At 38.7% G+C, this 288,358-nt stretch overlaps 2 protein-coding genes and 1 pseudogene across 17 annotated transcripts; all 3 read right to left on the bottom strand.

Moving 5' to 3' along the window:
* Nucleotides 1-91,861: 91,861 nt before the first annotated feature.
* IPO8 (importin 8) lies at nucleotides 91,862-179,474 on the bottom strand. 2 transcript variants are annotated; one of them, XM_058743205.1, is made up of 25 exons: nucleotides 179,164-179,474; nucleotides 172,766-172,847; nucleotides 165,680-165,836; nucleotides 161,998-162,156; nucleotides 160,845-161,001; nucleotides 157,312-157,401; nucleotides 155,229-155,323; nucleotides 154,292-154,376; nucleotides 151,860-151,994; nucleotides 149,934-150,033; nucleotides 146,851-146,927; nucleotides 146,447-146,563; nucleotides 145,926-146,015; nucleotides 144,319-144,484; nucleotides 142,982-143,142; nucleotides 142,018-142,143; nucleotides 138,286-138,352; nucleotides 134,670-134,795; nucleotides 133,898-133,995; nucleotides 130,344-130,439; nucleotides 111,481-111,701; nucleotides 107,191-107,396; nucleotides 104,142-104,345; nucleotides 103,464-103,580; nucleotides 91,862-93,816 (listed from the first exon to the last, which is right to left on the bottom strand). In XM_058743205.1, exons 1-25 carry the CDS (start codon nucleotides 179,245-179,247, stop codon nucleotides 93,719-93,721), a joined length of 3,114 nt encoding a protein of 1,037 aa, XP_058599188.1. In that variant the 5' UTR covers nucleotides 179,248-179,474; the 3' UTR covers nucleotides 91,862-93,718. The 2 variants fall into 2 exon arrangements, with proteins under 2 accessions (XP_058599188.1, XP_058599189.1); XM_058743206.1 differs by lacking the exons at nucleotides 165,680-165,836; nucleotides 179,164-179,474 and having other exon boundaries at nucleotides 172,766-172,837.
* Nucleotides 107,404-109,999, bottom strand: LOC131519801 (ribosome biogenesis protein BOP1-like; annotated as a pseudogene).
* An 11,333-nt stretch (nucleotides 179,475-190,807) lies between the features above and the next one.
* Nucleotides 190,808-237,630, bottom strand: CAPRIN2 (caprin family member 2). 15 transcript variants are annotated; one of them, XM_058743193.1, is made up of 19 exons: nucleotides 237,420-237,629; nucleotides 236,047-236,312; nucleotides 233,961-234,023; nucleotides 224,197-224,283; nucleotides 219,418-219,656; nucleotides 217,814-217,896; nucleotides 214,980-215,147; nucleotides 213,913-213,956; nucleotides 212,322-212,996; nucleotides 209,697-209,819; nucleotides 207,795-207,876; nucleotides 206,725-206,780; nucleotides 203,397-203,501; nucleotides 200,858-201,004; nucleotides 198,162-198,330; nucleotides 196,567-196,749; nucleotides 195,703-195,803; nucleotides 192,894-192,957; nucleotides 190,808-191,727 (listed from the first exon to the last, which is right to left on the bottom strand). In XM_058743193.1, the coding sequence occupies exons 2-19, from the start codon at nucleotides 236,296-236,298 to the stop codon at nucleotides 191,159-191,161; spliced, it is 3,210 nt and encodes a 1,069-aa protein (XP_058599176.1). In that variant the 5' UTR covers nucleotides 236,299-236,312; nucleotides 237,420-237,629; the 3' UTR covers nucleotides 190,808-191,158. The 15 variants fall into 15 exon arrangements, with proteins under 15 accessions (XP_058599176.1, XP_058599178.1, XP_058599172.1 ...); XM_058743195.1 differs by having other exon boundaries at nucleotides 196,567-196,689; XM_058743189.1 differs by having other exon boundaries at nucleotides 196,567-196,746; nucleotides 237,420-237,551.
* Between the last annotated feature and the right edge of the window lie 50,728 nt (nucleotides 237,631-288,358).

Below are 288,358 nucleotides of genomic sequence, written 5' to 3'. Positions count from 1 at the left end.
GCTCTGGAAAACAGTGTGGAGGTTCCTCGAAAAATTAAAAATAGATCTACCCTATGACCCAGCAATAGCATTGCTAGGAATTTACCCAAGGGATACAGGAGTACTGATGCATAGGGGCACTTGTACCCCAATGTTTGTAGCAGCACTCTCAACAATAGCCAAATTGTGGAAAAAGACTAAATGTCCATCAACTGATGAATGGATAAAGAAATTGTGGTTTATATACACAATGGAGTACTACGTGGCAATGAGAAAGAATGAAATATGGCCCTTTGTAGCAACGTGGATGGAACTGGAGAGTGTGATGCTAAGTGAAATAAGCCATACAGAGAAAGACATATACCATATGTTTTCACTCTTATGTGGATCCTGAGAAACTTAACAGAAACCCATGGGGGAGGGGAAGGAAAAAAAAGAGGTTAGAGTGGGAGAGAGCCAAAGCATAAGAGACTCTTAAAAACTGAGAACAAACTGAGGGTTGATGGGGGGTGGGAGGGAGGGAGGGTAGGTGATGGGCATTGAAGAGGGCATCTTTTGGGATGAGCACTGGGTGTTGTATGGAAACTAATTTGACAATAAATTTCATATAATAAAAAAAATATGTGTCTGACTTTATTTCACTCAGCATGACGTTTTCTAAGTTCATCCATGTTGTAACATGGATTACTACTTTGCTCCTTTTTATAGACAAATACAATTCCATATTTTTTAGCCATTAAGCTATTAATGGACATTGGGCTCTTTCTGCATTTGGCTATCATGAATAATGTTGCTATGAACATTCATGTACAAGTTTTTGTGTGGACATATGTTTTCATTTCTTTGGAGCAATTATCTAGAAACGGAATTTCTGGGTCATATGGTACCTTTATTGTTAACTTGTTAAGGAGTTACCAAATTGTTTCCCAAAGGTACTGCCCCATTTTACATTTTCACCAATATTGTATGAGAGTTACAATCTGTCCATATCCTCTTCAACACTTGCTCATCCTCCACCTTTTCCATTACAGCCATCCTAGTGAATGTGAAGTGGTATATTATTGTGGTTTGGGGGTTTTTTTTGTGCTTTTGTGGGGTTTTTTTGTTTTTGTTTTTGTTTTAGAGAGAGAGAAAGAGAGTGTAAGAGGAAGTGGGAAGAGAGGAGACTCCCAAGCAGGCTCCATGCTCAGCTTAGGGACCAACATAGGGAGGGCTCCATCTGAAGCCCTGGGATCTTGACCTGAGCTGAAATCAAGAGTCAGACACTCAGCTGACTGAGCCACCCAGGTGCTCTTTATGGTGGTTTAGTTTGGCATTTCCCGACTAAGTAATTGTGTTAATCATCTTTTTATGTGCTTATTTGACATCCATATTTCTTCTCTAGTGAAGTGTCTGCTCACATCTGTTGCCTCTTTTTTCATTGGTTTATTTATCTTTTTATTGTTGTGTCTTAAGAGTTATTTATGTGTTCTAGATTCAAGTTCCTTATCAGATACATGATTTGCAAATATTTTCTCCCACAGAAATATTCTGTAGCTTGTCACTTCACTTTCTCGATGGTGTTCTTTGAAGCATAGAAGTTTTAAATTTGGGGGAAAAAATTTTTTTTTTATTTTGATGAAGTCCAATTTTTTTTCAAATTTTTCTATTATGGGTTGTACATTTTGATGTTATATCTAAGAATTTTTTGTCTAGCCTCTGATTAGGAAGACTCTTCCATATATTTTCTGTTAAATCTTTTCTAATTTTACACTTTCTGTTTATATCTCTGATCCATTTTCAGTTAATTTTTATCTAAGGTGGGGAGGTCTAGGTTGATTTTTTTTTTTGGTCTTTCATGTATTGATATCCAGTTGTTCCAACACTATTGAAAAGATTATCTTTAACCCACTGAATTGCCTTTGCACTTTTTTTTTTTTTTTTTTTTAACGTTTATTTATTTTTGAGACAGAGAGAGACAAAGCATGAATGGGGGAGGGTCAGAGAGAGGGAGACACAAAATCTGAAACAGGCTCCAGGCTCTGAGCTGTCAGTACAGAGCCCGATGCGGGGCTGAACTCACCGACCACGAGATCATGACCTGAGCCGAAGTCAGCCGCTTAACCGACTGAGCCACCCAGGTGCCCCTCCTTTGCACTTTTGTCAAAAATCAGTTGGCCATATATGTGTGATTCTATTTCTGGACTCTATTCCGTGTATTAACCTAAACATTTATCTTTATACAATACCACATGGTCTTGATTACTGTAGCTTTCTATTAAGTCTCAAAATCTAATGGTTAAGTCCTTTAGGATTGTTTTGGCCATTCTATGTACTTTGCATTTTTATATATTTTTTACAGTCATGTGTCAATTTCTACAAAAAACCTCTTGAGATTTTGATTGGGATTTCACTGAATCTATATATCAATTTGGGGGTAATGATGTATTAACAATATGAGTTTTCCAACTCATGAACATGGTTTATTTCTCCATTTATTTAACATTTCTTTAATTTCTCTCAGTAAAGTTTTATAGTTTCAATATAGGGGTGTTATATTTTGTTAATATTTCCCCTAAAATACTAGCTTATTGCTAGTATGTAGAAAGACAATCTTTATATATTGATCTTTTATCTGGCAAGCTTGCTAAGTTGACTTACTAGTTTTTTTTTGTTTTTTTTTTTTTATTTATTTATTTTTTTTTTTTTTTTTTAATATATGAAATTTACTGTCAAATTGGTTTCCATACAACACCCAGTGCTCATCCCAAAAGGTGCCCTCCTCAATACCCATCACCCACCCTGCCCTCCCTCCCACCCCCCATCAACCCTCAGTTTGTTCTCAGTTTTTAACAGTCTCTTATGCTTTGGCTCTCTCCCACTCTAACCTCTTTTTTTTTTTTTTTTCCCTTCCCCTCCCCCATGGGTTTCTGTTACGTTTCTCAGGATCCACATAAGAGTGAAACCATATGGTATCTGTCTTTCTCTGTATGGCTTATTTCACTTAGCATCACACTCTCCAGTTCCATCCACGTTGCTACAAAAGGCCATATTTCATTCTTTCTCATTGCCACGTAGTATTCCATTGTGTATATAAACCACAATTTCTTTATCCATTCATCAGTTGATGGACATTTAGGCTCTTTCCATAATTTGGCGATTGTTGAGAGTGCTGCTATAAACATTGGGGTACAAGTGCCCCTATGCATCAGTACTCCTGTATCCCTTGGATAAATTCCTAGCAGTGCTATTGCTGGGTCATAGGGTAGGTCTATTTTTAATTTTCTGAGGAACCTCCACACTGCTTTCCAGAGCGGCTGCACCAATTTGCATTCCCACCAACAGTGCAAGAGGGTTCCCGTCTCTCCACATCCTCTCCAGCATCTATAGTCTCCTGATTTCTTCATTTTGGCCACTCTGACTGGCGTGAGGTGGTATCTGAGTGTGGTTTTGATTTGTATTTCCCTGATGAGGAGCGACGTTGAACATCTTTTCATGTGCCTGTTGGCCATCCAGATGTCTTCTTTAGAGAAGTGTCTATTCATGTTTTCTGCCCATTTCTTCACTGGGTTATTTGTTTTTCGGGTGTGGAGTTTGATGAGCTCTTTATAGATTTTGGATACTAGCCCTTTGTCCGATGTGTCATTTGCAAATATCTTTTCCCATTCCGTTGGTTGCCTTTTAGTTTTGTTGGTTGTTTCCTTTGCTGTGCAGAAGCTTTTTATCTTCATAAGGTCCCAGTAATTCACTTTTGCTTTTAATTCCCTTGCCTTTGGGGATGTGCCGAGTAAGAGATTACTACGGCTGAGGTCAGAGAGGTCTTTTCCTGCTTTCTCCTCTAAGGTTTTGATGGTTTCCTGTCTCACATTCAGGTCCTTTATCCATTTTGAGTTTATTTTTGTGAATGGTGTGAGAAAGTGGTCTAGTTTCAACCTTCTGCATGTTGCTGTCCAGTTCTCCCAGCACCATTTGTTAAAGAGACTGTCTTTTTTCCATTGGATGTTCTTTCCTGCTTTGTCAAAAATGAGTTGGCCATACGTTTGTGGGTCTAGTTCTGGGGTTTCTATTCGATTCCATTGGTCTATGTGTCTGTTTTTATGCCAATACCATGCTGTCTTGATGATGACAGCTTTGTAGTAGAGGCTAAAGTCTGGGATTGTGATGCCTCCTGCTTTGGTCTTCTTCTTCAAAATTACTTTGGCTATTCGGGGCCTTTTGTGGTTCCATATGAATTTTAGGATTGCTTGTTCTAGTTTCGAGAAGAATGCTGGTGCAATTTTGATTGGGATTGCATTGAATGTGTAGATAGCTTTGGGTAGTATTGACATTTTGACAATATTTATTCTTCCAATCCATGAGCAGGGAATGTCTTTCCATTTCTTTATATCTTCTTCAATTACCTGCATAAGCTTTCTATAGTTTTCAGCATACAGATCTTTTACATCTTTGGTTAGATTTATTCCTAGGTATTTTATGCTTCTTGGTGCCATTGTGAATGGGATCAGTTTCTTTATTTGTCTTTCTGTTGCTTCATTGTTAGTGTATAAGAATGCAACTGATTTCTGTACATTGATTTTGTATCCGGCAACTTTGCTGAATTCATGTATCAGTTCTAGCAGACTTTTGGTGGAGTCTATCGGATTTTCCATGTATAATATCATGTCATCTGCAAAAAGCGAAAGCTTGACTTCATCTTTGCCAATTTGGATGCCTTTGATTTCCTTTTGTTGTCTGATTCCTGATGCTAGAACTTCCAGCACTATATTAAACAGCAGCGGTGAGAGTGGGCATCCCTGTCGTGTTCCTGATCTCAGGGAAAAAGCTCTCAGTTTTTCCCCATTGAGGATGATGTTAGCTGTGGGCTTTTCATAAATGGCTTTTATGATCTTTAAGTATGTTCCTTCTATCCCGACTTTCTCAAGGGTTTTTATTAAGAAAGGGTGCTGGATTTTGTCAAAGGCCTTTTCTGCATCGATTGACAGGATCATATGGTTCTTCTCTTTTTTTTTGTTAATGTGATGTATCACGTTGATCGATTTGCGAATGTTGAACCAGCCCTGCATCCCAGGAATGAATCCCACTTGATCATGGTGAATAATTCTTTTTATATGCTGTTGAATTCGATTTGCTAGTATCTTATTGAGAATTTTTGCATCCATATTCATCAGGGGACTTACTAGTTTTAATAGGTGTTATTGCTCTTTTTGGTAGAGTGCTTGGAGTTTTCTGCATATATAATCATGTCACCTGTAAATAAGGACCATTTACTTCCCGTACAACCTGCATACCTTTATTTCTTTTTCTTACTTTATTCTACTGACTAGAACCTCCAGTACAATGTTGAGTTACAGCGGTAAGAATAGACATTCTTCCCTGGTTCCTGACTTTAACCCTTGACTTTAACTTTCATTGCGTGTTTTCTGTTGATAAGCATTGTTTTTAATGCTCTCCTTCCAATCATGGAATGGTTTAGCATAAATATTTGCATACATTTTGAAGTAATTTAGATTTGGGACTAAGTTCCCATCTGGACCAGGTCAAGTCACTCTTAACAGGGAACTGGCTTCAAATATGCAGAACCAAGACCACAGTGTGGCAAGCAACTGCCTGCTGGGGTTCAAAAGCAGTTGCCTCAAAGAGCTACTGAATACATGGCATTTCACATGTGCAAATAAAGAGAGTTGGAACTGAAATTACTGTCTACTCTCTGCCAGACCCTCTTACGTGAGTCATCTCCATTTTTGCTCTTCTTATCTACACAGAGTCAGAATTTGTAAATAATTCTATTCCTCCATCTTCAGTGGGATAAGAGGCGAAGTGCCTCGAGGCAACCAAAGCTTTTCTAATCTCACTGTGCAGGATGGGCTCCCAGGCTGCCTTTCACTGTTGCCGCAATGACCCAAATGTGATGCTGCAGCTGATATCCAAGCAAGGGGAAAGCAACTGATTTCCTCTCTTTCTGACATTTTTGACCTGAAAAATTTTTTTTATTTTTTACCACCACATAAGACGAATTTATATTCTCCAGAAGGTTCTTATATATAGCTTGTATATAGTCTACTCACAAGATTCCTTCTAAACTAGATGTTATATTTCCCTTGTATTTCCCAGGGATGCACTTGGAAAACTTAGAAATGTATATATATAATTTTTAGAGGGGAAGAAAAAGGCCCTAGGCTCTTTCTGCACAACCTAATCATTTTCAGGAGAGGAGCTGGGGCTCAGGAGATTGAGTGGCCTTTCCAGGCTTACACATCTTGTTAGACAAACCCTGGACTAGAATTGTCCTAAAAACTCTTATGACTGTCATTCTCACTGGGACTGGCATAAGTACTAAATCCATTTACATCATAATTAACTGCTCTATCGTGGTTTTTCATTGGCCACTCAAATTTCTCAGTTCCAAATATGTTGACATCTAATCTAGTTTTTCATAATTATTATTAAGTTACATTTTAGGCACACTCCCTCTTCCCTTAAATGCATAAAAGATGAAGAAGACACTGAGGGGGGCCTGGGTGGCTCAGTGGGTTAAGCATCTGACTTCCGCTCAGGTCATGATCTCACAGTTCGTGAGGTTGGCCTGCATAGGGCTCTGTGCTGACAGCCTGGAGCCTGCTTCAGATTCTGTGCCTCCCTCTCTCTCTGCCCTTCCTCCACTTGCACTCTGTCTCTGTCTCTCAAAAATAAATAAACATTAAAGAAACAAGAAGAAGAAGATACTGTGACAAATTTTGTGGAGAAAATGGAAAGGTATTCATGAAGAACAATAGATTTTTTTGAAAGGCATTGTGACATTTTGAACATATGCCATGTACATGGAATGTAATCCAATTTTCTTCTCTCTCTGTACATGAGCATTTATTCAGAGTGGATGATGAAGCCATAGAAAACTGGGTGCCCTAACAAGATTCTCTCATTTGGACTTTTGATAATGTATCTCTCAAATTTCATTACTGTAAAAGAGGTCACAATGTTTAATCTTTACATATAATTCAGTCTGTTAGGGGGAAAAAAAGAAGAAATGATGCCTTTTCCATTTGAGGGAGACATTGTTTGGGGATCAAGTAATAATAACAAAGAAAAAAATATATTCCCACCAAGAAATAGAAATTAAGAAGCCCACCCAGCAGTTCAGATTCCTACTGTGGTTAACAGGGAGTTTACTGCCACCAAGTGGTTTCCTAAATCCACTTAATTCTGTAACTGTTGTTTCTTAAATTCTCCCCAAATATCAACACGTTTTCAAAGCATCTGCTTTCAGTTTAAATGAAAATATCATGAAACCTCACACAGAGACAACTGAAAACTTTTCCTAAATTGAAAAATCCACAAGTCCTTCATTGTCAAAAAGAAAATGTGGTGAACATTTGTGTTTGCTAAACTCCTGTCATTGAAACGGCCAGAAAACAGTTGATACAAATGCATTTACTCAACACATGGGAAGGCTGATATGTGTTGCTGCTGGTAACAAAAAGAAAAATTCTTTGAAAGAACAATGCTTAATGAGAAAATGTACATTCTTTGAATGGTATCTAATGTCTAGTAAACATACGATGAAGTTGGTTCTGGTCCCATCCCACCCCCTCCCCCCAACAACAACCCTCCACTTTTTGGAGGTTTCTGAGGACTATTTAGGGAGTGAGGCTTGAAAAATAGTAGGAGATTTTATTCACGTCATGATGCCTATTTGCATACCACAGAAAGTTGCTCAAAGTGGACATTCAAAACAGAGCTCTTATAAAAGAAAACTTCCTCTTCCTGTTGTAGTATTTCCCATCGCCACACCCAGTGTCAACAAATAGCTGACATTAGGGCCAAGTACAGCACTGGGTATGCATTTTGTAAAGTAAATACTAAAGGTGAATATTTAAGGAAGAAACAACTCCAGCCTCCTCACATCACCATGGCAACCAGAAGTATCTTGTTTAAGCAAGTCAGCCAGGCTCTGTGATCTTTGGCCTTGGCTCACAATATCCTAGGGAGTCTTCTTTAATCTCTTTTTTAGCTTTTAGCATCGTGTGCAGTTTAGCCTGATATCAAACACTAATCAACAGGGCAAATGCTTACTAAGCATCACTTACTAAGGCAGTGTTTCTCCATGAGACAAAAGACCACCTACATCAAAATCACTAGAGTTGCTTATTAAGAATGCCAATGCTAAGGTCCCATCCCAGACCTACTGAAACTGTTCCAGACTCTGCCTTTTAGCAACCACTGCATGACTCTTATGCTCTCAAACTTGGGGATTACTGACCTAGGGGAAAGGTCATAAAGCAGTGGTTCCCAAACTTTGCTACACAATAGGATAATTTAGAGATTCCTTCAAAAATATGGATGATTATCTCCTAACTCCAGATAGTCTGATTAATTGGTATGGGTATGATCTGGTCATTAGGATTTTTAAAAGCCCTCCAGGTGATTCTAATATATAAGAAGATGGGGGGGGGGGAAGATTGGGGAGAGAATTCTAGCTCTCACCTAATGACTATTTAACAGACAAGGAAGTAGAAGATGCCAAAATGGTAATAATATTGCCTAATCCTGGTGTTGTTCTCACTCTAAACTGCTTATGTAATTTAACCGGGAGCCCCTAATAATTCCATCATCCCTAACAAAAGTTTTGAGAGTTATAGTGTGTTGCCCTCAGGTTCATGTGATTTTCAAAAAGGATCTGGGACATTCTTCTCTGAGACTCACTCATGTGGGCTAACATGGGCCCATGGCTAATTAAACCGGGTGTAAACTGAGGTGGTATCTACCTGTGCAGCTTTTCAACCATTTTGATTTTAGCCATTCATCCAACAAACAATGGCTAATTAATTCAGACCTTGTTCATTAATATGAAAAAACAACCTGCAGACTTGATATCTTCTATCACATGATTGTCAACTCAGAGGATGTTATTTTACAAATGTTTCTCTTTTCAAATTAATCTGTCAACTCAGCCAAAATGTTTAATAGAATAATCCTATATGTGTGACTTAGATCCATAATTATCTTCTGGTTTCCCCAAATTACTTATTACACAGTCAGAATAAATGCACTGAGGTGATTTAACAGTAGGTCATGCCATCTCAGGGTGACTTGTAAGAAACTACATAGTACTCGTCTGAATGTCCCTGCACATCTTCCCTCTTTTAACATTTAAGTAACTCCAAAAAAACTACTCTCCCAAGGAAGCTTGCCTAGTCTTCCTAAAATGGATGTTTCGAATGGATATTAATTCTTACCTAAATTTTCAAGTTTAGCAATTACTCTTCAAAGTGAGTGCCCAGTCTGTACTTGGCCATCGTGTCAGCTGAGTGGATTCTAACTAATAGTCTGCCTTGTAGGTCTCCTCACCTCACCTTTTGTTTAAATGAGGCTTCTTGCTAGGGTAACGAATTATTTGTTACTGATGTGATTTAACATTTAGTGCAGCACTGCTATGATTTGTGTTTAATGGTGATTATTATATTAAAAACTATTACGGTGGGGTGCCTGTGTGGCTCAGTCAGTTGAGCATCTGGCTCTTGAGTTCCATTCAGGTCATGATCTCACAGTTCATGGGTTCAAGCCCCACATTGGGCTCTGCGCTGACAGCATGGAGCCTGCTTGGGATTCTCTCTCTCTCTCTCTCTCTCTCTCTGCCCCTCCCCAGCTCATGTGCTCTGTCTCTCTCTCAAAATAAATAAATAAATAAACAAAAAATTTTTGATTACATTAAAATTTTTTTAAAGACCCAGTTTCAACTTCTTTTATATTATTTGTTTTAATTAACAGAGCTTCCTAAATACCTTTTAGAGCATTGATAAAATATTTAAGAATGATAGCATTTTATATGAATATGTTAAGTTGAGGTGATGGTGTACTTGTGAAAATATAGAATGTACGGATGAAAAGAGAAAAAGAATGTAGAACTATAAAAGAGGAAGTGCGGCTAATAAGCTTCAATATAGATTTTTTTTAATATATGTTGAGTTTCTATTACATACCAGGATTTTCATTCTATGTATTTGAAAATATGTCACTGAATAAAACAGATGAAAATCTTGAAAAAAAATCTATTGTGGTATCAGACATGAGGAAAAAATCATTCTGAGGTCTAACCTAAAGTTTTTCGTAGAACAGTTTGAACTGTGAAAGGATACTACCTGTTTGGGTTTTCAAAATACAGTCTATTCTCTTTAACTTTAGAAGATAAAGGAAAAAAAGGAGAAGATATTTAGTTGTAAATGGTTACTTTTTAAAATTAAATGAGATAGTAAGAGCTGAACAAAAATTGTGCCTTCTGTGTGCTAGTCCTTATCACTTAAAATCATGCAATTACTCTATTTTGTTATTATAATATTATATAATTACAATAAGGTCAGAGGAATAAGAGTCACATTCTGCCCTCAGTGCAGATTAGTACCCAGCACTGATCACAGCCAAGCACATAAAACTGTAAGCAAGAGACTGGAGGAAGGGAGAGCTGAAGGGGACCTGGCTGACTGACCTACTGGAGCCCTGGTTGCAATTTTCAATCCTGGTGTTTGGTCATTTGGGGCATCAGTGCAGGCAGCGGTTAAAAGCATGGAGTTGAAGCCAGACACACCCAGGTTCCAACCCATGCCCGATCACTGAGGATCTGAGTGACTGTGGGCAAATTAATGGTACCCGTAAGTGTCGTCTTTGTTTTGTCTTTTATTGTAAAAAAAATCAAGCTACCGCTTATGTACTTGTTTTCTAGGGCTGCCATAACAAAACACTGAAGACTGAGTGACTTCACAGAAATTTATCTTCTCACTTTTCTGGAGGCTTGAAGTCCAAGATGGAGGTGTCTTCCGAGTTGGTTTTCTTGAGGCCTCTCTCCTTGGCTTATAGGTGGCTGCTTTCTCACTGGGCCCACACATGGCCTTTCCTCTGTGTTGTGCCTCCCTGGTGTCTCTCTGTGTATCCAAACTTCCTCTCCTTATAAGGACACCAGTCATGTTGAATTAGGGCCCACCCTAATGGCCAGATTTTAACTTAATCATCTCTTAAAGACCCTATCTCCAAATACAGTAACATTCTGAGGTACTTGGGATAAATGCTTTGACATATAAATTTGGGGGAGACACAGTTCACCCCATAACAGCCTGTTTCATAATAGCTAGTGAGAATTTAAAGAAATAATGTATATAAATCACTTATCAAGATACCTGGAAATAAATGATGAAACAACCTGGGATGATGGAAATATTTTATGTCTTCACTTGGTGTTACATGGGTCAAAACTCATTGACTTGTACACCTAAAATGTACATTTGATTGCTTGTGTACTATACCCCAATAAAGCTAATTTTTAAATATTAAATTACTACCTATCAACTTCTCTAGCTCAATGACATCCTTTGAAAACATTTTTAGAATATTTAAAACATAGTTCAAGGTATAAAAAACCCATTGGCCTGAATGCTTGGTCACTTATTACCCCCAAAACATTCCCAAGCCGAAGTAGAATTATCCTAGAGTCTGGAGCTAAAAAGAAGGTCTGTGCCTGGTGTTTGCATCTGTCAATACTCCCACATAAGACTAAATTACCCAACGAGGCATTTTTCCTGGAAGTATGTCATCCCTTCAAGGGAGTTTTAGAACCGTACTTTTCCATACGGGAGCTGAGTTCCCAGCATGTAACTTGGAAGTTAATGGAAGACCTTGAGTATTTAACTCCACCAACTGTCTCAAGTGCCAGTTATTCTACCAGAGTTGGTATAAAGAGTCTTAAAAAGCTCCATTGGAAGCGAAAGTGAAAAATATTGAAATTTTCCCCTGCAGGCTTTGAACAGCATCCAAGTTAAATGATCATGGCAACAGCAACAACATGTCCTGAGGGATTTAATTTTCAGCCTCAGCTTCCTAAGTCTGCATTTATCCTTGGGACATCAGGAGAATTTCCGAGTTAATGTGGATCAAGACTCATGAAACTTCAAAGGTAGAGTTCTGCTAACCATAAAATCAGTAGTAACATTACCAAGACTTCTTAAAATCTTCCTTTAAACAACATGTCCCCATTGAAGAATTGCTTCAGGATATAATTTGGTGTGGAAACACAAATATATAGACTTACAAACATAATGGACTTATACAGTGCTTTGCACATCGCCAAAAGGTATTTGTTGTCCAAATGAGTAAATATGTTGTTTGACTAAATGAATGACTCAGGAAGAAAGCATCGTTAAAAGAAGTACAGACACAATTTTATTATAAGCATGCAACTTTAAAACCAGGAATTGGCTGAATCACAATGAGCAGGAAGTAGCATGTTTGACCACCTCCCATGGGAAACCTGTATTGCACACAGGGCCTGGCAAATAACACACAGTGATAAATGTTTGCAAACTGAATCATTAAATGTAGGGTCTGTGTGGGAAACAGAATTTTTTCAATGCCTGTGATAGGAAACTGCCTTCTAGATGAAATCGCCATGTGATAAGCTCCCGTGGCACTCACAAACACCAATTTATGGAGTCAAGTGAGTTTTCCCTCTACTGCATCCTGCAGAGACTTGAGCCAGAGGGGTTCTGTAGCAGGAGCTTCTTTGATGGTTCACAGAGCAGTTCTGCTGAGATCTCAGCCTGCAGATAGACTGTCTGGGCGGGGGCGGCGGGGGGGGGGGGGGGGAGGAGGGGGCTTGTTAAACACAAGGTCTGATTCAGAAGGTCTGCACTGAGGGCGGAATGTGACTCTTATTCCTCTGAGCTTATTGTAATTATATAATATTATAATAACAAAATAGAGTAATTGCATGATTTTAAGTGATAAGGACTAGCACACAGAAGGCACAATTTTTGTTCAGCTCTTACTATCTCATTTAATTTTAAAAAGTAACCATTTACAACTAAATATCTTCTCCTTTTTTTCCTTTATCTTCTAAAGTTAAAGAGAATAGACTGTATTTTGAAAACCCAAACAGGTAGTATCCTTTCACAGTTCAAACTGTTCTACAAAAAACTTTAGGTTAGACCTCAGAGATTCTGCATGTCTAACAAGCTCCCAGGTGACACCAACATGGCATCCATGGAACACACTTGGGGCAGCAAGGTCGTGGAAAAAGAGCAAGAATCCTGAATAACCAGGCAGACTAAGCAGATATGGGGTGATGGAAGGCACTGAACCTGGAGAGGACAGGTTATGTGACCACATATGAGTCACTTAACTTTTCAGAATCCAAATTGTCTCATGGGGAAAATGGGTATAATAATGATGATGATTGGATGATAATGACACATTATGAGATCCTTATAGAATTAATGAATAACTTAATGTAAAAATGTAGGCACATGCTCCATACACAGCCTTTGTTCTGCAAATGCTTACTGACTGAACGGTAAGCACAGGTCACATGCTCTCCGTAGGTCAGAGGACTCAGCGCCTCATCCCCCCTAGTGCCAAGCACAGGTGCTGAGCAGGTGCTCAGGCAGTGTTTGCTCAGTTCAGTTAGCAGCACAGCAATGGATGCTGTAAAGACACAGACACCTGGACGATGGCTCCCTGTGGCACCAACAGGAGAGAATCTTCACCGAGAAAGCAGTAACTTTGAGGCCTTGGGTAACTTCCAGGCTCCTCTGAGCCAGTGGTGGGAGACAGAACCAGCTCTTCCCAATAAAGGTACGGTGTTAGGGTAGCTGATCTTTCATATCCTTCAACATAAATTGTGTCTAAATCGCCTCCCTGTGATACAAGGCCAGGCCTGTCTGGAGGAAGGCTCAGCTGCTCTTGGGCACAGCCCACAGTCGTGATTAGTGCCTTAGACTCAAGTCAATCTCCGGATTCTCTGACTCCGGCTCCCGGCCACCAGTATTGCCCCGGACGATGCTCTGCTGAAGGTCAGGTGAAGGTCTTGTGAACAACTTGTTGAGGACGGAACAGAACTCCCAAGCAACACAGCAGGAATGCAGGTAAAGGACACTGAGAATTACCCTTAGGTTCACTTAAATCATAACACCTCTTTCTGATGAGGAGTCAGAGACACTGAATCTGTTAGCACCTTGAGAAAGCCTGGTTTCATCCACTTTCAGTGAAAATCCAGAATAAATCTTCACTAAAACAAATGGTTTTTTAAAAATCTTATCAAAGTATTTATTTGGAGTAGGGGGGAGCACCTGGGTGACTCAGTGGGTTGCGTGCCTGACTTCAGCTCAGGCGCAAGTCTCTCGTTTATTTATTTTGGAGGGAGAGAGGAAGAGAGAGAGAGAGAGAAAGCATGAGCAGAGGAGAGGCAGAGAGAAAGGTGGACAGGGGATCTGAAGTGGGCTCCACTCAGTGAGCCTGATGCGGGGCTCGAACTCGCGAACCACAAGATAATGACCTGAGCCAAAGTCAGATGCTCAACCCACAGAGCCACCCAGGTGCCCCTCAAAGTATTTAAACAAAGAGTTATTAAACATGTTCTCCCCTCCCCCCACACCCATCCCATAATCTGTAAGTGCCAGGAAAGAAGTGAAGCCGTCCTCTTACTGAAGGATTTTATTATTGACCAAGATAGTCATTGTTTCCATTCAATTTCACACAATAGTTTAAAATTTAACTCAGTTTTATGAATTAATATTGCATAGATTTTCATACTGTAGGCTTTAATTCATTGCTCAAGGTTTTGTCAATTTTCTTCTTGACAAAAATTACAAGTCTGGATTTCTCATACAATTCACTATTCCAATGGTGTAGATGAGTTTTAGGCCAGGATAATCCACTATTGGTCATTGATATATTCTCTATTGTCTTGGGGAAAAAATCTATCAGAAAAAAAAAAAAGACATTGTTTGTAGGTGTTACCACTTTTTACTGACCAAGTTTTTTGAGGAATTGGTTATGGTTTCAAATGTCCGAATTTACTATAAGCTCAATTACTGATAAGCTGACACCTGCATTGAATGCCTTCGGAAGATCATGAAGTGTTGGGGGATATGCACCTGAGACAGTTCTAGTGGCAAGAAACAGAGACTATCTTGAATCCTTTCTCTTTTTTTTCCCAGTTGTTTCTAATAATTTAATACTACTTTTACACGCCCTAGATCCAGACCCTCCTGCTGAGATTTTGAGACTTTTTTTTTTTTAGTAAATTGTCCTCCCTAAATTGCTAAGACAGCTCTATGGAGACACACAACAAACAACAGTTTCTTTATGATGTTTTTGCCACATAGAATGTCTTTAAAATTAAATTCCTTGTCTTTGCCAAATGTCCTATGGCTTATATAAAATGCTTTTTGTCTAATTAATCAATTGGCTCATATCAGGTGAATGCTCCTTTGCTGCAGATCAGCTACCTAGAGATACAATTTGTATTTACTTAATCATGGAAGATTCACCGGGTAGCAAATAGATTTTTCCCCAGCTTTATTGAGATACAATGGATATATAACATTGTATGCATTTAAAGTACACAATGTATTGATTTGATACACTCATATATTCCAAAATGATTACCACCATAGCATTAGCTAACACTTCCATCACATCACATAATTACCATTTCTTTTTTGTGGTGAGAACACTTAACATCTACTCTCTTAAAAACTTTCAAGTACGTAATACATTATTGTTAACTATATTCACAACGCTGTGCATTAGATCCCCAGAACTTACTTATCTTCTAAATGGAAGTTTGTACCCTTTGGCCAACATCTCCCCATTCCTCCCACACCCCAGCCCCAGGACCCACTTGCTCCTCTCAGTTTCTAGAAGTCCAACTTTTTAGATTCCACATATAAGTGTTATAACATAGTATTTGTCTTTCTCTGTCTCACTTGTGTCACTTTACATGTGTTGTCACACATGGCAGGATGTCCTTCTTTACCATAGATGAAATATACCATTATATACATATATATCACATCTTCTTTATCCATTTGTCTGTTGATGGACACATAGGTTGTTTCCATATCTTGGCTATTGTGAACAATGTTGTAATGATCACAGGAGTACAGGTATCTCCTCAAGATCCTGATTTCATTACCTTGGGATATATACCCAGAAGCACGGTTGCTGGGTCATATGGAGTGATTTTTTTTTAAATTTATTTTGAGAGAAAGACAGTGCGTGAGCATGCGTGCACGCAGGAGGTGGGGGGGAAGAGCAGAGAGAGAAGAGGGAGAGGATCCCAAGCAGGCTCCATGGTGTGAGCACAGAGCCTGCCACGGGGCTCCATCTCACAAATATAAGATCATGACCCGAGCCAAAATCGAGAGTCAGCCGCTTAACAGACTGGGCCACCCTGGCGCCCCTAGAAAAAAGATTTTTTTTAATGAATTTTTCCATGGCTGTGATGAGTGCATTTAATTCATGTTTAAGTAAATACTTTAAAGTAGTATTAGCCATGTTTTATAATATATACTGTCAGTCCTCACCAACCTGTTTGTGTGTTGAAGCAGAAACGGGTTTTCTGAAGGAAATAGGAGCATCTACTCACGCATATTCCTTAGCCTGCCCAGCCTTGGTTCCTTTGTTGTCACAAGAGGACCCTCCCCTTGCCTCGTCTGACTGGTCGTAAAACTCCTACTAACGTGCAACCAAGCACAGATCCCCACACATCCTCACCAGAGAACTGACCCCCGGAACTCTCTGCTGCCCAATTCTCACACAAGTCCAGTCTTAAAACATAAATATGATGACCATGCCATCCACCATTCCTGCACGTGTTCTAAATCTTACTCTTTTTTCAAGACAGATGGCTAGCAAACTGCACATAGGAGCTCTCTGCTTTTGTCCTTCATAGAATTGCTTTTATTGGACTCAGCCCTGTTTTGGTTGTGAGATTCGTAGGCTTGTCTTCTACATAAAACAATCAGTTTCTTTAAGAAAAGGGCTAAGTCCTCTTTGGATACCCAATCTTCCTGCTAGGGCTTAGCACAGCACAATGCACACACCAAGTGCTCCAAGTGCTTAACTCATTTTGTATTTCAGCTCTCTGTGGTATGATATAAAGAGCACTTGGCTGTGAACTTAGATACCCAGGTTCTAGAACTCACCTTCCAGGAACCAGCAGCACAGGCTTGGGTGAGGACTTGTCCTCTCCTGAAATAAACATCATCCTAAATGATCTTTAGTGTCTTTCTTAGTTTAATATTTTTGACTATCTCCAACATCAACTAACCACCAACCAATGCTTTAATAAATTAAATATCTGTTGTAATTAGTATTATAATGTCTTTACAAATAGCAATCTTAATATTATTTTTTGAAAAAGTGATTTATCTTCTTAATAAAGCCGGCTGGTTTCAATTATACTTGTTTTATAGAGGACAAGGCTAAATTTTAGCCTTGAAATACCAGTGATTCAAAATTAATGACCTCCAAGTTCATGAAAAGTTACTATTTGAAAGTGTTCGAGATATTTAGTGACCTTGAAATTGACTTTAACTCATTTCTTCTTTACTTCTACATTCATTCTTCCTCTTTACAATTTTATATTGGTAATGGAAGTCAAAAATGGGCCAAAAATTATTTTTTTGCCTTATTTATGTTTAAGAAACAACAAGTACTGTATTTTTTGAATCAATAATAAGATAGGTTTGGAGGCAGCTGGGTGGCTCAGTTGGTTAAAAGTCTGACTTCGGCTCAGGTTGTGATTTCATGGTTCATGAGTTCGAGCCCTGTGTCGGGCTCTGTGCTGACAGCTCAGAGCCTGGAGCCAGCTTTGGATTCTGTGTCTCCCTCTCTCTCTCTGCCCCTCCCCTGCTCACACTCTGTCTCTGTCTCTCAAAAATAAATAAACATTAAAAATAAAAATAAAAATGAGATAAAAAGAGAGTAGCTACAAGTCCCACAATAGGGAGTGGGGTGAAAATCAGAAAAAAAAATATTATTAAGGGGCACCCTTTAATATTATTAAGGATCTCACCTGGGTGACTCAGTTGATTAAGCATCCGACTTTGGCTCAGGGCATGATCTCATGGTTCATGAGTTCGAGCCCCACATCTGGCTCTGTGCTGACAGCTCAGAGCCTGGAGCCTGCTTCGGATTACATTTCCCTGTCTCTCTGCCCCTCACACAACTCATGCTTTCTCTCTCTCTCTCTCTCTCCCCCTCTCTCTCTCAACAATAAATAAACATTAGATGAAATTTTTAAAAAATAAAAATAAAAAAATAATAAGATAGGTTCCATCTAAATAAACCACAAGGGTAAATTGATACGGTTTGCATTTCACACAGTTGATACTGTGAACAATTTTAAAGAAAAACAGCATATTAATAGGATTGTCTGCTCCTAAATGCAAAGGTCACACATCCTTTGCCAGCCTTTTATACCTCGAATGTGACTCTAGAATGCTATGAGATCTGTGAATATAGTTGAAAGATTGGAAAGTTCTCACTTTACCTCCACAGGTGATTTATTTTAGCATCAAAGGCACAGAGCAGCCCTCCCCTCCCCAATTTGCATTATTTTATTTTTATGTATTGACTTCTGTAGAATGCTGTAGATACACATGCCAGGCACAGAGAAGCTGTCGAGGAAAAGCTGATCTGAGTCATTCTCTGGTGGAAAAGAAACTCATTTCATGGTGATACCACTTGGTTCAACACCCCAGCTTTTCAGGCACCCTCAATACATGACAGTCTTCTTTTCAAACCTGGATCATCTGTGGGTCTTCAATTCCTCTTTCACCTGAGAACCCATTATGTATATGACCAGAGTTGTCATAGCATCTCTTGCATGATCTCTTTTTTAAGATAACACCCCATTTCTTTTACCTCTTCCTCATTTATCCTGGTTTCCCTACATTTCTCTTCCTGCTCACAGTGTTTGTGTTGCTCCTGGTTTGCCCATTTTCTCCATTAAAACAAGGCACCTTGAATTGCACTATTTTCAGGGCGCTTAGGTGACTCAGTTGGTTAAGTGTCCAACTTCGGCTCAGGTCATGATCTCACAGTTTGTGGGTTCGAGCCCTGTGTCGGCCTCTGTGCCGACAGCTCGGAGCCTGGAGCCTGTTTTGGATTCTGTGTCTCCCTCTCTCTCTGCCCTTCCCTTGCTCATGCTCTTTCTCTCTCCTTCTCTCTCTCAAAAATAAACATTTAAAAAAAAACAATTAAGAAATAAAAAATAAAAAAATAAAGTATTTTCTCAAGCTCTGGTTCAGTAAAGTCAGAGCAAAGCGAAAATATTTACTTCCCTGGCCCTGAACCCTGGCTTTTTTGGGGTTTTGCCTCTATGTGACCTGGTGGTTCACACTGGAGACATAGTCAATGGAAACCTCTGGTGATTTTTTTTTTTCACAAACATTTGTTAAACTGAGTATCACCCCTCTGGCAGTTGTATAGCCAATTTCTTAAACCTATGTTGAAAGATTCGTATTTATCTGTATTTTATTTCATCTTTTTGACATTAATCTGAAATTTTAAATTTTGGGGGAACTTTTTTCTTTTTTTATGATATTCATTGTATAAAAATCCTTTCTAGCTATTTTAATTGGGAAATTTTGATGTGAATGTTTTTTGATTATTTAAGTTATTGATAAAAGTGCTGAAGAGATCCATACCACACAGAGCAGCAACCCCTCTTACCGAGTTCATCTCAGTCTTAATCAAGATTCGTGGTATAATTTTTCAACCAGCTATGAATTTTCCCAAGTAATTATCACCCAGCTCATATTTCTTAGTCTTGTCTACAAGGTTGTTAACGATACTTTGTCAAATACTGTGCCGAAAGCTTTCCCCTGATTGAGGCTAATGAACTCTATCAGAATGAGTCTGGAATGCCCTGTTCTCATTGCTTCTACTGTTATTTCTTGTCCGCAGGGACCACAAAATTACGGGTGTCAGAACCCCACCCAGTATTTTGTCTGTGGCTGATATTATGTTCACTAGTCTGTTACTTCTAGATCCAATTTTTTTCCAAATGTTTTAAGATTAGAAAAAATATTAGCCACTAACCATAATTCTTTAAGGATTATGCTATACTGTAACAACATATTACCTAATATTTGGGTACCACTTTTCAAATATTTTATCACACTTAAATCTCACTAACATGATTAGAAAGTCCATGTTCATAAGGATTGAGGATACACGAGGTAAAACATCCCAAAGATGATAGAATAGATAATGCAGACTGAAAGGGGATTTTGAGGGCAGAACCAAGAAGATCAATGGGTATAAAACATGGAAGAACTCAGCAGAATATTCTGGCCAAAGTAGAGGATTTGTGGTGGGGATATTTATAAAACAAGGTAAGAAGTTGGACAGAAATTATTTGGAAAATGAGTAGTAGGGGCGCTTGGGTGGCTCAGTAGGTTAAGCATCCAACTGCAGCTCAGGTCATGATCTCACGGTTCGTGAGTTTGAGCCCTGCCTCGGGCTCTGTGCTGACAGCTCAGAGCCTGGAGCCTGCTTTGGATTCTGTGTCTCCCTCTCTCTCTGCCCCTCCCCCACTCATGGTCTGTCTCTCTCGACCTCTCAAAAATGAATAAACATCAAAAATATTTTTAATAAAAATAATAAACAATAAAATTTTTAAAATTAAAAAAGAAAATGGGTAGTAAATCAACAGTGGAGTCCAAATTTGATATTGGTAGATAATAGGGGGCAAAGAAAGGTAGGTTTTGAGGAGAGGAATTATGTAGGGTATCAGGGGCTGTTAAATACATTTGGATATAGAGGTTGAGTGCTTGAATTTGGGAATATGGTAATAATGGGTAAAATCTGCTATAGAAGATTCTGCTTCACTTGGGTGTAGTTTGAGTAGGAGAGGTAGAAGGAAAAGAGAAATTGAAAATTAAGATCTCTAGGATAGAGCGTGCAAAGGACTGAGAAGACATGTGGCCACTCATAGCTGTGAGAAAGCCAGGTAGAAGCAAAATTTTACAAACAAAATAATGAGATTAGCTTTCAACATTGATTGGTTTATTCAACTACACAAGTGGTAGAAAAAATATAATTGCAGGCTTTAGGAAGAAAGAAAACAAAACTCACAGTTGATCTGCCACCTGAACACATAATTATTATCAGTTTGGCATATTTTCTGCAGGAACTTTGTAGACAGTTCAGTTCACATGCCATTTTATTACATTTTATTATGTATAATATTGCACATATTTTCCATAAGGCTAGATGAAACTAAACTGTTTTAATCGTTTTTTAGTATTTATCAAATTTGCTTATCCCAAGTTACTCAATTCCTTTGCTATCGGTCATTTAGATTCCTTTCAACTTGGGAAAAGGGGAGTAATGAACATATGCTGATGGCTCTTCAAAAATATGTCTTAAATTATTTCTTATGATGGATTCCTAGAAGTATAACTCCTAGGTCAACATTTTAAGACAGGTTATCCTTAAGACATGTTATTATTTTGCTTCCAAAAGAGGGTACCAATGTCCAAGTCCACTAACAATGTTCAACATTTAAGTCTTGAATGTTAATGAGAGGTCTACATTGTAATGGTATATGGACCATTGAGAGTGAGAGAAATTGGGGCTGGAAATACAGATTTAGGGCTTTTTCAAATAACGATAATGAACATAATCTAACTGGCAACTTCTCTAGGGGAGTGAATAAAAAATGGAGCATTTTAGAAGATGAACCTTAAAGGAATTTTCTTTAACTTCTCATTTTACAGATGAGATGCTCAGAATAAAATGGCTTGTCCTAGGTTGTACATATAACAGGTAATGAGGGGAAAGGGACATCACCAAAGGGAACAACAAAAGTGTGTGGCCATAGAAGTTTAAGACTAAAACTTTGTCGAACAGAAGGTGACAGCAACACTGTGTTCAAAGCAGGAGAAAAAAAAAAGCCGAGAAAGGAAGATAAACTTTTAGGTTTGGAAAGAGGGTGGTCTCTGGCTTACTACTTACTAGATCCCCTCTGATCCACCTTTAGCACGGAGAACTGGCTGTTATCCAACTCCACAGACAGACTCGTAAACATTTACAAGCACAGAAACATTGTTAAGTTGCTAGTTCTGCCCCTGGTAATAATAGTCACCAGAAGTAAAAGAGAAAAAAAAAAAATCAACATTTCTTTAGGACTCTGGCCACCTATAAATTATTACTAGCCTCGGGTTTGTGAGCTATTTAAAAGGGAAAAAAAAAAACAAAAAAACTAGGCTAGTTAACTTAACAGTACATCCAATCAGATATTTTCCTTTCATGCACTTTGGTGTATGACTTCACCCAGCACAAGAGCAAAAAGAAAATTAAACCAATAAAATCCGAGTTTGCAGTATAGACCTGAAGGATCCAGGGTCAATTCTTCTTGTTTACGTACGATCCTTTAAATATTCTCAGACACTAATGCCCTCTAGGAGTGGGCAAGTCAAAATAAACTGCACTTTGCCTTAAAGATTCCAGGATCAGGGGCGCCTGGGTGGCGCAGTCGGTTAAGCGTCCGACTTCAGCCAGGTCACGATCTCGCGGTCCGTGAGTTCGAGCCCCGCGTCAGGCTCTGGGCTGATGGCTCGGAGCCTGGAGCCTGTTTCCGATTCTGTGTCTCCCTCTCTCTCTGCCCCTCCCCCGTTCATGCTCTGTCTCTCTCTGTCCCAAAAATAAATTAAAAAAAAAAAAAAAAAAGATTCCAGGATCAGAAAGAGGGTCAGAGTTCCTGGGAGTGTGGGAAATGAAAGCTAACCTGTCTGAGGTGAGTGTGGGTCTGGAGAAACAGGAAGCAGCAATAACCTACCGCATGGTTTTCTTTCATGTCTTTGTCACCTCCACACCCCCCAATTTCATGGGCTCCTGACAGTGCTAAACATCTGTGCGGCTCACGGCTCGTGTCACACTTTTCGTTCATTAACTTTTACAGTTCTTGACATTTCCTCTTTAAAGCGATATTTCTCTCTTGCCCAAATTGTCACTGTTTTGTGTTGATCACACTCTGCTGGGTGCTGAGAAAATCTCAGATTAGAGGAAAAAAAATTTGCTGGGTGGGTGGGTAGGGAGAATGCCAGATTAAATTATTCATTCCTACTGTATGTGCAAGATAAACAAGTGAGCAAATACTGAAAAGTGTTTCCCATAAAATGCCCGTATTGGCGCCTGGGTGGCGCAGTCGGTTAAGCGTCCGACTTCAGCCAGGTCACGATCTCGCGGTCCGTGAGTTCGAGCCCCGCGTCCGGCTCTGGGCTGATGGCTCGGAGCCTGGAGCCTGTTTCCGATTCTGTGTCTCCCTCTCTCTCTGCCCCTGCCCCGTTCATGCTTTGTCTCTCTCTGTCCCAAAAATAAATTAAAAACGTTGAAAAAAAAAATTAAAAAAAAAAAAAATGCCCGTATTGATGACAGAGGAGTGGGGGACCTGTTTTTGTGAAGAGCATAAAAGAAGAGGTACCTCTGCTTTATGTTTTAAATTAATTTCAATTTAATATTAATTTAACTTTAATGTTTGGTGAATTTGAGCTGTATGTTTCTTAGAAAAATGATTAGCATAACCCAAATTCCCGTTGGTCCTCGGCTTCCTAGAGATGCAGTAACTTAGAAAGTCACCTGGCTCTTAGGGAGATGATTTGGGATTCTATGCGCTAACATCAGGGTCTAGAAAGAAAGGGTTTCCAGAAGGTGGTTTGGACACAGAACAGTGATATTGCACACTGGACGGGTTTCCAGCGGTGGCACAAACCGGCCTCCCTTCATCAGCTTCTTCCCTCCTTGGAACGCCACACACTGTCCATCTGCAGAGTGGGTATGCATTATTATACACCCTCCATTAAGTAAATGCCCCTTTCCCCTCCAAGCTCTTGTTACCTGAGTCACAAGGAGAGTTTTCTAACTGCATCAGTTGTGCCAAGAGGAAAAACAAAAAACAAAACAAAAAAAGCTCTCACAAATCCTTTACCTCCTTCAGAACTTTTTTGTATCACTTTTTCTTCCTCGGGATAGAAAGCATGCCAGGCAGGGTGATTATCATCCCCAGGAAGGGAGTGTTTCCTCTGTTCTGTTTCTTCCCTATGGCTCACTTTTGTTTTCACAGCACCTGCAAAGGTTTCTGATCCAGAGAGGAGCCCCCGCAGCATGCTGCCCCTCGGCTAGCAGGGCTGATTGTGGGAGGCCGTGACTAGTTGGAGACGCTGGGGTGTAGAGGTGAGGTGCAGACGGTGAGGCTGGAGGACTGCTCCCCCAGGTCCCATGCATTTTTAATTAAAGATGTATTGCATGTACTTCCTCTTCTTTCCTTCCTGAATTCACAAGGTCAGTAGAGAGCCGGAATGGCCAGGCATGGTTCAGAACCCCTTAATGGGATTAGTTAAATGCAAGAGGACCTGCTTGAAATTGACAACCTAGGAATTATTAGACTACTCAAAATATTTAAAAACTGGGCTACTTAGACTTCTTGAAAATACTGCACTGCCTTCCCAGAGAGTGCAAAAAATAAACATTTACAAATAAGGTACACCTCAGATATTTCCCTCCTACAGTGGCTACACTTCAGATGTTATAAGCAGAGCTTTAATCACTCCTTGAAATTTAGAATCATGAGAGCAAGGACAGAAAGCCAGCTCCTGAGAATTCTTTCCATCAAACCAGAGTTTTGAGACTAAAGAGATGATTTGTTCATATCACAAGTGATCAGTTAGGATTCCTCGTTACCTTTTAGGACTTCAGAATTGAAATCCAGCTCAGAAATCCAGAAGCATGAGCAAAAACACTTTAGGTGAAAAAATACGATGTCTTTGTCCGTTTGAATTAGCAAGAACGTGGGGGGGGAGGTAACATTAAAGGCCAGTAATTGTACTTGGAAATGGTTCTTTAGTGTTATATTTTGCTTCTGGAAGTCACAGTGTGAGGAAATGGATTTTAATATATCTTTTCAGGAAACAGAGTTTGGTGAAAATTATGCTTTTGAGATCTAAGATATCCACAGTTTTCTGTTTTCTGTTTTTTGTTTTAAACACACTTAATCTGTGTGGTAGAAGTACTGATAATAGGGATAGTATGACAGGATGACATTTGGATCATGACAGAGCTGTGTGCGATTTCTAACACATTTTTATTCACAAGCCAAAGGTGTTATTTCTGAGAAAATGTTAATATAATTATCACTTTGCATTCCCTTTTCATTTTTCTGGTTGAATACTCAGTAGTAACAAGTTGGCATAAAGTTATGAAAATGTCCATACTCAGAGCATCTTTTTATTTTATTTTTTTTTATTTTTTTTCAACGTTTTTTATTTATTTTTGGGACAGAGAGAGACAGAGCATGAACGGGGGAGGGGCAGAGAGAGAGGGAGACACAGAATCGGAAACAGGCTCCAGGCTCCGAGCCATCAGCCCAGAGCCTGACGCGGGGCTCGAACTCACGGACCGCGAGATCGTGACCTGGCTGAAGTCGGACGCTTAACCGACTGCGCCACCCAGGCGCCCCCAGAGCATCTTTTTAAAAAATATATTGCTGTTGGCTTTCTGTTGGATCACTTGCTTTGTCTCACCTTCAGCGCTGAGCTATGAAGTCATGAAATTATTTGATCACAGTTGAGCCTCAGTAGTTTTAATTAATCCAATATTACCAGCTATCTCACAGAAGTGAGAAAAATCTGATGACACGATCTAAGTTGTGGAAAATGTGTCCTCTGAAATCTAAAAGCTTATAAAATGAGTGTTGCCATATTATATTTAACCAGTGGAAATGGGTGGGATGTGGCTCACTGTGAGAAGCGGCAGCCCCACAGGGCATAATTTTCTTTTGAAAAAAATTACAATAGACTTCTCCAGGACACCTGACTCGGGTTGTAGGAGCATGGTGTAAGTGTAAGTGGTGTCAGTGGTGGTCTCGGGGGGCCCCAGGACACAGCATGGGGCTGTGGCTTATTGGCCACACTGCCTGACACTGTCCTGCCGTGGGTTAATGGGAGACCCCAAGCGCAGAGCCATGTGGATAGGATTGCAAGGCACCTGGTTAAATCAGGGCTATTAAGCATGCCTCACTTTAATGGTCTCACAACTTCCCCTCCAAAGTAAATTAATGAACAGAGAAACCCTGAGGATGTGGTTAAAAACGACTATGAAAGTTAATAGGCTGCTGTTGATCCCACCAGGACTGTGACCAGAAATGAATTAGCAGCAGGGGACGTGTTCTCTGATATCTGAGGGTCTGCACAAAAGAACTGAATGAGGAGTGAAAGAGATTTAGTGTTTTCAAATGCTTATTCGGGTTACCCTTCGGAACAGAGTAGGTCTTGGAAATAAACATGGTGATTTGGTAGACAAGAAGATAAGCTTGCTTTGTCCTTTGTGTGGTCCACACAGTGAGTTTGGGGCCCCTCCTGCAAAGAACGCCTAAGCAAAGAGTTACACATCCTAATGGCTACAAGCAGGTAATTTAAGACAAATGAAGAGTTTATGCTTTGTTTAATGGAGAGTCATTTTCTGCTAATTGTGTCCATTAAAGGGGTGTGAGTCTTGAGCTGTCAGATCTTCCAGTCTTTCAAGGTAAATCAAAAGGCTGGAATTTTATGTAAAATTGATCAATGGTTGCAACTAATTACAAAATGTTACTTTGTTTAATGGGCCAAACCAACAAGCTCTAGTTGGCCGCGTGCGCTCTCTGGCCCCGGCAGCGTGGGCACGATTCTGGCCTCGCTGGAGACACAGAACAGCAGTACCTGTTACACAGGCTGGAAAGTGGTCAAGCCTGGAGCCCATGGACGTGCGGAAGTCCAGCAGCGGGACAAGGAGGTGTAGTGCAGAGACGAAGTGGCGTTGATCTGGGCCCTGGAGCCCGGGGAGGATTTACAGGTGCATCAGCCAGGGGGGCGCATTGCCCAGAGGACAAAAGCACAGGCTGATTATTGGGAGTAGCAGTTAGTGCAGTGTGCCACCAGCCTTCTGCTGTGGAGATGTCCCCAGGAAAGAATCTGTATGAGCCTCCATACATATGTAAGACCTCCCCAGATGAATGGTGCAGCATAGATTAAAAGGAATTATCACAATCTGCAACTATGAAAAAGTAGCTTTCAGCACTGCTGACCCTTGTAAACCCCAGTGAAGCTGCCACTGCACCAAAAGTAGTCATCCATTTCCATCTGGGGAGTCGCTGGACTAAAAGCCTCGCACATCTTAAACGGTAGCCTTTTCAATCAAAGATATTGAGTTTTTCCTATCTTAAAGGTGTACCTATTTAGGTCCAAGTGCTTCCAGAGATCTAGATGTCCCCTTGCAGCACACTCTGGCTTGTTAGTCCTACCTTCTGTGAGCACATGACTCAGAGCACTGCTTTAGGGCACTTGAACTTAGGTCCTCTCTAGGACTTCACATGTGTATTTGCAAAGCCAAGTAAATCTTCATGATACAAAGCTATGTAAATGACTTTCTTTCTATAGAGTTTACAAGGAAATATGGCCTCCAGTGAAGAGGGAGAGTCAATACTCTCACTAAAGTGCAGACAGCAGCAGCTGCATTCCTGGATGCCTTAGGTTTGACCCAAACATCACAATCTCTTTTCTTTTTCCTCCCTGAAACCTTAAGGTTGCCTTAGAAGGAAGGTCATGATCTCTAGGGAGATGAGGTTGTACCAAGGCCATTGAGAAATGAGTTCAACGTCAGCTCTTTTTCTTCTGGTTGTGCAATTACAGAGATACGCATGTGAACAAAAAGGATAACTGATATGCATTTTCCATGTTCAGTAGGTTACCCATTCTTAAGATATTTGTTGGAAGATAGAAGTCCAATGATTTTAATAACTGAATTTAAAGTTAGTAAATATGGGTAGGAACTGTTGGTGTTTTCCACGGTTAATGCTCACATAAATACAATCAAAGCATGTAAAGTGTTTAGCACAGTACCTGGTATACAGTAGGTGCTCAGTAAATGTTAGTTCTCCCATTTGCCCTCCTCCCATTAGAGTTGATTTTAATCTTCACTTTTTTTTAACCCTCATGCATTTTTTTTGTTGTTGTTATTCTCTTTTGAAAAGCAATTTGAGGAAGCTGAGGAAATCTATCAGCTGAGAGTAAGGAACTATCTAGAATGCTCTGACTTACGCAACAACTATAGGGTTTTCTTAGTCAAGCCTAGTAAGTGAGATAAAAACTGTTCTGTTGAGATCAGATCATGCTGATCGGGTCTAACAAGAAAATGACAGTAACCCAAATTATGCCCCAGAAATAGACCTCACAGAGTTTGGCAGGAAGCTCACATCATTGTTGTTGTTGTTGTTGTTGTTGTTTTAAATAATATTCTTGGGGCATCTGTGTGGCTCAGTCGGTTAAGCAGCTGACTCTTGATTTCAGCTCAGGTCATGATCCCACAGTTTGTGAGTTAGAGCCCCACATCAGGCTCTGTGCTGACAGTGCAGAGCCTGCTTCAGATCCTCTGTCTCCCTCTCTCTGCCCCTCCCCTACTTGTGCTTGTGCTCTCGCTCTCTCTCTCTCAAAAATAAACATTAAAAAAAGTAATAATATTCTTTTTTTAATTTATTTTTCTTTTTTTATCCTTTTTATTTTAAGTAGACTCTGCATCCATTGTGGGGCTTCAACTCTTGACCCTGAGATTAAGAGTCCCATGCTGGGGGCGCCTGGGTGGCTCAGTCAGTTAAGTGTCCCACTTCGGCTCAGGTCATGATCTCACACTCCGTGAGTTCAAGCCACATGTCGTACTCTGTTCTGACAGCTGGGAGCCTGGAGCCTGCTTTGGATTCTGTGTCTCCCTCTCTCTCTGCCCCTCCCCTGCTCATTCTCTGTCTCTCTCTGTCTCAAAACAAAAATAAAAACATTAAAAAGAAATTTTTTTAAATAAATAAAGTTTTAAAAAAGAGTCCCGTGCTGTACTGACTGAGCCAGCCAGGCTTCCCCAGGGAGCTCACTTTGATGAAGTCACATTGTACCTTGGGACTGTGACTTCTCTAAGTCTTCGAGTACAGCCTGGTAAGATGTGCCCAGTTGTTATAATCATATCTCTAAGGAAAACTCTGCTGGGTAGGGAAGTGGTTTTTTTTTTTTTTTTTTTTTTTTTTTTTTTTTTTTTTTTTTTTATTTTTGGGACAGAGAGAGACAGAGCGTGAACGGGGGAGGGGCAGAGAGAGAGGGAGACACAGAATCGGAAACAGGCTCCAGGCTCCGAGCCATCAGCCCAGAGCCTGACGCGGGGCTCGAACTCACGGACCGCGAGATCGTGACCTGGCTGAAGTCGGACGCTTAACCGACTGCGCCACCCAGGCGCCCCAGGGAAGTGGTCTTGATGCTTGCTTCAAGAAGTCGTGGTTTGGGGCGCCTGGGTGGCTCGGTCGGTTAAGCGTCCCACTTCGGCTCAGGTCATGATCTCGCGGTCCGTGGGTTCGAGCCCCGCGTCGGGCTCTGTGCTGACAGCTCAGAGCCTGGAGCCTGTTTCGGATTCTGTGTCTCCCTCTCTCTGTGACCCTCCCCCGTTCATGCTCTGTCTCTCTCTGTCTCAAAAATAAACGTTAAAAAAAAAAATTAAAAAAAAAAAAGAAGTAGTGGTTTGCTTTTAGCATCAATTATCCAAGTTTTTAAATCCACCATCTTGCCACACACCTCAACAATGCAGCCGAACCTGCATTTTTTTTTTAACGTTTATTTATTTTTGAGACAGAGAGAGACAGAGCATGAACGGGGGAGGGCCAAAGAGAGAGGGAGACACAGAATCCGAAACAGGCTCCAGGCTCTGAGCTGTCAGCACAGAGCCCGACGCGGGGCTCGAACCCACGGACCGCGAGATCATGACCTGAGCCGAAGTGGGACGCTTAACCGACCGAGCCACCCAGGCGCCCCAAACCTGCATTTAAAACTAGTCACGGAACATGGCCCTTGTTTTCCACAGGCGATACACATCTTCAGCACTTTTTTCTCTTTTCTTATTTAATATACCTTATAGAAGCAATATGATAATTAGTAGGATGCCCTTGCATGGCAGGTATTATAACAACACTTACTGCACAACACTTACTGTACCTCATTTCATGTAAAATGTATTGGGCTGGAATTCTATTTTTTTATGATCTGTGCAGAGCTCCAAATATTGTGGGCACATAATGAATATTTATAAATAATGAAAATAAAACTGTTAGATGTAATGCAAGAACATTATTTCATTCTCATTAACTAATAGACTGGCTGCCTGTGGTAAAATTCAGCTTTAATTATTTTCTCAACATGACAAGTTCAAAGAGGTTTTTTCCCTGATACATTTGAAGCTTCTCTGTTTTTTAGAACATAAATTATATCATGAATTAGTTTAAACATGACCTGCCCAAGAAATCTGCTTTTATTATTGCAAATGAATTTACTAGATATTCTTACCTATTCATCTATAAACAACATAATACAAATTAGGACTTGGGGGTAGGATGATGCTCTTCAGATGCTTGAAGACATTGACTGTGGCTGGAAAATTCATTTTGTGTTGCTCTAGATAAACTGAGTATCAAATTGAAACTGAACAGTAGATACCAGAGACACAAAATTGAGCTTAAAATAAACTTTCTCATCTCCCTAGGCTTTCTTTCACTAACGATGTCGTCTTCCTTACAAAGTGTTAGGCACCTTGTCATCTTGTATAGGCCAGGTGACTGAATTAATGAGGTAGTAAGAGATATTACTGAAGTGGTTGTTGAGTTGGTTAGGCAATTATTCTAAGATTCTATTACAATGAAAAGTTTCTTTAGGGAAAAGTTTTCACAGCATTGGATTTGGCAATGATTTCTTAGATATGACATCTAAAGCATAGGGAATAAAACCGAAAAAAGGCATATTGGACTTCATGAAAATCAAAAAATTTTTTGCGTCAGAAGTCGCTATCAACAGAATGGGAGAAAATATTTGCAAATCATATAGCTGGTAAGTGATTAATATCCAGAATATATAGGGAGCTCCTAAAACTCAACAAGAGAATGTAACAACCGGAGTCAAATTGGGCAAAAGACTTGGATAGACATTTCTCCATGGAAGATGCACAAATGGCCACTAAGCACATGAAAAGATGCTCAATATCACTAATCATCAGGGAAATGCACATCAAAACCACAATGAGATACCACTCCACACCCATTAGTAAGGCTGCTGTGAAAAAAACAAACAGGAAATGACAAGTGTTAATGAGGATGTGGAAAAATTGGAAATTTTGTGCGAATGTTGCATGGGATGTAAAATGGTACAGCTGCTATGGAAAACAGTATGGCGGTTCCTCAAAAAATTGAAAATAAAACGACCACGTGATCAAGCAACTCCACTTCTAGGTGTATACTCAAAAGAATTGAAGGCAGAGTCTCAAAGAGATATTTGTATGCCCATGTTCAGAGCAGGATTATTCATATTAGGTAATAGATAGAAGCAACCCAAATGTCCACCAGTGGATTAATGGGTAAACAAAATGTGTATATTCATACAGTGGAATATTATTCCACCTTAAAAGGGAAGGACATTCCGACACATGATACAACATGGATGAACCTTGAGGACATTATGTTAAGCGAAATAAACCAGTCACAAAAAGACAAATACTATATCGTTCCACTCCTATGAGAGAACTATTGTAAAAATTAATGAAAGAGAATCTCATTTAAAGTGGAGTGAGGAGGCCAGCAGGGGGAGCTCTCATGCCCTACAGCTCCTTGTTAATTGCAGACCCAACAGAAAAAGATCTGCCTTGCAAATGGATACTACTTTAGCTACTACCTTACTACCCCTGTAAGAGGAAGAAAAAAAAAAAAAATCCTCCTGTTGCCAGGCAACAGCCCAGGCAATAAAATACTGTCACAGCTCAACTGATGAAAAGCCACTATACTTTGAACTCCTAGTTTATTCCAATGTTTATCATAGCCTTCCCAATTTCCTCCCCTCCTCTCTAAAAGAGCTTATCTCTCCTTTGTCCTCCAAACTTGCCTATGATCTTGCTCTTCTCTGCTCTGCCCCAACAAACCCATTTTTGCTGGTAAAATAACTGGCAGATTTATTTTTAAGGTCAATATTATAGTAGTCAAGTGCACAGATTCAGAAAGTAAAATGGTGGCTTCAAGAGGCTGAAGATAGGGGGACATGGAGAGTTATTGGTGAATAGGTACAGAGTTGTAGTTTTGCAAGATGAAAAGAATTCTGGAGATGGGTGGAGATGATGGTTGCATAACCATACAAATGTACCTGATACCTGTGAACGGTACACCAGAAAATGGTTATGATAATAAATTTTATGTTATGTGTATTTTACCACATTAACAAAAAAAATCAGGAGAAAAAACTTTTTCTTACCAACTCCATTACCTGCCATTTTTAGAACAGCTGAAAAGCACAGCTTTCTTGCAAGTCAGGGCCAGCAGGAAATGATGCACTATAATAGAAATCACCTGGATTCCCTGCAGGCATCCTTAGTCTCTTCAAGTGCACAGGATTATCTCTGCAGGGAAATTACACATTAGAGGGTTTTTTCACTTTAGAATCAACTTGCACTGTGCATGGCATTTTGCAAAACAATAGAGACTGGTTTTCTATTATTTAGGAAATAATAGAAAATAATAGTGATAATTATTGTAGTAACCATATAAATGTTTGTATGTGAAGAGTGGGGTTTCACAAACCTGTAGTGTTAAAGATGGGTTCTCATATCCAAACCTGAAAATATTTCTTATTTAATTAAAGCTTCAAAGCAGCCATGGAACTAAATCCAGATCAAGCACAGGCCTGGATAAACATGGGTGGAGTCCAGCACATCAGGGTAGAAGAAATAATTCACTTCCATGTGGACTGGGGCTTCCCTCTGTGTTTTCTCTTTCTGTATTTCTTCTGTCTTAAATGATTAAAAACCTATATCCTCTGGGGTGCTGGGGTGGCTCAGTCGGTTAAGCGTCCCACTTCAGCTCAGGTCATGACATCGCGGTCCGCAAGTTTGAGCCCCGTGTCAGGCTTTGTGCTGACAGCTCAGAGCCTGGAGCCTGCTTCAGATTCTGTCTCCTTTTCTCTGCCCCTCCCCCACTCATGCTCTGTCTCTGTCTCTCAAAAATGAATAAATGTTAAAAAAAAATTTAGGAAGAACTATATCCTCATTGAATTACTTGAAGACCCAAAACATAGAGTTTTAAAAGTGAAAATAGCAGTTTGTACTCTGCCTTATGTTATCTGGATGCTAAGTGTCATGCACCCCTTGTTCTTCTAAGGAAAAAAAGTATGTTAATGAGGCACGATGATCTTACTGATCATAAATAGGACTTACAGATCAGAAGTATCGCACAGCAATTACAAAGTAATTTATGTGAGCTAAAGTCCTACTAGAATTTAGTTGGCTTATTTTTCTCACACTTTTAATTGAATGCGACAACTCAAGAATTACTTTAAAATTTTTAAGTTTATTTATTTACTTTTGAGAAACAGCATGAACAGGGGAAGGGCAGAGAGAGAGGGAGAGAGGATCCCAAGCAGGCCCCATGCTGCCAGCACAGAGCCTGACATGGATCTCCATCTCACAAACCGTGAGATCATGACCTGAGCCAAAATCAAGAGTCAGACGTTTAATGGACTGAGCCACCCAGGCACCCCAAGAATTACTTTAAATACTATTTTCCTTTAAACACTCTTTTCCCCTTAAGTACTTTTTTCCTATTTCTTATACCTATCTTTTTTTCTTTCCTTTCCTTTTTTCCCTTTACTGGTAAATACGCTTGCTTTCTCTACTCTCCCCCTGCCCCCTTTTTTTTTTCAAGAGGAAAACTACACTTGATGAATCTACCAACCAAGAAGGACTGGAAGTTATTTTGGATCTATCCAATAAAAGAAAAGATTGACCATCTTCTGTTCATTTTTCTCCACCCTGATTCAGTGTTCTGCTTTCAGCCCTCCCCCAACCCTGTTAATGGGCGGGAGATTGGTTCAGGACTTCCTCAGCAGTGGGTCTGCAGTGATCCACCTGATCCTAGACCCGCATGCCTTTCCACAGGAAAAATAGAACAAGCTGGAGTCAGCACTCTCTCTGCTTTAGCCTCCATGCTTTTACTATCAAAGTAAATGTTCAAAGTCTCCATTGTTTTTTATTTGGACTTGTTGCCTTAGTCAGCTCCTCTAGCTCTCTCCAGCTCAGCTGAACTCGAAAATTAAGCAAAACAGATGTGGCCAAGGACTGGGAAGATGGTGGGGTAGGAAGCACCAGGAATCAGTCTCCCACCTAGACAACTGCACTGGGCAGAACCTGTCTGGTGTTGACAGTGCCTCCGTGAGAGTCAAGAGTGGTGGAGGCCTTGCTTTCACATCAGTAAGGGCACAACCAGTGACACTGTCGTCTCCAAAATCAAAGTGACACATCTGGGGACACATGCTGATAACTGGTGCTGAGAGACTTACATTTCTGTGGTGAAAATATGAAGGGCAGCGGGGAGAGGCAGAGGAGGACCTGATATTTTATCCATTTGTGCCTGGTTTCACTTCCATTTTAATGTATACCTTTCTCTACACTGGCAACCTGGGGACCTAATTCCGTCTCTTAACTTTTCATTTCAAAGATACAAAGACTTAGCTGCTACTGAGGCAGAGCATCTATTCTAGAAGGAGTGAGACATTTCAAAGTGGGAAAACCCTCCAGGGGTAAGCCAACTGGGGAATGCCACCAAGAGAAAGCTCATTTGATTCTCAAGAAGGATGCAATCAATATTTGGGATGTAGACGTACTAAAAAAAAAAATCATCATCCTTTATCTGAAATTCAAATTTAATGTCATGTCCCGCTTTTCATTTGTTTGTTGTGAATCTGGCAATACTCCTTCAGCTGGGAACACTCACCCATATGTGTGTCATTTTTGCCCCATGCCATTGAATGATTGGATGCAGAATAGGTCAGTATATGTCACCTTCTTACTGGGAATCTGACTCTAAGGAGGATGATATGAAGGAAGTTACCTCACCCCTTTCTTGAGAAGTTGGTAGCCAGCACTTTTCACTTGGTGAGAATCCCAGAAATCTCTGTGGATGCTTGAGGGCATGAACAAAATACTATGTGGCTTTCACAAGATTGCTACGGCAGAGTTATGTAGGAAACAGTTACAGATCACAGCGATTTCAGATTGTCTTTAGGGAACTGGATGATGCATAATAAAGTTTTGATTGGGGAAAAAAAGATATCCTACAGAGAAGTAAGAATTCCATTTTGAGGGAATAAATCTGATTAAAGAATCAAAACAGTTGGGCATGTGTTCCCATTGCAGTTTCATAGATTAGAAGCTGCAGTGGCTGGCCCAGAATTCTTTTTTTTTTTTCTATGTAAATGAAATTTGCCACTTTTTCATAGGTGGTACCCAAATGGAGAGGTTTGGAATTAAGGAGGAAGGTGCTGATCAGAGTATGTATCAGGCATGAGGCCGACATCAGGTTTTGAGCAGAGACTATCAGGTGAGGTTCAGCCTCAGCAGTGTTGGTGACGTACCAGTCTTCTTGAACATACGTTCAACTCCAGTCAACTCAACTATACTTAATGGAGAACTTGGCACTGACAGAGATGCTGGGGTCAACAGAGATTCTTTTTTTTTTTTTAATTTTTTTTTAAACATTTACTTATTTTTGAGACAGAGAGAGACAGAGCATGAACGGGGGAGGGTCAGAGAGAGAGGGAGACACAGAATCTGAAACAGGCTCCAGGCTCTGAGCTGTCAGCACAGAGCCCGGCGCGGGGCTCAAACTCCTGGACCGCGAGATCATGACCTGAGCTGAAGTCGGTCGCTTAACGGACTGAGCCATCCAGGTGCCCCAACAGAGACTCTTAAGAAGCCTGTGGGGCACTAGATTCCATTCACCCCTGCCCACCCCAGGATGCCACCCAGCAATTCCCCCATCACCCCTGACATCATGGCCATCAGTTTTTACTCTCTTTGGGTCTGACCATTCAGCATGCTGCTATACCTCCCATGCTAAAATTAAAACAAAACTCTGGACTCCACTTCCCCTGCCAGATACTGCTCTATTTCCTTTCGCCAAAACTCCTAAAAAGATTTTCCTAAACTGTCTCCAATTCCTCATAGCCTTTTCTCCCTTAAACCTGCCCTAATCAGACATTTCATCCACCCATCCCCTGTCCCTTGATACTGTTCTTACTAAGTTCACCAATAACTCTATGTAGCTAAATTCAATGTCAGTTCCCAGTCTACAGCGTTACAGATTTAGCAGCAGCATTTGAAGCACTTTCTTGACTTCCAAGACTACACGCTGTCTTGGCTTTCTATTTGTCAGGTTTTGGCTAATATAATGCTGTACAACAAACAATCCCAAAATCTCAGCGGCTAGCTAAAACCACCTTTTCATTTCTCACAGATCTGAAGGTGGGCTGTGGTTTAGCTGACCTAGGTGTTGCTCAGCTGGGCCAGTCAGAATTCCAGGTTCTGGTTCTGCTCCATAGGCCATTTATTTCAAGCTTATTTTACTCTGTAATGTTTTTGAAATTCATCCATGTTGTCACAGGTTTGAGCAATTCAGTGATTCTGAATTGGTCATTTTAATAAGGCGAAAGATTTATACGATCTGAAGAGAAACCAGAGTATGAATTGGTCATTTTAAAAAAATGTGTATTCTAGTTCTGTCCACTGAAAGGGTCTAAGAGCAATGATCCCCTGGTAGCAATGAATACAAATAGTGCCCAAATCTTGATTTCTAAATACCATTCCCACTAAAAGGGATCAAATCTCCTTGGACAAATGGCTAGTTGTGAGATTGGTCCAGGGAAAGTAGAAAGTGAATCTTGAATACCATGTACTAGAAAGCAAGAAAACGCTTAACTATTGATGAAGCCATGTTAAAAGAGCATAACAGCCACTTTATTTTTTTATAGCATCAATGTTAACTTTTTAATTTTTTTAATATGAAATTTATTGTCAAATTGGTTTCCATACAACACCCAGTGCTCATCCCAACAGGTGCCCTCCTCAATGCCCATCACCCACTTTCCCCTCCCTCCCACCCCCATCAACCCTCAGTTTATTCTCAGTTTTGTTTTTGTTTTTGTTTTTTAATTTTTTTAAATGTTTATTTATTTTTGAGACAGAGAGAGACACAGCATGAACAGGGAAGGGCCAGGGAGAGAGGGAGACACAGAATGTGAAGCAGGCTCCAGGCTCTGAGCTGTCAGCAAAGAGCCCGACGCGGGGCTCGAACTCACGAACTGTGAGATCATGACCTGAGCCGAAGTGGGACGCTTAACTGACTGAGCCACCCAGGAGCCCCTATTCTCAGTTTTTAAGAGTCTCTTATGGTTTGGCTCCCTCCCTCTCTAACTTTTTTTTCCCCTTCCCCTCCCCCATGGTCTTCTGTTAAGTTTCTCAGGATCCACATAAGAGTGAAAATATATGGTATCTGTCTTTCTCTGTATGACTTATTTCGCTTAGCATAACACTCTCCAGTTCCATCCACGTTGCTACAAAAGGCCAGATTTCATTCTTTCTCATTGCCAAGTAGTATTCCGTTGTATATATAAACCACATCTTTTTTATCCATTCATCAGTTGATGGACATTTAGGCTCTTTCCATAATTTGGCTATTGTTGCAAGTGCTGCTATAAACATTGGGATACAAGCGCTCCCTATGCATCAGCACTCCTGTATCCCTTAGGGTAAATTCCTAGCAGTGCTATTCCTGGGTCATAGGGTAGATTTATTTTTAATTTTTTGAGGAGCCTCTACAATGTTTTCCAGAGTGGCTGCACCAGTTTGCATTCCCACCAATAGTACAAGAGGGTTCCCATTTCTCCACATCCTCTCCAGCATCTATAGGCTCCTGATTTGTTCATTTTGGCCACTCTGACTGGCGTGAGGTGATATCTCAGTGTGGTTTTGACTTGTATTTCCCTGATGAGGAGTGATGTTGAGCATCTTTTCATGTGCCTGTTGGCCGTCTGGATGTGTTCTTTAGAGAAGTGTCTATTCATGTTTTCTGCCCATTTCTTGACTGGATTATTTGTTTTTTGGGTGTGGAGTTTGGTGAGTTCTTTATAGATTTTGGATACTAGCCCTTTGTCCGATATGTCATTTGCAAATATCTTTTCCCATTCTGTCAGTTGCCTTTTAGTTTTGCTGATTGTTTCCTTCACTGTGCAGAAGCTTTTTATCTTGATGAGGTCCCAATAGTTCATTTTTGCGTTTAATTCCCTTGTCTTTGGAGATGTGTCGAGTAAGAAATTGCTGCAGCTGAGGTCAGAGAGGTTTTTTTCCTGCTTTCTCTTCTAGGGTTTTGATGGTTTCCTGTCTCATATTCAGGTCCTTTATCCATTTTGCGTTTGTTTTTGTGAATGGTGTAAGAAAGTGGTCTAGTTTCATTCTTCTGCATGTTGCTGTCCAGTTCTCCCAGCACCATTTGTTAAAGAAACTGCATAACAGCCACTTTAAAAGAGTTCTTATTTGCCCAATTAATTCACTGAATTGCATAAAAAAATTTAAAATTTAATTTAATTTAATAAAAAAAAGTCTACAAAGAGAATGGGATGGTTACAGAATAACACCTGCTTTAAAAAATGTTAAAAGGAATGATTGATTCAAAAAATCACCACCTTGCATCTCTAATATAATCACAATTTAGGCAAGAATCATCAATGGATACTAAAACCATTTTGCAAAATAAGATACTGAATAAGAATTGTAGATAAGAAGCACATTGCATGACTCACATCAAAAGGGGCTCACATCAAAAGGGATCAGGGGCGCCTGGCTGGCTGAGTAGGGTAAGCATCTGACCTTGGCTCAAGTCATGATCTCACAGTTCATGAGTTCAAGTCCCACGTTGGGCTCTGTGCTGACAGCTCAGAGCCTGGAGCCTACTTTGGATTCTGTGTCTCCTCTCTCAGTCCCTCCTCCATGTATGCTCTCTCCGCCCCCCCCCCAAAAAAAAAAACCATAAAATTTTTTTTAATATTTAAAAAAAAAAGTGTTGTGATCAGAGGGTGTACCAAACAAAGCAGGAAGGAGCCCACAGGAAAGAATTATAGGCATTTTCCAGGGCCAAAGGGTACAAAAACTATCTTCAGATAGTACCACTCAAATAAGAACTTCCTGCTCCATTTCCCCTGCTTCCTCCCGTGTTCTGGGGAATGAAATTCTGTGGGGAAAAGGGGGCCACTCCCTCACCCTCCCAGGAGCACAGGCTACAGGCTGATAGGGGAGGAGGGGAAGAAGTCATCTTTAATTCAAGATTGAAGTTTTACTTAATCTACTGAGTTTGACATTCTAATTTATGAATCCTGAAGATTCAAAATATGAGCTTCAGGTAGAAATCACAGTGAAGTCTTGGAAGTTTCCAAATGACATCAAACTTTACCAGGTAATGAATAGCTGTATTGACGGCTGAGGAGAGACCGTGGAACAAGTCTGTGGAGAGACAGCAAGCTACGGCCAGGATGGAATAAAGACTCACCAGTCGATAATCACCTCTAGGGTTTTTCCTGTAAACCTGTCACAATATGTCAACATACTTTTTCTCGTTTGTATCTTAAATTGTACAAGTGCTCCCAGAGGCCTGGTGACACATGTAACTTTTTATAAATATATAAGAGCCAAACAATCTGCACACAACTACCAGCCTGCTGAAGATTCCCATCCCCTTCAGATTCAACCACTCTGATTGTCTGAAGACAATTGTGTTTGGAAATTTTAAACATACAGCTAATCAGTCTCAGGAAAACCAGAGTTTACTCCAGTAACATGACAACAGAGCATTTTCTCCAAAGCTTGTTTTGTCAGCATTAGAACCAGGAGATCCGTTCACATCACCAAGAACAGGGAGGGAGCCACAAAGCAGGTGAGGTGCAGGCAGAGATGGTGGCGTGGGGTAAAGAAGGAAGTGTGGGGTCTGCAGAGAGACCCAAGTTCAAATCCCAGTCTTGTCCCTTCTACCTGGCATGTCCTCGGCCAAATTACTTAACTCCCACCGTGAGAGGCAGCTTGGTGTGGCAGCCGGGCTTTCCTGGACTCACATCTTCCCCTGCCACCTCCTTGCTGGTGATTTCTGGCAGTGGGGCAATGATAACACGATACGGACTTCGTCGCATTGTTACGAGGATGCAATGTCAGCTACGTGAAATACCTAAACAAGGACCTGTCGTGCAGGAAGCAGTATAGCTGCTATTTTATAATCAGCTTTTAAAAAGTATATAGTCCCTCATAGGGCATGAGCGATGATTCACTGAGTAGAGGAAGAGGGCAATACACACAGGTTCAAATCCTAAAATCTCAGCTCTACCACTTATCAGTTATATATCCTAAAGTGATTTCCTTTATCTTCCCGTACTTCCGTTTTGAGATTGAAGGAGACAATGCACTCACAGAACCTCGCAGAGGCCCCCGCACAGAGTGAGGGGACAGTAAGCTGGTGCTTCTGTCCATGCCATGCTCCAACAAATGGTACCCTTTGCTGTCCTGATCATTCTTATCACGAGTTATTTTCTCCTAAAGAGGAAAAGACTATCAATTTTGTTGGAGTCAGAGGTGGTCTCCAAATGAGGGCTGATATGGGCTGAACTGTGTCCCCCCCCAAAGTTCAGGTGTGGAAATCCTAACCCCACTACCTCAGATTGTAACTATATTTGAAGATCGTTAGATTAAAACAAGGCCATTAGAGTGGGCCCCAATCCAGTCAGACTGGCATCCTTTTAAAAAGAATAGATTCAGACACACAGGGAGACACAGAAACTTGAGCATACAGTGAAGAGACCACATGAGGACACAGCAAGAAGGTGGGCATCTTCAATCCAAGGAGAGAGGCCTCAGAAGACAACCTGTCAACACCTTGACCCTGTACTTCTGGCCTCCAGAAAACTAATTTCTGTTGTTTAGGCCACCCAGTCTGTGGTATTTTGTTATGTCAGCCCTAACAAATTAGCACAAGGATATAAATCCATTCTAAACATTTTGAAGAAAAGGATACTCCATTTTCCAAAGTCCAAAGTGTTTGGCAATTTATTCAGCAAACATTTGTCGACCACCTGATACAGATGAAGCACTGCCTAGTGCTGGAGGTACCACAGGGAAGTGCTGTGTGTCCTCGGGGAGCTCACAGACCATTGTGTGGCCCTGACAGGTAAAGAAGGAATTGGTCACACTAGCTATGCCACTGTGAACGTGAGGCTTCCCGGGTTGTCACGGCAAGAAAAGAACAAGATGGAGGAGGGTCACAGGCCTCACATCAAGTCTACTCCCAGTCGATTGTCACATGACCCTCAACCTCACCTCAAGAAAGGCTAGAAAACATAGCAAGGGTGAAAATTTGGTAAGCACCTGCCTCAGGTGGATACCTTTATTATATCTCCATTCTATTGGAGAGGTGAAGTGTATTGCCCAAGGCCACACCACTAATAAACAGTGGAGTCAGGAATCTAATCTGATTTTTTTTTTAATTTTTTTAACATTTATTTATTTTTGAGACAGAGAGAGACAGCATGCACGGGGAGGGTCAGAGAGAGAGAGGGAGACACAGAATCTAAAGCAGGCTCCAGGCTCTGTGCTGTCAGCACAGAGCCCGACATGGGGCTCGAACTCACGGACCGCGAGATCATGACCTGAGCCGAAGTCGGACGCTCAACCGACTAAGCCACCCAGGTGCCCCTCTAACTGTCTGATTTTAAAACCCACAATCTTAGCCACTGTTCTGTATGGTCAGATCACTAAAGAGCTTTTTATTATAAGAAGATTGACTATCCTGTAGACAATGGGGGCTGCTAAAGAGTTTTAAGCGGAAGAATGGCACTACAAGACTTTCCTTTTAGGCAGATCATGTGGGCTGTGGTTTGGATGATGACTTTGAGAAAGAAAGGCTGGAAGCAAAAAGGTGCCTCAGGAAGCTACAGCAATTGCTTCGATGAGAGACGATGAGGGCCTCAAGTAGGGCAATGATGGAAGGAATGGAGAGAAAGGACATATTGGGGAAGTTTGGGGGATGTGGATCAAATTAGCCCAACTTATTGATTTGATATAGAGGTGAGGAAGAGGAACTCTTCAAGAAAAATATCCTTGCATTTGAATGGCGGCCTGTAAAGATGTTGTCACCAATGAAAGCAAAATACAGAAAGGGGAGCAGGTTTACTGGAGAAAATGGTGACTTCAATTTTGGAAATGCTGAGTTTGAGGAAGTTGGGAGACAACAAGCAGCAATGCATATCCAACTACTTATGGAACAATTCCAGAGCATGGGAAGAAAGTAGTTGGGGTAGGAAGTTATGAGTATGCAGGTGGTAGGTGAATGAGGGAGAGTTGGAATCCCATAGAAAACAATCGTCGAAAGGCCAATTTCAGGGCACCTGGCTGACTCAGTTGGTACGGTATGCAACTCTTGATTTCAGGGTCATGAATTCGAGCCCCACATTAGATGTGGAGCCTACTTAAAAAAAAATTAAAATGAAAAGGCCAAGTTCACAAGTGATGATAGAATCAAATGTGGCAGAGTCCAGTATAAACAATATCATTTGGGTTTTGCCATGAAAAGCCATTGATGAATGAGCTTACTGGAAAGAGCTTCTGTGGAGTGGGAAAGCATGGGGCTGACGTGAGATAGCCACATTCCAAAGTGAAAATGAATGTAAATTGCTACCACGTTTGATCTTCTCAACAAGATAGGAGATAGGTGTTGAGTAGGGACTTTATCCTACTTTATCCTGAAGCTCAGTGTGGTGACCCAAGGTATCAGGCAGTGGCTGAGAACTCAGGCTCCGGAGTACTGCTCTCTCAGATGGAGTCCCTTGGAACTAGACTCGGAGATGGATATTTGTATGCAGGTTTGTTGGGGAGCATTTTCAAAACCAGCATCTTTAAGGACACGAGGGAAGCAGATTTAGGCAGAGATGATGAAGTAGCTACAAAGATTTAATCATCTTGCAGAGGGCTCTTGGTTTGGAAAGGGATTTCAAGTTGCCTTGAAATTTTCATATGAATTTATTACACAGTTTTCCAAACCAGATAACCCAATGTTGGTCATTCCCAATAGCCAAACCTACAAATTCAGTTTCATGGTTTTTATCTTCCTGCAGCTGCTGATGTCAAACAACACTCAGGAGGGTGGTGTCAGGATTGGTGGTACGTTCACATAAAACAGAATCTTCAACATCGGTAGATAACAACAAGAAGTGTTTATTTCTTCATGAGGGTGTTGTCTATTTGGTAGGAACAGAAAACAAGTTTTCACTTCAAGTTCAATGAGGAGTTGTATTGGGAAACCTCCATTGCCTGGCACCATATTTCCAACGTATTTTAGGGATGTGAAAGCCTTACCATCAGTGCTCCAGGCCACCCCAGCTAAACCAGCCCTTAAATGGGATTGTGGTTGGTCCCTATTGCCAGAGATGCTCTGAAGACAAACAAGTTAAATAAACAGATTGTTTACTCTCTCATTGTGCCTACATCTGACAGACTTTCATCCTCTTCTTTCAACCCGAGTTTAATGAATATAGTACAACCTACACCAGCTGCAACTGCCAGGTGATGCTCGTTCCTTTCCTGCTCTTTCATAGACTCCCTCCTCATGCTAATCCTCACGAGTGGCTGTCCTTTGGTTGGCTGCTGTATTACAGGCTGTGGTAAGCAGAATAACAGCCCTCACCCCCAAATGGTATCCAAATCCTAATCCCCAGAATTTGTGAATATGTAATGTTACATGACACAGGGGAATTAAAGTTTCAGACACAATTTAGTTTAATAATCAGTTGACCTTGAAATGGGCCGTGTTATCCAGGTGTGCTCAATGTAATCACAAGGTTCCTTAAAAATAGAAGAGGGGGTGGAAGAGAGGATCAGAGTGATGTGGTATGAGAAAGACCGAGCTTTGAAAATGGAAGAAAGAGGTAGTGAGGCAATGAATACGGATAGTCTCTAGAAGCTGGAAAAGGCAAGGAAATGGTTCCTTTCCTAGAGCTTCCAGAAAGGGATGCCGCCCTGCCACTACCTTGATGTTAGCCCAAGTGAAACTCAACTGGGACTTCTGACCTCTGGAACTGTAAGATATTAAATCTGTGTGTGTTAAGCCGTTAAATTTGTGGTAATGTATTACAGCAGCAATGGAAAATGAATTGCACAGGCCCTGGTAGAGAGTAGGTGCAGGAAAATTCTCAATTTTGATTAATATTTTGAGCTGGATTAAGATTTTACATTATAAAGTGACTGTGGGGCCTATTATTACCTAAAAGCAATCAGAAAATCATCGGGCCTGCTGGGTGTTTTCATCTAAAAACTTCTTCCAGTGGATAAAACTTAAAGAGCAAATGAAAGGTAAAATGTGCTCTTAGATTATATCCCAGGGGCGCCTGGGTGGCTCAGTTGCTTCAGTGTCTGACTTTGGCTCAGGTCATGATCTTATGGTTCCAGAGTTCAAGCCCCACATTGGGCTCTCTGCTGTCAGCACAGAGCCTACTTTGGATCCTCTGTCCCCCTCTCTCTCTAATACTCCCCTACTTGCATGCATTCTCTCTATCAAAAAAATATTAACATTTAAGGGGCACCTGGGTGGCTCAGTCAGTTAAGCATCTGACTTTGGCTCAGGTTATGATCTTGCAGTTCATGAGTTCAAGCCCCACATCCGGCTCTGTGCTGACAGCTTCGGATTCTGTGTCTCCCTCTTTCTCTGTCCCTCTCCTGCTTGTGCTCTGTCTCTCTCTCTCTCTCTCTCAAAAATAAATAAGCATTAAAAAAATTAACATTTAAAAAATAGATTATATCCCATAGGTTGTGATTGTTTAATGTACCTCTTCTAATAGTATAATATCTAAATATTAAGTATCTAATAGTATAATACCTAAATATCTATGAAGTATTATAATGTTCCTGGTCCATGACATTTAAAAATTTTTTTAATTCTGGTATAACTAATGTACATTTTTATATTAGTTTCAGGTGTACAATATAGTGATTCAACAATTCTATACATTAATCAGTGCTCATCAAGATAAGTGTACTCTCAATCCCCTTCACCTATTTCACTCATCCCCTACCCACTCCCCCTCTGGTCTGTATAGTTAAAGTCCAGTTTGGGTTTGTCTCTCTCTCTCTCTCTCTCTCTCTCTCTCTCTCTCTCTCTTTTTGTTTTAACTTCGTCCATTTGTTTTGTTTCTTCCACATATGAGTGAAATAACATATCTCTCTTTCTCTGACTGGATTATTTCACTTAACATTGTATCCTCTAGATCCATCCATGTTGTTGCAAGTATCAAGATTTCACTTTTTTGTGGCTGAATAATATTCCATTGTGCATATATGTATACCACTTCTTCCTTATCCATTCATCTATGATGGACACTTGGGTTGCTACCATATTTTGCCTATTATAAGTAATGCTGCAATAAACATAGGGCTGCATATATTTTTTTGAGTTAATATTTTTGTATTTTGGGGTTAAATACCCAATAGTGTGATTACTGGATCATAGAGTAGTTTTATTTTAATTTTTTGAGAAGCCTCATACTGTTTTCCACAGCAGCTGTACCGGTTTGCCTTCCTACCAATAATGCATTAAGGATTCCTTTTTCTCCATATCCTTGTGAATACTTGTTTTTTGTGTTTTTGAGTTTAGCTATTCTGACAGGTGTGAAGTGTTATCTCCCGGCAGTTTTGGTTTGTGTTTCCCTGATGATGAGTGATGTTAAGCATCTTTTCATGAGTTTGTTGGCCATTTAGATGTCTTCTTTGGACAAATGTCCATGTCTTCTGCCCATGTTTAATTGGATTATTTTTGGGGTGTTGAGTTGTATAAGTTCTTTATATATTTTTGGATACTAACCCCTTGTTGTATATATCATTTGCAAATATCTTTTCCCATCCAGTAGTTTTCTTTTAATTTTGTTGGTTGTTTCCTTTGCTCTGCAGAAGGTTTTTATTTTAATGTATTCCCAATAATTTATTTTTGCTTTTATTTCCCTTGCCTCAGGAGACCTGTCTAGAAAAAAAAAAAAAAAAAGTTTGCTATGGCCAATGTCAAAGACATTACTGCCTGTGCTCTTCAAAGATTTTTGTTTTTATGGTTTCAGATCTCACATTTATATCTTTAATCCATTTTTAGTTTATTTTGTGTATGGTAGGAAAAGTGGTCCAGTTTCATTCTTTTGCACATAGTTGATCAGTTTTCCCAACACAATTTAAGAGATTATCTTTTTTCTATTGGATATTCTTTCCTGCTTTGTCAAAGATTAATTGACCATATAATTGGAGGTTTGTTTCTGGGTTTTCTATTCTGTTCTATTGATTTATGTGTCTATTTTTTGTGCCTTACCATACTGTTTTTATTACTACAGCTTGGTAATGTAACTTGAAATCTGGGTTTGTGATGCCTCCAGTTTTATTCTTCTTTTTCCAGGTCGCTTTTGCTATTCCAGGTCTTTTGTGGTTCCATACAAATTTTAGGATTATTTGTTCTAGCTATATGAAAACTGCTGCTGGTATTTTGATTGCATTGAATTTGTAGATTACTTTGGGGAGTATGGACATTTTAACAATATTTGTTCTTATAATCCGTGAGCACAGAATGTCTTTCCATTTCTTTGTGTCATCTTCAATTTATTTCATCCATGTTTTATACTTGTCAGAGTACAAGTCTTTCACCTCTTTGGTTAGGTTTATTCCTAGGTATTTTATTATTTTTGGTGCCATTATAAATGGGATTGTTTTCTTAATTTCTCTTTCTGCTGCTCATTATTAATGTATAGAAATGCAACAGGTTTCTATACATTGATTTTTGTTTCCTGCAACTTTACTGAACTCATTTATCAGTTCTAGTAGTTTTTTGGTGGAGTCTTTTGGATTTTCTATATATGTATCAGGTCATTTACAAATAGTGACAGTTTTACTTCTTCCTTACCAATTTAGATGCCTTTTATTTCTTTTTGTTGTCTGATTGCTATGGCTAGGACTTCCAGTATTATGTTTGAATAAAAGTGGGGAGAATGGACATCCTTGTCTTGTTCCTGTCAGCTTTATTTTTTAATATGTAAAGCTTTCACAAATGAAAAGGACAAATTTATAGGCTATATTTATATGGGCATAAAGCATTATTTGCAACCATGGCTGAATTAATTGTTCACACATTCAGACATTACCTCAAGTTATACTCCATGGGTCAGCCCTTCTAACTCATGCAACTGAGACAGTTGTTCAATAGATCAGTTTAATGTGCATGACAAACTTACATTGCTATAAAGCTATTTCTCAGTCTCTTTCAAAAGTATTCATAAGCTTGGATATGCCTCTCTGCCCTTGGGCTCTATTTTTACCATCTCATGTTTATATTCAACTTAGAAATCTGATTTTCAGAGATGCCTGTGTTTAGAATTGACTGTGGGATTTAAATACAAGAACAGGATTGCTTGTGTAATATAATAACACAGGCGTTTGCCTCCCTAGGTCTTTTGTTGAGCTGTCACTTGACGATGGTTATTTGGTGACATTGTTAATTTTATTCTGCAATGCACAGAACCACTAAATTAGAGTAATGGATTATGCTGTCAGTCACGTTTGAGAAAAACCCTGGGAGATTTTCTAATGGAATGAAATCAACACAGTCAAACTATACTAACTCTGATTAGCAATATACTTTAATTATTAAAGAACTAAATTTTTAAAATGCTGTGAAGTGCATTTCTTTATGATAGATCTTATTTCCAGAGCATGCTTTTATAAGATTACAAATGTTGTCTTCAGGGTAATATTTAACTTACAATACTTAATAGCAAAGTATAAGACTGGAGTTTAAAAGCATTTGATTATATATATGTATATACAATTGCCCTTAAGCAACATGGATTTGAACTGCATGGATCTACTTATACATGGATTCTTTTCAATAGATGCAGTACTAACAATGTATTTTCTATTATTTACTTTAGCTTATTTTATTGAAAGAATACTGTATATAATACATATACAATATATATGTTAATCAACTGTTTATGTTATCAGTAAGGCTTCTGGTCAACATTAGGCTATCAGTAGTTAAGTTTTGGGGAGTCAAAGTTATATGTACATAATCAACTGTGAGAGGGGGGCCAACACCCCAACCCCTGCATTGTTCAAGGGTCAACGCATGTGTACCAACACATATAAACAAACATATTTTACATACAGAGAAAGAGACGGAAAAGGACAGGGAGAGACAGAATGGGAGAATGGGAGGAACAGGAAGGGAGATTGAGAGGGTGGGGAAAGGAGAGGAGAGACCAAGTAGAGGAGAGAGACCGCCTGCCCTGGGGATCTTTTATTGATAGTTGTTAATTAAGGGCTGGAATATTCTTTACTTGGGGCAGGGGTTTCTTCAAGGTTTCCTGCTTTTTCTTCTTACTTGGTCAGGGACTTCCTGTCATGGCACCAGGCATCTGAGGCCAGTCTGGTTTGATTCCACTTCTTGTGGAATACTGCCAGGACAGGCTTCTGATTTCCTGGAGAGTTGGTCATGATGTCCTCATGTCCTCTTTCTTGTCCTCCAGGTATCCTGTTAGAGGCTAACCAACTGCTTATTCTAACATCGGTCCTGCATGCTTACCCAAAGCTCTATGAGTTTCTCTGTCTCCCCAGGAGAGACCATACCCAGACCCTCAGTCTCTGGCCCATACCCAGAATTGGCATAAAACCTCCTGATAAAGGCAACTGCAGGTTCTCCGCAGCTTTATAAGATATTCTCTCTCTTCTTAATCTCTAGAATTGTAGTTCCCCTGGTACTGTTTGCTTTTGCAGTTCTCTGATGCCTTAGAAAGTATGCTTCTAAGTTTATTTGGATTTTGTAGTTATTCTCAGTAGGAGTATTTTCCTACCACGAATTCCATCCTATCCAAAAGCAGAAATATCTGATTTTTATCCATTTGATCTGACTTGGACAGAGAAAAATGAAGTCTCTCACTATGGTTTCCCCATTTCTCCTTGTGCCTCCTATAATTACTGTTTTTATCAACACTTCTGCTACACTATGTAATACAGAGATATTCATAACTGTTGGTTTGTATGCATTGGCATTATAAAGTGCCTTTATTATTGTTTTTTTGGCTTGACTTCTACCTTCTCTAGTATTATATTGCAATCCCCATTTTCTTTGTTTTGCTCTTTTCTGCTATGTCTTTGTTCATCTTTTTTACTTTGAACTTTTCCGAATAATTTTTGTTTTCAGGGTTACTTTTATATATAGCCTGGGAACTGGGTATGTAGCCTAGATTCATGATTCAACTGAGAATCAATTTTTTCTTATACTAGGTAAATTTACTTTCTTGGTATGGTTAATTTTAGTTCTATAATATCATTTATGTAACATTGTAAAAGTCTCTTCTGTGTGGTATTTCTTCTTGTATAGTGGCTATATGATTATATCTTTATTTAATACCTTTATTCTTTTTACTTTAGAAAAAGAAATATATTTTTCTAATATATTAGATATCTTAATTATATTAGGTAGTTTTCCTAATATAAGCAGCTTTGAAATTATGTTTTCTTATGTTTCTTATGCTTTCTTCTTCCCCCTTCATTCCTTCCCTGCATCATACAGTTTTAGTCAACATTGTCTTAGTGTTGGCTTTGTATTGTTAAATATGTTATACTTCTAAAACTTGATTTTTTCAATTATAATGTCTCCTGGTTTCTAGATTTTATTGATGAAGCAACCAACAAGCTTATTCTTCTACTTTCTCTCCTTCTTATTTTTCCATTTTTAAAGTTTTATCTTTTTTTAAATTGTCAGATCATATATCACTTACATTCTATTCTGTCATCCTAATTTTTATGTTTTTTTAATGTTCTATCTCCAGGTAGATATACTTGCCATCAATAAGAAGTCTTTTTACTGAGGCTTCCCCAGTCATTCTTTGACAGTTTTCCCTCTAGTAGTTTCTATAAGAAGAGTACACATAAACCTCATTCCCTGAATTCTGGAACGTTCAAAGCAATTTGATAGTACTCACTTTTGGGAGATGTGGCCAAGAGTATATGGACAAGAGTCTCTATTTCTTACAAGAGTATAAATTGGTGTAACCACTGGAAAACAGTTTAGCAACAACTTGCAAAATGAAACATTTATTACAACCCAGAAATTTCACTTGTAATCAAGAGAAACTCTTGCATATTCCAGAAGGCACATATAAGAATGTTTATAACAGCACAGTTTATAATAGCAAAAATGGAATGGGCATCAAAAGCAAATGGATAAATAAATCAAGGTATATTCCTGAAATTGAATTTTTTACATCAGTCAAAATTAATGATCTGTAGCCATAATCTACACTTAGAGATTTTTTTTAAGCTTATTTATTTATTTTGAGAGAGGGAGAGAAAGAAAGCATAAGCAGGTAAGGGGCAGAGAGAAGGAGAGACAGAATCCCAAGCAGGCTCTGCACCATCAACTCAGAGCCCAACGTGGGCTCAAACCCATGAACTGTGAGATCATGACCTGAGCCAAGATCCAGAGTCACTGCTTAACCAACTGAGCTACCCAGTGGTCCTTAGAGATTAATCTTAACAATGTGTTGTGTTTTATTCTCATCTTTTCATTTTGATATATGTCAAACTGTAATATGTAATATTACATAAAATAATGCTGTATCTTTCATTTTATGGGGCCTTATATTCAGTGAAATATGGTAATAATATATGACAAAATGAAGTCAGAAGATTATATACAATGTGATGCCCTTATTTAAAGTTGAAACAACTAAAACTAAGACATTTTTATTTGTGCATATATATATATATATATTCATATATATATATATATATATATATATATTCATATATATATATATATATATATATATATATATATGATAATACTACATATGTACGAAGGAATAATTTTTTTAAATGTCATATTGAGGGACACCTGGGTGGCTCAGTAGGTTGACTGTCTGACTCTTGATTTTGGCTCAGGTCATGATCTCACCATTCCAGAGTTCAAGTCCCATGTCAGGCTCTATGCTGATGGTGCATGCCTACTTGGGATTCTCTCTCTCTCCCTCTATCTCTGCCCCTCCCCTGCTCATGCTCTATCTCTCTCTCAAAATAAATATTAAAAAAAAAATTTTTTTAAGTAAAACTTGGCTGGTTCATACTCTGTTTGACTATATGTGTTTAAACTGTCTTCTGGCATTGAATGTTGCTACTGAATAATGTGATATCAGCCTGATTTTCTTTCTCTCTCTTTTTTTTAAATGATACAACCCTTTTGCTTGGGTTTCCAAATGATTTCTTCTTCTTTAAAGGTGATAACTTTACCAAAATGCGCCTGTGTTGTTGGTATGGGACCAACTTTCCGTGTTACACAGTGTGCCCTTTCAATACACACACTTAATTTTATATTACTGGAATATTTTCTATAATTATACTTTTCAAATGTGTATTCCATCCCCCTGTTTTGCCTTTCTTCTGTTGGACTCTATGCCTGTCTTCCATATCTATGATTTGGTCTTCAATTCCTTTGATCCCTTTCTCTGTTTTGGTTTTATTTTGCTTCTTCTCCCCTTTTCTTTCCTATCTCTTACTGTGCATTTCATAGTATCTGTTTTCCCCTGTGCTTTTAAATGATTTATTCTTTATATTTCACTTTTTTGCTTTCCTTCCTGAGTCCTGCCTCTTTCTCTTCCTGTCATCTGTCATAACATTAACATCTAATGTCCCTTCTCTCAGTTCTAGTTGTTCTTTGTGCTCTACCTTCATAAATGTAATTTTATTTGAATGCAAATCTTATCTGCTCTGTAACAATGCTTTCTGATGGACTTTCATTTCTATAGGAAAGGTTTGCTATATCTTCCCATATGTTTCTTATTGTATAGAATTTAAAAAATAGATATACTATCATTTATTTTTGTAATTCATATTTGATGAATTTGTATTTACTTGTACTTTCCTAGACTAGCTACTGGCATGTGATCAGGCAAGTGTGGGTGGATAGAGGCGAGGGTTACCTCCTCTAGTGAAAGATTTTTCTTTACATATCTCATGACATTTTTCATCCCACCCCTTTATCACCTTCTTTTGTGTTAAACGGACACATTCTGCTGTACCATTTTAATTCCTTTGTTCTCTTTACTCTCTATTTTTTAAATTATTTTCTTAGTGGTTACTCTGGGGATTATAATAAGCATCTTAACATAAAACAATCTAGTTTAAAATAATACTAAATTCCTGTAATATATATATATATATTTTTTTCTTCAATACGGCTCTTTCCTCTCTCCTCCCTGTGTTGTTATTGTGTATAATTATTATATTGAGTACATCTTTATATATTATAAATATATCAATATAGCTGTATCCTTATTTTATGTAGTTGTCTTTTAAATCAACTAAAAGGACAAATAACAAAAAATATATTGTCTTCTATATTTACTTATGTGTGGTAGGCAGAATAATGGCTCCTCGCAGATGTTCTTGTCATATCTTTTGAAAGCTGTGATTATGTTAGGTTACATGGTAAAGGGGAATTAAGGTTTCAAAAAGAATGAATGCTGCTCACCAGCAGACTTTAAAATGGCGGGGAAGGGGCCGGGTTATGCTAGATTAGTGTGGTGAATACAATGTAATCAGTATTTTAAAAATGGAAGAAGAAAGCATAAGAGGTCAGAGGAATATGATGTGAGAAGTTTCAACCCACCATTTCTGACTTTGAAGATGTAGGAAGGGATCCATGATTCAAGGAATACAAGAACATCTAGAAGCTGAAAAAGGGAATTGGATGGATCTTCCCCTAGAGCTCACCAGAAGAGAATGCAGGCCTGCTGACACCGTGACTTTAGGCCAACGAAACCTGTGTTGGACTTCTAAACTTGAAAATCATGAGGTAATACATTTGCATTGTTTTAGGCCACGAAGTTTTTGGTAAATTTTTATAGTAGCCATAGGATACTAATCCACGATGTAATGACTCTTTATTTCCTCATGACGATGTCAGGTATCATATAGTGTCCTTTGTTTTTAGCCAGAAAATTGTCTTATAAAATTTATTATAGAGTCATAACTGCTAGCAACAAATTCCCTTAGTCTTTTTAAAATGGGGTTATGTCTTTATTTTACCTTCATTTTTTGGATAGTTTTGCTGGAAATATAATTTTTATTTGACTTTTTACTTTTAACACTTTTTAACTGCCTTCTAGCCTCCATTGTTTCTAATGAAGTCAACTATTTATTTTATGGGGCCCCTTTGTGGTGATATGTGGTTTTTCTCTTGCTTTGTCCAAAAATTTCTTCTTGTCTTTTGGCAATTTCAATATGATGCATCTAGATGTGGATCTGTTTAAATTTATCCCACCTAGAGTTTGTTGAGCTACTTGGTTTTGTAGATAAATGTTTTAATCAAATGTGGGATGTTTTCAGTCATTATGACCTCAAATATTTTTTCTGCCCCTTGGGTTTTTTTCCTTTAAAGATGGCACTTCTGTGTATGCCTCTCTGTACTTCATCTGGTTCCATGTGATAGCTATAGTCTGTTTTTTCACTCCTTCGGATGCTTCACCCAATGCTGTGCCTACCTGAAAAGGTGATCCCTTCATTTTTAGATGGTGTGCATTGGTTGCTGCTTTTGATATTTACTAGTCTGGACACCCTTGGGCATCTTCCTCCTTTCTCTCTCTCTTTTCCAGCACTTGAAACCTATTCAAACTTGGTCCTGTCCACAGCAAGTGTCACTCATAATGCAGTCCTGCTGCCCTGGAAAATTCCTGTTGCTGATGACTTCTGAGGACTGTTGCTGCCACATCCCTCCGTGCTCCGCTATTATTCTCATTTCTGCCTTCTGCCTAGACTTCCGAAGAATTCTGCTGAACTCAGCTGCTTTTGAAAACACTTGGATTAAATTTAGGGATTTTCTGTTTCCTCGTTTCATGAAAATTGAGTTTGTGGCTTTAAAAAACTAGTTTTCTCTCTGGTTTTCAAAAGCTAAACTACCACCATATTTATATCAACTGTCCTTAAAATATGTGTGAAAAATTTCTAGCATATTTTCAAAATCTATGTACAGTATTCAAGAGAAAGAAAAAAAACAGAAAACAAAAACAAAGCTGACCCTGAGTTTCAGTCAGATATTTTGACTGTTGTTTTGTTTATTTCACTGCATGGCTTTTAAGGGGATTGAGGATCAGAGTGATGTTACAGGCAGTTGGTCACATGTCTAAGGTGAATTTTGAACAGGATTGGGGAAATAGCTAAGCAGAGCCAAAAATCAAATATGAGAATTTCATAATTTCTCAGCGATTTTCTTAAATTAATCTTAGGGAAGGAAGTCCCAAGAGAGAATCTCAAGTAAGGTCCTTGCTGATGGCACAGAGCCAAATGTGGGGCTCATATCGTGAGTTCATGACCTGAACCAAAATCAAGAGTCAGACATTCAACCACCTGAGACACCCAGATGCCCCTATACCACCTCTTTATCCATTTATCTAGAATGGACACTTAGGTTGCTTCCATATCCTGGCTATTCTAAACAGGGCTGAATATATATAGGAGTGCACATATCTTTTCAAATTAGTGTTTTTGTACTCTTTGGGTGAATTCCTAGTATAGGAATGAATGGATCATATGGTGATTCTATTTTTCATTTGAGGCAAGTCCATACTATTTCCCACAGTGACTGCACCAGTTTGCGTTCCCACCAACAGTGCATCGAGGTTTCTTTTTCTCCACATCCTCATCAACACTTGCTGTTTCTTGTGTTTTTTATTTTAGCCATTCTGACAGGTGTGAAGTGATATCTCATTATGGTTTTGATCTGCCTTTCCCTGATGATGAGTGATGTTGAGCATTTTTTCACATGACTGTTGGCCATCTGGATGCCTTCTTTGGAGAAAGGTCTCTTCATGTCTTCTGCCCATGTCTTTCAATTGGATAATCTGTTATTTAGGTGTTGAATTATATACATTCTTCAAATATTTTGGAAACTGACATCTTGTCAGATCATTCACAAATATCTTCTCCTATTCAGTAGATTGTCTTTTGTCTTATTAATGGATTCCTATGCTGTGCAAAAAATCTTTTTATTTTGATGTAGTCCCAATAGTTAGTTTTGTTTTGTTTTTTTTCCCTTTCCTAAGAAGACATAGCTAAAAAAAAAAACGTTTTTACTGCAAATGTTAGAAAAATTACTGATTGTGCTCTCTTAGAGGACTATTTTATGGTTCCAGGTCTCACGTTTAGGTCTTTAATCTTTGTTTATACCATACACAGAGACACAAAGATTAAAAAAAAAAAAAGTAGTCCAGTTTCATTCTTTGGCATGTAGCTGTCCAGTTTTCCCAACACCATTTGTTGAAGAAATGGTCTCTTTTCTATTGCATATTCTTGCCTCCTTGGTCATAGATTGATTGACCATATAATCATGGTTTATTTCATGGTTTATTTCTGGGCTCTCTTTTCTGTCCCATTGATCTATGTGTCTATTTTTGTGCCAGTACCACACCATTTTGGTTACTATAGCTTGTAATATATTTGAAATCTAGAATTTGAAATCCAGCCTTTTCTTTTTTCTCAAGATTATTTTAGCTATTTGGGATCTTTTGTGGTTCCATACCAATTTTAGGATTATGCATTCTAGTTCTATGAAAATACTATTGGTATTTTCATAGGGATTGCATTAAATCTATAATTGAATTGCTTTGGGTACTATGGACATTTTAACAATATTAATTCTTTCAATTCATAAGCATGGTCTATTTTTCCATTTATTTGTGTCTTCAATTTCTTTCATCACTGTCTTATACTTTTCAGTGTTGTTTGATTTGCAGATATTGAACCACTCCGTATTTCAGGAATAAATCCCAGTTGATCAATGTACTGTTGGATTCAGTTTGCTGATATTTTGTTGAGGATTTTTATTTACCTACATTCATCACAGACATTGGCCTATAGTTTCTATTTTGTATTATCTTTATCTGGTTTTGGTATCAAGGTAATGCTTGCAGTATATAATGAATCTGGAAGCTTTCCTTCCTGTTCTATTTTTTGGAATGGTTGGAGAAGAGTTAATATACACTCTTCTTTAAGTATTTGGTATAATTCACCCGTGAAGCCATGTGGTCCTGACCTTTTGTTTGTTAGGAGTTCTTTGCTGATTCAATTGTATTGCTGGTAATCAGTCTGTTCAAGTTTTCTATTTCTTCCTGATTCAGTTTGGGAGATTTTATGTTTCTAGGAATTTATCTATTTCTTCTAAGTTGACTAGTTTGTTGGCATATAATTTTTCATGTTCTCCTACAATCTTTTGTATTTCTGTGGTGTTGGTTGTTATTACTCCTCTTTCATTTCTGATTTTGACTCTATTTTTTTGATAAGCTAGTCTAAAGGTTTATCAATTCTGTTGAACTTTTAAAAAACAATTTTTAATGTTTATTTTTGAAAGAGAGACAGAGTGTGGGGGGGAGGGAGGGACAGAAAGGGAAACACAGAATCTGAAGCAGGCTGCAGGCTCCGAGTTGTCAGCACAGAGCCTGACGCAGGGCTTGAACTCACCAACCATAATATCATGATCTGTGCCAAAGTCAGATGCTTAACTGACTGAGCCACCCAGGCACCCCAATTATGTTGATCTTTTTAAAGAATCAGCTCCTGGTTTTATTGATCTGTTCTACTGTTTTTTAGTTTCCATGTTGTTAATTTCTGCTTTAATCTTTATTATTTCCTTCCTTGTACTAGTTTGGGGTTTTGTTTGTTCTTTTTTTCTAGCTCCTTTAGGTTTAAGGTTAGATTGTTTGAGATTTTCCTTGTTTCTTGGTGTAGACCTGTATTGCTACCAACTTCCCTCTTAGAACCATGTTTACTATATCTCAAAGATTTTTGGACCATTGTTTTCACATTGTGTTTTCATTTTTATTTGTCTCCATGTATTTTTTTATTTCCTTTTGATTTTTTGGTTTACCCATTTATTTAGTAGCATATTATTTAACTTCCATGTATTTGTGTTCTTTCCAGGTTTTTTCTTCAGATTGATTTCTAGTTTCATAGTGTTGTGTTCAAAAAAGATGCATGTTATAACTTCAATCTTTTTTAATTTTTTGAGACTTGTTTTGTGTCCTAACATGATCTGTTCAAGAGAATGTTCCATGTATACCTGAAAAGGATGTATGTGCTGCTCTTTTAGGATGGAATGTTCTGAATATATCTGTTAGATCCATTTGATCCAATGTGTCCTTCAAAGGTACTCTTGTTTGTTGTTGATTTTCTGCTTGGACAACCTATCCACTTCTGTCAGTGGGATGTTAAAGTCCTCTATTATGCTGTGGCAAGTGACGTGGAGCCACTTTGGAAAACTCCTGTAGATGGCAGGTTAATCGTTGCTGGTCCACAGGAGAGCACAGGTGTCTCTGTGGCTGTAATATGCTCATTGGTGGCCTTCTGGGGGAGGGAGGGAAAGGGAATCAACCTAATTATTTGTAATTAGCCTCTCTACAACAGCTGCAGAGATATCAAACTCAGAGCTTGCTCGCTGATCAGCCAGGGAGGAGACCTGGCTGCAGGTACTGCAGGCTTGTTGGTGTTTGGGGTTATCTCCCCCCCCCATACCCTCCCTCTCATCAAGGACAGGACTCACTTTGGTATGGCACTTGTCCAGATTAGGGCTGCCTTTCAGGTGTGGTGGGACAGCAGCCATTTTGAAAGGATACCTACCGAGGTGTACAGGTCTGTAGGAAAACACTAGGGTGGGACACATGGTGCTAACAAAGTAGATGGAGAATGTTAGCACTCTCTCCCAAAAACATGCAGGATTTAGTCTGGGGGAGGAGAAAGAAATGGTGCCCACCAGCACTTTTGTTCCTGGAGAAATCTCTTACAGATCCCTGCCCTTCCAGTGCACATTCTAACATTAGTCAATAAATCACTTCACATACACCCCAAGTGATTTTCAAACTGTTGCTTTGTGCTGTCTCTCAGGCTATTTAGTATGCTGGCTCTTTAAGGGCAAGAATTGTGTTTCCTATTGACCTCTGGGTCTCCTGGAGTTAAGCGTACTAATTTTTAAGAAGTTTTTATTTTTTTTTAATGTTATTTAAATCCAAATTAGTTAATGTATAGTATAGTAATGGTTTCAGGAGTAGAATTCAGTGATTTGTCACTTACATGTAACACCAGTGCTCATCCCAACAAGTGGCCTCCTTAATGCCCATCATTATTATTTGCCATAAATTATTATTATTTGCCATTCAACTTGGTTGCTTTCCATTACCCAGTCTTCCAGATCATTGATCTGTTCTGCATCCTCTAATCTGCTGTTTATTTACACTAGTATATTATTCCACCCCCCCAGCCTGCCCCCCCTCCAGCAACCCTCAGTTTGTTCCCTATTGTGGTTTGCCTCGCTCTCGGTTTTTATCTTATTTTTCCTTCCCGTTCCCTAAGTTTATCTGTTTTGTTTCTTAAATTCCACATATGAGTGAAGTCATATGATATTTACTTTGACTTATTTTGCTTAACATAATATACTCCAGTTCCATCCATATTGCTGCAAATGGCAAGATTTCGTTCTTTTTGATTGCCAAGTAATACTCTATTTTATTTATTTATCCATGTTTTTTTTTAGTAATGCTCTATTTTATATATGTGTGTGTGTGTCTATACACACACAATATATTGTGTGTATATATATGTATACATATATATGTATATATATGCACACACACACATACCAAACCTTCCTTATCCATTTGTCAGTTGATGGATATTTGGGCCCTTTCCATAATCTGGTTATTGTTGGTAGTACTGCTATAAACACCAGGGCGCATGTGTCCATCCCTTCGAATCAGCATTTTTGTATCCTTTCGATAAATACCTAGTATAGTAAAACCTTGGATTGCAAGTAACTTGTTCTGTGAGTGTCCCACAAGATGAGCAAACATTTCTAATAAATTTTAACTTGATAAACAAGCGATGTCTTGCAATGTGAGTAATATGTGATGCCAAATGTCACATGATCACACCTGAGCCGATGGTTCTTCTCTCTCTCACTGCAAGATTGTGGGTGATCATTTCCCACACTCGGATGCTCAGTCTCAGGCCATGGTGTTCAGTAGAAATCAGTGACTTTTCAGAACGTTGGAAGGTACCCACAACTGAGACTAGTGTATTTTTTGTCACTTCAAAGCACCTGTGGACAGTCCTTTGCTTTTCCATACAAGAGTAAGTTTATGAATGTTTTGCTTCATTCTAGGTCAGGCTGCCTGCAGATATAGACCCTTTCCTCTGCTGCCTTATTGCCAGTTACATTAAATATAGTACATGACAAGAGTTTATTAATACTGTCTTGTAGCAGTGATTCCATTAGTGATAGTGAAAGTCGTCCTAAACAACCCTCCTCTCTCTTGTCTCCCTCATACAAGCCATTAAGGTTTTCAAAGTACAGGTTAATTTGTTTATTTTTCTTTATATTTTGTATTTTCTTTATTATTTAATATTGTATTACAGTATTGTAATCATTTTTATATGAATATTTTTGGGTTGTAGAATGAATCATCTAAGTTTCCATTATTTCTGATGGGGAAATGCGCTTTGGTATGCAAGTGCTTTGGATTACAAGCGTGTTTCTGGAACGAATTATACTTGCAAACCAAGGTTTTACTGTAGTGCTATTGTTGATCACACAGTAGTTGTATTTTTAATTTGTTTGAGGAACCTCCATACTGTTTTCCAGAGTGGCTGCACCAGTTCACATTTCCACCAGCAGTGCAAAAGGGTTCTCCTTTCTCCTCATCCTCGCTAAAACTTGTTTCTTGTGTTGTTGATTTTAGCCATTCTGACAGATATGAGGTGATAGCTCATTGTAGTTTTGATTTGCATTCCTCTAATGATAAGTGATGATGAGCCTCTTTTCATGCGTCTGTCAGCCATCTGTATGCCTTCTTTGGAGAAATGTCTGTTCATGTCTTCTACCCATTGTTTAATTGGATTTTGTCTTTTGGATGTTGTTTATAAGTACTTTATATATTTTGGATAATAACTCTTTATTGGATATGCCATTTGCAAATATCTCTTCTCATTCCATAGGTTGTCTTTTAGTTGGGTTCATGGTTTCCTTCACTGTGCAGAAGCTTTTATTCTAATGTAGTGCCAATAATTTATTTTTGTTTTTATTTCCCTTGCCTCAGGAAACCTATCTAGAGAAGTATTACCATGGCTGGTATCAAAGAAGTTACTGCCTGTGTTCTGTTCTTGGATTTTTATGGCTTCAGGTTTCAGTTAGGTTTTTAATCCATTTTGAATTTATTTTTGTGCATAGTATAAGTAAGTGGTCCAGTTTCACTTTTTTACATGTTGCTGTCCACTTTTCCCAACACCATTTGTTGAAGAGATTGTCTTTTTCCCATTGGATATTCTTTCCTGCTTTGTCAAAGGTTAATTGACCATATAATTGTGGGTTTGTTTCTGGGCTTTCTATTCTGTTCCATTGATCTGTGTGACTATTTTTGTGCCAGTACCATTCTGTTTTGATTACTACAGTTTTGTAATATAGCTTTAAGCCCAGAATTGTGATGCTTCCAGCTTTGGTTTTCCTTTTCAGGACACCTTTAGCTATTTGGGGTCTTTTATGGTTTCATACACATTTTAGGATTCTTTGTTCTAGCTCTGTGAAAAAATGCTGGTGGCATTTTGATAACAATTGCATTGAATTCGTAGATTGCTTTCAAAATGTATAGACATTTTAAAAATAGTAGTGCTTTGGGGGCGCCCGGGTGGCGCAGTCGGTTAAGCGTCCGACTTCAGCCAGGTCACGATCTCGCAGTCCGTGAGTTCCAGCCCCCGCGTCAGGCTCTGGGCTGATGGCTCGGAGCCTGGAGCCTGTTTCCAATTCTGTGTCTCCCTCTCTCTCTGCCCCTCCCCCGTTCATGCTCTGTCTCTCTCTGTCCCAAAAAAAAAAAAAAAAAAAAGTTGGAAAAAATAAAAATAGTAGTGCTTCCAATCCGTGAACATGATGTCTTTCCATTTCTTTGTGTCATCTTCAATTTCTTTCATCAGTGTTTTATAGCTTTCAGAGTACAGGTCTATCCCCTCTTTGATTAAATTTATTCCTAAGCATTTTATCATTTTTGGTGCAATTGTATATGAGACTATTGTCTCAATTTCTCTTTCAGCTGCTTCATTATTGGCGTAAAGAAATGCGACAGATTTCTGTACATTAATTTTGTAACCCGCAACTTTCCTGAATTCGTGTATCAGTTCTAGCAGTTTTTTTGGTAGAATCTGTCAGGTTTTCTATATACAGTATCCTGTTATCTGCAAATAGTGACAGTTTTGTTTCTTCCTTAATGATTTGGATGCACTTTATTGCTTTTTCTTATCTGATTGCTATGGCTAGGACTTCCAGTACTATGTTAATTGAAAGTGGTGAGAGTAGGGGCGCCTGGGTGGCGCAGTCGGTTAAGCGTCCGACTTCAACCAGGTCACGATCTCGCGGTCTGTGAGTTCGAGCCCCGCGTCAGGCTCTGGGCTGATGGCTCGGAGCCTGGAGCCTGTTTCCGATTCTGTGTCTCCCTCTCTCTCTGCCCCTCCCCCGTTCATGCTCTGTCTCTCTCTGTCCCAAAAATAAATAAAAAACGTTGAAAAAAAAAAAAAGAAAAAGAAAAAAAAGAAAGTGGTGAGAGTAGACATTGTTGTCTTATTCCTCACTTTAGGGGGAAAGCTCTGTTTTCCCCATTAACAATGGTGCTAACTGTGAGTTTTTCATGTAGGACATTTATTTATTTATTTATTTATTTATTTATTTATTTAACATTTATTTACCTTTGAGAGAAAGAGACAGAGCATAAGTGGGGGAGGAGCAGAGAGAGGGAGACACAGAATCTGAGGCAGGCTCCAGGCTCTGAGCTGTCAGCACAGAGCCCAACAGGGGGCTCGAACTCACAGACCATGAGATCATGACCTGAGCTGAAGTCAGATGCTTAACCAACTGAGCCACCCAGACACCTGTCATGTAGGACCTTTATTATGTTGAGGTGTGTTCCCTTTAAACCTATTTTGTTGAGACTTTTTATCATAAATGGATGTTGTACTTTGTCAAATGCTTTTTCTGTGTCTGTTGAAATGATAGGGTTCTTATCCTTTCTCCTGAGGTGATGTATCACATTGACTGATTTGTGAATATTGAACTACACTTGCAACCCAGAAATAGATCGCAGTTGATTGTGTTGAATGACTTTTTTTTTTTAATATTGTTGAATTTGATTTGCTAGTATTTTGTTGAGAATTTTTGCATCTATGTTCATCTGGGATATTGGCCTGTAGTTCTTCCTCTCTCTTGTGTGTTTTTTTTTTTTTTGTTTTGTTTTTTTGGAGCATCTTTTTCTTGTTTGGGTATAGGGTAATGCTGACCTCATAAAATGAACTGGGAAGTCTTACTTCCTTTTCTATTTTTTGAGATAGTTTAAGAAAATGGGTATTAATTTTTCCTTAAATGTTTGGTAGAATTTGCCTGTAAAGCATGTGTTTCTGGACTTTTGTTTGTTGGGAGTTTTTTAATTACTGATTTAATTTCTTTGCTGTTATCAATCTATTCAGTTTCTATTTCTTTCTGATTGAATTTTGGAAGTTAGATGTTCCTAGGAATTTATCTCTTTCTTCTAAGTTGTCCAATATGTTGGCATGTAGTTGTTCATAATAGTCTCTCATGATTGTATTTGTGGTGTTGTTGTGATTTCTCCTCCCTCACTTGTGATTTCATTTATTTGAGTCCTTCTTATTTATTTCTTGGTAAGTCTGGTAGGAAGTTTATCAATTAATTTTTTCAAAGAATTAGCTCCTGGTTTTGTTATGGTCTATTGTGGATTTTTTTTAAAAAGTTTTTTGTCTGTTTTCTTAGTTCCTATTATGTTTTTATTTCTGTTTTAATCTTTATTTTTTCCTTCTGTCTGCTGGTTTTAGTTTTTATTTGTTTTTTTTTTTCTAGCTCCTTTAGATGCAAGGTTAGGTGTTTATTTGAGATTTGTTTTGCTTCTTGTTGTATGCCTGTATTGTTAGAAACTTCCCTCTTAGAATGGCTTTTGCGGGGGAAGATGGCGGCGTAGGAGGACGCTGGGCTCACCGCGTGTCCTGCTGATCACTTAGATTCCACCTACACCTGCCTAAATAACCCAGAAAACCACCAGAGGATTAGCAGAATGGAGTCTCCGGAGCCAAGCGCAGACGAGAGGCCCACGGAAGAGGGTAGGAAGGGCGGCGAGGCAATGCATGCTCCACGGACTGGCGGGAGGGAGCCGGGCGGAGGGGCAGCTCACCGGCCAAGCAGAGCCCCCCAGTCTGGCTGGCAAAAGTGGAGGGGCCTGACGGACTGTGTTCCGACAGCAAACGCAACTTAGCATCTGGGAGGTCATAAGTTAACAGCTCGGCTCAGAAAGCGGGAAGGCTGGAGGACAAAGGGAGGGAGAGCTGCTGAGCCCCCGGACGGCAGAGCTCAGCTTGGCGGGGAACAAAGGCGCTCGCCAGCACCATCTCCCCCGCCCATCCCCCAGCCAAAATCCCAAAGAGAACCAGTTCCTGCCAGGGAACTTGCTTGCTCGGCGCAAACAGCCAACTCTGTGCTTCTGCGGAGCCAAACCACCGGCAGCGGATCTGACTCCCTCCCGTTGCCACAGGGCCCCTCCTGAAGTGGATCACCTAAGGAGAAGCGAGCTAAGCCTGCCCCTCCTGCCCCCGTGCACCTTGCCTACCCACCCCAGCTAATACACCAGATCCCCAGCACCACAAGCCTGGCAGTGTGCAAGTAGCCCAGACGGGCCACGCCACCCCACAGTGAATCCCACCCCTAGGAGAGGGGAAGAGAAGGCACACACCAGTCTGACTGTGGCCCCAGCGGTGGGCTGGGGGCAGACATCAGGTCGGACTGTAGCCCCGCCCACCAACTCCAGTTATACACCACAGCACAGGGGAAGTGCCCTGCAGGTCCTCACCACTCCAGGGACTATCCAAAATGACCAAACGGAAGAATTCCCCTCAGAAGAATCTCCAGGAAATAACAACAGCTAATGAACTGATCAAAAAGGATTTAAATAATATAACAGAAAGTGAATTTAGAATAATAGTCATAAAATTAATCGCTGGGCTTGAAAACAGTATAGAGGACAGCAGAGAATCTCTTGTCACAGAGATCAAGGGACTAAGAAACAGTCACAAGGAGCTGAAAAGCGCTTTAAATGAAATGCAAAACAAAATGGAAACGACAACGGCTTGGATTGAAGAGGCAGAGGAAAGAATAGGTGAACTGGAAGATAAAGTTATGGAAAAAGAGGAAGCTGAGAGAAAGAGAGATTAAAAAAAATCCAGGAGTATGAGGGAAAAATTAGAGAACTAAGTGATACACTAAAAAGAAATAATATACGCATAATTGGTATCCCAGAGGAGGAAGAGAGAGGGAAAGGGGCTGAAGGGGTACTTGAAGAAATTATAGCTGAGAATTTCCCTGAACTGGGGAAGGAAAAAGGCATTGAAATCCAAGAGGCACAGAGAACTCCCTTCAGATGTAACTTGAATCGATCTTCTGCACGACATATCATAGTGAAACTGGCAAAATACAAGGATAAAGAGAAAATTCTGAAAGCAGCAAGGGATAAGCGTGCCCTCACATATAAAGGGAGACCTATAAGACTCGTGACTGATCTCTCTTTTGAAACCTGGCAGGCCAGAAAGGATTGGCACGATATCTTCAGTGTGCTAAACAGAAAAAATATGCAGCTGAGAATCCTTTATCCAGCAAGTCTGTCATTTAGAATAGAAGGAGAGATAAAGGTCTTCCCAAACAAACAAAAACTGAAGGAATTTGTCACCACTAAACCAGCCCTACAAGAGATCCTAAGGGGGACCCTGTGAGACAAAGTACCAGAGACATCACTACAAGCATAAAACATACAGACATCACAATGACTCTAAACCCGTATCTTTCTATAATAACACTGAATGTAAATGGATTAAATGCGCCAACCAGGGGCGCCTGGGTGGCGCAGTCGGTTAAGCGTCCGACTTCAGCCAGGTCACGATCTCGCGGTCCGTGAGTTCGAGCCCCGCGTCGGGCTCTGGGCTGATGGCTCGGAGCCTGGAGCCTGCTTCCGATTCTGTGTCTCCCTCTCTCTCTGCCCCTCCCCCGTTCATGCTCTGTCTCTCTCTGTCCCAAAAATAAGTAAAAAACGTTGAAAAAAAAAATGCGCCAACCAAAAGACATAGGGTATCAGAATGGATTAAAAAAACAAGACCTATGTATTAACTGTCTACAAGAGACTCATTTTAGACCTGAGGACACCTTCAGATTGAGAGTGAGGGGATGGAGAACTATTTATCATGCTACTGGAAGCCAAAAGAAAGCTGGAGTAGCCATACTTATATCAGACAAACTAGACTTTAAATTAAAGGCCGTAACAAGAGATGAAGAAGGGCATTATATAATAATCACAGGGTCTATCCATCAGGAAGAGCTAACAATTATAAATGTCTATACGCCGAATACAGGAGTCCCAAAATATATAAAACAATTACTTATAAACATAAGCAACGTTATTGATAAGAATGTGGTAATTGCAGGGGACTTTAACACCCCACTTACAGAAATGGATAGATCATCTAGACACACGGTCAATAAAGAAACAAGGGCCCTGAATGATACATTGGATCAGATGGACTTGACAGATATATTTAGAACTCTGCATCCCAAAGCAACAGAATATACTTTCTTCTCGAGTGCACATGGAACATTCTCCAAGATAGATCATATATTGGGTCACAAAACAGCCCTTCATAAGTTTACAAGAATTGAAATTATACCATGCATACTTTCAGACCACAATGCTATGAAGCTTGAAATCAACCACAGGAAAAAGTCTGGAAAACCTCCAAAAGCATGGAGGTTAAAGAACACCCTACTAACGAATGAGAGGGTCAACCAGGCAATTAGAGAAGTAATTAAAAAATATATGGAAACAAACGAAAATGAAAATACAACAATCCAAACGCTTTGGGATGCAGCGAAGGCAGTCCTGAGAGGAAAATACATCGCAATCCAGGCCTATCTCAAGAAACAAGAAAAATCCCAAATACAAAATCTAACAGCACACCTAAAGGAAATAGAAGCAGAACAGCAAAGGCAGCCTAAACCCAGCAGAAGAAGAGAAATAATAAAGATCAGAGCAGAAATAAACAATATAGAATCTAAAAAAACTGTAGAGCAGATCAACGAAACCAAGAGTTGGTTTTTTGAAAAAATAAACAAAATTGATAAACCTCTAGCCAGGCTTCTCAAAAAGAAAAGGGAGATGACCCAAATAGATAAAATCATGAATGAAAATGGAATTATTACAACCAATCCCTCAGAGATACAAACAATTATCAGGGAATACTATGAAAAATTATATGCCAACAAATTGGATAACCTGGAAGAAATGGACAAATTCCTAAACACCCACACTCTTCCAAAACTCAATCAGGAGGCAATAGAAAGCTTGAACAGACCCATAACCAGCGAAGAGATTGAATCGGTTATCAAAAATCTCCCAACAAATAAGAGTCCAGGACCAGATGGCTTCCCAGGGGAGTTCTACCAGACGTTTAAAGCAGAGATAATACCTATCGTTCTCAAGCTATTCCAAGAAATAGAAAGGGAAGGAAAACTTCCAGACTCCTTCTATGAAGCCAGTATTACTTTGATTCCTAAGCCAGACAGAGACCCAGTAAAAAAAGAGAACTACAGGCCAATATCCCTGATGAATATGGATGCAAAAATTCTCAATAAGATACTAGCAAATCGAATTCAACGGCATATAAAAAGAATTATTCACCATGATCAAGTGGGATTCATTCCTGGGGTGCAGGGCTGGTTCAACATTCGCAAATCAGTCAACGTGATACATCACATTAACAAAAAAAAAGAGAAGAACCATATGATCCTGTCAATCGATGCAGAAAAGGCCTTTGACAAAATCCAGCACCCTTTCTTAGTAAAAACCCTTGAGAAAGTCGGGATAGAAGGAACATACTTAAAGATCATAAAAGCCATTTATGAAAAGCCCACAGCTAACATCATCCTCAAAGGGGAAAAACTGAGAGCTTCTTCCCTGAGATCAGGAACACGACAGGGATGCCCACTCTCACCGCTGTTGTTTAACATAGTGCTGGAAGTTCTAGCATCAGCAATCAGACAACAAAAGGAAATCAAAGGCATCCAAATTGGCAAAGATGAAGTCAAGCTTTCGCTTTTTGCAGATGACATGATATTATACATGGAAAATCCGATAGACTCCACCAAAAGTCTGCTAGAACTGATACATGAATTCAGCAAAGTTGCAGGATACAAAATCAATGTACAGAAATCCGTTGCATTCTTATACACTAACAATGAAGCAACAGAAAGACGAATAAAGAAACTGATCCCATTCACAATTGCACCAAGAAGCATAAAATACCTAGGAATAAATCTAACCAAAGATGTAAAAGATCTGTATGCTGAAAACTATAGAAAGCTTATGAAGGACATTGAAGAAGATATAAAGAAATGGAAAGACATTCCCTGCTCATGGGTTGGAAGAATAAATATTGTCAAAATGTCAATACTACCCAAAGCTATCTACACATTCAATGCAATCCCAATCAAAATTGCACCAGCATTCTTCTCGAAACTAGAACAAGCAATCCTAAAATTCATATAGAACCACAAAAGGCCCCGAATAGCCAAAGTAATTTTGAAGAAGAAGACCAAAGCAGGAGGCATCACAATCCCAGACTTTAGCCTCTACTACAAAGCTGTCATCATCAAGACAGCATGGTATTGGCACAAAAACAGACACATAGACCAATGGAATAGAATAGAAACCCCAGAACTAGACCCACAAACGTATGGCCAACTCATCTTTGACAAAGCAGGAAAGAACATCCAATGGAAAGACGACAGTCTCTTTAACAAATGGTGCTGGAAGAACGGGACAGCAACATGCAGAAGGTTGAAACTAGACCACTTTCTCACACCATTCACAAAAATAAACTCAAAATGGATAAAGGACCTGAATGTGAGACAGGAAACCATCAAAACCTTAGAGGAGAAAGCAGGAAAAGACCTCTCTGACCTCAGCCGTAGCAATCTCTTACTCGACACATCCCCAAAGGCAAGGGAATTAAAAGCAAAAGTGAATTACTGGGACCTTATGAAGATAAAAAGCTTCTGCACAGCAAAGGAAACAACCAACAAAACTAAAAGGCAACCAACGGAATAGGAAAAGATATTTGCAAATGACATATCGGACAAAGGGCTAGTATCCAAAATCTATAAAAAGCTCACCAAACTCCACACCCGAAAAACAAATAACCCAGTGAAGAAATGGGCAGAAAACATGAATAGACACTTCTCTAAAGAAGACATCCGGATGGCCAACAGGTACATGAAAAGATGTTCAACGTCACTCCTTATCAGGGAAATACAAATCAAAACCACACTCAGATACCACCTCACGCCAGTCAGAGTGGCCAAAATGAACAAATCGGGAGACTATAGATGCTGGAGAGGATGTGGAGAGACAGGAACCCTCTTGCACTGTTGGTGGGAATGCAAATTGGTGCAGCCGCTCTGGAAAGCAGTGTGGAGGTTCCTCAGAAAATTAAAAATAGACCTACCCTATGACCCAGCAATAGCACTGCTAGGAATTTATCCAAGGGATACAGGAGTACTGATGCATAGGGGCACTTGTACCCCAATGTTTATAGCAGCACTCTCAACAATAGCCAAATTATGGAAAGAGCCTAAATGTCCATCAACTGATGAATGGATAAAGAAATTGTGGTTTATATACACAATGGAATACTACGTGGCAATGAGAAAAAATGAAATATGGCCTTTTGTAGCAACGTGGATGGAACTGGAGAGTGTGATGCTAAGTGAAATAAGCCATACAGAGAAAGATAGATACCATATGGTTTCACTCTTATGTGGATCCTGAGAAATGTAACAGAAACCCATTGGGGGAGGGGAAGGGAAAAAAAAAAAAAAACAGATGTTAGAGTGGGAGAGAGCCAAAGCATAAGAGACTGTTAAAAACTGAGAACAAACTGAGGGTTGATGGAGGGTGGGAGGGAGGGTAGGGTGGGTGATGGGTATGGTAGAGGGCACCTTTTGGGATGAGCACTGGGTGTTGTATGGAAACCAATTTGACAGTAAATTTCATATATTAAAAAAATTAAAAAATTAAAAAAAAAAAGAATGGCTTTTGCTGCCTCCCAGAGATTTTGAACCATTTGTTTTCAGTTTCATTTGTTTCCATGTACTTTTTAATTCTTTTTTTTAAAGTTTATTTATTTATTTTGAGAGGGTGAGGGCGAGGGCAAGAGGATCCCAAGCAGGCTCCACGCTGCCAGTATGGAGCTGAATGTGGGGCTTGAACTCACAGACCACAATCTGAAACCAAAAGCTGGGCACTTAACTGAGCCACCCTGGCACCCCTTAATTTATTCTATTTATTGATTCACCCATTCATTGTTTAGTAGCATGTTATTTAACCTCCATGTGCTTGTGGTCTTTCCAGATTTTTTCCTGTGGTTTATTTCTAGTTTCATAGCCTTATGGTCAGAAAAGATGAACTATATGATTTTAATCTTCTTGAATTTGTTGTGGGATAGTATGTGATGTATTCTGGAGAATGTTCCATGTGCACTTGAAAAGAATGTATATTCTGCTGTTTTAGGATGGAATGTTGTGAATATATCTGTTAGATCTGTCTGTACCAATGTGTCATTTAAAGCCATTGTTTCCTTGTTGATTTTCTTAGGATAATACATTGGTGTAAGTGGGGTGTTAAAGTCCCCTACTATTATTGTATTATTATTTATTAGTTCTTTATGTTTGTTAATAACTGTTTCATGTATTTGTGCATAAATATTTACAATTGTTATATCTTCTTATTGGATTGTCCTCTTAATTATTATATAGCACCCTTCTTTGTCTCTTGTACAGTCTGTTTCAAAGTCTACTTTGTCTGATGTAAGTATTGCTACTCTGGCTGTCTTTTAACATTCATTTGCATGATAGATGTTTATCCGCTCACTTTCAATCTTCAGGTGTCATCAGTCTAAAATGAGTCTCTTGTTGGCAGCATTGGTCTTGGTTTTTGTTTTTGTTTTTTTTTTTCAATCTATTTTGATACCCTATGTCTTTTGATTGGAGTTTTAGTCCATTTGCATCCAAAGTAATTATTGATATGTATTTATTGCCACTTATTATTTGTTTTGTGGTTGTTTCTGAAGACTATCTCTGATCCTTTCTTCTCTTTCTTTCATGTTTTGCTGATTATCTTTAGTGATTTATTCCTCTTGATCCTCCACATATTTATTAGTGGTTTTTATACATGGTTACCATTAGGTTCATATATAACTTCTTCTGTGTATAGCATTATAACTTATGTTGATAGTCACTCAAGTTTGAACCCATTCTCTTCTCCTCTCCTCCTCATGTTTTAGGTATATGTTATTATCTTTTGTATCCTTTTTTGTGAGTTTTCCACTGATTTTTTTTAAAGAAATATTCATTTTTACTGCTTTTGTGTTTCCTACCTCTTTACTGTCACTTGGTCTCTTCTTTCCACTCAGAGAGTCCCTTTTAACATATCTTGCAGAACTGGTTTAGTGGTCACAAACTCCTTTAGTTTTTATTTGTCTAGGAAACTCTTTATCTTTCTTTTTCTAAATGATAGCCTTGTCAGATAGAGCTGGGGGTAGGAGGCTTGGAGTTGGCTAATCCTCAGGAGAACTCATGGGCTTGGTGTACTGCTAGTGGGTTAGGTAGTAAGTTTCTGTGCAGCCCTGCCTCTCATGGGTGGCTCTGTGTTTATGCTGGGGGACAGGAGAGGAAAATGCCATCTGCCAGCTCCCTCGTTTTCAGGGAAGTCTCCCAACATGCTCCAAAATCAGATCTGTTACCTGTTTGCCCCTTGCATCCTGTGAACTGCCATTTTTATATTGCCTTTCCATGCAGGCTGCTGTCTCTTTAAGGGCACTGATAGAGCTGTCACCCTCCTGGCTCACCCAGTGCTGATTCAGACCTTTAAAGCTCCAGGCTCAAAGTACCACTGGTTTACAAAATCATGGAATTCAGCCCCTCTGGTTTTTAAAGCCAAACATTCTGGGGATTAGTCTTCCCTGTGTGAGCTCCCTGGTATGAGGGCCCATTTCTCTGCCCTCTCCACACACATGCAGATACCTCTACCTTTCTGACTTTCCTGAACTTTCAGATGCAGCTTCTTCTCTATATTTAGTTATAGAGTTTTTTCTGCCAGTCTTTGGATCGCTCTCGGGTTTGTTGACTTAGGTATGGATAATATCTAGCTGAAAATGTGAGAGAGGATGCGTTCAGGGTCCTCCTGTCCCGCCATCTTTCCAAGCCTCCCCTGGACCCCACTTTCTTACACCATACACAAAGATAAACTCAAAATGGATTCAAGATCTAAATGTGAGACGTAAAATCATAAAAATCCTAAAAGAGAACACAGGAGATAATTTCTCTGACATTGACCTTAGCAACATTTTTCTAGATACGTCTCCTAACGCAAGGGAAATAAACACAAAAATAAACTATTGGAACTACATCAAAATTAAAAGCTTGTACACAGCAAAGGACATCATCAACAAAACTAAAAAACAACCTACTGAGTGGGAGAAGATATTTGCAAATGATACGTCCAATAAGGAGTTAGTATCCAATAATACATAAAGAACTTCTTTGGGTTCTTCTCAACACCAAAAAAACTCCCAAATAATCCAATTAATAATTGGGCAAAAGACATGAACAGACATTTCTCCAATGAAAATATACAGATAGTCAACAGACACACGAAAAGATGATCATCATCACTAATCAGGGAAAAGCAAGTCAAAACCACAATGAGATATCAGAATGGCTAGTATCTAAAACATGAGAAGTAAGTGTTGGTGAGGATGTGGAGAAAAAGGAACCTTTGTGCACTGTTGGTGGGAATGCAAACTGGTGCAGTCACTGTGGAAAACAGTATGGAGAATCTTCAAAAAATTAAAAATGGAATTACCATATGATCCATTCATTCCTCTACTAGGAATTTACCCAAAGACTGTGAAAACACTAGTTCAAAAAGATATATGCATCCCTATGTTTTTTGCAACATTATTTAGAATAGCTAAGATATGAAGCAACACAAGTTTTCATCAATAGATGAATGGGTAAAGAAGATGTGGTATATATGCACAATGGAATATTACTCAGCCTTAAAAAGAATGAAATATTGCCATTTATAATAACATGGATGGGTCTAGAGGGTATAATGCTAAGTTAAATAAGTCAGAGAAAGACAAGAACCACATGATTCATTCACATGTGGAATTTAAGAAACAAAACAAACAAATGGGAAAAAAGACCAACAAAAAACACTCTTTAACATAGAGAACAAACTAGTAGTTACCAGATGGGAAGTGAGTGTGGGGGGGGGGAGGGGGCGGTGGATAAAATAGCTGCTGAGGATTAAGAGTATACTTAATACTTATACTTAGACATGTGGTGAGTATTGATAATATATAGAATTGGTGAATCACTATATTGTACACCTGAAACTAATATAACATTGTATTATAATTATAATTATACTGGAATAAATGAATGAATAAAGGACAAAAGACTTGAACAGACATTTCTCCAAAAAAGTTATACAAATGGACAACCATATGAAAAAATGGTTAACATCACTAATTAGAAAAATGCAAATCAAAACCACAATGAGATGCTACCTTATTCCTATTAGGGTGGCCACTATTGAAAAAATTATCAGGGGCGCCTGGTGGCTCAGCCGGTTAAGCATCAACTTCATCTCAGGTCATGATCTCACAGTCCATGAGTTTGAGCCCCACTTCTGGCTTTGTGCTGACAGCTCAGAGCCTGGAGCCTGCTTCGGATTCTGTGTCTCCCTCTCTGCCCCTCCCCCACTCGTGCTCGCTCTCTCTCTCTCTCTGTCAAAAATAAATAAACGTTAAAAAAATTTTTTAAATAAAAAAAAACAATTCTTAAAAAATAAATAAAAACATTCTAAAGTTCTACCTTTCTACTCCTCCAACCAAATTATATGAGTTTGTTTATTTATTTTAATTTCAGTATAATTAACATACAGTGTTATACTAGGTTCATATGTACAATATAGCGGTTCAACAGTTCTATACATTACTCAGTGCTGGTCATGATAAGTGTACTCTTAATCCTCCTCACTTATTTCACCCGTCCTCCCACCCACCTCTCCTCTGGTAACCACCAGTTTGTTCTCTATATTTAAGAGCTTGCTTTTAAGTTTGCCTCTTTTTTTCCTTGCTCGTTAGTTATGTTTCTTAAATTCCACATATGAATGAAATCATATAGTACTTCTCTTTCTCTGACTTATTTCACTTAGCATTATATCCTCTAGTTTGATCCATGTTGTTGCATATGGCAAGATTTCTTTTTTTATGGCTAAGTAATATTCTATTGTATATATGTACCACATCTTTATCCATTCATCTCTTTTTTGTATATAATTTTTATTTTTATTTATTTTGAGAAAAAGAGGGAGAAAGAGAATCCCAAGGAGGCTCCATGCTGTCAGCTGAGTTGGACATGGGGCTGGGTCTCAAAACCCATGAGATCATGACCTGAGCTGAAACCAAGAGTTGGGTGCTTAACAGACTGAGCCACCCAGTCACCCCATCCATTTATCTCTTCATGAACACTTGGATTGCTTCCATATATTTACTATCCTAAATAAGGCTGCAGTAAATATAGGGGCACATACATCTTTCTGAATTAGTGTTTTTCTATTGTTTGAGTAAATATCCAATAGTGAAATTACTGGATCATATGGTGACTCTATTTTTAATTTTTTGAGGAATCTCCATACTCTTTTGCACCAGTTTGCATTCCCATCAACAGTGCATAAAGGTTCCTTTTTTCTCCACATCCTTGCCAATATCTGTTGTTTCTTATGTTGTTGATTTTAGACATTCTGACAGGTGTGAAGTAATATCTCATTGTGGTTTTGATTTGCATTTCCATGATTAGTGATGTTGAGCATCTTTTCAAATGTCTATTCGTGTCTTCTGCCCATTTTTTTAAAGTAGGCTTCATGCCCAGCATGGAGCTCAACACAGGGCTTGAAATCACAACCCTGAGATCAAGACTTGAGCTGAGATCAAGAATCAGATGCTTCTGGGTGTTGTATGGAAACCAATTTGACAGTAAATTTCATATATTAAAAAATAAATAAATAAATAAAATAAATAAATAAATAAACGTTAAAAAAAAAAAAAGAAAAATCAAAAAAAAAAAAACATCCCTACAGAAACTGTTACCATATTTAGATTAAATATGTTAGCGAAGACATACATCCACAAGATTATATCATGTTCCCTTTTCTCAGTATTGATTGGTCAGATTTTTTCTGATGTTTCTTTATATGGAGTTTCACTTGAGAAGCTGAACTGGTTTCATTTAATAAAACTTTTGCTTCTGTTTTCTAAAAAAAAAAAAAAAAAAAAAAAAGAATCAGATGCTTAACCAACTGAGCCATCCATCTGCCCTTTTTTTAATTGGATTATTTGGGGCTTTTGCTGTTGGGTAGTGTAAGCTCTTTATATGTTTTTGGATATTAACCCCATATCACATATGCCATTTGCAAATCTCTTCTTCCATTCAGTAGGTTATCTTTTTGTTCTCTTGATTGTTTCCTTTGCTGTGCAAAAGCTTTTAATTTTTATATAGTCCCAATAATTTATTTTTGCTTTTGTTTCCCTTGCCTCAGGAGACATAGCTAGAAAAATATTGCTACTGCAGATGTCAGGAAAATTATTGCCTGTGCTCTCTTCTAGGAGATTTATGGCTTCAGGTCCCACATTTTGGTCTTTAATTCACGTTGAGTTTATATTTGTGTATGGTGTGAGAAAGTGGTCTATTTTCATTCTTTGGCATTTAGCTGTCCAGTTTTTCCAACATCGTCTGTTGAAGAGACTGTCTCTTTTCAATTTCCTGTTCTTTCCCCCATTGTAGTAGATTGATTGATGATGGGTTTATTTCTGGGCTCTCTATTCTATTCCATTGATCTATATGTCTGTTTTTTGTGCTAGGACCATATTGTTTTGATTACTACAACTTTGTAGTATAACCTGAAATCTTGGATTGTGATACCTCCAGTTTTGTTCTTTTTCAAGATTGCTTTGGCTGTTTGGGTTCTTTTGTGGTTCTATAAAATTTTAGTATTACTTGTTCTTGCTTTGTGAAAAATGCTATTGGAACTTTGATATAGAGATTGCATTAGATGTATAGAGTGCTTTAGGTAGTATAGACATATTAACAATATTTGTTCCCTCAATCCATGAGTATAGGCTACCTGTCCATTTGTTTGTATCATCTTCAATTTCTTTCATCAGTGTTTTACAGTTTTCAGAGTACAGGCCTTTCACCTCCTTGGTTAACTTTATTCCTAGGTATTTTATTTTTTTGGTGCAATTGTAAGTGGGATGGCTTTCTTAATTTCTCTTTCTGCCACTTTATTAGTAGTGTATAGAAATGCAATAAATTTCTTTATATTGATTTTGAATCCTGCAACCTTATTGAATTCATTTTTCAGTTCTAGTAGTTTTTGGATGGAGTCTTTAGGGTTTTCTATATAGTCTAAGTCATCTCCAAATAGAGGCAATTTCACTTCTTCCTTACCAACTTGGATTCCTTTTATTTCTCTTTTTTTGTGTGATTGCTATAGCTACAACTTCTAGTACTATGTTAAGTAAAAGTGGTGAGTGTGGACATTCTTATCTTCTTCCTGACCTTAGGGGAAAAGCTCTCAATTTTTCACCATTGAGCATGATGTTAGTTGTAGGTTTTTCACTGTGGTCTTTATTATGTTGAGGTATGTCCCCTCTTAACCTACTTTGTTGGAGATAAGTGGATATTGTACTTTCTCAAATGCTTTTTTTTTTACATCTATTGAAACAATTATATGGTTTTTATCATTTCTCTTGCTGATATGATGTATCACATTGATTGATTTGTGAATATTGAACCACCCTTGCATCCCAGAAATAAATCCCACTTGATGGTGTTGAGTGATTTTTTTTTTTTTTTTTAATTGTTGGATTCAGTTTGCTACCATTTTGGTGAGGATTTTTTGTGGTGTCTTTATTTGGTTTTGGTATCAGGGTAATGTTGGCCTCATAGAATGAATTTGGAAGCTTCCCTTCCTCGTCTAATTTTTGGAATAGTTTCAGAAGATAGGCATTAACTCATCTTTAAATACTCAGTAGAATTCAGCTCTGAAGCCATCTAGTCCTGGGCTTTTGTTTCTTGGGAGTTCTTTTATTACTGATTTAATTTAATTGCCAAGGACACTCTTCAAATATTCTATTTCTTCCTGGTTCGGTTTTGAAAGGTTATATGATTCTAGAAATTTATCCATTTCTTCTAGGCTGTCCAATTTGCTGGCATATCATATTTCATAATATTCTCTTACATCTGTTTATATTTCTGTGGTGTTGGTTATTTCTCACTTTTCGTTTCTGATTTTGTTTGAATCCTTTCTTTCTATGTTTCTCTCTCTCTCTCTCTCTCTCTCTCTCTCTCTCTCTCTCTTTATGAGTCTGGCAAAAAGTTTATCAAATTTGTTCATCTTTTCACAGAACCAGCTCCTGGTTTCATTGATCTGTTCTATTGTTTTTTTAGGTTTTTTTTTCATTTATTTCTGCTCTAATCTTCATTATTTCTTTCCTTCTGTTAGAGGAGTTAGTTAGATTCTAACAGGATGCCTAGAGGCCAGCAAAGAAGAAGTCATGGCCAGCTATTGGGAAAGTCAGAGGCCTGTCCTGGCGGCACTCCAAAACAAAACTTACCACACTCGATCAAACCAGACAGGCCAAGATGGCTGACAAAATGGGCCAGAAATCCCTGAACAAATAAGAAAGAAAAAGCTTGAAACACTGTTTCCAAGAATTCCCTGCCTCAAGTAACAAATGTTCCTCCCCGTTGCTAACAACTGTTGATAAAAGGTAGAAGAAACTCAAACCCCAAGGCACGGATGTCTCTCTGCCTTTCTCCCTCTCCCACTCTCACATCTTGAGAGTGTACTTTTGCTTTAACAAACTTTTCTGCTTGTGTCTCTTACCCACTGTGTTGCACCTGTCCTTGAATTCTTCCTTGTCATGAGACCAAGAACCATCAGCAACATCTTTGGGATGGGCTGTGTCGAGGCGTCAGCGTCTAGAGTCTCCCCAGTTAACCTGGCAACATTTCTACTGGTTTTTGGATTTTGTTTTTTCTTCTTTTTCTTGGTCATTCAGGTTTAAGGTTAGGTTGTATATTTGAGATTTTTCTTGCTTCCTGAGGTAGACCTGTATTGCTATAAAGTTCCTTTTAAGAACAGCTTTGGTTGCATCTTAAATATTTTGGATCATTAATTTCTATTTTCATTTGTCTCCATGTATTTTTATTTCTTCTTTGATTTCTTGGTTAACCCATTCATTGTTTAGTACCATGTTATTTAAGTTCCGTGTATTTGTGTTCTTTCCAGGTGTTTTTGTTATGGTTGATTTCTAGTTTCATAGTGTTGTGGTTGGAAAGGATACAGTATCTTTTTGAATTGGTTGAGGCTTGTTTTATGGCCTAATATTGTGGACAATGTTCCATGTGCAACTTGAAGAGAATGTATTTCTGTTTAGGATGGAATGTTCTAAATACATCTATTAGATCCATCTAATCCAATGTGTCCTCAAAGCCATTGTTTCCTTGTTGATTTCCTGTTTGGATGATCTATCCACTGATGTAAGTGGGGTGTTAAAGTCCCCTACTATTATTGTATTCCTATCGATTTGTTCCTTTATGCTTGTTAATAGCTGTTTATATATTTGGGAGCTTTCATGTTGGGTGCATAAATATTTACAATTGTTTTATCCTCTTGTTGGATTATTCCTTTTACGATTTTTGTAGCATCCTTCTTTGTCCCTTGTAATAGTCTTTGTTTTAAGGTATATTTTGTCCAAAATAATATTGCTACCCTGGCTTTCTTTTCACTTCCATTTATATGATAAATACTTCATCCCTTCACTTTCAGTCTGCATGTGTGTGTAGGTCTGAAATGAGTCTCTCTTGGGCAGCATATAGAGGGCCTTGCTTTTTTATCCATTCTGTCACCCTTTGTCTTTGGATAATGAGCAGTTAGTCCATTTACATTCAAAGTAATTATTGATTGGTATGTATTTATTGCCATTTTGTTACTTGACTTACTGTTGTTTTTGTAGTTCTTCTCTGTTCATTTGTCTTTAGTTGCATATCTATTACTGGTTTTGATTTGTGGTCACTGTTAGGTTTATATATACATTTATACATATAGCAGTCCTCAGATTAGGGAAGTTTTTAGCTATTATTTCTTCAAATACATTTTCTGCCCCTTTGTCCCTTCTCTTTCTGTGATCCCTATAATACGAATGATGTTACCATTGATGGTGTCACTGAGTTCCCTTAATCTATTCTCTTCTTTTACTCTTTTTTATTTCTCCTGGTTAGCTTGATTGCTTTCCATTTCCCTGTCTCCAGATCACTAATCTGTTCATTTGTACTCTCTAGTCTAGTATCTATTCCATCTGGTATATTTTTCATTTTAATTATTAAATTCGTCATCTCTAATTGGTTCTCTTTTATGTTTTCTGTCTCTTTGTTGAGGGTTTCACTGAGGTTCTCCACACTTTTCTCAAATCCAATGAATATCTTTATGGCCATTACTTCAAATTCTCTATCAGGCATATAACTTATCTCTGTTTTGCTTAGCTCTCTTGCTCTGATTGTGTCCTGTTCTTTAATTTGAGACCTATTCCTCTATCTCCTATTTTTGTCTAACTCTCTGTGTCTGTTTCTGTGCATTAAGAAGGTCAGTTATGTCTCCTATTCTTGAAAGTAGTGGTCTTATGAAGAAAAGGTCTTCTGTGGTGTCCTGCAATGCAATATACCCTGTTCATCAGAAACTGGCACTTCAGGGGTGTCTCCTCTGTGTGTTGCATGCACCTTACGGTTGTGATTAAGCCACATTTCCTTTCTGTCCAGTTATCTTCAATGGCTGTCTTTGCCTGTTGTGGGGAGGGTTTGGCCCCGTATTGATAATAGGCCAGTCTGGGGCTGCCTTGGGTTTGAGTTGAGTCAGAGGAGGCATTTGCCAGAACTGTGGTGACATCAAACTGCAGAACACTTTCCCTGTGTTGCCCTGTGAGAGGCTTTCACTGGTGGGCAGGGCCTGCAGTCAGACCAGGTGTCTACCCCCAGCTCACTTCTAGGGCTGCAGTGGAAATTGTTTGTGTGATATCTTCCCCTCTTCCCATGGCAAAAGCCAATTTGGGGTGGTGCTGACCAGTGTAAGGGCTGCTTGCGCATTACCAGGCTTATGGCATCACTTTGGATGATCCCCTGCTGAGGGCAGGTTTGAAGGGGTGTCTTTGCAGGAGAACATGGGGGAGGGGTTCACAATGTTAGCAAGGTTTACACTTTCTACTGTGGGAAGAGTACTGGAGCTGCTTTGGGGAACTCCTGGGGAGGTGAAGTTAAAGGGGGCAGTTTCACTGGAGAATGTGGGGGTGGGACATAACAGGGTGTTAGCATTGTGTGCACAGGTCTGCTATGGGAGGGAATGTGTTGCTACCTTGGAGAATAGCTGAGGGTTGGTTGTAGGGGTGGATCCAAAGAAGAGCATGAGGTGAGCTGCTGTTAACAAGCTAGGTGTAGTGTTGGCACTGCACGTATTCCCACAATTCCCGAGTCACGTATCTCAGCTGGTGGGCAGGGAGGGAAGTAGTACCCACTGCCTCTTTAGTTCTCAGAGAAGTCTCCTAAAGATACCTGCCCCTCCAGCATACATTCTGAGGTTACTAAATAAATCTCCTTCCCATATACCCCGGGTGTTTTTTCAAACTACTGCTTCTATGCTGTATCTCTACAGGGCTATTTGTTATGCTGTCCCTTTAAGGGCAGAGACTCATTTTTCTATTGCCCTCTCTTTCTCCCCAAGTTGAGCCACTGGTTTTTAAAGTTCCTAGTGTTGAGCCCCACTGATTGTAAGAACTCCTTAATTAAGCCCCTCTGGTTTTTAGAGTCAAATGTTATGGGGATTTGTCTCCCCATTGTGAGTCCCTGTGTCTGGGGTGCCTGGGGTGGGATCTGCTCCTCTCCGTTCTCTGTGTCTGTGGTGTCCCTCCCTCCCACGGCCAGTCTCATAGGTCAGTTTTGTTCCTAATGATGTCTCTACCCATCAATTTGATTCCTGATCACATGTCCACCCTTCCTACCATTTTTCAATGTGGCCTCTTCTCTATGATTAGCAGGGGAGAGTCCACTAGTCGTTTTCTAGGTTCTTGACAATGGTGTGGGTGTTATCTAGGTGTATCCATGCGACCAGGTGAACTTAGGATCTTCCTACTCCACCATATTTTCCAGACAGATGGGTTTTTGATGTAAAACAAAGCTTTATAGCCTTGTGATAGCTCAGAAAATTTTCATTTTAAACTTGAAAGCCAAGAGTAGGTCATTTCAATTGATAAGCTTTAAGTTAAATACGTAGCATGTAATTCTTTTAAATCTTCCTATATATGTTATATTCTGCATTAGCTAGTACTCATTTTAACAGAAAAGGCATAAATGACAAGATTAGAAACCTCATCATGTCTCAGTTATCCATTCCAAACTCAATGCATCACCTTTGACTAGATGACAAGGTCAGATCTGAAAGTCTTGTGCTTTGGAGAAAGAAACAACCGGCTTCTTTAGCAACAAAAATGTCAGGAAGTAGGAAATTCCCTCAAGACCTGGATTTTAGATACCCTTATGAAGGTAGTGGAGATACAGGGATCCTTTTCATAATCCTCTGAATCACAGTGTAGGTGGTTGCCTAACAATTCTTGGTCCCTAGGGCATCTGGGTGGCTCAGTCAGTTAAGCATTTGACTTCGGCTTGGGTCATGATCTCTCAGTTCATGAGTTCAGGCCCCATGTTGTGCTCTGTGCTGACAGCTTAGAGCCTGGAGCCTGATTCGGATTCTGTGTCTCCTTCTCTCTCTCTGCCCCTTCCCCACTTGTGCTCTCTCTGTCTCTCTCAAAAATAAGATTTAAAAAATAATAATTCTTGGTCCCTAAGTATAATGCTCATAGCCCCTGATAAACTCACCCAGACAAGAGGGGAAGGCCTAACACAGAATGCCAAGACGGGAGAGAGGGCAAAGAAAGGCTGCTGGGGTAATGTGATCTCTCCAGATGGATTCTTTCATCTTAGATGAAAAGGTCAGTCCTATGATCTTACTATTCTTTTGCAAACATTGCAGTGGTTGACTTTAATACAGGGATTAAGGTCTATCCTTTAAGTGATGTAATGTGAACAATTCTTTCTTAATCTTATATTGATTTAAGGCTCTGCATAGGCTTTGATTTAGTTAAGTGTGTGGAGTAGTTCACAGATAGCTGAATTCCAGCAACAACGACAATTGCTATACTTACACTGCAGCTGTTGAGCTGCTAACTTTTCTTTATAACAGTGTTATAGAATAGAAAGATAGTAGTTGTTTGAATACAACAGACATGACTCTCCATTTGTCTGTACTGTATTAAAATGTTTTAAAATCACATATTTTTTTAATTTTGAAAACACTCAAACCTTGAGTTACAGACCAGATTGTTTCCAGACTTTTTCATGAAACTTTAAAATACAGTAAATAATATTACTCCACTGATAATTTTTTAAATAATTATTTAAGGGGATTTCATAATGTCTTAATGATAAGTGACACCTACACATGAGTGCTCCTTTTGAATTGGACTCAGAGTCATTTAAAAAATAATATCTTGGGGCACCTGGGTGGCTCAGTTAAGCATCTGACTCTTGATTTCGGCTCATGTCATGATGTCACAGTTCGTGAGTTCAAGGCCCGTGTCGGGCTCCAAAATGACAGCACAGAGCTTACTTGGGATTCTCTCTCTCTCCCTCCCTGCCCCTCTCCTGCTTGCTTGTTCTCGTTCTCTTTCTCTCTCAAAATAAATAAATAAACTTAAAGAAATAATAGCACGGATGTTTCTCTTCCTTTACTAGCTAAATTCTGGGTCAATATACTATGAGTGGCAAAGCTGAGAGAACGTAGTGGAGAACCAGGGGGTAGGTAGGGGAAATTAAACATAAGTGCTCTGAAGTCTTGTGATGGCTGAAAGAATGTAAAACAAAAATGTAAGAACGCATGAGATAGCATGTTTACATTGTGCCAAAAAAAAAAATACCACCCAAAAACAAAAACCAAAACCCAAAAGCCAATACCATACTTATTATTTCAAGGAATACATCACAATAGCAGGGTTAATTGTATCACTTGCCTTGAAGTAACAGGTACGCCCACTCATTGCCCGCCACACCCATATCTCACCTCTAAAGAAAATCAGGGAGGCCAAATGCCTTTTGGGGGTTTGGGGCAAAACCATGCTCTATAGAGGAATTCCACAGAAGGTAGTGACAAACTGACCAATTTCATTCTTTCTTTATAATAGACACAGATTCAAAGAACTATGCAGAAATGGAAGTTCTGTCCTAACGTTTACCAACGTATGTGCTGGTGCTCCATGAGCCCTGCTGTGTAGCTATCTTTGGGAGCAAGGGTGAGTGAGTAGCTAAGAGGGAGATGATAACCTGTTAGACCTAACATGTTCCTGAATCCTTGTGAAAGAGACCCTTGTCACTGAAGGTAACCAGGAATGTCTTTTGTAATCCTGAAAAACCAGAAACCGGGCTTCTGCTTCAGAAATGCCCACTAAGGCTGGAACAGGATGCTTGTTTTCACCTCCCATTAATCTCTTACAGATAACATAGTCTTTCCCCTTCCTGAAACACAGATGGTGACACAAGGTCTAATTAAAGGTTAGCTGCCGATTAGGTGCATGTGAACCCTTTGATCTCACTACAGTGCCTTTCTGTACATCCCCTCACTCTAAAACTTCTGCACAGTAAAGCCCGAACTTTGCAGAGAATAACTATATACAGAGCCCGGATCATCTTCCACCCCATCCCCGCTGTCAGTAAGTTACCCTGATAAAACTGTGCAAATTGTATGGAGTTGCCTGCTTCATTTCCGGTCTCACAGTGTCTTCTCAGTTTGGGGAATAGCTTCCTGTCCCTCCCCTAGCTTCTAACGGTAGAGATGAGAGTGTTCCACAGACAACACCTTCCCTCCAGCAGCAAATCATCTACTTCACCATCCAACTGTGGGGGTGGCTGCTGCTGTGGAGCTGTTTTCTCCTCCTAAAGGCCAGGTGCCTGCACAGAAAACTACCTGTCTCTGAGATCGTATTTAGCCTCTGAGAAGCTCAAAGTTCCAAGCTCATTGGCAGAACCTCAAATACCCATTTATTCATTTGTTCGTATTAATCATGCTTGGTCTCCAGATACAGGGTATATAAGGAAGGCAAAATGTGTACAAAATACTATATAAAACATAGTCTCTTCCCTCAAACTTACAATCAATGGCATGAGCAATTCAAGGCAGATCAGAAAAAATACAAGTGCTGTGAAAAAGAAGAGGAAGGACCTAACAGCAAGGCCAGTGATTACCCACTGTGAAGGAATTCTAATTTGCTAACATGCACGAGGAGAGACCAATTGGAGTCAGATGGTCTAGAAATCAGCAGTCAAGATAGAGCTGCAGAAGTTTCCAGAATGAATGACTGCCAAGCAAGAGAAATGACGGTACTGTCCTCACTCACTAGACTGTACGAATGGGAGTCACTATAAACTAAGAGAGCTGAGTTGGGGACACTGGGCCACAGCTGAAAGGTGCCCATAAGGCCTTACTGCTTAGTTCTCATCTGCCCCAGTTCTTCCCTTCATCCTCAAGGATATCTTTTGGGAAAAGGCCACTCTTGCCTCAGTTGCTCTTAGCTCCCTGCATATTCCAAACCCTTTGGAAATCCTCCAATTTCTAGCTCTTGAGGGGCATCCATCTACTTGTGAAATCTTTTTCACACAGATCTCCAGGGTGAATTTCCTCTCACATGACCTGCAGGGAGCACATGCACTCTCTCACCTCCTCCATCCACAGCAGAGCCTCTCACCCCCTCCTCCCTTCAACACAGCCTTCTCCTCCCTCCGATGCCACTGCTGCCTGCCCCAGACTCTCCCACTGCCCAGTCACTGACTCTCTGTTGCACACACACCTCTCTTCTGGCTATGGGATCAGCCACACACACCTCTCTTCTGGCTATGGGATCAGCCACACACACCTCTCTTCTGGCTATGGGATCAGCCACAGCTGTCCGGGTGTCTGAGCTGCGTCCAACCCTTTGCTCACTGATTTTTGTGGCCTCACTCCCTAGCAGACTGCCCAAGAAGATTCCAACCCATCCAGAGTCAGCACTTACACACTGATCTTAATGGAGAGAATGAAATGGGGACGGGAGCCATTTCAGACCCATCTGGATTTTTTTTTTTAACAGATGAAACATATGTGTATGTGTAGTGGTCTCTGGTCACATGACCAAGTTTCCCCTTGATTTTCTCCATGGATTTTTTAGTTTTCACTCTTCCTTACTGAAGAGAAAAGTGGACTATAATTCACTATATTGCTTAAATGACATAATTTAAAATAATTGTTTTCTATCTTAGGAATTTTCCCTGATCAACAATTTACTGGTTTCAGTGTGGTCTTAACATAAGAGATGGGGAAAGGAACTTGCTGTCACGATAGGTAAGTACATGAGAATCAAAGGGCCAGCATTTACCATTGCACTCAGCTTTATTGTATTGTTATTCCATTTTTTTATTATCTTTTCATTATTTTTGAATTCCAGTATAATTAACGTACCGTGCTATATTAGTTTCTGGTTGAATCACTATATTGTAGTATATATATATATATATACTGTGATTCAACAATCCTGTGAATATATAGTGATTCAACAATCCTGTGAACACTGAATATGTATCAAGATAAGTATACTCTTAGTCCTTCACCTATTTTACTCATCCCCTCACCCACCTCCCCTCTAGTAAATACCCGTTTGTTCACTCTACTTAAGAGTTTTGGGTTGTCTTTTTTTCTTTGTTCATTTGTTTTGTTACTTGAATTCTACATATGAGCGAAATCATATGGTATTTGTCTTTCTCTAATGGACTTATTTCACTGAGCATTATACTCTCTAGTTCCATCGGTGTTGTTGCAAATGGCAAGATTTCATTCTTTTTATGGTTCAGTAATATTCCGGTGTATGGAATCCCTTCATCTAGTGATGGACACTGGACACATGAATTGCTTTCATATATTTAGCTCTTGTAAATAATGGTGCAATAAACACAGGAGTCCATGTATCTTTCCAGATTCTTGTTTTCATATTAACTGGGTCAATACCCAGTCATGAAATTACTGGATCATATGGTTATTTTATTTTCAATTTTTTGAGGAACCTCCATACTGCTTTCTACAGTGGCTGCACCAGTTTGCATTCCTACCAACAATGCATGAGGGTTCCTTTTTCTACTCATCCTTACCAGCACTAGTTGTTTCTTCTGTGTTTTGTTTTGTTTTGTTCTGTTTTGTTTTACTCATTTTAATAGATATGAGGTGATATCTCATTGTGGTTTTTATTTGCGTTTCTCTGATGATGAGTGATATTGAGCATGTTTTCATGTGTCTATTGGCTATTCGGATGTCTTCTTTGGATAAATCTCTATTATGTCTTCTGCCCATTTTTTAATTGAGTCGTTTGGTTTTGAGGTGTTGAGTTGTAGACTTATTTATATATTTTTTACACTAAACCCTTGTCAGATATATCATTTACAAATCTCTTCTTCCATTCAGTAGGTTGTCTTTTAGTTTTGTTGGTTGTTTCCTTTGCTGTACAGAAACTTTTTATTTTGATGAGCTCTTAATAGTTTATTTTTGCTTTCATTTTCCTTGCCACAGGACACATGTCTAGAAAAATATCGTTACAGCCAATGTCAGAGAAATTACTGTCTGTGCTCTCTTTGAGGAGTTTTATGGTTTCAGGTCTCACATTTAGGTCTTTAATCCACGTTGAGGTTACCTTTGTGTGTGATACAAGAAAATGGTCCAGGGTGCCTGGGTGGCTCAGTCAGTTAAGCTTCCAACTCTTGATTTCAGCTCAGGTCATGATCTGACCTCAGGCTCAGGAGCCTGCTTGGGATTCTTTATTTCCCTGTCTCTCTGCCCCTCTTCTCCCGCAAAAATAAATAAACTTGAAAAAAAAAAAAGAAAATGGTCCCGTTTCATTCTTCTGCATTTAGCTGTCCAGTTTTCCCAACACCATTTCCCATTGCATATTCTTGCCTTCTTTGTAGTAGATCAATTGACCATATAATCATGGGTTTATTTCTGGACTCTCTATTCTGTTCTCGTGATTTATGTGTCTATTTTTGTGGTGATACCACACCATTTTGATTACTATAGCTTTCTAGTATGTCTTGGAAACTAGAATTGTGATGCCTCTAGTTTTGATTTAGCTATTAGTGGTCTTTTGTGTTTCCATGCAAATTTTAGGATTCTTTGTTCTACTATTGTGAAAATTTTTATTGGTATTTTCATAGAGATTGCATTAAATTTCTGTAGATTACTTTGAGTATTAACAATATTTTATTATTTGTTTTCCCAATCCATGAGCATGGAATATCTTTCCATTTGTTTGTGTCCTCTTCAATCTCTTTCATTAATGTTTTATACTTTTCAGAGTACAGGTCTTTCACTTCCTTAGTTTAGTCTTAGGTATTTTACTCTTTTTAGTGCAATTATAAATGGGATTATTTTCTTAATTTCTTCTTCTGCTACTTCATTATTAGTGTACACAAATGCAATGAATTTCTGTATATTGATTTTGGATTCTGCAACCTTACTTAATTCATTTATCAGTTCAAGTAGTTTTTTGATGGAGTGCTTAGGGTTTTCTACATATAGTCTACTGTCATCTGCAAATAGTGAAAGTTTTACTTCTTCCTCACCAGTTCCAATACATTTTATTCCTTTTTCTTGTATGAATGCCGTGGCTACAACCTCCAGCACTCTCCTGAATAAAAATAGTGAGAATGGACATTCTTGTCTTGTTCCTGATCTTAGGGGAAAAGCTCTCAATTTTTCACCATTGAGTATGATGTTAGCCGTGGGTTTTTCATATGTAGTCTTTATTATGTTGAGCTACTTTCCCTCTAAACCTACTTTGTTGAGGACTTCTATCTTAAATGGATGTTGTACTTTGTCAACTGCTGTTTCAGCATCTATTGAAATGATCATATGGTTTTTATCATCTCCTATTGATGATGTATCATGTTGATAGATTTGCAAATATTGAATTACACTTGTATCCCAGAAATAAATCCCACTTGATCATAGTGAATGATTTAGTGTATTATTGGATTTAGTATGCTAATATTATGTTGAGGATGTTTGCACCAATGTTGATCAGAGATACTGGCCTATAGTTCTCTTTTTTTTTTTTTTTAGTAGTGTCTTTAGTTGGTTTTGGTATCAGAGTAATGCTGGCCTCATAGAATGAATTTGGAAGCTGTCCTTCCTCTTATATTTTTTGGAATAGTTTGAGAAGAAAAGGTATTAACTCTTTTTTAGATGTTCAGTAGAATTAATCTGTGAAGCCATCTGGTCCTGGACTGGGAATTTTCTTATTACTAACTCAATTTCATTCTGGTAATCAGTCTGTTCACATATTCTATTTCTTCCTGTTTCAGGAAGGTTGTTTGGGAGGTTGTATGCTTCTAGAAATTTATCCATTTCTTGTAAGTTGTCCAGTTTGTTGCCATTTTTCATAATAGTCTCTTAGAATTCTTTATATTTCTGTAGTGTTAGGTGATATTTCTCCTCTTTAATTTCTGATTTTGTTTATTTTAGTTCTCTCTCTCTCTCTTTTTTTGGATGAGTTTGGCTGAAAGTTTTTCAATTTTGTTGATCCTTTCAAAGAACCAGCTCCTGGCTCCGTTGATTAGTTCTGTTGGGTGTTGTTGTTGTTGATGTTGTTGTTTCTACTTCATTTATTTCTGCCCAATCTATTATTTCCTTCCTTCTGCTTGTTTGGGGACTTGTTTGCTCTTTTTCTTGTTCCCTCAGGTGTAAGGTTAGGTTGTTTATTTAAGATTTTTCTTCTTTCTTGAGATATTGTTATAATCTCTCTTAGAAAAGCTTTTACTGCATCCTGGATGAATGAATGTGGACCATTGTGTTTTCATTTTCATTTGTTTCCATGTATTTTTTTTATTTCCTCTTTGATTTTTTTTTGGTTGACCCATTTATTGTTTAATAGCATGATATTTAACCTCCATGTATTTGTGTTCTTTCCAGATTTTTTGTTTGGTCAATTTCTAGTTTCATAGCATTGTGTTCAGAAGAGATGCATGGTATAACTTCTATCTTTTAAAATTTGTTGAGACTTGCTTTGTGGCCTAATACGTGATCTGTTGTGGAGAATGTTTCATGTGCACTTGAAAAGAATGTGTATTCTGTTGTTTAGGATGGAATGTTCTGAATATATGTTAAATCCATCTGGTCCAGTGTGTCATTTAAAGGCATTGTTTCTTTGTTGATTTTCTGTTTGGATGATCTGTCCATTGTTGTAAGTGGAGTGTTAAAGTCCCCTACTATTACTTACTTTGTTAATAGCTGCTTTATATATTTGGGAGCTTTCATGTTGGGTGCATATATATTTGAAATTGTTATATCCTCTTGTTGGATTAGTCCCTTTATGATTACGTAGGGTTCTTCTTTGTCTCTTGTAAAGGTCTTTGTTTTAAGGTCTATTTTCTCCAATATAAGTATTGCTACCCTTGCTTTCTTTTCACTTCCATTTGCATGAGAATTGTTTTTCCATCTCTTCACTTTCAGTCTGCATGTATGTTTAGGTCTGAAATGAGTCTCTTGTAGGCAGCATATATATGGGTCTTGCTTTTTTATCTACTCAGTCACCCTTTGTCTTTTGATATGAGCATTTATTTGGTCCATTTACATTCAAAGTAATCATTGAGAGGCATGTACTTATTTACCATTTTGTTACTTTAAGTTGTTTTTGTAGTTCTTCTTCTCTTGCCCTCTTCTCTTGTGGTTTGCTGGCATTCTTTAGTGGTATACTTGGATTCCTTTCTCTTTATTTTTTGCATATCTGTTACTGGTTTTTGATTTCTGGTTTCCATTAGGTTTATATATAATATCTTATACATATAGGTGTCTACGCTAAGCTGATGGTCACTTAAGTTTGAACTCATTCTAAAAGCACATAAAGTTTTATTCCTCTCTCTCTCTCTCTCTCTCTCTCATGTTTTAGGCACATCATGTCATACTTTAAATCCTTTTATTTTGTGAATCCTTGACTGATTTTTATAGATATACTTGATTTTACTGATTCGACTTGAGCTTTCTATTTTTCCTACTCCTGCCTATGGTCTTCCCTTTCCACTCAAAGAATCCCCTTTCAGATTTCCTCTAAGGTTTACTGGCGGTGAATTCCTTTAACTTTTGTTTTTGTAGAAAACTCTTTATCTCTCCTTCCATTCTGAAAGATAGCCTTGCCAGATAAGGTATTCTTGGTTGTAGGTTATTTTCTTTCAACACTTCGAATAAATCATGCCATTCCCATCTGGTCAGCAAAGTTTCTGCTGAAAAACCACCTGATAGTCCTTAAGGGGTTTTCTTTCCTGTAACTGTTTTCTCCTGCTGCTTTTAAAAGTCTCTTTATCACTACTTTTTGCCATTTTAATTACTCTGTGTCATGGTGTGGACCTCCTTGGGTTGATTTTGTTCGGTGCTCTCTGTGCCTCCTGGATCTGAATTTCTGTTTCCCTCCCCAGATTGAGGAAGTTTTTAGCTCTTAGTTCTTCAAATAAATTTTCTGCCCCTTTCCCTCTCTTCTTCAGGGATCCCTATAATGTAAATGTTATGCTAGATAGCGTCATTGAGTCCCCTTAATCTAGTCCCATTTTTTCTTTTTTCTTTCTCCTGTTCATCATGATTGGTCTCCATCCATTACTCTGTTCTCCAGATCACTGATCCGTTCTGCTTTCTCTGGTCTTATTCCAATTATTCATTTCAGTTATTGAGATTTTCATCTCTGTTTGGTTCTCTTTTATGTTTTCTGTCTCTTCGTTGAGGGTGTCACTGAGGTCCTCCACTCTTTTCTCAAATCTGATGAGAATTTTTATGGCCACTACTTTAAATTCTCTATCAGGCATATTACTTATTTCTGCTTGTTTAGCTTTCTTGCTGTGATTTTGTCCTATTCTTTCTTTTGGAACAAATCATCTGTCTCCTCATTTTGTCTAACTCTCTGGGTCTGTTTCTGGGTGTTAGAAAAATTAGCTATGTCTCCTACTCTTGAAAGTATTGTCCTTATGAAAAAGAGGCCCTGGGGCACCTGGGTGGCGCAGTCGGTTAAGCGTCCGACTTCAGCCAGGTCACGATCTCGCGGTCCGTGAGTTCGAGCCCCGCGTCAGGCTCTGGGCTGATGGCTCGGAGCCTGGAGCCTGTTTCCGATTCTGTGTCTCCCTCTCTCTCTGCCCCTCCCCCGTTCATGCTCTGTCTCTCTCTGTCCCAAAAATAAATTAAAAACGTTGAAAAAAATTTTTTAAAAAAAGAAAAAGAGGCCCTGTGGTGCCCTGCAGTGCAGATACCCCTGCTTACAGAAACAGGTGCTTCAGGGGCGTCTCCTATATGCGTTGCATGCACCCTATTGTGGCTGAGCTGCATTTGCTTTCAGTCTAGTTGTCCGCAATGGCTGTTCCTGACTATTGTGGGTACGGTTTGGTCCCTGTGTCAATGGGCCAATACGGGGAATACCTTGGGCTTGAGTTGAGCCAGACCAGGTGTTTGCCAGAGCTGCAGTAGCACCCAATTGCAGGGCACTCTCCCCATGTTGAACCCTGAGATGTTCACTGCTGGGTAGGGCCTGCAGTCAGGCCACATATCTTCACACAGTCACTGCTGGCACATTTGGACTGGTATGTATGGTTTTCCTCACCCTTCCTCAGGGCAGGAGTCATTTCAGAGTGGTGCTGGCCAGGGCTGCTTTCATACTATCAAGCTTGTGGCACTGCTTCGGATGGACTTCTGAGTGGTTTGGGGGGAGATGGGTGGACTTGTTAGCAAAGCTAGATGGAGAGTGTCCATGCTACACTGGTTGCTGCAGGTATCTAGGCTAGAGGGCAGAGGAGAGAAATGGTGCTTGCTAGCTCTTTTGTTCTTGGAGAAATGTAAGATCCCTGCCCCTCCAGCACACATTCTGAGATTAGTAAATATATCTTCCTGTATATCCCAGGCATTTTTAAAATGGCTGCTTCTATGCCATATCTCAGTAGGGTTGTTTGCTATGCTGTCTCTTTAAGGGTGAGGACTCAGTTTCCTCTTGCCCTCTTGCTCTGAGCAAAGCCTGATGATTTTTAAAGTTCCCAGTGTTGAGCCCCATTGATCGTAAAAACTCATGAAGTTCAGTCCTTCCCGCTTTCAAAGGCAAAAATTATGGGGATTCATCTTCCCATGGTGGATCCCCCATGCCTGGGGTGCTGGATGTAGAGTCTGCTAGTCTCTTCTATCCATGCCTGAGGTGTGCCTCCCTCCCCTCCTCAGTTTTGAGAGGCGGTTTGGTTTCTAACTGCATTGCTGCCCTTCCTACACTCTTTGAAGTGGCCTCTTCTCTACATTAAGCAGTGAAAGTCTGTTCTGCGAGTCTTTGGGTCATTTTCTGGCTTATTTACACTGATGTGGATTTTATCTAAGTGTATTCATGGTAGTAAGTGAGGTAAGGATCTTTCTACTCTGCCATCTTCCCTGGAAGTCCCCGTTCCACTCAACTTTGACCTCTCCTAATCTGATGACAGTCTATCAGAAAATGGCTCTCTTTCCAGCACCTTTTTTATTTTCCTTCAAAGTCCTGCTGTGGCTTAATGGCCTTAGCTTTTTCAGAGTTTGTATCTTTCTCATCGGGATACCACAGTTTATGAGATGGGCTCTAGCTCCCAACCGCTCCCCACTCTCGCCGCTCCTGATGAGCCCTTGTTACCCTCCCAGGCCAACAGTTACCTTGCTCCACCTGCCCCCAAATAAGGATTTTTATCACCTGCTTAAAGCACCTCCACATTTCAGATTTCACACAAAGGGGTTCAGAATCCTGGGAATCAGTCCATGTTTTATTTTACAGTACATTCATATAAGTTCCTGCATTTCCAAGGTAACCAGATCACATTCAGGTTAGCACTGCTGGTAACAAAATTATACAACTACCCTGGCTTCAAAAACAAGATAGGATGATACACATTAATATCTGTTTCCCTTTAATACTGTAGAAGACAATACCTCACAAAAATAAAATCATGCCTTTTACAATCCAGTGTGAAGGCATATTTATGTTAAAAGAAACCATTTTAGACATGTGGAGAAGAAGAGTTTCAAAGCTTAAGATATCTAAAATGTCCCCCCAGTGCCATCTGTCTCTTCTGTCAGCTGGCACATTCAATATCAATGCCTTGGGAAGAGAGGGACAGAGGAAAGCAAGGGACCATTTAGCTCTGAAACTCATGGCTTCTTAGGCTACTTCTGTAAAAACTACTTAAATAACCTAAAATGCTAAAAAGAGTTAATATTAACAAGGGATGGTAATATAGGAAGCACCTGGAGAAAATTCCTCCAGTAACTGAGGGGAAATAGAAGCTGCAGACATTTCACAAAAATGGAAAACTGTATCACATCCAGTAATACATTAAGTTTTGAAAATACACTTTCACTTTACTGTACGAAAAGACTATGATCCATGTTCTAGTCTTGAATCTGTTCATAAAAAGAGCCACAGCCTCCATCTGCAATATTTTCTGTAGGCATCATTACCATCAAAGAGTGACCAATATCCCAACCCTTGAAGAATATAACAAGCCAAACTGAGCTATAATAAAGGCTAGAATGAATTAGGTAGGAGAAAATTCAGATGTGTGAGAAGTAGAAGTTAAATTCATTTGGGTCATTTTTTCTAGATAAAAAAGGTTAGAAAATGTTTTGGACCCAGGTCCAACATAGCTGGAATGATAAGTTGTTGAAAATGCAAGCCCCCATCCAGAAACCACGTGCTTAATGTAGCACCCTTCTCCCAGAAGTTCAATGTGCTTTTGTATTATTACCAATTCATTACATAATGAAGTACATGATTCAGAATATACTTGGACTTATTGTTAATTCCAATGACTAAAGAGTTCCTGCCACTTGCTGCCAAGAAATTTTTGAGTCCTTCACTTATTAGGTTATAAATGGAATTTATACTCATATTTTCTGACCCCAATAGAAACACCACCCCCTTCAAGGCTCAAATATATGATGGAAGAGGGAATAAGACACTTAGTAAGAAAGCCTCAAAACATATAATGAAAAACCAGAGCCAGTGCATGTTACAACCCCTGAAGACAGCCCCCAGCAGCAGGGTGAGCAAGGGGAGCAGTGATGTTTTTGAAACCAGAGTGACTTGTAACTAACTGCCTAACAGTAAAATCACACAGTAAAATGCAGAATAAGTCAACAAATAGCCAAGGTTTACATTATATCTAGAAATATGTTTTATGCTTTAAAAAAAATTGCAATGCACTCCAAAAAAATTTTTCAGATAATTCATGTACAACAGAAGGCACTGTTATCCGCATAAATCCATTGATTCTGCATGGCAAAAACCTGAGACGTGCAATTCAATCCTTTAAATCCACCTTGGTCATTCATCCTTTGGAGAATATGATTTGTCCTTTTCAATCCACTGATTTTGTTCTTCTTTAATTTCATACATTACAGTAGCTGCTTAGAATATATATTTCAGGGTGAGAAAGGTCAAAGGGGAAGAGGGAGTGGATAAATGTGCTGCCCAATGTCAGTTATCCGGCACAGCAGCAGGGTGCTGAAAAGCAGCCCACTGTCATCCTCCCCTTGACCTTCACATTCCCCCGGTGAAGGAAAATATAGTGATGACATTCGGTAGGCTGATGTTCCTTCTTTCAGTTGTTGCTGGGCACAGTCCCAAAGTTAAATGCGGAGAGGACTCCTTTGTTTTCAAACGTGAAGCCTCCCTGTTGTTCAATCTTCTTCTTGGCCTCTAGTATTTGTCAAGAGAAAGGGAGGGAACAAAATTAGAGTATTTAAGGTGACAAAGTTAGAAATAACCTAAAATGAGCTAGATTTATTTATACTTAGCATTGTGAAGGACTGTGACTTATGATATTAGTTATCCTGCCCAACCAAGCATTAGCCTTTTTTGGTTTTAATTCTAGTGTAGTTACTATACAGTGTTATATTAGTTTCAGGTGTATAATACAGTGATTTAACACTTCCACACAACAGTCACTGCTCATCAAGGTAAGTATATTCCTTAACTCTTTCACCTATTTTGCCCACTCCCCACCCCCGCACCTCCCCTCTGGTAACCATCTGTTTGTTCTCTTTAGTTACGAGTGGGTTTTTTGGTTTGTCTCTCTTTTTTTCCCCCTTTGTCCATGTGTTTCTTAAATTTCGCATATGAGTGAAATCATATGGCATTTATCCTTCTCTGACTGGCTTATCTTCCTTGGCATTATACTCTCTAGATCCATCCATATTGTTGCAAATGACAGGATTTCATTCTTATTTATAGCTGAATAATATTCCATTGTACATATATATACACAATTTCTTTATCCATTCACCTATTGATGGACACCCGGGCTGCTTCTATCAATTGGGTATTGTAAATAATAATAGCAATAAACACAGGGGTGTGTGTGTGTGTGTGTATATATATATATATATATATATATATATATATATAATACATACATATATATATGTATACATATATGTACACACATACATATATACATATATATACACACATACATGTGCACATACATGTACACATACATATCTTTGATTAGTGTTTTTGTATTCCTTATAGCTAAATACCCAGTAGTGCAATTACTGGATCATATGGTAGTTCTATTTTTCACTTTTTGAGGAACCTCCATATTGTCTCCCACAGTGGCTGCACCAATTTGCATTCCCATCAACAGTGCACAGGGTTTCCTTTTTCTCTACATCCTGGACAACACTTGTTGTTTCTTGTGTTTTTTATTCTAGCCAGTCTGATAAGTGTAAGGTGATCTCTCATCATGCTTTTGATTTGCAATTCTCTGATGATGAGTGATGTTGAGCATCTTTTTACATTGTCTGTTGGCCATCTGGATATCTTCTTTGGACAAATGTCTGTTCAAGTGTTCTGACCATTTTTTAAATGGATTGTTTTCTGGGTGTTATGTTGTATGAATAACTTACACTAACCATTTACTGGACTGTCATTTGCAAATCTCTTTCCCATTCAGTAGGCTTTTAGTTTTGTTGGTTGTTTCCTTTGCTGTGCAGAAGTTTTTATCATGATGTAATCCCAACAGTTTATTTTTGCTTTTGTTTCCCTTACCTCAGGAAACTGATCTAGAGAGACGTTGTTATAGCTGATGTCAGAAAAATTACTGCCTGTGCTCTCTTCTGTAAGTTTATGGTTCCAGGTCTCACATTTATGTCCTTAATATATTTTGAGTTTATTTTTGTATATGGTGTAAGAAAGTGGTCCACTTTTCCCAAAACCATGGAAGAGACTCTGTTCTATTGCATATTCTTGCCTCCTTTGTCACAGATTTACTGGCCATATAATTATGCGTTTATTTATGAGCTTTCCATTCTTGATCTTGATCTATGTGTCTATTTTTGTGCCAGTACCATACCGTCTTGATTACTACAGCTTTGTAATATACCTTGGAATCTAGGATTGTGATACCTCCAGTTTTTTTCTTTTTCAAGACTGCTTCGATTATTTGGGGTCTTCTGTGGTTCATACAAATTTTAAGACTGTTTGTTCTAGGGGCACATGGGTGGCTCAGTTGGTAAGCGTCCGACTTCAGCTCAGGTCATGATCTCACAGTTCACAAGTTTGAGCCCTGCATCGGGCTCTATGCTGACAACTCAGAGCCTGGAACCTGCTTCAGATTCTGCGTCTCCCTCTCTTTCTGCACCTCCCCTGCTCCCTTTCTCTCAAAAATAAATAAAACATTAAAAAAAGACTTAAAAAATAATTTAAAAAAAGATTGTTCTAGTTCTGTGAAAACTACTGTTGGTACTTTGATAGGGATTGCCTTAAATCTGTAGATTGCTTTGAGTAGTATGGACTTTTTAACAACATTCTTCCAATGTTTTATACTTTTCAAACTATAGGTCTTTTACCTTCTTGGTTAAGTTTATTCCTAGGTATTTTACTCTTTTTGGTGTGATTGTAAATGGGATTGTTTTCTTAATTTCTCTGACATTTCATTATTAGTGTATACAAATGCACCAGTTTTCTGCATGTTGATTTTGTATCCCACGACCTTAATGAACTCATTTATCAGTTCTAGTAGGTTTTCAATGGAGACTTTAAGTTTTCTATGTATACAATCCCCATGTTATCTGCAAATAGTGAAAGTTTTACTTCCTCCTTATGAATTTGGATGCCTTTATCCCTTTTTGTCTCAAGCTGTGGCTAGAACTTCTAGTACTATGTTGAATAAAAGTGGTGAGAGTGGACATCCTTGTCTTGTTCCTGATCTTAGAAGAAAAACTGTTTTTCACCATTCAGTCTGATGTTAGCTGTGGGTTTTTCACATGTAGTCTTTATTATATTGAGCTATGTTCCATCTACCACTTTGTTGAATGTTATTATCATGAATGGATGTTGTACTTTGTCAAATGTTTTTTCTGCGTCTACTGAAATGATCATATGGTTTTTATACTTTCTCTTATTAATGTGATATATCACATTGGTTGATTTGCAAGTATCGAACCACTCTTGCATCCTGGGAATAAATCTCACTTGATTGTGATGAATGATTTAACATAGTGTTGGATTTAGTGTGCTAATATTTTGTTCAGGATTGTTGAATCTGTCTTCACCAGAGATATTGGCCCAGGAGTTCTTTTTGTGGTATCTTTATCTGGTTTTGGTATCAGAGTAATGCTGGCCTCATAGAATGAATTTGGAAGTTTTGCCTCCTCTTCTATTTGTTTGAAAAGTTTAAGAAGAATAGGTATTAACTCTTCTTTAAATGTCTGGTAGAATTCACCTGGGAAGTCATGTGGTCCTGGACTTTTGTTTGTTGGGAGTCTTTTGATTACTGATTCAATTTCATTGCCAGTAACTGATCTGTTCAAATAGTCTATCTCTTCCTGGTTCAGTTTTTGGAGAACTGGTTCAGTACTGGCAATGTTTCTAAGAAGTTATCCATTTCTTATAGGTTGTCCAATTCATTGGCATATAATTTTTCACAATATTCTCTTACAATCCTTTGTATTTCTGTGGTGTTACTTCTCCTCTTTCATTTCTGATTTTGAGTCTTCTCTTTCTCTCTCTGATGGGTACAGCTAAAGGTTTGTTAATTTCTGTTGATCTTTTCACAGAACCAGCTCCTGGTTTTATTGATCTATTGTTTTTCGGTTTCTATATCATTTATTTCTGCTCTAATCATTATTATTTCCTTCCTTCTGCTAGTTTGGGGATTTGTTCTTTCTTTCTTGTTTCCTCGGGTGTAAGGTTAAGATTTTTCTTGTTTCTTGAAGTAGACTGGTATCATTATTATCTTCTCTGTTGAGAATGATTTTTGCTGCTCCCAACAATCTTTGACCACTGTGTTTTCATTTTCATTTGTCTCCATGTATCTTTTTATTTCTTCTTTGATTTCTTGGTTGACTCATTCATTGTTTAGTAGCATGTTATTTAATCTCCATGTACTTGTGTTCTTTCCAGGTTTTTTCTTGTGGTTCATTTCTATTTTCATAGCATTCTGCTCAGAAAAGATGCATATGACTTCAATCTTTTTGAATTTGTCAAAACTTGTTTTGTGGCCTGATACGTGATCTACTGTGGAGAATGTTTCATGTGCAGTTGAAAAAATGTATATTCTGCCGTTTAAGGACAGAATGTTCTGAATATATCTGTTAAATCCATCTGATCCAGTATGTCCTTCAAAGCCATTATTTCCATCTTGATTTTCTGTTTGGATATCTCTTCTTTGATATAAGGGGGGGGGGGGGTCTTGGAGTCCCTTCCTATTACTGTATTACTATCAGTTAATAACAAGTAAAGGAACTAATTGTTTCATGTATTTGTGTGGTCCCATGTTGGATGCATAAATATTTACAATTATTTTATCTTCTTATTGTTCCCTTTAAAATTATGTAGGGTCCTTTCTTTGTCTCTTGTTAAGTCTTTGTTTTAACATCTATTTTGTCCAATATAAATATTGCTACCCTGGCTTTCTTTTTGCTTCCATTTGCATGATAACTGTTTTTCCTTCAGTCTGCACATGCCTTTGGGTCTGAAATGAGTCTCTTGAAGGCAGCATATAGATGGGTCTTGTTGTTTCATCTGTTCCATCACCCTCAGTCTTTGACTAGAGAATTTATTCCATTTATTTTTTAGGGTTTTTTTTTAATGTTTTATTTATTTTTGAGACAGAGAGAGACAGAGCATGAGCAGGGGAAGGGCAGAGAGAGAGCGAGACACAGAATCCGAAGCAGGCTCCAGGCCCTGAGCTCTCAGCACAGAGCCCGATGCAAGGTTCAAACCCACAAACCACGAGATCATGACCTGAGCCAAAGTCGGACACTTAACCGACTGAGCCACCCAGGTGCCCCTAGTCCATTTGAAGTAATTATTTATAGGTATGTATTTATTGCCATTTTGTGACTTGTTTTGTGGTTATTTTTGTAGTTCTTCTCCATTCCTTTCTTCCCTTGCTCTCTTCCCTCCCCATAAGCTGGCTTTCTTTAGTGATACACTTGGATTCCTTTCTCTTTATTTTTTGCATATTACTGGTTTTGATTTGTGGTTACCATTAGGTTTGCATATAACATCTGCTATATATAGCAGTCTATGTTAAGTTGATGGTCACTTAAGTTTGAAACCATTCTTTAGTCCTGTCCTTCCCCCCCCGCCCCCGCATATATTAGGTATATGGTGTCATACTTTATATCCTTTTGTGAGTCTTTTACTGGTATTTACAGATATAGTTATTTTTACTTCTTTTGTGTGCTTCCTACTTTTATTACTCGTGGTTTTTGTTTTCCACTAAAAGAGTCCCCTTTAACATTTCTTGTAGTGCTGGTTTAGTGGTCATGAATTTCTTTAACTTTTGTTTGTCTGGGAACCTCTTTATCTCTCCTTCTATTCTGCATGATAGCCTTGCTGGATAGAATATTATTGGTTACAGATTTTTTTCCTTCCAGCACTCTAAATATATCTTGTCGCTCGCATCTGGCCTGCAAAATTTCTGAAAAATCCACTGATAGCCTTGTACATAAATTTCTCCTTCTCTGTTGCTGCTTTTAAAATTCTCTTTGTCACTACTTTTTGCCATCTTAATTACTATGTATCTTGGAATGGACCTCCTTTGGTTGTTTTTGTTGGGAAATCTCTGTACCTCCTGGATCTGGATTTGTTTTCTTCCCCAGATTGGGGAAGCTTTCAGCTATTATTTCTTCAAATGAACTTTCTGCCCCCTTTTCTCTCTTCTTCTGGCATCCCTATAATGTGAATGTTATCAAACCTGATGGAGTCACTGAGTTCCCTAAGTCTATTCTCATTTTGCATAATTTGTCTTCCTCTCACCCGCTCACCTTAATTTCCATTATTCTGTCCTCCAGGTCACCGATCCATTCTGTTTCCTCTAGTCTACTATTTATTCCACTTACTGTAATTTTAATTTCAATTTATCATGTTCTTCATCTCTGACTGGTTCTTTTTCAATGTTTTCTCTTTGTTAAAAATCCTCCACTGTTACTTCAAGTCCAGCAAGTATCTTTATGACCATTACTTTAATTTCTCTATCAAGCATATTACTTATCTCTGTTTGGCTGAGGTGTCTTGCTATTGTTTTTTCCTTTTCTTTCATTTGGGACATATTTCTCTCATTTTGTGTAACTTTCTGTGTTAGGAAATTCAGCTACATCTCTTGCTCTTGAAAGTAGTGGGTAGAGCATGGCATGCAGTTTTAACAAGGTGGTGCTGGTCCTCTGCCAGAGGGGATGTGTCTCTGCCCCGGAGACCATGGCTGGCCAGACCGATCTGCAAAGCATGCAGAGGCAGGGTGCACAGTGTTTGTGTGTTGGTTTTTTTTTTAATTTACATCTAAGCACATAGCACAACGATTTCAGGAGTAGATTCCTTAATGCCCCTTACCCATTTAGCCCATCCCCCCTCCCACAACCCCTCCAGTAACCCTCTGTTTGTTCTCCATATTTAAGAGTCTCTTATGTTTTGTCCCCCTCCCTGTTTTTATATTATTTTTGCTTCTCTTCCCTTGTGTTCATCTGTTTTGCATCTTAAAGTCCTCATATGAATGAAGTCATATGATATTTGTCTTTCTCTAATTTCGCCTAGCATAATACCCTCTAGTTCCATCCACATAGTTGCAACTGGCAAGATTTCATTCGTGATTGCTGAGTAATACTCCATTGTGTGTGTGTGTGTGTGTGTATACACACACACACACACACACACACCCCACATCTTCTTTATCCATTTATCCATCGATGGACATTTGGGCTCTTTCCATACTTTGGTTATTGTCAATAGTGCTGCTATAAACACTGGGGTGCATGCGTCCCTTCGAAACAGCACACCTGTATCTCTTGGATAAATACCTAGCAGTGCAATTGCTGGGTTGTAGGGTAGTTCTATTTTTGGATTTTTGAGGAACCTCCATCCTGTTTTCCAGGGTGGCTGCACCAGTTTGCATTCCCACCAGCAGTGCAAAAGAAATCCTCTTTCTCTGCATCCTTGCCAATATCTGTTGTTGCCTGAGTTGTTAATGTTAGCCATTCTGACAGGTGTGAGGTGGTATCTCATGGTGGTTTTGATCTGTATTTCCCGGATGATGAGTGATGTTGAGCATTTTTTCATGTGTCAGTTGGCCATCTGGATGTCTCTGGAGAAGTGTCTATTCATGCCTTTTGCCCATTTCTTCACTGGATTGTTTTTGGGGTGTTGAGTTTGATAAGTTCTTTATAGATTTTGGACACTGGGGCACCTGGGTGGCTCAGTCAGTTAAGCGTCTGACTTCGGCTCAGGTCATGGTTTCACGGTTCGTGGGTTCAAATCCTGCACCGGGCTCTGTGCTGACAGCTCAGGGCCTGCAGCCTGCTTCCAATTCTGTGTCTCCCTCTCTCTCTGCCCCTCCCCTGTTCATACTCTGTTTCTGTCTCTCAAAAATAAATAAATATTAAAAAAAAATTATAGATTTTGGATGCTAACCCTTTGATATGTCATTTGCAAATATCTTCTCCCATTCCATTGGTTGCCTTTTAGTTTTGATGATTGTTTCCTTCACTGTGCAGAAGCTTTTTATTTTGATGAGGTTCCAATAGTTCATTTTTGTTTTTGTTTTCCTTTGCTCTGGAGATGTGTTGAGTAAGAAGTTGCTGTGGCCAAGATCAAAGAGGTTTTTGCCTGCTTTCTCCTCGAGGATTTTCCTGTCTTACATTTAGGTCTTTTATCCCCTTAGTTTGAGTTTATTTTTGTGTATGGTGTAAAAAAGTGGTCCAGGTTCACTTAACAGCATGTTGCTGTCCAGTTTCCCCAGCAACATTTGCTGAAGTGACAATCTTTTTTTTTCCATTGGATATTCTTTCCTGCTTTGTCAAAGATTAGTTAGCCATACATTTGTGGGTCCATTTCTGGGTTTTCTATTCTGTTCCATTGATCTGAGTGTCTGCTTTTGTGCCAGATCTGTTCGTGTTATCTTGATGATTACAGCTTTATAATACAGCTTAAAGTCCGGGATTGTGATGCCTCCTGCTTTGGTTTTCTTTTATCAAGATTGCTTTGGCTATTCGGGGTCTTTTCTGGTTCCATACAAATTTTAGGATTGTTAGATCTAGCTCTGTGAAGAATGCTGGTGTTATTTTGATAGGTATTGCAATGAATATGTAGATTGCTTTGAGTAGTATTAACATTTTAACAATATTTGTTCTTCCTATCCAGGAGCATGGAATCTTTTTCCATTTTTTTGTGTCTTCTTCAATTTCTTTCATAAGCTTTCTATAGTTTTCAGTGTATAGATTTTTCACCTCTTTGGTTAGATTTATTCCTAGGTATTTTATGGTTTTTGGTGCAGCGTGCACAGTTTTAATAAGGTTCTTGCGTCCTCCACAGGTGACCAGCTGCCACTGCTGGGACTGAGACCCCACAATGCGCACAGTAGAGAGGCATGGTTTTGGCAGTTTGCAATGGTCTTCTAGGGAAGGGGGCCCACAGCACCAGAACTGAGGCAGGCCCAGCTAAAAAGGATGGGGCATAGTATAAGCAAATTAGGTAGTGAATGCCGGCTCCAGGCTGGTTCCTGCAGGTGTCTGAGTGTTTATGCCGGAGGGCAAGGAAGGGAAATGGCACCCACCAGCTCCTTGTTCCTGGAGGAGTCTTCCAGCAATCTCAGTCTCTCTGGGACACAAAGATTAGTAAATAATTTCCCTCTTGTATGCCCCGGGCATTTTTCAAAGTACTGCTTCTATGCTGTGTTTCTGCAGGCTGTTGGCTGTGCTGTGTCTTTAAAGGGATGAGGACTCGGTTTCCTATCACCCTCCAGACTCTCCCAGAACTGAACCTGCTGTCAGAACTCATGAAATTTGGTCCCTCTGGTTTCCAAAGCCAAACGTTATAGGGATTCATCTTCCCATGCAAGCTCGCACCATGATGGTCTGTTCTCTCTCTTCTCCACACCTGCGGATCCCTCCCCTCCAGTGGACAGACCCGTAGTCCATTTAGCTCCCCACTGCATCTCCACTCTTCTATCTTCTCTGATGTGGACTCTTCTCTACAGTTAGTTGTAGAGTTTGTTCTGCCGTCTCTGGGTCATTTTCCGGGTTATTAACCCTGATGTGAGCGTTACCTAGTTGTATCTGTGGGATGACGTGAGCTCAGGATCCACCCATTTCACCACCTTCCCTGGAAGTCCCTGAGTATCAGCTTTTAATAGGGCTATGTCAGTAAGTAGTTATGTTTACTATTACAGAAAAACTGCTAAAAATGAACAAAATGGAAAAACTTTACCTCCCCCAACTTCCAGGAAAAATGACAAAATGAAAAGGTGCAAAGTGGTTTTTTTTAATAGTTCTATAGGCTACTGCTGAAAGTGTACCCAGAATTCTCCTGATACAGACTCTGTGCAGGGCTGACAAGAGAACTCTATGCAGAAGAACTTAGGTTCTAAATTCCAGGTGCCTATTCCATGTTTTCCACTAAAGTATTTTTGTAATTACAAATTTTTTTCCACTGATTTTCTAGGAGTGACCATAATAATGTCTGCATAGAACAATTTCTCCAAGTCAAAACCTGAAAATCCCAGCAAAAGAAATGAAGAGTGTTTCTTTTCCAGGAAGACAAGCTCCTTATAAGAATTCATGAAGTGAACTGGCTCCAAAACAGAGGGTAAGTACATGAATACCACCACCACTAAAAGACACCTATTAATGCACAGGGTTTTGCCGAGCTAAGATATCATGATCAGTGATTTAAAAAAAAAAAAAAATCATACAATAATAATTATCTTGAAAGGGTGGCCTCTAACAATTTTTAAAACAGTCTCTAATGTGCCACAAGGCTCATTAAGAAGGTAAGAAGGTTGCTCATTAATAAGACTGACTACTGGCACGCTGATGCCCTCCAATCTGGGAATGCAGCTGGCTGACCTGCTACTGTCCTCCGGTGCTCTGCCAGGGTATACACCTCCTGCAGCGCCCTCCTCTGGTCCTCACTGAGCGGTGCCATCAGCAGCTGGTACCAGGCAGCATCCCGACTCTGCACAGCTGTTGCATTTGGGGAGTGTGTAGAAGAAGAAAAAGATAAGAGCCTAGTGAAAATTATCATTACAGAGAACAAAAGTACATGATCAAATTACGATGAAATGATTGCAGAAATTAAGAGACAAACTTATTCCAGCAAAGGATTATTTCTGAGTACCCACTCCATATCTAACCATGTGGGGCTATCAGAGGAAGGTTAGGACATTGCAAATCTCTGTGTTGCCCAGTTCTCGACCTCCTTCACCATCTCCTCCTCCTGGGGTTTTACTATGCTCCCTAAAATCCAGATCTTGGCAAACACCTCTACTCACATGCTACCATGTTCCGCCAGATTTTCCCCGTACCTGCAGTTTCGGCTTCACTCCCACACCAAGAACTCAAGTTGGTGCTTGAGGCAAAACCATGCTCTAAGCCTCCCAGATTTTTCCATTTGGACATCTCACCACTACTAAAACCAAACTTAGCATCTAAACTGATTTTGGACAGATCCCAAAACAATTTTTAAACCAAAGGAAATAAAGAATTTAGAGAAAATATCTAAAAATTTAGGGAGTAAAGACATACTTAGCAGAGCTTGTGTAAAAATTTGATATTCATCCACACTATTGTCAAGGTCAAGTGGAGTGCTGAATCCCTCAAGGGCAGTTTCTTCCAACACTTCTTCATCCCAGTCATCCTCCTCCTCCTCCTCATCTTCACCTCTTCCATTATTCGACTGCATTGCTTGAGCGGTTACATTCGTCTCCTCTTCATCACTTGAAATCTCCTCTGGCAATCCATTAATTATTTAAAAAGAATCAGAACACAAAAGGACAAAACATAAAATTCCACAGAACAAAAATTATAAAATGACATTCTGGAAATGGAAAAACTACCGCCTATTTTTACATGAAATCCTAAAAATAAAACTTTATAGTTTGTTAAATTGAAAATGACTTTAGAGGGGCGCCTGGGTGGCGCAGTCGGTTAAGCGTCCGACTTCAGCCAGGTCACGATCTCGCGGTCCGTGAGTTCGAGCCCCGCGTCAGGCTCTGGGCTGATGGCTCGGAGCCTGGAGCCTGTTTCCGATTCTGTGTCTCCCTCTCTTTCTGCCCCTCCCCCGTTCATGCTCTGTCTCTCTCTGTCCCAAAAATAAATAAAAAACGTTGAAAAAAAATTTTTAAAAAAAAAGAAAATGACTTTAGAGGCACCTGGGTGGCTCAGTCAGTTAAGCATCCAACTTCAACTCAGGTCATGATCTCATAGTTCATGAGTTCTAGCCCCGCATCAGGCTCTGTGCTGACAGCTCAGAGCCTGGAGCCTGCTTCAGATTCTGTGTCTCCTCCTCTCTCTGCCCCTCCCTGCTCGCACTCTTTCTCTCTCTCAAAACTAAATAAACATTTAAAAAAAAAATGACTTTATACTCCACACTGAAAACAATTTCCAAGTAACCCTAAATCTATAGTCCACTGGACATTACTGTTTTGCTATGGCTGTCTCATATTCATTTATATAAAAATGCTAATTAATCAGAGTCCCAAATTTTTTGTCAAAAAAAAAAAAATTGTGCAGTCAGTGCATTTTTTTTAATGTTTATTTTTGAGAGAGAGAGAGAGTGCAAGCAGGGGAGAGGCAGAGAGAGGGGGAGATACAGGATCCAAAGCAGGCTCCAGGCTCTAAGCTGTCAGCACACAGCCTGATACAGGGCTCCAACTCACGAACTGCAAGATCATGACCTGAGCCGAAGTCGGACACTTAACTGACTGGACCACCCAGGCGCCCCAGTGCATATGTTTTAAGTAACAATGAGTTCCCACTGAGAATTTGGGTCTCTCAACAGTTAATTCAGTTGATTACAAACTACTCAGAAGTGTGCAAATGAGGTCATTTCTGCTAATAGAAACATAAAAATACAGAAATAAAGAAAAAATAGCTACATGTGTGTTGAAAAGTGGAAAGCTGAATTGCATATCACCATGGATTCTGTTTCTATGTTCAGGGCTGATCTGTTCTAAGCAGTTAGCCCAATATTATAAATAACTGGAAGATAGTAAATGCACAACAAAATCAACCCAAGACGGAAAAACCTAGAGTAAAACCCAAACCAGGCAGTATTATTCCAAAACTATTTCTATAAAACATACCACACTAAAGCACCTGAATTAAATGGCAAAGTAGTTTTAGGAATAAGGCGAGAAACAGAAGTTTTGATCATACACACACACACACACACACACATATATATATATATATGTATATATGACACATATATATGACAAAGATAGCAAGAAATACCTTTCCTAATTAGTCATTCTATACTTCAGCACAAATTGAACAGGAAAGTCTGGAAAATTACCAGAAATTTTTTCTCACATATTAGTTATAAGCCAACAGTTTACAAAACAAAAAATTAGAACTGAAAAAAAGAATTCTATAATTGTTGGCCTATACTTAGGAAAAGAATAAAAACCCTTCTAGTAAAGATGTCCTACATAGAATTCAGGAAAGCAAATTAGATCAGAAGTTGTGCTCTATGTTAGGAGTTAAAGAGTACCATTCCTCGTACCCAAACTAGGATGATGCTAATTAAATGCAAAATGTTTAAATCTACACTTGTATGTTTTACATGAAACATTCTGATTTTTCTCATTTAAAGAAATTCTGTTAACAGATATCATAAGTTTCTCAAATTCCACATATGAGTGAAAACGTAACAGAAGACCATGGGGGGAAGGGAAGGAAACAAAAAATAGTTACAAATGGAGAGGGAGACAAACATAAGAGACTCTTAAATACAGAGCACAAACTGAGGGTTGATGGAAGCAGGGGGATGGGGAAAATGGGTGATGGGCACTGAAGAGGGCACTTGTTGGGATGAGCACAGGGTGTTGTATGTAAGAGATGAATCATGGGAATCTACTCCTGAAGCCAAGAGCACACTGTATGCTAGTTAATTTGACAATAAATTATATGAAGGAAGGGAGGGGAAGGGAAGGGGAAGAAATTCTGCTTTTAACCTGAAGAGGGAAAACTCCATTTGGAGTTGGATTTGGTTACTTCCTGCACCCAAGCAAGTAGTTTTGCAATTATCATCAAATAAAGATCTAATATCCTTGACTCTAACAATCTTACTCTGTCAATTAAGCAAATATCCTTCATTTATGTACTTTACTCCAAATTTAATAATATGTAAACCATAAGTTTCTCCCAATTACAATTTTTAAGAACCATTAAAAAAAAAATCAGGCATTCTATTAATCTGTTATACTGATACTTCCCTTAACTAATGGTTCATTGAATTCATGCTGCCGACTTCACAGAGACTATTGGCACAAACAAGAAAATGAAATACTGGTTTCTAACTCATTGTCAAAACTATGTGATTCTGTTATAAATGTATCTGAATTTCTCAGAGTTTAACAACATTCATTAAGCTCAATAATTATTTAAATGTCAAAAAATTAACAGATTTAAATTTACATTACAGGGTATGTCAACCAAACCCAAAATATTTGTTAAATGTGCAACAAGCCAAAGAATGTAACTGAATGATTCCAAATAGACTAAAATTCAGAGAAAATGCATGCTCAAATCAAAATCAATTCTAGCATTCATTACAATTAGAAGATTTTACCGTTTTCTTCCATATCAGCCTTCTCTGCTTTTGAGCGATCTTCCTGGTTTACCAGTTGTCTGGTAGCACAAACCTGCTTTAGGCCAAGGAAAAGGAAAAGAATTGAGGGTACAATCTGTCCCACCACAGCATCTACTGCAGGAGGTCGATTTTGCAATTCCAAAAGGATACTCAGTCCTATTATACACATCTTCCGGTCATGATGCCTACAAATCACAAAGAAAAAAAAGGTACTCATGAGAAATGGGGACAACTGAAGATTCCACAAGAAAAAATGGCCAAGGTGATTTTTAAGGTTCACTCAATGGAATTATACAGAGGGATCCTCCATCTTGTACTATGTGAAATCCTATATAAACCAAGTTTTGTAAACCAATTATCATCAAAGAGCTATAAAAGTCTGTAATCAATATGGTGAATTTTACTATAGTATCAATTTATAACTGATTTAAATGCTTTATCTGTGCCTTGGCATAACAAGTTCTATTAAAGCAGGAATACCTGTATTTGACAGCATAAAATTCCTATCCAATGGAAAAAAGGAAAAATTCAGACTGTGTCTTCATTAGATTGGTCTACAAAGTTTCTCAGCACATACACTGTATACTAACCCCCCAGTGCCAAAAGCTATTCAGAAACTCAGCATATAATAAGCAAGCTAAACTTAATGACTATAAGTAAATCAATTAAATATAGTCCGCTATAACATAGCATAAAATTTGATTCTGAAGGGAAAAAAAAATTTTTTTAATGTTTATTTTTGAGAGAGAGGGAGATACAAAGCACTAGCAGGGGAGGGGCAGAGGGAGAGAGGGAGGCTGAATCCGAAGCAGATGAAATGATGAATATATTATAAGCTACTATTATTCGCATTGCTCTTTTTTTTTCCCCCCAAGCTGGGCGAACACCTCTATTAAGATCCTGAGCAAACACATGGCCTGGCCCCTGAGGAAACAGAGTGGCTTAGGTGAAGAGGCAGACGGTGCCATTGGCCCCTGAGAAAACCCACAGCTGGGGCCAGGGCGGAAAGCCACATCCAGTACACCCAGGTCTTGGCTCAGCACGTGTCCCCACAGCACCTTCACAGGCACCAGCAGTTGGTTCTGCAGCAGGTCACTGCGTACCATCCTATGGCAGACAATGACACTCCCGTGGTCAGAGCTAGATGTGAAGACCTGGTACCAGGTGTGGAAGGCCACAGCCCTTGGGTCCTCCTGTGGTGCCTCACCACCCTGTAAGGCTCACCAGAAAGGTCCAGATCAAACCACACCAGCTTGCTGTCATAGCTCCCACAGATGACCTTGTCCCCTGCAGGGTGCACTGCCAGGCTGGACACCCACTTACAGTTCGGTCTCAGCTTCTCGGTGAGCTCCTGGCACAGGAGACAGTAAAGGCAGATGCTGCACTCGAAAGTCACTAACACAAAGGACGGGACAGAGTAGAAGGTCACCCACGGCACCTGGCCATGGCTGCAGAAGGGGGTCTGCCTGCAGCGCCAGCTCAGCTAGTGGATCAGCACCTGTGTGTGGCCTGCAGGGGCCAGGACCACAGCCAAGAAGTCCCCACACCCATGCCAGGTCAACAGGCTTCCCATGGCGGATGTGCAGCCACAGGTCCCCCCTGGCGTTCCTCCTCTGGGGCCTCCAGCCAGTAGGCAGGCTGAACGGCCGGCATCTCAGGTGGGATGAAGGCAGACAGCAGCTGGTCCTCGCTGCCCACCACCAGCTGGGCCCCCAAGGCCAGGATCAGTAGCAGCACCACGTCCTCTACAGCCATAGCCACCAGGCAGATGATGGGGTGAGTGTTCCAGCCAATACTCCTCAGCATACCCACAACGGGCACGGTCCTCGTGCAGCAGGTGGCAGCCACCTCCCAGAGTCATAGTAAGCCACTGTCAGAGCCTGAAGCCAGCCACTGGCCCTCTCCAGGATGACACTAAGGTGGTGGACAAGGTTCCTGGGGCCTCTAGAGACCAGGACCTGACATGCGAGGAAAGGCTGCGGGTCCTGCAGCTGGGACAGTTTGGGGACGAGGTCTTCAGGGTTCACATTCACCCTCACCTTGCACTGCCGTGGACACAGTAGAGGTCAAGGCAGCATGTGAAGCATTCCTGGAGGAAACAGCTATACACAGGCACACCCCGCAGGTTCGGAAACTTGTGTGGCGGGAAGGTGGGCTTCCTCTCACCTGGCTCCCATTGCTCCCACACCTCTTCGCTGGGCAGATACGCAGGAGGTGGGCCGTAGAACTCAGTGTGACGCCGACGACCAGCTTGGGACTGGGTATGTGTATCTTGTGCCCATCCGGCCCAACATCAGGGTCTTCCACACCCACAGATTACTGAAGCTAGGGGTGGGGTTCTGGGGCCCGTGAAGCTGCATCTGGCCCATCTTAATGGCATATGCCCCAAGTGAGAGACCCTCTCCTTCTCCACCAGGGATGGGATGAAGCTGTGCTTGTCAGCAGGTCAGCTGGTTACTGAGTGGAGCACCAGGTCCCCAGTGAAGAAGTCCAGCTCATACAGATCGAAGCTCATGTCCCCCAACTGGCCCCTCTGCAGCCACCATGCCAGGGCCACCTGCTCATCGGTCAGCCATAAGTCGTGCCCTGTCATCCAGTCCTGCATCATGCACCGGTAGTCAGGATCATCCATTTTGCGCAGAACCTGGTCCAGCTTGTCACGAGTACGCAGGGGCTTGTAGCTGTGCCTGCCATCCGTGCCCAATGCCCATGCCCACCATGTTCCAGATGTCCTCTGTCCTTGGGGAAGAGGTCCCGGCCTGCACCTGTGGCCCAGTGGTCTTCTCCATCACTGCTGATCCTATCTTCTCCCTCTGCCGAGTCATCTTCACTCCTGTCACTGCTAGAATCTTCCAAGCCTGAGAACGTGCTCTCTGTCAGAGAAGCGACAATCTCTGCCATCCTGGAGGCTAGGAGGAGGGGCACAGATCAAAGAGAACTCCACCAGCTCCAACTCCAGCTCTGGCTCCAGTGGCTGCTTCCCAGGACGTGCCTGTGTCACCGCCATATCCCTGCCACACTACCCAGCCGGTCCCAGCCCACTGCATTGCCTGATTCAAGTTACTAAAGCCAAAGGAGTATATTATAACAGGAACTGCACTGGACCTGAGGATGCCCTCCAATAGGGGTGCACATTAGGTGTCAAGAGGATCACAGCAGGAAAGATGATTGTCAAGTAGGACTCTAAAGAATCCAAGGAAGCATAAGCCAAGCCTGTCCAGTCTATGCAATAGTAGAAATGGCCTTTCTATCTCTGGAAAACTGCTTCTAGATGCTAATAAAGAGAGAAGCATTCCAACTGCATAACTGTGAGTGACAAAGCCTCTGCTCCCTAAATCTTTGTCAGAGATAACTTCAAGCACAATTTTTTAAAGTATGTTCTTCCCTTCAAGTCTTTAATAAAAAATCTAAACCAATGACAAATTCCAGTATCCTACAAGTAGAAAAACTAGAATACATACAGCAGCTTGTTAGTATCTTCCCCCATACCTGTTCTGCCATGCTAATTCACACCTGTATCACTTGGCAGTGTCCTGACTACTCCTACTGGAATTCTCCTTCCTCAGCATTTCTAAATGATATCATTTCTAAATGTTATCTTACAAAACTTAAAAAACAAAACACTAGTTGTATCTAATGTTTTAAACAAATTAATTGCAATCTAGCTCAAATTCTAGCATAACAATCACTAATAGGTGTGGGGTCACTTGAGGTGAGCATGTACCTACTACTCGGCATCTCATTTTTCTTATGTTTGAGAAGTAGGAGAGTGCTTCACATGAAGACAAACTCTCGCACCAGGGAAGCACCCAAGCTACAACGAACAATCCTTCTTTCTGACCTCACATTTGAGAACAAGCTCCCTTGAGATCTGCAGAGTTCCAATATCCAATAACCTGGGCCAGTACATTTTTACCAGACTGGCATTTTCCTTAGAAACCTGACCCCATTTAGAATGTTTTTACCTATACACACTTAATAGTCATGGAACCTGCTGGACACTTAGTTCTCATTGCCTAAAGATCTAACGCTATCATGCAAGTAAAAAACAACTAGGGACAGACTATACCTAGTTTTCAGAGCCTGCATTCTTTCCACTAGATTATACTACTGAAACACAGTTTAATTCTCTAAAAATTAAAATTTGTGTTTACAATGCACTAAAAATAATCCTTAAAAATGAAAATTACCTCTTTATATGCTATTTTACATTTTTAAAATCAATGTTCCAGAAACAGAAATGTAGAGTAAAATCCAAAAGACACATACCCAAGAAAACAATCCGTATCGTTCATCCACTGATTTATAAACTGTACAGTTAACGGTCCAGGATTGTGAGGCAACTGAATTTGTTCTAAAGTATGTAGCAGCAAATCAGGGTTGTAGTACAAGGCAGCAATGGCAACCTGAAGACACATGGTGCGGAGCTCACTAGTTTTCACTCCTCGGGTTAGTCTCTCCAAAACAAGTTGAACAAAGAGAGGAATGCACTAGAGAAAACAATAAAGAAGAGAGTCAGCCATACACAGAGAAACCAGATAACTTTTACAGAAAGCAGTATGTTGGTAGAGAGTATTCTCAAATAAGATACCCTTAAGGACAATTAAACCTTTGCTTACCTTGTTCTTATGGTATTAAACAAATTTATATTCTCATAAAGCCCAGAGATTAAATGGCCAAAAAGAGGTCCTACAAAGGGCGAATATCCAAAATCTATAAAGAGCTCACCAAACTCCACACCCAAAAAACAAATAACCCAGTGAAGAAATGGGCAGAAAACATGAATAGACACTTCTCTAAAGAAGACATCCAGATGGCCAACAGGCACATGAAAAGATGTTCAACGTCGCTCCTCATCAGGGAAATACAAATCAAAACCACACTCAGATATCACCTCACACCAGTCAGAGTGGCCAAAATGAACAAATCAGGAGACTATAGATGCTGGAGAGGATGTGGAGAGACGGGAACCCTCTTGCACTGTTGGTGGGAATGCAAATTGGTGCAGCCGCTCTGGAAAGCAGTGTGGAGGTTCCTCAGAAAATTAAAAATAGACCTACCCTATGACCCAGCAATAGCACTGCTAGGAATTTACCCAAGGGATACAGGAGTACTGATGCATAGGGACACTTGTACCCCAATGTTTATAGCAGCACTCTCAACAATAGCCAAATTATGGAAAGAGCCTAAATGTCCATCAACTGATGAATGGATAAAGAAATTGTGGTTTATATACACAATGGAATACTACGTGGCAATGAGAAAGAATGAAATATGGCCTTTTGTAGCAACGTGGATGGAACTGGAGAGTGTGATGCTAAGTGAAATAAGCCATACAGAGAAAGACAGATACCATATGGTTTCACTCTTATGTGGATCCTGAGAAACTTAACAGAAACCCATGGGGGAGGGGAAGGAAAAAAAAAAAAAAGAGGTTAGAGTGGGAGAGAGCCAAAGCATAAGAGACTGTTAAAAACTGAGAACAAACTGAGGGTTGATGGGGGGGTGGGAGGGAGGGGAGGGTGGGTGATGGGTATTGAGGAGGGCACCTTTTGGGATGAGCACTGGGTGTTGTATGGAAACCAATTTGACAATAAACTTCATATATTGAAAAATAAATATATATATATAAAAACGTTAAAAAAAAAAAAAAAGAGGTCCTAGAGCAGTGAGAGGAAGTCTCCTTCCCTTGTCTTTTTTAATGTTTATTTATTTATTTTCAAAGACAGAATGAGGGAAGGGCAGAGGGAAAGGGAAAATCACAAGCAGTCTCCGTGCTGTCAGCGCAGAGCCTGATATGGGGCTCGATCTCACAAACTATGATCGTGACCTGAGCCTAAACTGAGTCAGACACTTAATCAACCGGGCCACCCAGATGTCCCAACAAGTCTCCTTCCTTTTTGAGTGCAGATTACAGTGAAGACTATCCCACAAGAATCCACACTCAAATGATGGCAACAATCCAAATATAGACCCAGCCACTTCCACATTTAAGGTAAAATGACTAGGTTGGAATTTTTGTGAAATCAGATTAAATGGGACTTAGAAAATAAATAAGCATGACATGACCAGAATTTCTCTTGAGAAAGAAAATTCCTAAGTCACAGAATGTAAAGTACAGCATGGTGACTACATTTCATAATGCTGTATTACAGCCACCTGGGTGGCTCAGTCAGTTAAGCATCTGACTTCAGCTCAGGTCATGATCTCACAGTTCATGAGTTTGAGCCCTGCTTTGGTTGAGCCCTGCTTCTCTCTCTCTCTCTCTGCCCCTTGTGGGATTCCCTCTCTCTCCCCCCTCCCCTCTGCCCCTCCCTCACTTGCTCACTCTCTCTCTCAAAAAACAATAATAATGCTGTATTACATATTTGAAAGTTGCTAAAAGTAGATATTAAAAGATCTTATCACAAAGAAAAACAATTTGTAACTGTATGGTGCTGGATATAACTAGACTTATTGTGATCATTTTACAACATATATAAATATCAAATCATTGTTATATTATCTCAATAAAATAAAAATAAGAAAATTCCTATTAATAGAAGACTGAAGAAAAAATGGTAGACTTCGCATTTGAAAATAAAGGCATCTGACTCCAATTCTACCATTGATGAACCACTTTCATTAGAAGTATTTCCTTTTTTCAAAAATTTTTTGATGTTTTTATTTATTCTTGAGAGAGAGAGAGAGGGAAAGAGTGTGAGTGGTGGAGGGGCAGAGAGGGATACACAGAATATGAAGCAGGTTTCGGGCTCCAAGCTGTCAGCACAGAGCCCACTTCAGATCCTCTGTCCTCTCTCTCTCTCTACCCCTCCACCACTCACATGCTCTCTCTCGCTCACTCTCTATCAAAAAAAATAAATTAAAAAAAAAATTTTTTTTTTAAAGAACTAGTTCCTAATAGTTATTTTCACTAAAAGGGATGGGCTGAAATGATTTGTGTAAAATAAAATCCTGAGGTGTTAATATAAGCTCATTTTAAAATTAAACTTTAGCAGAAAAAAATAAAAAAATAAATAAAATTAAACTTTAATCCTCAGGGAGGATTGAAGGACTAGGCAGAGCACAGAGGTGGTTGAGGGCAGTGAAGACACTCTGTATGTTACTAGAATGGCGGTTACATATCATTATACATCTGTCCAAACCCATAAAATATACAACACCAAGAATGAAGCCTAGTGTCCAGCGTGGGCTCTGGGTGATAACGATGCGTTATCAACGTAGGCACATCGACCATAACCAATGTACCACCCTCGTGTATATGTTGATAATGGAAGACACTATGCATGTGTGGGTAAGGGGTATATGGGATATTTCTGTACCATCTGCTCAATTTTGCTGTGAACCTGTAACTGCTCTAAATAATACTCTATTAAACAACAAAGTTTCACATAGAAATTTACGAGTTAAATTTAATATTTTTTTTGTGGTCCAAGTTATAAATATATTAGGAGCAGCAGAATACTAACTAGCCTTATTTAGGAGGATACATAAAAGTACCATGTATAGTTATGTGTTTTAGTTTTAAGATTGAGATTTTAGGGACGCCTAGGTGGCTCAGTCTAGGTTAAGTGTCCAACTCCCGATTTCGGTTCAGGTCATGATCCCACAGTCGTGACATCAAGCCCCATGTTTGGCTCCCCACTGATTGTGGAGCCTGCTGGGGATTCTCTCTCCCTATCTGCCCCTCCCCTGCTCATTCTCATTCTCTCTCTCAAAATAAATAAACGTTAAAAAAAAATGAGATTTTATAAAGAGATGACTAGTTTGATGTTTGATTAGCCCTACTGGTTTCTTCTCAAATTCCAATACAGAGCATTCAGATAGCACAACACATGTAGGATGTAGGCTACATTAAAAATTATTACTATGGGAGAAAGGGGAACCCTCTTACAGTGTTGGTGGGAATGAAAACTGGTGCAGCCACTTGTGGAAAACAGTATGAAGGTTCCCCCAAAAGTTAAAAATACAATTACCCTATGATCTAGTAATCATACTACTGGGTATTTACCCAAAAAACAAAAACACTAATTCAAAGGGATACATGCACCCCTGCTTATAGCACCATTATTTACAATAGCCAAATTATGGAAGCAGCCCAAGTGTCTATCAATTGATGAATGGATAAAGAAGATGTGGTGTGTATATATATATGTGTATACACACACACACACAGACACACACACACACACACACAAAAATAGAATATTCAGCCATAAAAAAGAATGAAATCTTGCCACTTGTAATGACATAGATGGAACTAGAGAGTATAATGCTCAGCAAAAGAAGTCAGTAAGAGAAAGACAAATACCATATGATTTCACTCATATGTGGAATTTAAGAAACAAAACAAATGAGCAAAGGAAAAAGGGAGAGAGGCAAACCAAGAACAGACTCAAATATAAAGAACAAACTGATGGTTACCAGAGGGGAGGTGAGTGGGGGGATGGGTTAAACAGGTGATGGGAATTAAGGAGGGCACTTTTTTTTTTTTTGTCCAATAACTCTTTATTTTTTTTTCAATATATGAAGTTTATTGTCAAATTGGTTTCCATACAACACCCAGTGCTCATCCCAAAAGGTGCCCTCCTCAATACCCAAAACCCAAACTCCCCTCCCTCCCACCCCCCCATCAACCCTCAGTTTGTTCTCAGTTTTTAACAGTCTCTTATGCTTTGGCTCTCTCCCACTCTAACCTCTTTTTTTTTTTTTTCCTTCCCCTCCCCCATGGGTTTCTGTTAAGTTTCTCAGGATCCACATAAGAGTGAAACCATATGGTATCTGTCTTTCTCTGTATGGCTTATTTCACTTAGCATCACACTCTCCAGTTCCATCCACGTTGCTACAAAGGGCCATATTTCATTCTTTCTCATTGCCACGTAGTACTCCATTGTGTATATAAACCACAATTTCTTTATCCATTCATCAGTTGATGGACATTTAGGCTCTTTCCATAATTTGGCTATTGTTGAGAGTGCTGCTATAAACATTGGGGTACAAGTGCCCCTATGCATCAGTACTCCTGTATCTCTTGGGTAAATTCCTAGCAGTGCTATTGCTGGGTCATAGGGTAGGTCTATTTTTAATTTTTTCAGGAACCTCCACACTGTTTTCCAGAGTGGCTGTACCAGTTTGCATTCCCACCAACAGTACAAGAGGGTAAGGAGGGCACTTGTGATGAGCACGGAGTGTTGCATGGAAGTGCTGAATCACTATATTGTACACCTGAAACTAACATTACACTGTGAAAAATTTTAAATTAAAAAATTTTTTAATTATTATGGTAAAATAATTATAGTAAATCAATGAAGCCATAAGAAAATGTAAACTAAACTTGAAAAGCTCTTCTTGAGATAATAATAAAGCTTCATTTTAACAAATGTTTACTATTACTTGCAAAGCCATTAAGAATACAAAGAAATTCTGAGGTTTTAAAACTAATAATACTAAAATTACCCTTTTACATTAATACACCATCAATTGTGGGGACTGATTATGCAGAATACTTCTATATACTACTATGGAGTGATCTACAGGATGGATATATCATTATGTGAAGAAGGTAAGATGGGAAAAAAAATATGTACAGTATGCGGCTGTTTAAAAAGGTGAGGAAAGAAAAAAGTGAGGAAGGAAGAATGAATACAACTCTTTGCTTACCTTTTATTTTATCTTAAATGTTTAGTTTTGAGAGAGAGAGAGACAGAGCACAAGTGTGGAAGGGGGCAGAGAGAGAGGGAGACCCAGAATGCAAAGTAGGCTTCAGGCTCTAAGCTCCGAGCTGTCAGCACAGAGCCCGACACAGGGCTCCAAACCACAAACCGTGAGATCATGACCTGAGCCAAACAAAGCCAGACACTTAACAGAGTGAGCCACCCAGGCGCCCCTGCTTACTTTTTAAAATGAAAGGATAACTAGACACTGGGGGTGGGCAGACAGGGAGAATAAGGGGAGAGGGGAGAAGGATGGAAGCCAGACTTCTCTGAATACACCTTGTTTCATAAATTAGATTTCAGAATTATGTACATGTTTTATATAGTTAGAAAAAAAATTAAAGCAATTCCTAAAAGTTAAAATAAAATGAAATAAATGAATCAAACAGCGATTATTTTAAATGACTTTAAAATTTATGATCTGACTATATTTGGGCTATATATATTCCTAGCATATGGACATACCCTGGAGATAAAAACAGCCAGTAAAAAATTTTAAACTGTTAATAATCATCATGTGTTAGAGATAATGTTGGTATAATTACTCTGAGACTGTACATCCATATTAGTGGGATAAAGAAAGTGAATAATTATGATGAGAACCAGGATTTCGGGTATGGCAGATACAGATTCAGATCAATTAGGTTAAGTAAAAATAATGAAGTCCTGAATTTGAACTAGAAATGTCTGTGTGTGCTAATGATAAGTAAATCTTAAAATGATACAATATGTATTTCTTGGATCTCTTTGGAAATAACGACCAACTCATTAACAATAAATATCCCTTGTGTTTATAGTCTTGAATACCATTTCCCAAGGTAGGGCAGGACATGTACAAGATGAACCTGGAACATCTAGTCATACCAGACAGCAAGAACACTACTAAACACTACTGGAGTCACTTAAGGCGGGCATGTATGCTCCCAACTGGCCCAAGTTTAAGCAACTTTGTATACCTGAAATACACTGAAATACATCAAACAAATTTGAACCTGTAAGTTCATAATAATATTTAAAAAGCAAAAAAAAAAAAGCAAAACACCTCACTGGTCATCTTTGGAGAATGTTAGGAAACAAACTTATTATCTTGAATCATAGAAAATAAAAGGAAATACTCAAACTGTTCCTCAGAGTAACCCCAATAATTGACGAAAAGACATTTCATAGAAATATTTCAGCTAATAAATGAAAAAGAAATGACAGAATAATCACCACCAACAGCAGTAACATCATAAGATGAGAGACAACCAGACATTCTCTGCCTCCTGGTAGAAATAGAAACCACCATCTATGAAGCATTCTTGCCAAAAGTATCACAAATGCATCTGACCAAATCTCTAGATCTAACTACCAAGTTACAGGAAATAAGAGGAATGTAATTTCAAGGCAATACAGCCGTGCAGCTCTACTTAAGTGCACCAGAACTGTAGCTTCCCTAACATTCAAGATTCCCTAGTGACCCTAACTTTCTGACATAGAAATACCAACTTTCCAATCCCTCTGGAACCCAGTTTTAGGAGCAAAAACCCACTGTATTATACTAGAAATTTTTATTTGCTAACTTCAAATGGATCTATCCAACTAAAAGCATTTTTTTTTTCAGCTTCAGGTATAGAATTTAGTGATTTAACACTTACATACAACATCCAGTGTTCATCACAAGTACCCTCCTTATTCCCCATCATCCATTTAACTCATCTCCCTACCCACCTCCCCTCTGGTAACCATCAGTTTGTTCTCTATATTCAGGAATCTGTTTCTTGGTTTGCTTTTCTTTTTTTCCCATGTTTATTTGTTTTGTTTCTTAAATTCCAAACATGAGTAAAATCATATGCTATTTGTCCTTCTCTTACTGACTTATTTCGCTTAGCATAACACTCTCTAGCCCCATCCATATCATGGCAAATGGCAAGATTTCACTCTTCTTTTTATGGCTAATATTCCATCATATATATATATATATATATATATATATATATATATATATGTACACACACACACACACACACACACACATATATATACATACACACACACACACCACATCTTCTTTATCCATTCATCAGTCGATAGGAATTTGGAGTCGATGGGCATTTGGGCTCTTTCCATTGGGCTATTGTTGATAATGCTACTATAAAAACTGGGGTGCATGTGTCCTTGCTTCCAATTAGTATTTTTGGATCCTTTGTGTATCCTTTGGATCCTTTGTGTAAATACCTAGTAGAGCAATTGCTGGACCGTAGGGTAGTTCTATTTTCAATAAAAGCAATTCTTTAATTCAACTTTTTATTACCTATCAGACTCCTCCAAATGAAATTTCAACTTGTTCCACTTTCCACAACCTCTCCTACTTTACTGAAAAGATAAAGCTGTTGGATTTAAGCTTCCACACCCCTTCTTTCTACCTCAAGACATCTCTCGAGCATTATTCAAACAGCACTTTCACAACATTAGATGTTCCTTGGGTTTGGAAAACAAAAACATTCCAGAGTTAAATTAATTTGGAATACACAGATACTAACACACTCTTAGACACATTTTCAGATAAAGGCACAAGAAGTCAAGCAATAATGAAATCTGTTGAATATTGTTTTATCTAGTATTTCCTAGACTTATCTGACCATTGAATACTTTTTTGTAATGAACACCTACTAATACCATTAAATGGTCACAGTTTGAGTAATATCATCACTCTATTCCCATCTACTGGTATCCATACAATCTGTAACTGTGGGAAAAGTCATCTTTATAACTTTCCAAGGAAAACCTGTGCTCTCAAGCTTTTCCCTGGCCTCCTCATCTAACACCTTGTTTTTTCAGGTGTTTTCTATGCAATGTTTGCAATGGCACCCACTATAAATCTTATTCTAGGTTTCTCTTTCCAATGCTTCTCACCTAGAACAGAAGCAGTACCCTCAGACTGCAACTAGCAATAGCCTCGTTGCTCCTCTTCACAGCCAGTGTATGCAGAAGACCAGTTTAGATTAAGGCTACTGCTAGCAAACTCATTATTCTAAGTCCCTAACTTTGATCATGTCATTTCTCTGCTCAATGGATTGTCTGTTCAATTGCTTACAGCAAGGGTTGGTAAACTTACAGTAGATATTTAATAATACTTTCAACTTTGCAGGCTATATACAGTCTCTGTTGCACACTTTTTTTTTCTTTAAACATCCCTTCAAAAATGTGAAAACCACTCTTCATTCCTAGGCCATACATACAGGTCACAGGCTGGATTTGGTCCACAGGCCATAGCTTGCCTACTTCTGGCTTAGAGGAGAGATTCTGAACTCTTTGGTACGGGTATATTCCACACCTTCCAGGCATGATTAGATTCTACTGCTGAGGACTTTCCAAAAGCCAGTCAACAGAACTGAACCCTTCTCTACTTTCACTCAACTTCCGTTCTTTACTATCTCCTTGTTCTGTTGACATCACAATGTCTTTCTACCTCACCTACATCACCTAAAACAGTACTCGTTGAAGGAGAAAATGAGCCTTCAAAAATACATGTAAAGCTTTATCAACTCGGAAAGGAGGCTGGAGGGTCACTCTTCTCAAAAATAATGGAGAACTTGGTGGTAAGCAGCAAATAAGAGGAGGCTGGTGGTTCCTCCTAATTAAAATAAAAAGATAAACTGTAAGCTAGAAGTTCACTTGAGAAAAACAGGAAAGAGTCAAGAAGGATCCTCCTGGGGTCAGAACTAACTCAAACATGGGCTTTGAAAACCTCAAAACAGCCATTATAAATGTTTAAAAAATAAAACATTTTCTTAATGTTTATTTATTTTTGAGAAAGAGAGCATGAGCAGGGGAAGGGTAGAGGCAATGGGAGACACAGAATCCAAAGCAGGTTTCAGGCTTGAACCCACAGACCACAAGATCATGACCTGAGCTGAAGTCGGATGCTAAACTGAGTCACCCAGACACTCTTAAAAGAAAACATCTTTAAAATATAGGAAGCTATGATGACCATGTCTCATCAAACAGAAAATATCTATTAGGACATGCAAATTACAAAAAAGCATCAAATGGAAATTCTAGAGTTAAAAAATGCTATAGGGGCACTTGACTCAGACAGTAGAGTATGTAGCTCTTGATCATGGGGTTCTAAGTTCAAGCCCCACGTTGAGCATGGAGCTCACTTAAAAAAAAAAAATTAAAAAAAAAAGAAAAATTCATTAGAAGGGCTCAACAATAGATCTGAACTGGCAAAAGAGAGAATAAGCAAACCTGAAGATAGATTGAAAAAGAGTATGTAATCCAAACACCAGAGAAAAGAGAGAATAAAGAAAAATTATCAGAGCCTCAAAGAAATGTGGAACACCATTAAGCACACCAATGTATATGTAGAGGGAGAATCAGAAGGAGAGAAGAGAGAAAAAGAAGAAAAAATACTTGAAGAAATAATGGCTGGAAACATTCCCAGTCTGATAAAAAACAATCTATATATCCAAGAAAGTCAACAAATCCAAGTAAGATAAAAACAAAGACATTTCATAGTAAAAATGGTAAAAGACAGAAAGATAACATTTATAGCAGCATGAGAAAAAACATACATAGCGACCAAGTACAAGGGAATGCTAGTAAGATAAATCAATGTTAATCAATGTTTCTTATCAGAACAATGGAGACCAGAAGGCAGGGTGATGGTATATTCAAATTGCTGAAAGAAAAAACCAAGAATTCAGTAAAACTGTCTATCAAAACTGAAAGTAAAATAAAATACTCTCAGAAAACAATAACAGAAAATTCACTGCTCTCAGACCTTACCCTGAACTTACTAAAGGAAGTTCAAGCTGAAAGCAAGTGACTCAGAAGGTTATTCAAAGACACACACACGCACACACACACACAAGCTCCTGTAAATGTAATTATGTAATTTTCAAAAATAGAAAAACACTATTTCTTTGACTTTCTCCTCTTAAATGTTTTAAAAATGAAATGCAATTAAAAAGAAAAAGAAAAAGAGAAAAGAGAAAGCAATTGCATAAAATAACATTTTAAAATTGTATTGCTGGGACTATAAAATATAGAAATGTAATATATTCAATATTAACAATACAAAGGAAATAGGAGCAACATTTTACTGGAGAAAGCAAATGACACTAGATGGTAACTCCAATCCAAAGGAACAAATGAAAAGAATTGAGAAATGGTAAATAAGAGAGTTAATATGCAAACTCTATAAACATATACTTGGCTTGCCTTTCTTAGCTTCTTTAACACATAAAATTACAAAAAACAACTATTTCTAGGTTTATAACATATATAAATGTAATATATGTAACAGTAATAGTATAAAAAGGAGGAAGAAAAGAGAATAGGAGTAATGCATCTATTTCTCACTAAAATTATGTTAACCTAAATCTGAAGTAGATTCTAATAAGATGTATACAGTAAGCCCTAGAGCAACCACTAAGAAAAAAAATTTTTTTGAGAGAGAGAGCACATGTGCACACAAGCTGTGGAGAGCCAGGGGGAGAGGGAGAGAGAGAATCTTAAGCAAGCTACACGCCCAACAAGAAGCCGGATGCTGGGTCTGATCTCACAACCAGGAGATCATGACCTGAGCTAAAATCAAGAGTTGGATGCTTAACCGACTGAGCTTCCCAAGCACCCGGAAAATTTTTTAAATAGTGAAAAAAAAATTAAAGAAATTAAAATGTGACATTAGAAAATATTTACTTAGGGTACCTAAGTGGCTCAGTCAGTTAAGCATCTGCCTTCAGCTCAGCTCATGATCTCAAGGTTCATGAGTTCAAGCCCCACATCAGGCTCTGTGCTGACAGCTCAGACCCTGGAGCTGGCTTCAGATTCTGTGTCTCCCTCTCTCTGTCCCTCCACTCATGCTCTGTCTCTCAAAAATAAATTTTTTAAAAAAATTTTTTTAAGAAAATATTTAACTATTTCAAAAGAAAGCAGTAAAAAAAGAACAGGGGAAAAAATGAGATATATAAAATAAAAAATGACAGACTAAATCCATGCATAACAATAACATTAAATATTAATATATTAAACAATCAAAAGAGAATGTCAAATTGGATTTAAAAAAACAAGATTCATCTATATGCTATCTACAGGAAACACACTTTAGATTCAAAAATATAAATAGCTTAAAAGTAAAAAGATGAAAAAAGATATGCAAACAGCAACCATAAGAAAGTCGGAGTGGCTATACTACTATTAGACAATATAGACATTAAAACAAAAAAAAATGTGGGGCGCCTGGGTGGCTCAGTCGGTTGAGCGGCCGATTTCGGCTCAGGTCACGATCTCGCGGTCCGTGAGTTCAAGCCCCGTGTTGGGCTCTGTGCTGACAGCTCGGAGCCTGGAGCCTGTTTCGGATTCTGTGTCTCCCTCTCTCTGACCCTCCCCCGTTCATGCTCTGTCTCTCTCTGTCTCAAAAATAAATAAACGTTAAAAATTAAAAAAAAAAAAATGTTACTAGAGACAAAGAGAAACATTTTTATTGAAAAAGAGGTGAACTCAGGAAGATATAGCATTTATAAACATACATGTACCTAAAAACAGAGCTCTAAAATATCTGAAGCAAAAACTGACAGAAAAAAAGGGAGAAATAGACAAATTCAACAACAGTTGGAGACTTCACTTTCAATGATGGATAGAACAATAATGGATGAGGGACGCCTGGGTGGCTCAGTCCATTAGGCATCTGACTTGGTTTCAGCTCAGGTCATGATCTCACAGTTCATGAATTCAAGCCCTCATTTAGGCTCTACCAACAGCACAGAGTCTGCTTGGGATTCTCTCTCTCTCTGCCCCTCCCCCACTTGTGCTCTCACTCGCTCTCTCTCTCTCTCTCTCTCTCTCTCAAAATAAACATAAAAAAAATTTTTTTTAAATAAAGAACAATGATGGATGAGTAGGCATGCCCAAGTGGCACAGTCGATTGAGAAACCAACTCTTGATTTCGGCTCAGGTATGATCTCAGGGTTGTGGAACTGAGAACCACATCAGGCTCCACACTTAGCATGGAGCCTACTTAAGATTCATTCATTCATTCATTCATTCTCTCTCTCTCTCTCTCTCTCTCTCTCTCTCTCCCCCCCTCTCCCTCACCCTCTCTAAAATAAAATAAAAATATTTTTAAAAATAATGGATAAGTAGAAGATCAGCAAGTAGATAAGAAACTTAAGCAACATTATAAATCAACTAGATCTAACAAAAATCTATACAACATTCCACCCAACAAAAGCAGAATACATATTATTCTTAAATGCAATGGAACAGTATCAGGACAAACTATATTTGGGGCCATAAAACAAGTCCCAATACATTTAAAAAGAATGAAATTATAGAAAGTATGTTCTCTAATCACAATGGAGTAAAATTAGAAATAATAATAGAGGGGTACTTGGGTGGCTCAGTTGACTGGTCAAACATCCAACTTTAGCTCAGGTTGTGATCTCACAGTTCATGAGTTCAAATCCCACACTGGACTCTCTGCTGTCAGCACAGAGCCCCCTTCAGATCCCCTGTCCCCCTCTCTCTCTGCTCCCCACCAGCTTGTGAGCGTGCACACATGTGCTCTCTCTCTCAAAAATAAACATTAAAAAAAAAAAATCAATAACAGAATTTGGGAAATTCACAAATACTTGCAAATTAACACACTCCTAAATAACCAATGCGTCCAGAATAAACCACCAAAAAAATGAGAACATATTTTGAGTTAAATTAATATAGCTAAAACAGCACTTAGAGGAAAATTTATAGTTGCAGATGTATTTAAAAAATAATTCAAATCATAACATAACCTTCCACCTTAAGATACTGGAAATAGGGATACCTGACCGGCTCAGTTGGTTAAGGGTCCAACTCTTGATCTTGGCTCAGGTCATGATCTCACAGTTTGTGAGTTTGAGCCCCAAGTGCAGAACCTGCTTAGGATTCTGTCTCTCCCTCTCTCTGTCCCTCCCCCACTTGTGCACACACATGTGTTCTCTCTCTAAATAAATAAATAAATAAACTTAAAAAAATAAGATACTGGAAATAAAAGAGCAAACTAAACTCAAAGCAAATGGAAGAGAATAAATGGTAAAGATTAGACCAGAAACTAATGAAATAGAAAACAGAAAAACAATAGTGAACAAAACCATAAATTGGTTCTTTGAAAAGATCGACAAAATTGGAAAACCTTTATTTAGCTCAACTGACCAAAAGATAAAAAAGAGAGAGAGAAGACACTAATTACCAAAACTGGGAACATACTACCAACCTACAGAAATAAAAAAAATATGAACTTCATGCCAACAAATTAGTTAACATAAATTACACCAACAAATTCCTAGAAAGGTGCAAAGTACTGAAATTAACTCAAAAATAAATAGAAATATGAATACACCTATAATAAAGGTGTAGAAAAAGCCATTTGACAAAATTCAACATGCTTCATGATAAAAATAGTCAACAAAGTACAAACAAACAGGAACTCCCTCAACCTGATACAAAGCGTCTATGAAAAACCCACAGCTAACATCAGACTTAATGGTAAAAGGAATGTTTCCCCCTAAGATTAGGAACAACACCTCTCCTTTCACCACATCTCTTCAACATTGCACTAGAGGTTCTAGCCAAGGCAATTAGGCGAGAAAAATAAAAAGCACCCAGACTGGTAATCCTAAAAAGTTTACTGAAACATTAATCTAATAAACAAGCTTGGCAAGGTTGCAGGATACACAATAAATACATATTTTTAAAATGTATTTCTAAACATGGGCAATAAACTTGAAAATGAAATTAAGAAAATAATTCCATTTACAATAGCATTAAAAAGACTAAACTATGAATATTTTAACAAAAGAACTGCGAAACTTTTACTGTGAAAACTAAACATTTTTAAAAGAAATTTGACCTAAACATAAGGAAAGAGATCCCATGTTCAGGGGATAAAAGACTAAGTATTCTTAAAATGGCAATATTTCCCAGATCTACAATGATTCTACAGATGCAGCACAATGCCTCTCACAATACCAGCTGACTTCTTTGCTGAAATTGACAAGCTGCCCTAAATTTCACATGGAAACTCAAGGAACCCAGAATAGTCCAAACAGTCTTGCAAAAGAACAAAACTGGAAGACTAGAACTTCCTAATTTCAAAATTTAATAAAGATAGTGTAGTCCTGGCTTAAAGATAAAAAAAAAAAAATCAATCAAATAGAATGAGAATACAGAAATGAACCTCACCTTTATAGTCAATTCATTTGACAAGGTGCTAAGACAATTCAATAGGGAAAGAATAGTTTTTTCAATAAATAGTACTGAGACAACTTGCTATCCACATGCAGAATAATGAATTAACTCCTTTCTCATACCACACAGAAAATTTAACTCAAAACGAATTAAAGAGCTAAATGTTGCAGCTAAAACCATAAAACTTTTCGAAGAGAACACAAGGAAATCTCTGTGAACTTGTATTTAGCAACAGGTTCTTAAATATACCAGCAGCCACAAGCAACAAAAGAAAAATTAGATAAACTGGGCATCATCAAAATTAAAAACTGCTTCAAAGGACACCATCAAGAAAGTGGTAACACAACTGCGGCGCCTGGGGGGCTCAGTTGGTTGAGCTTCCAACTTCAGCTCAGGTCAGGATCTCACAGTTCGTGAGTTCAAGCCCCTCTGCGCTGACAGTGTGGAGCCAGTGTGGGATTCTCTCTTTCTCCCTCTCTCTTTGACCCTCCCCCACTTGCATGCTATCTCAAAATAAATCAAACTTAAAAAAAAAAAAAAAAGATTTAAGACAGTGATAACACAATCCACAAATTGGGAGAAAATTTTTGCAAACTGTACATCTGACAATGGACTTGAATTTAGAATATTTAAATAACCCCCATAACTCAATAATAAACAAATAACCTAATTAAAATGGGCCAAGAATCTGAATAGACATTTCTCAAAAAAAAAAAAAAAAAAAAAAAAGATATACAAATGGCCATAGGAAAAGATACTCAACATCATTAGCCATCAAGCAAATGCAAATCAAAACTGTGATATACTACTTCACACCTACAAGGATGGCTATAAGAAAAAAAAAAAACTGATCAAGAAAACAAGAGCAACAAAGCAAGAATTGATGAGGATACAAATTGGAATCCTCCTCATTCACTGCTGGTAGGAATGGGAAATGGTGCAGCTGCTTTGGAAAAAGTTTGGCAGTTCTTCAAACAATTAAACAAAGAACCGCCACTCCTATATATATTCCAAGAGAAATGAAAGCACGTCCACACAAAAATCTGCATAGAAATGTGCATACCATTATTCACAGTAGACAAAAAGTGGGAATAATCAGGGGCGCCTGGCTGGCTCAGTCAGTAGGGCATGTGACTTCTGATCTCAGAGTCATGACTTCAAGCCCCTCATTGGGAATGGAGCTGACTTAAAAAAAAAAAAAAAAAAAAAAGTGGATATAATCCAAGAATCCACCAACTAACGAATGGCTAAAATAAATGTGATATATCCACACAATGGAATATTTGGCAATAAAAAGAAATGAACTACTAGTACGCATGCTACCACATGGATGAACCTTTAAACCATTATGCTAAGTGAGAAAAGTCATTCACAAAGGACCACATGATTCCGTTTATATGAAATGTCTAGAATAGACAAATCTCTAAAATAAGAAAGCAGAATAATGGTTGCCTAGGCTGGGGGTGGGGGGGGGAGGTGTTAAGGGGAAATGAGGAGTTCTTTGGGAGATAGTGATGGAATGCTCTAAAACTGACCAAAGTAACCATAAAATACCTAGGAATAAACCTAACCAAAGAGTGAAAAATCTATACACTGAAAACTATAGAAAGCTTATGAAAGAAATTGAAGAAGACACAAAAAAATGGAAAAACATTCCATGCTCCTGGATAGGAAAAGCAAATATTGTTAAAATGTCAATACTACCCAAAGCAATCTACATATTCAATGCAATACGTATCAAAACAACACCAGCACTCTTCAAAGAGCTAGAATAAACAATTCTTAAATTTGTATGGAACCAGAAAAGACCCCAAATAGCCAAAGCAATCCTGAAAAAGAAAACCAAAGCTGGAGGCATCACAATTCCAGACTTCAAGCTGTATTGCAAAGCTGTAATCATCAAGACAGTATGGCACTTGCACAAGAACAGACACTCAGATCAATGGAACAGAATAGAGAACCCAGAAATGGAACCACAAACGTATGGTCAACTAATCTTTGACGAAGCAGGAAAGAATATCCAATGGAATAAAGACAGTCTCTTCAGTAAGTGGTGCTGGGAAAACTGGACAGTGACACGCAGAAAAATTAACCTGGACCACTTTCTTACACCATACACAAAAATAAACTCAAAATGGATGAAAGACCTAAATGTAAGACAGGAAAATCCTAGAGGAGAAATCAGGCAACAACCTCTTTGGCCTTGGCCACAGCAATTTTTACTTGACATGTCTCTGGAGGCAAGGGAAAGAAAAGCAAAAATAAACTATTGGGACCTCATCAAGATAAAAAGCTTCTGCACGGCAAAGGAAATAATCAGCAAAACTAAAAGGCAACCAATGGAACAAGAGAAGATATTTGCAAATGACATATCAGATAAAAGGTTAGATCCAAAACCTATAAAGAACTTATCAAACTCAACACCCCAAAAACAAATAATCCAGTGAAAAAATGGGCAAAAGACATGAATAGACACCTTTCCAAAAAAGACATCCAGATGGCTGACACACACATGAAAAAATGCTCAACATCACTTATCATCAGGGAAATACAAATCAAAACCACAATGAGATACCACCTCACACCTGTCAGAATAGCTAACATTAACAGCTCAGGCAACAACAGATATTGGCAAGAATGCAGACAAAGAGGAACCCTTTTGCACCGCTGGTGGGAATGCAAACTGGTGCAGCCACTCTAGAAAACATTATAGAGGTTCCTCAAAATATTAAAAATAGAACTACCCTACAATCAATCCAGCAATTACATTACTAGGTATTTATCCAAGGGATACAGGTATGCTGTTTCAAAGGGGCACATACACCAACGTTTATAGCAGCACTACTGACAACAGCCAAAGTATGGAAAGAGCTCAAATGTCCATAAACAGATGAAAAGATAAAGAAGATGTGGTATGTATATACACAGTGTAATATTACTCGGCAGTCAAAAAAAGAATGAAATCTTGCCATTTGCAACAGTGTGGATGGAACTACAGTGTATTATGTTAAAATAAGTCAGAGAAAGACATAGCATATGATTTCACTCATATGTGGAACTTAAGATACAAAACAGATGAACATAAGGGAAGGGATGTAAAATAATATAAAAACAGAGAGGGGGACAAACCATAAGAGAACAAACTGAGGGTTGCTAGAGGGGTATTGGGTGTGGGGATGGGCTAAATGGGCAAGGGGCATTAAGGAGGACAGTTGCTGGGATGAGCACTGGGTGTTATAAGTGATGAATCACTAAATTCTATTCTTGAAATCATTATTACACCATTTATATTAACTTGGATTTAAATTTTAAAATTAATTAATTAATTAAAAAATAAAACTGACTATATGAATAGTTGCATGATTCTGTGAATATATTAAAATACACTGAATCCACTGTAAATGAGTGAATTATATGGTATGTGAATTATAGCTCAATAAAGCTGTTACCAAAAAATACATGGAGCAAACATTACAGAACTGAAAGAAAAAAAGACAACTCCACAATTTTACTTGAAGACTTTTTTTCTCAGTATCTATCATACCATGATTACACCAAATATCAAATTAATCTTTGTTGAAAATTTGTAATACTTTTTAAAAATTTTTATTTTGAGGGAGAGAAAGAGAGAGAGCAGGGGAGGGGCAGAGAGAGAGAGAGAGAGAGAGAGAGAGAGAAGAATCCCAAGCAGGCTCAGTGCTGTCAGCGCAGAGCCCAACGTGGCGCTCAAATTCACAAACCGAGCTGAAATCAAGAGTCGGACACTTAACCAACTGAGCCACCGGGCGCCCCTATAATACTTTTTAAATCAGTAAAAGAAACTTTTTCTTTTTTGTACAGTATCTTCATTTCTGGTTAAAAGAACAAATCTGAGAATATTTCAGTAGAATCTACAAAAACAAAGGGAAAATGCAAATCTCTGGGAAACCAATTAAGTAGAATTTACATATTCATCTCCTTCATGATTCGCTTGATAGCCTCTTAAATTATTACATATTTTTCTGTTTATTTCTTTCTCCGCTAGAATGCAAGGTGCAATTTTCAAATTGCATGGGTATTTTTCCTTGCCATTTAAATAGGATTTGTACCAGGAAGCACAAACTTCAGGCTATCTTTTTAATTTTCCATCATATAATATAAACAAAATGTCAATCAGGTAAAATTTCAGTATAAACATCAAGTACAAACTTTCCATACATGTATTACCTGATCGATTCCCTTTCCTTTGCACTGAAGAATGATGACTTCAAGGAGTTTGGCTGCATGACATTCCGCATCTTCTCCTGCATCTCCACATAGTACCTACAGTAATCACAATTTAGCTTAGCAGTGAATGGCACTGCAGAGAATTTAATCAAGTGTACATGAAGCAAATAGCTCATAAAAATTCACACATTAGAATCGCAGCTTTGCTTTCTAAGTTTGCCCACCCAAAAGAAGGAAGGTCAAAATAAAGTACATCTATCTTCTTTATCTACTCTAATTCCTTTTAAGAAGAAAGAATTCACCTATTTAACTTTGGATTAATAAAGTTAAGCTATAGGAATTAACTTCAGATAAACGAAGCTTCCCTTAAAGGCAACAAAACAACAAACCAATAAAATGAAATGAAAAGAAATTTTCAAACCTTACTTTTAAACAATGAAACAAACCCTGTAGTTTCTGTTTCTTTTGAGTTCTTGTCCATATATACTCACTTTTTTCAAAATAATAACCATAATTTGACATCACACACCTTTTAATTTCTCCATTTGGACTTTAAACTACAAACATTTTCCATCGATGTTATAACCACTTAGGACTATAAGTATTACAGTAGATAAATATAACAGTTTACTAGATATTCCTCTATTGTCAATGCTGTATTTTCACTATTATAAACAATTCTACAATGCACATGTTCATACATAAAATTTGGAATATAATTGCCTTATAATAAGGTTCCCAGAAGAGAGATTCGCAGAGTAGAGGCAAGCTTATGTTGGAAATTAAGAAATAAAAAAAAAAAAAAAAAAAATTAATAAATGTTCAAACACAAGCTATAAGAAAAAGAACAGACTTAACCCAAAGAACAAAGAGGAGACAGAAATTAAAGATACAAACAATACAAATAACAGAAACAAAAAACAGATTCACTGAATAAAGACAACAAAGTAGACAGCCTTTGTCAAAATTATTCTTAAAAAGAACAAAATTTTAAAAATATTAGAAATGAGGGGCGCCTGGGTGGCTCAGTCAGTTAAGCAACCGACTTTGGCTCAGGTCATGACCTCACGGTTCCCTGGGTTCAGGCCCCACATCGGGCTCTGTGCTGACAGCTCAAAGCCTGGAGCCTGCTTCGGATTCTGTGTCTCCCTCTCTCTCTGCCCCTCCCCTGCTCATGCTCTGTCTCTGTCTCTCAAAAAATAAATAAATGTTTAAAAAAATATATATATATTAGAAATGATAGTTGCAAACAAAATACTTAAGCTATTTGTTTAAACAAAAGACATGAAAGACATAAATACAGATAAAGGAGAGATTAGAAATAAGTAAATATTATGGAGAACATTATATTCCTTATATATTTGAAAACTCAGGTTAATTGGATAATTCCTAGGCAAATACAATTTAAGAAAACTGAATTAAAAAGAAATTCCAGGTAAAGAAGACAGATTGAACATTCCCATTTAATTTTATTACTTCCCAAAAGACTATTAAAATAATAGTAAAGAGATTTTAGAGGCATAAATCCACAAACACAGAGAAAAGGAAAAAGTAGATAGCTATAAAATTTTGGAAGCTGGAAAACAGATGGATCAGTGAGCTGAATCCTAAGCAGGTAGCTGGCAACACCAAGAACCAACACTATTTACATAAAGTTTAAAATTTACCTCTAGGGCAATGTATTTAGATCTAGATTCTAAATGTAAATGGGCTATGGAACCAGAATGCTTGGTTCAAATTCCAGCACTGCCACTTATTATCTGTGTTTTCAAACAAAAACTTATTAACCTCTGTGTCTTACTGTTTCCATCATGGTGGCATACAATACAGAAAGAATAAATAAATCACTCCTTTTTCCCCAAATTGTATTTGCTTGGTTTTTTGTTTGTTGGTTGGCTGGTTGGTTGGTTGGTTTTGGTCCCCACCTCCAAAAGGAGAAGAAACAAAATATGTTTAGTAATTTAAAAAATGGGCTCTGAAGCCAGACCACCTGGGTTCAAATATGGCTCCAACAAAGACTAGCTCTGTGACTTAGGACAATGTACTAAACCTCAGACACGATGCAAAAAATTATACCTTGGTCTCCTCTTTGACCAAAAGGTGATACCTTCCTCATAATATTGTAAAGATAAAATAAGCTAATATGTATAAAATGCTGAGGAAATACCTGGTATACAGGAAGAGTCCAGTAAGTATTAGTTATTACTAAAAACCAAGAGTAGGACATATATTTTAACTACTTGGTAAGTCTAAGGACATTACTGTGAGCATCACTTTCATCCCAGCAGATATAATACAGAGCAGCTGTACTAATGGGTATAGGACTGTTATGTTTTCTGCTTGCTGCTTTCTCTTTCCCTCAATAGCACTTGTCTACACAACTTAGGAGAAAATACTAAGTACTGCCAAGTGATTTTGATTTAATAAGCTAGGTATTACAGAGCTAAAGGAGTCTTTAAAAATCATGATTCTACTCCTTTCATTTATATGTGATGAAATTTAGTGACCTCCCAAAATCTCCCAGGCTCTTTACAACTGAACTGAGACTTTAATCAGATGTGCTGATTGGCAGCTCAGAGCTCTTAACATATCTTGGTACACATCTCTTTTAGTGAGAAAGACAGGTTGTAGACTAGATACTTTAGTCCCAACTCCAAGGCCAAATTTAGATATTTGGCAGCTTTATGCAACATACAGTTTTATATTTATGTGTATATAAATATTCACCTAAAGGAGAAAGGAAAATATTATTTATACTCATCAATGATTCCTAGATATAACCAATAGAGGGCAAAATCTAACCTGTGACAAAGACAACACAGTAGACATGTCTGCATGTGAATCTAACAGTAGCCAGTATATGGCTGATAAATCAACCTGTATTGAGCTAAATGATACTGTTTTTCCAACTATTCCAATTTTTTGTCTTATTTATAATCAAAATATATACATCTAGTTGTTTCCAATATACACATTCAATTTAAAAAAATCAAGAATGACAAACTGTGTGCTTATTTTCTTAGCACTTTTCTTTCATCAAGTAGTAAGTTTGCATTTTTTTTTTAAATTTTTTTTTCAACGTTTTTTATTTATTTTTGGGACAGAGAGAGACAGCATGAACGGGGGAGGGGCAGAGAGAGAGGGAGACACAGAATCGGAAACAGGCTCCAGGCTCCGAGCCATGAGCCCAGAGCCTGACGCGGGGCTCGAACTCACGGACCGCGAGATCGTGACCTGGCTGAAGTCGGACGCTTAACCGACTGCGCCACCCAGGTGCCCCGTAAGTTTGCATTTTTGAAGGAAAAACAAACAAAATTATTTACCCTGACCATTACAAAGTACACAGCTATAAAAGTGGCAAGCATTCTTAAGCACAACACAAATATAAAATTTTCAAATAATAATTCCAAGCTCTATTAGAAAATACAAAATGGCAAATATATGTTGATGGAGGCAATACAGAACTAAAGGTGTAAGAAACAAATTGAGAGTGACCAGCAGTAAAACACTCAAACATTACTAAGAACCACTACAACTGATTAGGACACGCTTACCTTTCTACACATTGTAAAAAGTATTTCTAAATGCTTTGGATTAGATAATAAAGTATTTGTATCTATTGTCACATAATTATGCAGGAGAGGCATCATATCTGGAAAAAAAAAATTCAAAATCCCAATGAGACTTGAGTAACAGGAGTAGAAATAAATGATTCCCACGGAAGCTATATTTCTATAGCACCCACATATTACTATCTTCCTTCGCAGCCACAAATGCTAGTAAGGAAAGTGACAGATCTGCCCTATTTATAGATGAGGAAAATGTGGATCAGGAAGATTAAAATGCTCACCATTTATTATAGTGATTGTTCTGAATGTTTGTCCTTTTCTCTAAAGGACTCATCACCACTTCACAAAGTGTGTATTTTCTTGCTTATCTGTGTGTTCCCCACCTTCCCTCCCCCCAACCAGAAATGGAAGCGTCAAAAGAGCAATGCTGTCTATTTTGTTCACTGCTATACCGCTATACTACTTAGAACAGTGCTTGAAATATAGACAGTATTCAGAAAATACTAGCTGAATTAATGTATGGACAGTTGTTCTGACTGCAAACTAATTTGAGATACAACAGGAAACAGGCTCCTTCCTACTGCCTGTATCCCTAGCTCTGGAAAACACTGCTCTAATAGCACCACCCTTTACTCCACAGAGAAATAACAACTGTTTTCTGATTAGTACCGGAATCGTATGTGTCTTTATGTCATGTGTCAAAGGAAATAATGTCCAGACACAGAAAAGCAAAAATGTTACATGGCCAAAGGCATACCTGTAAAGTATTCAAAACAATCCTGCTGAAACACCTCATATAATATACCTAGCAGCTGCCACATTTGAGGGGAAATGCCATGGCAGGTTAAACTGTAGGCCAGTGAAAGAATTTCTTCATAAAATTCTAGAAGGAAGAAAATCTCTAGTTAGAATGCTAGGAAACAGCAAAAATTAAAACACAAAGACCACAGAGGGGAGGATTGAGACTATCTACCTGCATACATTCCTCTGCACCTAACATACTTGAGCACCCCTTTCTCAGCATTCCCCTATTTGCCACCTTCCATCTGCCCCCTACCTAACAGGACAGGGCAAAGATTTGCTTTTACTAAATTTCCCTAGAATACTGGAAATACATATTTTCTTGATACTGTGTACTAAAATATAGTTATACTTCTAAAGCTATATTAGAAATGGGTACAAGAAGGAATTGTTGTATATCTCTTGTGCACAGTACTGTTAACTTACAAATAATTAATGTTCTTTGGAAAGCTTAATTAAGCTAGGCTACAATATCTTCCGGTCTCACATATTTTTACAAACTATGTTCTGGACCGTATTTTGTCAATTTACAAATCATGTAATACTTGTGCAGTATTTTAAAATTTATCTCAAGTCAGTGATACCCACTATAAAGTAGAAGAGTCCAAAGAGAATATTCTTGTATTTGCATATATATTTCTTATTGCTCTCAGTCAAAAGTACATCATATCTAAACATACAATCAGAAAACACAAATCTCGATACAAAATTTTTCAAATAATTCCCACCATGTCCATCACTGAGCAAAAGTCTTTTAAGTTCAAAGATTTTTTCCCTCTTATTTATTTTAATTTTTAATGTTTATTTATTTTTGAGAAAGAGAGGCACAGCATGAGCAGGGAGAGAGGGAGACACAGATCCAAAGCAGGCTCCAGGCTCTGAGCTGTCAGCACAGAGCCCAACGTGGGGCTTGAATTCAGGAGCTGTGAGATTATGACCTGAGCCAAAGTAGGATGCTCAACCCACTGAGCCACACAGGCGCCCCTCCTATTTAAAAGGAACTAATATTCACTCTGGAAGCTTGGAGGTTTTTTCTGTAATATAATTTTTTTAATGTTTATTTTTGAGAGAGAGAGAGAGAGAGAGAGATGGGGACAGAGGATCCAAAGCAGGCTCCATGCTGACAGCAGCGAACCCAACGTGGGGCCCGAAACCACGAACCTAACACTGAGATCATAACCTAAGCAGAAGTCGGACGTTCAACCAACTGAGCCAGCCAGGTGACCCTGTAGCATTATTTAAAACAATATATATGGGGAGCCTGGGTGGCTCAGTTAAGAGTCCAACTTCAGCTCAGGTCATGATTTCAAGGTTTGTGAGTTCAAGCCCTGCCTTGGGCTCTCCTCACCTGCTTCAGAGCCTCTATCTTTCTCTGCCCCTCCCCCACTCATTCTCGTTCTCTCTCTCTCTCAAAAAATAAACATTAAAAACAAACAAACAAACAATATATTCAAAAGCTGGTAAGACAGATAGTTGCCTTACCAAGAACAAAATAAAATGTCAATTACAGATATTGGGAAAGAACTTGTTACATAAGACAATCACTTGAAAAACAGCATTATCTGAATATGAAACATCTGAAAGTTCTGTTCATCATTACCCCACACCTTGGAGAAAAGGAGAGCAAACGCCTCTTCCTAACTTTATAAAGGCTCAAGACAGAAAAGGAGCCCAATATTTCTTTGCATACGCTCAGCACGTGTGCACAACCCGATACTCAGATGCTGAAGACCAGGACTCTGAAACTTGACAAAGAAACTAGAAGGCACAAAGCTGTTGCAGATTACTTTTTGCAGCTGTGCTCGAGGCTGAACTGTGGTGGGCAGCAATCTAGGACCCAGTGTGGACAAAGACAGCACTGACTTTCTCAGCAGACCACTTCTATGGCACAATCATGCTGGCTCCAGCCAATTCCAGCCTTCCCACGGATTCAGTGAGCTATCAAACATCCTTCCACTACATTCCATTTATGCTTGAATTCGCCAAAAGTTATTTCAATCATTCTCAATCAAGAAGACTCTTAGGGTGGGATGATTATACTAACTTTCACTTCCTGCATAAGATAAAGCAGATAAAGCAGTAATAGCTAAACCTGGCTTCTAATAATAAATGAAATCTTATAAGTAAATTAGCAATGAAAACAGGCAATGGAGAAAAGGAAAGTAAGACAATGGAAAGAGACTGGACCATGGACACAAACAAAGTCAGGCTGCTGTGGTGGGGGTCCCAGAAAAACAGATTCGGCCCATGACATCTTACAGAACTTTTTTTTTTTTTTTAATCTAAGATCCTGCAGGGCCAAATATTGGTTCAAAAAGGGTCATTAACATTACATCACAACTAAAGACACAAGAAAAGACCACCTGTCACCTTAAAGCTAGGAATGAGATACTAGACAGGCAACTGGAGCCATGGCTTTCTCATCTGTTCACTACACCCAAAAATAGGCCCCTTTCCTTAACATCCTGACATTTCAATTGCTCAAATCAAATAGCTGGTATAGGCAGATGAAAAAGTTAGTATAAACTATTTCTCTTTATCTTACTTCACAGTGTCACTCCTCCAGATCGCTTTATTTTAAATGGAGAATTTTTGGTTACAATCTCTTCCATGAATAAAGACATAAATGAATATGTTCTTTTTTTGCTTATCAGAATCTCTAGGGTTATGGTCCAGAAATCTTCATTTGAACTAGCTCCTTGGTGATTCTTATGCATACCAAAGTTTGAGAACTACAGCTTTATAGCAATGATTTCAAAAGTAAGGGGTATGTACCCTAGGCAGTGTACTGAAATGGGAAATAATATATAGATATAGATATAGATATATGTATATAATATATACATAGTATAAAATGTGTGTGTAAAAAAAAAAATGTGTGTGTATATATGTATATAATGTGTATTAGAACATTTTATATAGACATTTAATCCCATCCTTCTACATTTCTGTTTTTATATATGTAAGTGTGGTTTTGTAACATATATATTGCCTATAATTTGTATTCAAATATCATTCACATATATTAGAAATGCATGCTCAATTTTCTATCAATGGTGTGAGAAAAATTTTAGAGACAACTGCTCTTAAGCAGTAACATGCTTTTCTTTCAGCTTTCTGTCCGCACACTATATAGGCTGCAACACTCTCCAGGGCACAGGACTGGGGGCTGCCACCTGCAAAGTGCTTGGATACTGGAAAAACAGCCTCTTCTACAAATTCCCATCTATTGTAACATCCTGATTCTATTAGTTACTGGTTCTATTCAGAAGTTGGGCTCTATAATAGATAACGGAACAATAATTATTTCATACTTCTGAAAAGACATAGATCTATCATTTCACATTTTTCAATTCCAAGACTAGGAATTCTTAATTGGATGTATTAAATTTTTCTCTAAATGAAAATACAGATATATAATACTCGAAAGTATATCCAAAAAACAGAAGAAAATGAAAGCTTCTCTCCTTCAAAATTGTCCATACTGTTGAATCTGAAGGGCTAAAAATGCACTTTAAGTTTACCAAGTTAAAAAATATCAATTAACTTTTTTACTCTACCTTTGAACTTACCAATTACATGTTTCTGTAAAACGAGATCAATGATCCGCAGACAGATGTTCTCTAACTGCTGAGTAACCTAAAGACAAATTTAAACATTTAGTTTAAAATCCATCGTGATAACTGGGGTGCCTGGGTGGCTCAGCTGGTTAACCATCCGACTTCCGGTCAGGTCATGATCTCACAGTTTTTGAGTTCGAGCCCCACATCAAGCTCACTGCTGTCGGCACACAGCCCACTTAGGATCCTCTGCCCCCTGTCTTTGTCCCTCCCCAACTTGTGCTCTCTCAAAAATAAATAAACATTAAAATAAATAAAAATAAAATAAAAGATAAAATAAAATCCACCATGATAACTCTTACTCTATAAATACTAACCCAGTAAAAACATCAACAAAACTTTTTTGGAGGGATAAGTTGACAATTCTAAATTTCAAGTGAAAAAAATAACCAAGAAATTCTGAAAAGCAGACGAATGATGGAAGTGAGAGTTAAATCCATAATAAAATTATAAATTAAATTAGTTCCTAACCTCATATTTTACAATAAAGTAAGTTCCTAGTGAATGAAAGATTTCAACGTGAAAACTTGGGCCATAGAAATACGAGAAGAAATGAAAAGAAGTTGTGTATAATCCTGAAGATGGAAAATGGCTCAAAGGCCAAAAATCAGAAACAAATATATTGAGCCATTTGATTTCAAAAATTAAAAATATCTGCATAGTGTAGGGAAAAGTCAAAGATGAATGAAAAATTGAGGGAAATATTTTCAAATGGTACCACAAATATCAAATTGGCTCCCGTGAAATCAAGTCAAGAGGAAAAAAAGGCAAAGGTCATAAAAAAGAAATAGAAACAGACTTTAAGCTTATAACAAGATATTAACTCTCATACATGAGAAGGGTACAAATTCTAAGCCCAAGATTACCATTTTTCACCTAACAAACTGGCAATGATCAAAAAGTATTAGCTGGGAAGAGAGGCACTGCTGTACATTGATTTGGGGAGTGTAATGTGGCCAAGTTAGCAATTATCTCTCAAGATCCTTTGACCCAGCAAGTCCACTTCAAGGAATCTGTCCTCCAGACATATTATTACCTGTGCAAATGACATGTAACAGGCCATTCACTGCAGCAATGTTTGTGATTAGTAACAACCAAAGGTCCGTTTAGGAAGGGACAGTTAAATGATATTCATTAATGAGGGACTGGTTGAATAAACTGACACATAAAGAAAGATTATGCAACTACTAAAAATACTAACTTTAGTGGCTAATAATTATGGAAGGATCACCAAGACATAATTCAAAAATGGCAGATAAAAACTGTATACTATCATTTTCATAAAAGAAAAAAATACACACTCATTTTTTTTTTTACTTAGATGTTATAAGAGAAAATATCTCTGGAAGGGTACAAAAACCTAGGAGAGGAACTACCTCCTCCACAGAGGAGAATGACATCTGGGGAGCTGAGTGAGAAGGTGAAATTTCACTGAATACCTTTTCATGTCTTTTGAATTTTTCAACACAGGTTGTACTAAATATTTTTTAAATAAGCAAAAATTAAACTCCATCATGGGTTACATTGTCCATCTAGTATCCTATTTCAACTTTTGAGCATATTCTTTGAATATTCAGCTTTAAAGTACTGTGTTAAAGTTCAAATGATCCAAAATCTCCAGTTTGAAAATTTGTCAATATATTTAACTCATTAAAGAAAACTGCATATACGTAAACATCTGGTTTAGATTTCTAATTTTGTTCTGCATATATTCAGTGTGCATGTATTCATACACATGTGATTTTTCCTTTTAAGGAAAGATTTTTCTCAAAGTTTGCTTTTAATAAGCCAAAGTTCAAAATCCCAAGACAGGCAGTCAGGAGACCAAGATTCTACTCCTTGTTTTGCCTCTAATTATCTATGACCTTCGTAAAGCCACTCACTGAAGGCTTCACATTTTTTTCATAGGTAAGGAAGCTGGATTGGATTAGTGCTTCTCAATTTTAAACCATGCCTCCTTTGATAATCACAGTAAGTTCACATGCTCCTTTAACTTTATCTGAAATGCAAAATTAATATCAAGAGTAAAAATATTAAAACAAAAAGGTAAAGTACTGTTTTGTTTTCAAACTAATCCTGCTGCTCATTTTACTACTGCCCATCTTCGACACACACATATGTTAGAAAACTGGGTTAGGAGATTTCTAAGGTCTCCAAATTTAAAAATACAAGTTCTGCATATAAGGCAAAAGAATTATCCTTCAGTATGCTTGTTGTAATTTGGAACATCTCACTGTTCCTGAATGGCCCATACAGTTTTAACAAGAATACAAAAATAAAATAATGAATATGGGAATAAAAATTCACATTAAGCCTTTTTAGGTGAAGGAGGCCTGCCCAAGAGAAGAATATCGAACTGTTTTTAAGAATCCAGTAATTTTCCACTGGTGTGTGATAAACACAGGATAAATCAACAGCCACGGGGTTTAACAATGCTATTTAAAGAACCACCACCTGCTTCCTAAGTCCCACTGTATGAAACAGGAGCTGCCGCCATTGCTGAGCAAGTCAGCCTGAGCTCACAGAAGGAACCAACTCAAATCTGAAAGGCGATGTAATACTTGGGGAGGAGGGTGGCAGATTTCAGGTGGAGATAAATGGATATATTATCAGAATAATCTGACTGCAAACCCAAAACTCTATGGCCATGAGCAAGACTCCTGATACTACATAAACTTGTTTTCCACTTCTGCAAAAGGACACTACCATTTACCAGCTCCAGTGATCTCATGGTGACACTAGTAAAATCCTATCAGTGAACAGAGGGGAAAGCACCTAATAACTATCTGCACAAATTCTTCTCCCAATATGGTTCTGGAATTCAGTTTAAGAAAGATGATGTTTTAAGTTCTTCTTCCCTTCCATTCTCATGATGTTTGTTACATTTGAATTTTGTTCCACTACTTAATATCTGCCACTGTGACTGAATGGCTATCACTCTCTACAAGAAGGACTAGACTGTGGGTTCCAAAAGGCAGAGATCGGGGCGCCTGGGTGGCTCAGTCGGTTAAGCGGCCGACTTCGGCTCAGGTCACGATCTCGCGGTCCGTGAGTTCGAGCCCTGCATCGGGCTCTGTGCTGACAGCTCAGAGCCTGGAGCCTGTTTCGGGTTCTGTGTCTCCCTCTCTCTCTGCCCCTCCCCTGTTCATGCTCTGTCTCTCTCTGTCTCAAAAATAAATAAACGTTAAAAAAAAACAGAGTTCATGTCTTATTCAATTTGATATTCCCCAAAAATCTAGCCTGGAACACAGATGTGATGAACTAAACTCAGTTTAACAATACAGAAATGTCCTATATACCTTACAACAACATGTAATATTTCCCCCCTCAATCATTTTAATATGGCCTTTGAAAATTTGAAGGTAATTTTTTAAAATCTAACAACATATATAATAGCAATTTTAACGTTTATTTATTTTGAGAGAGAGAGATAGAGAGCAGAGAAGGTACAGAGAGAGAGAGGGAGACAGAGAATCCCAAGCAGGCTCTGCAGCTGTCAGCACAGCTGACATGGGGCTCAAACTCATGAACCATGGATCATGACCTGAGCCAAAACCAAGAGTCAGACACTTAATCAACTGAGCCACCCAGACGCCCCTAAATAGCAACTTTAAAGTCATGCCCATTGATCATATAAATTTCAGTTAATGGTACTATAATGACATAATAAAACACAAATTCCACCTCTTTATGATCTTCTACAACTGTCAAGATAGTATCAATAGTATGTAAAATTCCCATCGCCATTACTGTTTTGTCTTCGATTTCTTCATATTCATCACTTTGAAGGACTTTGCCAAATATCTCAGCCTATGAACATAACGTAAACATATTCAACAATTAGTAATGTTATACCTACCCCTCGTTGTTGTTGTAAGTTAATAAAAGGGCAGTGGCACTCATCTAGACGTCAGCATTGCTCAAACATAAGTTACACACTTTACCAAGTAAATCAATGATAGACTATCATGTTTTAAGTACAGTCAATTTTTCCTTATCTAGTCACTAGAGTGGAATATACATTAGTTATAACAATTAGCTATTATTTAACTTCTGGTTGTCATTAAACAAATAAACCCAAAGTCTAAGAAAACTGAAATCTAGCAATAGTCAAGTGAAAAATTTGATAGAAGGTAGAAGACAAAGTTAAGAAATCACCTAGAAAATGAAACAAAAAAGACAGATAGACATGGAAGACGAGAAAAAGAGGTAAGAAAATTAAAGACTCGGTCCTGATCCAATATTCCTTATCAGAACTATAGAATAGAAAGAAAAAAAAAAAAAATGGTAGGGAGAAATTAATCAAATAAGTAATGCAAAAATTGCCCAAAACTGAAGGAAATGAGTTTCCAGATTCAAAACCCACAAAATGAAAATTTAAAAAGCTCACAAAGTACATCATTGTAAAATCTCAGAATATTACAGATGAAATGATCCCAATGTTATTAGATTTAAGTCTAATTAAATATAGAAATTAACAACTGTCAGAATTACTAGAGCAAACATTTTTATATTAACATTTCAATTACATATAAAACTGAACTCCAAATTTTGGAATTCAATTTACTTAGATCAGTCAAGGCTTTTATTTTTATTATTCAAGGCTGAATTTATTTTCAAACTAACATAAAACTTTGCCCATTCTTACCAAATGTTGGGTCATATCAACAGCAATTGAAGCTACTTCTTGACTATATTCACATATCATCTTCTGGATAACATTAGTAACATCATCATTTTCTGTCTCTCTAACAATGTGCAACAGCTCCTGCATGATAGGCCTTACGTGTGGCTTCATATATTCCTTAGCTAATGCAATAAAACAAAATGAGTAAAAAAATTAGGTATTCAAAATTGGCGATAGGAATTAACTTGGTCACAAGGTTAAGTGACACAGGGTAATAGGCTCTTGACAGATACTTGCTTTATGGTATAAGATACAAAGCTGTACCAGGGCACCTGGGTGGTTCAGTCAGTTAAGCGTCTGACTCTTGGTTTCGGCTCAGGTCATGATCTCACAGTTTGTGAGTTCAAGTCCCGCATCAGGCTCTGCACTGAAAGCACAGAGCCTGCTTGGGATTCTTTGTCTCCCTCTCTCTCTGTCCCTCCCCACAGCACATTCTCTGTTTCTCTCAAAATAAAAAAATTTTTTTAAAAGCTATACCAAAATAATCTTCACTAACACATCCACTTCCCCTTAATTAAAGGTAATCAATCCTACAGAGGAAAGAACTGTCCTGCCCAAAATGCCAAGACCCTTCATTGAGAAATTCTAATTATACAAATGTTCTATCATCAGGATGACTTACAGAACATGTATATATCAAGATATAAGTATAAAAAATCATGTACATAAAAACTATGCCGAATACTTCCTCCCACACATCCTTGTACAATATTCAGTCTTCCCACTGAAACACTGTTGAACAGAAGTAAATTAGATTCATGTACTTCATAAAACTGAATTTACTTCCCAAGGTTTACTTGAACTTTGAACAGAATATTCTTCTGAACAAACAAACGAGTTATCTGTGTTATCACTCACCAGAAATTCCACTTGCTACTTTCAGAACTAGTAGAATCAGAGTCCTAGAGCTGAAAGGTCTCTTGAGGCCATTTAGTTCAATCCCCTGAATTTAAATATATGGAAAGCTAACCCTTGACAGATGGTATGCCTCTACTCAAGCTTACACAGCAACCTAGTAGCACAATCAAAATTAGACACCAGGTCTCCTGATTCCCAGCCTACCCCAGCGGCCAATAACTATCAACTTATTTCCTAATCCAAAATTTTTCTGGAGACCAGTCAATAGGAACTCCTGAAAAGGGCAAGGATAAACTGCTATAAAATTCTGAGGGAACAAAAGCTCAGAAATCTAAACCTTGCACCTGAAGACTCAGAGAAATCATCCTTATTAGGATAAGAAGAAAGGATTTCAAAAAATAAAATAACATAAACCCTTTAAAAGGTATTTTTGGCTTTACCTTGTGTCTGGTTAGAAATTAATGACTGAAGAGCAAGGGCAGCTTCAACTTTGACAGGCATCTCCTTATCTTCAATCAGGCTCTTCTTTGCCAGTTCGACTGCATTTCTCAGATTGAGCTCATTATGAAACTTCAAAGAACTAAACGCATGAAGTACCCAACAGGACTATAAGAAGAAATTAAGTAGGAAACTGTTAGGATTGTGGCATTCTATAATAAAGTCATGAACATAAGAACTTCTTAGTAAAATATCATTAACTCTACCAAGTACTGTTTGTTTTTGGAGGGTAGCATATTACCCATAGTTTTTAACTTCTGGACTTCCCACTCTTTTTATTTAAAAAGGCAGTTGTTACTTCTAAATTATCTATACACAATTTTTCACAGGGAAAAGAAAATGGGCCTAACTGAAGCGTCTCTGAAAAAAGAAATCCTGTTTATGCTTAATAAATATTATGAGTCATAACTAATGTGTTATTTGTATGTAAGAGCTACTACAAACCAACGTTTAACTTTCATTTGCTGGCCTTCCCAGCAAACAAATGAAATATTATTTTCCCTTACTCATGTAAGGACTTAGCAAACTTTTTTGCTCATATAAGGTATGAAGAATTTTAAATCTTATATAGATTACCAAACTTTAAACTATTAGACCACAGAATCATATTATTACTTTAATTCTCCATGTACATAAGACAATTAACGGTAATCTGTTTTACTGCTAAAAGACTTTTAGCAAGAGAATTACAATTCACACAGCCTGTCAAAGGTTACAGCCTACCTATAAAAACACTTGTATGCCCTCCATACCTCTAATCTACATGTGCCCAAATACTTCTCCAGGGAATGTTGCCATCTGTTTATAAAAAGGCTTTAGTGTGTAAGACATTGTTAACGTATGTTCTTTATAGCAAGACATTTTTTGTGTTGATGTAATTATAAAGATAAACACTAGGCTCTCGAATTAAAGTTCTATTTTTATTTCTCCATAAAAGATATTGATTCTAGAAGTCATATACACTTAGAACACAAATAAGTTTATGTGAATTATTATCTTCTCCATTTTTCTAAGGCATATCGACCTAATATACTATCTGTACTAATTAAGGTTTTAGCCAAACTAGAATTTCAGGTTGTTTTGGACACTGAAAATTAAGCAGTTTACAAATTTACATTGTACTATTGCTATAACATTATCCCTCTCACTCCATGTTTTATGAATGCAGCAAGTGGGGCTAGAGTGAAAATCTAAAGCAGCTGGAATTAAAATCCATAAATCCTTTATTTATTAGTTTGTTCTTTATTCAGCTTATGTGACCATAAGGGACAGTCTGACTGACTTCATTTTGTTCCAATACATGGTGAAAGGTCAATTTATCCAAAAACATTTAGTTCAAAAAATATCTTACAAATGAACATTTTTTAAACTTTATTTTTCTTAAAAAAAAAAAAAAGAAAAGTTTATTTTTCTTAATAATCCCTATACCCATCGTGAAGCTCGATCTCACAACCCCAAGATCAAGAATCATATGCTCCTTTAACTAAGCCAGCCAGGTGCCCCACAAATGAACATTTTAGGAAACACAATGGAAATATGGAAAACTTACTCTAGCTCGAAGATATCCCAGGTTAGACAATAATAGTGGAAATACATGATTCTGTAGCAACAACTCCATTTGGTCCTTGAATAAACTCTTCTGTTAGGAGATAGATATGAAGTTTTAACTTATCAATGCCTTTTTCATATATAAAAATCACAACCAAATAAAGTGTTTATTATGACTTATGCTTAGTATACTTCTATGTGTAATTTTATAAAATTATTTGACCTACATATTGTATGTTTTAAAACAAGAAATAGTACCTTACAAAATAATTTGATACTGATTGACTTTTGCAGCAATAACACTAAAGTCATATTGCATCCTTTTTTAATTTAGCAACAGTTTCATGCTGAAAAACTGACAAAGTAAAATTTTTGTTTTAATCAAAGAAACAGGTGACAGAGAAAAGGATGTTTACAGTCAAATCAATTATGCAGAAGCAGTCACAAGTTTTAAATTATTCATAACTGTCATATCCTCTCATTTGCCTATGCTCAAGTAAATTATATTTTGAGTAGTTGAACCTTCAATAAAATATCAGCAAGGGAACCAATCACATGCAGGGCTCCATCTTTCTTCCTAGGGTCAAAGTTCGGGTCTGTCAGGATTTGATAACAGAATGCCATCATTTTTGGTAACACCTACAGAAACAGAAGAATCTGTTTTAGTCTACGTGAGCTTTCACTGCCCAACTGCTATAGTATTAAATAGGATGTACAAATTTTCAAAACTAAAGCCATCTTACTGTGTTTTATCAAGCAATTATAATTAAGAAAACAACCCTTTTCCCTTACTAGGACAGAAAAATATTCCTAAAATGATAGGTTATAATGAATAATATAATTTGTCAAATACTAGGGGTATAACAGAGTGTCAAATCCACACAGTGCACCTCTCAATCTTGGATTTAAAAAGAATTACTGCATACCTCTTTTCTTTTCTTTGCAGCAGTATATAAGAGAGTCTGGGCTGCTGTGGTGGGAGAAGCATAATCTTCAAAAATATCTAAGATTTTAAAAGGTTAAACCACATTAGTAAAAATACAATTACTTATTATAGATTTTAAACCTGACTGACCACTATTCCAAAACAAAAAAATAAAACAGTCCACATATGACACTGGTTTATAGCATAAAAAAGTTAAAGGTGTACCGGTGCTCCCATGCACAATTATTTATCAAACTCTGTAGGCTGTCCTTTTAAACAAGCATATTAAAGAGAATAATACATGGCTGGCATATCTGTTTCACAGGAAAAGTGCTTTCTATCAAAAAACAACAACAATTTATTTAGTGCTTACTATGTGCCAGCACTGTTCTAGGCTCTGGGGACACAAAGATCAAACAGGGCCCTCACAGAGCTCACATGGTGGAAAAAAAAGAAATCAATTATACACATATACACACATACGCACATAATAAGTCAGGCTCAGAACAAATATACAACAGGATAAGGAGAAAGAGAATGATGGAGTATGGAGAGTGAGGGAAATGGGGTGTCAGGGAAACCATCTTTAATTCTGTTAGGGCAACACTTAAGCAGAAATTGAATGAATGAGGGAGAAAACTCTACATGGAATTCTAAAGAGAAAGCTCTCCAAGCCAAGGAACCACAAGTGTAAAAGCCTTAATGGACTGCTAGGCCAGCGTTCAGCTCTGTCAACAGGTAGATTTAGCAGGTATTCAATGGGCATTTATTGAATACACACCTATTTAAAACACACTGTTTAATGTCAAGAAAAATTTCACAAATTTCAGAATAGGTAGTTATAGATAAAAATCTGAAAACTTGGAAAGTATCTTATATGCCCATATTTCAATAGATAAAAAAAAAAAAAAATCTAAGTCTTTGCCAAAATATAAAATACAAATGTAACAATACTAATAACTATCACTTATTGAGTGCCAGGCACTATACTAATGAGATTACCTACTGTACCAGGCACTTACTTCTTTGGCAGGCACTATGCTAAGATTTTACAACCATCTAACATTCTACTCTAGGCAGTTAAATAAGTTAATAAACTATTATCCTGCTTAATCTTCCCAACACTATTAGCATTGCTGATTTTATAGCTGAAAACACTGCATCTCAGAGAGGGTAAGTAACTTGCCCACAGTCACACAATAAGTGGCCAAGTGGGGCACCTGGGTGGCTCAGTCGGTTAAGCGTCTGACTTTGGCTCAGGTCATGATCTCACAGCTCATGAGTTCCAGCCTGGCATCCGGCTCTGTGCTGACAGCTCGGAGCCTGGCGCCTGCTTCAGATTCTGTGTCTCCCTCTCTCTCTGCCCCTCCCCTGCTCATGCTCTGTCTCCTTCTCTCAAAAATAAATAAACATTAAAAAAAATTTTTAATAAAATTTAGAAATAAGTGACCAAGCCAGCGTCACACCCATAATGTCATAACATCAGGAACCTGTGAGCTCTCATAGTTTTTACCAAATCTAAAAACATTATTAGTATCAGTCAATGCATTTAGGTAAGAATAATTTGTTCATGTAAATAACTATAAATGACAAAAATGTAAAAAGAAAATTACACGATTCTATAATTATTCTTTCCTATAGTTATCCAAAAGTAAAATATATGTATCCAAAATATATGCATCCAATATATCCAAAAGTAAAAAAATAGTAGGCACTATGTTCTAGTACACAAAAGATTATTTTTCAAAAAATACTTCAGTTAGTCTTGAATTGTCCATATTATTTTAATCAATAAAATGTAAATTCTATCAATCAACACTCACAGCTCTTAAGTATTATATTTCTAAAAACTGAGATACTATCTCATTCAACATGAAAAGTGAAATAATGATAGCTTCCTGAACACTAAGCAAATACTCTGCACATTAGAAAAACACACAGGTATTAAAGAAAAACTAAACATTAAAAGAATATCTTGAAGAAGACAGAAGAAAGATAGGCTAATCACTCTTTTCCAGAAAACAAAAGCGTTAGGAAGGAGAAATAAATCATGCATATGTGAAATGACTTTCAAAAGGAAATGGTAGAATGGAGGGATAAAGCAGATGGTAAATACTGTTTCTCATTCATTTGCTTTTCCCATACTTTGTCTCCAAGACAAGAGGCATTCCCTCACTCAATAGACCAAACAATACTAAGTACAAAGCACTGTAAAAATAATATAACCCAATAATTTAGCATCTATACCAGCAGACTGAACTGAAGTAGCCAGAGACACCTGGCCCAACAAGGGAAAAGCACCGTGTTGTCACTATCTTCATCATGACTTGGGCAGGGCTAATTTTATCAATTATTTATTTCAACATTTACTGAAGGTAGACTAGAGCCAAATACTAGTAGAGGAATGGAGAGGTGTAGGAGGGATGGAGAATGCAACATAAAGCAAATAAACAAGATAAAGTCCCTGCCCTCAAATGGCTCTAAGCTGCAGGAGAAACAGGTATTCAAACAACATTTTGCTATGTTAAGTGACAGTATTCCATGAAGCGACTCATTTAAACCAGGGTAAAAGGGAATGAACTCAGGCAACCTACACAACTCAATAACTGCCAGAAAGATCCAAACAAAAAGAACCTCCAGAGAACAGGACCACACAGTGGTAATCTCACTCTCTTCTGGAATACTTAGCCACTAAGATAAAGAAGCATACTAAATTGGAATGCTCCTAAAATATGCAGAAATCCAAACGATCCAGACTAAGAACAACCCAACCTACAAATGGGTATTCCCAAAGGTAGAGATAGGGATGGTCCCTCCAGATCAGCATCAAAACAGAAAACGTTGTAGCTGGCTCCATGACTGCTTCGGCACCCCTAAGAGGGGTGAACAAAACAGCTTTCCATCTTCTACACTCAAAGGCCTCAAGTCCACTGGCTCAAGAGAACATCAAACTCTTCAGAGTTTCTCATGTAAGGCAGAACTTTGGGAATTTAATACAGCAATAAAATCTGCTTAAAAATATAAATTAAGTTATATTACTCTACATATCAAGGGACTAATGAGGAATAAAATCATCTCGATTACCAAATTTCATTCTTATATATTCATATGGATCTTCTTGCCACAGTTCTTCATCCTCATCTTTATAACACATCACAGAAAAAATCACATCTTCAGAGATATTCTAAGAAGAGAAAAAACAAAACAACAAATGGCTATAGGCTATTCAAATTTGGGGAATATTAATAATGTATTTACTGATAGCCTTTCTGATGTTCGTTTTCCAAACTGTTAATCTTTGTGTTCAGCCTGTGTTGGCTGAGGGGAAAGCAGGAAAGCAAGAGCCTGTGGGTGTGGGGCAGACAGAATTAAACTTAAGATTGTTTTTAAACAACTGATTAAAATATAAAGAGATGAATGGAAATGCTATTCTTGGAAGCAAAAGCAGGGATAATAAAGTTTTACTAACAGATCAATATTAAACACACCTTAATTCTTTAAGGAAGAGAGATAATTATCAAGCCAAGATTATATTTATTATTGTATTTCTTATTGTGAACATTCTTACATTTCCATTTTGGTCCTAAATGTCAACGTGCCAGCAATATTAAAATTTCTTTTCCTCTTCCACTTTCAAAAACCTAATTTCCTACTCTAGAAATGCAGGTTTCAGTCAGAAAAAAAATCACATCTGCTGCTAATGCTCTACTAAGCCCATTTAACAATTATACATGTAGAAATAGGATCATCTCTTCTCACTTATTCCAAATTAAATTCTGGGAGAAAAAAATTCAACCAAGAGACTGGACTTTTCTTATTCCTATACAATGGCTATGTAAAAATAAGGCCAAAGGCATCAAGTAAAGAAAAAAAATCTACTCTTACTTTATAAGAACATAGTATATAAAATGAAATCAGTACCATTATTAACTGCAAAGAAATTATCACTATTTGATCAACAGGATTAGACAAATATTATTAAGAGGTCTACAGAAAACAAAAGATATTATATTTATAAAACCAGTAATAAGGTAATAGTAAGCAAATTCCATCCTGGACACCAAAGGCAAAGTAGAAATGTGTTTTCCTTTTTAGGAACTATCATGGAGATTACAGAATTTAAGAATTCACAGTTGGAGAAAAAAAAAAAAATTCAGTTCCTAACATCCCTGAATTACCTAAAATTATCTACATACATATAAGAATTTATTCATTAATGGCTCATAATTTTTGATTCTCATTTGTTCTTTAAATAATGAGGCTGAATTCTATCTTTAAGTAAACAATTGATATAAAAACAGAAAACTATAACTTCTGCTACAGAACTTAAGCCAAAAAGAAAAATAAAAACCTCATTAGCTTCTATCTACAAAAGAAAATGATCATGCTTCAGGCTTCATCTACTGCAAAATAATACTACCTTAGTACGGTCCTGGTGACTCCTTTCAAAATGCTATTGCATACAATACCACATCTGATCCTAGTGACCTTTAGATGAGAGGGATAGAGGGGCGCCTGGGTGGCTCAGTCAGTTGAGCGTCTGACTTTAGCTCAGGTCATGATTTCATGGTTCGTGAGGTCGAGCCCCGCGATGGGCTCTGTGCTGACGGCTCAGAGCCTGGAGCCTGCTTCAGATTCTATGTCTCCCTCTCTCTCTCTCTCTGCCCCTCCTCCACTCATGCTGTCTCTCTTTCAAAAATAAATAAAAACATTAAAAAAAAGAAGATAAGGAGGATAGAAAAACACTAGCCAACTGAACAGAGGAGAAACTGAGGCCACATGAGACTCCAAGAAAGACCAAATGAATCCAGGTCTTACAACTCTATTAAACTTGAAAGCTTCACTCTTCTCAAATACTTAAATTTCCAAGCCCTTCCTATCAAATATAAGACTGCACACATTTGAAATTAATAGAAATAAAAATATGTTAAATATGACATACAGGATTAGTGTCTAGAAAACCTAACTTAACCAGAGAATAATTTTGGAGAGCTATTCCCTGACACTGACCTGTATGTGTGGCTTCATCTGCTTCCAGGTGACAGAATGAACAATCCCTTGATTGAGATAGTTGAATGCTTGCTGAAGAACACGGGGGGCTACATACTCTTTCTGTCTATATTGGTCTAAAATTTTTAGTAGTACCTACAGGTAAATGGGAAAGAAAGTATAGGAGAACATAAATAATTTTAAGGTTAAAGGGAGGGGCATTTTAGGCATGACATAAAACCCAGAATCCACAAAAATACAAATAAACTGATTTTTAGAGAAACTAATATTTTGTGAGAAAACATGTGGGCAGTTTTAATTAGATGGATCCAAGTTATACTAAACTGGAGGACGTCTCACTGGGATTTCCAGCCTTTTGTCCTACTTCTAACCTGTGGAACAACGCAGAACAAGTCACAAGTCTATGCTCTATTCCATGTAACTAAGCTCTTCAAATAAGTTAAGACTCCGGTTAAGAGAAATAATAACAGATTTCACAAAATGAACACTGAAAACATCTATACAGCAAGAGATACCATTAACAGATTTTAATTATTTGATAAAGCTGCATTTCAAATTGGAAGAGAAATAATAAGTTATCCAGAAAACAGTATCAGGACAACTGATTAGCCCCAAGAAAAAAAAATAAATTGGCTCCCTAACTAAACTCCATCCCAAAATTAATTCCAGATGGGGAACTATTTCAACAACAAAAATGAAAGCATAGAATGCCTAGAAGAAAATATCGAAGAATTTTATTTTATAATCCCACACCACAGAAAGTCTTTGTAAATATAACACAAAACTGAAAAGTTTTTGGTTTGTTTTTTTTTTAAATTGTTTCTAAGGAAGGAACCATGCCCAAAGTGGCTTATGACTATCCCAAGGACCTGCCCATCAGAGATAGCACTACGACAAAATCCAAATCTTCCAATTCCTGGTCCCAGAGCACTTCAGGATAGCAAGCTTAAACCTAAACTGCTAAATAAATAAAGAGAGTTCTCTCAAAACATGTACAGAATTGATGAACTCAGAACATAAATTCAGCTCAAGTTATGTAAAATTAGGTTTATAAGCATTGTAAGAAGTCCCACCATCGCCTAGATGCCCTTTCTGCAATGCAGGCCAAAAGGGGATGCTATGGAACATGGGTCTTCCTAGACAGTTTGGCTCACCCAAAGAAACAACAGCAAAGGAGACAACAGTTTTTAATAAGAAAGTAATTTTTAAATGCTAGGAATATATATCTTAAATAACCAACGTACAAATAGTTTATGACATGGATGCAATGCCATCAAATCTGAATGTGTATGTACATACAAAACATACACACATTTACATGACACTGGAAAAACTCAGCCGAACACACTTCAAGAAGGCATCAACTTCAAGATGGTTAATGAGTTTAACTGCAGTGGAAATAATAGAAGACAGAACTGCCTGGCTTCCTGATTATCCTAGTTTCCATACTGAACGGCTGAACAGATAATTTTATTCATTATTCACTAATATTCCCTACAGACTGTCTTGTGGGTCAACAAAATAATTTGTGAGAAAATTACAGCCATAGCTTTCCTGAATTGTTGCAAGGTACTTTTTAGAAATGATAATCTATAAAATGATAGTAGACAAAACGATCATCTATAAAAGGAAGTACTCCATCTATGATGACAGGTTTGAGGCAGTTAGCTTGATATCACTGACAATAAAGAAGACTAATATGCATAGATTTATAAAAATCTAGAAACACCCTCTATATCATTAAAGGCTTTTACTATGTCTGATTAATCTTTGCTTCCTCACTGTAGTCCTGAAACAGCCAGTGCTTGAATAGTTATTAAATTTTATTTGTTGAAATATAAACAAAAATGTGATTCAAATGGCAATACAGATCAACCAATCTTCATGCCCAAATGTCCTGTGTACGTTTTAAATATTAATATCAACTTGGATTATTTCTCAAGAACTCCTAATTTGCACTGTAGAGAACGGTTCCTCAACTTCCACAAAAATGTGTAAGTTCTCAACCAAAGATCTTAATTTCTGAGCTCAAGCTCTCTTGAAATGAATCAATTCATTACATAAATCTTCTGATATAAAAGTTTAGAACAAAGAGGGGAGATCAAACGAACAGAGAATAAGAAACCCATATGAGGTCCAAGAGTTAATAGAAGAACCCAATCTAAGCACTGGTCACTGTGACATCAGTATCAATAAACTTAAAAGCTTTGAATCTAGCATCTAGGAGTGTGGAAGGACACTTCTTATGCAAGCTGCCCTAGGACGTTTGGTTCTAAAACTGACTGCACTATATTAGATTCCCAGATCTGCCATTTTATCCCCTATAAATATATAATGTGTTAATATGTTCATAATCTGCTTTTAAATGAATAAAAATGACAACTATTTTCAGGAGTAACTGTCCTTCTATTTAAAAAGCATACGTTTATTACCTGCTGAATTCCCACTGCATAGGTTTTCAAAAAGAATTCAGAAAATTCAAAGTATTCTTTTGTGACATTTCCTGGGCTTCCATATCTTAAAACACAAAGAGAAAATGTTTAAATGCTGTAAAATTTTAAAACAAGAGCATGCTCACTGGTTTAAATACCATCCCTTGGTGAAAGATCTATGCTATGTGGGCAGAAAACTAACACTTGCCCCTTTTCCACAAGCCCCAAGATGAAATCATAATAAGCTTGTACTTAGATTCTCGGCCATACTTAAAATTTCAGACAGAAGCTTCCACCTACTTAACCAAAAGTTCCTAAAGGGCAAATATTACAAATAAAAATATTAGATATGACTCTTTTTTCTTTTTCAAAAAATGCATCAATAATTAAATTTCACTAACTTTCTTATGGAACTAAGTAGCCATGCACCTTCTTGTACAATTCCTAGGTATTTCCAATGAACTAAAAAATGTCATGCCCATTCTTTTTTTTACAGAAGAACAGAAAGACCAGAAAAGACTGTCCACATCATTATAATCTCAAAGCCAATAATCACAGTCAGGCCTACCTTAAAACAAACAAAGGGTGACTTCTTTTTGCCCACTGTGGCTTTAAAGACTAACAGTGAGGGGCACCTGGGTGACTCAGTTGGTTAAGCATCTGACTTTGGCTCAGGTCATGATCTCATGGTTCTTGAGTTTCAGCCATGAGTCGGGCTCTGTGCTGACAGCTTGGAGCCTGGAGCCTGCTTCAGATTCTGTATCCTGCCCTCTCTTTGCCCCTCCCCCTACTCGCTCGCTCACTCTCTCGCTCTCTCAAAAATAAAAAACAAGGCTAACAGTGATATACTGTGAAGCATCAAGGGACCTATCGAGCTTTATTATATTCAGTACTGAGGTATTGACCATAAGATCACAAATCTAGTAAACAGAATTACCGTTCAAAGAGACGAGCTACAATATGTAGTGCCCATTTCTTACACTTCCACCAGACTAGTTCTGGTCTATCATCCTCATCAATCTGCAGAGTCTCCTAAGGGGACAAAAACACCCAGATTAAATTCCTGCATGGTAAAGGGGTTTATGTAAATAACAAAAGCAAAATAAATCTTATTATAAATTAATATTATAGTGAGTTTAAGTTGCCATACAAATGCAAATTCTTACTTACGGATTGCTAGGTAGGAATTAAATAAGCAAAGCAAATTTCAACTAACTAATGCTATTGTTCACATTTATCTCCTACCTTCAAAAGGCCCAAATGAATGTAAAACAAAATACACAACACCATGTCCCTTGAGGAAACTCTGGGATGACAGAAAGGTTTTATATCTTGATCTGGGAAATAGTGATGCAGGGTAATGTTTGTCAAAATTCACTGATCTGTTACCTAAGTTTTGTATATAAATTAAACCTCAATATAATCTGTCCCAAGATATGGATAAAAGAAAGAATATTGCATATTTGAAGACAAGCTTACATTTAAAAATGTGTAATTTATTTTGACTAGTTATTAGGTTGACTAGTGAAATACAGCATCACTGTTATTACATATAAAAATGATACACTGTCAATGTTAAAAATAAAAAAAAAAAAAAGAACTAAAATAAAGAAAAAAAAGGCGGGGGGGGGGGGTGCCTGGGTGGCTCAGTTGGTTAAGCAGCTGACTTCGGCTCAGGTCATGATCTCAACAGTTCCTGGGTTCGAGCCCCGCATCCGGCTCTGTGCTGACAGCTCAGAGCCTGGAGGCTGCTTCAGATTCTGTGTCTCCCTCTCTCTCTGCCCCTCCCGAGCTCATGTTCACTCTCTGCCTCTCAAAAATAAATAAATGTTGGGGCGCCTGAGTGGCTCAGTTGGTTAAGTGGCCGACTTCGGCTCAGGTCATGATCTCACGGTCCGTGAGTTCGAGCCCCGCGTCGGGCTCTGTGCTGACAGCTCAGAGCCTGGAGCCTGTTTCAGATTCTGTGTCTCCCTCTCTCTGACCCTCCCCCATTCATGCTCTGTCTCTCTCTGTCTCAAAAATAAATAAATGTTAAAATAAATAAATAAATAAATAAATAAATAAATAAATGTTTAAAAAAAAATTAAAAAAAAAAAGAGACACCATCTTTCATCTACCAAACTGGCAACTTTAGAATTTAACATGACAGACATTCTCAGTCCCTACTTAATAAAGTATAATCCAGGACAATGTTTCTAGAGAGCATTTTGTAAGATCTGTCAAAGTCTTAAACACTTCTAGGAGTTTATCCAAAGAAAATAATAGTGTATGTACATAAAAATTTAACTACATACATCCTTATGGTTCAAACACCAACACCCTAAAGCCACCTAAATGTCCAGCAAATGAAGCATTCAACAAAAATGACAATATAAAAACATTCATAATAAAAAATATTTACAAGAGATTTTATTTTATTTATTTATTTATTTTTTCAACGTTTTTAATTTATTTTTGGGACAGAGAGAGACAGAGCATGAACGGGGGAGGGGCAGAGAGAGAGGGAGACACAGAATCGGAAACAGGCTCCAGGCTCCGAGCCATCAGCCCAGAGCCTGACGCGGGGCTCGAACTCACGGACCGCGAGATCGTGACCTGGCTGAAGTCGGACGCTTAACCGACTGCGCCACCCAGGCGCCCCTATTTACAAGAGATTTTAAATGAAAAATGAATTTCAAAACAGTACCTACCTATGCCATTTTTATAAATAAAATGTGGCCATATATAGATCCAGAGGGGAAAAAAGGCCAGAAAAATAAATACCAAGTTTTAAAAATGGTTTCTCTCCTTCAAAATAAACTTAATTTTAAAAATTAAAAAAAAAATGGTTCTTATCGTATTTAGTAGAATATATTTTATTAATTTTGCTTATCTGAACTTCATAAAAATAAGTATTACTATTTTTATGAGAATAGTAATTGTTTTTACAAATAGCAGGCTAAGATAATCAATTGGCCCACCACAAATATCCCAAACCCAAGTTTTCCCAATTTTTCTGAAGAACAGAAGCCCTTCCTTACAGGAGGAACTGTCCTGTCAATAATAGTTCGAAAGATCTCCATCCACGCTGTCATGGTCTGGTTAGTCACCAGTTGAAGAGGCAATGCATACTGAAAGCAAAAGAACGAGGTCATCAAACAATAATTCTTCCCCTCCGAAAAAAGCCACAATTTCACCTATATTGGAAGGCTGAAATACATCCAATGGTTAACGTTTGACCATGAAAATGGTAATTTCATATGGTTCAACGTAAATTTAACTTAAATATAAGCATATATACATAAACTAAAATTTTGAAAATCTAGAAGTATACATGCCATGAATTGTTTCTCTGCAACCTTTTTAAATGAAAAAGAAAAAACTTTATTACAGTAAGGTCTCATTTATTCAGCATGAGATTCTAGGTAAGTGATTTTTACCATTTGCTCCTTTGTGTATCAAGCTTTTCCTTTTAACCACTTTTTTCCCCAGCTTTATTGAGATATAACTGACATATACCATTGTGTAAGCTTAAGATACACAATGTGATTATCTGATGCACATATATATATATATTTTTTAATTGATTACCAAAATAAGGTTAACACCTCCATCACCTCACACAACTACTTCTTTTGTGGTGAGAACTCATTTTAACCACTTAAATGAAAATCTTTACCTCATGACACACTTTGTTCAATTACTTTCCTCTACACTGCAGCACAACACCATAGCTACTCTATAACCACACTGTGAGTTACAGGAGGCAAGGCACAGTGCCTCTGCATCTATGCATTTTCGAAACCTCTACACGTTAAGAACACAATGACAGGTAAGAGGCAGTCTCTGTCCTCACAATGCTTACACTCTAGTTAGGGAAAACACACATATAAACAAGGAATTACAATATGGTATGATATATAATACAGATAAAAAAACAGTACAACATTGTTAAAGGCACACATGGAAGGATCGCCTCATCCAGGCTGGTGGGATCAGGGACATCTTTCTAGAAGTGATACACAAGCTGAGACCTGGAGAAAGAGCACAAACTGCCCAGGGCATAAAGGACAAGAGTGTTCCTGTATTTTTGTACAGCGTTTCAGAGGCTGAAGGCATGACGTTCTCATGAAGCTGAAAGAATTTCGGTATGCCTAGAGTGTAAAGTACAAAGGTAAGAATGGTAAAAGATAAGGTGGAGCCAGAAGGGTTTTATAAGCCATGTTAGGAAGTTCCCAGCTTAAGTGCAATGGGGAATGGTTTGGGCCTGAGATAGGGAGCAGAGGAGGAGAGGATTCAGCATTAGTGGGAGAGTGACGAGGAGTTCACTTCTGGACAAACTGAATTCTGAAGTATGTATGGAATATCCACATGCTCTGTACACAATGTTTAATAAATGCTACTTAGACAAAGTCAACTTAATTGTGTCATACTCCTCAAAATAAATTTTTCTGCCTCTTCCCAAATCATCAGACATTAACTTTCTCCATACATTATCCTTGTATGGTACCTCTTAAAGCTGCCTGAATTTTTGCTTCCAGGATTCCCAGAGGGAGCATATTAATGCAGTAGCATAAAATAGATTACCAAAGTGATTAAAAATGTTGAGGGTTTGCATTGGTTTTTTATGTTTGTAGCAGCAAATGTTGAGAGAAAACATTCTAGACTCTGCCCTCTTAGCAAATCAAACAGAGGTGGAGGCTTTAGGAAAATCATTTCATCAGCCTCTTACTTCCTGATTCCTACTATGCTTCTTTAGATGGGAAAGGGAAGTCCAGCCTCTGTATAAATGGGATGTTCCTCTATCTAACAGCAGAACATCTCACTGAATAAAAAATATTTCCCTCAGAGTAGAGTGCTTCTCCCAAGGAAAATTTCTGAACAGTGTTTTAATAAATAGCCAAAGGTACCATATATCTTCCTTCTCTATTAGTTTTAAAAAAGGGCAGGGGTGGGGGGGCAGAATATAGTTTCCAAGTATCCTAGTTTCTTCTCTCTTTTCAGATACACTTCCTCCTCCCTTCCATCTCCCCACAAAAGGCTAAGCTGGAAAAAAAACCACAAAAAAACAAAAAAAACCCTACATCAGATCATTCTCTATTAAAAGTTTAAGAGATGCTGGAGTGCCTGGGTGGCTCAGTCAGTTAAACGACTCAGGTCATGATCTCACAGCTCGTGAGTTCAAGCCCCATGTTGGGCTCTGTGCTGACAGTTCAGAGCCTGGAGCTTGCTTCAGATTCTGTGTCTCCCTCTCTCTCTCTGCCCCTCCCTCACTCACTCTGTCTCTCTCTCAAAAATAAAGAAAAACATTAAAAAAATTTTTTTAAGTTTAAAAGATTCATCTAAAAATATAAATTGTTATTAAAGTGAAATATTCTGAAATACTACAAAAGTACTTAATTAAGTGGCATATGGAGCCAAGAACAAAACCAACTATCTCGGCTCTCTAGCTCAACAACACTACCCTCTTGCCATGACTAACTAAAAAGTCATGTTAGAGGAGTTTAGGTGGCTCAGTTGGTCAAGCGTATGATTCTTGATTTTGGCTCAGGTCATGATCTCAGTCATGAAATCAAGTCCTGTGTCGGGCTCCACGCTGAGTGTGGAGCCTGCTTAGGATTCTCTCTCCCTCTCTCTATGCCCCTTTTCCACCCCACGCTCACTCTCTCAAAATAAATAAACTTAAAAAAAAAAAAAGGCATGCTAACAGAGATATGACTCATTCATCTTCAAACACTTTAGAGCCTGACAATTATTCTTCCTCCACCCAGATCTAAATAATTTATCTAAATCTTTCAAGGATTAAATTTAAAATATTTTTATATTTAAAACATTCCATCTCTGTCCCCTTCTAATTATGTTTTAGACTCTCATATTAATGTTCTTTATAGCTTTCAGATAAGAAAAAGGAAGTAGTTTAAGTGAAGAAAAATGAGGTACTAAATCTTTTTTGTTAGCTTTAAATTGGGTCAAATTGCAAAGAAACTATCACCAGTATGATTTCCCAGTAAAAGAGGGACCCTCTTCTTTTCCTTCCTCTTCTCCCATAATCCTAATTTATCAGTAGGCAGAATGCTGACAGATTAAGCAAGTAATTTAGGGGCAGTTAATTACCCTGGTTCTTCCTTACCCAGCACTTCAGAGTGAAAGGTATAGTCAGTGACTCTGAGCTCTGACACTAAGATAACCTTGGATGACTAAGTTAATTTCTGTGAGCCTATTCTCTCATGAGGTTGTTTTTGTTTTTTGTTTTTTTAAGAAATACATGTGAGGGGCACCAGGGTGACTCAGTCGGTTAAGGGTCCAACTCTTGATTTCGGATCAGGTCATGATCCCAGTTTTGTGAGATCAGGCCCTGCGTCAGGCTCCATGCTGACAGTGCAGAGCTTGCTTGGGATTCTCTCTCTCCTCTCTCTGTTCCCCTCATCCCAACCTCAATAAATAAAACATTTTTAAAAAATAAATAAATACATGTGAGAATATATAATAATTTTTAATAACTGACATTTATTAAGCACTTTCCATATGTCATATTTACAAGACCCTATATTTTTCTTCTGCAGTAGAAACTTACCTGAACAAGTGCATAAAAGATTTTCAGAATCTGTTTCTGTAGTAAAACAGAATAATGTGAGGAATCAGGAAGGAGCTGCATGATTTGTTGCTGAATACGAGGCAGAAATATTTGCATTGCTGCTATAAGAGGCTCTCTTTCCTCTGCTTTCTTATATCTACATGAGCAAAGACAAAAAGACAAAAAAATCATTCCCCCCCCTACAAAAGAGCTATAAATAATGAATAAAAAATATTTTTTAAACTAGATAAAGCTAACAAAACATTCCAAACACTGGCTAACATTTTGTTTGGACTGTTAGAATAAACTGGGAAGAAACTTTGAAAGAGCACATCCCTGTTTTAGGCAGCAAAACTAAAATCTTTCTAGAAAGATTTAAATTGATTTAAAAGCATTCTAGACTATTTTGCAAATTTCCTAAATGAATTTTTCTACTAAATTTTCATCATACCACAACTCTTCCTATAAAATACAAGTTGATATGCCTTTTTAAATGGACAATCCAATTATAATGTGGGGAAAAAACATTTCTTCTTATAATACGCTAAATTGAGAAGTTAAAATAGCTTGCAAACTTAGGTGTTCTTAGATCATTTCAATTGCTCCCAATTTAAAATATCTTCTAAAGACTCTACAGAGTCTGAACTAACTAGTTTTTAACTATAGGACTCTGCATACCTAAGAAGGAAGCAATCCTCTTAGAAACCAGAAAGCAATGCTATTAAATGTGACACTAGTCTCCTATCTCCCAACCAACTTCTATCGAAAAGAAGGTTACTAGCAAAGAAACTTCAACATCTTGCATCCAAAAAGTTAAATATTTGGTTTACTTAACAATGCACTCACCTGAACACAAATGTTAGAGTACCTCTATATGAGGTTTCCAAGGAAAGCTGTTACTAAATGGGCCTCTGAAACTGACAAATTCAAGAAACACTGCATATCTTATCACTGCCTTAGAGATTAGCAATGTACAATAGCAGATTAAAGGTTCTTTGAATAACTGTAGTAAATAAACATGTTTGTGCTTAACCTAACATTTCCCAAACTAACCTGATTTTGCAGAACACCCATAGGGCAGATCTGTCTATGCAATTTAATCCTTTCTAAGTAACACAAGACTGGTATCTTCAGCCAACAGAAATCAACTTACTCATATGTCTTCACCAGTTGATACAGACATAATAAACTGCCAAGCCAGCTTCCACTGCTCTGTGATTGCAAGTAATAGTCTATCTTGTCGACTACCGCTGGCCAGTGACCAGGGAAATCATATTTAATGATGGCACGGAGACACATTGTTAACTGGACTCTATAAGGTGGGGGAAAAAAGTCCAAAATCTAAGTAGTTATAAATATCAGGTTTCAAACACCTCTAATAATTTTCATAAAAACACTCTAACTCCTATTTACCTATATTATATAGTTACATATCTGGGGTAGGGGGATAAAAACAACAGTCCTATAAAGGAAAACTTCCTCAGTATCTTTACTTATGAAAACAAACAAAATAGGTAATTTCCTAAAATGAATGAAAACTTTCAAACAGGATTATCCTAAATACAGCTTTGGGGAAAAACAAGAAATTAAAAATAAAAATTCATTTAAATTTTTGCCAAAAAAAAACCAAAACAGACAACAAATCCACCTCAGCTCTGCAAAATTTTCCAGCTTTTGGTTATTATATCCTAAGGGGAAAACAAAACAAATAAAGTATTGTATAATTTCAACTGGAAAAAGTCTAAAAATAGTCAAAGTAGGTAAAACAGAGGCCGTCATAACCGTGGGAAGCATCTCTGTGAGCCAAAACCTTGAAGCATCCATTATCAGTTAATAGCCAACACAGTATGCTGCTCCTATCAAAGCTTCCTGAGGTAATAATTTCTTTACTTTAAGAATAAGAAACTATTAGCAGGCAATTCTTGAAGATGAAAGCTAAGAGCTATTTGCAAAGAAATGAAGAAAAAGGCAGTAAGAAAGTCATGAAACAGAATTATCTTTTTTTTTTTAATGTTTTATTTATTTTTAAGAGAGAGAGACACAGAGTGTGAGTGAAGGAGAGGCAGAGAGAGGGAGACACAGAATCTGAAGCAATATCCAGGCTTTGAGCTGTCAACACAGAACTTGACGCAGGGTTTGAACCCACGAACCGTGAGATCATGACCTGAGCCAAAGGTGGACGCTCAACCCACTGAGCCACCCACATGCCCCAAGAGAATTCTCTTTAATAACACCACAAAGTTAAGTGATAAAAGATGTGACCTCATAACGTTTAAGTCGGTAATCATTTCTCCAATGGGATCCCTACTGTATTGAGATTGAAAAAAAAAATAAGGAAAACATTTTTCTTCTACAAACAATCAATATGTCTTTATGTGGTCATTTGCAAATGGTTAGGAAACAAAACTGTGTGTTCAGTTGAATAGCCAATAACTAGGATTCTCTGAAATGAAACCCACAAAATAATACCTTTACTTTATGTTACAAAATCCACTTGAAAAATTTCCTTTGCAATACTCTTAAACTTTGAAAACAGTTCTTCAAAAGTGATTACAATTAAGCCTTAAGGACATAAAGCAACTGCCTCATAACAAAGATAAAAGTCTCCTCTTGCACCACCAGCAGTTGTTCCTAAACAATAAATAGGTCATATTTGTGTGCAATAAAACTGAAACTTTTCATTTTTCTAAATTTCACCTTCAGGTGACCCTCCCCCATCAACCCTTTCTTATTCCAGTCACACTAAGAATGGCAATGAGCAGCCATCCTTTCTTACATTACTGTGTGGAAGGATCACACAATTCAGAGAGGAAATGTAAAGATCTGACAAGACACAAACACATGACAGTAGCATAGGGGAACCACTGCCAGACTGGCGTTTGGGCACCCCACTGAGAATAATGGTGATTGTCTTTAATCAATATGCCTACTTTCTCCTCTTAACTAACAAAATAACTACACAAAGAGTTCAATGTTCATTCTCCTTCCTTTTGTTCTCCTCCCACGTTTTTCCCCTACTACTGCTTATGACATAATGTACATGAGACACTCGGGGATAAAGCTATATCTCATCTCTTAACATTAAACAGTTTCATTCCCCTACCTCAGGTTCACCTATTTCCCTCCTCCCTTTTCAACAGAAACTTAATTACAAGCTCACATTGAAAAAAAATCTATTTTTCCTTTTTTAAAATTGCAAAATTTTTATGACTCAAGAGCTCTGCTGTGCAATAGGGGAAGCCACTAGCTCTATGTTAACACTTTAACCAAAATTAGATGAAAAATTCAATTCCTCAGTTACAGTAGCCACATTTCAAGTACTCAATAGTCATGCCATGGCTATAGATTTCCATCATCATAAAAAGGTCTCTTGGGGGCGCCTGGGTGGCGCAGTCGGTTAAGCGGCCGACTTCAGCCAGGTCACGATCTCACGTCTGTGAGTTCGAGCCCCGCGTCGGGCTCTGTGCTGACAGCTCGGAGCCTGGAGCCTGTTTCCAATTCTGTGTCTCCCTCTCTCTCTGCCCCTCCCCCGTTCATGCTCTGTGTCTCTCTGTCCCAAAAATAAATAAAAAACGTTGAAAAAAAAAATTTTTTAAAAAAAAAGGTCTCTTGGACAGTGCTGCTCTATAGCATCTAATCTGAATTTTATTTTTTTTTATGTTTGTTTGTTTGTTTATTCTTTTGAGAGAGTGCACACACCACAGTGGGGCAGAGAGAGAGGGAGAGAGAGAATCCCAAGCAGGCTCCATGCCATCAACCTGGAGCCCGATGCAGAGCTCAATCCCACAAATTGCGAGGTCATGACCTGAGCTGAGAAATCAAGAGCTGGACGCTCAACCCACTAAGCTACCCAGTTGACCCTCTAACCTGAATTTTAAAAACCAGGGGCTCCTGGGTGGCTCAGTGGGTTGAGCATCTGACTCTTGATTTCAGCTCAGGTCATGATCTCATGGTTCATGAGTTTGAGCCCCACGTCGGGCTCTGCACTGACAGCATGGAGCCTGCTTGGGATTCCTCCTCTCTCCCCGCCCCACCCCTGCTCATGTTCTCTCTCAAATAAACATTTTTTAAAAATAAAATAAATTTAGGGGCGCCTGAGTGGCGCAGTCGGTTAAGCGTCCGACTTCAGCCAGGTCACGATCTCGCGGTCCGTGAGTTCGAGCCCCGCGTCAGGCTCTGGGCCGATGGCTCGGAGCCTGGAGCCTGTTTCCGATTCTGTGTCTCCCTCTCTCTCTGCCCCTCCCCCGTTCATGCTCTGTCTCTCTCTGTCCAAAAAATAAATTAAAAACGTTGAAAAAAAAAAAATTTTTTAAAAATAAAATAAAATAAATTTAAAAACAATAAAAAATAAAAACCAGAGCCAATCTTCTAGCTTATACCTACTCTATCCTGTCTTCTCCAAAGGAAAAGATACTCAGTTCATAAAAAATGAGTAAAAAGATAGGTAAAGTATAAAGAAAAGTGGTAGGTTAAAATTCCCAGAAGTCAATTTCCCTGTATCAGGGTGGGGGAAGTGGCAGAAACAGATAGTAAAACGTAAAGAAACCATAACTAAGAACACAGATTATTTAAATAGCAAGGATTTATATAATCTTAGTTAAGTATGATTTTTGCCTTAACTCTTTGTGGCTAATTATGGCAACTAAATCTTTTCCAAAATATTCTGAGGCAAATAATTACAAATGCAAAGACAAATAAGTAAAACAATATTTTTTGAGTGCCCACCTTCATTACTTTACCTCTTTAGAAATATGAACTTGAAGCTGATGATTAAATCCAACCTCTCCCATCCAAGTATTTTGTGCCTGCTACTAATCATATATAGTATAATGTACCTCACTAAATCTGGAGACCGAATTATTCCTTCCACAATGTTATCACGTATTTGCTGGCGATCATTTTCATGAATGTTGAATGGAAATACCGCTTCCCCTGGTGGAGGTTCTCGGTCAGGCCAGTACTGTGTCACCATGTTCTTCAAGTAAATGGCAGCTAAGATAGAGGAAAACAATGCTAATGTAGCAGTATTGAAAAGATGGCTTTAATTCAGCTTTACAGAGCATGCAAGGCTAAGCCCTGCTAAACAGGATACTCAGCAAAAATGGAAAATCTTACAATTATAAATAGCAAACTGGGGAAGGGAAAATGTGTAAGAAATGTAAGTTTCTCTTTAACTCGTAAAGCAAATTTAAGCAGAAAACATTTCATTAAATCAAGCTTCCGAGTTTATATGACAGAAAAATGATCAAGGAATCAAGTATGCATCCTTAGACTAAATACCAGGTAGTCTAAATGAAACTATCTTAATGTACTTTAATATCATAAAAATCATACAGTTCATAATGCCTATGCTGAGTTTACAACAGGTGAAATTCTACTGTCCTTCATGTAGACTGCTTTTCCTGTTTATTTTCTTTCACTGGCTACTATCCTGCACATACTACCATATTTGAAATATTGCTAATTTTTGTCTAACCCTTCTAAAATAATTACCACTTATAAATACAATAATAGGGAAAAGGACATCAGCCTTCAAATATTCTTGTAAAACCTCAGGAAATTTCTCAGCTATTTATTTCTATCAAAATACATAATTAATCATTTTGTTCCTATTCTTTCCAGCCATCTTCAATAGTTAGCAAAACGCTTCTGAAAGAAACAAGCTGACATACTACAACAGGGTTTTGATAGGGAAAGTGAAGCTCTCTAATTACCCCAGCTGAATACTGAATGTAAATACTCACTTATAATATCATATGCTTATATATACATAATATATAATAAAGAAATGTGAACTACAAAGACGTGTGACTTTCTTCCCTTCAATTTCTCCTCTCCCTTTTTGCCCCACCATACCCTCCCTTCATCCCAGTTTTAACATAAAACTAAATTGGTTCACAGAAGCATTATAACACAAAGAATAAACCAACATGTTCTACATTGCCTGTAATACAGTTGAAATTTAATGAAGCCATGAACTTGACATACTATAAGCTCTTCTTTCATTAGTTTTGATTCAACAAAGGTCTGAAAAAGACAATTCTACTTAAGATTTCCTTTTTTTTTTTTTTGGATAAAAACAAAAATCATTTGAGAAAGAGAGACAGAAAGTGGGGGGGGGGGGTATGCCTTGAGTTTTTGTCTTAACTTGTTTTTAATTAGGTTACACAAGCTCTGGACTAAGCACCATCTTTTATCCCAGTCATTTATTATATTATTAGCCATAAAAATTTATAGGCTGGTGAAAAACTGAATAAGTGATCTAAGAATATGGTCCAACCTGTCAGTAGTTCAGAATGATTTTATTAGACTAATCTTTGCAAAAAGAAAATCAGCTATATATTTTTAAACATTTATTTATTTATTTTGAGAGAGAGAAAGAGAGAATGCAAGCAGGGGGAGGAACGCAGACAGACAGAGAGAAAATCCCCAGCAGGCTCTGCACTGTCAGCACAGAGCCCTACATGGGCTCAAACCCATGAACCATGAGACCATGACCTGAGCCAAAATCAAGAGTCGGACACTTAGCCACCCAGGCACCCCAAAAATCAGCTATATTATACACAAGACCAAATTTTAATCTCTACAGAACTAGCCTTGAAAATAGTACTTTTCAGACAGCAAAGATACAGACATAGTAAAATAGTGGACTTAACCTATCATTTAGTCTTTAGTGCTATTAATTTTACCACAAAAAAATATTTGTATTATAGGGCTCCATACAAGATGGCCTACATAAAAGGCACACCAATTTATATATGTTAAAATAAATCTTGGGGCACCTGGGTGGCTCAGTGGGTTGACTGTCCAACTGTCGATTTCGGCTCAGGTCATGATCCCAGGCTCATGTGATTGAGCCCCTTCTCAGGGCACCACACTGAGCATGGAGCCTGCTTAAGCTTCTCTCTCTCTCTCTCTCTCTCTCTCTCTCTCTCTCTCTCTGCCCTTCCCCACACCCTCTCTCTCCCTCAAATAAAAATTTTTAAAAATCATAACATAAATCTTCAATTAGTTAAAACAAAATTGAACTTAATGTAATAATTTAAAAAGAGGGGCGCCTGGGTGGCGCAGTCGGTTAAGCGTCCGACTTCAGCCAGGTCACGATCTCGCGGTCCGTGAGTTCGAGCCCCGCATCAGGCTCTGGGCCGATGGCTCGGAGCCTGGAGCCTGTTTCCGATTCTGTGTCTCCCTCTCTCTCTGCCCCTCCCCCGTTCATGCTCTGTCTCTCTCTGTCCCAAAAATAAATTAAAAATGTTGAAAAAAAAAAAAAAAATTTAAAAAGAGAATATTAATTTCTCTTATGGATAATCATGGATTGCTAAGAATGATGAAGGAAAAGTACCAAAGATAATTCAAACTATCAATAACCTAAAAACCTCCCTTTAATTATTTAAAGTTATCTAACCATCTGCCAGACCTAAGAAACAAAATCAAAACAAAACAAGTATCATCTTAATCCAGTCATAAAGAAATTATTAAACTTTATTTTTCTGCAAAATCTCCTTACCATTCCAAGCATCTTAAGTTTGAAATTAACTTTCTAAAGCATACACACAGTTCCCTTCTCAAGCATAATGAATCACCACTTACGCCCTATGCTCTGGACCCAGACCCACAAACAACTACATAGGTCAGTCAGTCCCAGAATGTCAAAGGGGAAAGGATGCCACTATGAACTCATGGAAGCAAAATGCTGTGCTTTTTGAGTTGATGTTTCTAAGCTTTTCTATTTTCATTGTAATTTAGTAGCCGCCCCCCCCCCCAGTTGAATCTGTTAATGGCTAGGAAATCAAATAAAGTGTGTAAATTATATCCAAAACAAAATCAAATAGATTCTAAGAACCAAGGAACTTCATACAAACAAGACCCATGAATTTTAATGGAAGAGTTTCTTGTAATGCTTCTGGACTGATCGGAGGCATATTCCTGGTTTTTTCTAGGTTCTGTATTTTAGAACATTAAGGTTAACCTTAAAGAATCACCTGTGAATTGCTTAGCTATAAGCTGAATTTTTATATCCTCTCCCTATCCATCTTTTAGAAATACATACAAAAAGCCAGGAGAACAAAAAGCAAGCAACTGACAGAAAACAGAAACCATGCTATTCTTTAAATGACAGTCCCCGCACCAGGCACTAACAATGCTTCTTTGGGTCTAATGTAACACCCACTCCTCAACTACCACTTTTTTTTTTTATCTTTTTTTTTTAAGATTTTATTTTTAATCTTATTAATAAAGATTATTAATAAAGATTAATCTATTTATTTTAATTTTCACACCAAACATGGGGCTTGAATTCACAACCCCAAGATGAAGGGTCACAAATTTTAAAACCAAACTACTTTTCTGCTGACAGTAACTCCAAAATGTACTAAAGAAAAGACATTTCTTAACCTAAGTTTACATATATTAGAGGGTCTCCTCACAGGCAAGGAGTAAAAAACTGGAAGCAAAGTCACTTGAGAGATTCTTAATCATAACTGTACTAAATTTAAAATGGGTTCCTTTCTCTGCATATTACATGATAATATTAATAATGCTATTATGCCTCTCAATACCTCAAAAGGAAACAAGAGAACATCCAAATTTATTTTATTCTGCTTACCAATATCAAAATGTTACATTTTTTTTTCCTATTTCTTCACAGTAAGTTAATATAAGGAACATTCACTAATGAGTTTGATTGATGGTAGTAAGAATATTTTAGTATTGCCCACAAACCAAAAAATCAAGAACTGAATATTCTGCAGAACTATGTCTTTCCAGTTAACACTAGCAAATTTTTTACAGTTTTATGCAGGCTTATTTTTTTTTTCAAAGCAAAGATCATATCATTCTTTTTTAAATGTCATGATAAAACAAGTTACTTGTCTGGGTGTCACCATAAGGTTCTTAGAGCATCCTTGTATTTTAATCATAGATTAAATAGGATAGAAAATTTATAAGTGGCATTCAAATTTAGTTATAATGTAACAGTTATAATGTAGAATTTTACACTGTGTATTTCAGATTCTATGATAAAATGGATGCTCTAGGATAGAAAATTACCTAATAAATTAAAAAATGAACCACCAAGATAAACTCTGTCCTGTGACTAACAGATTTGAAATCTACATAAATTATGAAGAAAAATTGCCTACAAATGCCATTTACATTTTATATCAAAACTTAATTACCTAAGTTATTAAGATTCAAAGTTGCATAGAGGATATGAGGAATCTAGCATTTAATGCAGTACTGGTACAAAAAGTAAGCAAAAGCAACTTGGTGAGAAGATTCAAAATTCTAAACGTTGAGGAGCCTGGGTGGCTCAGTCAGTTGAACATCTGACTCTTGATTTCAGCTCAGGTCATGATCTCACGGTTCGTGAGTTCAAGCACAGCATTGGGCTTGCTGCTGTCAGCCCAGGGCCTGGAGCCTGCTTCAGATTCTGTGTCTCCCTCTCCCTCTGCCCCTCCTCTCCTCATGTTCTGTCTGTCTCTCTCTCAAAAAATAAAATAAACATTAAAAAAAAAAAAAAAGATTTAAACTGAAGTACTCCCCCGCTCACACTCTCTCTCAAATATGAATAAACATAAATATATATACATATATATACATATATAATATGTATATATTATAAATATATATACATATATAATATGATATATATATATATCAAATTGTTTAAATTAACTATAGTAGTGGGGTGCCTGGGTGGCTCAGTCAGTTAAGCATCTGACTTCAGTTCAGGTCATAATCTTACAGTTCCTGGGTTCCAGTCCTGCGTCGGGCTCTGTGCTGACAGCTCAGAGCCTGCAGCCTGCTTCCAATTCTGTGTCTCCCTCTCTCTCTGCCCCTCCCTTACTCACACTCTGTCTCTCTCAAAACTAAATAAACATTTAAAAAAAAAATTTTTTTTTTAAACCAATAGTTAGTTGATCATAGGCATCAATGGGGGTGGAATTAAGGGCAATCCAATGAGTTTCTGTAATGTTTATATGTCATGTAAAGAATACATATTAAGGGGCGCCTGGGTGGCGCAGTCGGTTAAGCGTCCGACTTCAGCCAGGTCACGATCTCGCAGTCCGTGAGTTCGAGCCCCGCGTCAGGCTCTGGGCTGATGGCTCGGAGCCTGGAGCCTGTTTGCGATTCTGTGTCTCCCTCTCTCTCTGCCCCTCCCCCATTCATGCTCTGTCTCTCTCTCTGTCCCAAAAATAAATTAAAAAAAAAAAAAAAAAAAAGAATACATATTAAATTAACAAAATGCTTTAAGAGCTTTAAAAATACTATTTCTACAAAGCTTCACAGGAACTTCACAATGGCCCAATAAATACTTATTTAGGTTATTAAAATAGGTTCCATTTAGCAAAACTTTATTTCAGAACAGCCCTATTTTATGAAACAAAGATTAAACAACTGAGAGTTATGGTTTCAAAAAATCTACACAGAAGTCTTACAAACCTTATTAAAGTAACAATTGTAATGCGTATGTTTCTCTATAGGTTTTCCTTTGTTTTCTTTTTTTAATGTTTATTTATTTTTTGAGAGAGAGAGAGATAGAGCACAAGCAGGGGAGGGGCAGAGAGAGAGGGAGACACAGAATCTGAAGCAGGCTCCAGACTCTGAGCTGTCAGCACAGAGCCCGATGTGGGGCTCAAACCCACAAACGGATTATGACGTGAGCTGAAGTCAAACACTTAATGAACTGAGCCACCCAGGCTCCCCTCTACAGGAAATAATACATATTGCTGTTAAGTGTTTTCCCAAAGCTAATGATTCCTTACCTTTTTCTTTGTTATGTTCAAGGAAAATTAAATACTTTCATCAGCATATGGAGTATAAACTCATCTCTATAAAACTGTTAATCTGTACTTCTACCTGAACATATGCAAAAATTAATGTTCACCTAATATTAACAATGGCCATTTCTGAGCAATGAAAATACTGGGCAATTTTTTTTACTTTCCTCTTTGTATTTTTCTGTATTGCCCAAATTATTTACAATGAGCATATAACAATAACATAATAAAAAAAGTCTTTTCAGATTTTTAGCATTTGTCATTTTACTCCTTTTATCTTGAAATTACTATCTTTTCAGGACTCATGACACTCCAAGGCTTTCTCCAGTTTTTACTTTCTGGGCTTTAATGACCAGCTCATTAAAAAGGCAAAAAGAGGAATACACAGCATCATGGAACTACCATAAGGTCCCAGAGACTTCAAATTAAGTTTCATGTTTAAAACAAAAGTCCTGCTCCCCAAACATGTGTTTAGGATCATCTGTGCATATATTATGTCCATGATCTGACTTACGAATGGAGCTCAAACCCACATACATAAATTCATAGTCTTAAACTGTGGGACCAAAGAGTGGGCCACCAGGAATTAAAAAAAAAAAAAAAAAAATTATGGGGATTAACCTATTAAAATTGTGAAAGCCAAGGGAAAAAATGGCAAAGTTACCAAGGAATCCACAGGTAAAAAGGAAAGAAGAGGAAGAGGTAGGGGAGATGTAAGAGCTCAGTATCTACCTCTAAGTTTCCAGGGAAAAAGAAAGTGAGTTTCTAAGCCATTAGAAATGCTTTATGTGTGGGGCACCTGGGTGGCTCAGTTGGTTGAGTATCAGACTTTGGCTCAGGTCATGTTCTCGAGGTTTGTGAGTTTGGGCCCCACATCTGGCTCTGTGCTGACAGCTCAGAGCCTGGAGCTTGCTTCCGATTCTATGCCTCCCTCTCTCTCTCTGCCCCTCCCCCACACATACTCTGTCTCTCTCTGCCTCTCAAAAATAAAGAAAATTAAAAAAAATTTTTTTAAGTAAAAAAAATGCTTTGTGTGTACTTCCATTTTTTAAAGAAATCACAGATACTTAGAATTAAAATAAAACTCTAGTTGTACTTTTACCTATAAATAATTTTATAAAAGATAAAAAACCTACTCACCTGCCTGGCGTACTGGGAATTCCACATGGTCAGAGACTATAATCCGAAGTAAACTGGGGGCAAAATTGATAATCTTGTAGGACTGAAATTACAAAGAAATATTTATAAAATAGGGCAATACAAACAAGTAACTGTTAACACTGTAACTGAATACATTACTATGCAAATAAAAGGAAAACTTTTAAAGTGAGAGAAATTCTCTAAGGCAAAATTAAGATTACCAAAATACTTCAAATCAAAATTGTAACAAATTGATAAATAAAGGAGTAAGAACATTTTTACAGTTTTTTTAACATACATTGTCAAAATGCTCTCTAGAAACTATGTAGCAATTTACACAGTTTTTTTTAACATACATTGTCAAAATGCTCTCTAGAAACTATGTAGCAATTTACACTCCCTAAAGTAGAATACCCCCACCTATCCAATACAAGGATTGGCATTATCATTCTTTCAAAACTTTAAAACCTTACTCTCATATCATTTCTGCTAGGTTGAAATCTTATCAACAAAAAGGTTGGCTATTTGTTTTCTTCTACAAATTCAGTATTCCCTTTATCCATTTTTAAATAAAATATTTGTTTTATTCTTTAAAAATCCTAAGAGCTATTTGTGAATTTAAAATCTTAACCTTTTATTGCACCTATACATTCCAAGTGTTTCTTCCCAGCTTATTTGTGCTTCAATTTTGCTTGTATTATTTTTGACAAACAGAAACGTGGAAAACATGGGCTACAGAAAACAGGAGATCCAACGCAGGAAAACAGACAAGATAATGTTAATTATGGAGAGGAGGAGGTTATAGAGATTATGGAGGTTACGGAGAGTAACCAGTCCAGATTGGAACAATGTGCCTCACAAGACAGTGTTGAGAGGTGTCATCACCATCTGCCCTCTGCTGGTGGAGCATCTTTTAAACTTGACACCCAGGGGCACCTGGGTGACTCAACTGGTTAAGCATCTGACTTGGGCTCAGGTCATGATCTCATGGTTCATGAGTTCAAGTTCCACATCAGGCTCTGAGCTGTCAGCACAGCACAGGAGCCTGCTTGGATTCTGTGTGTGTGTGTGTGTGTGTGTCTCTCTCTCTCTCTCTCTCTCTGCCCCTCTCCTGCTAACACTCTGTCTCTCTCAAAAACAAACATTAAAGGGGCGCCTGGGTGGCGCAGTCGGTTAAGCGTCCGACTTCAGCCAGGTCACGATCTCGCGGTCCATGAGTTCGAGCCCCACGTCAGGCTCTGGGCTGATGGCTCGGAGCCTGGAGCCTGTTTCCGATTCTGTGTCTCCCTCTCTCTCTGCCCCTCCCCCGTTCATGCTCTGTCTCTCTCTGTCCCAAAAATAAAAAAAATTAAAAAAAAAAAAAAAAAAAAAAAAAAAAAAAAGAAAAAAAAAAAAAAAAAACAAACATTAAAAAAAAGTTTTTTAATAAAAAAAATAAAATAGACTTGACGCCCAAGTGAGCCTATACTGAATGCCTGCTGCCTAGGTCACTTCCCACACACATGTTCTACTTTGAACTACTCCTGAGTTTGGCCATGGTGACTTTAGAAGTTAAAAAATACAGGGGCACCTGGGTAGCTTAGTTGTTTAAGCGTCCAACTTCATCTCAGGTCATGATCTCACAGTTCATGAATGTGAGCCCCACATAGGGCTCTGTGCTGACAGCTCAGAGCCTGGAGCCTGCTTTGGATCCTGTGTCTCCCTCCCTCCCTGCCCCTCCCCTGCTTGCTCTCTCCCTCAAAAATAAATAAACATTAAAAAAAATTAAAAAAAAAAAAGTTAAAAAGCACAGAGCAGCCCATTCCTTCTGACCATATTCCCTCCAGATGTCTACTACCTGGACCATGTTACCACCGTGCCACATTCCCAGAGCTTACAATTGGCCTTGCCCACAGACATTCCCAGAAAGGACTCAAATTCTCAGTGAGGCTAAAGCTGACAATGATGCAGAGAATCTGTTCAGTTTACCTTCTCCCAGGAGCCTGGATCTATGGTGGCAGCCCTTTCAATATACCGTTAGGTTTATGTATGCCACTCAACTTATTAATTTATCACCTTTCTTATTCATTTATTCATAATAGCATTTATTAAGATAAGCATTTGACTAAAAACTCTGGAGAAAACCCGCATCTTTAAAATATCAATCCTTTCCATCCAAGAACATTATACTTTCCAAATCTTTCTATAAAATTTTGAATTATCTTATAATTGTTCTCCTTTTTATCCTGTATAAATCTCAGAATCTTCAATCTGTTGTATATAAAGTAAATTCTCTTTCATTTACCATTGAAACCACCATTTTAAAGTAGTTTTTAAGAAAACAGATTTCTTTTAACAGCAGTTTACAGGAGTCAAAATTAATACAGATTTAACCCAATCTAACCTATGTTTACATTCTTATTAAACAACTCATGTTTATGATAATGAAAGATCCTTTAGTGAATCAAGATTAAAACTCTATTTGGGACACCTGGGTGGCTCAGTCGGTTAAGTGTCTGACTTCAGCTCAGGTCATGATCTCACGGTTTGTGGGTTTGAGCCTGGCATCATGCTCTGTTGCTAACAGCTCAGCCTAGAGCCTGTTCCAGATTCTGTGTCTCCCTCTCTCTCTACCCCTCCCCCACTCACACTCTGTCTCTCTCTTTCAAAAATAAACATAAAAAATTAAAAAAAAAAAAAAAAAAAAACCAACTCTACAGTTTTACATGCCTGGGCGGCTTGGTTGTGTAAGTGGCCAAGTCTTAATTTCAGCTCAGGTCATGATCTCACAGTTCAAGAGAGCGAGCTCCACACTGGGCTCTGCACAGACAACGTGGCGCCTGCTTGAGATTCTCTCTCTCACCCTCTCTCTCTGCCCCTACCCTACTTGTACGCTCATCTCTCTGTCTCTCTCGCTCTCAAAATGAATAAAAAGAAAACAAAAAAACAAACATCTATAGTTCTAATCCATACAGTTAGATACTTAATATACAAAGTACAAAATCTTTACACTTGATTAATGGTATCTATTTAAGAAGACTTATTGTGGAGATTGCTTTTATTTCAACACTATTGCCTTTATACACATTTTGGAACTCCTCTTTTTGCAAATGCTTGCCATTTCAATGAACTTGTACAACTTTTTCTCTTCTCCTTTCAGCCCTGATTCAGCCTATGTTAATCTGGCCAGCTAAAACATTCAAGGGTAAATTCAGATAGAGTCTCATACTACTTTCCTCACAAATATTTCTCCCATTTCTTTTTCCACCTTGGGCTTCGAGTTTCTAAGAAAAAAAAAAAAATTCTTGATATTTACTTTGTATCTGTGAAGCTTTCTGAAAACAAAAGTTTGCTTACTGGGGCACCTGGGTAGTGCAGTCAGTTAAGCCTGATCTCAGGTCAGGTCATGATCTCATGGTTCATGAGTTCAAGCCCTGCATCCGGCTCTGCTGTCAGCACAGAGCCTGCTTCAGGTCCTCTATCTCCCTCCCACCCACGCCCCTCCCCTGTTCCATGCTCTCTCTCTCTCTCTCAAAAATAAATAAGCATTTAAATAATTAAATAAATAGATATATAAATAGATAGATAAATAAATAAATAAGAGTTTGCTTACTTACCTAAATTCTGCATCTGATGAGAACTCATTTAAAGCAACGATCTGATGTTTCCCATTCTCTGCCTCACTGTTCCCACTACATTAACTTTTCTAGTCCTCCAACATCCAAGTTGAAGTCCTTTACTGGACTTGCTCTTCCCTCTGTTGCCTTCCCAGTCCTTCAGTTGCTTCACTCCTTCACAACATCTAGGTCTCTACTCAGGAGAATGACCACCCTATTTGTACACCCCAACACTGTCTCTCCAGGACTTTATTATCTATAGCACTAATGACCTGAAATTATATTATTTACTTGTCTGTAAACCCCACTAGAATGCAAGCTCCGTGAAAGCAGAGCCTTGTATTAGTGCCTGCATTATAACTCAATAAATATGTTATTCATATAAGCAATCTCTCTTAAAGGGCAACAGAAATGATATAGATAGATGCACGGAAAAGCGGGGATTCCAAAGCTTGGCAATGAAAGTAATTATCTTTATTTCCCTATTAAGGCCATGTGGAGAATGCTTTTTTAGAAAAAGATACCTTTCTATATGAGTTATTGGAGCAAGATATCCACCCATTTCTACTTTCCTTTGCTGCTGCTAAAGGGACTTCTGGGTCTAGAGACAAGGAGGAATATATTCAGGATGCATTCTTAATATCATGAGAGAAAATGAAAATGCGTTTTCCCATATATACAACATCATACACGGCAATCAAGAAACCAGTCACTGGTAACAGATATATGTTGGCTACAGAAAAATATAGCTTCAAACAAGAATTTACCCTTCAGAACACAGGCTGTTGTTTTGAAACTGCCTACTCTTCTACCTAACAATTGACAAATCATCAATACACTGCTCCCATTTCCTCAGCCTATTTGCTGAGGGGGGGACCTAGACTAAAATAAATGAACTGGACCCTAATCACTTATGGTAGATGACCCACCCATTTATCCAACAAAGCAAGATGTTACAGTGGCGATAAAGAATAAGCATACAAAACCCAACATTATAACCATATTTTACTATAAGGTTATGCAACATTATACTTGTCTTCTACTTACAGACAATTCAAAACAAAACACAACTCAGAGCATATTACAATCCAAAGCATTACACAAAATATAAATACTAAGCGAGTGGCACAGCAATAAGCTACTTTTAGAAGTTGCAGAGGAAATTATGGTCTGTGATGAAATGGGTGGATATGGGGCAGGGCAGAGTCAGGGCAAAATGGTTTTGGATTGAAATACCATGAAGAAAAATGCAGAACTGGGCCCCAAGTGTCTCTCCTAGTTCTGCAAGCTTTCCCACCAACCTTCTCCTTCTATACAGTCTGCACTTAAATACTGATGAATCAGAAACAAAGCAAGGATAGGCTAACAGAGGCAGGAAGGTATAACATGACATCAAAGATACGATCCCTACTGACACTATCAAAATAACATCTGGCTTCATTGTGAAGAGAAGGGGGTCACAAACAGGCCAACTCCCCTGTTCATACTAGTAGACTGCAAGTTCAGCTCTTGCTTTGTTCCTTCTAACCAACCCCTGGATTGCTATTCTTCTGGCCAATCAACATATAGTACCTCTACTCTGCAAAGCCCGGGACAGGTACTGACTTTAACTTTCCACTAGTGAGCAAGAGTCCTTTTCTTTTTGAGGTACTAACACATTCTTTTAGGCTTCAGTTTAACTCAACGAGTGTTTTCACTCTCCCTTTTATCTCTTCAGAATCCTGAATTCACACTTACTCCAAGCACCACTCAGATTTCCCACTGGATTTCAAAGATTCAAAACGCATAGCTGCACTTTGAAGTCAATTCCATCCAGGGAAAACTTGAGAGAACTCCTACAGAAACTTTTACTTAAGTTGCTCTCAAACTTCAGGAAGCACAGAATCACCTAGCCAGCTAATTAAAACATAATTAGGCCCCACCCCAGAGTTTCTGATTCTCTAAATGTGAAGCCCCATAACTTCCATTTCCAACAAGTTCCCAGGTGATGTTGATTCCTTTACATTTTAAAGAGTACCCCCAAAATCAACCAGCTGTCACTCTTAATTCGTGAGAGGTCTATCATTATTTACAGGTGAGGAGGGAAAACATAAGGTAAATTTTGGGATCATTACAATTTCTAAATGTCAGTGGTAATGCTGGAACAAGATCAGGGCTAGTAAGAACAGAGAAGATAAAAGAAAGTCTTACACATTTTAGCGTTTATAAGACATCCCTCCAAACACAAATTACTCGACGTGTCATTTGTAAAGTAGTACCACCATGAAAATTGCCTGTTACTCCCCCAGCACTCTCCCGGCAGCGTTTCCCAGCAGTCCAACAAAACTCTGCCAATCAGTGTCAAAAACAGTCCTACCAAGCCCACAGAAGCAGGCGCTGGGCAGGGTTTCCCACCGCAACACCTAAAAAGGGCTGGTCTGGAGTAAAGCCGAACTCAGATTTGAATTTTGAGCGAATTTTCCCACCCGTGTCCCTAAATCAGCGAACTTAGGGAAATCACACCCTGCAAACACCAGCAAAGCTTGCCAAAGCCTCTTTCTCCGGACCAAACGGGCTAAACAAACTGCACCGTGAAAGGAAAATGACACGAAAAGATGCAAAGGTGGCCAACAGGTGCGCGAGTTGTTCAGAAAACATCCAGGGAGTGCCGCTAAACTGGACCCCGGGGCGGGGGGCGAGCCGGGCCGAGACCAGCGCCAGGGTCCGAAGCCCCCGTTGGGGTGGAGATCAGGGGCGCCGAGGAGGGAAAGCCGGGCGAGACCGCGGGGGGTGCCAGGGGGGCGCCGCAGGCCCGCTCCTCACCTGGTTGAGCTCATTCTCAGCTGCAATTCGCAGCTTCGGGTCGATGGTGCCCTTCAGCGCCTGGATGATTCGGTTGAGGTCCATCTCCCCGGGTGGGGGCTCCGCGGCCCCCGGACCAGTAGGCCAGACTGCAGCTTTAGTTTTTCTTTTGACCCACTCAGCCTCCTCCTCCGCGACCCCTGGACTACCTCACTCCCCACCCCCCGCCACCGTCGCCACCTGCAGCCACTTGCTGCGCCACTCTGACTCCGCGCCCCCTGTCCTCCCTTTCTACCCCCCACAACTCGCTCTCCATTCACCCTTTTACGACAGCCGGTGGGAGGCGGGAGAAGAGAGAAGAGGAAGCGGCGCTTCCTTTACGGCGGCCTCTTCCCCAGGGCGTGATTCTATGGCCGCTCCCACAGGCGGCCTCCATGCTGCTGTACGAAAAAACAGTAGTGGCTTCTCTCCGGGAGGGAAACTGCACTTACTGGCTCCGGCAGGCGGCCGCCATGCTGCCTTACGGAAAACAGTCTGCCGCTTCCCAGATGAGGAAACCAGCGGGCTCGGGGTCTCTTTACAGCTGCTTCGTAATTAAGCATATACAGATGGAATGGCACTTTTTCTTAGTACGAAAACTGGGCATCACAACTGAACCTGTGCCAGGGCAGACTTGTTGGGACCTTAAGATCATCTAGCCCACACGAGGACAGGGTTCCCTTGGTTTGTAGAAACCATCATTCATTCATTCATTCATTCACTCACTGAACATTTGTGAAACAGATGTTTCTGAACCAGAGTACTGAGATATTTAGGTGCCACATTACAACAAGATGAATGAGATGCAGGTTATTATGAAGGAAATTACAATCTGATAGAAGAGACAGATGTACAAACATTTGAAGTAATTGGAAATAAAGAGATCTGAGAAACTATGTGCCTGAGGGTTTCTGAAAAATGTCCTACCTTCTCAGAAAAGTAGTAAAAGGCAAGAAGGGTTATACAATTTCCACCCACTGTGGCCATACTTGACCTGATAAATTCAGTGGCATAGTGGATGGCGATATGTCTCTAACCGCTTCCAGTTTTGCCCTTCTTTAATCCATTCTCCACACTGCCATCAGAGCATTTCTTAAAGATTAATACTGTCATGTCCCTTCCTTGATGATTTCCATCAATTTCAAGATAAAATACAAACTCCTTACCACTCCAGGGTCTTAGGAAACCTAGTGCCTTTCAACTGTTCCAACCCTCGAGACTCTTCTCAAATTCCCTACCTTGTCTCATAGAGCCCTGCAAAGATGAGCAAAGCCATGAGGCTCAACTCACTCAAACACAAATTAATCTCTGCTTACCCCTCTTCACATCCTTACCTCCAATACAAATCCAATCCTTTCCCATCTCTTCTGGGAACTTGCTCCATAAGTTTCTCTCTTTTCTATAGATTTTTCATTAAAATAAACGTTTAGTATTAGTACATGCCTGCACTTGACAATTTTGTAAAACTTTTTCCTATATTTTCAACCCCTTTCTCTACACGGATTCAACCTCAGCCTAAAAATATTTCCCCAGGTTAAAAGACAATCTTTCTCCAGTAATGCTAATTATTGTTCATTCTTTTTCACTTTTCATTCCAAAGAGTGGTCTTCACTTCTTGTCTCTACTTCCTTACTTTCCACTCATGCTTCAATCAGCCATCCCCAGGCTTCTGACCTCATTTCCCCCACTGAAACTGCCAAGCGAAAATCAACACTGATCCTTTAGATACCAAATGCAAGAGACATTTTCAGTTCTTTTCCTAAAACGTCTCTTTCTTTGGTATCTGGCACTATATTACGTGCCCTTCTTCTTCTTTTTTATGTTTCCTTATTTTCTCTTAAAGAATATATTTGTAATGTTTTGATTACTGACTTGATCACCCAACTGTTAAACACTGGTGCTTCTCAGGACTCTGTCTTCAGCCCTCTTTGTCTTCAACCTATTCTGCTTTTGTCATTTCATCCACTTATATGCTTATATCCACAAAACTGCTCCTAACCAAAATCTCTTTTCTTAAACTAGATATTGCAAATACCTACCATGTTTCTACCCAGATATACCCAAATCCTTTAAGGCACATGTCTAAAACTGAACTCTGGTAGCACTGAAGATGGTTTGGAGTAGGGAGAGACTTGATGCAGTCATTTCAATAGCATAAGAAGAGAGAAAAGACTTTAAAAAAATGCTGGCAAGGATGCAGAGAAACTGGATCACTCATATGTTGTTGGTGGGGGGTTAAAAGGATACCACCTCTCAGAAAACAGTGGTCAAACAAACTGGCACACCTATACCATGGAATACTACTGAGCAATAAAAAGGAATGATACATTTAACAACCAGGATGGACCTTCGGAGAAGTGAAAAAAGCCAATTCCAAAAGGTTACATACTATCTGATTCCATTTATATAACTTTTTAAATGTAACATTCTTAAAATAACAAATTACAGAAAGAACAGATCAGTGGTTGTGAGGGCTTAAATGGGGCTGGGGACAAAAGGGAAGTGGGCATTATTATAAAAGGGCAACATGAGGGATCCTTCTGGTGATGGATATGTTCTTATCTCCGCTGTACCAATCTCAATATCCTGGTTGTAATATTGTATCATCGTTTTGCAAGATGTTACCATGGAGGAAATTAAAGGGTACACAGGATCCATCTGTATTATTTCTTATAACTGCATGAGAATCTACAATTATCTCAAATAAAAAATTTGACAAAATACATAATTAAAGAGAATTGATGCTCCCATTAAACCTCTGCAGACATTGGAAAGACTCAGTGAAGATAAATTACTAAAAAACAATGTTGTCAAATTAGCAGTGTCTAAGGCAACAGGAAAAAAAAAAACATAAGTATCTATGATCCTGCTCGCAGATTTCTTTGCAAGTATTTTAAAATAGCTTTCCCTGGGGCGCCTGGGTGGCGCAGTCGGTTAAGCGTCCGACTTCAGCCAGGTCACGATCTCGCGGTCCGTGAGTTCGAGCCCCGCGTCAGGCTCTGGGCTGATGGCTCGGAGCCTGGAGCCTGTTTCCGGTTCTGTGTCTCCCTCTCTCTCTGCCCCTCCCCCGTTCATGCTATGTCTCTCTCTGTCCCAAAAATAAATTAAAAACGTTGAAAAAAAAAAATTTAAAATAGCTTTCCCTAAACTATAACTCATATTTAAATTCTATATGGCTCATTGTTTATGAGTCCCTTTTTTTTTTATTACTTTACATGAGAGGATGTCTTTATTTCTTGATACACTCACATTATTTATGGTAGAATTTGAGCCAGCTATATTGTCTTGTACCATCATGGTTTGCATATGCCTTTCCTCTTTGTACCTCTGTTTCCTCATCTGCTTCCAAGAGCTGTTGTGAAGACTAAATGAAATAGGCACGTTGCCCATGGTACATGCTCAGTATTAACTATCTTTGTATTCTATTTAAAAGAGAGGAGAGACCTTGTTCAACCTTTGTTGAAAGAGACATAGTGAGACCTAGTCTCACACTATGCATGGTACATAAAAAGTAATCGATAAATGGTTGAACGAATAAGTAAATGCATGTGAGAGAGGTAAGGGTTCTGAAACGGGATATCTACAATAGAAATTAAGAAAGTAAGACAGATATGAGACATTTCACAGGTTGAATCAACAGGAATTTGTGACTTACACAACATATAAAGTAACAATGGGAAGTCAAGAGTGATTCTGAAGTTTCAAGCTTTGATGACCTATGGAAGTCATTAACCAGGGAAAACAGGAGTATTAAGTTTTGGAGAGAAGATCAGTTTGCCTTTCAACATGTTGAACTAGAAGCGCTTATGAGTTCCACAGCTAGAGGTTTCCAGTGACAACTGGAAATTCACATCTAGCTCTCCCTAAAGAGCTGGGTGAGGAGGTAGGAAACTATGGCAGGGATTAGAGGAAGGAATGCAGGGATGCTGTTAGAGAACTAGGAATCATCTGTCTATATAGGTTACTTGGCACAGAAACATGGACATTACCCAAGAAATACAGCATAGAGAATCACTGGCATGATTACAACTCAAATTACAGGACGTAGTTTTTACTCCAAGCACTGCCACTGTAGCCTTTGAGATTTAATATGTTTAGTCCTCAAAATGGAATATCACACAGCTGTCCTCCCCATCTGCTGGTCTATGTTAGTAGACTTGAATCTAGTCCATACCGTAAAGAGAAAATGGGAGTAAAAACTCAACACACAAAAATCCTGATCTGTAAGTTTAATAATACATATTTTAAACCATGATAATCTGTAAGTGAATACCTCTACCCCAAAAGTATCTACAATGGCATGGTTCTACATCATAGCATCTGAAATATATGCAAGAGTATATACACACATCTTCTAAATATAAGACCCTTAGTATTTGGGTACTAAAAGTCAATGAGAGTCTCCTTTAAAATGTCACATGTAACCAAAGGTCCTAAATGGACCTTTCTAAAAGAATGTGACAGACCTCTCAGTTTTAAAAATAAAAAATCAGGGGAGCCTGGCTCAGTCGGTTAAGCATCTGACTCTTGATTTCGGCTCAGGTCATGATCTCACAGTTTGTGAGATCAAGCCCCACATTGTCAGGCTTTGCACTGACAGCACAGAGAGCCTGCTTAGGATTGTCTCTCTCTCTCTCTCTCTCTCTCTCTCTCTCTCTCTCTCTGCCCCTCCTCCTGCTCGCTTGCTTTCTCTTTCTCTCTCAAAATAAATACACATAAAAAATAAATTTTAAAAATAAAAATAAGAAATCAGTGATAAATAAGCTAAAGCAATAAGGGATTAGGAAATTTCTGAAAGAAGCCAGAAACTTCCTTCTCCAAGAGACTGAAACAGTAGTGGTATGGGGAGGGATAAAGGCTAAAGATAGTAGTATTAACTAGAACTAAAGAAGAAATATTTAGTTTCAAATCTGGCATTTTTCTCAAAATGTCATTTCTTTATTTCCTCAGGCTTTCCACATTTTGCACTGGAAAAGGAGTCATCCTGTCTCAGCTTCAGAACCTACTGGAGTTACAACTAAGGACAGTCTCAACTGAGTCCAGTTTATCCGGTTCACAAAGTGTTTAATTAATTATAGCAAAACTGAGTAGTGCACCCAAAACGTGTGAGTGCAAAATGATGGGTAAAATATGGTAAAAGCAATAGCACCTGAGAACTGAAGACGAGGAAAAAATACTGTAGAAATTCTAGGCTGGGGCGCCTGGGTAGCTCAGCCAGCTAGGTGTCCAACTTCAGGTCAGGTCATGATCTCATAGTCTGTGAGTTCGAGGCCCGCGTCAGGCTCTGTGCTGACAGCTCAGAGCCTGGAGCCTGCTTTGGATTCTATGTCTCCCTCTCTCTCTGCCCCTCTTCCGCTTGCACTCTGCCTGCGCCTCTCTCTCTCTCTCTCTCTCTCTCTCTCTCTCTCTCTCTCTCAGTCAAAAATAAATAAACATTTTGAAAAAAGAAAAAAGAAAATGCTAGGCTGGATTTGGACTTGAGAGAGTCAAGTCTGGCCCCAGCACTTCTGCTAGTGGCCTTAGAAAGTCAATCTCCAAAAGACTCAATCTTCTTATCCCAAAGCAGTATCTACCTCACCAGGGCCACTGTGAGGATCCAATAATATCATACATGAGGTAAATGCAAATATTAGTGCAAAGTGAAGGTAGTTAGGTTTTTACAGTAAAACTCTTCCATGTACTGCCCCGGGCTTAATGATATAAAAACAAACCCTCAACTTCTATCCAAGACAAGGTGGTATAAGAACCATGAAACCTACCACTTTTTAACAGGGGCTTCTGGGTGGCTCAGTTGGTTAAGCATCCAACTCTTAATTTCTGCTCAGGTCATGACTTCATGGCTCATGGGTTCAAGTCCCCACTTCAGGTTCTGCATGCTAAGAGTGCGGAGCCTGCTTGGGATTCTCTTTCTTAGTCTCTCTCTGCCCCTCTCCCACTCACACTCTCTCAAACTTTAAAAAAAAATTTTAACAAGTGATATGTACATTTCAAACTCTACAGCAAGGTTCAGAATGAAAAGTAAAAGTCTTCTTCCCTCTTACAACCCCCTTTCCTTAGAGGCAACATTATTAAATTTCTTGTACATACTACCAGAAAAACTGATCCAGGTAATCATACATACATTCTTTTGGAAATGTTTACAGGAACAATATTGCACTCCATAACTTCCCTACTGGCGGGCATCTAGGTTGTTTCTCCAGATTTTGCTTTAATCATTCATACTATACAGAATATCTATAGGCATGTATCATGGCATAATTCCAAAACTATCTGTAAGATTCCAACAGTGGAATTTCTGGGTCAAAAAGTATATGCTTTCTTATCTTGAAAGCTATTGCCAAGTTACTCTCCCAAAATACCAATTTTATTCCCATCTATAGTGTGAGTGTCCATTTCCCCAAATCCTTGCCAAAATATGCCCTTCAAAACTTTATGTATGCTTATTTTTCTGTGTATGTTTGTACAAACTGCCTCTCCACACGTTGCCCTTTTTGGGGGGCCATCTTTTTCTTGATTTCCTCTGATTGCAGGTGGTCATTTGTGTTTTGACATTATTTCCACCAAACAGAAGTTTTGGAGAATAAATTCTATGTGTAAAATTTGTTCATCTTTTATGGCTTCTGGGTTTTGTGTCCCATTTAGAAAGCTCTTCATTCTCCCACATTAGTGCCTCCATCCTCCACTCCAAATCACACTACCATGAAGCCCAAAGTCAACTAGTCCCACCACTGTATTCAAAGCTTCCAATTAAATTTTTGGTGCCCCACTCTTAAATATGAACAGTCAACCAGTTATCACAAGGTTCTAAGCAAATATAACAACACAGTTAAGAACACAGATAAGAAAGATAAGAAACTAGAACCAACAGAAAAAGCGTAGGGAATAAACTACACAGGGAAGAAAACTTTATCCTTAGAGTTAGAAAATAATGCAATCGTGAAACAAGAACAGAATACATACATGTAAGGAACATCCAGGTAATAGAAGTGTACTTATAAATTTTAAATGTAGCAGAAATTTAAAACTCTGTGAACAGACAGGAAGATAAAATCAAGGAAATCTCCCAGAAAGTGAAACTTGAGAGACAAAAGATGAGAAGATTAAATAACTGGTCCAAGGAGGTCTAGCTTTTTTTTTTTAATGTTTATGTATTTTTTTTTTAATTTTTTTTAATGTTTATTTATTTATTTTTGGGACAGAGAGAGACATAGCATGAACGGGGGAGGGGCAGAGAGAGAGGGAGACACAGAATCGGAAACAGGCTCCAGGCTCCGAGCCATCAGCCCAGAGCCTGACGCGGGGCTCGAACTCACGGACCGCGAGATCGTGACCTGGCTGAAGTCGGACGCTTAACCGACTGCGCCACCCAGGCGCCCCTAATGTTTATGTATTTTTGACAGAGAGAGAGAGAGAGAGAGAGAGAGAGCGAGCATGAGCGGGGGAGGGGCAGAGAGAGAGGGAGACACAGAATCCAAAGCAAGCTCCAGGTTCTGAGCTGTCAGCACAGAGCCCGACGCGTGGCTCGAACTCACAGACCACGAGATCATGATCTGAGCTGAAGTCAGACACTCAACTGAGCCACCCAGGTGCCCCAAGGAGGTCTAGCTTCTATAGTAAGAGTTCCAGATGTAAAACAGGGGGAAAAAAAAAAAAAAAGGGTAACAGAATCAAAGAAATAATTCGAGATTCTCCTTTGACAATATTTATAATAGCCAAGATGCAGAAGCAATCTAAGTACCCACTGATACAGTAATAGACATATAAGTGATGTGTATATATACCATGGAATATTACTCAGCCATAAAAAGGATGAAATCTTGACATTTGCAACAACATGGATGAACCTAGAAGGCACTATGCTAAGTGGCATAAGTCAGAGAAAGACAAATACCATATGATTGCAATTATATGTGGAATCTAAAAAACAAAATGAAAACAGAAACAGACCCATAAATACAGAGAACTGGTGGTTGCCTGAGGGGAGGGAGTGGGAGGATCAAAGAAATGAGCGAAAGAGAGTGGGAGATACCGGCTTCCAGTTACAAAATAAGTGAGTCATGAGATGAAAGGCACAGCATAGGGAATAGTCAATGGTATTTTCACAACATCGTATGGTGGCAGATGGCAGCTACACTTGTGATGAGCACGGCATCATGCAAAAGAGTGATTTGCTCTCAGCAAATGAAATGGATGAAATTGAAATACCTGATGTGTCTGAACATCAGAATGTCTTTCATCTTTGTAGCCCCAGAGCCAGGTACAAATTACATAACCCACATACTTGAAAGATTAATCATTTATTTCAAAAAAAGAAGCCACTGAAATAAAATGAATAAAGAAATAATGTTTGGAAAATCTAGAATTAGTGAGCCTAAGGCCTCCTGGTATCGATAATGGGTTAACAGTTTATAATCTGACATTCAGCATCTTGCACTGATCACAACTGTGATATACCTATCAGTTGTCAACAGTTGTGCAAAAGCTGAAAAATGGGGACAAAGCTATTGGCTAATCATTAAAGTGGTGATTAAGAATAACCCTGAGATAAATTATCAAGTAGAGGACCTAGGGAGACAAATCTAAGGTTTTCATCAAAATGAAGTGTATGGCAGGGAAGCAGAGTGGAAATCCTATGGAAAAACTTTGATGTCTATATGCCAACAATTATTTCACTTCATAAAATACATAAACTATCATTCTTCTTCATTGTGATTCTTCCTATCACGAGAATCGCATAGAACACTAGCCATTAGAGCTAAGGAATTAAAATTTGCAATCAGGAAACATTAAAGTATAAAAACACAGTATGTGATATCAAAGCAGTGTAAAAATATAGCGATTATGGAGTTGAGAAAGTTAAAACAATCAGGTGGTTGACAAATAATTGGTACAGGAAGCGAATATGCAAATCTGCCAAAAAAACATTTCCTGCTTTAAATACCTGAACTTATTCATTAAACCATTATAGAGAAGATAACAGTAGCTCACAATTCTTGGGGGACAGTTCATTCACAAAAGACTAAAAAATTTAAAGTCAAAGAAAAAAACTCCAGGGAGAATTCAGTACATAGAAAAACTTTCTCAAAGTCCCTGGGTGGCTCAGTCAGTTGGGTGTCTGACTGGCTCAGGTCATGATCTCAGTTTGTGAGTTCGAGCCCTGCGTTGGGCTCTGTGCTGACAGCTCAGAGCCTGGAACCTGCTTTGGATTTTGTGTCTCTCTCTCTCTCAATAAATAAACATTAAATTTTAAAAAAAACAAAGACAAAAAACTTTTTCTCTCCCACAGTAAGAGAGCTAAAAATCTATATATATTCAGGGACTACATGGTAACTATATGGAATGCTTTTCCTCTTCAGTTGTATCTACAAGAGTTTCCCAGTAAAATATAAGTTCTTTACATGAGGTCCACAAATAGGCTTTACATATCTTTCTATAAAGATATCTGGACTTTTACTAAAACCTTCCAGAAGAACGGTATCTTCCGAAAGTTATATTATTTCAGAATGAAAGGTCTTTTCCATTCATTCTCAGAAGTCTAAGAATTGTCCATTTCTAATCCATTGTCTTTACACTTGGGGAAAATAGTATTCCATTTAGAATACTCTCTAAAACATGACTATCATCATAAGGGGATACCCTAATGAATCTCTTTGTCAGATACTTTAAAAAATATAAAAAAAGGAGTTACTCACAATATTTTAAATAAATTAACAAAAATGGTCCTGATTGTGTGCAGGAGAAAAGACTAGGCTTAAGATCCTAATGTGGTAGAAAACAAAATGGCTAAAAAAAGCTGAGAAAGGCCTGTCGAACTTGATCCATAACTCTTCTTAAACATCAAGTTTTCCAAAAAAACCAAAAACAAAACACATCGTTTTCCCCTTAGTCATTTAATAATATTTGTTTTTCCATATATTTCTTGCTTTGTATTCTGTATATAAGAGCCACTAACTAATTTATTTAACTGGAATACTAACATCCCTAACCCACAAAATACCTACCATGAGTTTAAAAAATCTGTTAAATAGTTAATGACATTACATCCTCCATCTTGAGAACATTATACTAACATGGAGAGTTAAAAGTGGCCTAAGGGTTTAATTGATGAACCCACGCCCAGATAAAAAATATTGATTACAGGGGCCCCTAGGTGGCTCAGTCAGTTAAGTGTCTGACTCTTGATTTCAGCTTAGGTCATGATCTCACGGTTCATGATTTCGAGCCCCACACTGATAGTGTGGAGCCTAGGTGGGATTCTCTCTCTCCCTCTCTCTCTGCTCCTTCCTTACTCACACTGTCTCCCTCTCTCAAATAAATAAAATATATTGACTATAAGAGGGGCGCCTGGGTGGCTCAGTCGGTTAAGTGGCCGACTTCAGCTCAGGTCATGATCTTGTGGTCCGTTAGTTTGAGCCCCACATCGGGCTCTGTGCTGACAGCTCAGAGCCTGGAGCCTGCTTGGGATTCTGTGTCTCCCTCTGTCTGCCCCTCCCCCGCTTGTGCTATCTCTGTCTCTCAAAAATGAATAAATGTAAAAAAAAAAAAAAATTTAAAAAACACTATGCTTTAATTAATAAAATTATTAAGCTCTTATCCATGAGAAACATTAAAATAAGCTTAAATTGTGAAGTGTGAGGGGCGCCTGGGTGGCTCAGTCGGTTAAGCGGCTGACTTCGGCTCAGGTCATGATCTCGCGGTCCGTGAGTTCGAGCCCCGCGTCGGGCTCTGTGCTGACAGCTCAGAGTCTGGAGGCTGTTTCAGATTCTGTGTCTCCCTCTCTCTCTGACCCTCCCCCATTCATGCTCTGTCTCTCTCTGTCTCAAAAATAAATAAACGTTAAAAAAAAAAAATTTAGAAAAAAAAAATTGTGAAGTGTGAGAATATATGCCTAAAATGGTTACTAAACTCTGTCAATGCCTGCTATACTAATACTACATCACACACACACACACAATTCTGTAAGTATGTGAAATGAAAAAAAAAATCATAGCACCTAACATTTATTAAATGCTTACGTGCCAGGCACTGTGTTAAGTCTTTTAGATATTCTTAGTTGAACTTCACATTTGCCCTAGGAGGTCATGGAAATGGTCTATTAAAGAGAGAGAGAGAGAGAGAGAGAGAGAAGGTAGGGGGGATCTTAGAGGTAAAATAACTTGCCCAAGATCAGTAACTAAGTGGCAAAATCAGGACTCAAACACAGCACTGCCTGACCAGAAATCTTTTAAACATTCTACCTACTCAAATTGAGAATCCACTAGAAGGTATAAGCTTCACTGATGTCAGACCAGTAGTGTTAGCTCTGTACCTATCTACTATTGTTTCCTGTGTTATTATACAAGTAGTAGGTACTTAAAAATAGCTAACAGATAATAGCATGTCCTAATGCAAAATAGCTTCAAAAAGAAATGTTATTTAGCCAAAGGAAAACAGATGATATCTTCTGATGAATGACAGGTATAACATGAGGGAAAACTCTAAAAAGAGCTATTATATATAGTCTTACTTTAAAATAATAGTATGAACCATGAATTAACACCCATCCAAAAGTTATCAGTGATGCATAGCAAAAAATTCAATACTTTACCCCTTAACTAAATGTTTAATCAAATAAGAACACTGAAGGTGCATGTAACTTTTTTATTGAGGCACAACAAGGCATTATAACTTGCCTGAACTTGAGGCAGTCAGTTTAGTAAGCTGAACGTTAATACAGTTAAGGATTAAGTGCAAACAATATACATTCACAGCTTGACTAGCGAGGCTACATCACAATTTATAAAGTGCCAGATTAGTGCTAATTGTCATTCAGCTTGAAATTTTTCACCTTGGGGAGGAAAACAAAAAAAGTAAGGACCTCCACCTTCCTCTAGGAAAGAAAACATTTTCCTAAACCAGTCACAAGGGCAAAGACTACTTCTCCTTTAACCCTACTAATTAGAACACCATTCTTTTACTGTCAATTCTGTACTGACTTTCAATCTTGATAAAGAAGATAGCCTGAAAATGTAGAATATTTCCAACTACTTCCATAAATTGCTCCCCTGTGCAAACGTAACCATATCTGGTCTCCCTGGAAGAGCTGAAGAATTGCATGATTGCTAGCAGTTTCATGGTCTGGAGCACCATCATTGGCATAGGCAGATACCAAGACCTCTTCATTCTTCATGAGGTTGACATATAGTGGCACATTCACTGCCAGCTTTAGCATGTGAAAAATGAAAACATAAGTGCCATTCACCGGGCAATTAAATCTACCAAGCTGAAGATCAAAAGTTTCTCCCAAGTTGTTTAGAAGAAGATCAAACACGATAGGTTGGTCTAAAGTTCCAGGGGCGAGATTAGAGGTTCTGGCTGCTGAGAAGGCAACGCGCATCTGCTGAGGCAGGGGATAGACGTGTACTGGCAGTATGGTGGCTGCTGGATTTGTCACGGGCACATCCACAGGGGTCATGCTACGGGAGTCTCCTTGTCCAGAGTCACCACTGTTAAACGTTTCGTTGTCTCTTTCTGGGCTGCTCACCTGAGAAGAATCACTCCACCCTGCTGTTTTATTAGCAACAGTGAGTTTCTCATAATGAAGCAGTTAGCTTTGAACACAATATTTAACATTAGTCGGCTACTGAAATACAGATAAAAATACATTTTATAGTAAATTCTAAAACAAAAACAACGAAGTATAGCTACAGTATACTTTTCTAAAGTTTTCTAGCAATAGGCTTTCATATTACTATTAAGCCAAAAAGGACCTAGATGATCTTGTCTGGTGGGCCTCATTGTTTTTTTAAGATTTTTTTTTTTTTAAGAAAATAAGCCTCCAGGAAATGCTAAGTTACTAAAGGTTAGCAAAGTCTGAAACCCAGGTTTGAACACTCTTTTTACTTCTTTTATCTTTCTTCTGTAATTCTCACTCAGTTCTTCATTCCTCAGTGATAAATCTACTCAAACTATCTAATGTACAAGGACTCAAGAAAACTGAGATTACATAAAAGAACCAACTTTTAGAACTACTCGCCACTCAAAGATACTCTGTTATGATACTAAGTCCCATGATGAATGCCTGTTCTTCATTTCCAAGTTAATGTGATATCATGAAATCTTAATGTTTTAAGTACTACACAAAAACATAGCTCAGATAGAAGGCCAAGGCAGTGTGAATACTGATTGCTTTCTTAAAAGGAAAAGATTGTTTTTCTGTGATAAAGTTAGTTAATCTTCAGTAATTCTTGATTTTCTCAGTTACACTGAATCTTTTCTACTAAAGGTCCTATTAAACCTTCACATTTTAAAAAGTATTATAATATCTTCTGAAATTTCAAGTCATGGTGTCTTAATTGCTGTTTTTTCCTATCTTTCAATGTAGTGACACTAGAGTATCTAGAAATGCCCATTATTACAAGAAACATCATCCTGAATCATCACATGAAACTATTTGAAGTATGCAAGATGAATACATATCAAAGGCTGAATTATGCTGTGGCGTCAATCAAACTGAAAAAGCACACACATACACTTTTAATTTAAATGGACAACTGGTTTCCACAGCCATTCCAGTTAGTCTAGTATTTCCCTCAGGTCTTCAGTACTACATTTATGCAAAATGAAAACTTTAAAAGCTAAATGGTGAAAACAATGTACTCTGGGGAGAACTTCACAGAAGACAAAGAAAGATCTAGAGGTATGTTCTGTGTAACCCAGTTAATCATCCTTACCTCTGGAATTTGTCCGAGGACCACCAGATGTCCCTCCTCGCTTGTAACACTGCTGGAAATTATCCTGAAATGAACGCGTAATATTTAACCTTGGCACCAAAAATGCAAGATGATAGTCCTTTCCCAGTGTTATTGGCTGGTAAATTTGTAAGATTAAAGTCCTCTTAGCCTTTTCTCTACCCTTCCCCAGCAGCCACAGAGGCTCAGATGTTTCCAAACACCAAGAAAGGCAAAAAGGGCAACAATAGCAATACTTGCTTCATCTGTGAATTAACCTGACCAACTAGGTATGCTAATAATTGCAAAAACAAGAAGGCATCCAGGAAACACTATGTAAAAGATACAATGTGAGGTAATGAGGAAAATTCAGAAATATGGCCTGGTCCTCTATCCCTTATCACAAGATAAAGGGAAATAATAAGGCAAGAACACAGACTATTTCAATCTTGCTCTATTTATAGATCAAACTGTGAAGACAATTATGAACTACGTCAGGATTTTGTTTTGACAGAGAGGTTGGTAAGAATTATACCATATGAATGTACTATTGCCTGAAAACATAATTTAATATCCTCAAGAAAAAAAGGGCAACATTTCAAACAGACTCCCAGGTATGTTGAAAGTCAGCCTCCAGACAACGCATGAAAAGAATGATCAGTGGCATTAAATTAGCACATACAATAAAAATAAACACATGCAATAAAAAATTTAAACAGGACAAGAAGGCACACAATAATTAAGTCTCCTACCCCAAACTCCTAATCCTTTTCCCAATACAACAACTATCTCATGTTTTCTCAGCAAGAAATTTACTTTTTTTTTTTTTTTTTTTTTAATGTAACCTCTATGCCTAATGTGGGGCTTGACCTCATGACCCTGAGGATCAAAAGTCACATGCTATACTGACTGAGCCAGCCAGGCACCCCAGCAAGACATTTAAAGCAGCACAAAAAATTCCAGAATATTGGTGTTAAGAACAGCTCCATTACAGACACCTGGGTGGCTCAGTCAGTTGAGCGTCCAACTTCAGTTCACGTTATGATCTCACGATTCCGGAGTTCAAGCCCCACAGCAGACTGGCTACTGTCAGCCTGTCAGTGCAGAGCCTGCTTCAGATCCTGTCTCTCTCTTTGCCTCTCCCTCCTTACACTCAAAAAATAAATAAAATATTTTAAAAAAATTTTTTTTTTTTTTTTTTTTTTTTTTTTTATTTTTGGGACAGAGAGAGACAGAGCATGAACGGGGGAGGGGCAGAGAGAGAGGGAGACACAGAATCGGAAACAGGCTCCAGGCTCCGAGCCATCGGCCCAGAGCCTGACGCGGGGCTCGAACTCACGGACCGCGAGATCGTGACCTGGCTGAAGTCGGACGCTTAACCGACTGCGCCACCCAGGCGCCCCAAAATTTTTTTTTTTTTAAAGGAGCTGTTCATTACTGTCTGACATTATCGTGCTAAGCCTTCATGTATGTTAATTCACTTAATCCTCAGGATATCTCAGAAAGTAATCCTCACAACACTTCAGAGTAAGATGAGTCTTCATCCAACAGATGAGGAACCACAGATCAGAAAGTTTACTCAAACATACCCAAGGTCACACAACAAAGGAAGTGATGAAATCAGGAATCAAACCCAAGTCATTTAAGTGATTTGGTGTGTTCTTCGAGGTGTGTTCTTAACCCCCTTTTCAATACTGTCTCTGTATAGACATCTACCTTACCTCATTTAACTAACTGTAAGCTCCTCAAAAACAGGTACTTTATATCACAACAGAACTCAGTGGGAAACCACATACTTAAAAACTTGTAAAACTTCAAAACTGAAAATTCTGACGTATTCAGTCATATCCATAGATGATCAATGACAAAGAGGTCCCACGGTTTGTTAAAGTAGAATGTCTAACCTCTTACCAGTCTTTTATCATATGTAGTAAAGAAAATCTGAGCTATTCAAATAAAAATAAACAAAAAAATAAATTTTTGAAAAATACTTTTGCTACACCAGGTACCTAGAAAAGTTAAACTGAAAGCAACATAATGAAGTTGGGGCGCCTAGGTGGCTCAGTCGGCTAAGCACCCAAATCTTGATTTCAGTTCAGGTCATGATCCCAGAATCGTGGGATCAAGCCCCATGTCGGGCTCCACATGGAGCATGGGGACTGTGTGAGATTCTCTCTCTCCCCTTCAAAAAAAAAAAAAAGGAAAAGAAAATAATAAAGTTAAGCTCATAGGGTCTGGAGTTAGGAAACATGCAGTCTCATGTTAATTCTACCATTCATTTGCTGAGTGACCTCAGATAAGTAATTTGTTTCTGAACCCCAGTTTCTCTCAAAAGGTAGAGGAGTGAATGAGTTAATGCAAACAACATGATAAATAAAGTTCTTAAGACCTTCTAAGTTCTGTGTAACAGACAATTGTCATTTATCTTCTGTGGGTTACTTGAAAAGCTTCCAACTCAACTCTCCACAGTACTGACAAGTAGTTCTAAAACAAAGAGTGCCTTGGAGTGTCTGGGTGGCTCAGTCAGTTAAGTGTTGGACTCCAGCTCAGGTCATGATCTCATGGTTTGTGGGTTGAAGCCCCGTGTCAGACTCTGTGCTGACAGCTAAGAGCCTGAAGCCTGCTTTGGATTCTGTCTCTGCCCCTCCCCTGCTCACATTCTGTCTAACTCTCTCTCAAAAATAAACATTTCAAAAATTTAAAAAAAACAAAGAGTGCCTTATACCAAATACACTGTGACTTGGCTATAGTTTAATCACAGCTTAACATCAACAACTGTACTATATTATTCAACTATGACAACTATTCTTACCCTTTGGGAATAAGGTGTTCCAGGATACTCTCTAGCTTGGAACTGTAGCTGGCTATAATTTCCATTGGTAATTGAAGGTGGTCCTCTATAAGTATCAAAACCTAATAAACAAACAACTTAAATAAAATTATGGGCAAAATTATACTAAACTTTTAAATAGTCTAATTCTATACCACTTTAAAAGTTAAACTGATCCTATAATACCATCATTAGATTTATGCCTTCTTTAAGCAAACTCTACTAATATTGCTTCCACAGGAAAACACGTATTTATAAAATACCGCTAACTTCAAATAAGCCAAGGGCAGAGATTTACTACTGCTGCAATGCAGATGGGGTTCAAAAAGGTGCATGGTTAAGGCCTGTCTAGCGCAATTCTGCTAATACCAAGAGAATAACATGTGGAACCATATCTAAGACTTAAGAAAATATCACTATTATAGTCTCAAAATTTATATTTTTATGTATAGTATCCTCTCATAGAAAAATAACTAGAAAATGGGCACTGATTATGACACATTTTGAGACATATTTTTATTTGACATAGTTTGACTTGGGGCAGTCAAATCAATTAAAAAAAAGTAAGTATTCAAATATGAAAACCCAAATTCATCCCCGGAAAAGAAAGATGCTCAACCTTTCACTGCAGCAAGTCACAGGATCAATCTGCTTTTCATACAAAAAGTTCCTCTGTTATATAGGCAACAGGTATATTAGAAAAGCTATATTTTACAGAAATAGGGAATTTTCTACCACAATATGGAGGGCAACTAAAAAAGGAACAAGGTAAAGTAAAAATAGTTTGAGTTAAGTAAATATATAAACAAAATAATTCAGTATAATTAAATTTTGTTCAGAGCATACCTTTATAACCACCAGGGGACCGATACGAATTGGTTAGTAATCTCCCACCACGAGTACATCCTCTAACAGATCCCCGGCTATTGACAAATGGTTGAGAGGGTCTGGGAAATACATTCGTCTGTGCTGGGTAAAAGGCAAGGCTACCATTGCTTACTTGAATAGTTCCATCAGGATAACTTGCTGCTTAAGGAAACAGTTTTAAGTCCAAGAGTTAAATGGTAACAAAGATTTAATATTCTTTATACTTAAAAGTCACTGTATATCAAAACCTTTAATATAATTTTCTCCCTTTGAAAAAAAAAAAACAGGTGCTATATATACATGTACGTATATATAGAGATCCTGGTATCTATACATATATTTAGGTAATAGAATATTATTCAGCCTTAAAAAGGTAAGAAATTCTGACACATGCTACAACATGGATGAAATCTTGAAGACATTATGCTGAACGAAAGAGGCCAGTCACAAAAGGATAAATACTGTCTGTTTCCACTTACTCTAGGTAAGTACCTAGAGTAGTCAAATTCATAGAGTAGAATGGTAGTTGCCAGGGGGCAGTAGGAAGAGGGGGAATGGAGAGTTAGTGTTAAATGGGTACAGAGTTCATTTGGGAAAGATGAAAAAGTCCTTAGAGATGAATGGTGGTGATGGCTACACAACCATCTGGCCATACACTTAAAAATGGTTAAAATGGTAAATTTTATGTTATGTGTATTTGGCCACAATTAAAGGAAAAAAGGCTAAACACCCCAGATCAAGGAGTAAAAGACAATGAATTTTAATTAATACTATACCTAAGAAGGCACAGGACAAATATCCCTTATGTAAATCATCTACACTATGTTTTCACTCAGTACAAGTGAGAACAGAATGAGGTCATTGGTGGCTAGGTCCAAGGATTTACATTTAGTATCTCTTGTGAGTAACCAAATACCTCTAATGTTCAACCCATTTACTCAGGCTTAAGTTTTAGAAAACTCAATGGGGATCTGAAACACCAACACTAAAAATCTACAGGTGTTTATCAAATTAGGAAATAACTACAAAGTTGCCTATTCTTTCATGTATTTGGATAGCATAAAAGAGCAAAACAGTTTTTCATCTCTAAGCAAACAATGGAAAAGCATACTAAATTATATCTTTGCATTAATCAATGCTTTATTGTAAGAGGGAAAAAGAGAGAAAAAGCCAGATAGCTATCTGTCTGTGCTAAAAGATTCAACAGAGTGATTTCAAAACTCTTCTAGTAGAAGACGGGCACTTCTATAGTAGATAGGGCGATATATATATATATATATATATATATATCGCCCTATCTACTCCTATTACTGTCCATGGTAATCAAAGCAATCAGATTTAAAAATATGAACCTACTTCAAGGTTTAATCAACCATCTAGGTTCTACCTCTACAAAAGTTAAAATTAATAGGCGAACTTAATAGAAGAAAGGCATTTAAGTGTTTCTCAACACTTGAACATGCGAAGAAATAATGCTTACTAGTCAAAGAACCCTTAAAGTATCACTACTGAATTACTTTCCATTCTACTAGCTGTCATCTAAGTCTTCAAAATATCATATGCAAAGATCTTACCAGTCTCTTGAGAAAGGACAGTTTGTTCTACATGTATAGCTGGCAGTTGGCACTGGGGTGGTGTTTGTGTACTTGCTGTAGTAAAACTTTGATTGTAGCCAGGTGAATAAGGGGATTCTTTTACTTCTTGTTCTTTCCGTGGAGGCAGAGGTGCATTAACATTAAACACCTTAAGAGACAAAGGGTACACTAAGTCCTTTGTAATGTTTCATAGAAAAGGATTAAGGATGACTTCCAACAAAATTCTCCAACATTCAAAAACTTCTATTTGACAGGCAAAGGACTTGAATGGACATTTCTCCAAAGAAGAGAAATGGCCAATAAGCACATGAAAAGATGCTCAGCATCACAGTCATTAGGAAAATACAAATCAAAACCACAATAATATACCACTTCATACTCATTAGGATGGCTGTTACCAAAAGAAAAAAAAAAAAAAAAGAGAAAATCTAAGTGTTGGCAAAGATGTGGTGTAATTTGAGCCTTGTGCATTACTGGTAGGAATGTAAAATGGTGCAACCAACTGTAGAAAACAGTGTGGTTGTTCCTCAAAAAGTTAAACATGCAATTACCATATGATCCAGCAAATCCACTTCTAAAATATAACCAAAAGTACTGAAAGCAGAGGCTCACATTTTGTACATCAATGTTCATAGCAGCATTATTCACAATAGGCAAAAGGGGGGCGCCTGGGTGGCTCAGTCGGTTAAGCGTCCGACTTCAGTTCAGGTCACGATCTCACGGACCATGAGTTCGAGCCCCACGTCGGGCTCTGGGCTGATGGCTCAGAGTCTGGAGCCTGCTTCCGGTTCTGTGTCTCCCTCTCTCTCTGCCCCTCCCCCGTTCATGCTCTGTCTCTGTCTCAAAAATAAACGTTAAAAAATAAATAAATAAATAAAAATAAAAAACAATAGGCAAAAGGTGGAAACAATCCAAATGTCCAACAGCTGAATGGATAAACAAAATGTGGTATAGACATACAATAGAATATTATTTAGCTATAAAAAAATGAAATTCTGATCCATAATACAACATGAATAAACCTTGAAAATATTTTGCTAAATGAAATAAGTCATATACAAAAGGGCAAATAATGTGATTCCACTTATCTGAGTACTTAGAACAGGTAATGAGGCAAAAAGAAGATAGGTTACTAGAAGCTGGAGAGAGGGAGGAATAAAAAGCTATTATTTAATGAGTATAGTTTAATGGTTTGGATGATGAAAATGTTTTGGAAACAGTGGAAATGGTTGTACAACACTGTAGATGTACTAAACATCACTGAATTATACACTTAAAAATGGTTAAAATGGTAAATTTTATGTCATACGTATTTTACTATGGCCAAAAAAAACCTATTTGGTTTCTAGTAGATCTAAACTCAAATACAAAAATTAATCTTCCTGCTATTATGATATAATAATGCTTACTGAGCATGAAAGCTACACAGGCCAAGAGAGTACTTTTTCAAAAATTAAAGATGAAAAAAATCTGCTACCTACCAAATTTCTACCACATGGCAGGCAAATGACCTGTCCAGACTCTGGCCATTGTCTATAAAATAGCACTTCCATTATTCTCCAGCTCCCTTACCCTGCTCCATTTTTCCCCATGACACAGGTGACATTTCCCCATATGTATATACATATATATATATATATATATATATATATGTATACGTATACACATATATATGTGTGTGTATTTTTCTCTCTAGCCCTCTCACCTCCATTATCAAATGTAAGCTTCTTGAGCACAAAGACTTGTCTCTTTTTCACTGCCAATACCCAACCCCAGTGATTAAGAACAGTATCTGATTTCATTAACAAGAAAAAGTTAATAAAACCAATGTGGCAATACTGTGCAGGAGGGACTGACAGGGCAAGAGGGAAAACAAAGAAACTAATCAGTTCTAAGAGGCCAAGCATGAAGTAATAAAACTAGTGAATTTAGGTGCCTGCATTCAAAAGCTTATCTCCCTGCATTGTATCTGCTTTCCATCGCCACTCCACTGGCCCCACCCGACCACCATCACTGAAAAGTATCCAGAGTGGGGCATTAAGCATCATCAGATACTTACTGGCTCAGACTTTTTTTCTAAGAACTGTTCTATACTATTCTGTTTCAGAGAGTAAACATATAAACCTAGGTATATTACCTTGAAAAATGTTTTAAGCTTAAACAATTTGCAGAGGAATGTGTAATTCAGAATACCACACAAATTGGAACAATTATCCAAAATCAGCATAAGATCAAAATAAAATCAAATGAAAGTTTCCAGAATGACAGAACACCCAAGTATGTGCCCTATATTTCAGGCTATTGATGCTATGGAACATCACTAGTGTGGTATTAGTAATGGTTAGTATTATTAAGCTGTTCACAGAAAATTATGTTTCTCACCCACACATTTTTTTTTTTAATTAATATGAACCCTCAGCTTTGCCTGCTACTAATTTTCTGAGTGGGGAAAATGTTCTGATAAAATATCCATTCAAAATTCTCAAGGCTTTGGATTTAATACTCTTTCACCACAAACAATATTTGCATTGGACAAAGCAAGGATCAACCCAAATAAGAGCAATACAAAAGGCAAAGTTTTTCACATAGTAAGTACCCAATAATGGACGTAAGAGAAACAATGGCTTTTTAACAGGAACAATGAACTGTAATCACCATTCACGTTTCATACTCACTGTCTGCATGGCTTGAAAGGGCGCTGTGTTAATCGTTACTGAACTACTACTTGCTGGAGGAGACTGGAAGCCCTGTTCAGAGCCCTTTGACATGGGAGGATTTGAAGAAGCTAGTGAAGATGGTTGCTTGCTTGGGGGAACTGCTGCCTGGGAAGGAGAAATGCAGCATCAGCCAATCACCTGCCATATAACAAGCAGTTAACTTACACTAAACCCAGACTGGCCTAAGTCAGCAAGTTCTATAGGATGACATTCGGACACAGGAATGCAAAAGAATAGCTTCTGCTTACAATTTCAAATCACAACTGCTGAGGATGCACACTAGCATTTGCTGTGCACAGCTTGCTGACTAAGTGAAAGAGTCTTACTATTAATCAGTCTAACAGATGAGGTACTGAACTTTTTATGAGTACCTAGTCAAACCCTGAAACGGTAGTTTCCAAATAAGAATCTAATATGATTCCAAATCTATACAGAAGAATTATGAAAAATCTTGGGTTAGTTGCCTAGTCAATGTTAATTTTTCTTGATTTTAAAGTCTTATTCCTGGGGGCGCCTGGGTGGCGCAGTCGGTTAAGCGTCCGACTTCAGCCAGGTCACAATCTCACGGTCCGTGAGTTCGAGCCCCGCGTCAGGCTCTGGGCTGATGGCTCGAAGCCTGGAGCCTGTTTCCGATTCTGTGTCTCCCTCTCTCTCTGCCCCTCCCCCGTTCATGCTCTGTCTCTCTCTGTCCCAAAAATAAATAAAAAACGTTGAAAAAAAAAAAAAAAAAAAAAAAAAGAAATAAATAAACATTAAAAAAAAAATTTAAAAAAAAAAAAAATAAAATAAAGTCTTATTCCTGGATTTCTAAGTCAGCTGCCTTTAAAAAAGAAAATCAAACCTGATCTAATTTAAATAATACTTATCTATGGTAATAAGCAAATCCTTGATGTAACAGATTACAAATCCAAAGGCTTAAAAAGATACCAAAAACCCAGTCCTAATCAGATTATGAAACAGAGAGCTGTGACTCACTTGGTCACACCTTCCTCTTCTTAAAATGAGGAACCAAGTAATTTTAATTTAGACCAAGTCTACACCATAAAAATTAATGTGTATCTATATATTCTTATATTCTGTAATGAATACATTATCTTGTATAATAGCGAACCAAAAATAGTAAAATCTAAGAGCTGCTAAATTAATCTAAAAAAATCATGCTATCTTGCTATACCTATTTCAAGGATTTGCTCAAACTTAGCAAAAACTATCATTTTAGAATTGAAAGCACAAACATAATATAGTTGACCCTTGAAAAACACACAGGTTAGGAGTGCTGAACCCCAAAGTCAAAAATCCACATATAACTCTTGACTCCCCAAAAACTTAACTACTAATAGCTTATAGAGATGGAAAGGAAGCCTTACCAATAATATAAACAGTCGATTAACACATATTTTGTAAGGTATATGTATTATATATTGTATTCTTACAACAAAGTAACCTAGAGAAAAGACAATGTTAAGAAAAGCATAAGGCCCAGTGTCCATCAGTAGATGAATGGATAAAGATGTGTGTGCGTGCATGTGTGTAATGAAATAGTATTCAGCCATAAAAAAGAATGAAATCTTGCCATTTGCAACAACAGGGATAAGCTAGAGAGGATAATGCTAAGCAAAAGAACTCAGCCAGAGAAAGATAAATACTGTAAGATTTTACTCATATATGGAATTTAAGAAACAAAACAAATGAGCAAAGGTGGGGGGGGGGGGGAAGAAGAGAAAAAAAAGAGAGAGAGACAAACCAAGAAACAAGACTCTTAACTACACAGAACCAACCGATGGTTACCAGAGGGGAAATGGGTTAAATACATGATGGGGATTTAAGGAGTACATTTATTGTGAGGAGCACAGGATGATTTAAGGAAGTGTTAAGTCACAATATCGTACACCTGAAACTAATATTACACTGCATGTTAACTAAATGGAATTAAAATTAAAACCTAATTTAAAAAAAAAGAAAATCATAAGAACATACATTTACAGTATTGTAGTTATCAAAAAACTAAAACGTATGAGTGGACCTTCACAGTTCAAGACCATATTGTTCAAGGGTCAACTGTGCTATCAAAATGCTTTTGACAAAATTAGCCAAAAGAAAATGTAATTCATTCTTATGGAGGTAGTGCTAATATTAACACTATAAATTTATTGAGTCTCAGTTATGTAAGTAGATTTTTCTGCTAAGGATTCCATCAATATAATATATATAGTAAGAAACTTGACTTACTCCTACCTAGAACTTTTCATCTTTTTTGACAACAGCAATTTAGACATATTTATTGTATGTGATAAGGCATTACACTACTAAGTTTACTTATATGGCAAAGTCACAGCAAAGTTACCTGTAATTCCAGGACAATATCTACAGAAAGCAATACATTAGTCAAGTATAAATGTTAAATAATTCAACTGATCATGCCTGTAATGCATAAGGTAAGCTGGTTCTGCTATTATTTTAGACAGAAAAGAAATTAACACAATTGGCCTCTTATTACCTCAGGAGTCTCTGAGGTCATAAACTCTGTTTCAGATCCCGAAGAAGCCTGATCAGTAGTAACCAAGCAAGCATTTGAGCTACAAGTAACTGAAGAAGAAGCAGCCTAGACACAGGAAGATATAAAACATGATAAAAGGCACATTTTGTTCACTTTATATTTCTTGAGTCCTGAGCTTCATAACATATAACTCTTACCAAGCACTCACTAGTGCCAAATACTATGCTAAACACTTTATACATATTCACGTGTTTAGTCCTAACAATAACCCTGTGAGGTAGATACAACCATCCCCATTTTATAGACAATAAGGCATAGGCAAAGATAAGTTAAGTAATGGATCCAATATCACACAAAAATTAAGTTAGTGGTGAGAGTCAAACCCAAGCAGTCAGCTAAATTGCCTTTCCAGGCCTGGTCACCAAAGCTACACATCTAATCCCATCCTCATTTATCAAGATTCTTGGTCCTAGAAACCTGGGCCTCAACAGCAGATGGAACATCTGGCCCTCAATAGCAGTTCAATGGAAGCAGCTCAGGGCACATTCAACATTGTGGGCACAGCTCTGCCAGGGATCACAGTAACTGTGGTTTGGCTCTCTGTGCTCCCACTGTCTTAAAGAGGTAGGCAGAAGTACAAATAGAAATGATAAGCTTAGGGCGCCTGTGTGGCTTAGTCGGTTAAGCATCCAACTTCGGCTCAGGTCATGATCTCATGGCTTGTGAGTTCGAGCCCCACATCGGGCTCTGTGCTGACAGCTCAGAGCCTGGAGCCTGCTTCAGATTCTGTGTCTCCCTCTCTCTCTGCTCCTTCCCCATTCACACTCTGTCTCTCGAAAGAAAGAAAGGAAGGAAGGAAGGAAGGAAGGAAGGAAGGAAGGAAGGAAGGAAGGAAGGAAGGAAGGAAGGATGGATGCATAAGCTCTACATAAATTACAGAGGCACCAAAATTCTAACAAAATGTTAAAGCTAATAACATAAAACAAAAACTGGAAGAAAGCAAGCACAGGAAAAACTAAGGCTGTGACAACTGTAACCAATAAAAAACTAAGAAAGTGGCTACAAAAGAATTCTATGGCACAAAGATATTAGAACATAACAGGGAGAGATCTATAAAAATCCAGCAATCACAAGGTCTGAAATGTCCATGACATGAATCTACTCCTTTTATCTCAATCTCAGAAGCCCAAGTAATAAAATGGGTTAATTGGAAACTAATTAATGGCAACCAAATATCCAGAGCAGTTACATTTCAGTGACCTTCTAGAGAGGGTCATCATAATAGGCCACTTCTTGGGAAGGAGATGGGGACCAAGTTTTAAAAGAGGTCTTAAGAAAAAAAAATTTTAAATCCTTTTGAAATTTTATATACCTAAATAAATAGGTATAATTTAGATCTGACTAAAATATTAGAACTATTATGATACTGTAGTGTTTCTAAAACTAGGTCTTTCTTCTGGTCCTCTTTTTAAAATAACAAGACAGGGGCGCCTGGGTGGCGCAGTCGGTTAAGCGTCCGACTTCAGCCAGGTCACGATCTCGCGGTCCGTGAGTTCGAGCCCCGCGTCAGGCTCTGGGCTGATGGCTCGGAGCCTGGAGCCTGTTTCCGATTCTGTGTCTCCCTCTCTCTCTGCCCCTCCCCCGTTCATGCTCTGTCTCTCTCTGTCCCAAAAATAAATAAAAAATGTTGAAAAAAAAAAATTTAAAAAAAAATAAAATAAAATAACAAGACAACTGCCCAAAATAATTGGAACTGGGTATTGTGGGGACAGAAGTTTCCTGCTGCAGAAAGATTTACAAATGTTAAGCTAAGACATTGATACCTGAGCTTTTGAATTTAAAAGGTTCACTTAACAACAATAACAACAAAAAAATAAAGATAAATTCTTCACATTAGTATTTCTTTAGAAGTTATGGCAATTCTTGCTTCCAAATTACTGCTCTTTAAGCAGACCAACTGAAAGCAGTTTTAGGTATTGGTGAATAAACATGATGCTGGGGACCTGTAATTCCCAAACAATGCATGTGCAGATTCACCCAGGAAGCTTATTACAAATATAGATGTCTAGATAACGCCCCTGGAAATTCTGATCCATTAGGTCTAAGGTGATATCTAGATAGATATATCTTTAGGGGCACCTGGGTGGTTCAGTCAGTTAAGCCTCTGACTTCGGCTCACGTCATGATCTCGTGGTTCATGAGTTCAAGCCCTGCGTCAGGCTCTGTGCTGATGGCTTGGAGCCTGGTGCCTGCTTCTGTGTCTCCCTCTCTCTACCCCTCCCCCACTTCTGCTGTCTCTCTCAAAAAAAAAAAAAAAAAATTAAAAAAACCTTACAGATAGATATATAGATATATATATACAAAGATATATACAGATACCTTTATTAAAGTGATCAAGTGCTTCTGATGCAGCCATCCACAGACCTGTCCCTGAGAACTACTAAACTAGACCAACAGCTTTTTGAAAACCTTTAACTTGTCCATTGAAAGCCTCATGTAGAACCCTAACAGCTAGAACAGGTAACATGGAACCCTTAAACCAGTGAGTAGGGTGAGGGACTCAGCTCAATAAATACATTTTGAAAACTGAGCCATACCTTATCAAACTAAATATAAACCACTGTAAACAAATGGTATTTACTCAGAAGTTTTTGGACAGGAAGGCAATAACTGTTGAGCCATCTGGTCAAAATACTTAAACCTATCAGGGATGCTATTGTTAAGAAAATTGCCATAAAGTTTTCAGAGGGATCCTGATAATTTTTTTAAAGGTAATGACCAGAAAACTCTCAAACCTTGTACTTTTTTTTTTCTTGAACTTACTATTGATAGAAGTGCAATGTGGCATCAGAGATCTCAATGATCTGGTTCCTTTGTAAATCTAAGGTGTTCTGTGAAAATCAGTTCCTCAGAATGTCAACTCTTATGTGTGAAGGGAGGCAGGAGATTAGCTAACCATGTGCTAAACAAAATTAGTATCTTTCTTTAGACTCTTGACTATGCTGCTCTGCCAAAGTGACTTAAGTAGCCAAGGGCAGAGTAAGATTCCCAGACAAGGTATCTCTGAATTCTTCAGGCTTGCTCTTTCCTTATTAAAGTCTGCCAGCCTTCTTTATTTTAACAGATGTCTTCCCCATGATCATTAGGTAACCTTTGGAGGGCCAGTTGTACTTAATCTAAAAAACTAGATATCCTTAGAACTCTTTCAATAATTTAGTTAGGTATATTAGAATCAGCAAGTCTGATCTATCTTACCAAAGCAAGAGTTTCTTCCCTGAATAACAAAGAAATTAAAAATAGCAAAGAAAGATTACTTTGGAGAAGTTACCTGTAATGGCTCTTGAAGAAAATCACTTTGACTGGAAAGATTTTGTTCTGTAGATGCTGCAGAGAGTGAAATCAACAGTAAACTATTGAGGGAGGAGAAAAGTTTATGCATATCAACTGGGTGGAAACTAAAAGTTTATACTTTACAAAATAAGCCATAGCTAGAAAAACTAGGTCTCAAGGCCATCATGAATTTTCTGTGAGAGCTCTAAAGAGTCAGAGAGGACTTGGGAGACACTAGTCCCATCTGTGACACTCATGATGTTTTAAGGTTAAAAGGGCAAAAGCAGCATTTCAAAGCTTCCAAAAATCTATTACTTTAAAAAATGACTAGTAATAGTAAACTGGAAGATAAAATCTAAGCTATCATGAATAGTAATCAAGTGATACACTCAAATTCCAAGTTTCAAAATAACTCTCAGCTGGGTCATATGTCTTTTCAGGTTTTTTTTCCCCCTTTGGTCATGTATATTAATATGCTTTTCAATTATATAGTTTCGGTTTGGTTTTTTCTTGTTAATGTCTATCACTTTTGTTAATTACTCTTCATTCTCCTTACTTCATCCAGGAATTACTACACCCATCTTCTAGTTGGTGTCTGCTCACTACAACTGGACTGTGGCTTCAAATACCTCATTCCTCCCCTGAAATAAATGAGTGTAGAGCAAAAAGCCTAACGTCAGGCCAGATTCAATTCTAGGTTCCGTCATTAGGTACTGTGTTAATCGATGTACTAAATATCACTAATGTAATTTCACTCATAATTGGGATCAAAAAGTTTCAATACTAGATTTATAGAGTCAAAAGGACCCCAATCACTTCAAAATTTGCAAAACCAGCTTGTGTTTCTCCATTTAACCATCTGGAGACCTTCTATAAAAGGCAAACAGGTCAGGTGAGCACACTAATGTCTTAATGGTAATTTACCCATATATAACTGATGACACATAGATACATTTAGAATTAACACAGAGACACAATTTAACCCTTAAGATATCTAGAGTAAAATTATTTGTAAGAGGTAACAAATGTTAGACCTATGCATGTTTACTCTCAGTTATGATTACATACCTACTGGGCTACCTGGAGTAGTTGAAGGCGGCTGTGACGATGGAATTGCACTTGAAGGTTTGTCAAAATCCAGAATAGATTCCTAAAGACAAGATTTTCTAAATCATGACTAGAAACAATTATTCATTTAAAAGCTATTACCATTGGGGCACCTGGGTGACTCAGTCAGTTGGGTGTCTGACTCTTGATATTGGTTCAGGTCATGATCTCACAGTTGATGAGATCAAGCCCCATGTTGGGCTCTGTGCTGATGGTGTGGAGCTTGCTTGGATTTCTCTCTCTCTGCCCTTCCTGTGCTCTCTCTCAAAAATAAATAAACTTAAAAAAAATAAATAAACTGTTTAAAAGCTATTACCATTGCATTACTCACAACACTGTCCATAGCTATTAGCTATAAGAATCTAGCTAATAACTATCTCAAAATGTTAACTTACTCCTTATTTAAAAAAAAAAAAAAAAGTGTTTATTATGAGAGAGAGCACTCATGAGCAGGGCAGAGGCAGAGAAAGAGGAATAGAGAGAGAATCCCAAGCAGGCTCCACGCTATCAGCGGAGCCTGATGCAGGGCTCAATCCCATAAACTGTGAGATCATGACCTAAGCCAAAATAGAGAATTGGACGCTTAACCAACTGAGCCACCCAGATACTCCAACAACTTAGTCTTCATAAGAGAAAGAGTTAAGAGTTAAAATCTAAAGTAACTGTCAAACCTTAAAATTATGTCAAGTAATTCCAAAGCTTAACTATGAAAAAAAAAAACAAAAAACTCCTGACTTAAGCTCTTAAACACAAGCATTAATTCTGTAACCTTGCTTTTATTGTGTCCAACAACTGGGGGTTTAACAGTCTCATCTCAACCACTAATCTAGCTCATTCATGCTCTCTGATCTTTCATAATGAGTAACGATTCTCTCTCCCATCTGCCTATCTTAGTTTTCAAATGTTTCCAACATTTTGAATAATTAAGCTACCCTTGTAGCAATCACTTTTCATCTTCAAATAACCTAAATGGATAAGGAATTCCCTCATAAGTAGAGGATTACAGGCTAAATAACTTGCCATGGATTTTATAGCCAGTAAATAGCAGAACCGGGATTTAAACACAAGTCTAACTCCAAAGCTCAAGATCTTTTTACTACACAAAAAGATCTTATTTGTCTACTTCCTCCTTCAATAATATTGTACTATTCTGAAATTCTGTAAGACTCTGTATGACACAATTTAGCACTTAACTATTGCCACAAGTTAAAATCTTATACAACTGGAATATAAACTCCTTGAAGGCAATAAATGTCTTATGATTTTCTACACACAATAGCACCTACCAGAATGCCAAGCACAGAGTAGGTTCTCACAGTCTGAGTGGAAACTACCAATGATCTACAGCAGAAAATATATTTGAACACTTATACTTTTTACATGTTTAATTCATTTCATTACTCACAACAAACTTAGGAATAAGAATTATTATCCTCATTTTTCAAAAAAAGAACCAAGGCAAAGAGTAAAGTAACTTGCCTGAACTGTGAGACCTAGGAAGTGGCCAGAATTCCCATGCATTCTGAACACCAGAACCTAAGCTCTTAGCAACTTCGTTACAGGAACGCCTGGGTGGCTTAGTCAGTTAAGTGTCTGACTTTGGCTCGGGTCAGATCTCACGGTTTGTGAGTTCAAGTCCTGCATCAGGCTTTGTGCTGACAGCTCAGAGCCTGGAGCCTGCTTCAGATCCTGTGTCTCCCACTCTCTCTGCCCTTCCTCTGCTCACACCCTGTGTCTCTGCCTCTCTCTCTCTAAAAATAAATAAACATTAAAAAAAAACAAAACACTTCACTGTAATACTTCTGATTAGAAGCGAGTAGCCCCAGGAATATCATTTAAGATTCATTTAAGAATGGCTCATACTTGCATAAAGTTACAAGTTCCTTGAATCTGGGTCATCAGATCCTGCAGTTTTTCTTTCCTCAATACTGGATCCTTTGGAAGGGTCGAGGAAGAACCTACAGGCTGATGCATAGGCTTAGGCACCTACAAAATAAACCCACAATGTATAAGAGCGAAATTCACATTCAACAGCCTAATTCAGGAAACTCACCTTATCACTACATCTTAATGAAACCAGAACACATAGCAAAGCCCATTTATCAGATTTATGTCAGGTAAAGAATTTCCACAACAATACAGTTTCTAAATAATTTAAGCAAACTTTATAAACACTTTTTCCCTTTCACAATATCTCTAATGGATATCTTTCTAAAACAACCTCTTTTCAAAGGGAAGACCCAGAGTAACAAAACTTCCTTGACAGAAAGTTTTTTCATTATGGACAATCAGCTGATGATATTCTTTATAAGATACCACTAACTGTAAGACACACAAATGATTTTTTTTCCCCAGAGAAAAAGTTACTATCACCACATTCCACTTTTAAATGTCTGCTTTCAGAAACATTAAGAAGTAAATATGTATACAAACACATCCTAAGGTTGAAAAAATTCACTACTATATTTTGTTATCAGGTTAAGTATACTTTGGGGGACTAACGATGTTTATAAAGTGGTTAGTCCTCACGCTAAGTTGCTTATGAAAGCTGCATACCCTGAATGCTGACCTAATGCTGATATGGTTAACATCTTACAGCTGCCAGTGTCTGTCTCCACCAGCTCCTCTTCTCCACCTTCTAATTCACTGGGAAGTCACACAGCTAAGCTTGTCAAAAGTGTCATACAAAATAAGAGTTAATAAATCCTAAGTGAATATACGAAAGACTCTTTTAGGAGAAAAGTATTAGCGTTAGTGATTAATTTCACGTTATCTAGTCTTTTAGCTTTGAACTCTATTTTGTCCTTGACTGTACTTAGTCATGTTCTAGAAAGCTGAGGTTGCAAGACACAGAGACAGTGTACTATATAGACAAGTGTCCTCTCAGTCACTGAAAGGCCCTGCAAATTCAATATAATGCAGTCTGTACCATAAAGACAAATTAAATGAGTTTTGGCCTTTCCAACTAATTCTACATACTATCCAACATATAGCATAATATTCTGGTAAGGTAAAGGCTCAGTACTACTATACTTAATGGAATTTTAAATTTCTGAAAACAGCTTTACTGAAATATTAAATTGGGTTTTTTAAGTAAGTTTCTCAAAATAGTTGTCATATTACAATTACTGTTGTGTGATACCTGGTTAATGAAATAAGGCTATCAATCTTCTATAGGGTCAGGAAGAAGCTGAAATTGATATTAGCACTTGAAGAAAAGAGGGAAAAAGGTGACCAAAGGGAGACAAGTAACTCTGAAGTTCTCTTCCCATAAAGCAAAACTGAAGCAGTGGCAGGTTTTGTTTTTTGTTTATTTTTTTTAATGTTTATTTATTATTGAGAGACAGAGAGAGACAGCACATGAGCATGAGAGGGGCCGAGAGACGGGGAGAAACAGAATCTGAAGCAGGCTCCAGGCTCTGAGCTGTCAGCACAGGGCCCGATGCGGGGCTCGAACTAAAAAACCGTGAGATCATGACCTGAACCAAAGTCGGATGCTTAACCGACTGAGCAACCCAGGCGCCCCTTTGGCAGTTTATTTATAAAAAGCAATGCTTTGATTTCTCCAAGCAAAAGTTTTTCACACTGTTAGGGGACCAAAGATTTATCAGAGAGCCTCTGGCTAAAATGGCACGAAGTGCAGGGAACACTACTAGACAGAGATGGAAAACACTAGGAAGATAAGTTCACATTTCTTAGCAAACAAGGTAGTAACAAGTTCACATTTAAATAGAAGTAAATAACTTGTAATTTAATAACCTTAATAGCAGTGAATCCAAGGCTTATTCATTATAAGCCTTCTTATCTTCTTGAAATAGGTTATCATTAACAGAATGAGGTCTTCTATTTGAACTAAATCTCATATTCCAAACTTAGTTACAGAATATTTAAAGCCTATAGTTTCCACTTCCAGAAAAATTCTCATTTTGAAACAGAAATGGAGAACTAATTCAGATCCTACCCGACCTACTACTGGAATATCTGCAACCACCATGTACCTTCTTCAAAGAGTGCAGGCTAACCTGAGTGATTACAAAGAGTGAAAGAAACTCAAGAGAATACAGAAAAATGTAACTTCTGGCAGAAAAGGTCATCCATGTGCCAGGCGGAAGATGATGAATGAAACACAGTAAAACAAGCCCCTCGTCTTGTGACATGCATTTACATTTCTCATGTGTTCACACTAAGGTCTTGTCTGAGCTATTCACTATTTTCATGTCATATCATGTCATTAAAATTTGGGCATTCAAACAATAGTTTCTAACTGTGGAAATTTTACCTCAGCTTAGGCTTAAAACACAGACTAGGTCTACTTCCAATTTCAAGGGGAAAACCAATTACATGTTAAGGAGTTAAGTGAAATACTTTATACATGAATTTAACACAGATTTCGGAGATTCTTTTTAAAGAGTACTAAAAAGTTATGACTACCACCAGTCCTTACTTATGCCTACATTGACCAGAGCAGACTGATAAAAACAAACTCACATCTTTGGGTTCAGTATTAAACTTCCTGGGCAGGAGCTGGTCATTTGGTATGAGGCTTGCTGGAGCTACCCCCCAGGACTTTGGAGAAATCTGTGATTGTGGTGTTAAAGGGCGTTTTTGACTCTCAACATTATTTTCCCAGGATTTTGGAGTCTCTGGCTGTCTTGAATCCTGGTCTTCACACATGGGAGTGGCCCATGACTTGGTAACGTCCTGTTCATTCTGCACAGAAGGTGTCCAAGACTTTGGAGATTGCTTCTTTGGATCCTGTTCTTTCTGCAGCTGAACTGGCCAAGGTTTTGGTGTCTCCTGCTTCTTCTGTTCTTCTTGAGTATATCCTGTTTTGGATTTAGGAGTTTCTTGCTTCCACTGGCTAGGAGCTGGCTTAGGTTTAGAGACATCCTGCTTCTTCTGCTCTTCCTGCAGAGTAGACCTGAGTTTTGGATCTTGTTTCCTCTGTTCTAAGGAAACTGCAGGCTTTGATACCTCCTGGTGCTTAACAGAAGGCTCCCAAGACTTGAAGGATTCCTGTTTCTTCTCCTGACCATCGGGTTCAGTAAGCATATCCCAACATTTGGGGAGATTTGGTTTTCTAGCATAATCTGCTTCCCAAGATTGCTCTTCACCTTGTTTGCTTGAATAATCTACTTCTGTCATGTAACGTCTGTTAAGAAACTAGACCAGAGGAAAATAGGTGCTTGAGTCACAAGATTTAAAAAAGACCTTGAGAGACCTTGAGGGGAACACTGAACTCTATTAGTATTCCTATGTCCATTGGTCTGAGTCACTATACTAAACTAACAGGAAATTTCTGTCCTTATCCTACCTGAAAAGACCATCCTATGTTTTTGTCCATTTCTTTTCCCTCAGTTAACAGAAATACAACCTTTGATACTTCAACAGTAGCAATGTATACTTGACCCACCTAAGAACTGCACATCACCGTGCCACGTTTGCTTGATTCAGGCTCTTTGACCAAGGTTATTCTGCCTCTGCCAACCTTAGACCACTCTACTACCTGACTCCCTAAAATGTTAAGGCAGAGGATATAGTTCAACTACACACATTTACACTATTTAACCTTAAGCCTTATGTTTCCTGAATTAGCAGCCTTTTCTTTATTTCTCTATCAGTCATACTGTGACTTTGACTCTTTGGTTTTTTTCAGCTTCCATGAATTTCAATGTCACTCCAAAAAGAGAACAAATACTTTATTACCAACATGAGTAAGTTCTAACGAGAGCAAAATCCTACCATCCTACCCATCTTTAAAGGGCCAAGAACAGTAGCTAACGCTTGAGCAGTTTACTGTGCACCAGGTCAAATTCAAATTCTAAGTAATTTAGAATTTGACTCCTTTCATCCTCACAAGATGCCTCATAAGGCAGGCATTACTATTATTCCTATCCTATATACATGAGGAGAGCAGACACAGCTGGGCTAGACATCGTAGCCAAAGTCACTAAGCTCATAAGCTACAAAACTAGGATTCAAGTTTAAGAAATCTAGTTCCAGAGCCTCAGCTCCTAAATGCAACACAATACAAAAGTCTCAAAAGCCAAAATCAGCAAATTACCTTTCAGAAACTTACCTCTTGTGGTTGTATCTCTGGCTGTGCAAGTTCCATAAGAGACTCTGAAAAGATAAAAGGAGTATTAAGCAAATACTAAACTACATTTTTAGACTTATTACAACTGTAATTCATTCTAGTAACATATTTAAAAAAAAGGGACAGTACAATGAAATATATTAATGGCAGGAGTAATTCTCACTATTGCTTGTTGGTCAAAAGCATGTGGTCTGAGACTAGCTAAAACTAGTAGTTCTCCTTATATGACACTTTTCTAAAGTCAAGTTGCAGTTAAAAACTGATTGAAAATAAGACTATCTCCTCTTACACACAAATACAGCTTCTTTCAAGTTCAAATTATACCTCTAGTCCCATGGTGTAAAAATTAGTCATTGAAACAGGCCTTAAAGGTCTCCTACGAGCCAGTTTAAGGTTGGAAGGTAGTAAGGGAATGGAAACCCTAAAGCATTAGACTAAGTGTTAAGAACTAATAGAAAGTAGACATAAGAAATGACTTGAATCATGCTAGTAGTGGCCACTGGAACTCTGCCTTCTCTACCCCCATAGAGATGACTTTTTTTTTAATAAGTTGAGCTTCCACAGACAGGAGCAAAACTGTCATTCACTCAAAATATTTCTTCCCTTAAGAAAGGTAGAATTTTGAAAAGTACATTTACTGATTTTGGCAAACATTTTCCAAATATGTTAACCTTAGATTATTTATATTCTCATTCTACTACCATATTGGATTCTACTATAAACATTTTAAGTGACAATTTTAAATCAATTATCCTACTAACAATTTAACAAAGAGGTTCATTCAAATTCCATAAGGGCCTCATTTCAGCAGGGTATTCTCTTGTAACAAAGGATAACCTATGTTTCTGTTAGCATTCATTCTGTAAATCACAGTAATAAAACCTAGAGACCTATTCTAAACCTAAGTTTATCCTGCAGCAAGTAAAGATTTCCATGCGTGTAGAAATTAACAAATTAAAATAAGGCAATCCTTTTACAATGATTTCACTCATTCTGTGTAAATATAAAAAATGCAACTACTATAAAGAATTTCCGAGATCACAACAAACCTGACTCTTTGACAGATTCAGTTTTCAATAATTGTTTTTTCTTCTCTGATTTTATTAGCATTTCTTCCTCCAATGATACTTCTTTCTCCTTAGCATTTTTTGGGACTGGGATACTTTCAAAATAGCCTGAGTTCAGCAATTTAGACAGCAGATCTTTCATGTGTTTGTCTAAGAAAGAGTGATTAAGACTTAGTTATCACATAACCTAATAGTTCACGGAAAATTATTTGGAATAGAAATCCTAATATAATTTTATCCTAGTTACAGTATGTCAACACCCCACATTGGGGGGATTCAAAGAACTGGTCAGTATCATGAACAGCAAATGTGCAAGCCATATTTCTGTCATGCTGAATCAATATAAATTTTAAAGATCAGAATCCCAAAGTTTAGCAAGTCACTTAAGTTTCTCTGGGCCTCCATTTCCACCATTTGAAAAACGGCTAAAATCAGAGACCCTAATCAAAGGCTATGTTACAAAAGCACACATCTGTTCCCTGAACTGAGAGAACAGCCATTTTTCCTATCTGTCCCAAAGACATCACAACTAGCAATTATTCTACCTTCCAAGTAATTAAGGCTTTATAGAAGTAAAAGTTCCTCAAACATAACCATTAGAAAACCCTATCTTGGACGATCTCTAAAGGATTTTTAAACTCCAAAATCCCATGATAAAGATTTTACTCTTGAATTATGCTGTGACTCTTAGCATATCACCATTTGAGCATATCACCATTTGATGAACAAGAAAAATCTTAAAATGATGTTAAAGTAGCTGCACCATAAACAGATCTAAAGTCTATTTCACTTTTAATATCCCCTAAAAACATAATTCCCAAATTACGTTTGGGTGCCCATACTTGATTTGGGTCTATTATTCCTTTCATAGGAGTACTATGACAGGTTTTTAATATTTTTTTTTTAATATTCACTTATTTTTGATAGAGAGACAGAGCACGAGCAGGGCAGGGGCAGAGAGAGGGAGACACAGAAATCGAAGCGGGCTCCACTTACAAACCATGAGATCATGATGCAAGCTGAAGTCAGACGCTTAACCAATTGAGCCACCCAGCCGCCCTGTTTATTATTTTTTTAATAAACTTTGAGGTATAATTTTAGTTCATTCATTTTAGTTCAGTCATTTTAAGTGTACAGTTTTAGCAGATACATAGTCATGTTACTTCCACCAGAACCATGATATAAAAGATTTTCATCAAAAGTTCCCTCGTGTCCCTTTTATATCAATCCCCTCCTCCCACTCCCTGGCAACAACTGACCTGCTATCATTCTAGTTATGTCTTTTCTAAAATTCCATATAAATGGGATCATATAATAAGTATCCATTTTTTGGTCTGGCTTCTTTCACTCAGCATAATTATTTTGAGATTCATCCATGTTGTTGCATGTATCAACAGTTTATCCTTTCTTTATTCCTGAGTAGATTCTATTGTATGAACATACCATATTTTGTTTATCAATTATCAGTTGATGTACATCTAAGTTGTGTTCAGTTTGGGGCTATCATGAATGAAGCTGGTATGAACATTCATGTCAAGTACTTACGTGAACATGTGTTTATAATTCTCTTGGGTACTGGCCGTATAATCGCTTGGTCATTTGGTAAGCATTCACTTGTAAGAAACTGTCAAACTATGTCTCAAAGTTATTTGTATCATTCTGCATTCTAACCAAGAAAAAAATTTCTATAATTTAAACTTGAAAGGACATAGAAATTTTGAAAGCATTATACTACAAATATATTTGCAAAAAAGGAAGCATTCACTACTAACAAAAATGTTTACCAGCTTGTAGTGTTCTCATTATCCTAAGCTAGTACACAAAACTATGTACTTAATGTTCATTTGTACTTGGTCATTTGGCTGAAGTCTATTTAGGAAGCCAAAAGACTCTTTCTCTCCAGATCATTTCCAGATTGACAGACAACAATGCTTCAAAAGACTATGTAGCCAAGCCATCCCCATTTTCTTAGGCAGGTCCGATACATAACAATGTATGTATTTAAGATTCTTAAATAGAACTAGTACAGTACTGCTATGCAGAGAACTGAACCCCAAAATGGTCAAGCTGGTGTTGAAGCCAGCACTAGTCTTCAGCTCTTATTCTCAAATCATAGTGACTTGCCACTTAAAAACTCTCCCTAGGTTCCATTTAGTGAGTATGATTATACAGTAGCTGCTTTTTTTTTTTTTTAATTTTTAACGTTTATTTATTTATTTATTAATTTTTTTTTTCAACGTTTTTTTAACGTTTATTTTTGGGACAGAGAGAGACAGAGCATGAATGGGGGAGGGGCAGAGAGAGAGGGAGACGCAGAATCGGAAACAGGCTCCAGGCTCCAAGCCATCAGCCCAGAGCCTGACGCGGGGCTCGAACTCACAGACCGCGAGATCGTGACCTGGCTGAAGTCGGACTCTTAACCGACTGCGCCACCCAGGCGCCCCAACGTTTATTTATTTTTGAGACAGAGACAGAGCATGAACAGGGGAGGGGCAGAGAGAGAGGGAGACACAGAATCTGAAACAGGCTCCAGGCTCTGAGCTGTCAGCACAGAGCCTGACGCGGGGCTCAAACTCACAGACCGCGAGATCATGACCTGAGCGGAAGTCGGACGCTTAACCAACCAAGCCACCCAGGCGCCCCTACAGTAGCTGCTTTTAACCAAACTAAACAGAGATCTTTTTCCCTATGAATATAGCATTGTCAGACATGTAAGTTCTAATGAACTGACACAGTTTCAGCCCTCAATATCATACTAAACTTCTAAACATAAAGTCTAATATTTAGTGCATAAGTCCAGAGTAGAGAAAACTCACATGTCGTTCCTACCACTGCTTTTTCACTACCTTCCAAAAGGTCCCAAAAGTACAAGGATGACTGCTCCATCTGGTCTTCAACACTGACAAGGAAAAGCAGAGCAGAACGAAGTAGCTTTAGAGGTACACACATATACATGTGGAGCAGTACAACTTATATGGTAGAACTCGTCAACAATCAGGACATTCAAGGTTAATTTTGTCTTTTTACTCTCTCAAAAAGTTAAAATTTTGTAAAAGATGACAAAATGCCTATTTATGGATATCAAACGTAAGCATTTTCTCTTAAAAACAACTAAAATATTGTATCAAATAGACCCACTAAGGAACAGACCAAAAAGAGTTTGAGGCTGTCAATGCAGTGTCATTAATTACCAAGTGTATGTCCTAGAAGGAAGAACAGTGGAATGGCAATATTAAGAGCTGCATTTGACTTTAAAGAGAGCAGCTTATTTTTCAAATTATGTTTCACTTACACATATTAAAGTAAGCTACACTCCCTAAATTCATTAAAGTGAAGAGAAGGAAACAACCACATAGGTGATGATGATGGACTACACTATCAGAATGGGAATTAAAAAAAAATACATATGACTATAGAGATAATTGAGAGTTTTATTAGATTTTTTTCCTGATACAGGGCTGATTTCCAGTAATCGTTGAAATCTGACTCTGCTTTAGCATGGCCAAAGACACAACATTGGAAGGACCCATATCTAACAAAGCAGAAGCACAGAGATCTGCTCATTACATGATTTCCCCCATCAAAGCAAAAACAGCAAACAGATAACTGGGGAAAAACTAGGTAGCCTCAAGTTGCTGGGTTTGTATTTGAAATTATCAGATTTGCTTCTCAGTATTTATTCACAGTATAAGAAGACCACCAAATAATTCTCACTTTGAAAGTTTGTTTGTTTTTTTTAATTTTTTTTTTAATGTTTTTTATTTATTTTTGAGACAGAGACAGAGCATGAACGGGGGAGGGGCAGAGAGAGAGAGAGGGAGACACAGAATCGGAAGCAGGCTCCAGGCTCTGAGCCATCAGCCCAGAGCCTGACGCGGGGCTCGAACTCATGGACCGCGAGATCGTGACCTGAGCTGAAGTCGGACGCTTAATCGACTGAGCCACCCAGGCGTCCCTATCTCACTTTGAAAGTTTAAAGATACTGGCCAAGTTAAATTTTATTAACCTCCACTTAAGTACAGCAGTAGTAAGAAGGCAAAGACTCTCAGCTAATACAATAGCCTGAGACAATTACAAAAAAACCTTTAAGCATATACATAATTAATACTTGTATAGGGGCAAAACTTGATGAGACATCATTTTTAAAATCAATGTTACAATAAAAAAAGCACATTAATGAGATCATTCAAATTGACTTTCCTTCTAGATAGCCTATCAACCCTATCACAGTCTGGTCTGGCCAATGTTTCCCATTGTGAATCACAATAATGTTTTCTTAATTATTATATACGTACATATGTGTGTGTACATGTGTGTGTATGTATATGTGTATGTATAAATACTATAAAATATATAAAACTAAAAAACTAGGCTAAAATGTTATGTGTTCTCTTTTAGGAAAATATTTTCTTCGGCTTACCTCAGACTTTCATTTCTTTCAGGGCAGGTCAGTTTTGAAAATTTAATGAGGTAGTCAAGTTCTTTTAAAGGCAAATACACTGCACCATTCAAGCCCCCTTTGAAATCCTTCTGGACGTGTTCCTGTGTCAAGTTCTGTAATACATACTGAACTTGAAGTATAGTACGAAGCTTTTTCTTCTCAGCCTCGAGCTTTAGCATGTGTTCCCTTCTCTGGGCCTTCTTCTGCGCTTTAAGTAGCTGTTAAAAAAAAATTCTAATTAAAATTGGCAACTTTCTACCATCTCATATTAGCAATTCATAGTGCACAAAAATCTAATGCCAAAGAGCTGAGATTAGATGATGAATCTTATTTTATATATAAATATGTATATATATATATATATATACATATATATATACATATATATATGCATACACATATATAACACTGACTGTGAAATTGACAGGTTCATTTATCCCCTTTTCTTTTTCAGTTGAGGAAGGGACTGAGTAATAAACTAGTATGTCTCAGGTAACCAAAGCTAAGAAAGTCAAAATATCTGACTCCCAACACCAAGCTATATCTAGTACCTCTGATATCACTATGATAAGCAATAAGTACCTATCACTGATGCACATATTAATCCCCAAATTTAACTTTTCAATATTTATGTATATAAGCCTTTTTTAAGCCAAAGATTTTAAGAAAATGCTCCAGTTTAGTTTTGAAGTTTTTGTTTTTGCTTTTTAAATTCTTGTTGCAGGGGAAGAGTATTTAAACTAAAAAGGTCAATTTTCAACCAAAGAATACTGGCTAAAGCATAAGGAATTGAAAACCAAACAGAAATAAAATGTCTTACCAATGTAATGCTAAAATACATACACAGCAAATAGTTTTGTTTTTGTTTTTGTTTTTTTAAGTAAAACTAAGATATTTTCACAAAGTTTGTCAGTCTGGATGGAGTTGTATTTTTCAATATTTAGCTGACAAAACATATAGTTAGCAGAACATAAATTTCCCCTCAAATAAATGTGTATGTAGATTGAGCAGACTGAATCTACTCTAAAGCTCAGAACTATAATACCTTAAAGTCTGACATAACACATGGGTCCCAGAAGTGGCTTCCCATTTATAAAATACCAATTAATAAAAAGTACCATCTATTTCCAGTAAGAAACCTAAAAGGTCTTTTCTCCCCATAGTTGCTTTTCTGATTGTAATGTTTCCATCATACTGGACATTTTCCAAGTATGAAGATTAAGAGAATAAAACAAAAATCTAAAAGTTTTCCTATATGCAAGTTAAAGTACTTTGATACACCATCATATTTAGGACTCTACAAAAGACATGTTCATAAATCCTAATAGATTAAGAAGGGGGGGGGCGCCTGGGTGGCGCAGTCGGTTAAGCGTCCGACTTCAGCCAGGTCACGATCTCGCGGTCCGTGAGTTCGAGCCCCGCGTCAGGCTCTGGGCTCATGGCTCGGAGCCTGGAGCCTGTTTCCGATTCTGTGTCTCCCTCTCTCTCTGTCCCTCCCCCGTTCATGCTCTCTCTCTGTCCCAAAAATAAATAAAAACGTTGGAAAAAAAAAAAAAAAAAGAAGGGGGGAATCTCTGGAAAAGATTCATTAAGGCATTATTAATTCCTTTCTAGGAGGTATGAAGATCACTTAATAAATTTAACTTGTGCCACTATCAGGGACAAGAGATCATAGGTGAAGGTAAAATTTCAAGAATGAGAAATGGACTGGCTGGAGCTTACAAGGGCAAGGATACTTTCAGGACAGCAAAGGCTCAGAAAAGCTTTTACCAAGATCTCAATATGGACTTACACCAGTAACATTTACCAAAACTACATTATCCTCAGTTTCTGTTTGAGGACGATGGAGAATAGAGGTGGCAATTCTAGCTCTCCAAAACAGTGGGATTCTCTTGGACGGTTTCATGATGGTACAGAGAAAGGCAACTGACAAACTTATATCCCAGGATTAACGCAGATCTGTCTTTAGCCATTCCCAAGGCTGGATTAAGTGTTTTTATGGGCTTAAGACACCCTGAACTCCCCCTATCAAAGTACCTATTCCAGGGGCGCCTGGGTGGCGCAGTCGGTTAAGCGTCCGACTTCAGCCAGGTCACGATCTCGCGGTCCGTGAGTTCGAGCCCCGCGTCAGGCTCTGGGCTGATGGCTCGGAGCCTGGAGCCTGTTTCCGATTCTGTGTCTCCCTCTCTCTCTGCCCCTCCCCCGTTCATGCTCTGTCTCTCTCTGTCCCAAAAATAAATTAAAAAAAAAAAAGTACCTATTACATTAAAAGGCTATCTTTTTATTTACCTGCATCCCCATAGGTTTCAGCTTTGTGATGACTAGATCTCTGTTGTTTACCAATATATCACTAATGCCCAAAATAAAGCCTGACAGATGACTATCACGTATCAAGTAAGAAAGTACACTGTCTCCTAGATCATAATCAGAAAACTACTGACAACACCCTATTTCTCCTTATTTATATAGAAACTAAGAAGTCAGGTTACATTTTCCTCTCTTCTACCAGTTGAGGACTGGTTTGTAAAGAAGCAGAAGATACAGGCACCTGGGTGGCTCTGTCAGTTAAGCTTCTGACTTCACCTCAGGTCATAATCTCACAGTTCGTGTTGGGTGAGCTCCAGGCCAACTTCTCTCTCTCTCCCTCTCTCTCTCTCTCTCTCTGCACATCGCTCACTTGCACCCACTTTCTCTCTCAAAAAAAAAAAAAAAAAAAAAAAAAAAAGCGGGGGTGGCAGAAGATATGAAGTCAACCACTATCAACAAATCACACTGAAAAATAAAATTTATTTTCTGATCCCTGTCTTAGAATAATAAATCCCCACCAAGGGAAAGAGCATATGTCATGAAGACAAAGAGAGATGTAATTGAGATGAACAGAAAGGCTTCCAACTTTAGTTTGTAAGTAAAGAAAATGTTACACACTATAAAACTGACTCTCATTAAAAGAGGTTTGACAAAAGAAAGGCTTTAATAAAAGGAAACTCAAAAAATTACTAGGCTGGAAGGTATTTGGCAAGCACCTTTGGGGTCTTTATTCATTAAGGCATGTTCCAAAGTACCTTAATATCTCACCTAAAGTGAAAGTCAATCCACAGTACAAATTAGAAAAAATAACCTCATGGATAGCAACAAAATTTGGTGGATTGGTAACTACCTCTAGACAACAGCAGTGGAAAAGCATGTAAATAGATAGATACTATACACTTGTATAAAGAACACAATTTTTAGAGATAAAGAGTAGTTAGGGTCCTACCCTCACTCTACCACTTACTGACTATATGATTTTGAAGAAGTTCCTTTTGTTCTGAGCATTGGATTCCTTATCTGTAAAATGGGGCTTATATACATCTATTTCCTGGATTGCTGTAAAAATCAAGTTGACTTACAGAAGTACCTGGCACTTGGAAGGTGTTTAAAAAAAGATTTAAATATAAAAAGAAGGATAAAACAAAACATACTTTGAAAAAATAAACAGCTGAATGAAAAACTAAAATTATCAAATAATTTTGAGTAAAAAAAGTTAATAGAAAATTTTAAGTATTATAGAAGTATACTTCCAAACATCCAACCAGAAAGAAGATATGAAATATCTTTTTATAGTAAAGTGGGTCAAAACTAAATAAATTTAACAAATGGGGGAGTGATTAATCATAAGGAAAAAAATCAATTTAAAAGTATCTAAAATAGCCTAGAAATATTTAACAACTGTGAAATTCACAGAAAGCACTAAAATTAAGTGATAAATGAGTAAACATGAGTTAAAATATACTATGGTTGACAAAAAGAGCTCATGTCATCTTAGAGTTGCATTAACAGAATTTTCTAGAAAACAGAAGATAATGGCTCTATACTAGGCTATTTCAGATTTACACACTACCTTTTAAGAGTTAAGTAAATCAAACATCCAGAGAAAGCAATGATATTATAAAAAGATGATAGATGTCCTCAGCCTAGAAATGATGTGTTGGGTTTGTTTGTTTTTGGAGGTTTTTTGATGCCAGAGGAATGGAGAAGAGAATTTTAGTTCACTATACAAGAAGATACCCAAAAAGTGAAAGAGACTATTTTATGAAGCATACTCCCCATCCCAGAAATGAATTTACAAAAATATTTCTTAATTGTTAAAAGATGATCTTTAAAGGGCCTTCTAATACAATTCTAAAACAGGGAAGAATACTTCATTAGTGAATGCTTAAGGCTTCATATTAATTACTGACTAAATCTGTCAGAGACAGAAGTTTGGACTGCCAACACAGAGACCCTAACAAGCTGTGAAACCAGACTTAACTCTATTTACCATGAATCACAAATCTTCCTGGTAATAACTGCCATGGTCTCAAGAAAAAGAGTCTACCAATTCTGTTTCTTTATACGTTAAATAATGCTAAACTTACAAGCCTGTGTTATACAAATTTACAAGCCTATATTCTAAAAAATCTTTTGTAAACTGTGTCCATCAAAATAGTTTTTATTCCCCTTCTCAATGATTTCTAAAACTCCACAGTGAATACCCATTGGACAACTAATACTTTATTCACAGTGTCTCATATTCGGACACCATTTGTGCTCTCTTGAGACTCCAGAAATCTGAAAACACTAGTTCTTCAATAGCTATTGTCAACCCCCTCACCCCCAATAAAATATCAGCAGGAATGAGATGGATGGTAATAACTGAACACCATTAATGAACGCTAATATTTTCTTCCAGATCCGTGGCTAAAGTGGTTTCAGGAATAGCAAAGAAAACGTACTCACATCTTGGCTCAGTCCAGAAAAGGTTTTCTGAAGTTCCTTGGCAAATTCTAAGTTATGTAAAACTTCTTCATATTTCTCCACCGCTTCCTACCAAATAGGATAAGAAAACATCAATTCTGTTAACTTCTAAATATAAATATGTCAAAATAAGTGTTCCTATAAAAAGAGTAGAAAAGACTTAAGACTTTATGGACTAGCCATACTCAAAAAACATAGGAAGAGAGAGCATTTAATAGAAGTTATATAAATTTTAAGATTCAATTTTTATGCTAGAAATCTGAGCCATAACAACAGACTTGAGTTCCTAACTATGAAGTGTACAGTATAAGATCAGAGAGACCTGTGTTTTTTTTCTTTTTTTAATGTTTATTTGTGAGAGACAGAGAGAGAGAGACAGAGCGTGAGCAGGGAAGGGTCAGAGAGAGAGAGAGAGAAACAGAATCAGAAGCAGGCTCCAGGCTCTGAGCTGTCAGCACAGAGCCCGATGTGGGGCTTGAACACATGAACCATGAGATCCTGACCTGAGTCAAAGTTGGACACTTAACCGACTAAGCCACCCACGCGCCCCAGACTTGTGGTTTTTAAAAAAATTTTTTAATGTTTTATTTTACTTTTGAGAGAGAGAGACACACACACAGAACATGAGTGGGGGAGAGGCAGACACAGAATCCGAAGCAGGCTCCAGACTCTGAGCTGTCAGCACAGAGCCCCAATGTAGGGCTCGAACTCACAGACTGCAAGATCATGACCAAAAAGTCAGACGTTTTACCGACTGAGCCACCCAGGCACCCCTAGAGCCTGTGGTTTTCAAGAGCAATGAGCCAATAGTATTCCTCTGTCAATATTCATTCACTACTCAAATATAGTACACAAGTAGCAGAATGAGGATCACAAATAAGCAACTTCAAGAAATTTATACTATGGTAGAAAAGACTTGTAAACAATTACCTATAACAGACAAAATTAAGTATTATAACAAAAGTATTGTAAAATGTTTAATGTTTATTTATTTTTGAGAGAGAGAGAAAGAGCGAGCATGAGTGGAGAAGGAGCAGAGAGAGAGGGAGACACAGAATCTGAAGCAGGCTCCAGGCTCTGAGCTGGCAGCACAGAGCCCGATGTGGGACTGAAACCCATGAGCAGCAAGATCATGACCTGAGCCAAAGTCAGACACTAAACAGACTAAGCCACCCAGGAGCCCCCATATTGTAAATTTTTTTAAGTAGGTTCCACGCCAGGCATGGAACCCAACACAGGGCTTGAACTCATGACCCTGAGATCAAGACCTGAACTGACTGAGCCACCCAGATACCCCCAAAATATTGGAAATTCAAGGGGCATTTTTTTTTTTTAAGATTTCACAGATTAACAAAGTTGGTAATTAGGAAAGGCATAGACTTTTTTTTAATGGGACTTTAATCTGTTTGGAAAAACAAAGGGCTAATATGAAACAAACCAAGGTGGGAAACTTGTTTAACCACATAAAGATATACGGTATTTTAAAGTCTCCATATTTAAAGTAATATAGTATCCCACTTCTAGTACCTACCCAAAAGAAATGAAAACATATACCCACATAAAGACTTACATGCAAATTTGTATGGCAGCATATTCATTATGGCCCCAAATAAAAACAATCCAAATATCCAGCAATTGGTAAATAAACAAAATGTGGTACAATCATTCAAAGGAACACTCATCAGCAATAAAAAGGAATGAATTAATGATACATACTACACCAAGGATGAACCTCAAAAACATAATCATAACTCGAAGAAGCCATATGGGAAACTATCTTATGTGACATATCCAGAAAAGACAAACTTATAGAGATAGAAAGCAAATAAGGAGACAAAAAGGAATTTGGAAGGGTTACAGAAATGTTTGAAAACTAGATTGTCATGGAAGCTGCATAACTCTACGAATTGACTATAAATCATTGTCTTATATACTTAAAATGGGTTAATTTTATGATCTATATATGATACTTCAAAAAAGCTGTTTTAAAAACAGTCTGATAACATAAGCTTTTACAAAAGTATAGTCTACCTATATACTGCTATATAACTATGTACCACCAGCATTAGCATAAATTAGTATAATAACTTTGGAAAAGTTTGGCATTTTTACCTATGAAGTTAACTATGGGCATACCGTACAGCCCATGATAGGTAATTTTTCAGGTGCACCCTGAAAAATTTCACACTTGTGTCTCAATAACACATATAAGATTGCTCTAAGTAGGACATCATCTACTCACAAACTACTACTAAGTAGAGTAAAACAAATAAAATATAACTACTTTCCTTAATATAAAAATCCTAAACATAATGAGTGAAAAAGACAAACTGCAGAACACAGTATGATGACATTTATTATAAGGTACTAAAAAGCAACTCTAACAGATTCAAGGGCAACAAACAAGTGCTATTAAAATAAAGCAAGGAAATGGCAGTGGGCAGCTTAGGGTCAGGTTATAGTAAAGACAAAGAACTGGGAAGGAGCTTTGGTGGTGTTGGTAATGTACTACTGGAGTTGAATGGTGGATTCTGATGCTTGCTTTATTATGCAGTATAACCTAGAAGCGACACTTAGTTGCAGCTGTATTATTTCATAATAAAAAAGACGAAGAGGTATTCCAACTATAGAACCTTGCACAGATAACATAATCATAGTATACAGCCCTCAGAGGTATATAAAACCAGAAGGGAATACTCCCTCATATTTACTCCCAAATGGTATTAACTTTAATTCAAGAAAAGCAGCATCAAATGGGAACTACCTTAACTTCCCATCATCCAATGTGAATACATCCTTTCTTCCTTCCTTTTTTTGCTTACTGGAGGAAATATCCTTCTACCTTCTATCCTTTTCAATTACGTCTTCATAAAAAATCTTACTCTATGATTCCCTTTAAAAAATCTTGAATTTCTCACTCTCTGTTGATGCTTAAACTAGTACTTAACAAGTTCAAGTCTTGGGAGCCTGGGTGGCTCAGTTGTTAAGCATATGACTTTGACTCAGGTCATGATCTCACAGTTTGTGAGTTCGAGTCCCACATCAGGTGAGCTCAAGCTCTGCTTCAGGTGAACACAAGCCCCGTTTCTGGTAAAACACGAGCCCCAGGTGAGCCCCACTTCTCTCTGTATATCTCTCTGTCCCTTGTGGGATTCTCTGTCTGTCGCTCACTTGTGCCCTCTCTCTCAAAAACATAAATATAGGGGCGCCTGGGTGGCGCAGTCGGTTAAGCGTCCGACTTCAGCCAGGTCACGATCTCGCGGTCCGTGAGTTCGAGCCCCGCGTCAGGCTCTGGCCTGATGGCCCGGAGCCTGGAGCCTGTTTCCGATTCTGTGTCTCCCTCTCTCTCTGCCCCTCCCCCGTTCATGCTCTGTCTCTCTCTGTCCCAAAAATAAATAAAAAACGTTGAAAAAAAAAATTTAAAAAAAAAAAAAAACATAAATATAAATAAATATAATATATAAATAAATACAAGTTCAAGTCTCCCCCAACCTAAATAAGAAAAATAAAAAGCGCCTTTCTGGCAACCCCCTCCTTTCAGTCTCAAAGTTTCAAAAATGGCTACACAGTCTCCATTTCCTCTTCAGCCCTTATCAACCCGGATTTTGTTTCCATCATTCCACCAGAACTATCCTGGCTAAAGTAAGCATGTCAATACCACCTTTTAAATCCATAGATCTTTTATAACTCTCATTCTGGTTTCTCAGAAGACTTCCACACAAAAGCACCTTCTGGCTCTACAAACATCTCTTTGTTTTTAATAACACTAAACTTCCATTTTTCTCCCATTTCTCCAGCTTTTTACTTACCAGTAATTTTTCCATAAACTTCTCTCACCCCAGTTTTTAGCATTTACAAAATAAACAGGACCTACATCACAGAGATGTTGGCCAATTCAAATCACTCAAAATGATACCTGACCCTAAAGTTGGCTATAAATATTTTTAGCCTTTATTATCCAAACATTAAATGTCAAAGTTCCTCTGTCCTAGGCTTTTCTCCTTTCTATATTCTCATCCAACATAGTCTCATCTTTTCTTATGGTTTCAATCAGCAACCACACAGATGAGCTTAACTGTACACGAAACTTCTTTGTGTTCCAGACCTGTAACTCAAACACTTATTCGATATTACCCACCCCTTAATGTTTCACAGCCACATTAAAAAATCAGTGGTCCTGGGGCACCTGGGTAGCTCAGTGGGTTAAGCATCTGACCTTGGCTCAGGTTATGATCTCATGGCCCATGAGTTTGAGCCCCGCATCAGGCTCTGTGCTGACAGCTCAGAGCCTGGAGCCCACTTCGGATTCTGTGTCTCCCTCTCTCTATCTGCCCCTGCCCCGTTCATGCTCTCACATGCACTATCTGTCTCTCTCAAAAATAAGCAAACATTAAAAAAAATTTTTTTTTGATCAGTCGTCCAAAATTGAGCTTTTTATCCTCTCCTCCCAAAACCATCTTCTCCTCCAGGGTTTCCAGGCCCAATAAATGGTTCTGCCATCCATCCAAGTGTTCAAGCCAGAAACCTGGAACCCATTCTTGGCTCTTTCTTCTACTAGATCCTATCACCAAGCTATGCTAATTCTATCTCTTGAATCTACTTTACCCAAACTCCTTTGCTGCTACTTTGGTACCAGCAAGGTATCTATAACCTCTGACCGAGACTACAGCCAACCATTATCTAGTCTTCTTACACCCACACATACCACCTCCAAACCATCACTCACCCTTAAAAGTGATTTTATTACAAATCTAGTTATTTTCTGCTTAAAACTTACCTGTATCATTTATGATGACCTTAAGAAAAAACACAGTCTTTAAACGGGAAATAAGGATGTACATGTAGCTTTCCCATTCCAACTACATCACTCCATCGATACTGGCTTTCTTTCCAGTTTCCTCTTTGTAAAAACATTCTTTCCCTACTCAGGACTTTTACACATGCTAGCATCTGCCTAGCCTGCTCTTCTTCCTCCTTCCCCATTTTAACTTGCTAAGTCCTTCTCATTTTTTAGGTCTGAACTGAAGCACTTCTTTCTCAAGGAAGCTGTCCTGAATTCTCCAAACTAGGTTAAATTCCTCATTACAATCCATTATCACTCTGTACCTCACCCTAACACCATCACATTTTTATTTACTTATTTCCTACCTCTTTCTCATCACACTGTATCTTTGAGGGCAAGGATCACATTTGTCCCTTACATCATAACCCTAGCATTTAAGCCCAGAATCCCCCAGTGTAAGTACTTAATATATTATGGTTGAATTAATAAAACACAGTTCAGAACATGATTTTAGGCTCAAATATGCTAAAGATTTTTGGGGCACCTAGGAGGCTTAGTCAGTTAAGTATCCGACTCTTGATTTCAGCTCAGGTCATGATCTCACAGTTTGTGAGATCAAGCCCCAAGTCAGGCTCTACGCTGACAGCACAGAGCCTGCTTGGGATTCTCTCTCTCCCGCTCTCTGCACCTCCCCTACTAGCATGCACATGCACATGCTCTTTCTCTCTCAAAATAAATATGCTTTTAAAAAAAAGTTTTAAGAAAACATGTTAAAATTCTCAATAGAATTTTTAAACTTTTGATTAGAATCCTATACTGAAATTTCGGTTTCAAAAAAAGAACACTAGAGGGAGTAGGGCTGGTGAACTGAAAAGGAAGGTCTCAAAACAAGGATATTAATTAGGAAGCCCATGTAACATTTGAGTGGTTTGCCTTGACAAGGCCAACTGCAATGGGACTACAAAGCAGAAAAGATTTCATATTATTTAATAAAAGAGTTTTGTATTATGCGTTAAATATAACATAGGGTCAGAGTTTAGCAACTAGAGATGGATGCCAAATCTTAATTCTTTAAAACTAAAAGTTTCACTGAAGCTGAAAGTACCCATTTGCCTTTTGCTCAAGCACTCACTTGAATCTCAGTTCTCTATTTCAAATCCAGATCTGAACCAAAATAAATATTAAAATTATAAATGGGATTCTAAAAAACTTCATTACACAATCTTACTATTTCAAAGGAAAAAAATCTAGGTTTATATTAGAAATCTCAATGAAATCTTATTAGTCTTTAGCTTAGTCTTGACAGGTTACTTAAGAGTTACCGTTAAAAGGATTACAATAGCCATGCAGATCATAGAAAGTTTTATTTACAATATTAAGAATATCTGTTGGGTTAAAGAAGATTTACAAACTGAAATTACAAAATTTTTAGCCAACGATATTGAAAATACAGTATCAAATGTGTAGCTAAAGCATTACTTGAAGGAAAATTCACAGCCTTAAATGCAAACCAATGGGGGGGGGGGAGGAGAAAAGAAAACAAGTGAATTAAACACTTAATTCAAAGTTAGAAAGTGAAGCAAATAAAACAAAGGACAGCAGAAAAAGAGAAAAACTAAAACAAACCCAGAAGCTAAAAAAAATTAAAAAAAAAAAAAAAGAAGCACTAGCTAACTTAATTAAAAGTAAACTGGGAAAATACAACCACACAAAATTAGAAATAAACAGAAAGTGGGGCACCCAGGTGGCTCAGTCATTTGAGCATCCAACTCTTGATTTCAGCTCAGATCATAATCCCAGGGCCTTACTTTGTAAGGTAAGAACTGAACACAGGAAGGACAAGGTGAAAGAAAAACTGTCTTTTAAACTATTGCCTAATTTCTGAACTATGTGAATTATTACCAGCTTTAAAAACTAAACTTAGAGTTTTCTAATTAAATACTACACTACTAATGACAGTTCTGAGGGATCAGATTACAGATTTTTTTTCTTCCAATTTATCTGCATTTTCTGAATTTCTACCTTAAATATATATTGCTTATATGAAGAGATGTTCATTCCCATAAGAACCACAAACTAAGGGTGCCTGGGTGGCTCAGTCAGGTAAGCATCCAACTCTTGATTTTGGCTGTCATGATCTCACATTCATGAGACAGAGCCCCATGTCAGGCTCTGTGCTGACAGTGCAGAGCCTGCTTGGGATTCTCTCTCTCACACTCTTCCACCGCCCCTACCTTGCCTGCACACTCTATCTCTAAATAAATAAACTTAAAAAAAAAAAAATTAGGGGCACCTCAGTGGCTCAGTCAGTTAAGTGTCCAACTTCAGCTCAGGTCATGATCTTGCAGTCCATGAGTTCAAACCCAGCGTCGGGCTCTGTGCTGACAGCTCAGAGCCTGGAGCCTGCTTCTGATTCTGTCTTCCTCTCTCTTTACCCCTCCCCCACTCACACTTTGTCTCTTGAAGATGAATGTTAAAAAAAAAAAAAAAAAAAAAAAATTTTAAAGTACCACAAACTATATGCTTAATTTTATCTAAAATCATAACATTCATTTTATATTTAGTAAATCCTTTTGTAATAAATATTTTACATGTCTGCTATATTCTCTAAACTATTCTAAGTACTAGGAAAACAGCAATGAACAGACAGAATCTCTACTTTAATGAAACTTACATTTTAAGAGAAAGAGAAACAATAAACTTTATAGTTTGTCAGAAAAGCACTACTAGTTAAAAAATTAAAGCAAGGCAAAGAGCTAAGGAGTGTGAATGGAGGAATGGAGGTATAGCATTGTCAGGACAAGCCTCACTGAGATGACCTTCAAATAAAAAGCTGAAGGAAGTTGGAAATTGAGCCATTTAGACACCTGGGAAAAAAGCATCCCAGGCAGTAGGAACAGCACACAGTGCAAAAAGCCCTGAAGCAAAAGCGTGCCTGGGATGTTTGAGGAACAGCAAGAAGGCCAATGTAGCCGGAATGAAGCTAGGAAGGGACAGAAGTACAGGACATGAAATAAAGATGTGAAAGGAAGTAGCAAGCATATTTTGTAGGACTTTGTAGGCCACAGTAAGGACATTCTGCCATGATGGGAACCAATGGAGAGTTGAACAGAGGAATGACCAACTGACTTGCATCCGAACAGGATGACTGAGGCTACCATGTTGAGAACAAGCTTGGAGATACAGCAGAAATAGAAAAACCTGTGAGGAAGCTATTACAGTAATGTAGATGAAAGATGATGTGGCCTGGACCAGGATGGCAGAAGCGGAATTTGAGAAATGGCCAGTTTCCGGATTTACTTTGAAGGTAGAACTGACCTTGCTAATGGGCTAGATGTGTGGTTATCAGGAAATAGATGAGAAATTCTCCAAGGATTTTGGCAACTCCATCCTTTTAGTTCCCCAAGCCATTAACTGACATCATTAAGATTAGAGGAGGAACAGGTTTTGGGGGTCGGGAGATGCCAAATAAGCAACTGAACACAGGAATCTCGAGTTCCAAGGGCTTATCTATTGGCAACATAAATTTGGCAGTTGTCAGCATTTAACTCAAGAAATAAAAGTTAATGCTACAGAAGCAACATGTAGTTATAAAGACAGTAATGAAATACTGAGACTACAGTTTACCTGGCCAGAGCTCTGAAATACAGCATGTCCTTGACCTTTGCTAGAGAGCTTCCATGAGAACCACCAACCTCCCTCTCCCTAACCCCCATATTTCCCCAAAATCAAGAATACTACCATATCAGAACACTTCCTTCAAGGATATTTACACAAAGAAAAATATTATCACTTCAAAAGTTACTGAACATACCATGACTACTTTGAGAACAAAGCTATGTTGAAATGCTGGATGCCCAGCTAAGTCCTCTCACCAGCTATGTGAGCACATCATTCTCAGAGCTCACACAATTCAAATCTGTGCCTCAGCAAAATTATAATTTACTACATCACAAAAATTCTAGGTCAGTGAAGAGGAGTCAATAAGGGAAAAGATCTCGAATGCCAGTATCTGTGATACACAACCAAAAATCGTAGTTGAAAAAGATGAAGATGATAGGTCTACAGACTAGATCAAATAACTTTTAATTCTGTCCCTTCTTAGCCAAGAGGTATCAGACAAACATCAATTAAGCATTTTTATTTCCATATTGCAGAAACTTTCACCACATTAGATAAAACTTGCAGGTGCCAGGTATACCACAGACAAGTTAAACACTATTTTTTAAAGTAAACATGCCTCCTGAGAGGTGACATAGCAATCTAGGATAGAAAAGCAAGGAGAAGGGGCGCCTGGGTGGCTCAGTCGGTTGAGCGGCCGACTTTGGCTCGGGTCATGATCTCTCAGTCCGTGAGTTCAAGCCCAGCATCAGGCTCTGTGCTGACCGCTCAGAGCCTGTAGACTGTTTCAGATTCTGTGTGTCCCTCTCTCTGACCCTCCCCCATTCATGCTCAGTCTCTCTCTGTCTCAAAAATAAATAAACGTTAAAAAAAAAAAAAAAAAAAAGAAAAGCAAGGAGAAAATACATAAGGATTAAGAAGAAGCAAAAGGAGAAAACCTAGGCAAGCTAGAATAAATACTCTTTTACATTTTAGAGCAGAAAGATGTCAGGTTTATATATACCAGTGAACAGTGGAAAGCTAGTCGTCCCTCCACCTCTTTAGTTCAGCCTAACAAAAGTTTAAAACTTAAATCCGTATGTTTAGCAATAGTCTACATTTTCACTCTTATTTAGCAACCCATACCTCCATCCATACCATCTGCTAGTGCAAAAGAAATCTGTAAGATCTCATAAGTGAAGAAAAGAAAGTCTTCTGAAAACTCCAGTGGATTCTCGCTCTTCTTTATTGGCCTTATCAAATCTTTGCTCTCACCAATCCCGTCTAGAGTTTTATTAAGAAAAAAAAAAAGAAAAAAAGAAAAAAGCCAACAAGTGTGACCCAAGGATTATACACTACTTACCAACTGATCTGGATTAAGTTGCTCTCCATTTTTCAGGCGATCCTTGTAGTCCTCCAGTTTGAGCTACAAAAGAGAAACTTGTATCTACTGTAGTCTCATACAAAATTCTGAAAAAAAATAAACTAAATACCAGACTGTTTCTTATGAAAACAAAGTTCTTGAAGTATGCTATCAATCTGTAAGAATACTGGTTTACTACAAGGCAGGCAGCAACTGTAGATAAGATCCAGCCAGGGAAAAAATATTACAATCAACATTAGTCTGGAATTAGAAAAGTTAAGCAGTAATAAAACTCTTCTCTTCATGGCCTCTACTTACAATCAGACTACTTAACACACAGACACTTAACTAGTCAATCACATGCCCCTACCCCAGTGGTGCTCAATCAGAGATAATTTTGACCCCCAGGGATCTATGGTAGTGTCTGGAGATGTTCTTGGTTGTCACTACTTGAAGGATGAGAAGGAGGTGGAGAATGCTACAGGCATCGTGTGACTAGAACCCAAGGATGCTGCGAATCATCCTACATTCCACAGGATAGCCACCCACCCCCCACCCCCCCCCACCCACACACACACACACACCCTGTCTGCAACAAAAGAATTATCTGGCACAAAAACGTCAATAGTGTTGAGGCGGAGAAATTCTGTTCTAACCTCATGCTTAAACTATTAGTTACCTGTTGAATTATGTGGCATTTGTCGAATAGCAAACTTCTTCATGGAAGAAGAGGATATTTTCTCTAGCATTATAGAAATGTAGAAGATATTTTCTCTAGCATTATAATAGACTTAACTCAAAGCTTTTTTTCCTGGAGTTTCATATTTCAGTGAATACATGACAAATTGCATTTATTGTCCCCAGAATAATGACATGACCCACTACAGTATTCTAAAAGCAATGTTTAGGCTTCTCCCATATTGGCTTTATAGCTTTCAATTGCTTTTCCAGAAGCTTCAAACAAAAGCATTGTTACTGACCAGATAAGTATTCAAACTTAAGGAGGTACTATAGTTACACTAGAGCGTGTAAGTATACACATATATGTAGTTCCTCCACCTGGGAAAAAGACATTAATGGGTCTCCATCAACAGATCCTGCTTTGAATAGATCGTGCTTTGACTAGTTTCCCATAGTGGCAGGGAATTTGTGCTGACCCAGGCACACTCACCTTATCACACTTGTGATCAACTGCATGCATTCAAAAGACAACTGATGAGAGCTAGGGTTACAGAGAAGCTACTAGTAACTGGTCTTTCTTCCCTACCTTGGCATGGGGGGTGGGGGCTGGGGGGAGACAGAGTCAACCAGACTCTTAAAAATCTCTTCATACTCCTCCATTAAAAGCAACTTTCCTATGGTTGAACTAGATCCTGGAATAAAAATATGTAAGTGTTCCCAGGTCCAGATAGTCAATCACTCACCTTACTATCACAAGCAAAAGAGAATCATGACACAACAAAGCAACGTGCAGCACTGTTTCACAGGCTACATGACTCAGGAAATAAGGAATGATTTGGATCTTTACATCAGCATTTACTGTAACATTGGGCTGATTATAATTTGAGTCTCTTTATAAGGCTTTCTACAATGTTAACCTACCAATCTTAAACGATCACCTAGCAACACAAAAATTAGTGCTAAAACCTTTTCTGGCTCTCCCATCGCTGAAGCTTCCAATGACTGCAGCAGCTTTACTGCAATATCAACTGCTGCAGAAAGTCACAAGGAAAACAAGCTAAAAAAAAAAATCAGGCTATTACTCATCTATGAAAAGAAACATTAATACTACACTCAAAGAATTAATCTGACTTAAAGTTGCTGGCTCTTCAAGTATTTCAACAGCAGCATGCATAGTAATTTTACTATGAGGAATATTTTTATTTAGTTATGCTGAGAAATCAAATAAAATGCTTAATATACCCAATATTTAACCTACTTGTATGTTTTCAGCCAGCTAAATCCCAAGGTCAGGTAAATCTTTTAGGAAAGAGTACCTCTGAGCCCTGACAGAAAGCAAAAATGCCAGTTCCCTAACCCTTATTAAAGATGGTACATATACAGGGATGGGAGGGAAAAAAGTTACCTTCTTTTTCTCGATGTTTCTAATTTTGTGTTTAAGGCATATGAGTCCATTATCGATATATGTCTCATATGCTTGGGAAGGAGAGGCAGCAGAACTGAGAGCAGACTGCAAAGGGCTCATGGCCCGCTGGCTTTCCCCATGCTGACTGTGGTTCACTTGGGGCTTGGCTGACTTCATATTCCCCTCTCTTCCCTCCTCTGAATGGCCTGAAGGTGACTGGTAACCAAAAGGAGATGAAGAGAGTTGCACCATTGAAACCGATGAAGCTGAAGGAAGGAAGGAAAAAAAAAGTTAAAAGTAAATTAAGACTAGAGGAGACTATGGAGACTCGAACTTCCCTGAAAAGTCTAGACCCACTCCCTCAAAATTCTTATGCACAGAAGTGAGCTCAAAACCCAGCGATGCTAGCTAGGTACTGTGTTTCCATCTTACTACTTTTAAGGAGATTAGTGCCAAGTGCTAGCGCCTTTACGTGGGCAAAATCTACAATACGGGGGATGTTTCCAGAAATTCAACTTTCCACATAGGGAGAAGAACTGCTAATCAAGCAATGGCTTCAGAGCTCCTCTCTTCTCGTAAGGGCAATCCACATTCTGAATAATTTCTATGGTCGAATGATGACACACAAAAAAGCTCTCCCCATTAGGACCTTAAGGCAGCCTTTGTAACCTCTTTACGTTACCCTCACCACTATCCCCAAACGCAATCATAAAAACAAGCCCATTTAAAAGAAAAATTCCCAACACACAATTCTTTTAGAGCCTCATTCACTAACTGAGGAGCAGCTTCTTGAACAAGACCCCTAACTTCCCTTTGATTGCTCTGGGGCCTACAAGGCAAGTCCGTCACTGCTACACATTTGTAGCGAAGTACTTGAGAGCGCCCCGAGTTGGTTTTCTGTTCTGTTTAGACTAACCCATAACCACTCACACCACACGGGTTTAAAGGCTCATCCTCCCGAGCCTCACACCGCTCTGGTCAGCGGTCCTCACAACCTTCACCCCCGCGCATCCCCTTACGGAGCACCCCAAAGCAAGGGCATAACAGGCCCCATGCACGCCAGCACTGATCCTCAGTCCCCGCAGCGCCCCGCGCGAGAGTCGCCTCTATTGGGTGGTCACTTAAGTGCCCCGAGGGCACCGACCCCCGCCCTTCCCACAGCCTCCGGACGCCCCGGCACCAGGCTAGGGCCCCGTGTGCAGGTGCCTCTGGGGAGGCCGACCCGGAGAAAAGCGCACGGGCCACCTGCCCTCGACGGCCCCGCCCCGGGGATGCCGAGCTGCCCTTCCAGCTCACCGCGGCGGCGGCCGCCCAGCCCTGCCCTGCCCTCCCTACGCCGCGTCGACCCACAGGCCGCCGCAGCTCGGCTTCACCTCCGCTGGCCGCCGAGGCCGCTGCCGCTGCCGCAGCCCGGGCCCGCCTTCGAAAGCCGGCGGGAGCCAGGAGAGCTGCGGAGGTGGACCGGCGCCACCCCGCACTTGCGTCTCCTCCTCCCGCCTCCTCCCTCTCCCCTCCCTGTCCTCGCTGGCGGCGTCTGCGGCGCCGGGCGCTCCGCCGACTCAGCCGCTCTCGCCCAGGCCCGCCCTTTCCGCCGCACGGAGTTTATATAGGCGCGCCCCGCCCCCATCCTCCCGCACGCGCAGCCTCGGGCCGCCCCGGCACCGCCTCCTTCCGGGGCCCCTGCCCCGCCGCCGCCGGTCGCGGGCCCCGGAGGGCGTTTGTTCCAGGCCGGGCTGCGGCGGGAAGTCGGTCGCGAGAGGGCGCGTTCTCCCCGCGATTGCGCAGATTGCAGGGTAGCAGGTGGGCCCGGTGTGTCGCCGAGAGCCAACCGGCGGTAGACCCAGCAGCCCTACCTAACCTTGCTGATTGCATGCGGTAACTAGAGGATGTGCGACCTTGAACAGGTGATTTCGATCGTCCGAAAAGGGCGGCGCGCCCTTTGTGGAATTGCCAGTGAAATGAGCTTGAGCTTCCCTGGTGGTTTAGGTGGGCACTCTTGAAGTGCTGGCGTGCCTTTGCCCTGTCAGATTCCATCCTTCCTGGTCGGGTAGGGAAGAATCACTGTTTCTCCCGAAAGGACTCAGCCTTTGACAGCAGAATGCCCCGAATCAGCATGGCCATAAAAATGGAGTGAGTGACTCCGCAACCTTCACTATAAGATTGTTTATTTAGGCTGTGTCATTTGTTGCTTTGAAGCAGATGGATTTGTTGGCACTCAGAGAAAAGGCTGATAAAAATTTTGGTAAGGTTGCATAAAATCAAGAAAAAAGGCTGGAAACACATCAGTGTTTCTGAAGGAAGGCATGGTGTTTAATGAATGGGGGGGGGGGAAGGTAGGAAACATTCAGCAACATCTGGGCCTCAACATGTGTCCAGCTATTACACCACATAGAATTGATTTAGCTCCTGTCCCTGAGGCTCTGATAAGATCTATTTAGACTGGCAAGAAAAAAATAGAGAAAAATCAGAAGTATGATAAAGGAAACAAAGGTCCAGTTTAAAAAGTGTTAGCCAAGCCCACACCAAAATTATCATGATTTTTAACATTTCTTGATACAGTATTTTGCCACTTATTATCTGTGTTCTTTTAGGTCCCTCCTGAAGTAATGTACGTTAATGTTGCATCTTAACTTTGAAACTCTGAATCCCACCTGTGACCTTGAGGGTCAGACAAATATTAGATTGTCCATTTGTTTCATTGTTTATAACTAGAGAGAACAGAAGCTGTTGAGCATGAAGGGAAACAAAAGACTGGACACAGGTTTTTTTTTGAAAAAGTGAAGGACACACTTTTGGATCAACGAGAAGGCACAAAGTTACACCAGAGATTATGACTGTTGTAGCGACTGTTGTAGTCTACACTAATTAATACCTAAGAACGTTATTTCAGCCATATTAATCATGAAATATTTGCCTTCTAATTGACGAGGAAAAAATAATCTCCTGGGTCAGATAGATCTGGCCATAGGTCCTAAATGTCCCATTAGTGGAATAATTTTGAATAAACCTGTATGGATTTATTTCCCAAAATGGAGTCAAAAAGTGAACTGAGAAAGAATGCAAAAACAAAAATAAACGTCAAGTCCAGTAAGGTACAGTCTGTATAAGCATAACATAACATTTGTAGGAGATTGTATCTCAGTAGATAAGGTTGCAATAATGTCTTCTGATAAAATTTAAAAAGTGATTGAGGAAAAAGCTTTCCTGCTAGAGAAGATCTTTTAAGCCAGTAAATCTGGCTTATTTTAGAAGGACATGCCCAGGGGCACTTGGGTGGCTCAGTCAGTTGAAGCATCCGACTCTTCATTTCAGCTCAGGTCATGATTTCACACTTTGTGAGTTCGAGCCCCACATCAGGTTCTGTGCACTGATTGCAGAGCCTGCTTGAGATTCTCTCTCTGTGCTTCTCCTACTTGCTCTCTCTCTCTCTCTCTCTCTCTCTCTCAAAAAATAAACTGATAAAAATTTTCAAAAAAAAAGACATGCTCAAAGCACAAATTTATGATTTTCCTCTCCCCACTCCCTGTTTTCTACTGCACCTTGATTTGTCTTGCCAACTATGAGGCAGTATTTGTGGAAAGTCACCTCCAAGCGTAGCAAAGAAATGCTGTATTTAAAATGTGAGTTTAAAAGAAGTGTTTCAGGGGCGCCTGGATGGCTCAGTCAGTTAAGAGTCTGGCTTCAGCTCAGGTCATGATCTCACAGTTCATGGGTTCCAGCTCCACATCGGTCTCTGTGCTGAAGGCTCAGAGCCTGGAGCCTGCTTCAGATTCTGTATCTCCCTCTCTCTCTGCCCCTCCCCTGCTTGTGCTTAGTCTCTCTCTCTCTCTCTCTCTCTCTCTCTCTCTCTCTCTCTCTCAAAAATGAATAAACATTAAAAAAATCTTTTTCATAAAAAAAGTATTTGAAATCAATAGGGGAAGAATATATAGATTCATTCATTCAACAAATATTTATCATTATGTCAGTTATATCTCAATAACTGAGGGGGGTGGGCAAAGGACAAATAATCATCGGGTATCTGCTGTGTTGGGTGATAGAGATATAATGGTGAGCAAGACAAATATAGCCCGTGCTCTCCTGGAACTAAGCAGGAATTCAGTAAACACTACAGGAATAACTAGCAAAAACAACTATGTCAATAAAATAGAAAAACAAAAATACTAAAGACTTATGATGGATGGTTTGTTTGATTTCTGTAAAAACAGCCAAACTTTACAACCCTTGAAAATGTGAAGATTTTAAATATGCATTTTCTGGCAAATGTATATTTCACCCAAGGATGGTTATGCTGTAGTCACTTAAAGTTAATGTAGCTTCATGTTGTTGAAACTGGAAAGATTAATTCACCAAAGGATGCTGAAGTTGGTAGCATGTGAGTGGAGATACGAGAAATGATCTTAAGTATTTTGTTATAGGTGATAGAAATCTGCTTCTTAGTGGCTCTACAGAGCTTTGTAAAGTATTAACGTGGGGGGGAGAAAGGACCAAGAAAAATAACAAGAGGGCTGAGAAAGATAGAGATTCTCAAGGAACAGTTAACACAGTAAAATTGTTTAAAATGTTGCACGTTTGGGGCGCCTGGGTGGCTCAGTCGGTTGAGTGACTCATGATCTCAGCTCACAGTCGTGAGTGCAAGCCCTTTGTTGGGCTCCGCGCTGGGCATGAAGCCTACTTTAAAAAAATAAAATTAGGGGCGCCTGGGTGGCTCAGTCGGTTAAGTGTCCGACTTCAGCTTGCGGTCCCTGAGTTCGAGCCCCGTGTCGGGCTCTGGGCTGATGGCTCAGAGCCTGGAGCCTGCTTCCGATTCGGTGTCTCCCTCTCTCTCTACCCCTCCCCCATTCATGCTCTGTCTCTCTCTATCTCAAAAATAAATAAACGTTAAAAATAAATAAATAAATAAATAAATAAATAAATAAATAAATAAAACGAAACATAAAAATTCTACATTCACATGCTTGCAGATTCATAAAGTGTCTTTTCAAGTATTTGAGGAGAGAAACTTATAAAAGACTAGCCAATATAGACTTCAGGTAGGAAAAAAAGTTACCATAATAGTTTGAGGCATTTTTTTAGAGAATTCCTGAACCTTCTAAGGTTAATATTCTTGTGGGTTTATTTTTTCATAAAATTATATTACCACATTCCCAGTGGTTTTGTTTATACTGTTCTTCTGGTATTGGAATTAATGCATCAATAGTGCTTCGCCATTAAGTCCCTTTGAAATAAAAACTGCTGGGGCACCTGGCTGGCTCAATCAGAGGAACATGCAACAACATGAAGCTACATTAACTTGAAGTGACTACAGCATAACCAGCCCTAGAGGAACCATGAGTTGGAGCCCCATGCTGGGTGGGCTCACTAAAAAAAAAAAAAAAAAAAAAAAAAAATTCTTAGGAAAGAAATGATTAATGTAGAACTTATGAATGTGTATGTGGTCAATAAAATCAAGCCCATACATCTACAATTTCTGTCCAACTTCCAGATATTGTAAAGTGGTAACAACAAAGACTGTGAAGCCACACAACATTGGATCTCATTCTAACTTCTGCCAGGGGTGATCTACCAGAATGATCTTGGGCAAGTTACCCAAATTCCCTGGGCCTCAGATCCTTGAGCTATAAGACAGAGAGAATAGTACCTGCTTAACAGTGTTTTTAAGGACTTTATTTCATTTATGAAAAAGCATATCTTGGGGTGCCTGGCTGGCTCAGTCAGTGGAGCATGCAACTCTTGATCTTGGGGTTGTGGGTTTGAGCTCCACGCTGGGTATAGGGATTGCTTGAAAATAAAATCTTTAAAAAAAAGAAAAAGAAAGAAGAAAGAAAAAGCGTATCTCTTGGTAAGGGACCATGAAAACATATCATCCACTGACATATCTTCATTTGCAGCTTTTCTGACAGTGCAGAGCCCAGCATTTCTCCTGGTAGCCTGAGGAGACCTAGAGAATTTTAGGGCTGTGAAACCCCTCCCTTATCTTAAAGATACGGTAAGTAGAGCTTCTGGGCATTTGGGAGTTTTCTGAGGACCTAAAGAATCTAGGTCTCCTGCCTACTAGAGCAATGGTCATTCCAAGTTTTTCACCCCTTTTCCTTTCTACTTCCATAGAAAATACAGAAATTTTAGGCAATTACACTGGCAGAATTGAAACTAAAAAGAATAAACAATTCAGTATTACTGTATTTTCAAAGGAATTCAGTCCTTTGAATAAGATATCTTAAAACAGTAATGTCTTTTGACCCAATAGTCCTTATTTTAGGAACTTCACCCATGGAAATAATCAGGGATATAGACAAAAATGTATTTATAAAAATGCTAATTACAGCATTTTATTTTAAGTTTATTCATTTATTTTGTGAGAGAGAGAGACAGCAGGGGAGCAGCAGAGAGAAGAGAGAGAATCCCAAGTAGGCTCCAACCTGTCAGCACAGGGCCTGCCATGGGGCTCAATCTTAGAAATAGTGAGATCATAACCTGAGCTGAAATCAAGAGTCAGACACTCAACCAACTGAGCCACCCAGGCACCCCATAAGTGATGAAAAATTGTTAATGGCAACCTAGGCATTCGGTGATAGAATAATAGCTAAACAAGTTGACTCTGATCCATGAATTATAATTCAGGCAGTACAAATAATCTTTTTTTTTTTTTTTTTTTTTTTTTTTGAAAACAAGAACAGAAGCAGAGGAGAGGCGGAGAGAGAGGGAGACGGAGAATTTGAAGCCAGCTCTGCCAACAGCAGAGAGTCGAATGCGGGGCTCAAACCCATGAACCATGAGATTATGACCTGAGCTGAAGTCAGATGTTTAACCAACTGAGTCACCCAGGTACCCCCAAATAATCTTTTTTAAAGAATATCCAAATAACATGATATTATGTGAAGTTTTAAAAAAGGCAGAATAATAACATGATATAAAACATTATTTAGTACAATAGTGATTTTGTAAAATGTTTAATTTTAAATATGCATAGAAAAAGCTAGAAGATATTTTCCTCTATTGTTTATAGCATATATTTATTCTATATAGCAAGCAAGATAGAAAATTTCACCCAGCAATGAAAACTACTCTTTCTAAAGATAACCACTATTAATATTTTTGCTTACCTTCCAGGCTTATTTACAAGCAAATACCTATATAGTTGTTTGTTTATTTTTTATAAAAATGGGAATATACTAAAAAAAATTTTTTTTAAGTGAATGCACTTTTCTTTTTTTATTTTTATTTTTTTTAACGTTTATTATTTTTGAGACAGAGCATGAACGGGGGAGGGTCAGAGAGAGGGAGACACAGAATCTGAAACAGGCTCCAGGCTCTGAGCTATCAGCACAGAGCCCGATGCGGGGCTCAAACTCACGGACCGCGAGATCATGACCTGAGCTGAAGTCGGCCACTTAACCGACTGAGCCACCCAGGCGCCCCATAATATGCTAAAATTTTATGGTAATTCTATCTTCGCTCAAAATATAGAAAGCATTTTTCTACTAAAACAAATTGAAGGGCACTTTGGTGGCTCAGTCAGTTGAGTGTCTGACTCTTGATTCAGTTCAGTTCAGTTCAGTTGAGCCCCATGTCAGACTCTGCACTGACAGCACAGAACCTGCTTGGGATTCTCTCTCTCGCTCTCTCTTGCTCTTTCTCTGCCCCTCCCCTGCTCTCTGTCTCTGGCTCTCTCTCCCTCTCTCAAAATAAATAAACATTTTTTAAAAACAGACACATTGGACTTCATCAAAATGAAAACTTTCTGTGCTTCAAAGGACACAACCAAAAAAATGAAAAGAAAAAGTTAAGTTCCCTTGAGACATGTAACTTTGTTTTGATATGGAAACAGTGTGATACATAAATGTTACTGTACAACAGTAGTTTTAAGAGTAAAATATGTAAGGTTGAAAAAGAAAGTGAGCTCTGTCTTTTCTTATTGAGACATGTTTGTGTTTCCATTGTACTAGATAAATAAATGTGAATGCAAAATTGTATTAAAAAGAGTAAATGAAAAGACAATCCACAGAATTGGAAAAATATGTGCAAATCACCTATCTGATAAGGTACTTATAGCATCAATAATATATATTGTATTATATTATATACTTTATATATTTTCATATAAGAATATATGAAGAACTCTTACACTAAATAATAAAAAGATAAACCAATTTAAAAATGGGTAAAAAAATATGATCAGGAATTTCTTCAAAGAAGATACATAAATAGCCAATAAGTACATAAAAAGATGCTCAATATCCTTGTTCATCAAAAATTCAAATCAAAACACAGGGAGATTCCACTTCACACCTACTTAGGGTGGCTACAATCGAAATGACAGATAATAACAAACGTTGATGAGGATGCAGATACATTGGTTGGAACTCTCATACACTGCTGGTGAGAGTGTAAAACAGTGTAGCCACTTTGGACAACAGTCTGGCGATTCCTCAAACGGTTAAACATACAGTTTCCATATGACCCAGCAATGCCAAATATATACTCCTAGATATATTCCAAGAGAAATGAAAGCATATCTCCACACAGAAATCTAAACACAAGTTTTCGTAGCAGCGTTTTTCACATAATCAAAAAGGAGAAATAGCCCAAGTGTCCATCAACTGATGAGTGGATAAGTAAAATGTGGTATACTTATACAAAGGAATATTAGTCAATCGTGAAAAAGAATGAAGTACTGATACTTGACATGGCAAAGATAAACCCGGAAAACACTACATTATGGGGAAAAAAGCTAGACACAAGGACCACATACTGTATGATTCCATTTATGTGAAATATGCAGAATAGACAAATCTATCGAGACAGAAGGTAGATTGGTAGTTGCCTGAGGCTTAGGGGTAGTTTTAGGGGGGAAATGGAGAACGACTGCTAATTGTACAGGGTTTCCTTGTGGGGTGACAAAAATGTTCTAGAGTTGATAGCAGTGACGGTTGCACAATCCGTAAGTATACTAACAACTGCTAAATTGTAAGCTTTAAATGGGCCAGTTGTACAGTGTTGTAGGTTGATTTGTGTCCACAAAAAGATCTGTTGAAGTCCTAACCTCCAATACCTGAGAATGTGCCTTTACTTGGAAATAAGGTCTTTGCAGATATAATCAAGTTAGGGTGAGGTCATACTGGATGAAGGTGAGCCTTAAATCCAATGACTGGTGTCCTGGCTAGAAGAGAGAGATTTGAAGACACAGAGGATAAAGGGGGAAAGAAGGCCATATGAAGACAGACAGATTGAAACCCTGGAACCACAAGGCAAAGAACACCAAGGATTACTGACAGCCATCAGAAACTAGGAAGAGGCCAGGAGTGATTCTTCCTCCAAACCTGTAGAGGGATCATGGCCCTGCTGACACCATGATTTTGGACTTCTAGTCTCTGAACTCTGAGAGAATAAATTTCTGTTGATTTAAGCCACTTTGTTTGTGGTAACTGGTTATAGCAGCACTAGAAAACTGACATATACAGTGTGTGGATTTTAGCCTAATAAAACTGGTTGGGTTTTTTTTTTAATGTTTATTTATTTTTGAGAGAGAAACAGAGCACAAGTGGAGTAGGGGCACAGAGAGAAGAAGACACAGAATTTGAAGCAGGCTCCAGGCTCTGAGCTGTCAGCACAGAATCCGACACGGGGCTTGAACCCACGAACCATGAGATCATGACCTGAGCTGAAGTCGGATGCTTAACTGACTGAGCCACCCAGGCACCCCTGTTTGGGTTTTTTTTTAATGTTTGTTTGTTTATTTGTTTATTTACTTAGAGAGAGATAGCGTGCGCACATGTGAGTGGGGAAGGGACAGAGAGAGAGAGAGGGAGAGAATCCCAAGCAGGCTCTGCCCTGTCAGCTCAGAGCCTGACATGGGGCCTGATCCCACAAACCATGAGATGATCATGACCTGAGCCGAAATCAAGAGTCAGATGCTTAACCGACTGAGCCACTCAGGCGCCCCTGTTTTGTTTTTTGGTTTTGTTTTGTTTTGTTTTGTTTTGTTTTGTTTTCAGGGCTCTGGCTTTAGTTTTGTCACAAGTGGAAATTTATATACTCTAATGGCAGAGAGCATTAGTGGTGTAGAAAGCAAAGGAAAGCCCTAACCATGCAGATTCCCCCTGGGGGGACATGAACTCATGTTTCATGCGTACAAACTGTCTGAGCTGCCAGGCAGTGTAATTCATTGGTTCCTGGGTCTTTTATTCTTTCTTATCTCAGGAGCCCTTCTCCCACCTGGGTTGAATCTGTAACTGGGCCACAAACAAAGCAATCTTGTTCTCTCCATTTTCTTACATCACTGAGTTTCTCAGTCTATTTCAGATTCTCAGATTTTCTAGGGAGAGGTTGGACTAGAAAACAGTCTGAGACCCTTTGCATTCTTCTACAACCAAAAATTTGCCCCAAGTAATGTTTATTATCCAAAATTAGATATTGTCGCATTTGTACCTTTGGGGTTTTAGTTTACAGAGGTGACTGAGTGACAACACAGAGAGGTCAATGCCATTGAAAGAAGGTCTGTGTTACTTCCATTTCCCAAGAGGAGGGTGCCTGTCATAGTACACAGGGCCACATGGGGAGCATCAGGTTTTGGTGAGGGGCAGAAGTAGAAGTGAGGGGAAGGCATAAGGTCAGGGCCCCAGTTGGGGTTTCTGCAGGAAAGACAAGGCAGAGTAAAGTAAACGGTTTAGGATGGGTTAGTCTGAGTAATTTCAGCAGGCTTGGGGCTATAGGCTGTGGTCTTTGGTTGCTGTGGATGATTTAGGGCAGAGGAAATACTGGCTTACTGTGTGAGAGTTAGTGTAAGAAGATGTGTGAGTTCCAGACAAGGTGACTTGCAGGAGATGGGTAAACACTGGCTGTGATTCACAAATGCCAAATAGACCTCTAGAATCTGAAAACACAGAACAGATACCCCATTAATTATTACCTTCAGACCGAGTGTCCCATCTCCTCAAGTACACTGTCTGACAGGTTAGCAGCTGAAATATCCTCCCTGTTGTTTGGGAACCAAACTTTCGTTCCTACTTTATTCAGTCATTACCTCTGCCCTGCATCCCTCGTAACTGCCAGTGTGTCCTAACAGGTCTCATCATGTCACTGCTCTACTATCAGTCAGAGATCAAAACTTCAGTAGCTCCCTACTGCCCTCAAGATAAAATGTTCTTTGTAAATTACTTAAATTTTACTTTTGAATAGCTAATGCAGTACAGCCACTCTGCAGAAGGAAATGTCTCCCTTCGCCCTTACCCTCACTTCTCTTCCTCCACGACGACCAGCACTGTTTCTCGTGTATCTTTCTGTAGATTTTCATGCATATACGACAAGTACACACATATGTTCTCCCACCGCCAACTCTTTTTTAGCCAAATGTTTGTATATAAACACTGCTGCACCTTGTTTTTTTTTTTCCTCCTAACAGAATATCTTTGCAGTCATCCCATATCCCTGTACAAGGAGCTTCCTCATTCAAACCAACATAGTTTTTTGCATCGTTTAAATGTATCATTGCACCAGCTGATTTAACCAGTCCTCTAGTGAAGAATACTAAGGGTATTTCTAACCTTTTTCCATTACAAACAATGCTGTGATGGATAGTCTTATCCATATAGTATTTTGCACATTTTTTAGTGTAACTGGCAGAGAAATCCTTAAAAGCAGAATTACTGAATCACTTGTACTTTTGATAGGTGTTTCCAAATCAAATCCACTCCCTCCCCCAATAAAAGCAATAACATCTAGATTCCCATCAGCAACATATGAGGCCTATTTATCGTCGCCCTCATTAACGTGGGTAGCATTTGCCATGTGCCCAGCTCACATTCCAGAGATCTGTCAGTGTTATTTACAACTGTCAGCATCTGCACCCTTGTGCCTGAGGGCCCACTCTCCCCATCCCCAATTGCAGAAGGTGTTTTTGGGGATTGGGGGGAAGTCAGATGCACAGAAAACTATCCACCCCCCCCCAACACACGTGGACACACAGGGCAGCCCTCACCCATGACTTTTCAGGTCCTTCATCCCGCAAGTGGGGTAATTCTGAAGTTTATATGTTGCATTAACTCCCAGAATTTCCCACAGGCAGCTGGCTTAATAACCTACCTTTCCTTAGCTGCCTGACTTTTTCTATGCCACTTTCCTACTTCCCTTTCCAGTGTCCCTTCCCAGCTGTCCACCCAGCCTTCCTTGGGTGTTTGTTTGTTTGTTTGTTTGAAATCAAAACAGCCAAAAGTGGGTGGGCAAGCTCCACCTCCCCAAAAGTGATTGAGCTACTTCTTGTTAATTGATGTGAATGTTCCATATCTGTTTCCTGCTCATCACAATGTGGATATTTTTCAGTCTATTGGAAACCAATCTCTTTAAAACCATTCTGCTTTAATTAAAGCTTTAAAGCAGACTTCTGTGCCAGAATAAACTTACCTATTTTAAAAATAAGAATATTTACCTTAATCTCAGGAAGAATCCTGAGAGAATGCATACTGTCTTCTGGTAGGCTGGCCAAAGAAATGATTCCTGGCCATGGAGAAGAAAGGGAAATAAATACGTTGCTTTTACAGGAAACTTTTTTGAAAGATGTAGACTTTTAAAAACTTCCTAATACGGTTGCCTGGGTGACTCAGTCAGTTAAGCGTCTGACTTCAGCTCAGGTCATGATCTCACTGTCCGTGAGTTCAAGCCCCACGTCATGCTCCATGCCAACAGCTCAGAGGCTGGAGGCTGCTTCGGATTCTGTGTCTCCATCTCTCTCTGCCCCTTTCCCACTTGTGCTCTGTCTCTCTCTCTCTCAAAAATAAATAAAATAAAATAAAATTAAAATAAAATAAAATAAATTTTAAAAAATTAAAAAATAAATTAAAAATAAAAAAATAAAAACTTCCTAATAGTTTTTTTTCAAAATGCCTAACAACTAACAAGTTAAACCACACAGGAGGAGAAATGACTAAAGGAACTTCACTTAAATGTGTCTCCATTGATGCAATTTCTTTTTTCTAAGAAAGAGATTTACATTCAGACACAGGTAGGTAAGAACATTAACAAAGTGTAGGTCAGCTTCTTACAACTTTAGTTTTATTACCTCTAAAATGGGATAATTCACAGGGTTGTTTTAGTGGTTAAATGAGCTGGTAGACATACTTAACATATCGCTTGGCATGTAATAAAGATTCAATAATTGGTAGTTATTCCTATGAAGACAGTTTCTGCTCTAATGACATTGTCTACTCTGGAAGACTAGTACGGAGTTGGAAGAACACATCCCATGAGAGTTCTTGACCATGAGGACAGCCCAGGGAAAGGAAGTAGGGCCCTACATAAAGCATTCATAAGCAAACCCCACATGTCAGGAGGGTGCAAATCAAGAAGACAGCACAGAGTCTCTTTCCCACACTCTGCATTGTTCAGTCTGTCCAGACTTCCATAAATGTGTAGAAAGTACATCACAAGAGCTGCTACATATAAGAATCGACAGGTCTCTTGCCAATACTGGAGTGGGCATGTTCTCTTCTCTGAGGCTATTGCTTTTGATACCCCCACTTACCACGAGCAATATTAATGTCACCAATTCCAAAAACATCTTTTAGAGTTGCAGCAACACTGCCTCCCCTTCAAAGCAACCTGTGCTATATTTATCAAAATAAAATTTGCGGGGGGGGGGGGAGGTGAGAGGTAGAAGGTAAGAAATGGGAGTTGGAGAGAAATATGTACTATAGCTATCTATCTATCTATCTATTATAGATATATCATGGCATCTATAAGGGCATAGTGTCATAGTAGAAAGAGACCTGGCCTAAAAGCCAGGCAGGCAGAGTGCTGAGTCTGGCTCTTTCAATGATAGCATTTGGAAACTTGAGTCAACTATTTTGTTTGCCTGTAACAAGCACGCAATAAGTCGTCAGCAAGTGCTGTCAACTCTGCCTCTAAGGTATATCTCCATTCTTTCCACTTCCTTCTAAATATTCTACCACCTAGGCCAGGCTACCATCATCTCTCGTCTAGAATACAGCAATACTCTTCTGGAGTTCTTGCTTGCCTACTGGCCCCACTACAGTCTACCCTAAACACTGAAGCAGAGAATATTTAGGCATTTTTTTTAAATGTTTATTTATCTATTTTGAGAGAGAGAGAGAGAGTGCATGCACATGAGCTGGCAAGGGGCAGAGAGAGAGGGAGAGAGAGAATCCCAAGCAGGCTCAGTGCTGTCAGCACAGAGCCCCACACAGGGCTCGATCCCACAAACCATGAGATCATGACCTGAGCAGAAACCAAAAGTCAGACACTTAACCAACTGACTCACCCAGGTACCCCCTATTTAGGCGTTTTACTTATTTTTTAATTTGTTAATGTTTGTTTTTGAAAGAGAGAAAGAGCCTGAGCAGGGGAAGGGCAGAGAGAGAGAGGGAGACACAGAACTGGAAGCGGGCTCCAGGCTCCAAGCTCTCTGCACAGAGCCCAACACAGGACTCAGACCCACAAACCACAAGATCATGACCTAAGCCCGAGTCAGACACTTAACTGACTGAGCCACCCAGGTACCCCTAGGCATTTAAAATCTGATATAATACTCTGCTCAAAACTCTGAATGATTTTCCACCCGCTTAGAAAAAAAATCCATACTTACAATAGCTCTCATTAACACACCCCTAACCTCTCTAACCTTACTGTGGCTGCCATACTCTAGTGGCCCCCGTAATCCCCACCTTCTGGTGTTCATGCCTTGCATAATCCTCCTCCCTTGAGTAGGTGGGCCTGGACGTATGTTTAACCAATAGAATATAACAAAGGTGATGGATGTCACTTCCCTAATAACACTGTAAAACATCCGGTTAGGAGTCTCCCTCCCCCTTGCTGGCTTTGAGAAAGCAAACACCCATGATGGGAAGACCCACATAGCAAGGAATTGAGGGCTGCCTCCAGTGGACAGCAAGAAATGGAGACTCTCAGTCCAACAGCCCCACAAGGAACTAAATTCTTCCAATAACTTCCTGAGCTTGGAAGTAAATCCTCAGATAAGCCTCAGATATGAACCTCAACTCTTGATGATACCTTGATTGTAGTTTTGCAGAAGACCCAGCTAAAGCTGTGCCTGGACTCCTGACCTACAGAAACGGTGTTATTTTAAGCCACTAAATGTGTGGTGACATTGTTAGGCAGCAATACCTGATTCTTCTCTCCCACCACACTCCTCCTCATGCGCTACGTCTACCTACACTGGGCCTCTTGCTGCTGTCCTCATACATCAAGATTATTCCCTCCTCAGGGCCTTTACACTTGCCATGCCCTCTGCCTAGAAGGCTCTTAATCAGAATCTTCACTTAGCTGACTTTTTCTTGTCATACAGGTCTTAGCTCTAATGTTCACTCTCATCTACATAATCTAAACAGCCACCCTGACATTAGCACATCATACTGTTGTAATTATGCATAGAGCTTCTTACTACCTGTAAAAATGTGTTTATTCAGTTTCCTCACATCAGAAAGTGAGCTGTTTGAGATCAAAGACTTTGTCCATCTTGTTTCCTACTGTGTGCTTAGAACCCAAAACTGCCTGGTACTAGAGTAACATTCCATAAATACTTGTTATTATAAAATGAGCTTTGGGGCAGTATTTAAGCCCTTTCCAGAGCTAAAAGGGACATATGCAAAGACATTCATTGCATCAATATTTGTGGTACAGTGAGTAGGAGATAATCTGGGTGCCCATCATTGGGAGAGTCCGTTAATAGAATGTGATAGATGCACATGTGAAGGGCTGTGTAGCAATTAGAAGCAGTGGGTCAGATGCACACTGAAACATGGCAGAACTGCAAATGTAGTACCCAAGACCAAGCTGTATAAGATGCACATTTTCTGTAAGCAAAAATCCACGTGTACACAAAAATGCATGTTTTGTAATAATACAGGCAAATAAAACCACATTAAATAGAACACTTTGCTCTAGGAGAGGAAGGAGGTGCAAGTGGCAAGTGAGGTTAAGAGAGAAGGAACTTGCCCAGACCAATGATGATAATGGGCTAGGAACTGGGAAGTACAATTAATTCAGATTTCTGCATCTGAGAGCCAAATCGAAGGCCAAACAGAACCATGTGATTCAGAGACCATAGGAGACATCATTAGGTGGTATCAGTCTAAAGCAGGGCTGGATTAAGTACTAGAAGGTGACTAGCAGTGACTCAAAGCCACTCTTTAGTGGATGACTCTGCCTTTCCCTCCTTCTTTTTATGGACCCAGGCATCTGGATGCTTCCAACATTTTTCTTGAATTCGTCTCCACCAGCCTTGGGTGTCCATCATGATCAGACTCAGGCTCAATGTTCTTGCCACTGCTGCTTCCCAGATTCTGCCATGCTCTTCCACTGGGAAGTATGTTGTGTCTGGTGATCTCTCTTTGTGTAATGTAGAGCTATTAATGATCAATGCCATAGTTGATGTCAAGGTCTCTTGAATCATTTTGATTATCTGAGGCCAATTTTCTAGCATATTCCTCAGGAAGAGTTCATGGGAGCAATACTTTCTGAGTCCCTAAGAGTTTGTCTGTAGCCTTTCTGCTTGAAAGTCAGCTTGATAGAATATAAATCCTTGGCTCACATTTTCTTTTCTTAGCACACAATTTCAGACCTCTATATTGCAGCTTATGTTCTTCTCCACCTGGAATGTCCTTCCTACTTGTCATCTGTCAAACTCTGTTGAGCCTTCTGGGCCCAGTGGTGCCCCTCCACTATTAGGAAGCTTTTCCTAGCTCCTCTGACTGAATTAAGCTCTACTTTCAATAGTGTCCTTATGGAACTTTATACATTTCTCTGTTGTATCACTTAACACATTATACAAAGCTACAACATATTAAGCACTTACTATGTGCCAGGCACAGCTGACCTATGTAGTAGACTGATTATATGTAAAGCACGATAATTGTATTTCTTTTCTTATACACATGTGTGTCCTTGCTTTGGAATTAAAAATTGCCTCATATTTTTGTTTGCCTAGATTTCACACACACAAAAAAAATTTAAGAGTTTTACTTTTTCTTCAGGGACTTCATTAATTTTCAGTCACTAAACCATCCCTAAACTCTCACTCAGTTGTCTCTATCTCAATACATGTCAACACTTCAGGTACTATAGGATTTCATTTTCAGGGAGATCTCCCTCTCAGAGGGAGGGTGGCTTTCTGGGCGGCTCCTGTGTGGAATGTTGGCTCTGGTGCTGCTATCTGAGATTTACCCTTACCATCATCTGGGGGTTCCCTTTGCCTCTTTTGCACATGCGCGCGCGTGTGTGTGTGTGTGTGATGGATTTTATATTTTCTGGATCTTATATTATCCCTTTTCTTGAGTTCCTTTCCTGATCTTTTTAAAAAAAGGGAACATGAAAGGTGAACTATTAGAGATGGAAGTCACATACCCTCTATGTGATTGATGAAGCACCTACTTTATAATTCCAGGTTGATAATATTTTTCTATCAGAATATTGAAGACATTTCTATTGTCTTCCAGCTTTCAGTGTTACTAATGAGCAGTCAATGCTATTATTATTTTGAATCCTTTATTTTTTTCAACCAAGAAGCTTTTTATTTAGTTTCTTAAATTTATTGTTTATTTTGAGAGAAGGAGAGAGAGAGCAAGAGAGAGTGTGAGCGGGAAGGAGCAGAAAGAGGGGGAGAGAGAGAGAATCCCAAGCAGGCTCCATGCTGTCAGTGCAGAGACCAATGCAGGGCTTGAACTCACAAACTGTGAGCCAGAATCAAGAGTCAGATGCTTTACTGACTGAGCCACCCAGGCATCCCAACCTAGAAGCTTTTATAATCATCTTTTTATCCCAGGGTTCTAAATTTTCAAGATGAAATGCTTTGGTGAACTCAGTGGGCCTTATCAATTTTTTAAAATAATTTCTCCAAAGGGAGCCTGTCTGGCTCAGTCAGAACACTGTGTGACTTTTGATCTCGAGGTCATGATTTGAGCCCCACACTGGGTATAGAGATTACTTAAAATAAATTTTTAAAAATAATAAAATAAAATAATTTCTCCAATAACTTCCTGTTTCCATCTATCTTATCTATCTAGTCTTTTATTTATTTATTTCTCTCTCTCTCTCTTTCTCCCCCATTATTCAGGTATTGTATCTCCTAGGTTGATTTTCTGATTTTCTTCTATTTGCTTTCATATTTTTCATCATTTTCTCTTTTTGTTCTACTTTTTGAGAGATTTCCTCACCTTTAATTTACAACCCTACTTTTAAAAAAGTTTTTCAGGGGCGCCTGGGTGGCGCAGTCGGTTAAGCGTCCGACTTCAGCCAGGTCACGATCTCGCAGTCCGTGAGTTCGAGCCCCACGTCGGGCTCTGGGCTGATGGCTCGGAGCCTGGAGCCTGTTTCCGATTCTGTGTCTCCCTCTCTCTCTGCCCCTCCCCCGTTCATGCTCTGTCTCTCTCTGTCCCAAAAATAAATAAAAAACGTTGAAAAAAAAATTTTTTTAAGTTTTTCAGACAGTTACTTTTATATTTCTTAAAGTGAGATTATGGAAAAAAAACAAATACCAGCCGCTAGTCGTGTTTGACATATGAGAATAGGTGCTAAACATATAGCTTTTTAAAAATGAATGGATTTCAACCCCAACCTGCCACTCTGCATACCTTGTATCCATGCTTCATAAAATTAAGAAAATCAAGGACTTTCTACTCATAGCCAGGTGAAAGGACACCAAATCTGTCAAGGTCAAAAAAAAAAAAAAAAAAAAGGAAAATATGAAGTTTAAAGTTTGTTACAACAGACACTTTCATACCTTGTTCATCACAAAGAGAAGGCAGAGAAACTGAAGCAATCCCTGCCCAGGTTTAGTAATGAATGAATTAAAATCCACATTGATTGGGACTATATTAAAATTTTTTAAATTCTTTTAAAAAAGAAAAAGAAAAGAAAAACAGGTGACAATAGGCTTCATGTATTTCCCATTGTTCTCTTTTCCTTAGAAAATAATTACTACTCATTTAGTTTTAAAAGTACTTTTGAGGGGAGCCTGGGTGGCTCAATCAGTTGAGTATCTGACTCTTGATTTCAGCTCAGGTCATGATCTCATGGTCTGTGGCATCAAGCTCCAAGTCGGGCTCTTTGCTGACAGCGTGCAGCCTGCTTGGAAGTCTCACTCTCCCTTTCTCTCTCTTCCCCCTGCTCAAGTGCACACACAGCCATGCACACATGCTTTCTCTCTCAAAATAAATAAACTTAAAAAAAAATTCTAATTAAAAAAAGTATTTTTGAGTGGGGCACTGGCTGGCTCAGTTGGTGGAGCATGCAACTCCTGATCTCAGGGTTGAGTTCGAGCCCCACATTGCATGTAGAGATTACTTAAAAGTAAAATCTTTTTAAAAAATAAAATAAAAAGGGGCACCTGAGTGACTCAGTGGGCTACACTTTCGACTTCAGCTCAGGTCATGATCTCATAGTTCATGAGTTCGAGCCCCACATCAGGCTCTCTGCTATCAGTAGAGCCGGCTTTGGATCCTCTGTCTCCCTCTCTCTCTGCCCCTCCCCTGAGCTCTCGATTTCTCTCAAAGATAAATAAATATTTAAAAATAAATAAATAGGGGCACCTGAGTGGCTCAGTCAGTTGAGTGTCTGACTTCAGCTCAAGTCATGATCTCACAGTTTGTGGGTTTGAGCACTGCATCAGGATCTAGGTTGACAGCTCAGAGCCTGGAGCCTGCTTCAGATTCTGTGTCTCCCTCTCTCTCTGCCCTCCCCTGCTCACATTCTCTCTCTCTCTCAAAAATAAACATTTTTTTAAATTTTAATATATAAATAAAATAAAAGTACTTTTGAGTTAATAACATGCTTTTCCATGTTGTTTATATAAACTAATTTTTCTAAGAAACTAATGAATTAAAAAGTAGCGATTATTCAAACAAGCTTATTTAAGTGCTAAACCCAAACAAGAAACTGATATCTGTTCTGCGTCAATATGGTAAAATAGCAAGTGAAAAAATAATGTAATCATAACCATGTGCTCATTTCATGTAATCTAAGACTCATGGCAACCCTACGAGTTAGTACCCTTGTTATCTCCATTTTATAGAAAAGGAAGTTAAGACACAGGTAGGTTGAATAACATCCCCCAAAGTCATACAACCAGTATGTGACATTGACTTTTTAAGAATTTCTATCCATTGATTTTTTATTTTTATCGTAATTTTTATTTTCAAGAGACAGCTTTATTCTTTTCAATATGGTTTTTTTTTAATCTCATTTTTTCTTCATGAATGCAAGACTCCTTTTATTGCTCTGAGACCGTTACTTGCAGGTCTTAGTGTTTCTGATTCTTCTACTTAGTTTCCTCCAACTTCTTTGGTTTATCTCTCTGTTTTCATGCTTGGGGACTTTCCTCAAATGTTTGGTAGTTCTTACCTATTCATGTATAGTTAAGAGTGAGGCACTAAAGCCTAAGAAGAAGAATCTGTGTGGCAAAGTGGTAGACTTCTTTGCAAAATTATTCCCTCGGGACATTCCCTCGGGATACTCCCTGTCAAATGTGTCAGAATGTCTAGCTCCTTTTTCCTGGAGTGCTCATCTTCCCCAGCGAGAGGGTGTCCCTCCAATTCCTTACCTTGGAGTTAAGTCAGGGGAAGAGGCTTTGGAATCTTACTTTGCAAGATACTGATTTCTGCTTAGTCCCCCTGCTTTCCACAGAGCTCCCTGTTTTTCCCTTCTGCCTGTACTCGGTTCAAAACCCTTCCCTCGGTTTAATGAATCCATGGCAACTTGCCCAAGTGAACACACTTCTGAAAGTCAGCCAGAAATGGCCCCATGCTTTTGAAATCCAGCCAGTTCACACCGTTCCCATCAAAACAAGCAGGTTTCCACAGCTGGTGTCAACCCACTCCTGCCTCTGAAAGCCCACCAAATCCCAGATTCCACACTTCCCGAGCACTATCTAGATCAGCTCCTTGCTTTGCTGGAGAAGACTGTGCTTCAGTAAGCGTCAGATCTGGCTTTTTATTTAGGTATTTGGTGGTAGTCTTTTCCTTCGACAGGCCTCAGCCATCACTGCCTGTCTGGCACACAGGAAGTGTTCGGTGGGCAGATAAGCAAAGGTGCCAAGGACAACTGTGTCTGAAATCAAAGGGCCTGAGCTGTTTCCCCTAGTGAGCCCAGTGGCAAGGTTAAAACAGTGATAACTATATGTAGGCATGCCTTGGAGATAGTGCAGGTTTGGTTCCAGACTACTGTAATAAGGCAAATATCGTAATAAAGTGAGTCAAATTAATTTTTTGGTTCCCCAGTGCATGTGAAACTTATGTTTACACTGTATTGTAGTCTACTAAGTGTACAGTAGCATTATGTCTAAAAAACAATGTACATCCTGAGTTTAAAAATACTTTATTGGGGCACCTGAGTGACTCGGTTGAGCGTACAACTCTTGTTTTCGGCTCAGGTCATGATCTCACAGTTTGTGGGATAGAGCCCCACATCGGGCTCTGTGCTGACCGTTCAGAGCCTGCTTGGGATTCTCTCTCTCTCTCTCTCTCTGCCCCTGCCTCTCTCTCTTTCTCTCTGTCTCTCTCTCTCTCTCTCTGTCAACAAACTAAATTAACTTGGGGCACCTGGGTGGCTCAGTCGGTTAGACATCCGACTTGGGCTCAGCTCATGATCTCGCAGTTCATGGGTTCCAGCTCCAGATCGGGCTCTGTGCTCATAGCCCAGGGCCCAGAACCTGCTTCAGATTCTGTGTCTCCCTCTCTCTTTGCTCCTCCCCTGCGCGCACTCTGTCTCTCTCTCTCAAAAATAAACATTAAAAAAAAAAAAAAGTACTAAGCTGCTTTCAGTGAGTTGTAATCACTGATCACAGATCACTGTAAGAAATATAGTAACAATGAAAAAGTTTGAAATATTGTGAGAATTACCACAATGTGTCACAGAGACACAAAGTGAGCAAATGCTGTTGGGAAAATGGTGCCTATAGGCTTGCTCAGTGCAGGGTTGCCACAAACCTTCAATTTGTAGAATAGAATAGAATAGAAATGCAGTATCTGTGAAGTACAATAGAAGTACAATAAAATGAGGTATGCCTGTTTATATATACATATTCATAAAGGTATGTTTATGTAATATTGTTCAACATTCACTCATCGACCCAAATTTATAGGTACCAGAAGCAACTATGTTTCCCTGCCACCTTTAATATAGCTAACTGTATGTAACCTGATCAATAAGTAGGATGTGCTAATGAATGGGCTTTGTTTTTTTACTACCCTCTATTTTCACTATTTTACACTCTTTTTTCTTTACCCTAGATTAAAGAAGGGAGGGAGAATCTTCCCTCCACAGGGATCATATTTACAGTAGCCAAACTGATGCTAACAGATATACAAAAAAACATCCTCTGGGGAACTTAATTTACTGTAGGGTTAAATGTGCTCCAATAACAACTGAGCACTGGGAGAACACGTGCCCTCAGAACTCTTCTGAGAATCGGAGTTCACCTGCCTCCAGGATCCCGGACTAGATGCTGCAGAAGTTTCTTGCAGGAGGAAAAACAGGACTGCAGGCTTAGAGTAGCGGAGAGAAGACAACTACTAGCACAAGAACCTCCCATCCGCAAAAGAAATCTCAAGATCGTGGGGCCGATGGGAAGGCGAAGATGTTGCTCCAGCCATCGTTTCTGCCACCCCTTCTGCCACCGCAGCCTTCCCGGCCTCCTTTTCTCGGCCTTTCCCGACATCCCTTCCTGCTCTGCCTTTGTTGCAGCCACAGATCCCGGCTCCAGTCCGCGGCCCTTCCCCCAGAAAGGCCCCCAGCACCTCGGGCCCGCCGCGCCCCCCTCGCCTCCGGACCCCAAAAGCCGCGCGACCTCGCTCAGGCTCCCCGGACGCCCCTCGGCTCCAGGCATGTAGCTTGGCACCTCGCTGTTGGCCCTTCTAACAGCGGGTTTCGGAAGACTTAGAAGCTCTAGAAACTGCTAAGAGACCTCCAGCAGAAGCAGTCGGGCACGGTTCTGTTGGAAGGAGCTGTGCCCCCTTGTGTATCCTTCATGAGGTCTCACAAGCCACAGATCGTGGCTTTGCCTACAAAGGTGAGCATGCTTCTGGAAGAAGCTCCTGCCACCTTAGGTGTCAGTGAGAATGTTCAGAGGAGGAATAACAGGTCAATTTTGCAAAAACAGGATCCCCTCTTCCTCTGTCCTTTTGACAGTTTTTCAGAAATGGAAGGACCTAAGACGCTCTCCAAACCCAGGGGGTCCAATCACCATCTACGTGGGGATGATTGGCAAAGCTTTCTAAGCACAAATCTCTCACCTGATTCCAGACCCATAAATCCAAAAGCCTATTAAACAGGTGCCACAAGGACACCCCCCCCCAACCCCCCAAGACGTTCAACTTCTGTATACAGTCAACATTGCTCTTCCAGTAATTTCCTGTCTCAGGGAACTGATACAGAAATGGACCTGTTCTTGCCCTATCTTTCATCTGAAATCTTTCAATGGCTCTCCATTGCTTATAGCATAAGGCCCCAAACTCATGAGAAAACTCACAGGACCCTTTCAGAGGGGGCCCCTCTGCAATCCTCCTACTACTTATTCTCCCACTAGAATGAAGCCATCCACCCATACTAGCCCATTCCCTGGGGAATGCCTTTGCACACATCAGACCCCTAGCCCGAAGGCTTTTCCCTCCTCTCTTTTTGTCTGGCTCACTACAGTCAAGCTTAAGTCTCCTCTGAGGCATCACCTACTCTCCAAGAAGGGTTCCAAAGAACCCTGACTTCACACTGCTGTTATCTCAACCCACTGCATGAAAAAAAATTTCCCTGTCTGCCCACCAAACTGAGCTCCTTGAAGGTAGAGACTATGTCTGGGCTAACATTTTAGTCCCCAGGTCAAGGGCTTGAGTGATCAAAGGCACTGAGCAAGCTGATGGAGTTAGAAATAAAGCCCAACACTTTGGTCCCATCAGCCAGCGTTCCTTCTGTAACACTAGCTGAGCAACTTGACTTCAGCTGCCCACATGTGCCAAACTGCTTAGAAACTACTGTTTAGGAAGCAGTGTGTTTGGCTCAGATCTGTATACATACACCTACCAGATGAAGCCTGTTAGTTAATTGTGTTAGTTGAATTCTCAAAAAATTGATTTTTGGCAAATACGATCTGTCAGTCTCCAAAAGAGAGTATGTTTAAAATCTTGTTCTCATTCTGAATTTGTCTATTTCTCTTTGTAGTTCCACCTACTTTTTTTTTTAATTTTTTTTTTAACGTTTTATTTATTTTTGAGACAGAGAGACAGAGCATGAACGGGGGAGGGGCAGAGAGAGAGGGAGACACAGAATCGGAAGCAGGCTCCAGGCTCTGAGCCATCAGCCCAGAGCCCGACGCGGGGCTCGAACTCACGGACCGCAAGATCGTGACCTGAGCCGAAGTCGGCCGCTTAACCGACTGAGCCACCCAGGCGCCCCAGTTCCACCTACTTTTGATTTGTGTGTATCACAGACCTGTGGCCAGTTCCACATAACATCATAATTATTATATCTTCTTGGACAGATGTTCCTTTTATCACTATGAAATGTTTTTCTTGATCTCTTTTAATATTGTTCACCTGTAATACTGTTTTATTTTTTGCCTAATAAATATTTTTTAGATATGTCTTTTTCTAACCTTTGTGCATCACTTGAAAATAGCAGTAATCTGGGGTGCCTGGGTGGCTCAGTCTGGTAAGTGTCCAACTTTGGCTCAGGTCGTGATCTCACATTCAGCGGGTTCAAGCCCCGCGTCAGGCTCTGTATTGACAGCTCAGAGCCTACAGCCTGCTTCAGATTCTGTCTTCACCTCTCTCTGTCCCTCCCCCACCCATGCTGTCTGTCTGTCTCTCTCTCAAAAATAAATAAACATTAAAAAACATTTTTTTAGGGGCGCCTGGGTGGCTCAGTTGGCTGAGTGTCCGACTTCAGCTCAGGTCACGATCTCACAGTTCGTGGGTTCAAGCCCCGCGTCAGGCTCTGTACTGACAACTCAGAGCCTGGGGCCTGTTTCAGATTCTGTGTCTCCCTTTCTCTCTGACCCACCCTGTTCATGCTCTATCTCTCTCTGTCTCAAAAATAAACGTTAAAAAAAATTTTTTTTAATTTTTTTTTAATTTAAAAAAAGAATAAATTCTTCCTGGAGCACCTGAGTGGCTCAGTCAGTTAAGTATCTGACTTCAGCTCAGCTCATGATCTCGTGGTCAGCGGGTTTGAACCCCATTTCAGGCTCTGTCCTGAGAGCTGAGAGCCTGGAGCCTGCTTCAGAGTCTGTGTCTCCTTCTCTCTCCGCCCCTCCCCCACTCATGCTCTCTCACTCTCTCGCTCTCTCTTTCTCAAAAATAAACCTTAAAAAAAAATTTATTTTAAATAGCAGTAATCTTTTTCTTCTTAGGCCTATTTTTCATTCTTTGTAATGAATAATGAGAGAAAAAGTTTCAGGGCACCAAAACTTCAGAATACCAACACACACAAACCAATGAAAGGGAATTTGTTTTTCGCTATATTCTCAATCTTAAACCATGTTAGAGATTCCTCAAAAGTTATATGTAGAATTATCATACGACCCAGCAATTCCATTCCTAGGTTTACACCCAAGAGAAATGAAAACATGTTCACACAGAAACGTGTACACAAATGTTAACAGCCAAAAAGTAAAAAAACTCAAATGCCCATCAATGAATATATGCACAAATTACGTATATGCATACAATGGAATATAATTTAGTCACAAAAAGTAAGGAAGTACTGGTACATGCTACAAGTTGGATGAGCCTGGAAAACATTATGCTAAGAAAGAAGCCAAACACTAAAGGTCACGTAATTGAATGGTTCCTTTACATGCTGTAGCCAGAACAGGCAAACCCACAGAGATAGCGTCTTAGCGGTTACCAGTGGGTGACAAGAGGGGGCAATGATCACTTAAGTGTGTGAATGTTTATGGGTGTTTGTAATGAAAAAGTATTGAAACTAGAGAGGAGTGGTAGTTACACAACCCTGTGCATACACTAAACACCATGGAATTGTACACTTCATAATGGTTAATTCTGTGACATGTGAGTTTCACTTCAATAAAAAATAAATACACAGGCCAACACTAGATATCGCCTTTTGCTGGTGAGATGAATTATTTTTTGAGAACATGTAAGCAGTTCTGATATTTACTCACCTTGGCAATGAAACAGGGGGTTTGTCTGCAATTTACAGGCAAAGCTGTGACATGTCCAAGTGTCTGCTTCAAAGAGGGAAAGTGTCGTCTTTTCATAACCTCTCTTGGGGCAACAATTATGGACTGCGGTAACAATTCAGTTGTAATTCTAGTACTTGAGTTACATAGAAGAACAAGCCTAATGGTCAGGCTCTTCTTTCATAGTGACATTAAATAACAAAAATGAGTAGCTTCTGAATAAAGAAAAGCTTCTTAAATATTTGGCAAAATTTACCCTGTTCCTATCTCATTCTCAAATATATATGATTTATCTTCTGGAAGAAGGGACCACACACATCTTCTTGGGCAAGATATTTCATGGCTAATTTTTCTGGGCTCAGTGATCTTCAATTTTTCACAGGTGATTTTAGATACACAGTCACTGCCCTTCTGTCCCAAGCACTGCTCCTGCCTGGCACAGAGCCCCCTGAAGAAACCTGCCCAGACCTATGAGGAGTGGAAGTTGGAGATATTTGCAAGGGTTTCCTGGTATATTAGTTAGCTTTGCTGCATCCCAAATCATCCCAAAGCTCAGTGGCTTAAAATAACATCCAGTTATTCAGCTCACAACTCTGTGGGTCAGCAATTTGGACTGGGCTCAGTGGGCAGTTAGTTCTTCTACGGCCCAGTTCATGCATCTGTAGTCAGCTGCTGGATGTGCAGTCATTTGGCTGGTCTGCTTGGGTTCGGCTGGTCCTGAATGGCCTCACTTGCACATCTGACACGTGGCTGGCTATCAAACTGTAGCACCTTGGTCCTACTCTGTGTGATCTCTCATCTTGCAACAGGCTAGTCAAGGCTTGTTCACATGGTAGCAGTGTTTGGAACTCACATAGTGTTGCTTCCCTCACATTCTTTTGGTCAAAGAAAGTCAGCCCGGTTTCAAGGGGTGGAGAAATAGATACCATCTCTTGGTGGGAGAGGTATTGTGACCATTTTTGCAATCTGTTGCACCTAAAGTCACTATTCCTGCTATAGTAACCCATTACTCCCCATACCAGTTTGCCCTAGATACCTTTCTGGCCCGACAGCCTCTAGGCATGAGGCCCACTTGGTTACTAATCCTTTGTGATCACACTGTCTCTTACCTCAATCGTGTTCTGGGTCACTACTTCCCTCTCACGCCTGATTCCATGTGTATTCAGTCTCAGAACACCCTCTAAATTCCTGATCCTCTGAGAATGTCTTTCTTATTTTTGAGCCTGCCTGGGGTCACCTACAGCTAGTGTAACCATAGGATTTGTCATTTCAGTTGGGCTTTCTGAGGATGAAATGGGGAGCCATGAATAATTATGCTAGCACACCAAGCATAAACTGGGATGTCCCTATTTAAAGCCCCAGGGGTTAGAGGCACAGGCTTTTGGAATCGCCTTACTTAGGTTTGAATACCAGGTCTGACAATTGTTTGCCACTTACTTAAACTCTTAGTAATGTCTCCTCATCTATTAAATGGAGATTATAAGTACCCACTTAACAGGGACTTTTGTGAAGTTTGAATGAGCTAACTTACATAAAATACTTAGCCATTGTTATTAAATTATTTCTAAGCTCTCCAGTGGATGGGTGAATTGCCTTCTTCTTTTGTTATATTGCACATATAGTATGCACATATGCTAAAGTTATTTCAGGAGCACCTGGGTGTCTCAGTCAGTTAAGCATGTGACTCTTGATTTCAGTCAGGTCATGATTTCTCATCCTGGGATGGAGCCCCGAATCAGGCTCTGTGCTGGCAGCATGGAGCCTGCTTGGCATTCTCTGACTCTCTCCCTCTTTCTCAAAATAAATAAACTTTAAAAATTATTTTAAATTAAAAAATAAAGTTATTTCAAAATCTTTGTATCTATCACTTTCAATGGGTATTTATAATTTCAGTAATTAAAGTTTCAATAATTCAGGGTCCCTGGGTGGCTCAGCCGGTTAAGCGCCCAACTTCAGCTCAGGTCATGATCTCACAGTTCATGGGTTCAAGCCCTTCATTGGGCTCTCTGCTGACACCTCAGAGCCTGGAGTCCACTTCCGATTGTGTGTCTTCCTCTCTCTCTTTCTGCCCCTCCCCCACTTGTAGTCTGCCTCTTTCTCAAAAATAAACATTAAAAAAAAATTTTTAAGCTCCATAATTTACCTTAAAACTCTATTATTATTAAGTATTTAGATCATTTCCAGCTTTTCTCTCTTAGAAATGATTAACCAACAAACTTCAATGTGGATAAATGTTTTTTGTAATAAATTATTTCTTTACATTAGTTCTAGAAGTAAAAATGTTGGATTAAAGAATATGAAAATAGGGGCACCTGGGTGGCTCAGTCGGTTGAGCGACCGACTTTGGCTCAGGTCACGATCTCATGGCTCATAAGTTCGAGCCTCGCATCGGGCTCTGTGCTGAGAGCTCAGAGCCTGGAGCCTGCTTCATGTTCTATGTCTCCCTCTCTCTCTGCCCCTCTCCCTGCTCATGCTGTCTCTCTCTGTCTCTCAATAATAAACATTAAAAAAAAAGTTTTTTTTTAATGTGAATATTTTAAGGAGTTTGGCATATATTGCCAAGTTGCTTTCCCAAAGGATCACATTAATTAACCCTTTCTTGAAGAAGTATTAACCTTATTTTTCTTTAAAGAATTTTAATCATTTTTTTTTCCTTCAAGACATGCGGAATATTGAATATATACTTTAAAACATTTTTGTCTTTTTTTTTTTTTAATTTTTTTTTCAACGTTTTTAATTTTTTTTTTATTTTTGGGACAGAGAGAGACAGAGCATGAACGGGGGAGGGGCAGAGAGAGAGGGAGACACAGAATCGGAAACAGGCTCCAGGCTCCGAGCCATCAGCCCAGAGCCTGACACGGGGCTCGAACTCACGGACTGGACCGCGAGATGGTGACCTGGCTGAAGTCGGACGCTTAACCGACTGCGCCACCCAGGCGCCCCATTTTTGTCTTTTTTTTAAGTAAATTCTGTATTCCATGTGGGCTTGAACTTCACAACTCCAAGATGAAGAGTCACATGGTCTACCCACTGAGCCAGCCAGAAACCCCAGGAAGTATTAACTTTAAGACAACCTCATTAACGCTGTGTATTATCGGTAAAAAATAAAATTTGCCTGGCGCCCGTGTGGCTCAGTTGACTGAGTATCCAACTTCAGCTCGGGTCCTAATCTCATGGCTTGTGAGTTGGAGCCCCTCATCTCACTCTCTGCTGCCAGGGCGGGGCCCACTTCAGATCCTCTGCCTCTCTCTCTCTCTCTCTCTCTCTCTCTCTCTCTCTCTCGGCACCTCCCCCGCTCACACTCTCTCTTTGAAAAATAAACATTTAAAATAAACAAATGAATAAAATTTGCCCATTTATTGTACCCACTTAAAACAGTTCTGACAAACTTGTTTTCTGGTTTCCCAGCCCCGTGAAATTGGAAGCAAAAAATTAAAGGTGAAGAATATTGAAAAAGATACTTGGACATGTTTGCTGAGAGCTTGAGGGTGAGAGAAAAGACAAAAATAAAGAAATATGAGGGAAAAAAAATGCCTAGACATCAGGAATTATTTAAGAGAAACATGTCTTTGATCTTCAATAGTCCATGATACTATTGTTTGCTGTAGGACACGACAGTTAATTTTTATTATAATAACATGAGATGATAAAGAAAAATCCGGAACGTACTAAATTTGTTTTAGAATGATTTCCGGGTTGCCTGGGAACCTCAGTTGGTTAAGCTTTAAGCTTCGAACTTCAGCTCAGGTCATGACCTCACGGTCCGTGAGTTCCACCGGCCCGTGTCAGGCTCTGTGCTGACAGCTCAGAGCCTGGAGCCTGCTTCAGATTCTAGGTCTCTGTCTCTCTCTTCCCCTCCCCCATATGCACTCTGTTTCTCTATCAAAAATAAATAAACATTAAAAAAAGAAAAAGGAATGATTTCCATTAAAAAGTAAAAAGAAAACATGCTGAAAGGGGACATCATCTATTTCTTTATTTTATTTTTAGGCCTTGAGGTGCTGCAAAGGGTCATATGATTTTGCTAAAGGTAGAGTGAGAAAATGGGGAGGGTATGAGCTCCCTGCTCAGGAATAAAAATGGAGGATAAGAGGGGCGCCTGGGTGGCTCAGTCAGTTAAGCGGCCGACTTCGGCTCAGGTCATGATCTCGCGGTCTGTGAGTTTGAGCCCTGCGTCGGGCTCTGTGCTGACAGCTCAGAGCCTGTTTCAGATTCTGTGTCTCCCTCTCTCTGACCCTCCCCCATTCATGCTCTGTCTCTCTCTGTCTAAAAAATAAATAAACCTTAAAAAAAAAAAAAATTAAAAAAAAAAAAAAAAAAGGAGGATAAGAGACCAGGGGCCAGGACAGAAAGGCTTTTCTAAATTTTGGAATTCCTGCCAATTTCCTAGATTGGTTATCATTTGTATCCCCTTCCTGTTTTCCTTGAAGACAAAAAGGACTTCTCTATCATCTTCCCAAGCATCAAGGAAGCAGGAAACGGAGGAGCACATTTCCCTTCTGCACTTCTTCAGGTATGCTCAGGGTAAAGAGGAGGGTAGAGCGGCTGGCTATGTACCCAGGGAGAAAAAGTAAGTCCTATTCCCTTAGCTCTGCAGCAAAGAGAAAACTGGGGCATCCATCTCAGTCCAGAGAAAAGGCCATGATTCTCTAACTTTATCAAGCAGTAAATTGCCAGGAGAGCTTGTTAAAAACACAGGTTGTTCTCTCCAGAGTCTATGATTTAGTAGGGTGGGACTCGAGAATTTGCATTTCTAACAAGTTCCCAGGTGACACTGATGACCGAGGGTTCAGGGACCAGACTTTGACAACTCCGGCAGAAATGGGCCCTGGGCCTGACTAATCATCAGAATCACCTGGGAGGTTTAAAACAAAAACAAAAACAAAAACATTCCCAGGAGCTTCAGACCAGAACGTACCTATTAGAATCTTCAGAACTGGGACTGCAGGCATCTGCTTATTTCCTAAAGCTCTCCATTAGATCTTGGTGTTCTGTCACTGTGGTGTTTCACAGCTCCTGAGTACCCACAAGTATGCTAAGCACTTAGTCAGTGTTTAATAAAGCCTTCACTGATGGATTGATTTAGACCCAAGAACACTTTCGGCAGTTAAATATGAATCCTTTAGTATGCTAATTTTATTTGATTCGTGATGATGATATTCTTCGGAGAATATCTGTATTGGCCTCTTAGCCACATAAAAATGAACACTTTTGTAAAGGAAGTCTGTTCTAATAGACGAATGAAAAAGCTCTGACACAGTCATGTAAATTATCAGAATATTTCCATGGCAACAACGTGACTTTTTTTAATGCCCGAATGGAGCTATTGTGAGATTCTCTCAGATTTTTCCTTTAAAAATAGTTGTCTTTTATCAGAATATCTTAACAGTGTCACCAAACTGGTAGCTCATGTACCAATCAAAATTCAGGTTAGATTTTCCCAGGCAGCATTACTTCTTTCCTGATATTCTCTATCGATTGGTTCTTACAACCTATTTTTCTTGGGAATAGTCTAAATATTGAGCAGAACTTAAAAACAGAACAAATATTATTCCCATTTTTTAGGTCTTCTGTTAAACAAGAATTAGGACAGTCACTTCGATGATCTTCTCCAACCATAAATCAGAGATTGGATAATGTGGTCTAAACTGTAATTTCCTCTTTTCTTCATTTCTGTGATGACCTATCTTGCTTCTGGGTCAGACTTTTTGCTAATGAACATCTAAATTCTGTCCAACCTATTTAGTTGAAGTAGATCATTAAGCTTTGGCTTCTTACAGATAGGCAAAAATATAGGAAAAGTGGCTTGTGAGCTTCATTCTGACTTGTGGTTAATTTGGAGAAATTGGTTACTATGTAATTTGTAGATTGAGTATTGAACTCATCTCTGAAATGAGATAATAATGAGCTATTATTGACCCAAATGGAAAAACACACCCCATATTCATGAAAAATATGCAAAACAGAATTTTATGATTCTACATGTGATGACAAAGAACACAAAAGCAACGTGAAGATTAACTTAATTGGAAATATTGTCAAATTATTTTCAACATCATATGTTAAATTAAGGAGTTGCTTTGATTGCTAAGTAGATAATAGAGAAAACCAAAGTAGCAAGCCTGGTTAGAATTTGTGCAAATGCTTTACAAATTGCTTGTTTTCTAGTACTATCACAACACTTAATGGTGGTCCATTTAATAAGAAGACAGTTCAAGTTGAAATTGATAGACAGTTAAGTAGATGATTTCAGGGAAGACTATAAGTTGTTCAAAAACTTCTCAAAATGATACATCTTTTCTATCCAGAGAGCCAAAAAATACATTCCCCAGAATCTAGTCCTTTCCCCTTGGCACATAGCTGGCAATCAGGAAGTATCTGAGAAAGGAGGGAAGGAATACCAGAGGAAAAGGTTTAAATCTATTTTCCCCATCTCCTGGGCTCTGAAGAAGTCTGGGTAGTAGAAAGAAACTGGAAATCAACTGTCATTCTTATCCTAGGATTAATTAATTTCATCTTTGAAATCTCTTCTGCCAGCCCATTCCTCTCCCGAGAAGTCCAGACAGACCTCAGCTCTTACGTGTTACCTCCACAGGAGGCAGTGCAGCAGACTGTGCTCAAATGAACTACAGAAAGTATTGATGAGCTCAGAGCAGTCCCTAAGCCCTGGGCTACCCCAAAACACAGGGACCTAGCAGAAGGGGAGGGGCTGGCAAAAGGGGTTGAGAAGCAGGAACCAGAGAAATGAGATGAGCTACCTTCACCCAGGGAACTCTGCAAAACCATCTGAAGTTGAATAAACGCTCTGGGGTGGGGCCAGTAGAGAAACCTAGACATGACTGAGGTTATTAGGCTTCATACCTGGGCTGAATGAGGGCTCGGAGTGAGAAATTTTCCTGTGATAGAAAAATGTGTAAGTTATAGTTCTTACCTAGCTGAGCTTAGGGAGTAAGATCCCTACTCACTACTCATAAAGTGATTACATTCAATTTTACATTTACATAATTAACTAGATTATTTATATGTGTTTATATGAATGTTGCAAAATAATTAGTGTTCTGAAGGCAAAGAGACGACCAGGAAAGAGAATGAGAAGGGACTCACCTGAGATGCCGCCTTCATAAAGAGAAAATGATTCAAAAGCCTGAGGTCTAGTGATCCCAAAGCGACAAGGAATTCTTTGGCTGAAGGGTGAGAGAGCAGAGACGAAATCTGTTGTAGGTTTGACAGCCCAATTCAAAGCTTGAGAAACAGAGGTATGTTAGAATGCCCAACACCCCCCCCCCCACACACACACACATAATTTCTGAGAAGGTTGGGGGGAAACTAAGTCTTTAGAGGAAAGAAGTAAATTACTCATTATTGGAAAAGGTTAAGAAAAAGTTAAGGATATGGGTAGACTGTAGACTTTCTCAGCTGGAGTTCCTCATCCGAACCCACGAACAAGCTTGGAGTAACTATTTCCCGATTCTTCCAAGAGAATCGGGAATGGGTGGCCCGGTTCTAAAATATCAGGAAGAAGTAGGGGCGCCTGGGTGGCGCAGTCGGTTAAGTGTCCGACTTCAGCCAGGTCACGATCTCGCGGTCCGTGAGTTCGAGCCCCGCGTCAGGCTCTGGGCTGATGGCTCGGAGCCTGGAGCCTGTTTCCGATTCTGTGTCTCCCTCTCTCTCTGCCCCTGCCCCGTTCATGCTTTGTCTCTCTCTGTCCCAAAAATAAATAAAAAACGTTGAAAAAAAAATTTTTTTTAAATATCAGGAAGAAGTTAAAGAACCTCATGCAACGGACGCCAGAAGGCACTGGGGCTTAATTGTTCTCGGAATCTCTGTGGAGAAAGACTCAAAAGACAGTAACAATAACAGATAACAAGAGTTAGACCTAACACAGAATAAAAATGGAGCTTTCACCTAATGGCATTTCAGGCCTCACGGAACCAAAGAGGTGTGTTTCTGGAGTGGGGAGAAAGCTGTTCCCTGACCCTGATATCCTGTTATTCTAGGTTGACAGCCAATATGCTCTCAGCTGCTCATTAAAGTAACTGCACCCACCTAGCTGATGGCAGTTGCACTCGGGCACCTGGCCTCTATTTCAGGACAAGCCCATCCCCATCACTATCAGTGAGCTCAGCTCTGGAACAGCATCTCCTACCACCAACCCTGGCCTTCAGAGCTCTGGAGAGTAGCTACAAGACATATTCAGTGAGGGGAGTGATAACATTGATGGTATTTGAGGGTACAAATGCGTAAGGAATAGTAAATAAACCACAGGGACCTAATGCACAGTATAATGAATATAGGTAATAATACTGTACTGTAATGTAATGTGATCAATATTACTACAAGAACAATCATATTACAACATATAAATGTTGTAATCAGAGTAACATGCTGTATACCTTAAACTTACATGTTATATGTCAAGTTTATTAAACAAAAAAATAAAATTTTTTTAAAAGAACTTTTCATCGATACTGTTACCTTCTCACCAGGCCATGCTTCTAAGAGGCAAATTTACAGTATATTAGCGCCATCTCCTGGGGCCCTTGCCAACATGTAAATCCTGTACCAGGAGAGAAGCTCTCAGATAACTCTCCCTCTCCCAATGTTATATTCTGGGCACCCTTGGGATCCAGTCCCATACATACACTCCAGCTTCTTGATGCCATGAGTGGACCAGGTCCTAAACTACTTCAGGGTGTAGTCCTTTTCTCCCTTAGCAGGCCCAGTACTTCTCGGCCAGGTTGTGTTGTGACTTGACCCTAGTTAGGGGCCTGATGGCCAAGAGAGGAGATAGAGGTGCATCCTGAACAGAGCACAGTGTTCTTGCAAGGCGAGGTCCTCTGCATCTTCTACAAATAAACAAGAGGCACTAGTCTTTAAACAGGAAGGAGTGGGTCATGTCTGAAGGCCCAGAAGGTCCAAGGGAACTAAGGATTCAAAATTTTTTAGTGCATCACTCCAATGTTTATAGCAGCACCATCAACAACAGCCAAATTATGGAAAGAGCCCAAATATCCATTGACCAATGAGTGGATAAAGAAGATGTGGTTTATATATACAATGGCATATTACTCAGTGATCAAAAAGAATGAAATCTTGCCATTTGCAACAACGTGGATGGAACTAGAGGGTATTACGGCAAGCAAAATAAGTCAAAGAAAGAAAAACATCATATGACTTCACTCATATGTAGAATTTAAGAAACAAAACAGATGAACACAGGGGAAGGGAAGCAAAAATAAGAAAAACAGAGAGGGAGACAAACCACAAGAGACTCTTAAATACAGAGAACAACTGAGGGTTGCTGGAGGGAGGTAATTAGGAGGATCAGCTAAATGGGTGATGGGCGTTAATGAGGGCACTTGGGAGGAGCACTGGGTGTCCTATGTAAGTGATGAATCACCAAGTGCTATTCCTGAAATCATTATTACACTATGTGTTAACCAACTTGGATTTAAATTAAAATTTTTTTTTTTAGTGCATCAACCCAGAGATCCCCATCAAAAGTCTCATTCCTTCCAGGGGCACCAGGCTGGCTCAGTCAGTTAAGTGTCTAACTTCGGCTCAGGTCATGATCTCACAGTTCACGGGTTCCAGCCCCGCATCGGACTCTGTGCTGACAGCTCAGAGCCTGGAGTCTGTTTCAGATTCTGTGTCTCCCTCTCTCTGCCCCTCCCCCACTGGCGCTCTGTCTCCCCCTGTCTCAATAAAAAGTAAACATTAAAAACAATAAAAAATAAAATAAACTCTCATTCCTTCCAAATCAGGGCCCTGGCCTAACCACAGTCGAGAATTCCACATTCTCTGGAACTCCGCTACTCTTACCACTTGTAAGCCTCCAGCTTTACTGCTCCCAGGCTACAGGAGATGGGAACGCATTCATATACAGCCAAAGAAGCACTCTGGCTTCACATTTCCCACTATATTGGTGAGTAATCCTCAACCCTTTATTGTCCCTCTCCAATGCATTGATGGCTCCCAGCAACAGCCATCTAATTCCAAAATTCTTACTTTTCCCTTGAAACTCTCAAATCGCTGAGACATTGCACCTGCCAATGCCCTACCTCCCATTGGAAGCCCATCCTAGTTTTCACCTGTAGACGTTTTGACAATTGCACGGGAACTGCGTGCCTGCGGCTGTGTTACTCTACTACTAGCCAGGCATCTTTATTACATTCAGCCAGGTGCAGCAACAAAATCCCATTTTAGACCTAGTTCCTTAGGACCACATCCAGGACCAACTGTCACAAGTTAGATTTACTGGGAAACAGATTCTAGACACTGAAGTCTCCGTGCAGAGGTTATTGGAGAATCCTTGCAGAAACAGCCCTTGTGAGTGGTGAAGAAAGACCCAGAAGACAAAAGAGCTGAACTGCAGTGCAGCTCAGGGGAGCTTTGAAGCGGGAATAGCTCTAACAAGATACCCCAAATCGAGGCAGGGTGGACAAGTCTTTGTCCGTCACAAGAACCAATCATCGGATATACATAGTCTCAGGCTGAGGGTTGCGTAACCTTGGGTGAAGTGTATTTCTTTGGCTGAGGACAATTCCAGAAAGCAGTCCAGCTGAGAGGCGGCAGTCAATGACCCCACCCCCACCCCGGAACCCCAGAACTGCAAGAATGCGTACCTCAGCCCTGAATGGGAATCTGGGTAGCAAAGCACAGCATCCACGGTGCTCTGCAACACTGGGCATATCACTTCCGTTGCTGCAACTGTTCCCTGACCTGCGAAATAAGGGATAACACCTACCTCACAGGATATCCAAAAGGGCAAATGAAAAACGGTTTGCAAACTGTTAACAAGGTTATTCTTTTCAGCCTGAATTCTGATCCTCATCTCTCCATTGTGCCGCACACTCAATTCTCGTCTCAAAAAGTTGGTATTTCAGTTTTCTGCCAAGATTTACCTTTCAAGTCAACTTTATTCTCTAAAAAGTTGCAGCTATGGTGTTGCCACGTAGCTAATTTATTATGTGTGTCTTTGGATTGTTTTTCGCTGTAACTTATTTCCAAAATAGGCCCTATAACAACAACAACAAATATATATATATATATATATATATATATATGCACACATTATATATACACATATATACTATATATAATATATAATTCAAGAATTTATAGTATATATATATATACATACTGTATATACATATACGTATATATATGTATTCCAGATTTTTCTGGAACTCTATAAAGAATATAATTCAAGAGTTTATAGTTCTTAAAAATTGAAAACTGCTCTTCAAAAACTTTTAACCAGTTCAGACAGAAATGAACCATTCAATTTTAAATAATTCTCACTAGAGGGAGCTAGTCACAAATAAATTTTCACACATAGCCTCAATTTCTGAGCTTAAACATATTTCAGACATTTGTAGACTAATTTCAGACATGTGTACACTAAATTCATCTGGTCAATGTGAGCATGTTTTTAAAACTCAAAGAGAATTTTAATTGAGGATAGAAGATTAGACCTTACACAGAATTCTAAAGTGAGCTTAACAAAACTCCTTCTTACCTCTTTCCAAACATTTTGGAACAACTAAAATCAGTGTGCAGTAATTCTAGAGCATTCACAGATACGATGTCATGTTAGTATTTAGGAAGTGAAAACCAACTCTATGATCTGTAAGTTTCCCTCCAACCTTAACCTTCTGTGACCTATAAAGTGATCAAGTTTGGTATATGATGTATAGGAGCATGATTTATATAGGCAATATTTAGAAATATGTTAGTTTAGAATGACTTTTTAAATTATTTTTTATGTTTATTTTTTCTTTTGAGAGAGAGAGAGAGAAAGAGAGAGCGCAGGGGTGGGGCAGAGAGAGAGGGAGAGAGAATCCCAAGCAGGCTCCACACTGTCAGCACAGAGCCCATCACAGGGCTCGATCTCATGAGCCATGAGATCATGACCTGAGCCAAGACCAAGAGTCAGACACTTAACTGACTGAGGCATCCAGGAGTGCCTAGAGCTACTGTTAAAGGCTTTTTGTAATGAATGGAGCTACAACACAATGAACTGTGTGAAATTCAGCATGTCTTGATTTGATTTGATTTATTAAAACAAGGTAACAACTTGAGAACAGAAGACTCTTTATCAACACCATATTTAATTTTTTTTTACATTTATTTATTTTTGAAAGACAGTGAGACAGAGCACAGATGGGGGAGGGGCAGAGAGAGAAGGAGACACAGAATCTGAAGCAGGCTCCAGGCTCTGAGCAAGAGTTCAGCACAGAGCCCGATGCGGAGCTTGAACCCACGAACCGTGAGATCATGAGCTGAAGTCTAACATTTAACCAACTGGGCCACCCAGGCGCCCCTATCAACGCCATGTTTAAACATGATTTATCCTAGTGATTTCGTGCCCTCTAAAGTGTCATTAGCTACAGAAAGCCCTTGCTTTCAAAAAGGAGCTGGGGGTGGGGCGCCTGGGTGGCTCAGTCGGTTGGGCATCCGACTTTGGCTCAGGTCATGATCTCGCGGTCCGTGAGTTTGAGCCCCGCGTAGGGCTCCGTGCTGACAGCTCAGAGCCCAGAGCCTGTTTCGGATTCTGTGTCTCCCTCTCTCTCTGACCCTCCCCCGTTCATGCTGTCTCTCCCTGTCTCAAAAATAAATAAACGTTAAAAAAAAAAAATTTAAAAAAAAAAAAAAAAGGAGCTGGGAGTGAGGGGCAGGGTGGGGAGAACTAGTTCCCAAAATTGGTCATGTGGAACTCTCAATTATTGCTGTTTTTCTGAACTATCTCAGAGTTATATCTGTTGCTTTTCTCCTCCTCTTCCTCCTCCTTATTAAAAACTGCATTGATTTCTAAAATCTGAACATTTTCTAAATTTTTTTTAATGTGTATTTATTTTTGAGAGAGAGACAGACAGAACACGAGCAGGGGAGGGGAGAGAGAGAGGGAGACACAAAATCTGAAGCAGGCTCCAGGCTCCCAGCTGTCAGCACAGAGACCCACAGGGGCTCAAACCCACGAACCGTGAGATCATGACCTGAGCCGAACTCGGACACTCAGCGCTCAATTTCAAGGGGCCCAGAGTTCCTGTGATCCACACAAGCCCTCCCAGGTCACTGCAGTAACTGGCCACAGTGGATCGAGAGGAAAAGCCCTGGCCAGCAATAAGGGATGTTCATCACCCAGGATGGCCACTGTGAAGGCCTGAGGGCTCAACAGCTGGGGTCATGGCTCCTCCTTCCCACAGGTTTTGTGTTCTAGAACTTTCACCTGTATCTTTCCATCGTATGTGCTGCTTATTGTACGCTCTGGGCAAAAGAAATTGCTACTTTAGTTACACTTCAGCCCTTGAATCATGGATCCAAGATATTAGCTGTGGCACAAATTAGCTGATGTCAAAACGATCCTTTTTCCTAAGTCTTGCACTTTACACACTTTGTTCAATTTATTAAATGACATAAAACCTACATTCTCAAAATTGGTTGGTTTAACCTGGGACATATGGAAGTGGTACCAAATATGTGAATTAAATGACCCAAATGCAATGACTCATGTTGGTTTTCCCAAAATTCTTCTCTGGCATAATTTTGACAAACCATTTTTAGGGAGGAATGGAACAAAAAAGAGTTGTTCCACTATTTAAGAATCTAAAGAAAGAGGGAGTCGTGATCTGCATAGTGGGTGCTTCATTTGTTGTTGTTGTTGTTGTTGTTTTTAGTAAAATAATATTGAATCAAAAAGGAAAACAAATATATTAAACTGTAAAATAATGAAAATGAGAATAATACATAGAAAAGTTAGTTTTGGAGTTGTAACCAAGCTATACTCAGTGGTAAATAACTATAAACTTAAAATGCTTTTTTTCTTAAAAAAAAAAAAAATTAAGGGCGTCTGGGTGGATCAGTTGGTTAAGAGTCCAACTCTTAATCCAATAGGTGTCCTAGGGGAAAAGATAAACAAATAAAATAAACATTTCCTGCCAAATCAATACACACACACAAAGAAAAACAAAACATAAACGAGGGGCGCCTGGGTGACTCAGTCGGTTGAGCATCTGACTTCCGCTCGGGTCATGATCTCGCAGTTCCTGGGTTCAAGCCCCATGTTGGGCTCTGTGCTGACAACTCAGAGCCCGGAGCCTGCTTTGGATTCTATGTGTGTGTGTCTCTCTCTGCCCCTCCCCTGCTCACGCTCTGTCTCTCAAAAATAAATAAATATTTTAAAAAAATTTTTAAACATAAATGAGCAATATACTGAAAATTTTCTATTACAAAATAATAAACATCAGTATACGCAGATAAGCAGAAATCTCAGTATTGGTTGAATACTGATTGAATGATTAACAGAAAAACTGTAATGGCCAGAATCTCCTCAAAAGTTGAAAAAACTAAAACTTATAACTGAAATATTGTTTAAATTATCAAAAGAATGTCAACAGAAGCTTTCCAATCTCAGTTACTTTTGCAGTTGAATTCTACTTTCCATAGTTTGACAAACATGCACAAAAATATGAAAACTAATTTACTGGCCAAACTTTGCTTATGCAGCAGAACTCATTTAAATGTCTAGGTTTGAATCATATCATGACCTCTTTCTTCCATTTACTCATGGAAGTCTATGACTCTCACCCAGGCTGCTAAAACACTTGATTGCACTTTTCATTTCTGTGGCTCTTAGAATGTTAAATTTTTTTTTTTTCTGGCCACCTCCACAGACCTATAATCTTATGAAATTTTGCCCTCTTTCATATTCTTAGGTGAAAAGCCACCCAACTCTTCAACATTTTTGAATAGCATCAGGTTGCATTGTGGAAAGCTCTACAGCTTTGAGAGGCCACGAGGTTATACTTAGTAAGGTCATTCTCACTAGACCTTCCAGTTACTAAAACATTATAAAGCACAATAATTAACACAGAGTGCTATTGACACAAGAATAGCTTTTCAGTGAAACAAGACAGACACAGAAACAGGCACTAGAATTTAAAAGAGCTTAATATATAAAAATCACTAAGTAACAGAAAAGAGGGAAATTGTTCTATTTCTTACAGAGTGTTGAGGCATGCCTGGGTGGCTTAGTCAGTTAAGCGCCCGATTTCGGCTCAGGTCATGATCTCACGGTTCTTGGGTATGAGCCCCACATTGGGCTCTGTGCTGACAGTGTAGAGCTTAGAGCCTGCTTCAGATTCTGTGTTTCCCTCTCTCTCTCTGCACGTTTCCTGCTTGTGCTCTCTCTCTCTCTCTCTCTTTCAAAAATAAATAAACTTAGAAAAAAAATAAAAAAGCATTATAAAAATAGCTATTTGGTAATACAAAAACAAAACAAAAGAAAAACCTCCAATGAATTGAAGATCCAAGCATAAAAAACCAAAAACTATAACATGAACTATAACATAAACATTTACCTTTTCTATGAATAGGAAAGGACTTACTAAACTTAAACACAAAAGAAAATATCACAGTCACTCCATTTTTAAAAACTGTAAACATCTGTGTATCATTAAACATAAAACCAAACAACAACAACCAGGTGAAGAACATAATAAATGATTAATATCTTTTATATATAAAGAGTTCATACAGCACCAAAACCCATAAAATACCTAGGAATAAATCTAACCAAAGAGGTGAAAAATCTATACACTGAAAACTATAGAAAGCTTAGGAAAGAAATTGAAGAAGACACACACACACACAGAAAATGGAAAAATATTCCATGCTTCTGGATAGGAAGAACAAATATTGTTAAAATGTCAATACTACCCAAAGCAATCGACATATTCAACGCAATCCCTATCAAAATAACACCAACATTCTTCACAGAGCTAGAACAAACAATCCTAAAATTTGTATGGAACCAGAAAAGACCCCAAAGAGCCAAAGCAATCTTGAAAAAGAAAACCAAAGCAGGAGGCCTCACAATCCTGGACTTCAAGCTATACTACAAAGCTATAATCATCAAGACAGCATGGTACTGGCACAAGAACAGACACTCAGATAATGGAACAGAATACAGAACCCAGAAATGGACCCACAAACGTATGGCCAACTAATCTTTGACAAAGCAGGAAAGACTATCCAGTGGAATAAAGACAGTCTCTTTAGTGCTGGGAAAACTGGACAGCGACATGCAGGAGAATGAACCTGGACCACTTTCTTACACCGCACACAAAAATAAACTCAAAATGGATGAAAGACCTAAATGTAAGACAGGAAGCCATCAAAATCCTCAAGGAGAAAGCAGGCAAAAACCTCTTTGACCTTGCCCACAGCAACTTCTTACTCAACATATCTCTGGAGGCAAGGGAAACAAAAGCAAAAATGAACTATTGGGACCTCATCAAAATAAAAAACTTCTGCACGGCGAAGGAAATAATCAGCAAAACTAAAAGGCAACCAACAGAATGGGAGAAGATATTTGCAAAGGACATATCAGATAAAGGGTCAATATCCAAAATCTATAAAGAACTTATAAAACTCAACACCCAAAGTACAAATAATCCAGTGAAGAAATGGGCAAAAGACATGAATAGACACTTCTCCAAAGAAGACATCCAGATGGCCAAACAACACATCACTCATCATCAGGGAAATACAAGTCAAAACCACAATGAGATACCACCTCACACCTGTTAGAATGGCTAACATTAACAACTCAGGCAATGACAGGTGCGGAGGCAAGGATACGGAGAAAGAGGATCTCTTTTGCACTGCTGGTGGGAATGCAAACTGGTGCAGTCACTCTGGGAAATAGTATGGAGGTTCCTCAAAAATTTGAAAATAGAACTACCCTACAATCCAGCAATTGCACTACTAGGTATTTATCCAAGGGATACAGGTATGTTGTTTCAAAGGGGCACATGCACCCCAATGTTTATAACAGCACTATCAGCAATAGCCAAAGTATGGAAAGAGCCCAAATGTCCATCGATGGATGAAAGGATAAAGAAGATGTCGTATATATACACAATGGAGTATTACTTGGCAATCAAAAAGAATGAAGTCTTGTCATTTGCAACTACGTGGATGGAACTGGAGGGTATTATGCTAAGCGAAATTAGTCAGAGAAAGACAACTATCATATGACTTTACTCATATGAGGACTTTAAGATACAAAACAGATGAACATAAGTGAAGGAAAGCAAAAATAATATAAAAACAGGGAAGAGGACAAAACATGAGACTCTTAAATATGGGGAACAAACAGAGGGTTACTGGAGGGGTTGTGGGAGGTGGGGTGGGCTAAATGGATAAGGGGCACTAAGGAATCTGCTCCTGAAATCATTGTTGCACTATATGCTAACTAACTTGAATGTAAATTTTAAAAAATAAATAAATAAATAAAGAGTTCATACAAATTACTAAGAAAAACACTAAGAGCCTAATAGGAGATGGAGCAAATTGTATATTAAAGAGGTTTCCCAGAAAAGAAAATACAAATGGAAAGGAAATATAAAAAAATTAACCCAGCACACCACCAAGAGTGAACCCTAATGTAATTTTTTTTTTACTGTTTATTTTTGAGAGAGACAGAGAGACAGCCCATGAGCAGGGGAGGGGGCTGGTTAGAGAGAGAGGGAGAAACAGAATATGAAGCAGGCTCTAGTCTCTGAGCTGTTAGCACAGAGCCCAAAGTGGGGCTCAAACTCACAAACTGTGAGATCATGACCTGAGCCAAAGTCGGTCGCTTAACTGACTGAGCCACCCAGGCGCCCCAAGTGAACCCTAATGTAAATATAGACTTTGGGTGATCATGATATATCAATGTAAGTTTGTCAGTTATAAAAAATGTACCACTCTGGGGGTGCCTGGGTGGCTCAGCCAGTTGAGCGTCTGACTTCAGCTCAGGTCATGATCTCACGGTCCGTGAGTTCGAGCCCCGTATCGCACTCTGTGCTGACAGCTCAGAGCCTGGAGCCTGCTTCAGATTCTGTGTCTCCCTCTCTCTCTGACCCTCTCCCGTTCATGCTCTGTCTCTCTCTGTCTCAAAAATAAACAAACATTAAAAAGAATTTTTTTTAATAAAAAAAAAATGTACCACTCTGATGCGAGATGTTGACAATGGGAGAGGCTGTGCATGGGTGGGGACAGGGGACATATGTGAAATCTCTGCACCTTCCTCCAATTTTTCTGTGAATCTAAAATTGCTCCAAAAAATAGGCTAAAAAAAGACTATAAGAAAAAAATATTAACCTCACTAGAGATCAAATAAAGGCAACTATTGTAAGTGGCAAAATGCCCACTTTTTTCTATGAAATTAACAAAGATTACAAAACTGAACAGTCAGTGGTGATGAAGGCATTATTATATAAGGTATTATATAAGGTATTATATAAGCACTCTCACATACTTCTGATGGGAATTAATCAGTATGTCATCTCTGGAAAGCCATTTAACACTATCAAGCATGTTTAAATGTTCTTTTAATCCAGTACAAAGTATCCCCGAATTTAACACTTATAACACAATAACATTTTTATTGAGATACATTTGACATATAATAGTGTACATTTAAGGTGTATAACATGTAAATTTGATACATTTATGAATTTTGTGCCATTTATATATGTAATTGCCATTACAGTGATAATTAGCACCTGTATCACATTATATAATTGTTTCTTTTTAGAGATTAGAATAATTAAGTTCTAGTCTCTTAGCAGGTTTGATGATTATAATACTGTATTATTGTCTATATTCCCTATGGACAATAACATTTATCTCACGTAGTTTCTGCAGGTCAGACATCTGGGAGTAACTTGGGCTAGACGGTTCTGTCTCAGGGTTTTTCTTTTTTTTTATTTTATTTATTTATTTATTTATTTATTTTGAGAGAGAGGGACAGAGACAGAGCACGAGTGGGGGAGGGGCAGAGAGAGATGATGACAGAATCCGAAGCAGGCTCCAGGCTCTGAGCTCTCAGGACAGATGCGGGGCTGGAACTCATGAACCATGAGATCATGACCTGAGCCAGAGTCAGATGCTTAACCAACTGAGCCACCCCGGCGCCCCAAGCGTTTTTCAACTGTTCACCATGGCTTCAGTTATCTGAAGGCTTGACAGAGGCTGGAAGATCTGCAAACAGGACAACTCATTCACATAACAGTTGGCCAGTAGCTTCAATTCCTTACCACACGGACCTCTCCATGGAGACGCTGAAGTGTCCTCACGACGTGTCAGCTGTCTGCTGCTACAGTGAGTGATCCCACAGAGGGGGGAAAAAAAGAATGATTTTTGTAGCCTAGCCTCAGAAGTCACACTTCATCATGGTTTCAATATCCTACTGGTTAAACAAAAAGGCTCTGTTTAGTGTGGGGTTGGAGGTGGAGAAGACTTTGACAAGGGCAAGAAAACCAGAATGGGATCACTGCAGTCATATTGGAGGCTGGTCACCACAGTCTACTTGTAGTAAACCACTTTAATCAAATAATCTGAAATGCAGAAAAGACTTTATGCATTAAGATAATCATCAAAACAATATTGATAATAGTAACAATTTGGAATCACAGTATTCCAACAACAGAGCTGGTCAGGTAAATTAGAGCATATCTATCCAATGGAACATGATACCCAATCATTCGTTCATAAAGATAAATGTTTTAAATTATTGTAGAAAATGCTTATGCCCTGGTGTTATGTGACAAAAATTATTTAAACTATAAATATAATACTGAGTATTTATTATGTGCCAGGAACTGTTCTAAGTGTTAACATGTATTAGTTAACTTAGTCCTCACAATAGCCCTACAAAGTAGATTACTGCTATTATTCCGTATTATAGCTCAGGAAACTTGAGTTACAACTGATAATAAGCAAATTGCCCAGATTACCATAATTAGAAAGTGTAAGAGCCACAATTCAAACCAAAATTCTCTGACAATGTTAACCACTATATTGCCTTAAAGTATCATAGTTTCATGTAAAATATACAATTTTCATATTTCTATATATATTTTTTTATGTATAGAAAAAGGACAAGAAGAAAACACACTAAAATATTAATGACTACTACTTCTGGGTGATGGGATTATGAGTGATTATTTTTTTTTTTTTTAATTTTTTTTTTTCAACGTTTTTTATTTATTTTTGGGACAGAGAGAGACAGAGCATGAACGGGGGAGGGGCAGAGAGAGAGGGAGACACAGAATCGGAAACAGGCTCCAGGCTCTGAGCCATCAGCCCAGAGCCCGACGCGGGGCTCGAACTCACGGACCGCGAGATCGTGACCTGGCTGAAGTCGGACGCTTAACCGACTGCGCCACCCAGGCGCCCCATGAGTGATTATTTTTTGCACTTTTCTTCATGTTCAAAATTTTCTAACATAGGTGTATATCATGCAGGTCATCAGAAAGAGTACTTTCTGGGGCGCCTGGGTGATTCAGTCGGTTGAGCATCCGACTTTGGCTCAGGTCATGATCTCATGGCTCATGAGTTCAAGCCCCGGGTCAGGCTTTGTGAGGACAGTTCAGAGCCTGCAGCCTCCTTTGGATTCTGTGCCTCCCTCTCTCTCTGCCCCAACGCACTTGCATTCTGTCTCTCTCTCAAAAATAAATAAACATCAAAAAAAAAAAATAAAAAGAAAAAGAAATCGTATTTTCAAGGAACTACTGCTGGAACACTGTGCCTCAATGCTAGTAGCAAGAAAGCACAATTTTAAAAACCTCTTTGATCTTGGAAAAGCATTACCAAAATTATTTCATTTTCAGTCATTTTGTGGAAGGTGGAATGTGTTAGTCTATGTGCATGTATTATGTACACAAAACAAAAAGAATGACAATACTTTTGGAGTGTTTTGTGGAGTTTACAAAGCTCATTCACATAGTTATTCACTTGATAAACCAGCTTAATTCTGCAGTTAACACCCTTTCCAGCTATTTCTATCACTCTTGAGATGTTTGGAAAATGCCCTTTGTTAATTAGAACTGAACACAGCCAAATTCTTCTAGAGCATGAGGTTGTACAACATTCACCGAGGAAAGCAACCGATTGTATGTGAGTGCACCCCAGGCAGGATTTAAGAGAATTGAAATATGTTTGAGTTGAATCTTTTCCTTCTCTGGCTAAGTGGTTATGTTAACTGTGTTCCTTTCAAAGCTTTATTACACAGCCACGAAAATACTGAGCTTTTAAGCCTGCTGATGGGAAGCACGTAATCTTATTCTTTAAAGGGGCACTCACTCTTTCAGGTCAATAGGGTCACGTTGCAAGATCCTGAACATTAGTGCCCAGTTGAATTAGAAAGTTTATGGCTGAATTTGCCTAGATAAGTATCTTAACAATTCAGTTGTCCCCAGCAGAACTTTGTTGAAGGGGAGGTATATTTTCATCATTTCTTGCCAAATTTTAAAGCATGGTATGTTTTATTGCAGAAACTAAGTTATTCTCCCATGGGGCAGGGGGTGTGGGGGGGAACAACTGCCATAGCACATATATGTTTCAGTTTACTTATGTAAGAAAACATAAAAAGGTATTGCCAGATGAGTGGAATGTTTTATTCTGAATCTAAATGATAAAGCAATCTTTTAGAGGGTGTATAATCAAGGAAAAGAAGGAAATTTGGGTATTTTTCTGACAGTTGATGGACCGGTTATATGCATAGGGATAAAGGAAAGAGGCAGTAATTTAAGTTGCAGATCTAAAGTCTTCAAAACAAAGGGCACAGTTGACAAGGTGTCTGGTTAATGTAATGGGAAAGCCAATAATTCAGGTTTCAAAGGAGTTTTTTTGTTGTTGTTGTTGTTGTTTTTAATGCTTGAATTAGCTGGTTTGTCTCATTTAACTACAGCTTTTTCCTTTATGTTAAAAAGTGACCTTTCCTTTATGTTAAAAAGTATCACAGAATGGCAGGGAAAGCCCCATATAACCCAAAATATGTCCAGTTGGGTTCCATTGGTGTGATCTTCTGACTAGCTGCAAACTGTCATATGCTGCACATTATGTTCAAACCATTGTAGTACAGGAGAAAAAAGCAAAAGTGACTACAAATTCTTTGCAGAAACTTCTATCAGATGCTGATTCTAGGGGCACCTTGGTGGCTCAGTCAGTTAAGCGTCACTCTGGATTTCAGCTCAGGTCATGATGTCATGGTTCCTGAGACTGAGCCCGTGTCAGGCTCCACACTGAGCATGGAACCTGCTTGGGATTCTGTCCCTCCCTCTCCCACTCTCTCTGCCCTTCCCCTGCTCTCTCATGTGTCCACACACTCTCTCACCCTCAAAAAATAAAAAAATAATTAAAAAAAAACAATTAAGATACTGATTCTACTTCCCCACCTCTTGAACCTGGACTGGCCTTATGACTTGCTTCGGACAATGATGGGACATTAGCAAATGTAATGCAAGAAGCAGCTTGAAAAACATTTATGCAGTGTGGCTGGTCCTTTCTTACTGTTTTTGGCAGTTGGTTTAGTCAAAATGTTCAAAATGTTTTTGATAAGAGATATTTATATTTACTCGACAAGGAACTACGCAAGATTTATGAAAGTCATGAAAATGAATACATTCCTATCTCTGGCCTGGAGGAAAATAAAGTAACTCAAAAAGAAATAAGGCAATAGTCCTAAAAATACTCAATAGGATCCCAACTAACAAATAGGTTATACTGTAACAATTATTTACAAGTCAGTTGTCAGAATCTTAGAATATGTATCCATGCATATATCACAGTGTCTGGCAAAAAAAGAACACAGTGTCTGGTGTTCAAGATATAGTTCTTGAATAAACAAATGAATTAATGCATGTATGAATGAACGCATGAATGAATGAATCAATGGAAAGTATAAAAGCCTGTTATATTTCCGGACCTGTAGCAAGAAAGAAACTTGATGCGCCTTGTGATGGTTAATTTTATGTGTCAAACTGGCTTGGCCATAGTACTGAGTTATTCAATTTAACACTAACTGAGGTGTTTTTATTTTTTTTCTTTTTTCTTTTTTTTTTTTATTTTTTCAATATATGAAATTTATTGTCAAATTGGTTTCCATACAACATCCAGTGCTCATCCCATTGAGGAGGTGCCCTCCTCAATACCCATCACCCACCCTCCTAACTGAGGTGTTTTTAAGATATGGGTTTTAAGATATGGTTAAGATTTACAGTTAGTTGACTTTAAGTGAAAGAGATTATCCTGAGAATCTGGGTGGGCCTCATCCAATCAGTTCAAGGCCTTAAGAGCAAAACTAAAAGAGAGGGATAGGGACAGAAATATCAACAATTGGTGAATTTATATGAAGTTTATTGTACTGTTATTGTAACTCACTGAAAGTTTTTTCAGAATTAAAAATTTTTGTAAAGATAGGAGGAAGGTAAATGGAGTAAAAGTGTTCAAAGACCTCACACTATCCATGAAGTGATAAAAGTACTTACTTACATTAAAATTTTAATTAATCAAGGATTCATGTTATAACTCATGTTATATAACCACTAAAAGAAGAGTAAAAAAAAAAATACTAATAACTAACAAGCTAATGGGGAAAGGGGTGGGCAGCAAAGAAAGAATAAAGAATAATTACTTCAAAAGAAAGGAAGTGAAGGGGGAAAAATAGAACACACTGATAAAATAGAAAACAGATAGTAAGATGTTATTTTTAAGTCCAAACGTGTTAGTAATTACATTAATTGTAAACAGACTAAAAGAGAATGGTTGTCAGGCTGGATTTTTTAAAAAAATGATTGTTTTTATAATAAAAGTAAGACATTATTTGTCGTTTTCACTCTGTTGACACTTGCACTGACGGTGGAAAAGGCAGTGGTGGGAAAACTGCTGCTGGCCCCTTAGCCCAAGTCAAGGCGGCAACACCAAACTGTACTCACGCCATTGTACTTTGCCCTGCCAGGCACTCACCAAAACAAAAAGTCTGTTTCACTTAAGAATGCCCTTGATGAAGCATTAAACATTATTCATTTTATGAATCCAATTCTCAAGTACAGTTCTTTCTAATTAGCAGTCTTTTCCGCTAGTCCTATTCTCACCTACAAATCACCACTTTGGGATTCTAATAAATGGCCGATTGGTTTTGGCTTGAATGATGCAAGGTGATAGGCAATGTGTTTCCTATAATAGTTTATTGAGCAGTCATCTATTCCTACTGTCACATCCCTGACCAGCCTCTTAGTACCCACCCCCAGGACACAGGTGCTCACTCCTCTGCAAAGCAAATGCGGGCCACCTTTAACTCTGCTAGTTGCTGAAAGCAACATTTCAGCAACTTTGTAATAGCCTGGAAAATACTTGGTAACAAAGCTGAAGATTTCACAAACATTACACAACAGATAATACCAAAAGAGCCAGGGGTTTACCATGTTTAAGATAATCAAATCCACATCTTGTGGGTTTATACATTTTACTTAACCTTACATTGAGCACATGCAAGTTAATAAACTATTATGGCTCACTCCAAATTTTACAAACACATATATTTGAACACACCTCCTAAATTTGTTTTTAGAGATATGCACACATCACTAACTCTGAGAATTATGGGAACTACAATTACACATATAACAATAATTACCTTTAAGCTTAGAGTGCTGTGCCTTTCCTATAGACTCATAGTAACCTTCACTCTGCTCTGTTTCACTAAGAAGTAAACTAACTGCTTTTCTGACGAGTAACCACCCTGGCAAGGAGGAACTAGCATCTTATAGAAAACAAACTAAACAGAGCCAGGAATAAAATAATTGACACTGTTTAGGTTGACAAATAATGTGAAAATGCCAGCCATATTTAAAATGAGGCACAAAGACTCAAGGAGTCAAAATTGTATCTGATGGTCTTTACGGTTATATTTTTGGAGACAATATTTCTGACATTCCAACTAATTACCAAGGATGTTCAGGGCAAAAACCAGTCCAACCAACTTCTCTGATGGATATTATTCATAGTGTGTCCTACCATCAAAAAGAGACAGACTCCTGCACACATTCATGGCAAACAAGCGGCGGTTATTTACATTGTTTAAATGTTGGATTTGCCTGTTGGATTTACCAAGAGGCACACAAGATTTCTCAAATCTCTGATGGCCAGTTCCATTCATCAGTACCCAGTAGGTGCTTCTAATATAGAAAATGATGGAAAATGACCTCAAATAAATGGTCAATAAGCTTGGGCATGACACAGAAAAATCTAACCTATCTAATCTCTTAGAAAATGTTAAAAGCTGAAGAAGCCTAAATTTGAATTGAGTAAGCTAACGAAGACAATATTTCTGGAAAATCCTCTGCAAAATAAAAATGCCTACCTTAGCAAAAAAAAAAAAAAAAAAAAAAAATAGTTGATAGATTTAAGCTACAGACCTGAGAATCTTCTTAAAAAGCAGAACTTTTAAATGCTGACAAAGAAGAATTCTTATGGGGCAGAGGAAGCAGGTGAGTGGTTAAGAGAATACAACATAAAATATCTTTAAAATATTAAATAGGGGTGCCTGGGAAGCTCAGCCGGTTAAGCATCCAACTTCGGCTCAGGTCATGGTTTCACGGTTCGTGGGTTCGAATCCTGCACTGGACTCTGTGCTGACAGCTCAGAGCCTGGAGCCTGCTTCAGATCCTGTGTCTCCCTCTCTCTCTTTCCCCTGCTGCTCATGCTCTTGTCTCTCTCTCCCTCTCAAAAATAAATATTAAAAAAAATATTTTAATGCATTAAATAAAATTTTCTGCCCTCAAAGAATATATTATGTTCACTTCATGCACACTTTATTCTCCTCTTTGTTCTATTGTCTTTAACTTCTTTGCCAAATGCTAGCCAATATTTAATTTTTTTCTTCACAGAAGGAAACCACACTAAAACTGTTATAAAAGAAAAATGGAATCGGTATATATGCACTCATATTTATATACCAGTAAAAAAGGACGGTGAAAACCAAGTCAAGAATAAATGAGAAAACAGTGGTAACCAAAGCTAAAAATTCATTTTTAAGAATCAGTCACACAGTGCCAGTAATATCAAACATTTATTGAGCACTTAATATGTGCCAGGTATCATCTAGCATCTGTCATGTACAACCCCACGTAACGCTTACAACCAATCTGTGTGTCTGCTGGATCCTCTGAGAAGCACATGGAGCTCAACTGGGGGGACAATGCTGGTGAGAAATTAAAAAGGAGGATTGGGCAGGCAGTCTTCAGATCACACTGCCATCTGACACTTATCAAAGGAAAGGGGGAGGCGACACTTTGGATAAGGGGACCCTCACTGAGACCTCGC

The sequence above is a fragment of the Neofelis nebulosa genome, chromosome 8, assembly GCF_028018385.1.
Source record: "Neofelis nebulosa isolate mNeoNeb1 chromosome 8, mNeoNeb1.pri, whole genome shotgun sequence".
In the NCBI taxonomy this organism is placed as follows: Eukaryota; Metazoa; Chordata; class Mammalia; order Carnivora; family Felidae; genus Neofelis; species Neofelis nebulosa.
Note: the sequence above shows the minus strand (reverse complement) of the source record. Positions and strands in the feature narration are given on the sequence as shown.

What these genes read in the sequence shown, in the direction of transcription:
- IPO8 (XM_058743205.1), bottom strand. Translation starts at nt 179,247, where the DNA reads ATGGACCTCAACCGAATCATCCAGGCGCTGAAGGGCACCATCGACCCG. An exon ending in ATGCAGTGGGAATTCAGCAG is followed by an intron (nt 151,995 to 154,291) that starts GTAATAAACGTA and finishes ATTTACCTGTAG; the next exon opens with GTACTACTAAAAATTTTAGA. An exon ending in AATTTCTAACCAGACACAAG is followed by an intron (nt 143,143 to 144,318) that starts GTAAAGCCAAAA and finishes TTATTGCATTAG; the next exon opens with CTAAGGAATATATGAAGCCA.
- CAPRIN2 (XM_058743193.1), bottom strand. Translation starts at nt 236,298, where the DNA reads ATGGTGCAACTCTCTTCATCTCCTTTTGGTTACCAGTCACCTTCAGGC. An exon ending in TGTCCTTTCTCAAGAGACTG is followed by an intron (nt 196,750 to 198,161) that starts GTAAGATCTTTG and finishes TGTTTCCTTAAG; the next exon opens with CAGCAAGTTATCCTGATGGA. An exon ending in TCCTCGGACAAATTCCAGAG is followed by an intron (nt 191,728 to 192,893) that starts GTAAGGATGATT and finishes CTAATAAAACAG; the next exon opens with CAGGGTGGAGTGATTCTTCT.